The sequence below is a fragment of the Manis javanica genome, chromosome 10 (assembly GCF_040802235.1).
Source record: "Manis javanica isolate MJ-LG chromosome 10, MJ_LKY, whole genome shotgun sequence".
NCBI lineage: Eukaryota > Metazoa > Chordata > Mammalia > Pholidota > Manidae > Manis > Manis javanica.
Window position 1 is genome coordinate 62,615,011 of NC_133165.1, and position 288,358 is coordinate 62,903,368.

At 38.9% G+C, this 288,358-nt stretch overlaps 2 protein-coding genes and 1 long non-coding RNA gene across 6 annotated transcripts; 2 read left to right on the forward strand and 1 right to left on the reverse strand.

The window, feature by feature from the left end:
- The first annotated feature begins 1,803 nt into the window (after positions 1-1,803).
- On the forward strand, positions 1,804-93,551 carry LOC140844105 (uncharacterized). Its single transcript, XR_012122331.1, has 3 exons — positions 1,804-1,905; positions 90,677-90,891; positions 92,614-93,551. It is a non-coding gene; the product is annotated as an uncharacterized lncRNA (long non-coding RNA).
- WIF1 (WNT inhibitory factor 1) lies at positions 89,678-157,357 on the reverse strand. 2 transcript variants are annotated; one of them, XM_017661715.3, is made up of 11 exons: positions 156,839-157,357; positions 156,241-156,380; positions 118,271-118,379; positions 106,020-106,160; positions 104,842-104,937; positions 103,467-103,562; positions 99,554-99,649; positions 94,141-94,236; positions 93,560-93,655; positions 92,643-92,689; positions 89,678-90,572 (listed from the first exon to the last, which is right to left on the reverse strand). In XM_017661715.3, the coding sequence occupies exons 1-11, from the start codon at positions 156,984-156,986 to the stop codon at positions 90,543-90,545; spliced, it is 1,095 nt and encodes a 364-aa protein (XP_017517204.1). In that variant the 5' UTR covers positions 156,987-157,357; the 3' UTR covers positions 89,678-90,542. The 2 variants fall into 2 exon arrangements, with proteins under 2 accessions (XP_017517204.1, XP_017517203.1); XM_017661714.3 differs by lacking the exon at positions 92,643-92,689 and having other exon boundaries at positions 156,839-157,334.
- Positions 157,358-209,541: 52,184 nt separating this feature from the next.
- LEMD3 (LEM domain containing 3) lies at positions 209,542-286,161 on the forward strand. Of its 3 annotated transcripts, XM_017661718.3 has the most exons (13): positions 209,543-211,087; positions 237,838-237,875; positions 241,549-241,615; positions 243,917-243,984; positions 273,454-273,533; positions 273,613-273,758; positions 274,656-274,757; positions 274,866-274,968; positions 275,630-275,808; positions 281,846-281,927; positions 283,468-283,573; positions 283,689-283,767; positions 283,996-286,161. In XM_017661718.3, exons 1-13 carry the CDS (start codon positions 209,593-209,595, stop codon positions 284,157-284,159), a joined length of 2,709 nt encoding a protein of 902 aa, XP_017517207.2. In that variant the 5' UTR covers positions 209,543-209,592; the 3' UTR covers positions 284,160-286,161. The 3 variants fall into 3 exon arrangements, with proteins under 3 accessions (XP_017517208.2, XP_073071672.1, XP_017517207.2); XM_017661719.3 differs by lacking the exon at positions 283,689-283,767 and having other exon boundaries at positions 209,542-211,087; XM_073215571.1 differs by lacking the exon at positions 283,468-283,573 and having other exon boundaries at positions 209,542-211,087.
- Positions 286,162-288,358: the final 2,197 nt, after the last annotated feature.

The window sequence follows — 288,358 nt, forward strand, 5'->3', positions numbered from 1 at the left end:
CAGATTTGACTGTATTTGACCTAAAATAAGCTGTAAACCTGATTTTTTACTAGTGCAGTTAACTGTAGCCACATCTCATTTGTTGGTTCAGCCCAGCAGGCTCCTGAGCAACTCCTTCCGAGTGTTAATGTTGTCCATGCAAAAGTCAACAGTTTATTCAGTGCTCTGATCTCCAGAGGAGATCTTCACAGGGGCATGGGAAGCTGATGAAATCACTATGTTTTTTGTTCTTTTGTCCTCATGGGCTACTCCATCTCATTCCATATCAACTCCAGTGTGAAACTTGGTCTTGTCTTAAAATCTACAAAATGTTAAACCACTTTCATAAGAATTCATGAGTTTAGTTTTTTAAAATTTTAGAGTGTCAGTAAGAGTTGTCACATTGCATAGTATGTAGACATGCATCGTCTCTCTGATTTACTTTACTTCTCCCTTCTCTCCACCTCTCTCCTTCCTCCTGGATTGTCTGTGAAACTTAAAAAGTGCATTCCTCTTTGATACAGATAATTTAATTCCCATTTCTGAAACTTTAGTTCTGGCCAGGTATCTTAGTCAGCTGGGCTGCTATAACTAAATACCATATACCAGATCATTTCTAAACAACAGACATTTATTTCTCACGGTGGGAGGCTGGGAAGTCCAAGCTCAAGTCATCGGCAGACTCATCGGCAGACTCAGTTTCTGAAGAGAGTCTGCTTCCTGTTTCACAGAGTGGCCTTTTTTTTTAGAGAGCTGTCTTTTTGCTGTAACCTCACATGTTGGGATGTTGGGAGGGGTAAGGGATCTCTCTGGGGTCTCTTTTACAACGGCAATATCTGGGGTCCCTTTTGCCAAGGAGACCTCATGATCTAATCACTTCCCAAAGGCCCTACCTCCTAGCACCATTACATTGGGGGAATGGGTTTCAATGTATGAATTAGGGTCGGGGGGGAGGGACATTATATCATTGTACAATTGTACCAATGTATAAGTCTATTGTACCAGGGGAGGGAGTGAAATGGGGACAGAGGGGTCTCACTGTTATACTTCAGTATTTGTTAAAGTTATTTTTCACACCATAACATTTCCCTTTCTAAGTTGGATTCTCATGCCAGTTGTGAAAATTATAAAATATTTTCTCCATCCTAATACATTTGTATGCTTTATTCCATCCACCTAGGCTGAAGGAGCACATATTTATCACTTACTCGTGCATTCCTTCCCTGCTTGTTTAAGGAGTGCCTGCTCTGTGCTAGGGAACAGTCCAGGCACTGAGATGCATGGCCTTACCTCAAGGAACTGACATTTGGTGACAGGAGAAAAGTAGACAAGTCAATCTCATGTACTTTGAGAGCAGTGGTATCTGAGTTATGGATGCACAAAAGAGGATTATGTAGTAAGGTCTTCAGGGTTCAGAGAGGCCCAGGTAGACTGAATGATGAATGGGTCTTGAAAGATGAGCAGGTGTTAGCCAAGTGCAGGAGGAAGGGAGCGAATTTCAAATAGATCAAGGAACATGCACTAATGGATAGAGTGAGACCCACAGCACAATTCAAAGAAAATCAGTCCCAGCCATGCTTGAGTGGCCTGCTAGGGATCGTGGCAAGGGCTCTTTCTGTGAATGCCAACTGCCCACTGCTTGCAGAGAAAATGCAACCATAGCCAGAACCCTCCCTTGACCCTGATCTACTTGCCTACTGCGCACGTGCAATGATGTAATGCTTAGCAGGCGCGTGTTTGCACACCTGTGGAGATAAGCCATTGTTGTCCGTACAGCTATATAAAGGGCTCCGCCCAGTGCTTGGCCTGGAGGTGGGGAAACAGGGCTGGCAGAGGCAGAGGCAAGGTTGATTACAGACTTGCTGCATTGGAGACTTGCCGAATGCATACGTGATTCTAGCACTCGACCTACCACTGAGAATAGAGGTTGGTGTAAGCCCTTCTACCTTTAACATTCTCGCTGTCATTATTCAGTCTAACCAAATCCAGAGCGAACTTGCCAAGAGCTGGAAACCCCTCTGGCCCGGAGCTACATGACTGTACTTTTGTCCTAAAGGCCCATGTAGTTTGCTTACGGCATTTGTTTGGCAAAGCCTTTACCCCGATATCAAGGGCTTTATTTTTCTCATGTTCCCATTGAATTGCTATTCTTTCTCTTCTTGTCATCTAGGCAGCACATAAGGAAATGGAAATATTTGAATAGGCTCTTCTGAGATCTCATCTCAAAGTTGATAAAAATCAGAATTCTGGATTGTGGGTTCACTCAAGGGAAAGCTCCGTCTTACTCTCTTCTCTGATGATGATTTGAAGTTGAGGAGATCCAGGTCCGTATCCCAAACCCACCATTTCCAGCTGCCTGACCTTAGGCAAATTATTTAACCCCTTTGAGTCTCAGCTTCCTTATCTATAAAATGGAAATAGAATAATCAGTACATTGCGGGGTTGCGGTGAGGTGAGGCAATGCCCAGGGTGATGAAGGCATTCAACAGATGGTTGCCTGTGTGTTAATTCACATTAAAAACGTAAAATCCCCCTTTCTGAATAGGGAGATGGTGGCTGTGGAACTTTGTGCCCATGTGGAAACAATTGTTTGAGAACTGAGTAAATGTGAGGGGGGTGGGGAAAATCCCCAAGCAGGGACGGGTCTGACTGGCTTGGTGTCGCTTCTTTGTCACCAAAATAAGAGAAAATGAAGCTGGTGCAAGGAAGTTGCTGGGCCTCAGTGTCCGCCTCTGTAAATAAGGGTTGGATTAGATGATGTTTTATTTCCCTTTCAAAATGTATTGCTTCATTCATTTCTGTTTCCAGAATAATTGCTACATGAGAAATATCACATATAAAGGTTCAGGGCTTCTGAATGATGGTTACATATTCCAGTCTCTGGGAAGCTGTGAGAAATCCTGATGTCCGGGCCTCACCTAGACTTAATAAATCAGAATCACTACCAGGGTGGTGACACTATGGGGCAGCTGGGATTGAGGGTTATGCTAGTGGCTACAGAAGAATCTTGTCTATGATTTCCAGCTTAGAGCATCATTTATAGTAATCTTCTATGCTGGAGAATTAGATGTCAAAAGTGAATATTGCAAATTGCTTTTGTTGTTCACTTTAAAATTGGTTTTTCTTCTCAAAGTGAATAATTAGGCTTCTTAGAGATGTATATAATTGCTAGCCTTTGAGTTCCCTGTGCCAAAATATTCATAGCATAAATACCTATGTTACCAATTATGTTTTTAATTAAAATGGAAATGTGTGTAAAGCTCTTTCATAGAAATGCATACTAAATCTGTTTTAGAGAAACTTATTTGTAAGACTTTATTCCTTTTTTACTCAGTTCCAATTCAGACTTTGGCCTGCATTCAAGAGAAGCCACTATAATGAAATATTTTCTGACACTATGTGGAAATAGCTGTTCTTGATGTGTGTGTCTTTATTAATGTCAGGGTGCCTAATAACTCCTACAAATAAAACCTGCTTTTTTGTTGAAAAACATTTCGAAATGGAAGCAGGGTGTATGTCATGCTGACCCACAATAGCATGGGCATAATGAAGTCAACATGAAAGAGGCTTTAAAGGCCCAAATCTTCGTGGGAGGTAGTTGTTGATTTTACTTCACTATACTTGAAATAGAAAACATAATGGTGTTTTAGCATGATAATTTCTTAATGTGTACCTATTGAACTTCAGCATGTGTGGTCTATTAAATAGAATTTCATATAAGAAATTCCCTAAGTCCTATATGCATGCATATATAATTTTAGAGGGCTGATAACGATACATGTTTTGTAACATGCTTTTTCTACTTAAGTAGACATTCTTCCTTGTCACAACCTTTGATCTCCATCATGATTTTAATGCTACAATAATATTCCTAATAATCAATACGTCAGAATTTATTTATTCAATCTCATTGTTGGACATTCAGGTTGTTTCCAACTTTTCCTATGTTGCAGTGAACATCCTTGTTCATATATCCTTTTGTCTTTGTACAATTATTTCTTTAGGATGAATTCTATAGAAGTGGAATTGCTGGGTCAAATAGTGTTCATAATTTTAAGGATTTTGATGTGTATCGCCAAGCTGCATTGACGGCTGTACTAATTTATACTCCTACCAGCACAATCGTTTCTTGTTCAGCAAATTCTTTTCAGTAATAGAGTGTTGTCATCTGCAGAGTAATTTGAAATCCAAAGTAAAACTCCCCTCTCCTAATTCAGCAAATAACTTCCATACTCCCGAACCTTGTCCTGCAGGGTAAAGTGCTGGAGAAAGCTAAACATGTATTGAAGCAACAAGAATGGAAGCCAGGGGAAGAAAGAGGAGAAAGAGATTGTTAACAAGGAGCTTAGAAGAAATTCAAATTTTTTCACTTGGCAGTGCCTGACCCAACCTCTGGGACAACTAGCTTCCTCCCAAATTAAAGCTGAGGTTGGAAAGGAGGGAAAACTAGAAATCCCTCTTAAGATCCCACTGGGTCTTGTATTTGAGATTGGCACCACTGAGGTATTCCAGATGGCTTTGTCTCTTCTTTTGAACCTACCTTTTGATCTTATTTAAATTTCCTCCCCATTTCACCTGTTCTGGGTTTATTGCCTGGAAAACAGGCAGGTGAACATATTAGCTCCTCCTTAGGGCACCACTAGAGTACAGGAAATTTATGTTCAGGCCAGGAATCATGTAACATGACTACCTGCTCCACATTTATGGGCAAGTTAAGCAACAGGGAATTTTATGCTGGGATTTATGATACCAACTTGTAGCAGACACATTGTGAAGTGGGAGGGAAATTTAAACAAGGAAAAATTCTGCCTATAATACCGATTCAAGATCTCCAAATGATGGAGAAAACATGTAAGGATTTTATTCTGGAAATTGCCTGTGAGTTAGGAGGCAGGAAAACTTAAATATGATAAACACATCACTTCCCCATCCCCCATGTCTTGGTTCTCCTTTCTCAGATGAGAGGAGTTTTTTAGTGTGTCTGTATATGGGCCAGAATTACCTAAAAGCATTTAATTAGATGACCTGCGGCTTAGAGATCCACCCTGACAGCCCATCAAAGCCAGCACAAAGGAGACCAGCTGGAATGATTCTGTGGAGGCAATGGCTATCAAAGACCTGGCTAGCAGCAGGTGGAACATGCAGTTAGGGGTCCTTTTACTCTTCACATAGCACTTCTTTTCAGTGGGAAGCAACATGGTTCCTATGGAGTCAATATGGATGGAGCAAATTTGGGGTGTTTGCCTTGCCGCCAGAGTGGCCGATGATCTGTGATGACTCCAGCATTACACCATTACCTGCAGAGCTCAGAGGACATTGGACTGAAACTACTGAAAGACATGGATCCTGGCTGGGCAGCCCTGAATCTTCAGACCCACTCTGAGGCCCCTCGGCACACAGCCTCATGGCCAGAGGGATTCCCACATCTTGGGCTGCTGGTGCAGAGCTGCATGGAAAGCCATTTCTCCAAGCTTGGATGGCTTCTCTCCAATCCTTCCCCATTTCATCAGCTACATTCCCTTGGGTAGATAGGCTGTGTCAGTTCTGAGGGTTTTGAGTAAATTCTCTTTTTTCTCCTAACATCTCTGCTTAGGAGTTAGCGTTATTCCAATTCTCAATGTAGATGAGTGGTGATGGGGGGCAGATGGAGGAGGAGGGAGCCCCTGACGCTCCACCTGTCTTGGAAGATCACGGATTCTAGGCAAGGTCTACGGTGTCCACTGCTGGGAGAGTTCAGGCTGATGGCTACTTGAGGGATGCTTTACTGGTTCTGTTCTCCACTGTTCTCTTGGTATCTGGCACATAGTAGGAGCTTAATAAATACGTCATGTTGCTGTAGACCAAGTGGCATGGTGAGGAGCGATACCACACCTTGTGACGGCAGCAAGAAGGAAAGCTTTAGTGTTCTCTAGGCAAAAATGCTCAAGGTGCTTAAGAAGATAAAAAATGGTTCCCATCATTAATTTCTACTCTTCTTCCCTGTGTGCACTCTGGGCCAGAAGGGAGCAAGAGATAGCTTAAGATTGCTTAATTAATCATTATTGAGGCGTGGGTGTAAACTCAAATTCAGGGCCCTAGGGCCTTCTTCCATGCCCTTTGTGAAGTACAGAATAAGGAGTTGGATCCTAGTGGAGGAGGGAAAGCAGGGCGAAGGGCAGTGATTCTGGAACTGGAGCATGCTTCAGAATTAGTGGGAGGGCTTGTTGAAACACAGGGGGCTGGGCCCCACTTCCACAGTTTCTGATTCAGGGACTGGGGAGGGACTGAGAAGGTGCTTTCCTAACCAGTTCCTGGGTCACCCTCATACTGCTCCTCTGAGACCAAACTTTGAGAGCCAATGGCTTAGAGGAAAAAGCACTCACATTGGAGTCAGATAAAGCTGGGCTCCTGACTTGCTTGTTGTGTAAGCTTGGTCAGCTCTACTTTGCTTAGTCTCAGTTTCCTCATTTGCAAAATGGTGACATTATCCACATCACAGGATGTTGGGAGGATGAAAGAAACAAAGCCAGTAAGACGGCTGGTCCATGATGGTGATGGACTCCATTGATACGGGATCTTGGCATTTCCTTCTGTGGGATCTCCCTGCAGTGCGCAGCCATGTGAGGACTTATGTTGGTGAACTGCACTTCTGTGGTGCTAATGTCACCTTGCCATTTATTTATATATCCTGACATTTTCACTGTTACCATTTACTATGTGAATAGCACAGCCTGAGATAGTTTTACATTATATATAACATTGGATATGATTTCTCTTTAACAAATGAAGATAAGTAACTTGCACACGAACTCCAGCTGGGAAGGGGCTGAGCTGAGTGTTCAGACCAAGGCCTCTTCCACCTCAGCTTCCCTGTCTGTGTGCTTCCCATGACTCCCTGTGGGCAGAAGATGCCAAGATTATCAGGGCCCTTTTTCTAATTACTCACAGTATGTACCTGTCTACATAGGTAACAAATCTGAGAAAACTAAGCAATTTTCCTGAGAATGAGTGAAAGCAGTAAGCTGTCTTGTGTATCTGTAAGCCAGGCACTCTGTCTTATTCATCCCACCATCAGGGAACTCAGCAGATGTCTATGGAACTAACAAGTGAATTAAAGATTCAGATCAAATGACAGCCTTACCTGCTTTAATCATTACTGGGTTTCCTCCTCAAACGATCAATTTGACTGCCTCAGTATCATTCATACGCACCAGTTAGTACTGAGTACTGAACAATTGAATATTCTCTTGGATCAAGAACCTTTGAAAATGATAAACAGTTGTTATTAACATCCCTTGGCTGGGTAATTCACCCTCGTGGGCTGATTTACCAGAATAATTTGATAAAGCTAATCAGGGACTCCTGCCATAATGGGGCCCACTCACAGGTAAAGCTTCAGTTTCACTTTGCTGAGATGACCTTGAACACATTCATCCTTGAACTCTGTGACTCTGGAGAGGTAGTTCTCAAGCTTTTTGAAATGTCAGTATTCCTCCATGATTCCTTGCTGCTGCCATAAAGACCTCCGTCAAGTCAGAATAGAAAATTGCTCTGAGCAAGAAAGCCACAGGGGCGGACTGTCAGGGTGGCAGTGTGCAGACAGAAGGCTCGGGGCAGGACTGTGGATGGGCAGTCATCCAAGGATGCGTGGCAAATTGCCCACCGCTGCTAGCTGGCATTCCTGAGGGCAGTGGCGACTTCCCCAAGGAGATGCCTGTAAATAGCAGTCAGGGATGGGGTAGGGGCAAGTGGGTGGTGGTCCGAGAAGGGGGTGGCCTTTATGCTATTTTTATTGCCTGCACTATGGGTCGCCGCTTCCTGGCTTGGAACAGACTCAATCTCGCTATTTTGTCAACACAAGTGTTCCAAGGACAAGTGTAAGTTGTGCCACAGGTATTTGGGAAAATAATGAAAAAAGTTTTCTAAAATGTAACAATTTCCAATAGGCAACATGAGTCAGTCTGTACCAATGAATTACTGCAGGTATTTGTTCTGAATGGCCAGCACCTGTAGCTTACCTGTTGTTAAAGACTTTGTCACCCCAGATAACTAATAGAAAACACTAAAGAAACTTGATTTCTACATTTTTCAAGATCAGTGTGCTGATGATGTGACATGATTTCCTAAAAATATACCAACATTTGCATTGCTTGATTGATACTGGGTGAGAATGGGTTAGATAGTCATTATACTTGAGGTGTTGGACTCAGGAAATCTCTAACGGGGTGACCCAGGCCATGAGATGCACAAAAGGGAAAATGGGGTTTAGCTTAGACTCTAATCAGGGAACTACTCTCCTGCCTTCAGTTCTCCCCTGTTCTTTTCTCCCACTTCCGGGCCACAGCAGCAGAGCAACGGAGGCAGATCCAGAATGCTCAAAAAGAGAAAGAACGCCTTCCTTGGCTAACACAGAAGGCAGGCAGCCGGCATTTTATGGGGGATATTAGAGAAAAATCATTTTCTCTAGAAATCGCTTGGTAAACATTCTTGAACTTTGATCAATTGCATTGCGTATGAAGCAACTAAGAATATTTGAAAATAATTGACAGAGTCTGGACTCAGGTCACACTCAGTACAGCCTGGCATAGGGTGAACACCTTGCATGGCAAAGATCAGATCAGTAGAACCTGAGAGAAGAGGAATACAGTTCAGGTCCACCCAAGCACTCATCTCCCGTCTCCATAAGCTGCTTTTCTTGACCAGGGCGACAAAGCTAGTTCTGTGCCTTGTGCACCATTCCAGCTTATGACCATTCCAGTCATAGAGATAATTTACTGGACAAGTTATTTAGCTGGTGCAAGCAGAGTAAGATACCTTTTTCTCTTTTTAATAGAACCAAGTGCAATACGGAAACCAGAACCACCAATATGTAAATAAAAAGTAAACACATTGATTTCGTTAAGAATACAAGAGAAGAAAATGGCATTTCTGCCCGTATATGTTCATACCTAAGGTTTGGACTCATGTATGTAAAGCAATTAATTGCTCATGAATTATTTACAGGAGGTTCTGCCAAATTGCACCATAGCTTCTTCAACTCTTAAGAGATATTTGGAAGCAAAACACAAAATCACAGTCTGTCAAATAATTTTTTTATTGAGAAAAGTGAACAGATTACAAGTTCTCTTTGTCATTTTTTTGATATCTTACACAGATGGAATATTTTTTTCAGTTTAATTCAGTGGGTCTTTATTAGACTGTGGCTGTGTACTTGGAGTTAGCTGCTGGAGTATAAAGATGACTGATAAAAACCACATTTTTTGGTTTAATCCTTTGCATTACTAAGATATCTTATTAAGGGTTGTATGTGTGCATGTGCATAACTTAAGTTCTTGGAATGGGTGGAGAAAAACTTTTTTTTTATAGGAAGTATCATTGAAGTTCTCTGATTTCACAAAGGTTATATAAAAGACTTCTGAGTGATACTGGTGGAATTCTCTTAGAGGGTAAGTGGAGGTCATAAAGGACTACCCAAACTAATCCCAGGTCCTTCTCATGTGCCCCAAGACACAGCAGTCTCCTTGGGAGTACATGCCTCCCTCTGGCCTACTGAGTGCTTCCTGGACGTGAGTCAAGCCAGAATCCCACACTCCCTCCACCAGTCCTGGTGGGGGTCCGCTCAGCCTCCAGGAGCCTGAGCCGAGGGTTCCCAGAGAGCCCATGTTCTCTCTCTCCTTTCCCATTACCTCCCCACCGAATTGAACTCCAAAGCAATTTTATAGGGAAAGAGAATGAAATTTACCACATTCTAGAAAAGCAAGGATTTTAAAAGGGGAAAGAATTAAAAAGGAAATCGTACCTATTTGACAAATACAAACTAAACAGTAAACAGATGGGGAAACAGAGGCATGACCCTGGTTCAGGGAGGAAGAGCCCGCGACCACCAGGCTGAGAGTGCCGGTCCCCAGTGGGGACAGTTGTTTTCTCAGTGTCATTTCAGCATGGTTGGTATAAAAAATAATGTGGATAATTTGGGGGTGAATTGAGACAACAGAAAAATACATCCTTCAATCTGACCATTGCTTTACATACAAATCCCGGTCAGCCACCTGGGGGCAGCACAGGAATTCTAGGTCTTAAGATTCAAGTATTATCACCTGGTTTCCCTGTCTGTACAAGGTTTGAGAGACCAACCACTCCTTGGGGATGTGTTGTGTGTAAGATCTTTCTTTTTTGCCACCACAACTGAATACAATTTCTACAGGATCTTTCTGTGAGCATTTGGGGGTTAATCTCATGCATATTTTCATCAGATTATGAAATCCTAACTCCTCAAAGAAAATATTTGAAGGCAAAATACAGAGCCCATTGGGAATTACTATGAGCTGTTAGGAGCTTTGAGTTCTGTTCCTACTTTTTTCCAAAACCGTGCCCTATGACCAGACCAAGAGATTTCAGTGTTCCACTGTGAACAATTTGTTCTTGTGGAGACTTAACAATGCCCATGGAGAGTAAAGGAGAGGCTACACACATCACTGCCACCACCATCACCTTCAAAGAACCCCAAGGTCGTTGGCATTATGGCAACCTCATCCTCATCTAAACCCCATCAGAGCACATCTGGGAACCCAGGTATCCTAATGGTTCCTCTCTATTCAACATGCATTATGGAATGACTTCTGGGTGCTAGTCCCTGCGTGTGTGTGGGGTTTGTGGGGGTAGGGATTAAAAGTAAACATGGGCTCCCTGCTCTCCTATAAGGAGAAACAATACAAATCTTGAACAGTTTTAGATCGACAAATGTTTTCATCACATACAGCAAGGTTTGGTCCACCATAGGTGATCAGTTACTGTTAAACTGAATGAGGATCTGATTCTCTGGGTACACCTAAATTACACTGATTCTCTCTAGTGTATATAGGTTTTTTTTTTTTTTTTAATCCTGGAATTCTCAGAATTCCTGTAATCCTGGGGAACAAAGAGAAGATTTTCAGGCTGGGGAGATTCTGCTCTGTGGCTCTGGAGACAGCTGACAAGGTGGATGGCTGTGCGGGTGACCAAACCACAGGCGAGTCCTTAGGGACCAGCACAGAATGCTTATCTGAGGCTTGCTGGTGATTAGGCCTGTCCCAAAGTAATTCAAGTGTTAAGTGCTGTTACAACAGCATAGGATTCCAGAAGGTTATCTGGGAGCTAAGAGTTACTCCAGCAAAATGCCTCTCTTCATATAAAGGACTCTAAACTGCTTTGCAGTGGAGAAGTAAACATTCTTGAAGAATCCCTGTGAGTAAGGGATGGCCTTGGAACAATCCTCAGAGGCCTTGCCTGCCCCCCAAGGCTGTTAGGTGCCTTGTTGTGTCCTCTTAAGAGTCCTTGTTCCTTTCTTCCAGAGCATAGGCTTTGGTGCATAAGCAACACTCATCCATGTGATTGTTCACCAGCCTCCCCTAGGCTTCATCAGGGCAGGGACTGGGTGGGCTTTCAGTCACTACTGAGTCCGCAGCACCTAGTATAGCATCTGGCACAAAGGTAACACTAAACAAACCAGAATTTCTGTGCACGTGAATGAACTTGCACTCTATTTGGGAGCCATAATATCACTGGGTCAGTAAACGCACATGCTGCTATTAGCTCTGTCAATCCACAGGACTCCTGGACAGTATTAATATGATATATACACATATGTGTATATATATTATACACACTGCACACATGTACATACACATGTGCATGTGTATATACATACATACCTATATGTTTGTATATGTGTATCTTGCAAAATCATAAAGACAAACAGCAAATTAGAGAAATACATATAGTACATATGATAATAAATTAATATCCTTACTGTGTAGTGGGGGAAAATCAGTTAAATAAAATTGAAAGAGAGAGAACCTATTTCAAAGTTCCAGTAGCCTCTTTGTGTACAATGTAGCTACACAGAGGCGTCATCTTAGAGCTTGAGCAAACCCTTGGGTCTCTCCTCCAGAGATTATGCTTTAATTGGTGTAGGGATGGCCCGGCCATTAGGAGGTTCCAACAACAACCCAAGGGATGCCAGGAGGGAGCCTAGATAAGGAGGTACTGGTTGAGGAGCAGACAGCATCATTTTGGAGCAGATCTTGCTTTTGTGAGGAATTGCTTTACATTTAAAGCAGGCTGTTACCCTTGATCCCAAGTGCTTTAGGGAAGGGAGCCTTTCCATGTGGTTTGACAAAGTGGAGGACAGGTGTACAGAGGGACCCAGGAGCTTTTCAGGGGAGAGGCAGTCAAGATTTTGACCCTATTTTTTTTGAGACTCAACCTTCTAGTGGCTGGAGATGGTCCCAATGAAGGTCCACCAGCAGGAAAAGATCCCAAAGGATCTCAAGAAGAACCTTCCATGAGAGGAGGGAGAGTCTGATAATTTGGGCCCAACATGAGGCCACATGTATGACAGTAATGACATAAAGTGACAATTATTCTAGCATTCTTTTACTCAGAGTGGTTTTGCTGGCCTGGCTCATTCTGTTTGGCCTAAAGTGACTGACAGTCCTACCAGAGGGCCGGGCTGGGAGAGCATCAGTTCTCTAATGGGAAGACGGAGAGTAGGTTGGCCAGCCCCCAGCAGATGTGCATTGTTGCTCCTGCGGCTAGTTTGAGAACTCCTTGAGGGCAGTAATGCTGCTGGGCTCCACAGCTTCAGTGTTCTGAGGCTAACAATGGGGCTAAATATCAGTTTGCTCCACAATTTTAGCTGAGGCTTTGCCTCAACTGCTAAATTTCCTTGCCTCTAAATAGTTTTCTTGGACTTGTGAGTGACACCTCATTGGAATAAGGACAAGCCTTCACACACAAGTTCCTTGTATGTGCCGAATGAGAAAGGTGGATGGGTACCTCCGTGTTGTTCAGCCTCAAGGATGCTTTGCACACTGGGGTCAGAGGCTGCTGGCACCACCACTGGAAGACAGAGTTCAATCCAAGTCACAATAATCCTTGAAGTCCTTTGCATGCTCTTCGAGAGTCTCAGTGAGTGTCACTTCAGATGTGGTGAGAAGCTGAAATGGAAACTATTACATCAAAACATTTCATGTGGTGGGGGGACTGCTTGGAAAAATCCTAATTATTTTAAGGAACAAAGAGAAGTTGATGAAAGGATTTGAGGTTATAATGACCAAAGTCTTCACTGCCTCTCTTCCTTCCCCCATCCTTTTCCAAAGTGGAGAAAACAAATAAAGCCTGAGAAATGTCTTAGATATTAGAAGTCTGGCAGGCCAAGCCAACAGCTAGGATAGCGTGTAGGAGTAATATCTTTTAATTACAGTTGTATAATTATAAATAGGAAAGAAATTAAAAGATGAAGATGTGGTTTGTAATGAAATTACCATAAATACCATGGCAAGCTTTAAAGTCATCATGAAAATTCATAATACAAAAACATGAATGTGGAGGTTAATGTCTACCAAGACTAGAAATTAAAATTTTGTGGATTCGAGGTTGTCCTTGTTAGCTTGGCATTTCCTCCTCGGTACACATAAGCACTGTTAGTTATGCAGAGACAGACAGAACTTCAGAGGGTCGGAATCCTGGTCGACAGTTGTTATGTTCTTGGAGCCACTTAGGCAAGGTGACATAGAAATGACTTGGTTCCAAAGGCAAAGGTGGAAATGTCAAAAGAAATCTAGTCCAAGTGCCTGGACATTTTTGATTACTTCTTGTTTTGGAAGCAGGCATGTATTTTGTTTGTGATATGTGAGTTTATCTTCCAGTGTTTAAAGACCTATTTTACTTCCCGCTGAACTGACAAATTTTCACGATTGAGGGGAGGGGATCATAATTGCAACCTGCTGCCTTGGTCCTGGGGCCAAGAAGCTACACTGTTAGATCGGAGGACTTAGATAGGTTATGTCATCTTTTGGTGCCTTTGCTTTCCTCACAGGTTAACTCTTGTTTGTTAAGATATTGCTAAAGAGATCAACATCATGAGGTCAATTTCCATAAGCTTGTTCCATAGCTGCACACCAAGACATCTTGGAAACATGAAACCTTAATCAGAAGAGATCAACGAAGTGAGTCTGGCTCACTCTATTCTAAACCTTTCTCTAACATTGTGAAAATTCTTAACACATGTCCTAGTGATGGTAGATTGTGTCCTCTCTCTGCACATGACAAGATACATTTTTTTCTAAACCAAGAACAACTATTTTGCCACTTCTTTACTATCATTAGCTTATGGACTAGCACAATCAATGAAGAGGTATAGTTTTGTGTCTCTGCTATAAAGAAATTATACTGTGGTGACTATTAGGATTAAAGCTAAGTCAGCAAAGTAAATTTGAGGATGCCAAATAGAGGAAAGTACTGAGAAAAAAGGGCTAATTAGAGAAGGCCTTATATGCTGGACTTTGTTTTTTAATCTGGTGGATAATGGAGGCTTTGGGGATGTTTGAACATGGAAGTGACATAATGAAAGTGGTATTTTGGAGTAAACTGAAGGGGATTGAATAGCAAGCTGTTCACTGCCTGTTTTAAAGACACTGTGGGGCATGAATAAAGTGACAATCACTTTTCCTAAGCTTATGGCTGTGGGAAAGCTAGAGCTCAACTATGCTACCAAGGGTACATGGAAAGTCTGGCTCTTGAGAATTGCCTCTTCCTTCCTCCCACTGTCCCCGCCCAGTCAGCTAGGTGATTTTAACTAAAGGATGCAGTCCTCCAAGCATTGCAGTACTCTGGATAGAAGAAGGAGGTTCTCAGAGGTCAGATGTTGGGGATGGGGATGTTTGTAGTTGTGTGTGGTTTGAAATGGCCAAAAGAAAAGGTCTTATTCTGTCCCTTACTAAACAATCAGGAAAGGATCAGTCTAAGACCTGGGAGACTTTTATTGGCCCCTCCATCTGGTGCCACATTGCTAGCCAAAGCAGTTCATATGCTGAATTCATTGGGAAGATAGGGAGTGGAAGGAGTTCAGCTGCTATAAAAGATAGACAATAAGCTAAACAGCCTACAACAAAGGAAGTTAGAATTGTTGGCTCAGAGAGCACAAGAATATAAAATAAACACAATAAATATCCTCAAAGGAAAAAATGTAATAAATGGAAAAAAGAAATGAGCAGTCTTAAAGAAGATCCATCCAGAGATACTGGGTAAGAGGAAGGCAACAGATGAAATGAGACTCCAAATAGAGGGATTGAATAGCGCAATAGAAATCTTGGATGAACTAATGAATGAGTTGGAAGACCAAGCTTTTAGGCATCAGAAAAGGACAATAAAGAAAAAGAGTGGACTTTCAGAAAAAGATGGTGGAGTAGGAAACAAGGCAGAAGCCTCTTCCCAAAAATACATTAAAGAAGAAAATACAACAAATACAACCAAACCTGAAAAAGGACCTAAAGACTGAAGAGCAGACCACATACATCTGAGGAAGAAGAGAAGATGACATAGAAAAGGGTAAAGTGGCAGAGATGAGATTGAGTGGGACCCAAGCCCTCTTCCCACCCTAGCCTACAGGTGGGAGAAAGAGGAATGGAGCAAGGAGGAGGTAGGGGCCCAGGAGTGCTACACACCTGGCCCTGGAGACCTCTGGGAGCATGAGTCCACATTACATTGGGTTCTGGCAATTAGCATGGCTGGACAACAGGGACAGATGGAAACACTGGGAGGCTGAGACTCTAGCCTCTCATGGAGGACAGGTATGCTCCATGAGTCCTGAGACCTAAAGCAGAGGCAGCAGTTTGAAAAACTTGCCAACAGTGGGTGAGGTTCCAGAGGGTGAGGGTTGAATGGAACTCTCTCCTCAGGAAAAAGGGAAATGGAGGATATGTCCCTAGCCTTTCCTTAGCCCTACAGATTGGGAACTTTAGGGAGCCCTAGACACTCCATCCTCCTTGCTGGCAGTGTAGCCCTGAGGCACCTCCCTGCATGCACTGTGGGAACCAACCCACTTGGCCCAGTAGCAGCATCAGACTTTGCTGCCTGGCAGGTGAGGGAGATTCTCCCAGATTGCTTGGCTCCATTTCAGCCAAACCGGGGAGGTGCCTGCAGGAGCCAGTCCCAAAAGCTCCTTCCTCCCAGAGGGTGTCCAAGCCTGGTGCTGTACATCTGGCCCAGGCAGAGCCACACATCAGCACAGCCACCCTATTATCCCTGCCACTGCTGCAGGCCAGGCAGAGGGTGGACCACCCCTAGCGAGCTCAACAGAGACTCCGGAGCTGATCACAAAGGCAGAAGCTGAAGAAAACTGCCAGAACAGACAGAAAGACACCCCGCCCACTGCATACCGACAGCTGGTACCACCGCAAAATAAAACCAGGCACTAGAGAGTAAAGAATATTGAGCTTCTGGCTACCAGAGGATGCCTTCTTCATAAAGCTATTACTCTACAAGCTAGGATGCATAGCAGAACCATCTACTACAAAGGAAGAAACACAGAAACTCTGACAAATGAGTAGGCAGAAGAATATGTACCAAACAAAAACTACAGGACAGGACCCCAGAAAGAAGGCTAATAGCAATGGAGATCATCAATCTTCTTGATAAAAATTTCAAAATAAAAGTCATAAACATGCTCACAGGTTTACAGAAAAGGATTCAGGATCTCAGGGAGGACTTCAACAAAGAGATAAAGGACCTGAAAAAGAGCCACTCAGAGCTGAAGAATACAGTATCTGAAATGAAATATACAATGGAGGGATTTAAGGTAGATGAGTGCAGGTAGAGGAGACAGCCAATGAGATGGAAATTAGAGAACAAGAACGCAATGAAGCTGAGGAACAGGGAGGAAAAAGGATCTTTAGGAATGAAAGAATGATAAGAGAGCTACGTGATCAATATGAACAAAAAAATATTTGCATAATAGGGGCACCAGAAGGAGAAGAGAGAGATAAAGGGATAGGAAGTCTATTTGACGACATAATTGTTGAAAACTTACTCAATGTAGTGAAGGAAATAGACACTCAGGTCATGGAAGCACAGAGAATCCTAACAAAAGGAACTTCAAGAAGACAGCATAAAGATATATGATAATTAAAATGGCCAAGATCAAGGATAAGGAGTGACTATTGAAAGCAGCCAGAGAGAGGAAAAAGATCACTTACAAAGAAAACCCCATCAGGCTATAGCAGACCTTTCAGCAGAAACTTTACCTGCCAGAAGGGAGTGTCATGATACTATTTAATGTACTGAAACAGAAAGACCTCTGACCAAGAATCCTGTACCTGATAAGAATATCATTTAAATTTGAAACAGGTATTAAACAATTTCCAGATAAACAAAAGTTGAAGGAATTCAGCACCACTGAGGCAGCCTTACAGGATATGTTAAAGGGACTGCTGTAGATGCAAATGTCCCTAAGGCCAAACAGCCTTTACCAGTGAAAACAAACCCACAGTAAAGGCAGTAGATCAGCTAATTACCAAGCAAGTACGAAATTAAAACAAAAGAAAAGAAGAAAAATCAGCTATACATAAAATCAGTCAAGGGATATACAAAAAGTGCAGATTATGACATCTAATATGAAAAATGGGGAGGAGAAAGAAGGAGGAAAAAAAATACCTTTAGATTGTGTTTGAAATAGAGTAATCAGCAATTTAAGATTACTGTTATATAGTAAAGAACCTATCCCTGAACCTTTGGTAACCACAAAAGTAAAGCCTACACACACACACACACACACTCACACATAAAGAGAAATCCAATTACCATACTAAAGAAAACCATCAATAACAAGAGAAGAGTATAAGAGAAGAAGAAAGGAACAGATGAGCTGCAAAAACAGCCATAAAACAATTAATAAAATGGCAATAATTACATACTTATCAATAATCATCTTAAATATAAGTGGGCTGAATGTACCAATCAAAAGACATAGAGTGGCAGAATGGAAAAAGAAACAAGACCCATCATATATGCTTTCTACAAGAGATTCATTTCAGACCTAAAGACATACACAGACTGAAAGCAAAGGGATGGAAAAGATATTTTGTGCAAATAATGGGGAGAGAAAACCAGGAGTAGCAATACTTATATTGGACAAGATAGATTTCAAAACAAAGAAAGTAACAAGACAAAGGACATTACATGATGAAAAGGGGTCAGTCCAACAAGAAGATATAACCATTCTAAATATCTATGCACCCAATACAGGAGCACCTAAATATGTGAAACAAACACTAACAGAATTAAAGGGGGAAATAGATTTATCTTATTTTAAATAGAAGAAATAAAACAATAGAAAAAAATCAATGAAACCAGGAGCTGGTTCTTAGAGAAAATAATCAAAATAGATAAACCCCTAGCCAGACTTACCAAGGAAAAAGAAAATGTACACACATAAAGAGAATCAGAAATAAAGAAGGAATAATCACAATGGAACCACAGAAATACAAAGAAGTATTAGAGAATACTATGAAAAATTATATGCTAATATATTGGACAACATAGAAGAAATGGATAACTTTCTAGAAAAATAAAACCTTCCAAGATTTACCGAGAAAGAAACAGAAAAACTGAACAAATTACCAGTAATGAAATTGAATTGGTAATCAAAAAACTCCCCCAAAACAAATTCCAGTTCCAGATGGCTTCATAGCTAAATTCTACCAAACATTTAAAGATGAGCTAATACCGTCCTCCTAAAAACATTCCAAAAAGTAGAAGAGGAGGGAATACTTCCAAACTCATTCTATGAGGCCAGCATCATTCTATTACCAAAACCAGGCAAAGACACCACAAAAAAGAAAATTACAGAGCAATACCCCTGATGAACATAGATGCAAAAATTCTCAACAAAATATTGACAAAATGAATCCAAAAAAACATAAAAAGATCATCCATCATGATCAACTGGGATTTATTCCAGAGATGCAAGGATGGTACAATATGCATAGATCAATTGATATCAAATGCCACATTAACAAAAATAAGGATAAAAACCACATTATACCTCAATAGATGGTGAAAAAGCATCTGAGAAAATTTAACATCCATTCATGATAAAAAAACTCTCAACAAAATGGGTATAGAGGGCAAGTACCTCAACATAATAAAGGCCACATATGACAAACCCACAGCCAACATTATACTTAATGGCGAAAAGCTGAAAGCTTTTCCTCTAAGATCAGGAACAAGACAAGGATGCCCACTTTTCCCACTTTTATTCAACACAGTACTGGAGGTCCTCACCATGGCAATCAGACAACACAAAGAAATAAAAGGCATCTAAATTAGTAAGGAAGAAGTTAAACTGTCACTGTTTGCACAACATGATATGATACATAGAAAACCATAAAGACTGCACCAGAAAACTATTAGAACTAGTAACTGGATTCAGCAAAGTTGCAGGATACAAAATTAATACACAGAAATCTGTTACATTCCTACATGCTAATAATGAACTAGCAGAAAGAGAAATCAGGAGAACAACTCCATTTACAGTTGCATAAAAAAGAATAAAATACCTAGGAATAAACCTAACCAAGGAGGTGAAAGACCTATACTCTGAAAACTACAAGACACTCATGAGAGAAATTAAAGAAGACACCAATAAATGGAATTCTATCCCATTCTCATGGACAGGAAGAATTCATATTGTCAAAATGGCCATCCTGCCTAAAGCAATCTACAGATTCAATGCAATCGCTATCAAAATATCAACAGCATTCTTCAATGAACTAGAACAAATAGTTCTAAAATTCGATGGAACCACAAAAGACCCCAAATAGCCAAAGCAATCTTGAGAAAGAACAAAGCTGGGGGGATTATGGTCCCCAACTTCAAGCTCTACTTCAAAACCAGAGTAATCAAAACAATTTTTTACTGGCACAAGAACAGACCCACAGAACAGTGGAACAGAACCTAGATATACAGGGTCAACTAATATACAATAAAGGTCAACTAATATACAATATACAATATACAATCCATGCATACATGGTCAACTAATATACAATAAAGGAGCCATGAATATACAATGGGAAAAGATAGCCTCTCCAACAACTGGTGTTGCAAAAACTGGATAGCTACATGTAAGAAAATGAAACTGGATTGTTGTCTAACTCCATACACAAAAGTAAAAATGGATCAAAGACCTGAATGTATATCATGAAAGCATAAAACTCTTAGAAGAAAACATAGGCAAAAATCTCTTGAATATAAGCATGAACAATTTTTTCCTGGATATATCTCCTCAGGCAAGGGAAACAAAATAAAAAATGAACAAATGGGACTACATCAACCTAAAAAGCTTTTGTACAGCAAAGGACACCATCAGTAGAACAAAAAGGCATCCTATGGTATGGGAGGATATATTTGTAAAGGACTCATCCAATAAGGGGTTAACATCCAAAATGTATAAAGAACTCATGTGTCTCAACACAAAAAAAATAACCCAATTAAAAAATAGGCGGAGGACCTGAACAGACAATTTTCCAAGGAAGAATTACAGATGGCTAACAGGCACACAAAAAGATGCTCCACATCACTAATCATCAGGGAAATGCAAGTCAAAACCACAATGAGATATCATCTCACACTAATTAGAATGCTCAACACCCAAAACACAAGAAACAGCAAATGCTGGTGAGGATACAGAGAAATAGGAGCCATCCTACACTGTTGGTAAGAATGTAAATTGGTGTAACTGCTGTGGAAAGCAATATGGAGATTCCTCAAAACACTAAAAATAGAAATACTTTTGATCCAGTAATCCTACTTTTAGGAATTTACCAAAGAAAACAAAATTCCTGATTTGAAAATATATGTGCACCCCTGTGTTTATCACCATGCTATTTGAAATAGCCAAGATATGGAAGCAACTTAAGTGTTTGTGAATAGATGAATGGATAAAGAAGATGTGGTATATATAGACAGTGGAATATTATTCAGCCATAAAAAGAAAAATCCTGCCATTTGCAAACATATGGATGTATCTAGAGGGTATTATGCTCAGTGAAATAAGCCAGGTGGAGAAAGACAAATACCACAAATACCATAGATGATTTCTTTTATTTGTGGAATGTATAACAAAGCATTATACAAAATTGCAGTAGACTCATTGACACTGAAAAGTGACTAGTGGTTACTAAAGGGGAGAGCTGGGGAGGGTGTGGGGAGTAGGGGGATAAAGGGGCACAATCACAGTATAAGTTGATCACAGGGATTTTTGAACCACTGTGATGTATATTTGAAACCAACATAAGATTGTATATAGTGATACTTTAATAAAAGAAAAGAATAAAAGTCCACTCAAGAAAAAAAAAGAGATATGCAATATAAAAAGAAAAGTACCAATGTAACAGGGATCCTAGAATGAGAATGAAACAAAGTAGTGAAGAAACATTTCATGAATTAATGACAACCTTTGTAGAAATACTGTATAAATGAAAGGTTTAGATTGAAAGGGTTTTCAGAGTGTCAGATGGTAGAGATAAGAAAATTGACACAAGCCATATTATAAGGAAATTTAAGAACTTATAAGGAACTTTAAGAACTTAAAAGACCATTCTTGAGGGAAAGAGCAGATGTTCTGAAAAGGAAGAATAGGCTGTCATCACACTTCTCAGCAGCAATCCTGGATGCAAGAAGCCGGAGTAATCCTCTCAAAGCCCAAGAGGGTTTGTACCCTGGGGCTTTATGCCCTGATGAGGTACTGAAATGCAATGGGTGAAATGAAGATATTAGATATATAAGGTCTGCAAATGTTTGCCCTCAAAAAATACATTTTAAAGTGCTGTTGGAAGATGAACGACCCTTCTAGGAGGACATGAAGAATATGGGAAGTGCCCAGTCAGGAAAATAAATAATTTTGGATTGTTTAAGCTAAGAGGGATTTAATGTACGGAGTTGATCACAAAGAAGTTGGAAGGCTTGGAGATGCAAAAGGGAAAGGTGTCTACTTGGGGCTCAGGAAGAGGCTGCTGCACCCAGGCTGGGGCCAGGGCACTCATGCTTGCTCCTGGGACCTCGGAGCACAGTTGCTGATGCCAGAGGAGCCGCCCCTGCTGCCACCATGGTGCTGTCAGAAACAGAATGGCTCCAACCTGCTTTCCATCTTTAATCAGCCGTGCCTTCCAGTGCAGGCTTCCTGCTCCTATGTTCTTCTAGTGGAGACAGTGAATGTGGGGCTAAGAGCCAAAGACAGATGTCTGACCTGGGAGCTAAGGGTGTATAAATAAACTAGGAAAGTCAATTCCTGTCTACATATGGGGAACAAAAGGAGAAGACAAGAAAGGCACATCTATTATGATCTGAACAAAATGAATAATACCAGTATTTCAGGGATGTGGAAGTGTGCTAAGGTAAGCTGTCTGTTCTGGGTAATGTCATAGGTATTGGAAAATGTAAGAATTGATAGTATTCTATCTCACTGATCATTGGAGAAAATAACTAAAGCAACACTGAGATAACAATCGTATAAGTATCAAAACAGCAAATGTTCTAAAATTGAATGACTCAAGTATTGGCACAAATTTGGAACAAAAAGAACCCCCAGGCATGTGGTACAGCCACAATTTGGCAATACTTAGAGAAACTGAGGATCCAGCCAACCTACCCCTGGGAACTTAGGCCAGAGAAACACTTGCAGTGTATCCATAGGGGATATGAACGATGATGTCCTTGCAGGATTGTGTGTGGTAGCAGACAGGTGGAGGCTAAGAGGTTTCTATCCCTAGGAGACTGAGTAGGTAAACCATGGATGCATCCTATGGAATACAAACTAGCCACCTAAGAACATTATGGATAGACAAAAACGTGAAGTGAAAAAAGCTAAAGAATGAGATGTAGAGGAAAATATGACTTATGAAAAATAACATGTATAATAAATAACATATATATTAAAATATGTCAACTGCCCAATGCCAGTAACCTCCCCTCACCACAGACCCCCCTCTAACTTGTGCAAATATGCGCTCTTGGATAGATTTCTGTCGTTTTAACTTACCAGGTTTGAGATAATTTGTTCCAGCATCCACAGGAAACTAACACAGATATCTATCCACACGAAGCAGAGACAGACAGAGGAGAAGGCGGCCGTGTGAGGAGGCCAGGCAGAGACTGGAGCGATGCAGTTGCCAGCCAAGGGCCGTGTGCTGCCTTCAGAAGCTGGAAGAGGCAAGGAATGGAATCTCCCCTAGAGGAGGTGGGGGAGTGCGAGCCTGCTGGGACCTTGATTTTGTGCACCTCCAGAGCTGGGAGAGGATGAATTTCTGTGTTGGGCAGCTGAATACAGAGGTCAAAATCAAGAAAATAAGTAAGAGATGGGTCTTACACACACTGACGAGACAGTATGCTGCAACTGACGCATACGGCTGATTCTCTGCATCTGAGGTTTTAAAAATGTACTTTCCTATTGCGACTAACCATTTCCTTTGAGCTCTGGAAGGATAGCACATATACCATCTTTGCTAGTTGGGTTTTTAACTTTTAGAGAGTTTTCTGGCCATGGACTGTATATTCATCTGTATGTTTTAATCATTTTTCATAAATTTGGGTGAACTCTTCACATTATTAGTCACAAATATATCAGCAAGTATTTTAGCTGTAAATATGTGTTATATAATATATATTGATTGCAGATATATAGTTTTAAATCTTTTGCTTAATTTTTGGTTTTGGGGTATTTTTTTGATTTACTAAAGTCTGGGATTTTTATGTGGTCCAATCTGAAACAGAGTACTTTTTATAAGTTTACCTGTGACCGTAAAGCGACCTCAGGGAAGCCCACTTTGTGTACATGTTTATATGCTTGCCTGAGTATACTTGATCTATAAATCACAGAAAAACAATTCAGTAGAGAATAAGTGGCTGGTCTTCCTTTGAAATATTTCCTAGTAAAATTCCTGTAACACACATTGGCCCTAAGGAGCCATTGGTATCTATGGTACAAATTCCATTTGGCATGTTTCATTCCTCTCTTCACTCATTCATGCCCTTTAATAATAGGTGAAATTTGAGAGCTTGGGGGGAAATGCCTGATGTTGATAAGAAAGTGAACAGGGAAACAGGCAGTGGTGGCTCACTGTCTTTGACTTTAACACTGGGAGATAATTCAATGTGGGTTCTCTGGAACATGAATTTCTCTTGGTTTGCAATTTTTATTTCCTGCAGTCCTGCTTGGCTCCCGGAACTGATCCTCTTTACCTCCACGCTGTGCTCTGACCATTTTATGATGGTCTGTGTATTAGTTTCCTGTGGCTGCTGCATCGTTACCACAAATTTAGTGGTTTAAAACAACGCAGATTTATTCTCTTACAGTTCTGGAGGTCAGAACTCCAAAATTGGTTTCACTGGGCTAAAATTAAAGTGTCAGCAGGGCTGGTTCCTTTCAGAGTATCCAAGGGGAGAATGGGTTTTCTTGCTATTTTTAAGTTTCTCGTGGCTGCCTGTGTTCCTTGGCTTGTGACCCCTTCTCCATCCTTGGAGTGTGTCACTCCGTCTCTGCTCTGTCACCACATGTCCATCTCTGACAGAGTCCTCCTGCCTCCCTCTTAGAAGTACCCCTGTGGTTACAGCAGCCCACCTGGATAACCCAGGATAAATCTCCCCATTGCAGGACCCTTAATCACATCCACAAAGTCCCGTTTGCTAGGTAAGGTAACAATCTAAGTTCCTGGGATCAATCTGTGGGCATATCGGGGGCCCTCGTTTAGCCTGCCACAGTTTCGAACCACAGCAAGCAGCATGTTCTGAAGGTCCACCTCAGCACTGTGCCGCCCATGTTTGCCTGGTGCTGCAGCATTCATCTGGATGTCTAGGATGAGTGGTGGGCTTCTGTGAGTCCTCCAAACTACAGGCTTTGTTATAACCTGTTATTTTGGCTCAGACTATGTAATTTGTGTTTTTCTCAGTTCCTTGTTTAATGACCTCAGGTCCATGTTTGGCCTGAGCTGGGTAGCTTTCCACCCCCTGGGCAGGCTGCATGGTGTCCTCTCATTATCAGCTAAGGGGGAGAGAGTATCTCTCACTGAGCTGATTCCCAGAGTCCCAATGGTAGCCCAATGATGTCGCTGTATTAGACATGCCTGCATGTGGGCACCAGCTGTTATTCAGCCCAGGTTCTTCCCACCTGCCCTTGGTCACATGGCACTCACAGTATTATTAACTGTTGGTCACTCCTTCTTGAGGACCAGGGCCACATCAGACCCAGTTGACTCTGTCCCAGCTCCCGTCCAGTTCTTTTCCTTCCTCTTTGGGTCATTCTCTTAAGGTCCCATCTTTCTCTGAGGTCAGGTCCATATGAGTCATATCAGCTTGCAATCACTGTGAATGCTATCTTGAGGAATATCTCTGAAGCCGGCTGACCTCTTTACCTTTATTTTACAGATTCCTAAAGCTGCTACATAAATTACAGTCAGTCCACCAGGGGTCTACAGGGATTAGAGCAGGGGCTGGAGGCTGTGTTGGTGAACTGCACTGCTCTCTTATTCCACATCATCCCCCCTCTTTCCCTTTAAACTCTGTCCTTGCCCTGGGCACTAGGTATCCATCGCCAGGTGACAAATCACCCCAAGCTCAGCATGTTAAAGCAGCAAACATTACTTCACAGCTTTTGTGGGTTAGGAATCTGCATGGGGTAGCTTAGCTGGGTGCCTCTGCTTACCATTTCTGGTAAGGCTACGTCAAGGGATTGGCAAGAGCTGCAGTCATCTCACAGCCCAGCTTGGGGAGAGTCTGCTGAGAAGCTCCCCACATGCCTGTTGGCGGCCCCAGGCCCTCAGTGCCCAGAGGGCAGTCCCTTGGCCTATGGGCTTCGTAGGTCGTGGTAGCTTGTTTCCACCAGAGTGAGGGATGAGAGAGAGAAAGATGGAAAGAGAGAGAGAGGACAAGAAGACCTGGTCTTTTACAGCCTCATTTTGGAAGTGACATCCTGTTGCTTGTCTCTATCCTGTTCCCTTGAAGTGAGTCACTAAATCCGCCACCCTCTGAGGGAGGGGACTACACAAGGAGTGGGTTCCGGGAGGGAGCGGTCACTGGAGACCATCTTAGAGGCTGCCTAAAACACCCCAAAAGGAAGTCAGAGAAACAGAGCCCTATCTCCCAGTAGGGAGAACGATGTACACAAACTGAGAGGTCGTAGGAGTTTTCTTAAGAGAAAATGTGTGTGAGCAGAGTCACACATCACTGATGCCTCCACTCAGATTTTCCCCTTTCTCCCTGGTCTCCCCTCTGAGCTCTATTTTATTATCAAACCAACAGACCAAAAACCAAGAAACTTGCTCCCATGCTGGTCACTCCCCCAAATTTCAAATTCCACCTCCCTCTATGACCTCTTTTTTTTACTTTCCCAAATCTTCAGTAGTCACTTTTTATCTTCTGTCCAGGGTTTATAGGTGTTAACGGTGGGAAGGTTGTTCTGTAAGCAGCTTACACTGCCACACCAGAAGTAGGACACTACATTTTAAAAACTGCACTGGATTAATGTTTGAAAATACATTACCCTGGTTACAGCAAGAGGAAAAGGATTAAAATACCTAGGAAGCACTAGGTCAAACAGCTTGTTTGGGCTTCTATTAAAAGAATATAACGATTCCAAAATCCTTTTTTTTTTTTCCTGGAGTAGAAAGAACACACACCATAGAGCTTGATGGATCTGGTTTAAATTCTAGTTTTCCCACCTACTAGCAGGAGGACCTCATGCAAATGATTGAGTCTGTGCTTGAGTTTCCTCATCTGTAAAAATCAGATAATGGACAGATTCTCTGGACAGTACAGGATTAAGTGAAAAATGTGGAATGCATATAATCCTCTGCAGGGTGCACAGGTGGCCATGCACAGAGCTTTGTACTCTGTTGTCACTTCCTTTCTTCATTCAGCTATCCAGTAATCGCATGGTGCCAATGCATTTTGGCCTTTGCAAGGCCATTATCCAGAGCATCCCAGTGTGCACGGGAGGCAAGGAGCATAGAGAGAATGGGCATCTTTGTAGGGAGAGTGTCGGGGTGTGTGCAGGGCTGGCTCTCTGCCTGGGATGCAGGGGTCAGTGGGGCTGTCGCCAGCCGTCTGCTGTGTTAGCCAGAGCAATCAACTCACAGTCCTGCTGGCTCCTACTGCTGGACGTGGGTAAACATAATTAGAGCCTTTAAAAAGAGAAGAGGGAAAGCAACCCAGGTCCCCGCTCACCATGTAAACAGGATGTCCACTGAATGACAGCTGTGGAGATGTTTATGTTCTGTTTAGGGGACAATTGACAAAAGGCCTCTGGGAGCCTACATTGCTGCCTGGGACCACGGCCTGCCAGCAGTGGTGGTGGCCGGGCTCTTTGGGCCCTGTCTGCCCGGTGAATGCTGAGCTTCAGCTGAGAGCGCTGGGGCTGTGCTCTCTGCAGCCGGGATGCAGGCCTTTGAGATGCTGTGTCTGGTTATCTGCTCATGACCCTTTATACGGAGCTGAGGGCACTCTGGTGTCCAGTGCTCAGTTTCCAGCATGCCTGCTGTGACCTGGAGACTGGCTGATTGAGGCCTCTATGCAATAATGAAATAATATCTTAATCATTATCTTGATAATAGCTATGAAACAATATCTTAATGATAGCTACCATTTACTGAGAGCAAGGCAGCAGGCCTAATCCTTCACATGGATTATCTCATTTAACCTCATGATAACCCTCTGCAGTAATTTCATCATCCTCTTTTTACACCTGAGGAGCCTCTGCAAAGATAAGCAACTAGATCTGAGGTCAGTCAAGTGCAGGTGGTTGTTTTAAAATGACCCAAGCTTTTGGCATATCTCTGGAAGACAAAAGCATGTTGAAGATTGCCCAAACTGGTATTGTTGGGGTAATGGTAAAATGGGGTACGCTGTGTGTATATTCCTGGGTGGTGGATTTTTGGGTCAGTTTAGCGTTCATATTCTGAGTTGTGGAAGCCTGTGTCCCAGATCCTAGACCCGCTTGTCATGATCAGTCCTGTTGGGCCACCATAGACCTGCAGATGGGCCTGGGACTTTCTGGGAGCAGCCTGGGACCAAAGGCACCATTCAGCGTCCTTCTCCATGGCCTTTTTTCCTTACGTTCGTTCGTTCCTGCACACAGGAATTCCACCATCTTGCCGCCCCCATCATTCAGCCTCAGGCATCCAGTTCAGGCTCCCATTCTGGCTGCTTCGCACAGGGCTTAGCTGCCTGAAGCAGGAGGCCGTCCAGCTCCCCCAGTGTGCCAGTGTATAAAACTTTCTTCACCTTGCTTTATAAAAAGAGATCCTATACTTATTCCTAGCACTGTAAATTTTAAGTAGACTGGAAAGAGATATTCTGGTCTTCTAACCACTTCTTCTGCCCACATTTCCCATATGAATCGGGTTGGCATTCCTACCTCCAATCTTCTTGAGGCCAGAGCCAGATTTTGGGCTTAGTTCTTTGCATATGTTCTGTACACTGTGCGCATGCACACACATGCGTGCATGCATGCACGCACACACACACCCCTCCCAACTTCCTTCTATGCTTAAAGAATCCCCATTTGAGGGTATAAAAATTGAATACCCTGAACAAAAGAGGGGATATTTTCTTTGGGTCTGCACTTGTTAGTTTAATAGACAGTATTCAAAGGGATGCAAAGTTAATGGCCCAGATGTGGAGAACTCTTTCTTACGCTCAGCATTTCCTCCCATAGTTGCCCTTAGAGGTGTACATTTCATCACATTTCAGAGCAGATCCAATGTTCCATGTGTGGGTTTGACTGAGCTTCTGCTCAAAGGCACTTTGGGCAGGCAGTAGGATCACAGAAGTTGCAGGTGAATCAATAGGATTTAAGTAACAGGCTTGGAGTTAGGGATGTGGAAAATACCAATACTTATCCTTGGTGCAGGTCGTCTTCCTGCTCTGGAATAAGTTTTATTAGCAGCAAAGTGCTTTAGAATCATTTTTCCCAAAGTGACTCTTTTGTGCCCAGGTTACTGTCACATGTGGAACCATCCCCCCCCCCACACTGGTTTTTATTATTGTGACTGGGAATTATGATGCCATTCACTGCACCAGCCCAGTCTCCCCTGCCTTACTGGCCTACTGCAACCTACTCACGCATGTGGCCAGGAAAGGCTTTGCTCTTTCCCTCTGGTTTCCCTCTTTACCACGGTCTCCACATGGCTAATGCTGCTTCTCCCACCCAGCTCTGCCCCAGCTCTGCCCGCTTCCCTGGGACTGGGGCCACTGTTTCTGCAGAGCTCCTGCCATGCCGGGTGGCTCCAGAAGGTACCATGCTCCTCCCACCAAGCTTGGCCAACAGTTACAGCTCTTTCCAAATCAAGGTGGAAGGACATTTTTGTCTCCCAAAGCGACAGGTGTTTCAACCAACCTTAGAGCCAAAATAATACTTTGATAATTCAATTTTATAGCTAGCCTGCTAGAGACCTGTGGGAGTACCCCAGAACAGAATACATTCAGATTCAGGAAATGAGGCAAAATTGTTTCAGTGTCTGTTGCCTGGGGTGCTGACTGTCCGTCCCATTTCCTTTTCCTCTTTCTCAGTGAGCCTGGCAGTCTTGCACAGTTGGAGCTTTTCTTGGTGGACCTCCCTGGGCACGTCAAGTGCCCACACATACACACCAAACCACTGTCAGCAGTGTGTGCATTCGTGTGGGGACCTGTTGGGGCCCTACAGAGTTTTTTCCAGGTTACACTCAGAAATATTGCATTTTTGGAAAAATAAAGATTTTAGCTGTAGTTATATCTGGGAGGCAGGAATTATTTATTTTTTTAGTGCTTTTCTGTGTCTTTTTTACATTTAAAAAAAAAGGACAAAATAAGATTCAAAGAACTCAGCAGATGTTTACTGTTAAATCTGAAAACATTTCTAAATCCCATTAACTGTCATTCTTCTCACTTAAGAATCTGACTAGTGAGAGTCATATTTTCCCAGGCCTTAAAGTGCCTTAAAAATTTCCCTGTTGGTTATTGCTTAAATAAACACCCAGGTATGCTATTTTAAAGACCATAAGACCTATCAAATATGCCCCTTTCATTCTCTATAGTCCACATGGATTTGGCCGCTGCCTTTAGAGCTGAGCCCACGTTCTTTGTCACGGTGAGCAGTGGTAGACAGTTCTCAGTGTCTCTCAGCTTGAAGGAGTAAATGACTGTGGTGGTTCACATACGGGAGTCTTTGCCAGAACTGCTGGACTCTCTTGGGCCTGCTGTGGAGCAGGGCAGGAGGGGAAGGAGCTGTGGCCTTGGCAGCTGGGAAACGGGGGGTCCTGCTGACCTTCAGCTTGGCTCACTCAATAGAAGAACAAGCGTGGTGACCAAGTGTATATTCTCAGTTGATATGCATTGATAAGAGTTTTGGTGGAAGCAAGAAAAAAAGGGTTAAGACTTAGAACTTGAAAACAGATTCAGATTCATTAGGGTTGCTGGTAGAGACTGTTAATGATTCAAAACGTTTTCCTTGGATCAGAGAGTCATGGGGCTCTTTTAAATTGAGTGTTTTTTTGTTAAAAAAAAAAAGTGTGTGTGGTGGGTGGTGATGGGGTGGGTAGAGCTAGCAGATTCTCCCCAAAATAAAAATTGGGCTTTGGCAGGAAACCTGCTTCTTCTTGCCATCAGAAAGTCATGCAAGTCTCAGGAATGGCAAACATCTGTCTGAAGGGCATCCGACTTGGCTTGGCAGAGAACTCAGAAGAAATGGCATTCGGATTTGATATTTAGTTTTCATTCAAGATAGCAATTGTGGTGGGTAGCAGTGTGGCCAAGTATTAAGAATGGAACAATTACTCAAAAACTATTTACTAGGTGTCCATCATGTGCTAGTTACTGTGCTCTCTGCTGGGGATATAACATTTATTAGGATACACTGAGGACTCAAATAGCTCCTTACTTCAAACAGATGCTAGGATAAAAGTTTACAGTGTTGTCATGACTATACTGTACCTTTAAAGTGGTTCTTTCTTGTGCAGCTTAGAATTTGGTGGGCAATTTCGATGCATGTAATACATACCAGTGGGAAAGGCCCAGCTTAGTCCACTATCATGCATGGGAACTGGATAACTAGTCATTTTTTCTCTGACCATTTACTCATTAAAATATTGGCTGGTTGTGTTAAGATTATAAAATAGTCAAGTAATAAATAATAAAATGTGTTAGGATTATGAAAATAGTCTGCAATTTATGAGTGTAAGCTTGTTTTTGCAAACTTTGTGCTAGATGTTTTTCAGAATTCATAGTTTTTCTTACTTTACTTAGGAAAAATGGTAGATATATCATATAACACCCCCAGTGATCCTAGGGCACCAACTTTTACTTAAGCATTTTAATATCTCTGCTGTTAGGTGGCTATGTATGAATATTTGCACTAGTTGTGATAAATAAAGACTGTAAGTAACCTCAAATTACTTCTGGTCAGGCATTGCTGCCAGATGAGTTATGAAAAAGATCTGGTTTTCAAAGACTTTAAAAGTTTCACCAATTGTGCATAAGGTGTGATGGACTCAGGGTATTGGTAAAGTTCATTCACTGTGACCCAAACAGTTTATTTCTTCATTCAAACACTAGACTGAAAGTTCACAAACTGAGTTGCTGTGAATATACTCTCTTTGCTGTGATTATTTCATCAGAAATAATCACAAGAAAACAATTTTGACTTGTCCCTACAAACAAGTTTAATCAGAGGAAAAACACCACCACTGCCCTCGGAGGATCGTTTGCCATTTGTGTCTGGTTCTGTCCCCAGACTTGAAGGCTGTTTTCTATTGGAATCACTCTAGTACTTGGCTTCCCATGAGCCATAAAGTGAAGCGGGGAATGGAATTCCACCAGAGCCGCACTGAAGCTTCTCAGTTGGAGCCAGGAAGTATTTTACATGAGGCACCAAACATCATAAAGCCCACATCCTGGCTGTGGCCCCGGTGGCATCAGTGTCAATGGCTGGATAGAAAGCAGGGGTGGGAAGGTATGGGGGTCTGGTGAATGTCACCACGTGGGCCTCGTTTCTGTGCCTTGTGCACTCCCAACTTCGTTCAGGCTAGGACCTTCGTTCTTTCTGTTCCCTCCTCCTGGAACACACTTCCGTGTGACTTCAGAAGAACTCGTTCCTTCACTGTTTAGGCATCCTCTTCAGCGTCACCTCCTGGGGGGTCCTTCCCTGAGCTCTCTATTTAATGTTGTTCACCCCAGTTACTCTTCATAACATTGCCCTGCTTTATTTTCTTCAAGGCACTTCCATGAAATGACCTTGTTTACTTATTTACTTGTTCAGTATTTTTTTCCATCACACACAAAGACCTTTCTGACTTGCAGATGGGATCCCTCATTCTGAGAGCAGTGCCTGGCCTACTAAGGGCCCATAAATGTTTGTTGGGTGCATGGAGAACCCCCTACTTTACAATGTCTCCCATTCCAATATCCCAGAGTTCTTTTTGTGACAAATGTCCCAGAAGAAAAAATACCGCAAATGTGGGAAACATGATAGAGCATGAAGCGTGGTAGAATATTAAATTAGCTTCATAAACTGTGAATCATAAATCATGCTTCCATCTGGTCTCTGACAGAGTGAAAACAGGAAAATTTTCCCACAAGATGGGAACTAAAAACAAAGAGAAGCCATGAGTTTCAACTCATGGAGAGCCTGTTACTATCATTTTGGATTATTTCCTCTCCCCTCCCTGCTGCCCCCCTCCTCAGCAACTGTTTTTGTCATGCTATGCCTTTTGGAATAGGCCCAGGAATCTATTCATAGTAGACGTTGGTTTCCTCCCGTCTTAAAGTTTCTGCACCACAGCTCTGTGTCTGGCACCTAGAAGCCACACAACAAATATATATTGACTATCAATGGTAAATTCCGCTATTACAGATTTATTCTTCTGAGTCAACTATGTCATTTTTTTCTAAAATGAAACTATCCTTTAGAAGAGGTAATCTAGAAAAGAAAGCTTTCTTATTCACAATCCAGTATTAATTGGTGTGTCTCACTGATGACTTGAGGAGGTGCAGAGTCCTGGGGACAGGCCCATTTGGGCAGGAGGGAGAGGCGTGGCCCTGGGCAGTGCAAGTTGTCCTGAGAAGTGATGGGACACTTGGAGGGAACAGCATGACGAAGAAGAGTTTCCAAGACAACTGGTTCACACTGTAATTTTGCCTAAGGCCAACATGGTGGAGGGCACTGCTCTGGAGAATTGGTGCCTTCAGAGTACGCCTAGTGACTAAAAACATAGCAAAAGCAGGAGGTCACCAGGACATCCCAGGACTGATCAAACCAGTGTTATGTAGGGAAATTAAGGAAAAATGCACATCAGAATACAGATGACATTTCTGACAGGCTTCCCAAGGAACTGAGAGCAACACCTGCCTCTGGGGAATAGAAATGAGTGGTGGTAGAGTAGTGGGTGCATCTGTAGGGTTTTGCTCCTCTCTTTATAAACTTTTCTAGAGTTTCACTTTTCTTTTTATCAAAATATTTGAGTATCTAAGTGTTTAAATGATGTCATCATTTGCTAACATAAACACTGAGGCCCTTTATTTCTGTATGGTTGATTGAGTTTTAATTTTTTTGCATGACAATGTATTGGTTTCACAGTTATAAAATTTTAAAAATCACTAAAAATCAATATCCTTTCAAGATTTTACCATGTTAAAATGCTAGCTGAATAAATATGAACATCTTAGCAATTATAATAAAGTAGTAAGGAAATGTCACTATGGGTTCAAATTAATACAGATGGTCCCCAGCTTACAATGGTTCAATTGAGGGTTTTTCAATTTTATGATGGTATGAAAGCAATATGCATTCAGTAGAAACCATACTTTGAATTTTGAATTTGGATGTTTTCCTGGACTAGTGATATATGCAGTAGGATATGCTTTCATGGGCTATAGCTCCCAGTCAGCCACGCAGTCACGAGGGTAAACAACTGACTCACTGACAACCGTCTGTACCCATGCAACCATTCTGTTTCCACTTTCAGCTAATATTCAATAAATAACATGCAGTAGTCAGCACGTGATTATAAAATAGCCTTTGTGTTAGATGATTTTGCCCAAATGTTGACTGATGTCAGTGTTCTGAGTACATTTAAGTTGGGCTAGGCTCGGCTATGATTAGGTGTGTTAAATGCCTTTCCGACTTAATGATGTTCTCAACTTACGATGGGTTTATTGGGGCATAACTCTATTGTAAGTTGAGAAAGATATTTTAATATAAGAAGAAAAAGTTTGCATTTCTAACACTACTATTCCTGCATATTTTTCAGTTTTCTCTGTAGAATGTTGTTCAGTCTTCTCAAGACTTAATAGCAGCTCTGGAAGCAGACCCAGCAATACCTCTGGAACACAGACTCTGAGACTTAAGCTTTTCTGACACACTATCCCCTACTACTCACTCCACTCTCCTTGTGACTCAGTTTCTTTTTCTCTCTCCCTCATACCAGTTTAGACTGCTGCTTTTCTGAGTGTTCCAGACCTCCCCCCTTCAGAGAAGAATTGACTGTCACTGTGCAGTACTCACACAGGAAGAATTTCCTAGGCTTCTTAATCTTGTGTCTTTATCATAAATGCCACCACTGAGGGCATGTGCAAATGTACCTGATCTTTTCAACCTGAAAGTTTCCACACATACTTCCTGCACTTAAAAAAACCGAAATGACTTCCTTACCTGATAGCACATGAGTAGATTTTCAAGCTCTCTTATGATCCTAGTTCATCTCTAGTGGACTCTCTTGTTGTGTGATCCCCTTCTTTCATGAAGGGGCCATTTAAGTCATAATTACACGTAAGGCATGAGGGTTTGCACCACAGGGATGAAGGTATGATCTATAGCTGTTGGGAGTAAAAGGTTTTTCCAACAATCCCTTGCTTCTGGAACAGCATACCTTGTTTAGTCTAGAGGATACTGAGCGAGCAGGGCATCAGTGTTTTACCCGAGCATTAGGTAAATGCTTTTGATACATTTGTGTAAGAGGAGAATTGTGCAGAGCTGCAGTGATATTAGAATTGCATCAAGCAATTTTTCTTTTTCATTTACTACTCTTGTAATTTACAAAGGGTGGGAGATTCTCAATTAGGAGAACTCCTTATTTGGAGCAGTGGAAAAAATCACAAATTCTGGCTCTGTGATTTTGTTTTCAGTGTTGACACAATTAATACTTGTCTGATTTTCTCATGGTTGTAATAAGTTAAAGGCCACTCCACTGCAAGAGTAATTACAAGAGTAATTTATTTTAAAAAAACTCCTTGAAGCTATACTTCTTGTAGGTAAAAAATGGAATGTCCATTGAAATTATTAATGCATAATTATTTTAAACATAGCAAAGCGTAGGCATATATGCAATTGAAACTTGGCAGATAAATCTTTCTACCAAACATATATTCTTCCCCTTTTACAGGGGAGTCCTGTGTTCTGAGATGCAATTGGAAGAGAGGGTGTCTACATAGCTGGTGCTCAAACAGAAGCTACCTTTCCCAGCCTCTTTGCCTCATGTGCGATCATGAGTGCTTCATGTAAATAAAAGTGAGCTAGTATGTATCACTTCTGGGATTTTAAGAAACAGATGTGTGTTTTCCAATGTACTTTTCTCCAGGGTTCTACTGTATACAGGGTACACTGAGACTTTAGGGGCTAGTGGAGCCACAAAAAGCCTGGATCCCTGAATCACTCTGTGGAGAGGAGCCTCCTGTCAGCCAGGGAGATTTATGGTGGGCTACTACATAGCAAGGGAAAAAAACCTGTATTGTGTAAAGCCACTGAAATTTGGAGTTGAGTTTAGTTATCATTTAGCTTGAGGGTCAGGAAGCTTTTTCTATAAAGAACCAGATAGTAAATATTTTAGGCTTTGTGGGATGCATATGGTCTCTGTCTTGTGTTCTTTTTTGGCCCCCAATTTTTTGCCAAAAAATGCTATTTACTTTTTCTTTATTGAGATATAATTGATAAATGAAACTGTAAGATATTTAAAATGTCCAACATGATGATTTGGTATATGTGTATCTTTTTTTATGACCCTTAAAAAACAGAAATCATTCTTAGCTCTCAGACTGTACAAAAATAGCAGCATACTTAACAATACACAGCATGTATGTTTTAATACACAACAAAACAACAATAAAAGACCCACCCAATGAAAAACATTGTAAATAGTGCAGGAAATATCACTACTGCACATTAGCAAACCATGAAGACTAGAGAGACCCTCAGGCCACCTGGGCCAACCATTCCACCATAAAGGTAGCTGCATGTGGTGCTCTCAGTGTGGCGCCCAGTGCTCTGAAGGCACACAGAATCCCAGGTGGTTGTCATAAATGCAAAGAAAGCCTCCCAAGTTGAGGTTGTTGCAGTGTATTGAACTACTAGAACAGTTAAAAAGCTTATAACCCTAATTGATATACATCAGGATAGGACTGTGTTGTGGCTTCCCTTCCCACCTTCTCTCTCTGTCGTCCTGGTACTTTTTCCACCATTCTTTGTACCTGGAGCACTGCTAGATCTGACTGCAGTCTTCAAACAGTAGATCAAGATGGAGTAGCAGGTCTTGAAGCTTCACATAGTAGGATTACAAGATGTCACCTGTTTCCTTGAGCTTTCACCAACACATCTGTTCTCCTGGTAGCCAGGATGCTCAGTTGGGAGGGTGGTGCTGCCAGTTCTGGTACATTCCATTCCGTCCACGTCCTTGTCTCAGTCAGCACAGAACCCAGAACCACTCAGAACTTCAAGGAAAGTCATCATCCAACACCAGGATGAATTAATACATGATGGACTCCCCTGAAGCAAGTGCGATGGTTTCAAGAACTTGTAATGGTGTGACAAAAAGCTTGTGAGAGAATATTAAATGAGAAGAGCAAAATTAAAAATTATATATTCAATACAGTACTAATTGTCTAAAAACAAAGACTTGAAGGAAATACGCCAAAATGTTAACAATGGTGTTGTTGTGTGGTGGACTATGAGTGATAAAAAGAAAATGCTGTTATATTTTGAAACTATGTATGAAGAGACTGTGCTGTTTTTTTAAAACGACCAAGAAAATGAAAAATCGCACATGAGGCAAAGAGGCTGGGAAAGGTAGCTTCTGTTTGAGCACCAGCTATGTAGACACCCTCTCTTCCAATTGCATCTCAGAACACAGGACTCCCCTGTAAAAGGGGAAGAATATATGTTTGGTAGAAAGATTTATCTGCCAAGTTCTTCTTACAAAGTCTTTGGTGAGCCCTGCTATACAGAGTGCATTCCCAGCCTAAGTCCTGCCCTCTGAGTGTTGTCACTCTGAGAAGTTCCTAGGTGACCCTGAAACCCATGTTCAGAACAGGAATGGGAAAGGGAAGAGGAGAGTGAACGGCTTTGTTCTGAATATGAGTCAACCTCAGGTTTGAACCCGAGGATATCTGGAAACCCAGAGCAGTCTTCCTTTGCTGAGCTGTTTCTTCCCTGCCTGCAAGTATTCCGTTTGTCTCAGAGACAGTGTCTCATTTCAAACTATACTGGTACTCTCTGTTCCCCATACTCTCTCTCTACCTCCCTGGCACAGGAAACAAAGGAAGCAAGAAAGGCTTTTCGGGCCAAGGCTGTGCCCTCTCTCTTCTCCCCCTTCCATGTGAGGGTCAGGGCAGGAGCCTCCCCATGCTCTGTTGGTACACCCCCACCCCTGCAGTCCAGACTCCTCCTGCTACCTCATCTTTCTGGAGTGATCGTGGTGGGGCTGTGCTGTGACTGTCCGCACACAGGTCATCGTTTCCTTTGTGCACATGCATGCACACATACAGGTGCTCCCTGAGAGTATTAGTGATACTCTGCTAGGCACCTGGTTTGGTGTAGCATTTATTCCTTCAACCAGTCAGAAAATTGCCCTTTACTTTGTATCAGGCATTACGCTAGGTGCTATGGTACATGAGGAATCAGAGAGAAAGTCCCTTTTCTCTTGGAGCAGACTTTCCACTGGGGAGATAGACAGTAAGCAAATACATACATACTGTGCTGTGTTATAATACATGCCATGCATGCAGAAAAATAAGGTCAAGGAAGGAGCTCATGACCTGTGGTGGAAGGTGCCTTTGGTAGACTTATCAGAGAAGGCTCTTCTGTGGAAGCTCAATTTTAGCACACTTTGCTGAAAGAGCTATGTGAAGTGTGGGGACAAGTGTTCTGGCTGAGGGAACAGTAAGTGTGAAGGCCCTGAGTTAGGAACAAGTTTGATGGTTGTTCCTGCCCTCAACTGCCTTCAAGTTGCTCCCATTCTAGTGAGAGACAGATAAATAAGTAGGCAGTTACAATATTGTGTGATAGACATGTATTATTAGCATTTATAACTGTTTAACCTTACAGCATTAAAAAAATGAATGTTTTGTATTACCTGAGTCCCCTAATAGAAAATGAGTTTCCAGAGGGCACATATTACATAGTTTGCTCCTACAGTGTCTCCAGGACACGTAATAGATGCTCAAAATCATTTAAATGGAGAAAAGAATCCCACCTGTATCCCTCTGTTCCATTTCCTCCCCCTAGAAGCACCTATGGTTATTAGGCCCTGGGAGGAATGTGTTACTTAAATGGACCTGCATGCTCTCACCCAGCTTGCACTTAGGGGCTATAGGTGAGTCTGTGAGTACTCCCGGAGGTAGAGGGTGCTGCCCTCCAGCTATCTTGTTGGCTGCAATTGTCTCTGGTTTCCTGGGGCTCATAAGGACCTGGCTGTCCTTCCAGATCATGGAGCGAAGGAGGAATAAAAAAACTCTAGCAAACCCTGGGTTCTGCCTTCAGACATTTGTGGGAACTTGGCTCTTAAGAAAGTACATGCTCACTGCCCCACAGGATGAGGTCCATTCCTTTCTGCTCAAGGCTGTATCTTGACACATGGGATCTGGTTGCAAATATTCTTCTGTGTGTTTATGTGCCTTTGTCATGGACTTGTGTGACCCTTGAGCAGGACCCTGGCTGGAGACCAAGTGGGTGAGGAGCAGGGACTTAGTCCCCTTCTCAGAAGAGACTTCTAAGAAATACTCAAGTTTGAAATCATCCCCATAGAGTTTCTGGGTAGTTAAACTGATTTTCCATAATTTCCTTCACAGACAAACAAGCAAGATTATGCCTGAATTTAAACCTGGGGCCATTAACAATGTATAAGTATCAGGGAGGGAAGAAAAGCAGTAATTATTGAATATCCATTATCCTTGATGATTAATTAGAAAATTACAGTCCAGAAGATTTAAATGTGCCCAAGACCACACAGCTAGTAAGAGGCTGGTTACTTAATTAATTTTAGAAAATTAGAGCAAGATTCCTTGCCTCAAAGCAAACCTCCTAAAAGGCAGTTTTATTCTAATGCCTTTAAGTCCCCTTTCAGGTTTCAACCTGTCTCTTTAAATTTCTTGGTCAAGTCACTACGTCTTTGGATTTGAATACCTACCACAAAGCCTAGCACATTGTAGACACAATAAATGTTTGTTAAGAAACAAGAAAAAAATTAGTGACTGACAACCTCATGTGTATTAGAATTAGTCTATTGATTATTTTTCCTCCATGTGGGAATAGCATATTCACTAGTTACAAAGTTAAGTAACTTCTGCATCTCAGTGAATGGCCACTGAATTCTTCCAGTTGCCCAGTCCAGAATCCTTGGACTCATCCTTGACTCTTCTCCTCTCACACCTTACATCCAATATAGTTTTCATAAGTCTCCTCCCTCAGTTTACAGCATCTCTCTGAAAACAAAGAGGAAAGAACTTTCATAGTCTTCTAGAAAAAGTCTGAATTTAATGGGAGGTTATTTTGTAAGTCCTACCTTTCCTATTTGTGTTCTGATTGAAAAGGGTATGTGGTGTTTGCAAAACACTACATTGCTGTCGCCTTGACTTATATCCTCTCTAAGTTTTTTTATGCAAAACCAGTTGTTCCTCTGGGACTTGAGAAGAAGGTCTGCTAAGCAGTGTCATCAAAAAATTTTCAGGGTCCTATCATGCTGGTCTTCTGGCATTCTTTTAATAACAGCTAAAACTTTGTTTCTTCAGTTCTTCAGTCTTTATTAGATCTTGATCAGTTAATTACTTTTATGGTACAAGTATTAGCAAAGATAATACAAGCTTTCTCATACAATAGGATTTTCTTTAGAAAAAAATGGTTAAGAAAGTAGACTTTGGAATAAGACTGCTTGAGTTTAAATTCTAGCTTTATAACTCATGAACTTGAGTAAGGTTCTTAATCCTGGTGTCTCTGTTTCTTCATGTCAACTAAACAAATCCATTTAAATTAAGTTTAATCAATTAATAAATGTTAAGCACAGAGGCAATTGCTTGTCCTCTGGCAAACTTTCAACAGGTCATAACTATTATTTGTTACTATTTTGTTAGTAACAATATACTATGTTCCCCAATCTATGAAGTCAGTTCACCAAAAAAAATGGAAATTTGATTCTTTACTTTGCTGTAGTTTGATATACTTAGTATTTTAAATAATTATATTTCAGTGTTAAGTGTGCCATTCTCTCTTTAAAATTATGTGTGTATACATGAGTTATAGGGTTCTAATTTGAAACTCTGAACTACCTCCATGTGTAGTCACTTTAATCATACAATAAGCCTACAGAATGTTTAAGAATAAGTTATGACAATGACTAAACAGAAAATCTAGTTACCAGAAACCTGCACCCACATTGACTGTACAGGATGAATAATCGGATAGTCATGTAAAGAATGCTCATGAGGAGCAGGCTGCTGCTAATAGGATCTCCTGCACTATTTCAATGCTCTCCCTGCTGGAATCCCCAGGAAGCAGCTGAACATTAGCCTTGTGGCTTTTGGAAGTAACCTTCTTCTGCCAGCTCAAGGGTGAGTTGAGCACCATGGGACTTTTCTCAGGCTGCTACTTAACATACTGTAGTTTTAATCCCTTAAACCAGTAAATGGGGAAAGAAAAAGAAGCTCAGACTGTAACTGGAGGAAAAGGGATAAAAGAAAGGAAAGAGGAAAGAAAGAATAATATTCATGAACTCTGTTCTTTGGGCCAGACCCTTTCCATGGACTTTCAAATATTATTCTCAAATCAACTCTGTTGGGAAGATATTCCTATCCCCATTTGTAACGGACCATTGTTGGTCCCCTATGTAACAACTTTTTCTCCCCCTTTTCTTCTCACTGATAGAGATTCAGTTTGTTTGAGTGTTTACCTCCCTCATATGAGAGAGGTCCTTCACATGTCCCCATTCCTCAGCAATAGGGGTAATCCTGGTAGGTCATTGCTTTTCCATTATCCTTGACAGAAATTGATTAGACATGAACAAGAGATAAAATTCTGTTCCATGAAGGGTGATGAGAAGGCTGCTGGGAAGATTCTGAGAAAGATTTCTTTATTCTTTAAAAGGTATCTCAGAAGAGGACAGGACCTCTTCCGTGGCTCTACATGGCTCGTCTGTACAGGATGCCATGTGGGTGCTTTCTTGTGATCATATGCGGAGCGAGCATGAGGGCAAAACGGATACAGGGAAGTGCCTCCTATCTTTGTACTTGTGTGCGTGATTATAAACCTCATTGTTTAATCCTTTTTTGGGTGTGGGGTTCTACTACTTGTAGACAAAGGCATCTCAACTGGTACACTATTTTACATATTATGAGAAAATTGAAGTATAGAAAAATAAACTTGCCCACTTGCATGTATAATAAGGAATGTAGAGAGCAGGGTATGTCTTCTAGTGTGAAGATAAGATGTCTCCTCCAAACAATACACACACACACACACACACACATACATATACACACTTTAGCACTCCAGTCTGACAATTTCTATTTTTGAACTGGCACTTATTGTAATTACTGATCTATTGGATCCATTGCTATTGCTTGGTTATTATTTTAGTTTGCTCTACCTTTTCTGTTTCTTTTTAATTCTTTTTACTTAAGAAAATAAGAAATCCATATCTTCCCCCAATAAGACGAAAAGTCTGCAGAGTTTGTGCTTTCAAAACTCTCTGCCTTCCTTCATCCTGACCTCATCAGTTAGATATTATATAGAAATATGAGGCTAGTTAAGGTTTTTATGTATATGTATATATATTTTCTTTTCTTCAAACTTAACTTCTAAAAATTACAAAAAACTCTAACAAGATATTTATTCATCTATTTTACTATAAATGTATCTTATAATTTAAATTCATAATATTTACTTATTCTGAAGTCAATCAATGGCCTGATGAGTGGACTAATGTTGGTTTCTGGTATGATAAAATTTGTGATATAAAACACTTTGTAATGTGGATGGTGGTGGTTTCACTGAAAATTTTAAATTCCTTTTAAAATATATGAAATTGGAATCAAGCATTTGTGTATCCTTGAAGGCCTCAGTAGAATATCTTTTTTTCTTAAACATTTTTAAATAAATTTACTTCATATATCTTATAAAATAACTCAGATTTTTTTCTCCTTTTAAAGACTTTATCCAACACATTTCTCCAATGTGAGTGTTAGTGTGACTATTCTTCTGAGACCTTGAATGGCTGAGAGTATTTTTTATTGTGTCCACATATATGAATATCAGGAAGCGCTAGGTTCTCTTCTTTCAGTATTTTGAAAATTGTTTTCTCATTCTATCTTTTATATATCTTAATCTGTTTTTCATCTTTCCTATCACTTGTCTCTTTAGGTTGAATTTTAGATAATTTCTTCAGTTCTGTTTTCCAATTAATTAATTCTTTCTGTAGCTATGTCTATATGTTGTTGAAACCCTTTACTGAGTTTTTGATTTCAGTTACTGTATTTTTCCTCTCCAGAAGTTCTTTTTTTTTTAAATTTGCCTGCTGCTTAGTCACGTTATCTAGACACTCTTCTAGTTATTGAAATGTACAACTAGGGTCTGATTCTTCTGTGTGTTTGATTGTTGGGGTTAAGATTTTAAATGAAGGGAATAGTTTTTCCTGTTCATTCCTCCTGGGATAACAAAGGAGGTGGATGTTTGACTTGGGGAGGGAGGGTCTCCCCCAACTCTACCCTGTCAGTATTCAGAGGAGGAAGATTGGCAAGAATTGGGCTTAAACTCATAGAAAAGGAGTAATGACAGATTATTAATGCTCAGAGCTTTTTTTGTGTGCATGTTTGCTTTTGTCTTAATGTGGACAACAATAGCTAAAATTATACTTTAACACTATTTAATTTATATATCTAATAAAAATGTGAAAACATACATAATAAAAAATATATGAATCAATTTAAATCTATAAAATAACAACATAGGCTTAATTTTTGTTGTTATCATACTGTTGTCTTTTCTAGGATTGTTGCTATACTTCTTTTGATAGCTTCATCAGGCTTCAGTAATTGTTTTTATTTTGACAGCTTTCTGGAACTTAATCTGTGGGTGTCTGCTTTAGGAAGGTTCATGAATTTGAGTTAGAAAACATTGCGCCTTGATGTTTATTAACCTCAAACTAGATTTTACAGGATCTACCTGAAAGTTAGCATTACCTTAAATTACAAATATAGGGAGAAGGGGATCAAGGAGCATTATAATTATCACTCACAATATAGGTAGGTCACAGGGAAGGCAGTATAGCATGGAGAAGACAAGTAATGACTCTATAGCCTCTTATTATGCTGATGGTGATTGCAGTGGGGTGGCGTGGACTTGATGTGGGTGAATATTGAAACCACAATGTTGCTCATATGAAATCTTCATAAGATTGTGTATCAATGATACCTCAATTAAAAATATATGAATATAGTCTATCAGTCAGCTATTGCAGTATAACAAACATTCACAAAAATATCTCAGTGACATAGCAATAGCAAGCATTTGTTTTGTACATTGGTAGGTCAGCTGTAATAGCTCTTCTGATCTTAGGTTTCCTCATGCATTAGTGAGCTGTTTAATCTACAGTGGGTTCAGCTGACTGATTCTGCTGTTTCCTGCAGTTTTGTAGGTTGATTAGGCAGTTCTGTGCCAAATGTCTTTTATTCTCCTTAGACCAGTGGGCCAGTCTGGGCAAGCCTCCCATGGTAATGGAGAATGCATTAAGAGCAGTGAAAACATATGAAGAAGCTTCTTAAGGCTTAGGCTCAGACCTGGCACACAGGCACTTCTGCCCATATTCCTTTGGCCAAAGCAAGTCATGGCTGAGTCCAAAGTGTAGGGTGGGAAGTGAACTCAGAATTTTGGGAGAAGAACTGTAAAGTTACAAACATAAAATGTGAATACAGACGGGGTGGAAACTTGGAGCTAATATTTCCATCTACCACAGGAACAAACCTCAGAAATTGAGGCACTATCAAAGGCATTTTCACCAATACAAATCACTGATATTTTGATGCCACAGTATAGTTTCAGATATCTCTAAATATTAGTTATGCTGATTACTACCTTGAAATTGTGATTGTTATTAAATCTGTAGCTAGATTACACAGGATCAAAGTCTACAGATGTTCAGGCAAGATAGTTGGCTAACAATTGGGTAGCTCTCTGCCTAGTGGTCATTTGGCCAAGAAACACTGGGGTTGGGTATTCTCACCTTGGTGATTTAGACATCTACGTTGCTTTCTAGTATTCCCTCATCAATAGGTGGAAGGAGGTAAGATAAGGACCACAGCGGAGTTTAATGTTCCAAGTCAAAGTAAGATCAACAGCCTGCAGGACACTTAAAAAAATAAAATTTAACTTTATGTTAAAAAAATTTAAAGTTACAATTAAAAATAACATCATCAAAAATAAAATTTAACTTTAGATTGCCTACACTTTAAATGTATTGCCTTGTTATTTAAGGTATTAATAAGAAGCCATATGTTAATAGATCGCATTTGCTTTATTGTAATGTTTTCCTGATTATATTTCAACATAACAACAGATTTCCTTTGAAATATTTTATTTCACACATTTAAAAACATTATTCTCATGTAGTAGCAGAGGCACAGGTAAGGCAGTATAGTGTAAAGACAAGTAGTGACTCTATAGCATCTTACTATGCTGATGGGCAGTGACTGTAATGGGGTACCAAGTGGGGACTTGATAATGCGGGGAATCTAGTAACCACAATGTTGCTTATGTAATTGTATATTAATGATACCAAAATTTTAAAAAAAGGATAAAAACCCCAAAACCATAAAACATTATTCTCACAAGATGTTCCAAAGACTTCACCAAAGCACCAAAGGCTTCCACGGCACAAAAACGTTTAGGAAGTCTCTGTCCTTATTATCATCTAACTGCTCTCAGAGATGTCTTTCTTGAATAAGCCAACCTATTTCATCTGTGCTATGGGCTACTGAGAGAAGGGTCACACAGCTACACATGAGCCAGAGTATTTATTAAGTGGACAGGAACAGGATGTGACTCCTCACTGGTCACCATGGGGAAATGAATCTGGAAGATGAATGAACAGTAGAGGCTTTTCTGGGCTTTGGCCACACACCTCAAGGGACATTCTCTTATAGAGATAAAAGATTTGGGTTTTTATTAAGAGATGGGACAATTTTCGCTTTATACCCCTATTTCTTCCTCAGTGCTCTTGCAGGGTGGGTTTTCCTGGCAGAGCTCTGGAGCCCTTCCCTCTTGCTATTGAGCCTCCAGCAAGGCAGGTATCCCTACGCAATTGCAATCCTCTTTCCTATAGAGTTTTGACTCTCTACCTCCAGACTCCTCAAAACAGAGCTCTGGGCAACAGTCAGTACTGACTGTGGAGGGCTGGCACACTAGATAAAACCTATTTGCCACTCCTGCTCCAGGCTTTTCCTAAATTCCCTCCAAAAGGAAATACTAGTGCCCTGCTTATTCTCTGAGGTGCTTCCTATGCTAAGGTGTAATGTTTGAGGATGTTGATGTTTTCCTTCCAGGAAATACATTTCTATTTAAAGTGTAGAGAATGTTTTAACATGAGGAATGCCCCTAATGTTAGAAGTTTAGTAAGTCAAGTGAACAGGAAAGCAACATGAAATAACAAAGAGAGCATGGGTTTTGGCATAATAGGCACTCAATAAATGTCAGTCCCAGTCCTTGTGTGCAGTGTCCTCTGATTACCTAGTACTGTTACAAATACCCACAGAAGTTTAAACATGGACCTTTTCTTTAATAAAGTTTTATTTATATTGATGAGATGATGCAGGACAACTTCTTATTTTTCTTTAGCTACTACTATGTTGTAGTCAGCAGTCAGGCCAATGCAACTGATTTAAATTTTAGAAATAAAAGGACAGCCAGGCATTTGCTGTATTGTTCACATGATCTCAAACAAACAGCTGAGTTTTTTCACTGACAGAAGGTAGACTAAATACTTAATACCCAGCACCTTGTAGTTGGCAAACACATCTTTTGATTAATCAAGAGCAAAAGGTTGGAACTACTTACCTTTCCATTCTTTAATTAACGAAGCCCACAGGCCGCATGATGAAGTAATAACAGTCCTTATGTTGTGATGAAGGACTGTGCTGATGAGTTAAGTCCGATAGGACTCCGGGCACAATTCCCTTCTAGGCTCCCCTTAAGATGTTGCCCCGAAGGTAGACAGATCTTTATTTGTTGAAGAATTCTATCTCCCCTGTCCCGGCATACACTTCAGAGGGTGCATTTCCTTTTGTAAGGGAAAGGAGCTCTTGAAACAAAGGGTTATATTTTAATTAAGTCTTGTGCCTTTCTGGAATTTCCTTCATTGAAAGAACACCTCCTTTGATTGGTATGTTTGCTTTAGTCTTTGGAACAAAAAGATTGATCCCTTCCAGGCAGATCTGAATGATCAAAAGCCTTATCAACTGATGTAATATACCAACAGATTATTTTCTTATTGTCCCTTAAGTCTCCCAGGAAGCACGTTTTGAAGATAGGCTCCATTCCTCAGGCTCTGCTCATGGGCCTTCACACCTGTGGGTGGTCTCAAGGACTTGGAGGAAATGGTGAACACCCATCTACCTGTAGGTGGGAGCCATCACTCAACTCTCTAACTTCCTCCATCCTTGGCTCCAGGGCTCAGAGTGTGAGGCGTCTCCTTTGCACTGTCACCAAGACACTGCTGAACTTTTTAGCCAAATGGCTTCCCACCCATGTGGAAAGTGAGCTTTAAAATATGTTCACTGCTCCTTCAACTACAGCAGTAGCAGTTAAGACATTGCTTCCACATGAATGTGAAAGAATCAAATAGCAGACTCACTTGCTTTTCTTAGGTCTACTCTGGTGAGAATAAAAAAATAACTCAATAGCATTAGTGTAAGATAAATTCTAGCCAAAATAAGCAGGCAACAAGAGGCAACAAAGGGCCAGGCAGTTTATTTGAGCACAACTTCCGGGTGATGTTCTGCGATCTGGGTATTACAGGCTGGGGAAGTCACACCCGCTAGGGAGGTTGGGGCTTATAAGGGGTTAGGAGGGGGAGGAGTGGGCAAGCTATCCTAGGGGGCGTGGAGAGGTATGATTGGCTAAAGGTGACATAATAGACAACTAGAAACTTTTTTTCCTTCCAAGAGGGAGAAGGCTAACATCCGGGTCTTAGTTGGCACATCAGAAGGATGGAATTCAGGAAGAGCTGTCCCCTTTCCATATAAGGCATGGACCTTGGGGTCTGGTCTGTTCTCCTTTTATGGTATCTCTCTGTTCTGTTTGCATGTCCTTGTTTTTCCTTCCTCCAGCCTAACAATTAGTATGGGACATTTGATGTCAAGATTTTTGCCCTCATTTCTCATTTTTTTGATGATTAAATTCAGCACCTCCATTGTCTTTACAAGTCAGAGACGGTGATAGCTTGTCACATGGATTTTTTTTTTTCCCCAGAAAGAAAGTAAGTCTCTTTGCAATTATCCCATGGAAAACCCCAAATTGAGCAGCAACTGGGTTTTCTAGAAGTCCAACAACTATACTTTTTAGTGACTCTCTGATGGAATGTCTGTAGAAGATCTTTGCATGAAGATTTTCATTCACCAAGTTTGATTATATAATAGAGGTCACCATTTTAGGTTAAACAAATTCTATACTAACTTTTACTTACATTTCCATTCTTGACTTTTAAGAATGGAGTGATGAAGTCTTTATGGGAAATTCAGAAAATGTTTGTGGCTAACTTTGCATGCCACATTTGAGGGAGTTGTAAGTTTTATGGCTCTGGAAATACAATGTTAGCAGTGAAAACACTGACCCCTCTCTGGTTATAGTGGCACAAAGAGCACTGCTATAATCTCTCTCATATAAATGATGCTAGGGCCATGAACATGATCTGAATTGTAGAATATTTTAAGACTAGCTGAAGGAAACCATCCCAAATTCTGTAGAGGCATGCCTGTTTTCACCAAGTTGGTTTAGGGGGAGGCACGGAAGACCTCCAAATACACACTTCTCCTTCTTTTCGATCTTGAGATACTCTGGTGGGATGTGAGGATCTGGTGGGATGTGAGGAGCTGCATCTCCAGAAATAGGCAGGTGGGATCTGAAACTTGAAATCCCTCATTAAATCTGGTACCTGTTAACCAACCCTGCTGACATCACGATCTCAAACTTCTAGCCTGCAAAGTGTGAGATAATAAATGTCTGTTGTTTATGCCACTTTAGTGAAATCTGGTATCTATTGTGCTGAATGTGAACCTGGGCTGACATCACCACCAATTCCTGCCTCACTTGCTGATAATACCTCTTATCTGGTCTCCCAAGATCCACCTCAGCACTCCTCCAGCCCATTCTTACACAGCCTCCTGAGTGATCTTTCTGAAATGGTAAATTTGATTATGTCTCTGAGTTGTATTAGTTTGCATCCTTTGAGAAGCATATACCAAGACAAGAGTAGATATGCAAGGGACTAACTGGGGGAAAAGGAAAGGAAGCTGGAAGAGCTGGGGAGAACCCTGAGACAGAGATACTGTGATCCCTCTGAAAGAGAGAGAGAAGGAAGGAAAGTTAGGTAGGAAGAGTCTCAGACTGCAGTGCAGTTCTAAGGACGTGTCTACTTGGCTGACGAGTCTGTGAGTCAAAACCGCCATCATGTCCCATGTCTCACAGGAGTGGGTCTGCATTAGTGTCCTTGCTATACTCCTTGCTTGGAGCCACCCATGGGGAGTGTGGCCTCAGGGTGGACATGGTGACAGATTCAGAGCACAGCACTTGGGCCATGGGTCGATTACTCTCCCCACGGCTGGCAATCTGAGAGATGCATTTTCATGACGGCCACTGTATGTGTGTTCTGGAAACCTATAACTCCTTCCTAATATCATCCTCAGCGCTGTATCACAGGCACAGTAAAGAGAGTGCTTGCTCTGCAAATGGAGCTCAAAGACTGGCCCTCCTTTTGAATCAGGTTGTTACTGCTGTGTACTTCCAAAGAGAAATTCTAAACCCATCTTTGATGTCTCTCATTGTGAAGGTTCATTTTATATGTCAACTTGACAGGGCCACAGTGTGCCCAGGTATTTGGTTAAACATTATTTTGGGTATGTCTGTGAGGGTGTTTCCAGAGGAGATTAGTATTTGAATCATAGAGTGAATAGAGCAGATTGCCCACCCTATTGTGGGTGGGCCTGAATAGCACAAAAAGGCTGAGTAAGAGAGGCTGCGTCCTTTGCCTGACTGCTGAGCTGGGCTGTCAGCCCTCTCTGGCCCTTGGACTAGGATGTACACCACTGGTGCTCCTGGTTGTCCGGCCTTCAGACTCAGACTGCGACTACAGACTGGCTTCTTGGGTCTCCAGTTGGCAGATGGCCAGATTTGGGGACTTCTCACCTCCCTTTGTTATGTAAACCAATTCCTTGTATAAATATTTCTATCTATATACATACCTATACACACACACACACACATATATGAGTATCTCCTATTGGTTTTGTTTCTCTGGAGAACCCTAATACAGTCATGCTTAAAACTATTTAGTGGTTTTCTGCTTTTCTTTGGGTGAAGTTTAGCATTCTTTTTTAAACCTATAAAGACTCCATATTTCTACCTAGTTTCATCTCAGGTCTCCCTCAGCACTGTAAGGCATGGAAAGACCTGATCACTCTGTGAGTTAGTGAAGATTTCTCAGTAAAGGTTTTTGGCCAGAAGTAATAGAAACCAGTTCTTGCTAACCTCCAAGGTGGATGGGGAGACTGAAAGGACATGGGGTGACCCATACTATCAATAGGAAAGAAGAACCATGTCTCGAACTGAAGGGAAGGTGGCACCAGAGAGAGCTACAGGATAAAAATCATGGGACAGTCTTGTCAGGGCACTGCCACTGAGATATTTCAGGTGGGCATTTTGTGAATCAGGAGCTGTAATTGAAAAAGTAACCTACCAGTTGTGTGTCGTTGGTCAATTTCTTGACTACTCTGTTTCATAAATGACTGAATGCCTTCATCTTATGTTGACTCTCAAACTTAGACCTTCAGCATCCCTCTTTCACAAAAATCCTTATTTCTAAAGGAAAATATAAGCATTTCCCTTTCAAAGGGTCAGTCTCCCAGGAGCACTAGTTTGAAGGCTTCTTATAACCAGGAGTTTGGGCTGTTTTGTTCACTGCTGTATCCCCAAACACTATAACAGCAACTCTCTCATAGAATGTGCCCAATAAAAGTTTACTGAATAAGAGAATGAATGACCAGCCCATGTTGTGGATGGAACCACTTTCTATCCTGATTCCGTTACAGATTATTTGACCACATGTGATGATTAGCAAAAATAGCCAACACATATGGTTTCTAGGCACTATTCTAGTCTCTTAACTGGTATTACCTCATTTAATCCTCACATCAGCCCTGCAAGGTGAGGAAACTAAGGTACAAAGTGGTCAGGGAGCTTGCCCGTCACTGCAGCTGATGAGAGGCAGAGCCGAGGCTGGGGCTGGGAGGCCTGACTTGTGAGGCCATCTCTGTCTCCCAGCAGTGGTGGCCAGGGCGTTTCATTGTCAGGCGTTTAAGTACTCAAAATGCTTTCTTCCTTTTTTTTTTCTTTCTTTCTTGCCTCTCCTCTTTTTCTCTTACCTTCACAGCCTCACCCTAACAAGGGCTCCGCTCTGCATCTCATTTCAGGATTGAGGGTTCCCCTCCTGTAACCCCACTTCCTGTGCTTCTGTTGAAAAAGGCATGTGAGATTGAATCGCCTTCCTTCCATTTGCTCCGGCTGTCTCATGAGCATATGCCAAGGGACTGTGTTGAAAGGGCGCACGAAAGGGGGTGCATTTAGAGTCTATGCTTTAGGTCATGCTGAACTAACTATTTACTACTCCAGTCTGAAAACTGAAATTAAGGTTATTGATCTCTCAGTGATTCACTGGTCTATTTTCAAGCATTTCCTGTGAACATTAGAGGGTCTCCCACCACTGGAGAGTCACCATCGTTAGCTTGGCAGGTGTAAATTTGGGAAGAGAAAAGAGTGGAAGTTGAGGAACAGAGACAGTATAGAAGAGAAATAAAAAGTTTGAAGAGGTCACAAAATTTTGGTCCAGGAAAGTTACAAATCCTAACAACTTATGTAAATCAAAAGAAGGAAACATTGTTTCAACACAAATGGACTGTTTGAGAGGAAAAGCCAAACCAATTCAGTGTCAAGCCATTTTAAAAAACTTGTCTTCACTGGGGCCTCTAAAGGGAAAGTGTGTGGCTCCCTCATTCTCCAAGTAGCAAAGTTCTGCCAGCAAGCAGTGACTCTTGCCTAAAGCTCTCAGCCCAGTTCAGCCATCTAACAATCCCTTGGATTTCACACTCCATTGAAATGGAATCTAGAAAGGAGAAACTGTAGAAGTCAGTATTCTCCAGGGTAATGGCCGTGTTTTGAGTCCACAGCAATGAAATCACTGCCTTGGTTTATCTGTTAATTCCCCTGGCTAAACATTAAGCCTGGAAAGTCATCAATTATAAAAGAAATGGGGCTTGAGTAAGACATAAAAATAAGTAGAAAAAGAGCAGCTGGACAGGCATGAGGCAAAGCTCTCCAAAGCCCAGGACACTGGCTTCCATGTAGTAGCCAACTCTGATCTGTAAAATCCAGTAATCAATTGTACGAGAGTCGGAGGAAATGTGAGGCCAAGGATTCATCAATGCCATGTGTATACTGCCACGCAATAGCCAACGGTTTGAGAACAGCGTGAGGATGTTTTTTGGCTGGATGGGGTTGTGGATTTAAAAACATTTTTTGTTCAAGTTGGAATATCCAAGGAGGAAAAGACTACCTTTTAGCTTTCCCCTTCTGATGATCGATGAGAGGCTGTGAAGTTGATGGGTTTGGTCCATGGGACTTTTACCCTCATGCCTTTCCAACAGCTACTCTCAAGATAAAGCACTCTGCAGTTTGTAGAACCAGGAGACGCAAACAGTTTCTGGCAGGAACAACTTCCAGGCTTTTTCAAAGTTGCCAAAGATCATGGGAAGAAGGGAACATGAGAGATTAGTGGAACTATTCAAGAGTGTGTTAAAGGAGCCACAAAGTTCAGCATGAAAGAAAGTAAATATTAGAGATGACAATTAACTAAGGGGAAAATGAGTTCCAGAATCCCTGTGCTACTTATTGAATTGAAACTGGTTTGCTGTCTTGGAGCTAATAAATAGAGCGTGATCTAGGAACTCAGGGCATATTATGATTTTAGATCTCCTGCTGATAGAAATTATATACAATTTGAGTTTGAATTCTCTTATATCCCATTACTTTCTATATAGTTAGCTGATGCAGCTGTCATAGGGAGCAATGAGGTAAGTATAAAACCGTGGCTTCTTTAGAAGCTCTTTTGTTTATGAAGCCATGAACATATGTGCAGGAAGGGACATTAGAGATTTTCTAGCATACTGTTCCTGTGTGACTTGCCTGAAGTTACACAGTTAAAAATTAGTGAAACAGGACTTCTGGATCCTGTGTCAGATGTAGGAAGCTGGAAAGAGCAGTTCTCACTCTAACAGCCACAAAAAAAGATCAATATGCAAATTTACAACTTTTGGTGAACCTATCAGAAAACTAAGATCACAGGACCATCAGCTCACCTGCAATCTAAAGACACGTGTCTCCAAGGAGCAATGAGACTCAAGCACTTGTTTATAAGGGTGGGCCCACCGTAAGGAGAATTTGGCTAAGATTTTAAACAAATTGCTAAAGGCTGAATGTGAGCTAGTTAGAGAATGTATAACCCCAGGGGGCCACAGACATGAGGGGAATTCACAGCCCCTTTGGGGCTCTTCTCCATGGACCTCTCCAATGCTCTCAAAAAAGACTGGGGACAGGATGAGAATCCTGAGAAAGCATGGGCCATGATTCAGATGAGGGGAGGGGAAGAGCTGGTGCTGTAGGTCAGGCACAGCCCTCCTCCCCAGCTGTTATGTGGAACACACTCCAGTCGCTACACTGCTGCTCTTACTGCAGAAACCCAGCGCAACTGTGGAGAGAGGGCTGCGAGATCCTGGTGTTCCTGAGGCAGGGCAGACTCAGGAGCCAGCCTCAGACCTGCAGCTGTGTGGGGGGTGGGGTCACTGAGATGTCCCTGCCTGAAGATCAGGGAATATAGTGCCTGCCTAAGACTGAGGATTTAAGGACAAGAACTGAAATACTCTTCCCCTGCCTCCAAGACCAAGCTAGAAAAACAAGTTGTACTGTTAAATAAAATTGTACTTGCATGATTAACAACAGCACAGAGATATAGTGAGAAGGGAACACCTAAGCTATGGGGAATGGACATTCAGGCAAAAATCTCTCACAGTCCAGCACCCACCCTAAACACCAGGCGATGCTAGAGGAATTTCAAGCTCATGGTACACTGACGGTAACTACCACAACGAATCACAAACTCGGCTCAGATCCTGACTTGATTGATTCAGCTGCCCTACACTAAAGAGCTTGTGGAGGGAAATGCATGCCCATGTGCAGGATAAAAGCTGGTAGCCTTAGTGTCTACTGACCTACACAAGTGTTAGGCTTTCAACAAAAAGTGACAAGGCAAAGAAGCAAGAACATACACACACACACACTCATATTGTCAGGAGGCAAAGCATTTAAAAGAACTAACTCATGTATGATCCAAATGTTGGGACTGACAGGGAATTTAAATAGCTATGATTAATAGGGTTAAGGGCTCTAATGCAAAAGGTGGACAGCATGCATGAAAAAAACAGCTACATTCAGGATAGAGATGGAAACAATAGGAAAGGAATCCGTGGAAATATATAAATGTAAAACAGTAACAGAGGTGAAGAATTCCTTCAAAAGTCTCATCCATAAACTCAAAACAGCTGAGGAAAAAGTGAGTGAACTTGAAGATAGGCCAGTAGAAATTACTCAAAATGAAACACAAAGAGAGAAAAATGAATCAATAGAACATTCAAGAGCTGTGGGACAATATCAAAGGGTCTTGCTTAAATTAACAGTGATCAGAACATTCAGGAGCTTTTGATACCATGGCTGCCTCTTTTCAATGACAAACTTTCTTCACTTGGCTTCAAGGACCCATCTCTTCATGTCCTTTGTACCTCACTGGTGGCTGTTTCTGGCTTTCCTTTGCAGGCTTCCCTTTTCCTTCCGAGCCTTAATGTTGGAGTGATCTCAGACTCAATCCCTGGTCTCTTCTCCCTTCTACGTTTACTCCATTGCTGATTTCATCCAGTCTCATGGCTTTAAATAGCACATATGTTCTGATGACTCTCACATTTCTATCTCCAACTCAGACCTCCTTCCTGAACTCCAGACTTATTTATTCAACAGCTTGTTGGCATATCCTCTTGAATATCTAGTAGGTATCTCAGACTTTATATGCCTCAACTTTAACCCTTATGTCTTTCCCCACAAAGCTGTTCTTCTTGTAGGCTACCCAGTGTCAGTTGTAGGAGTTCTGTTCTTTGGATGCTCAGGGCAGAAGCCTTGGTATCATCCTCGTTGCTACCCTCTCTCACATTCCATTTCCTAATCATCAGAAAACCCCACTGGTGACCTTAGAAGTGTAACCTGAACCTGACTCTGCTCATCACCTCTCCTGCTCCCACCCTGAACCAAGGCACTACCGCTTTCCACCTGAATTATTGAAACAGCCTCCTAATCAGCCTCTTTGCATCCTGTCTTATCCTCATTCCACTTCAGCTTAAGCTGGAAACAGTGGCCATATTTGCAACCCTAAGTCAAATCATGAAATTTGTTCAGAACCATCCAGTGCCTCCCCATATTCAGAGTAAAAGCCTGTTTGTGTCTGAATTGTGTCTCCCCAAATTCATATGTTGAAGTCCTAGACCCCAGTACCTCAGGATGTGTCTATATTTGGAGAAAGGCCCGTGAAAGAGGTAAGTCAAGTTAAATGAGGGGATGTGGGTGGGCCTCATCCAATATGACTGGTCTCCTTAGAAGAAGAGGAGATTAGGACACAGGTAGCCCACAGCCTGAAGGACCCCTGTGAGCACACAGCAAGAAGCAACTGTCTTCCGGCCGAGGGGAGGCTCCTCAGGAGAAGCCAGCCCTTCCGACACTTTGCGAGCCTCCAGAACTGTGAGAGAATACTTGTCTGTTGTTAAGCCAACCAGTGTGCAGTACTTTGTTACGGCAGCCCTAGCAAACTGATGTAAAGCCCAGCTCCTTCCCGTGGCCTAGGATCACCCACCTGATTCGGTTCCCAGTCCCATCCCTCACCTTATGTCCTACTCCTCTCTCCGTCTCTCACGCTAGTCCAGCCGCAGTTTTCGAGCATTCCAGGCATACTCTTGCTTTGGGGCCTTTTCCTCAGCTGTTTCTGCTTTCTGGATTCCCCTTCCCCCAAATATCAATGGCTAATTCACTTCCCTCTTTCAAGTCCTTGCTCAGATGTGACTTTCTGAATGAAACCTACCCTGAAAACCCTGTTGAAAACTTCAGTCTTTCTCCCCTCACTTCCCCAGAACTCATGATCCCTCTTTTTCTCTTCTGTTACCCTCTAACTTATGTACTTTACTTACTCATTATGTTGGCTTTTGCACTGGGACTTTGCTTTGCTCCTTCCAGTCTGCTCTCCACCATTATCCACCCTGTTCTGTGCCCTACGAAGCTGCTGTCTGTGGGTGATCTCAACAGATCTCCCTTACTTTCTGGCCTACAGTTGAGTTCAGCCACAGGAGGCACTGTCAGATGATTGGATGCCGGGGAGAGAGTTAAGGGTGTATTTCCCCAGATTCCTCTGTCAGGGGAGCCTGGCCTGGTGAGCAGAGCATGGCCAAGCAGAGCAAACGACTGATCTTACGTGGGGTATTGGAAAAACAAGGAGCTGAGTGACTGGCGGACGTTCAGAGGCTCCAGGGAGCTGGCCCCATCCGTGGAGTACCGTTACTCAGCGAACCTGTTGCGGATTGGTTGACTCTAGAGGCGTGTTCATTGGAGTGAGTCTGTCCTTGTTTCGCTGACTTTCCGAATGAGGGCTTGGCAGTAGTTGGCTGCAAAAGCATGTTTAATGAAGTGAGTTTTTGTTGATCACTTGAACTGGTTTAAAACTGGTTCTTATCACTACCTATTACCATGGCTTTAAAATTCAGTCTTTTTCTAAATTTGTGGGAACTTCTGAATTTTCGCCTCTCTGCGCAGGGATGGCTCACTCTTCTCAAGTGTCTGGTAATGGCTGCTTCCTGTTGCTAGCCTTGGGGCGCTTTGTCCTACCCAATAAAGACTCACTGGATGTGTGCATTCACCCCTTTTGAGTGTGCAATCTACTTCCTAGAGGGATCCTGATACAGTTTGTCTTTCTTCTCCTGCTAGAATGTAAGCTACATAAGGGCAGGGATTTTTATCTCCTGTTTTGTTCACTGATGTAACCAAGTGCCTGGAAGAGTGTCTGGCATATAATAGGTGCTCAAAAATGTTTGTTGTTTCCTTCATGGACTGATTCTATAATTTTTTATCAGATCCCAGTTGATACCTCTCAGTCCATACTCTTAATCTCTCAATTGCTCTTTAATATTTGTCTCTTTTAGTTCTCTGTGTAAATTTCTCAGTACTATGTTCTTACTTCTATTTCCCTCATCACCTCTTTCCAGTCCAGAATTTATGTCATATACTGAATGTCTTATTTTATTGACTATATATTTCATTTTATTCCTAACTGTTCGTTTTCTTATCTCTCTGTTCTGATTTCATTTCTGACTGTTTTTGCTTCATAATTTTTTGTGTATTTTTTAAATAGTTTTTATGACTTCTTTTAATTTCTACGAGGACCATAAACATACAGATCTTCCTTGACTTATGAGAGGGTTATGTCCTGATAAACCCATCTTAAGTTGAAAATATCCTGTGTCAAAAATGCACTTAATACATCTAATTTACAGAACATCATAGCTTGGCTTAGCACTACTTAAGTGTCCTCAGAATACTTATATTTTCCTACAGTTGGGCAAAATCATCTAACACAAATGCTATCTTATAATCAAGTGTTGGATATCTCATGTCATTTACTGAGTACTGTACCGAAAATGAAAAACAGGATGGTTGTCTGGATACAGAACCATTGTATCAGTTGTTTATGCCCTTGATGACGTGGCTAACTGAGCTGCGGCTCTCTGCCACTGCCCAGCATCACTAGAGGATTGTGCTGCATATTGCTAGCCTAAAAGATCAAAATTCGAAACACAGTTTCTACTGAATACCTATCACTTTCACACCATTGTGAAGTTGAAAAATTAAGCCGAACCATTGTCAGTGAGAGACCATCTGTATTTAAAGTTGTTTTTAAGTAGTTCAGCTTTATTTTGCTTGGGTTGATTTTTATCTCTTGATTGTAGATTTTACTATTTTTCTTCGTTTTCCTCATATGTTTTGGAATTTTGGTATAATAGGCTCATATTGAACTGGAATTTTCTTTTTTTTTTTTTAGTCTTTGGTTTTTGCTCTCTCTGGGCTCACACCACCCTTGGCAGTCATTTCGTGGTTGCCTCTATCCAACACTCCAGAGATCCCTAATACAGCCCAGGCCTTACATTGAGGTTTTGGGATCCAGCCCTGTGGTGATACTAAAGAGAGAGTAGGTCTTATTGCCAGGCCCATGGGCAACTTGATCCTAGATCCAGGCTGCGTCTGCATCTGCAGTCTCCTGCCGTCAAAGACAGGGAGTGTAAATTAGACACAGGCTCAGGAAATGGTGGATTGAAGCATTTTCAGTCTATTAGAAGAGTGGGAAACCACACTCCAGTCCCTAGATTTGAGCAGTGAGCCTGGCTCAGGTACTAGATTATCCACAGTTTCACCCTACTTTTTGGTTTGTGTTTCTGTTTTGTTTGTGGTTTCCAAATGGTGATCTTATATTTGACTGTGGCCAGGCTGTCTCTCTTTTCTCTTTTTATATATTATCTATCATTGCTGTGTGATTAGGGTAGGAAGGGTTCCTTATAGTATAGATTTCTACTATGTCTTGCCTGGAAGTCAAACAATCTCCCATAACATACTTTTTAATAGATGTGTGATGTTTCTTGGGGCCACTGTGGATTGGACTTTGCAGACTGAACGTGTACCCTTACTTCTCCTTCTTCCTCAAGTCTCACAAAATGACAATTATGATCCTATTTAAGAATGCATATGCCCAGCACTATTCCACTTCTTTGCTTAATTTTTCTCCATAGAATTTATAACCATAAAAATAAACACAAACCATACAATTCACTTATGTCTTTTGTTTATTGTCTATCTCTATCCACTAGAAATTAACCCCCATGAGGGATGGCAGGGATTTTATTCCACACAGGACAGTGCCTGATATCCTAGGAGGTCCATAAATGTGGGTTGCATACGAGGATGAATGAATAAAGGAATAAGGAGGCACAGGCCACAACAAGGAAACTGGGTTCAAAAACAAAGGTTGTCAAGAGAAGTCAAAATTCTGGGTGCTGAAAAACCGATCAATCAGAGGTAGCTGTGATAGCTGGTTGCAAAAATAACTACAGTCCTTCTTTATGCCCTTTATCTACACCCATTGCAATGTGACTGCAGATCTTTCCATCAAGAAGTAGAGCCTATTTCTGTTTCTTGAAAGTGAACTGGCCTTGTCTTTTGCTTTGAACCATAGAAAGGGACAGTGAAATTCTACCAGTTCCAGCCTAGAACTCAAAAGGCCTGTGTTTCTCCTCTGAATCCAGGAAACTCCATCTCTGCCATAAACAACTGTGGGCTGATCTGATGAAAGATGAGTGAATACATGCGCCAGAACTGCGTCAGCCCAGTTGGCCCAGTTAAGACTGCAGGTATAGGAGTGAACTCAGCCATGATTGACAAAACTGCCTTCAGGCTTGGCTCTGCTGACAGGGAGGCCCAGCTGAAAGCACATGAATCAGGCAGCCAGGTCACAGACTCATGAGGAATCATAAATGACTGTTGCATTAAGCCACTGGATTTTGGGGGTAATTTGTTACATAACAATAGTTAATTGATACAATAACTCACTTAGCAAAACAGGAAAGGCTGGAAATTAAGTCCACAGTGGGGAAGCCAACTAAAAGCAAGCTGATTTTTTCTGCCTAATTCCCCTGTAGAATCAGAGCTATCATATTTCACTGAAGGTAGAAGGTACATGGCTTAAAGTCTTTAAAAAGAGTGTTTAGAACCCTAGATCTCCCCCACTTCATGCATCTAAACAACTATTCCCTCTCCACCTTTGCATAAGATGGGAGGGTTACTTTCTGGAGAGGTCTTTGGACTACTGCACTCCAGGCACACTTGGAACCAGGGGTGGTGAGGAATCAAACGAAACATGGGAACAATTAAAAATCATCAAGGCTAAAATGATCTCACTTATTTGTGAAGTATAAAAACAAACCAGAAGGAACAAAACAGCGGTAGGCTCATAGACACTGAGAAGAGACTATTACCAAGGAGGAGGGGTTGGGGTACATGTGGAGTGAGGAGGAAAGGGATAAAGGAGCACAATAATTTGTAATCACAATATAAGTTGGTCATGGGGACGGTGGTACAGCCGGAAGAATACAGTTAATGATTCTGTAACATCTTAATTATGTTAATATATAGTGAACTCACTAGAAGGGGTGAGAATTTAATAATACAGGTAACTGTTGAACCATGTGTTGTATAATTGAAACCAACCTAAGATTGTATATCAATGATACTAAAAAAAAAATCATCAAGGTTAATGCTAAAATTCTGAGCCCTCAACATAGTATCCAGGATATTAGCAGCCAGGCTTAAACCTCTAAACAGAACAGTGGAGGGAAATCTCACCTGTCCATGGAAAAGAATTTATACCCATGACCAGGTGCCACCCAATGACCCTGCAATGAAATCTACCAGTTGACAAGCTCTGTCTCCACACATAGATGGCTTCTAGTCGGTGTTTAAATACACATTTTCAGTCAAGGGTCATCAGGTATGTGAGGAAAGTCTTTTGTGTGAAAGCTAGAGTCTAAAACAAACAGAAAAAAGGAATAAAATAGAGACAATGGAGAAGGCAGAAGAAAACTTAGATATAATTTTAGGTGTTTTTTTTTTTTTTTTTAAGAGAGGTGAGAAGATATTGTACCATTGAAACAAGACAAAGATACTATTTAAAAAGGAATAATCACAGAGTAAGAACACATTTTGGGAAGTAAAATATCTACAGTAGAAACTTAAAAAAATTTAACAGGAGAGTTGGAAGCTGAAGTTGAGGAAATCTTGCCAGAAGCAGAACAAAAAGACAGAGGGATGAGGTAATAAGAAACAAAATGGTGTTTAGAAGAGGAATCTAGGAGACTTAAAATAGCATTCCATAGCATCAAAATTTATTTAATCAGCATTTTTATGGCTTAATATTAAAACTGTTTTCAGTTTTGGCAATTACAGACAGTTCTTGCAGTGAACATTCTTTGAAGCTAGATGTTGGTCTGTGCCATGATTATTTCCTTGGGATAAAATTACAGAATGGAATTACTAGATTAAAATATATAAACATGTTAAAGGCTTTTGATATGTATTGCCAACCAGAAATATTGTTTCAATTTATAATGCCAGGATATGAGAACAATTGTTTGTGACTTTTTCTTAAATTCAATCATCTTTGTCTCAGTCTATCTGGTAATGGTTTCTCATTGTATCAACAATAGGCATGGGAATTGGCAGTTGCAATTTACTTTTATTTCCAGACAGGATTAAGCAAATTATCATTGTTTTAAAATCCTCAATTGTCTCAGTACATTCTGCTTTGTTCTGCAAATCAAAAACCCTGAATGAGAGTTCAGAGAAACTCAGTATTGCTTAGAAAAAACTCTGTGATATCCAGTTTGCTTAAATTCATCATTGCTGATTCAGTGTTTATTTTTACATTTTTCTAGGAAGAACACACTTTGGACTTCTTATCAGTTTCTTGCCCAAGTGCCTCCGTTTGCATAAAAGCGATTGAGTTCTGAGCAGCCTAGGTTAGGCAGAAGAAGTGACCTGCTGAGAGACAGTCTCTGTGCTCTTCCATGTATTTAGTTTCATTGGTGTCTTTAGGGGGAGGGAAACTGATTGGACATAAAAGATGCAGCTTCCCAGCTAGTATCTGGTCTCTGTGACATCAACCAACAAGAAACTTTTGACCCAGTACCATTAGGACTGAAAGGCCCAGTATTGATTATCTTATCCAGATGAGAAAATTGAAGGCTCCCTCACCTCCCTCAGAGATAAAGTGCCTTTTTTTTTGTGGCTTACAGATACAGAGAATAGTTGCTATATAAATTTCACATCGGTTCCGACGTTTGAGCTCCAAAACATATTTCTATGATCTGGATTTTTCCAGAAATTTTGCAGGAAAGAGGGATAGGATACAGGTTACATAAGAGGCTATACTCAGTTGCTCAATGGAGAAACTTGAACATAACCTTTGTTACTGTTAGACCAGATGGTGACTTCAAGGCGTTCCCCCCCACAAAAAAAATCATCCACTCAAAAACAACACACACACACACATACACAACACCTCACCAACAGCATCAAACCCTTCTTGCTCCCAAGCATACCACGCATCTGAGATTTTGTACTTTGAGGCACACCGTTCCTCCTTAACATTCCTTCAGTTTACTTTTCGGTCCAGCTTCCGGGTCCACCATTCTGCCAAAGCTGCTCTCTAGGTCCTCATGGATTGCCATGTTGCTGAATGCTTCATACTCCTTTCTTAACTCGTTTTTGATGAATGCGCTACTTTTTGTTAATTTTTCTTAAATCTTACAGCTCTTTAAAAATAGTGTTGGTTAATTGTGCCCATTAATGGATCTCTTAAGTCAGGCTCGTGGGATGTGGTTTTGGTTGTTTACAAGTGATGCATTTTGTCCTCCTTAGTCTTACTGAGATAAAAAAAAGTTTCCTTCCTTCCTTTCTTCCTTATCCTTCCTCCCTCCCTCTCTTCCCCTCTCCCTCCATTCTTCATGTCCCTCCTCCCTTCTTTCCTCTCCATTTATAGCAGAGAACTAAGCAGACTTCTATCACTCCTATTATCCTTACAATTGCTAAGATGTAGTAAGATGGGCTAGACCAAAACTAGACTCTAAAATTGGACCAACTTTGTTCTCATTCAATATTATCTCTTTAGGTCAAGATTGAAGCACATGTGTGGAGCTATAACAGAAAAGAACATTTTTTATCTACTGTTGTCAGTGGCACCTTATATTCATACCTGGTTCACTTAGGCTAAGCAAAACTGTAAATTATTTCAAGTATTCATATCTGTGATATAGGTAAGAAGACAAGCAGTTGAATAATTGAAATTTGTTTCACTGTAATATTGTACAAGTACATTGGATTCAGGCCATCTGGTTTGAGAAATAGCTCCATCCCATACTGGATGTGATTGTGGACAAGTCATTTGACCTTTCTGAAATTTAGATTCCTCTTCTTTACATTGGGACCATGGAACTTCCTGTTGCTTAGTGAAATGTGAATAGAATGGAAGAATTGAGGAGCTGCTGCATAATTCTGCAGTCTCCTGCCAGGGAGACTGTTGACGTTCTAGCTGGCAGTCTCCATCAGCCTGTGTCTCTGAGTGAGTGTGCTGCAGCGGACATGTAAAAGAAGCCCATGTGCCATTTGTAAAAAGTTAGCTTTTTTGTGTTGTTATATTAGGTCACTGATTTTTGGACGTTATTTGTTACTCTGACATAACATAGACTATACTAACCAATAGAGAGGTAAGGAAAAAATAAGGTAAAAGCTAAAAGAGAAATGTAACATTTAGGTTGGATAATTTTAAGATGGAAGAAACTTGAACCTACTTATAGGCTGAAGAGAAAGACTAATAGAAAAGGACAAATTGAATATACAGGTAACTGGGTGGCAGGTTACTGATGGGTGAGGCCGATTCAGAAGCAGGCTGGCCTTAACACGAGGCAAGAGACTTCATCTGAGACTGGATGGAAAGAAATAAAGATGAGTGGGTGGAGATGCTTATAGATTGTAGGGTGAGATGTTGAGCAAATTATATCCATGATCACTCATTTTCTTTAAGTATAAAGTAAGACTATGCTGAGAGGAAGGTAGAAGTTGGATAAAAAAAAATTGAGGAAGTTGACTTGGTCGAGGTCGGAATGACTGTGATGGGAATAAGAGAGGGGGCTGACAAAGGGCAAAAAACAGGAATTGTCTGAATCTTCCACTCAGTTATGAGTTTCTTGAGGGCAGAGCCTTCTTTATCTTTATTCCTCTATGTTGTCAGCATCAAGCACAGTGCCTGACATGCTAGAAATGCTCAAGAAATTCTTGACAAAAACATGACTGCCAGTCATTATTATTTGACTTGTAGCTTTGACATTGTATGGCTGGGATTTTTCCCTTTTCCTTAAAATATCAGCTTAAATGAATGGTACATTTGTTACAATTGATGAACCTGCATTGACACATCATAATCACCCAAAGTGTGTAATTTACACTAGGGTTCATTCTTTGGTGTTGTACATTCTAAGGGTTTGGACAAATATATAATGAATGTTTCTGTCACTATAGTATCCTAGAGAGTGTTTTCGCTGCCCTAAAATTCCTATGTGCTCTGCCTATTCATCCCTACCTCTCATCCCAGCCCTGCCAAACCCTTGGGAACCAGTGATCTGCTGTCTTCATAGTTTTGCCTTCTCCAGAACATCATCTAGCTGGAATCAAGTAGTATGTAGTCTTTTCAAATATGCTTCTTTCATTTAGTAATATGTACTTAACATTTCCTCCATGTCTTTTCAAGGCTTAGAGTATGTTTAGTGCTGTATAATATTTCATTGTCTGGATGCACCATTGTTTATCCATTCACCTACTAAAGAACATCCTCATTACTTCCAAGTTAGGGCGATTATGAATAAAGCTACTATAAATGTCTGTGTACAGAACTGTATGGATATAAGTTTTCCAGCAATAACACTGTAGCTTTAGAGTAAATCTTGAAGTTAGGTAGTGTCAGTCCTCCAACTTTGTTCTTCTCCTTCAGTATTTATGTTGGTTCTTCTGAATCTTTTCCTCACTCCCATGTCAACTTTAGGATAGGTTTGTTACTATCCACAAAATAACTTGCTGGGATTTTTATTGAAGTTGCATTGAATCTATAGATCAAGTTCGAAAGAACTGACACCTTGATAATATTTAGTTTTCCTACCTATGAACATGAAATATTTCTCTGTTATTTAATTCTTTGGTTTTATTCACCAGAGTTTTGTAGTTTTCATCATAGATTTTGTACATATTTTGTTAGATTGATATTTAAGTATTTCATTTTGGGGGTGCTAATGTAAATGGTGTGTTTTTAATTTCAAATTCCACTAGTTCATTGCTGGTACATAGGAAAGTACTTGACTTTTGTGTGTTAACCTTGTATCCTGCAACCTTGCTATAATTGCTTCTTAGTGCCAGGAGGTATTTTTTGTCGATTGTTTTGGATTTTCTATATAGAGGACTGTGTTATCTGTGAACAAAGATAGTTTTCTTTCTTCCCTATCTGTACTTTTTTTATATCCTTTTCATATCTTATTGCATTAGCTTGAATTTCCATACAATGTTGAACAGTACTGATGAGAGGGGACAGGAAATATCTTTTAAAAGACTAATCAGACTCTACAAGTTATTAATTGAAAGGAAAGGAGACATATTTTCCAGGTTTTGGCTTAGCAAAAATGTAAAGCATTCATACAATTAAAACAGCTCTTCATGTCCATTTGAGCCCTGGGAAGAAGTAAAAATTCATTTCTATGCAGAGAGTGACTTTTAAAAATAATTTAATGCAATTTTCAGTTAAACTCTAAATCTGAGGTTGGTGGGACATGCTTAAAGCTGTAAAAATGAGTAAATGTGAAAGAAGCTACAAACATTAGAAAATGCCTTCCCGAGCTCTTTGGAGAGCAGACCTATTTGAGAAGCACTCACCTGACCAAGCAGAGTCTATCCCAGGAGCGCGACCCTAGGCCCATCAAGGCTCCTGATCACTGACCAGGAGGGCCTGAAGGGGCACTCAGACACTTGCTCTGGTCAGATGTCTCCCAGGAGTATGTTGTGCTGACTTTTGAAAGCAGCTGAGTTGAATCCAGTGTCTCCTTTACCCGACTTCCAAAAGACATTTAGATTCATTCATGGAGAAGGTTCTTGGAGGAACTTTGGGGTTGCTATGTTTCTAGAATTGTAAATTTAAAAATAGTATAGTGATGTGAATCTTGCTCCATTAATGTGGGTAGGCAAGGAGGCCACTTGTCTTTGTTTTTTTTATACCAAGTCAAATCTGACTCAGAGCATCCCACCCCCATAACCTGTGCTGGGACAGCAGGAAATTTATGCTCAGTCAAGTAGGCCTCACACACCTTCCCCAGGGTTGTACAGAATCTTATGTGGTACTCAGACAATGGAAAACATGCCCCTAATGTTCAGCCTTTCATTGCTCCTCATGTCTGCACCATCCAGATCCTCATGTTCCCTTGCAGATGGTGGTCACTGGGCCATGTAGTCCATTCTTTCTCTGAGAACATTCCATTTTAGACTCACCAGGGTGGGGGTATGCATCCTGCTCATTAGCCAGGCTGACTGGCCTCTCTTTCCACCATTCTGCCTTTCAATATAAACCTCCCTTGAGTCTCAGAGGCATAAAATATGTCCACATACTTTGAATGGGGTAGGGAAAACTATAATGACAACAAAATACAAATTAGTATCTCAATAAATGATCCTGCCACAACAGGATGAAGACATAATCCAGATGATTCCCCTGTTCATACTGTTCCTGGCACAGCAAGGATTTAAACTCAGGCAGCTTGACTCTATAGCTCATGTGAAATGAGTCTGATTCATTCCTTAACCACTGATCCACTCAACCAATGGTATTTATCATCCATCATACTGCAGGCACTATGGAAGTCACTAGTGATACAGCAGTGGACCAGAGGGATATGGGAACTTTCTTCATGATGCTTAATATCAGGCTGTAGAGACAGACATTTTCAAATGCAGCCAGGTGGTGTTTACACCTTATAACTCAGATGTGCCAAATATTAAATTTGTTTCTTAAGTCCTTGATGTGGACTTCTGCTTCTTTGAGTCATTTGCTTATACATTCAACAAATATTTATGGCATACCTGTAATATACCAGGTCCCATTCAGAAGGTGAGTATGAGCAAAGGATTGAAGGCAGTGCCTGAGCTGGCCATTTGGACATCTGGCCCCATTTGGACATGAGCATTCCAGACAGCAAATAACAGTTGCCCTAAGGTGGGGATGTTACTGGTATACATCAAGGAGACCAGCACGCCTGGAGTTGAGTGAGACATGGAGAAGGAGCAGTAGTGACTGCAGTAGGAGAGCTGATGAAATCATGCAATCATCTGTTAATGTTTATGGAGCTCATTTTACCATCCGATTTTTAGCTCCTTTAGCAAAGATGTATTTAATACTTTCGTTTTGTTGCCACTGGAGGCACTCAATCATTACTGATTCATTTTTTTTTTTTAATTTTAAAAACTTTCTGGGGGATTATTTGAGCATGGGTCTAGAGTGACAAGGTGATCAGCTAAATTCCCTTTTGCCATTCTACATGTCTCTAGATTTTGGATGGGCCTTGTGTGTAGTCCTGAATTATGGTGAGACATTTCCAGTCACATTCAGATCTATGCTTTTTGTTGGTAGTGCCTCAATGAGTTGGGATGGAGCAAGAAGGTACTCATTCAATGTTGTGTCTTGATTCAATGAGACACTTACAGATTATGTTCCAACAGAGAGAGAAGTCAGCAGGTTAACAATAGCATTTAGCTTAAAAGTACAGGGGCTCTTGGTTAATGGATGTTTTTGCCTAAAACAGAGTGGCAGTCTTATTTAATATTTAGGTAAAAGGGACAGCTGTAAATGGTCATCCCAGGACATTCATTGAAGGAGTTTGCCTGGCCCACCCTGCTAAGACAGTTCAGCTCAGTGATATATATTTTATATCTTTGAAATTAAAGTTTGTATAGCAAATCAAACAGAGAAATTAACAGGTACCATTTATGCCCAATCAGTTAATATGATGTCTGGCTCAGAATCCCATCTTATGTAAACTTTATTCAAGCAGAAATTACTTGCTTCCTGAAAGGGCTCTGGATAAGAAGCCAAGAACTGAGCATCTATAATAAGTTACTTTTCTGTGTTTGAACAATTCAGCTAGAGAAATGTGAGAAGGATGTTGGAAAAAGAGGGGCTGCTCTTCAGTGTCTGTTAAGAATTAGCTGTCTTTGTACTGTATACAAGTACAATCTGTAAAGTATCACATTCTTAGAAGGTGGATTAATGAAGTTCTGAAACCACCTAAATATGATACACCTCTTGGGTAATCTCACATATGTTAAAATTGTTACAGACATGTTCTCATCACCACAATTGCAATTTTTGTGTGGGGGGCGGGGAAGTGGGGGGAAAGAAAGGGAAAGCATTTGTGAAATTATAGTTAAGTCTTAGACATGTGGCCAGTGTGGCAGATACGTGATAAATCTCTCAGAGCTGCACTCTACAGGGCAAGAGTATCTATTCACCCCCACTGCTTGGCCTTCAATCACTCAGTATTTCAGGGGATAATGGAACTTTGCATCAGAACAAAGTTCCAAAGGCCTCCAATGGGCAGTTTGTTTCTTGCTGAGCACATTTTTAAGTTGTATTTTTTGTTGTTTGTCTTTCTCCCCCCTTGAATGCCATGAAGCAGTTTACTAGAGCAGAATGGCTTTTATGTGTCCTTTCTCTCTTATGTCCATTCCTGGCTGGCTCTTCAATAGTGTGGCCGTTGGCATGGGCTGTAACACTTGGGTAACTAGGCAAGCAATTAGTGGAGCCAGACGGAGCTTCCTTCTTCGGCCAGGCTTCCCTGGCTTCTCCAAACACAGCCAACCAAGCAAAGACCATGCAAAGAAACCAAACAGTAAGTCACTTCTTTCTTTAAAAGAAATGCACTCAAAACATTATCAATAGCTGCCTTTTTGTAGTTGAGGACAAGATGCTTCAGGCACCCAAGCCATAAGGATCATGTCAGTGGGGATGGCTGGGTACCATCTCTGCCCAGAATTTCCTGAGCTTATTCTTTTATGCCTCCCTGCCTCAGTTATAGCACACCACCTTGGAGAAAACATTCAGACTCCAGATCAACAGATGGCTAATAGAAGAAGCTTCTGGAAATCTTCCCTGACATTCTGAGACGCCAGCTTGAAGGGGAAGAACTCAGTGAGACACCTCTTCAAACATCTTGGGAACAAATGATAGATTAGTGCTGGAGCTGTAATTAGAGCCTGAGATGAGATGTCTTCCATCCTGGAAACTAAACAAACTAGAGGAAAGAAAAAAAACCCAAATATAATTTATAGACGCAAAAGAAACAATTGCATTAGTTAGAGTGGGCAAGAGCTCAAAGGTAAATCAGAGCATGAATTCTGTAGGCACGGGATCACATGAAATACATTTTTAAAAGCTTTTCAAACCTCTGACTCCTGTTGCTGTTGAAACACAGCTAAAGAAATGGATAAAGCATGGTTGGAAGCTCTACTGAAGCCAGGGGTGTAGAAATTCTTGGATCTCGCAGGCTGAGCTCATCTCAGGGAAGGAGAATGAAGAGCAAGAGGAGTGGAGTTCCCACGCTGTCCCCGTGGAGTACATAGAGCTGCAGCCTCACCCCTCGTCGCGGTGGACACCATATGGGACCGATCCTGGTGATGATGATAAGGCTGGTGACTGTGATATTTCCTTGAAGAGCCTTCAGGGTTGACATGGGACAGGAGTCGGGTGGAGGGGTGGAGAAGGGGGAGGGAGAGAAAGGGATGGTAGGAGATGAAAGAGGGACATGAATTTCAAACAAACCGCAGGAAGATGAAAAGATGGGACTCCTCAAAAGCATTTCAAAGCTTCCAAAACAAGTCAGTTAGGGAGACTTCACTAAATGTGCTGCCCATAATTTAAGGTAGTAAGGGAGGGGATTCCTTCGTATCATGCTTTCTGAAGGCTGGAGTAAGTTCTGATGGATGCTTTTGCAAATGATTCTGTAATTCTTAATTTTTCAATGTGCTGGAACTTTGCCACTTAAGCAGGACACCTTGGATGAAGTTGGTTTGTGTGTTTTTCTGATTTACAAACCACTCTGAGACAGTGAGATTTCTTTTAAACAATCATGAGGGAATGAACACTGTCCTCGGAGACTACAGAGGTGGGTCCCTGTCACTGATTAGTGTCTGATTGTAGGCAAATCAGGTAGCATCTGTAGGCAAATCAGTTCATCTCTGGTCCTTCCTCTAGTCTGTAAAGTGGACATTGGTTTGGATGAGCTTTTAGAAATGCCCTCAAATGTAACATTCCATAGCTTTATGTTTATCTTATTTGTCCCCATGGACATAACTCTTAGTCATCCCTCTGGCAACTTTCTCAAAGTTTTCTTTAAAACGAAAACTTGCCATGAAATATTTCCTATATAATGAAAGCATTTAGAACACACCCCCTAGTATATGGTGCTCTTGACATATTGATTATTTTGAGTTAAAAGCATTTGGAAAACATCAGATACAAGAAGGGTTTTCTTTTTCTCTCTGAAAGCAGTGGGTGGAACTATCATATAGAAGATGACTTCACTCCCCCAAGGAGGTAAGAAACATTCTCATCCCTGGGAACGAGGAGCTGAGGCCACAAGAAACCTGTGCACACAAACCTTGTTAAAGTAATCCTTATCTTTCTAGCCACCTCTCCGTGATTATAGCTATCTTAGCCCAGCCCCTCTGCTTTGTCACGTTTTCACAATTTACTATTCCCACCCAACTTCATATACAAGCACTGCACTCAAGCTCCTTCCTTGAGCCTTCATCTTGTGAGAGCTCCAATATACATGTAAAAAAAAAAAAAGAAAACTTGTATGCTTTTCCCCTGTTGTATGCTTTTCCATCTTTTGTCATTTTAATTCGTGGACTCAGCCAGAGACCCTAAGAGGGTAGAGGAGAAATTTTTTCCCTACAGTAGCAATATGTGCCTCTAGTTTTTATTTGCTAAGTGCCCACAACATACCTGGCCATCCGTGTGCATGTCCCCTTCCTGCTTTTCTTCTGGGGAAAAGGGCTTCCGTTCTGTTCTTCATATGATGGCAAATGGTGAGACCCAAGTAGAATAAAAATAATAGAGTGAGAGGATAAAGAAAGGGAGGGATGGAAGAGAGAAGTGAAAAGGAAGGTGTGGCTGAACTGAGAGGAGACGGTGGAGGACGTGAGGAAGGGATCAGTGAGAGAAGAAACCACAAGCACCACACAGAAGGGCCCTAGGCCCTGGCAGCCCTGAGGACGAGTGGGCTTCAGCAGCCCTCCAAGTGCTCGAGATTTCAGCAAAAATCTAGAGATGCTTTAATTGCCTAGCTGCAAATAAACACCTGCTCCCGGGCTTTCTGTCACACACATACAAGGGCACTTAGGTCTAACGGTCTCTGAGACAGAAGTGGGATTTCCTGACATGGGAAGTGAGCAGTCCCAGGGGCACCGCACCTCCAGAGGAAGTTGGGGAGCAGCCCCATAGGCCTCCTGTTGAGGAAGCAAGAGCTAGTTTCCTTTGCAGACACCTGAAAAACATGCAAGCCCATGAATTGCCATTGGCTCCGTGAAGAAAGTTCCCTACTCTTCTCCACACGCTTTCCCAGCCCAAACAACTCCCACCCTTTGTGGAAGGCGTGTGCACGGTGTCCTGCCAGGTTGCATTTGGTTTGACTGAAGGGACAAGGCTGCGTGTCCACAGGGTCCACCTGTGGGCAGTCGAATTCAGCCAATTTCAAACTCTTTCACTTGGGAATAATTGTCACCAGGTCCACACTAGGCTAGGCTCAAATTGTCACCCATTAATCAGCTGCTCCTATCACTATGAAGCAGAGTCAGGTCGGCATACAGGGAAGTGATGTTAGCGTTGTGTGATCCTGGTCCCCCACGATGAGAAGCTCTGTTCTGGAAGGACCACTACTTAGTTTTCTTCCCTTAGAAGTGAACTGCTTTCTGCAAAGATAAGCTCTTCGTGGAAAGTCAGGATGTCAGGGAGAAGTGGTGGTAGTGACTGGAAAGAGCAATGGGGCTCTGGATGCCGGTAACATTCTCTTTCTTGATTTGGGTGCTGGCTACACAGGTGTGTTTGGTTTATGAAAATTCACTGAGCAGTACAATTATGATTTGTGTGATTTTGTGTGTATATGTTGCAGCTACAGTTCAATTAAAAAATGTCTTTAGAAAGCACCCTCAGTTGGGGTCTTCTTGAGGAGAGGAATTATGTGTTTATTCACAGCTCTATCCCATTTTGAGCACAGTCTGGCTCATAGTAAGGATTCACTAAATATTTGTTCAGTTTGTTCAAAACAAAAAAAGAGGGAATAGCTTTCCTGTGGTCCCAGCACCAACCATTTGTCATCCTTCAGGAGTACTGGCCTCTCACCAGTGAGCCGCTGCACCCACACAGTGTACAGACGGCAGCTGGTGACAGCATCTCAGGGCTGCTTTGCAAAGAAACTCAGTGGACAGGTGCCTGGCCTTTTGTGTTTTAAGTTCTGTTAAGCATTGGATGGATTTTCATGTGTGGAGAAACCACGCTAAAAACAAATGCAAATAATCCAGGACAAGGGCTCCATGGTGGAGAGAAAGCCACACTTTAAGTAAAAAGGCCCAGCTGCTCTTGGAAGAGCCAGAAGAACAGCCCCAGGAGGTTCTGCCTTAGCCGTGGTGGAAGGAACAGCCAGACACCCTGACACTGCCAGGACAGCCTCACTGATAGGCATTCCATTGTTACCACCTGACATAGCCATTCTGGTATAATACAAATGAGACAGTGAGATTTCTTTTTAACAATCATAAACTTACAGGTTTGCAATGATGGTATAAAAACAATTTTTCCTGCCCAATTTGTGAGTAGTTTGCCAACTGCTGCCCTTCATCCCTGAATAGTGTGTATTGCACACAAGGACTTTTTCCTACATAGCTGCAGTTTGACCATCAGATGCAGGAATTGCACAGAGATTATCACTACCATCTAAATTTCACCCTCCACCAGAGTCTCACCAACTCTCTCAATAATGCCCTTTATTGGGAAAGGTCCCGTTTTTTAGCATCATGCATGATATTTAGTTATCGCCTCTTTGGTTTCCTCCAGTTGGCGGCAGTTCTTCGTTCTTCCCCTGGCTTTTCAGACTTTGATACTTCACAAGATTATAGGCCAGTTACTGAGTAGACTGTTCCTCCATTTGGGTTTCTTTGCTGTTCTCTCATGATTCAATATTGGTTATTCATTTTTGGCAACGAAAACACAGAAGAGCAGCTGTAGTCCTCTCATTGCATCCTATCCGATGCACAGGATTTCAGTTTGTCCCCGTGATGGCACTGCTGACTCTGATTATGGTTAAGGTAGGGTGTGCCTGGTTCCTCCACTGAATAGTGACATAGATATTTTGGGGGAAGGTGATTTGAAACTATGTAAATATCCTATTCAGCAAGCTTTCAATTTATTCATTTATTAATTACATCTGTATGGACTCATGGTTTCCTTCCTATCAGTGGGCTATACTGCATTGTTACCATTATTTTTTTAGATGCTCCAATTTAATTGTCCTCAGTTTGGGACAAGTTGGCTTCTGTGTCCTTTTGACATGACTTTGTCATTCTTTGATCACTGCTTTGTTTCCTGACATGAAACACTCCAGGATCATCTTGTACTTGCCCTGATCCAGCCAGGAAATGAGCCATTTCTCCAAGGAGACAAACACACACACAATCTTTATTTCTACAACTAGCTTTGTATATGGAAAATTGTGAGTTGACATCCATACCTCTGGTTCTAGTCCAACACCAACATCACAGGGTTCACATTTGCAGCTTCCTACTCTGACAATGAGAGACTTGGTTCCCATTGTCCTTAATATGTGTGTTTATTTGATCTTTCTCTTTAAACATAACTGATCTCCCTTCTTCTCTGCCGTCTCCTCTGCACAGTCACCCTGCCCACCCTCATCCCTGCTGGGCCTCCCGCACTCTCGGGTTGCCCTTCTATGTGGCCTTTCCTCACCCAGCTTGGGCTCTGGCCTCCACGCTGAGCACCCTCCTCACGTGCTCTGTCTCTGGCCCCCCCCGTGCTGCCAGCCCTTCATGTGGGCTCTGACTCTGTGCTGGACTCCCCACAAGTGGTTATCCTTCTCGGCTGCCTTGGGGTGACACCCAGTGCAGCTGCCTCCCTGTGTGGACCCCTTCTCAGTCCCCCCTGGACTCTGATGCTCTGCTCCAGGCCCTGCTGCTCCCTTCCCTCTCCCCCTGCTGGTGTGGAAGCCCCCCTCGGCCTGCCCCACCTAATGGCTGTAGGACTGAATTCTTTAGGAAAGGAAGGAGAAAAGGGGGAAGGAAGAGCACAGGGAATAGGGGTAAAGGAGATCTTTCTGCTGAATTCTGGCCCAGAAAAATGTGTTCAGTATAATTAAGAGCTTATTACATTCTGGATGCTTCACCCATGTCTTTTGACTTATAACAGAAAGAGATATCCTTTCAGACTAGTAAGGGAAAATATCTGATTTCTTTCATCAGTTTTCAGAAGTGTTTATCATGTAACTCTTGCTACGATTTCTAGTAACCCAGGCCAATCCATTTCAGATTGAAGATGAGGGTGAAAATTTCAGTGAGAACAGAAGACTGCCTTTAATTTGTAGCCTCCAGTACGGGGAATCATTGGAACCCAAGTTGCCAGTCTACCTTCTACCAAAAGGATCCTGGTCACACCCAACAATATTTTTTTTATTGCCCTTTTATGCAAAAGAGAGAATTTAATATAAAAGCTTGCTGTTTTCTACTTCAATTAACCTCACCTGTATAAAAATTCTGGCTGTTTGAAAAAAACTGTGAGATGATCCTACCTGCAGGCTAAAAACCCAGAGTAATATTGTTCAAAAAGAAACAACAAGCCCCAAATGGAGTCATGTGTGCTAAGCTCCACATCAGCAAACCAAGGTGTAATACCTAACCTAATTGCCCTTTCAGTCTCTCCTACCCGGTCAATCTGGAATTACCTTCATCAGTACTAGTGAGATAATCTGCCTGATAGACAAGCACCCCCCCCCCCCAATCTTTGGCCTTCCCCCAAAGGAATGTGGACTTGCCTGAAACCACTTTTTCGCTAGAATAACTTACTTGCCCCACCTCCCCCTGTCCATAGAAGTCTTACATTGTGTAAGGCTTCTGTATGCTCTTTTCTGCTCGGTTGGTACTACGCTGCCTGATTCATGAATTCTTAAATAAAGCCAATTAGATGCTCAGATTTACTCAATTGAATTTCACCTTTTAACTAGACCTCTGGAATATAAGCCATTATCTCAAACCAGTGAAATGTAAGAACTTCATGCTTAGCATGCATTACATTCATAATTAGAGGAAAAGAATCTGTTTTCATGAAAACCAAATAACAGCAGTAACAACAAATCCCAGTAGTAACCATCCTGTCATCCCCGTTTCCACCTGTCTGACTTGTTCTGGAATTAGCTTGAGACATTTACTATAGAAAAAAACTGCCTCTCCCCACCCTGGCTGGTGTGCTCCCGCACCACCCTCTACCCCCTAGAAGGCTAACAGATACCTGCTTTCCCTCCCGGTGGTTCACTTCTCAACTTACTCATCTTTAAACTTGGCACATGGTAAAAACTCAGTGAAAATCTGCTACAAGATTAAATAAATGAGCAACACTATAATTCTGCAGTCATCTCTGCTGGACACATTACATTTGATGGTTTGGTTGTACAGGGTCCCCCTCCAGCTCCTTAGGAAAGAGTGGCTATAAAACCTTCCCTTTAGGGAGGAAAAGCAAGTCTCTGGGAGCTTTTAAAATGTTTTGTGGGAATCCCACTTTTGGTTCTGTTAAGGATGTTTTTTGCTCATCACTCCCTATTCCTCATGGACCAGATTACAATTTTTGCTGGTGGCTCAACATGTTCTTGGCTACGGAAGGCAGAAGTCCTGCTACAAACTGAGCCTCGTAGGAACTTAAAAGGAGACGTATCTCATGGGAAACCTGTCCTCTGGCATGCCTTAAGTGGGACTCAAGCATTTGAAGACATCAGACCCAGACACTTAATAAAATGATATTAACAAGAAGGAGCTCCCAGGAGAGGGACTGGGTGCCTCGGATCCAACTGAGCAGTCAGCTGAGCCCAGGGAGGGTGCTAATCAGCCGTTCCACGTGGCTCTGGCAAACTGACCCTGCACCCACAATTTCCTCTCAAGTTATCATGAAAAACAAATGATTTCCTTGTTTTGGGAATCCATTCACACTGTGATTATTTTTGTCTTTTGTAGTGAGTTTTGTGGTTCAGTTAGGCAATTCTTCTCCTGCCTGTGTAGATAATATAAAGACTTTTTAATCATTTCTTTTCTACCAGCCAAATTGTTTCCATGATGCCATTAGAAATTCTTCTGTAGTGATTCCAGTGGGTTTATTGAACTCCTGGTGACAGTCACACAGATGAACTGCAGGCTGCCTGCTGCTCAATACAGCCAATGAATATCAAATATCTTTCATTCTCCTTGGAACCCAGAAAAGAATCTACTGATTTTGATCATGGACATATTTCCTAACATTCACCATACAAGTAATGAGATTACCATGTGATTATGGTAGGGTCTTGCTTGTTTTTTTTTGGTCTTGCTTTTTTTTTTTTATTGAAGTGCTGTTGATATACAATCTTATGTTGATTTCAAATGTACAATACAGTGGTTCAACAGGCACATTATCAAATCCTCATGCCCTCTAGTGCAATTACTATCTATCATTGTAGAAAGATATTACAGAATGATTGATTATATTCTCCATGCTGTACTACCATCCCTGTGACCAACTTATATTGTGATTGCAAATTATTGTGCCCCTTTATTCCCCTCCTCCCTCCCCCTGCACCACCCCAACCCCTTCACCTTGGTAACCACTAGTTACTTCTCAGTGTCTGTGAGTCTACTGCTGTTTTGTTCGTTCTGTCTGCTTTGTTTTTATATTCCACAAATAAGTGAAATCATATGGTATTTGTCTTCCTCTGTTTGGCTTATTTCACTGAGCATAATATGTTCTAGATCCATCCCTGTTGCTGCAAATGGGAGGATTTCATTGCATATATGTACCACATCTTCTTTATCCATTCATCCATTGATAGACACTTAGGTTGCTTCCGTATCTTGGCTATTGTAAATAGTGCAGCAATAAACATAGGGGTGCATATATCTTTTTGAATCAGGGATTTTGTTTTCTTTGGGTAAATTTCTAGAAGTGGGATTACTGGATCAAATGGTATTTCTGTTTTTAGTTTTTTGAGGAACCTCCATATTGCTTTCCACAGCAGTTGTACCAATTTACATTCCCACCAACAGTGTGGGAGGGTTCCTATTTCTCTGCATCCTTGCCAGCATTTGTTATTTTTTGACTTTTGGATAGTGGTCATTCTAACTGGTGTGATGTGAGGTGGTATCTCATTGTGGTTTTGATTTGCATTTCCCTGATGATTAGTGATGTGGAGCATCTTTTCATGTGTCTGTTTGCCATTTGTATTTCTTCTCTGGAGAAATGTCTGTTCAGCTCCTCTGCCCATTTTTTAATTAGGTTATTTGTGTTTTGGTGTTGAGGCATATGAGTTTTTTATATATTTTGGATGTTAACCCCTTATCAGATCGATCATTTATGAATATATTCTCCATTACTATAGGAAGCTTTTTTGTTCTGCTGCTGGTGTCCTTTGCTGTACAGAAACTATTTATTTGATGTAGTTCCACTTAGTCATTTTTTATTTTGTTTCCCTCGCCTGAGGAGATGTGTCTGGGAAAAAATTGGTCATGCTTACATTTAAGAGATTTTTGCCTGTTTTCTTCTAAGAGTTTTATGGTTTCATGACTTACATTAAGGTGTTTGATCCATTTCACATTTATATTTGTGTATGGAGTTAGACAATAATCCAGTTTCATTCTCTCACACGTAGCTGTTCAGTTTTGCCAACACCAGTTGTTGAAGAGGCTGTCTTTTCCCCATTTTATATCCATGGCTCCTTTATCATATATATATGTGTGAGTTTCTGTCTGGGCTCTCTATTCTGTTCCACTGGTCTATGGGTCTGTTCTGTGCCGGTACCAATCTCTTTTGATTACTGTAGCTTTGTAGCAGAGTTTGAAGTCAGGGAGCATAACACTCTAGCTTTGCTCTTTCTCAGGATTGCTTTGGCCATTTGGGGTCTTTTGTGGTACATATGAATTTTAGAACAATTTGTTCTAGTTAATTGAGAAATGCTATTGGTATTTTGGTAGGGATTGCATTGAATCTGTATATTGTTTTAGGCAGGATGGCCTTTTTGACAATATTAATTCTCCTATCCATGAGCATGGAATAGATTCACATTTATTGGTGTCTTCTTTAATTTCTCTCCTGAGTGTCTTACAGTTTTCAGAGTATAGGTCTTTCATCTCCTTGGTTAGGTATTTTATTCTTTTGGATGCAATTGTAAATAGAATCCTTTTCCTGAGTTGTCTTTCTATTTAATGTATTGTTGAATGCCTCTGTTTCCCTATTTATTTCCTGTCTGGTTGATCTGTTGATGGAGTGGTGTGTTAAAGTCTCCTGAAATGAATGTGTTGCAATCTACTTCCCTCTTTAATTCTGTTGGTATTTATTTTATGTATTTAGGTGCTCCTATGTTGGGTGCATAGATATTTAAAATGGTTATATCTTCTTGTTGGACTGACCTCTTTATCATTATGTAATATCCTTCTTTGTCTCTTGTAACTTTCTTTGTTTTGAAATCTATCTCATCTGATGTAAGTTTGGTACTCCTGTTTTTTTTTCTCCCTATTACTTGCATGAACTACCTTTTTCTATCTGTTTATGTCTTTGCATCTAAAATGAGTCTTTGTATCTAAAATATGTCTTTTGTAGGCAGCATATAGATGGGTCTTGTTTCTTTATCCATTTTGCTTCTCTGTGTCTTTTGATTGGTGCATTCAGTCCATTTCCATCTAAGGTGATTATTGATAGATATTTATTTATTTGCCATTTTATAGTTTTCTGGCTGTTTTTATAATTCCTTTTTCCTCTCTTAAACTCCTCTTTGTTATTTGATGATATTCTTTAGTGTTATGGTTGGATTTTTCTTTTTTTAAATTTTTTTGTATATCTATTGTAACTTTACTTTTGTGGTTACCGAAGGCTCAAGGATACCTTCCTTACTATATAACAGTCTATCTTAAATTGCTGATTACTCTATTTCAAACACAACCTAAAGATATTTTTTTCCTTCATGCTCCTCCACATTTTTTGTATTCAATGTCATAATCTTCACTTTTTGTGTGTCCGTTGACTGATCTTGTATATGGTTGATTTTGCTTCATTTGTTTGTTTTAATTTCATACTTGCTTGGTAATTAGTTGGTCTATTACCTTTACTGTGGGTTTATTTTCACTGGTGAAAGCTATTTAGCTTTAGGAACATTTCCATCTACAGCAGTCCATTTAACATATCCTGTAAGGCTGCCTTAGTGGTGGTGAATTCCATCAACTTTTGTTTATCTGGAAATTGTTTAATACCTGCTTCAAATTTAAATAATAATCTTGCTGGTTAGAGGATTCTTGGTTGGAATCCTTCTGTTTCAGGACATTAAATAATATCATGCCACTCCCTTCCAGCCTGTGAAGTTTCTGCTGAGAAGTCTGCTATAGCCTGATGGGTTTTCCCATCTCTGGCTGCTTTCAATACTCTTTATCCTTGATCTTTGCCATTTTAATTACCATATGTCTTGGTGTTAACTTTCTAAGGTTCCTTTTGTTAGGGGCATCTGTGCTTCCATGACTTAAGTGTCTGTTTCCTTCCTCAAATTGGGGAAGTTTTCAACAATTATGTCCTCAAATAGACTTTCTATCCCTTTGTCTCTCTGTTCTCCTTCTGGTGCCCCTATTATACAAGTATTGTTCTGTTCATATTGATCACATAGCTCTCTTATCATTCTTTCATTCCTAGAGATCCTTTTTTCCTCTCTGTTCCTCAGCTTCATTGTGTTCTTGTTCTCTAATTTCCATCTCATTGACTGTTTCCTCTTCCTGCACTCATCTACCTTAAATCCCTCCATTGTAGGTTTCATTTCAGATACTGTATTCTTCAGCTCGAGTGGCTCTTTTTTAGGTCTTCTATCTCTGTGTTGAAGTACTCTCCGAGATCTTGAATATTTTTCTATAAATCTTTGAGCATGTTTATGACTTTTATTTTGAAATCTTTATCAAAAAGATTGGTGATCTCTGTTTCACTTAGCCCTCTTCCTGGTGTCTTACGCTGTAGTTTTGTTTGGAACATATTCCTCTGCATCTTCACGTTGTAAGGGTTTCTGCATTTCTTCCTTTGTATTGGATGTCTCTGTTATGCTTCCTGGTCTACAGAGTAATAGCTTTATGAAGAAGGTGTCCTGTGGTGTCCAGAAGCTCGAGATTCTTTTTACTAGTTCCTGGTTCTACTTTGGGGAAGCCCCAGTCATTGGTGTGCAGTGGGCAGGGTCACCCTTCTGTCTGTTTTCTGCAGTGGTGTGAGTCTGTGCTGGCTGTTTGCTTCAGCTGGGCCTTTGTGATCAGCGCAGAAGTCTCTGCTGGGTTTCCGGTGGGCAGGGCTGTCTTCTCCCTGCCCTACAGCAATGGCAGGGCTATAGGGTTAATGCAGTGGGTGGGCTGGTGTGTGACTCTGCTTGGGCCAGACACTCAGCACCGGGCTTAGACACCTGCAGGGAGGAATGAGCTCGTGAGGCTGTCTCCTGCAGGCACTTCCCTCGTTGGGCTGAAACAGAGCCAAGAAAACAGGGAGAGTCTCTCTCTGCTTACTGGGCAGCAAAATCTAACATTGCTGCTGGGCTGAGTGGGGTGGCTGGCAGTATGCTCAGAAAGAGCCTTGGGCTGTGTTGTCAGTGAGGGGGATGGAGTGTCTGGGGCTCCTGAGAGTTCCTGACCTGTTGCGCTGAGAGTGGGCTGGTAAGGTATCCTCCACCTGCGCTTTCTCCTGAGGAGAGAGCTTCATCCAACCATCACCCCTCTGACACCCCTCCCACTGCTGGCAAGTCTTTCAAACTGCTGCCTCTGCTTTGGGTCTCAGGACTGGTGGAGCATGCTGTCCTCCACAAGCGGCTGGAGTCTCAGCCTCCCAGAGTGTTTCACCTGTCCCTGGTGCCTCCCTGCTAATCACCAGAACCTAGTTTTGTGTGGGCTCCTCCTGGAGAAGATCTCCAGGGCCAGGCGTGCAGTGTTCTGGGCTTTTAACCCCTCTGTGCTCTGTTCCTCTTTCCCCCACCTGTAGGCTGGGGTGCAGGGAGGGTTTGGGTCCTGCTCAGCCACAGCTCTGCTAGTTTACCCTTTTCTGGGTGGTCTTCTCTTCCCCAGGTGTAGGTGGTCTGTTCTGTTGTTTTCAGATTTAGTTGTACTTTCTGTATTTTCTTCTTTTAAATGTTTTTGGGAGGAGGTTTCCACCTTGCCTTCCTACTCTACCATCTTTTTATCCCCCCAATTATATTTTAAAACAATTCAATTGCATTTATTGTTTTGTTCTGATTTTAAAGTAATACATTATTATTTTAGAAAATTTGAAATACATGAAATACAGTAGATACTATAAAAACACCTGTGATTTCACCACTTACTTAAAACCATTTCATATTTGATGGTAATTCTGTATTGTTTTTATTTATTTATTTATCTATTATGTACCACCTATCTATATAATCAATATATTCAAAATTGGAGCCATAACTTACCTGTGATTTTTAATCAATCTTTTTCATTTAATATATATGATAAGCATTTTTTCATGTCACTGAATGTTCTTTGCAGTTCTAACTTTTAATGGTAGCATAATATTCCATTATATTAATTTGTTCTCTAAATATTTTCTGAACTACTACTATGAACAAGCACTATAATTTATTTGGTTATTTCCCTCTTGATTGAACATGTGGTACTGAAAAATGGTACCCCATTTTGGCTTAAATTTGCATTTATCTTTCAAATGCTTATTGGTTACATATCTCCCCTCTTCTTTTTATTTATACTTAAAAGGTGATAAACATCATTATTACAGTACAGTCATTTCCTGGTATTACTTTGTGTCAATCCCTACACAGTATCTGCTATGTCCTCATCAACCTTAAGGGTTGATTTTGGGGCCCCAGAGAGGTTATTAACAGAGTATATGTTAGAAACTATGTCTCTCCAATTGATGACCTTCATATCTTTATAACTTGTCACTTGAGACCTGAAACTAACCTGTAATCCTGTTAGGCTGCAATTTGACAGAGGGCATATAAATTCTAAAGCCTCTCCTAAGGTCCTTCAGAGATAAAAAAAAAAATCACTAATAGTTGTATGAAATAAAAATTTCTAGAATTTAGCTCCAAGGCCATTTCCTTGTTACCATAGCATAAGGCCAAGGCCAGTGGCATTTTTGCTTGTGTCTAGAGTGATTTAAGAAATCACTTACAGATGAAAATACCAGCTGGAGCAAGGTATCCACCTCCCCTCAGAGGGATTGTCTCTTGAAGGTACCCATTATTATTTTTTCAATGAATGTTTTTTTCTGTTGAATTTCCAAAGAGGAGTTGGCTGGTGATTGTATGAATCTGGAATTTAAGAAAAAGGAATGTAGTTATTAGTTCTTTTGAATGAATCAATCCAGTAAACCTCTATTTTGAGTCTGCTTTGTACTGAGCCTAAGACACAGTGATGTCTGAGAACAAGAGAATATCATGTTCATCTCCACTCTGTTTCTTACTCAGTTGGGAGGTTTCAAACTCTCAAAGATCAGAAATCATTTGTTTTTACTTATTACAAGTAAATTTTCTGTCACTTATGTATACCTCTGGTATATGGTGGTTAAGCTGAGGTTAGGCTTGAATGCCTGGTTGACTCCTAAAAACATGGAAGGTCATCATTTGAAGAAATATTTTCAGCAAAATTAATAGTATATCAGAGCCAAACATCCATCCCAGAACTTCCTCTCAACTTTCCTGACAGAAAACCTATAGGAGACATTGTGGGATGGATGCAAAGGGACATGGAAAGGTATTGTTGTTCTGCTTTGGAAGGCTCAGGCTAGGCCATTGTAGGCTAAACAGGTCCTGTCTCCCAGAGCCTCTCTCACCTGATGGAGGAGGTCCCATCACTTGGCTGAGGGCCATATTTGGGGCAGTGCAGAAGGGTGACCTGCTTTGCTGCTACTCAGCTTTGAGCTAAGTGAGGCTCAGGAAGTCGTCTAGGTAACAGGACCCCAGGGTCTTTAAGCCGCAGGCCAAGAGAAGGTGAGCAGGAAGTCCAGGAAAGAGGTGGAGAAAAGGATAACATTGTGGGTCACAGAGGCCAGATCTGAACTTGACCTTCCCCATCGCACCCCTGGAAGGGTCTGTTCCCCAGCTGTGCAGCTGTGCTTGTCCACCAGCCCAAAATCAAGCTTATCTGATGATTTTCTTTATTAGCAGAATTCAAAATAAAATCTTAGGTCTGACCAAAACACACACACACACACACACACACACACACACACACACACACACACACACACACACACACACACACACACACACACACACACACACACACACACACACACACACACACACACAAGGCCATGTGAACACAAACAGTGAAGTGGCCACAGCCAAGGAATGCTGACAGCTACCAGAAGCTTGAAGAGGTAAAGAACAGATTCTTCTCTAGATCTTCCAGATGGAATGTGGCCCTGACAAACCCGACCTCATTTCAGTGAACTGATTTTAGACTTCCTGCCACCAGAACTATGAGAATAATTTCTACTGTTTTAAGCCACCAAGTTTGTGGTAATTTGTTATAGCAGCTACAAGAAACTAATACAATTGCTTAAAATGGTAGCTGAATGGAGCAAGAGTAAAAGCTGAAACACAGCATATCTGGAGGTCATAAACATAGTCCTGGATCCAGGAGACAGACAGGTTTCTGATTCCCTTGGGGTAAGCCTTTCTTATAATGAAATGCATTCATTTGCTCATTCAGTCATTCATTTTAACCATTGAAGCTCTAGTAGCAGTTTTCACTGCCCTTAGTACACTGAGGACATCTTTCCATCTGAAACTTACATAGCTGCAACTGCCTTGATACACTTTACTTTCAGTTTGTGTCCAAGCCAATGTTACTGCCTATAAAAATCAGAGGTGCAAAATTCTGAAACTGGACTACCTGTGTTCAAATACTGTCTCTGCTACACCTTGCTATGTGGCTCTGGGCACGTCAGTTCACCTTTTTGTGCATCAGATCCCTTACCTGTATAGTGGAAATAATTGTACTTACTTCAAAAGATTTTTGTGAGGGTTAAATAGTGAAAGTTTAACAACCAGGTCTGTTGATTTGTAGCATTTGCCAATTTCTGTGGTGTACATGCTCCTTCCATGGACAGATTTAGGCTATCAAAGCCTCACTGAATGTGAGTTGGGAAGAGATGCACAGGGGCACACCATAATACACTATTTCCTCTATTACAGATACAATAGATGTAACTAACCACAAGGGTGTGTATAACAATAAAATGTAACAATTGGGAAAAGATTGGTTTTGAGTGTTTGTTAACCTTGTTTTTAAAAATTATTCTTTTAATTGCATTTATGTAATTTAATTTCTAATAATGGCTGAGTTTAACGACTGGTTCACAAATTTCCAAAAAATTCAACTGATACTCTGAGCTGGTGCAAACTGACTCCTACTCCCTGAAATTAGTGTATGTAAAGAACTTTGAACACAGCTAGGCACACAGCAAATGGTAAGTATTAACTACTTACTGCTGCTACTATTATTATTTTGACTAGTAAGCTCTATAAAGGCTGAAATTAGATATTTTTCCTTATTATCCCAAAAAAGCTCTAGCACTAATCTAGAATCCCATCTTGTCCCCAGGGATGAATAATTATTGTTAAAAGAGACCCCAGTTTAAGGGCATGGCACCCATGAATTGGTACAGAGCAACCCTGAATTGGTAGCAAAATTAAGGAAGTGGTAATTTCTCCATCTTTTTACCAGAGTGCTTGATGCATTCAGAGCACTTTGGGCTTGGAGGCCACGTGTTAGGAATAAAGAAAGTGTCCGGAGGGGAATGAGTAGGGCATCTGACTATTAAGATGCACCATTTTAGGGGCCTTGGGTAAGCACCGCCAGCTAGAGAGTGGGAGTCAAGGCTTGGGTCTCTTCGTTCCCAGTCTGCTGTTCTTCCTGGTGTATAAGCCCTATTGGTCTTTAGATGGCAGTCTCTGCCCAACACCTTCACCTCTGAGTTAAAAGTTAAGTTATATTTAAGAAGCAATTTGTTCCATTTCTCCTTTGAGTCAGTAACTTTCCCTCAGAAATGCCCTGATCAAAATTTCCATAGAAAGGTTCTCTAAACTTTGGAATTCTATTTCTGTATTGGACTAATTAATCTTCATTGCCAGAAAGCCACCTTGCTGGATCTCCTGTGACCCCATTCTGCCAGGACTCTCTATGCACCTCCACAGAATGTCAATCTTGGTGTCCATGTGTAGCCACTTGGCAAAGCCAGGGAAGCCACAACATGCTTCAGTTTCAACCTGATGGTCTGTTCCAAAGGCCATTTTTTTTCTTATAAAGGCACAACTGCTGTAGTCATTTCCTTTAGTACCTTTTTAGCCTTTTACATAGAGACAAATTGTCACGGAAAAACCTGCGTTCATCTCATTTCAAAGGTGGCTTAAATGTGGAGCCGGGATGGCTGCAGCCCTAAGGCTCACCTCGGCTCATTACTCTGAAGCTGCTCTCTCAGTCTGGTTTTGGTTTAGAAACAAGGTAATACGTAATCCAAATAAACAAGCCAGGGCAGAATAACCAAATGACTGAAAAGCAAAGCAGCTTTAAAACTCCAGTAGGGTACTTGGAGTTTAGATCTTGTGACACAAGCTAAGGATACATTATTCAGCCAGGTGCCCTTGGCTGGCTTTGCTTCTGCAGAGGCAGCATTTAAGTGTGTTATGTTCAGGCTCAAATGCAAACTCTGAGCAAATTACTCATGTTTTAAAAAGTAGAAAATAATCACAGATTTGTTTTCCAGTTCTGGATGTTCCCTTGAAGTGATTGAGGCAAGACTAATTTGGGCTTTGGGGACATTTTGTCTTTGGGGTTTCTGGATAGTGTCAAAAGGCTCTTCATTGAGTCAAGCTTCCATGGGCGGAGATGAACACATCACAAGGCTTAAGATCCCAGCTCCAGCTAGGTGTCTGCCTTTCTGTCTTCTCGTAAACAATAGCAGTGGTAAATTGGAATAATCCAAGATTATCTTTTTTGGCTAAAATGGATTGTTCACAGATTTCTGAAAAATCTTTCCCTTATGAGCTATAAATTTAAAACTACAATTCCTTTCTTTCTTAAACTAGAATTAAGGCTCAAAGATCTTCACTGGATTGAATCATAAAACAATAAATATTTGTAGCTTCAATTTGCCCTCTCCCTTCTTTCCTGTTTTTGTGTTAGCCATATGGAGACAGAAGAAATCCAGTAAATGGTGCCTGGTGGCTAACAAGCCTTCCGTTCCCAAGGCTGGGGTTCTGAAGTTGAGAGGAGAAGCAAGGGGAGAGCTCAGCTGGTCGGCGCCTAGGGAGATGGATGCTTTGTGTTGAACCTAAACTTACCTGTGTGTGAAGCCCTGAGAACTCACTTCTGGGTGGGACCAGCTTCACGGGTATGTGAACTGTCCCACTCTGAGAAGGATCCCAAGCTTGGTTGATGCCCTCTAGTCACCATGTTGATATTCTCACTACTTTTTCAGCCAGGGGTCCCACGTTTTCATTTTGCTCTGGCCCTGTATGATTCAGTAGTTGGTTCTTCTCCTGAAGGCTGCTGACCACTTGCTCTCTGGCCCCCTCTTGCTCTTCTCTCCCACCCATGGCCCCAGGCCCAGCCTCAGGACCATACGATCAAAGCCAGGCTGTCCAGTGTCATGGCGGCTGGAGCAGGAAGCTGATTATCACCCTGGAGTGAGGCAACTTTAAATAATCCTCCTGTGGGTCTTATGGATTATTTGTCACCTCAGAGTAGCTTTTCTTGGCTTGGACTTTTGAGAAATGCCAGATAATTTCAACAGTTGTGTAAGCTGAACATGATTAGGAAGGGAAATGGGTTACCAAGGAAAAACACTGCAATGCCGAAGCTTAATAAAAATTATGTGTTCACTTGTAATTTTAATATTCTTATTGACAAACCAGTAAACAGATGAAAAATCAGTTTACATTTGCAGTTTATATTAGAATTAAAAAAATCTTACTGAACACCTGAATACTTTGTTTTATGATGTCAGTTTCCTGTATATGGTTTCTATTTTTTATGTTGCTCCATATGGAGGACATTTATTCAATATGCTTATTAAACCTTTATATTTTGCACCACTTGCATGAGCTGCTTAAAAATTATGACGGTGAAAGTCCTGTCTTTGGATAGTCATTTGTTTTCTTCTCTTTCTTGCTTTTTTATTGCCTCAGGAAATTCTTGAGAAATGGCTGTTTCTCATTTAACCAATTAAAAATTGCTCACCTCACAATATCACCTTTTGCTCCCCTAATTTGGTAGCAATGCTTTTGTTACACTCTACTTTATTGTGATTTGTGCCTTCTTGAAGAGTATAGGAAGAAACAGTGCTATCTGCTATTACCTGTTTATATTACTGAGAGCACTGTATATTACATGGCACTCTGACCTCTTTATGAGAACCCACAGGCAACATTGCTGTCTGCTCTCAATTAGGACTGGCATAAGGGCTGGCTCATCTGGGCTCTGTCTAGCATATCAAGCTAAAATTGTGCTATACAACTTTATGATGTGGAATGAGATGAGAAAAAAAATCTAGTTACCAAAACTCCTTTTAGGAGTACTGCATATGGTGGAAAGGAATACTTTGAGAAGTCACTTGGGAAGGTGTTAAGAATCTCAAGGAGCATGGTCAAGAAACCATGTGCTCAATAAACTTCCCTCTGAGTAGCTTGGCTGGATTTAACTGGAAAGCTTTTATTTGATGGGTGGAGCATAGAATTTTAGGGTCAGAGACAAATTGCCTGGGATATTGGATGAGAAGCTGAACCCTGTCAGCAAACTTTTTTTCTTAACATCCTATTCATACAGTTCCTCTGTAAATAAAAGTGCAAGAGATAGTTTAAAAACCACCAGCTTGAAGGGAGGCCAAAGTAGCTTTCTCGCAGATCTACATGTCTTGATCCAGCCCTAATGTAAGTTCTTTGTGTAGTTAAACCTCTCCTGAGCAACTGGTTTTGTGATTATGGTCTTTGGGACTCATAACCAGCCATGCTTGTTTTTTGAGGTGGCTGCCCAGAGCTGAGAGCTTAAGGCATGGTCCACATCTCATGGGTGTTTAGGAGTCCCTGTGGGCCTATTTGTCTTAATCTCACTCCTGGATCCATCTAATTATTTACACTTTATTTCCTTTTTCTCACTTTTCTGATATATTTTATCTTGCCAAGTTGTATACATCTTCTCAGACTGCCTTAACTCCTTAATTCCTTTAAGTTATTGTTTAGGGGTATTTTGTATAAATATTCTCCTCCTCCTCATCTCCCTCCCCCTCTCTTCTATGGTAACTTCATAAAAGTAATAATTATTTCATATCCCATATTATTGGTCTCTGTTTCAAGAGCTGACCTCTACTGTTGTGATGCTACATAAATTGACAAAGTACCAAAGTATGTATTCTGGATAAAGATCATAATACATATGGTGGCGGGGAGGGAGGGAGGAAGTGCTCAATCAGTTTGCCAAATAGGAAAAGCCATACTGTTATATAAAGAAACATCATGTGGGTAAGCACAGAGAACAGTAACTGAATACAGAATCTAAAAACACCAGTGATTCATACTGCACCTTACCAAATAAAGCTATTATATATATTTTTATTAGAAGCATTTCAACATATAACTAGTATTATTCATTTATAATATAATAAATTATTGGCCTAACCTCTGAACTGTATTTCCAAGTGCCTACTGGGCATTTCCACTAAGATGTCCCAAATGCACCCAAAGCTCAATATCTTTGAAACCAAACTCAAGATCTCTGAAAACCTCACGGCTGCCCAAACTTGCTCCTCCTTAGTCATTAGCATCACTGGCCAGATTCCTCTTTTCATAGTTCCTACATTCAATCTGTGATCTACTCCCCTGCTTAGATTTGAAGTCTGTTGAGTCCAAACTCTCCTCTCTGACACTAAAACCATTTCACTTTGTTTCCTCTCCCCTTATCTGAGTTCTCCTAAGGGGTGTGTGTATATTTCTGGGTGTACATAAAACCATTTTGGGGGCAAGTGAAGAAAATATTAGAACTCCTATTTAGATTTTTATCTTATCCTTTCAACCTTTTCTGGTTTTTACAATACATATATTGATACAGTTATATATATAAATAAATAATAGTCATATAGAAGACTATACTCAAAAATTTCTAATGGGGCATACACTCAAAATAGTTTGCAGATGACCAACCTAGACTATTGTATTTGCCTTCAGTCACTTCTCACCATTCTATTATTCATCTATGAGTTAACACAAGTAAAATACTTAGAATTAGTTAAGTACCATGTAAGTGTTGGGTATTACTATTATTATTCTATTCTCAACTTAGCTTTCTGCCACTGTCTTAGTTCTTCTTGATCATGCATATGAATTTTTACTTAAAAGTCTTAAATAAATAAATTGTTTCTCATATTAGGTGAGCTCCCTGGCTCCTGGCCTGCTTTGCCAAGTCTGTGTGACCACAGGCTGATACTCTGGGCTCTGGCGAGTTAGAGGAGAAAGATTGGTGTGATCTAGCACTGCAACAAGATGGGTTTACTATGCTTCCCCACTTCCCATAACAAATGTCACTTCCCTAAACCACATAATGGGTTGTGCCACTGCCTGGCATGAAAAAACTTGCAGACTTTAGATTATATATAAAGTCCACTTTCCCTGAGAGAATGAGAATAAGATATGCTAGCAAGTTGCTACCTGGGATTTGTGGAGTTTGTGTTCTACTGTATTTGCTTAGAAAAAGAAAAATTTGCAGAGTAAGAAGAGCATAGTGTTAAGACTTCCGAGTCAGATGATACAGATTCAAACCCATCCCTATCATGTGTGATCCTGGGCCAATGGCTTCACATCTCCAGGTTTCCATTTTTTTCTCTGTAAAAGGGCATAGTGATACACACCTCGTAGAACTCTTAAGATAGCACATATAAAGTTCTTGGGAACCGACAGGTTTTCAGTAAAATGATAGCACTTTTCATAGCACCTTAAAAGTCCTAGGAACTCTTCCACTAACAGGGTATTTAACACTCTCTAGTTAGAGAAGACTTGAAGGAAATAGAGCTAAGCTGGGAGCTGTCATACATCGGAGTGTTAAGGCAGTGACAAGAGAGTTCTGTGGCATGGCTGCAGTAGAGAACCAGGAGGGAGAGATGAAGCTGGAGAGCTAGGCAGGGTGAGAGAATGAGTAGCTTCTCTTTTTTTATGGTACTGTGAAGTTTTAACTACCACTCAAAGGCAACCAACTTTTATTTCCATCAGCGCATGCAAAGACCACTCTATGCAACACTCGGAAAACTAAAGCAGCACCTTTATTTTATACATACAAACAGTATAAAGTGTTTATTATGTAAGAGCTGTGTTTTGTTTACAATATATTATATTGCTTCAAGCCAATGCCAAAAGTTCATACATTATATTCCCTATTTTATTGTGTTCACAATATATTATATTGTTAAATGTCACTACCACAGTGTTTCTTTTTCTTTCTTTCTTTCTTCCTTCCTTTCTTTCTTTCTTTCTTTTCTTTCTCTCTTTCTCTCTGTACTGAATTCTCTGGAATTATGGTAAGGTCAAAATATATCATATTAAGGGTTTAAAAATGAGAATTTTTAAAATGTGACAGATGTCTAAATACAGGACAATAAAATTTGAAATGCTATAACTTCAGCACTATGAACTGCTTCCTCCAAACCCTTGTGATTTATGCACTTTGCCTCATTTATCTTCTCTACTGTTCCCAGCCCCTCGACACTGTGAATATATTGTAATTTTAGAAATTATCTGTCAACTACACAACCGAAAAGATACAATTTTAGCCTGATCAACTGACATAATATAAAATCTGGCCCAAAGCATTGAAACAAAATCTATACCGTCATGCCACAGACGTCCTCAGAAAACTTAAAAGGAAGAGTAAATATCAGCTTGGTGATTTATAATGAGGCTAATAAAATTCAGGCCAGTATTCTGAACTGTAATGAACATTATTTGAACACTGAACACATGAAAGGTTAACAAAGGCTATGAACTCCGTGTAACTTAAAACGTTTCAGCTGTCCCTGTTCACCAGATGTAATTGGATTCAGGTGGATCCCGCCGCTCCTCAGCCTTTCTAAGTGAAGGCGTGTGCTGCCTGAGCCGGGTGCCTGCAGGCCTCAGGGCATGCATGAGGCTGGCTCCGTACCCTGCAAAATGATTCACAGCTTAAAAGAAAAGAAACTACAAAAACAGGCTCTTCAGATTCATTATTAACCATTCCAATGAAACCTGTTTTCCCTTTTTAACCCAGAGTGAAAGACCGCACTGACCACAGAAGCTACCTGAAGGAAGAGGTATGACAACTTCAAGGTCTCTGTTAAAAGAAACCCATTTCACTACCTCCGTCAAATCTGGCTTCCGTTGATTCTCTGCCTCATCTGATATATTTTGGCCATGCAGAAACCCTTGGATGCATAGTTTGGATGAATGTGATTGAATGGAAGGATATTTTCCTGCAAAGAGCTGGTAAGCATCTAGTGCTAAGATCTTGAAAACGGGAAGCAGACGATTTGATCATTGATCCTTTTAATTGCCTTGCAAAACCAGCCTCAATTATATTGGGACAGTTCAATATAACAACCCCTACATATCCCATAGATTACACATATGGTCAGGGGTGGCTATGGCCCTTTAACCAAAAGGGGAATTTTGCAAGAATTGAGGACTTTTATTACATACATTAGAGAACAGTTCTAGTCTGATCTGATTCCTTATCCATGGGGTTTTGTGAGATTCAGCCAAGGTGGACCTCCACGCATCTCCAGCTCAGTTTTAAGTGGCATGTAACACTGAGCTATCTGACTTGAGACCTCCCTTCCTCCCATTTGTGAACTTGTGGAGGTGCTTGGGGTACTAACCCATTTCTACTGATTTCCTGAAATGGACCCAAGACAGCAATCGCGTTTTACAGGTCTGCCTCCATCTTCCCGTGCATTAGCGTCAAGTTTGGCATTTCATTTGCACCTTGTGGTTTAAATGTAAGCATGCTGCTAAATACCTGAGAAGAGACTGCTTAGTTCCTGAATGAGTGTCTGTGAACTGTCTGTAAGCTAGCAGCCCCTGGAGCCACCAGAGCAGCAGCCAACAGTGCCTTGGAATCAATCCCTCCCCTCCTGTTCGCCCTGCTACCTATGTGGCCTCCCTGCTGGCAAGGGGGGCCCAAGCCAGGAAGTCTGTCCCCAGTATCCTCCTCCCCACCAAGACGTCTGGGTGCCGGGGACCTCCCAAGCTGTCATCCCACTGGGAGCCTGTTCTTCACAAAGCTCTGCTTCTGAGCTTCCTCGTCACGTCTCTCTTGTCAAAGTAAACCGCATTCTTTCTGCTTAATTCTCTTAGCTAATGCACAAAATGGCTGCGGTGGCCTCTCTTGGAAAACATATTTGCATTTTAGTCAAGCACCAGGGCATCTTCTTCACATGCAGTGTCTTGGCTGAAGGAGGTTTGCCGAGGAAAAAAGCCTTCAGCAGCAGGTTCTCCAAGTGGAGGTCCTGTTTGGGGGCTGGCAGGCCTGTCAGAATTGCGACTCTGTATTACATGAGGGCCCCAACCTGCCTGCTTCCTGAGTGACTAAGCATATCAGCAGGAACTCACCAGGCCCCAGATGTGAGTTCCAGAGACCTCTGTAACAGTCCTGGGATGTCTGGTCTGACCTCAGGTCATCCCTAGGCCTGAGGACTTCTGGAAAGTTACTTGGATTTGGGGACAGACCTTGGGGTTTCTAGCCTGAGGTAAGGGTGGCGTGAGGGTTTGGCTTCCTCTTTTTCTAGAATGGCTCTAGAAATGGTTAGTTTTCTATAGGTCTTCTCTAAAGGAAGGAGTAGGAACCTCAAAGAAGGTTTCCCGCTAAGTAAGGGGCTGTTTTCCAGAGGAGCAGCCCTTCTTGTAAAGCTATGCCTGCCTGGAGCCAGTTCAATCTACCGTCCAGTCAGTTCACCGGATGAAAAGACTCAAATCAATTGTTTAGCATAGTCTAGACCAGACCACAACCTCCTTTTAGATAAACAGATAAACATGAATACCTATATATAAATGTTTTATATGTATTAGGATAATATAATGTGAGCATTATAAAATAGGCACAAAAATTAGAAATTAGAAATTGAGAGATAAGCATATTACATATAGGTTTATATGTAAGTATAATAATATAAAATACTAAAAATATTTTGAACTGATATTTTCCCTCAGCACCCCAGCTGGTCATTTCCAACACTTACCAGGCTACATGCACCACCCTCTGGAGACCCCTGATCTGGATAAGCATCTGAAGAGAAAGTGATTTGTTCAATTTCTGTCCGTTATTTTGAAGACAAAAATGTGACGGACATGATCTGGACTTCTGTTACTGTTAGGGTCGAAACCTTCTTTTCCTCAAAGGAAAGTGGACAGTGGGCCCTGCCTCGGAGATGGGAGTTCCAGCTGGCAGAGATACTGAAACTGTATGGTTTATTTCCTTCACTTGCTAATTGACTGTCGCTCCCACTAGAACCTGGGCTCTACCGGGCAAGGCCTCTTCTGTTCATTGGTAGGTCCCAATACGTGGACTCCTGCTTTGCTCAGAGAAGATAGCGATCAAAATGGAATGGTTGCATCTACAAAGTTTCACTTTGTATATAAAACAGGCTCATGGATTATTATATATATAGCTAGTTCATTTTGGGTAGTCAGTAAATTTGAAAAAACCCACAACTCCATTATAACATCTCTCCCCCCCTACTTCATAGACCTTTACCTTCCCTCAAGAGAACTTACTGAAAACATACCATAACCAATACAATTTTAGATGTTACAGAGCAAAACTCTATGTTTTGTATGTTGTTGGTCCATCTTGAAAGGTAAAATCAGAGCCAAGTAGATGAACTGATTTAAAACCTTACTTTCACTTGTTATTTCTTTTGTTCTTAACATATCACACCACATCAACCTGAATTACCAATTTAACCTAGAAAATAATTGTGGTGACAGTTCAGAGACATGGTGCTATTTTACACTGATGCACTATGGGAGAAGAGGCAGAGAAGGGAAAGCTGCTTTTAATGCAACAAAAATGGGGCTGCGTTATGGATTGTCTCGTAAGCTCTGGAGCCGAGCAGTGGACATGAAAGAGGCCGGCTCCCCAGCCACCTCCACTCACGTTTGTTGCAGTGTCTTCCATGCCAGCCTTCCTGACAGTGGCACCGGTTGGGTCCATGGCAGGTTCCGTGTGTGCCACAGTCAGGCTCACAGACAGCTAGAATCAAAGGAGATAAAAAGCATGTTTCCTGAGCTTTCATTTTTCAACAGAATGACTCAGCAGTTCTCCTGCAGTCCGTTACGGTGTGTTGGTTTTGGCTTCATCCCCTAACTTTTTTTTTTTTTTCTATGTCAACGTCCAGCTGTATTGGTTTTGGGTTTTTTGAAAAACTCCTGTGAATTAAACTAAACTTGATACTTCTCATTCACAAAAGATGCTCAGTAGGACTTGGAAACTGCTGGGGTGGGTGGAAGTTTATTTTTCTTTTGAAAATTTCTAGTAGTTAAAAAGTTCAGTTGCATGTGTGATTGTGGCTACTTTTTACAAGCATGGATTCCACACATCTTTGGGCTCCATAAAGGGAACATGTACATCAATGAGAAAAGGTTAGCTGTCATAGGAGGCACAGAAGTAACGTAGCAAGGGACTGCTGCTCGTCTAGCTGCCCCATATCCCAGGTGTTAAGCATAAGGGGTACTTACGCTTGGAACAGAGGTCTCCTTGGTAACCTTTGGAGCACTTACATTTGCTTTTACCAATGCATTTACCTCCATTTCGACAGGGTTGAGTGCATTTGCCTGAAATAGAGAGGAATGCAACTAAGCAAGGGGCCGAGTGCTCCTTTCACAGGTGATGGCATCTTCAAAGGCACTGCGCAGCTTTGAAAGGATAAAAATGTTTCTAAATGGCAGTGATTTCCACGTATTTCAGACCTACTCTGGTTTTGATACTCTTCCAGTTTCATGTTTGGAACAAACAGGCTAGAATTATTACTTATGACTTCATATATCTATACAACATATGCATTTTATGTACAATAAATACAGTAAGTATGTTGCCCAAATGCTGTATTTACATTGCTTTTTAATAAACGGGATATAAAATTTTAAATGATTCACAAACACTGGTAATTTAAGATATACTAAAACTTAGGATGTGACTACACCTCTAAATAATCTTTGCTCTGTGTTCTGATTTTTGAATGTTGCTTTGTTTGAAATCAGGCCTAGCTTGGGATCTTTCTTAGCTTGGGATCTCCAGAAAGCAGGGCCTGCATGCAGATAGTTTATTCAGGGAGGTGATCCTAGGAAACAGGAATGGGGGCATGGGAAGGAGGGAAACCAACACAAAAGCATGCTTGTGAGTTGGCCATCACTATGGTCAACCGGGCTTGGTCCTGCTGGGTCTTTGGGGGAGAGGTGGGTAGAAGTCATGTAGACCTTCCAGTTTTCAGAAAGAAGGTAAAGGGCAGCATTTATTCATCAGCACCCATTTCCCACTGGCTGAGGGTCGCCTCACAGGGTAACTTCCTTGTACTTCCATTTTGCGACTGTGCAAATACAGACTGTATATTTTTTAGGGCTCAGAGGAGTCTTTGGGTGGAAAGCGAGAGAAGTGTTTAACAGCTAAGATGAGGTGCCATTAGCCTGTGCAAAACACGTCACTGTAGCAATGGCCTGAGTGAATGGTTGGCCGAGAAGGAAATGAGATAGGGCACGAAAGGCGCCTGAAAGCGCACCTGTGCATTTGGGGGGACGATTTTAGATCCTAATATACATCATTCTTTCTTTGATCTCTGTGCCAAGTGAGTATGGCTAATGCTTTCACAGATCTTTGGATTATAGCATTTTAGAACTGGAATAGGGACTTAGATGTAAAAATTATATAATAATTTTTTTCTTTCGTACTCTAGAAGCTGTTTATTCTCCCTCTGCAATCTCTCATTTGTCATCTTAAGGCTGAAGTTTTTGAAGAAGTAGAGGATAAGGGATTGTTCACCCAGAGCTGAACCCACATCCTCTTACAGGCATAATGATGTTCCAGAGAGAGCAAGCAGACAGGCCTTACAAAGACCTCAATACATGATGAGGAGAAATGAAATCTTTATCTTAAAACATCCTGCCTTTTATCCTCTAAACTCCTCTTTTATGGTCAAATAAAGCTTTGGAAGAAGTGCACTATTACATATTTTACCAGCCAGCACTGTGTTGACAAACATGAGGAGAATTCCATATGAAAATCATTTTGCTAAAAATATTTTACTTCTCTCTTTACTTATACAAAAGGACTTTGTTCATTTATAAGTCTATCAAGGCAGTATTTAGTCATTGTGGAGATAATACAGATATAATACTGAGATGTTGGAGTTTCTTGAAAACCTGGAATGCCATTGTATCTTTACGTTTTTCTGATGCAGGAGTGTCCTAGAAACAGGTATTAAAACCACCTTAATAATAGAACACCACCTTTTCACCAACCTTTAAAACTCAAAAAGGGTCCTTTTTGCTAGACTTGGATACAAAGAATAGCACTTACCATTTGGTCAAGATCCCAACACTTAACTAAAGGAAGGGAATAGCTAACTCTGAATTTCCACCTGCATCAAAGAAACATCTGACCACATTATATGCACAACATTTGCTCATATTAGTGAGGTTTTTCAAGTAAGCAAGATATGGGACAACAATTATATGGTAGAAAGAGGACTTATTGTGAAATGCTTGGTGAGCCCAAATTTCCCCATGTTCAAGGAGAGGTGAACTTGGTAAAACCAGGGATAAGGCAGAGAAAGACAGGTAGAGAGACCCTTTGCATTGATTCCATGAGTCTTTTTTGTTTCCTTGGGAAGAGGGAACACTGCAGTGAGCACCCTTCAGTTCACTGCAGCCAGGAATAAGGAAGTTCTCTCCTGGTTATCACACAACAGAAATGGGACGGAGGCCACTGTTAGATCATTCCTAGACCAAACCTCATAAAGCCAAAGCTTTGTGAAGATCTGATTGTTTTAAAATTCAGAATCCTGTGTCTCTAATGTTGACATCCTGTTCCTGAAAATATTTTGCAACCAAATTCTATCCATCAGACAGTGGAAAACTGAGTCAGCTTGAGAGATTACACATTTTTACCTACAAGAGATTAAGCAATGACTGAAGACAAACAACTTTGACTAAGTTTAAGCAGCTAGCATTTTTACTATAAACAGTGGAGGAGTCCAGTGAGAGGAATGACATAAGGTCTTCACAAAATAAAGGCGTCCAACTTCCTCCATGCTCTGGATCATCAGACAACTTAATTTTGTGACTCTCCTTCACATAGGAAAAAAAGAAAAGTGGTTTACAATAAGTGCCAAGAACCATCATCTCTGGGTTTTAGGATTATGGGCCAATTTTAATTTTTTTACCCATCTTGTAACATTTTTACAGAGAACATTTTATATAGAGAACTTTTGTGATAAGAACAACCCATTCAATTATTTCAAAAACCTATTTAAAATTTAATTTGTGTGGTCTCTTTAACTGAAGGTTCATTGCAGATTCTTAGGAACTCTATAAACCTTAAACAGCAAAATAAATGTCTACTACATATATCCAGATACCTTGGTCTTATTTGTTAATCTGTGTTTCTCACAATTAAGTCAGAACAAAATTTGAGAGCATAACAGTCCTGATAGAGACCAGGAGAAATGAAAACATAAAAAAAAATCAGGAAAAATATTTCATAAAAATACCAGACAGGCAAAAATATGGAGAAATTGGAACCCTTGTATATTGCTGGTGGGAATGTAAAATGGTACAGCCACTTTGAAAAACAGTTTGGCAGTTCCTCAAAAAACTAAACATAGAGTTACACACAGTCTAGAGGTCCACTCCTAGATATATGCCCAAAAGAACTGAAAACATATGTTCACACAAAAGCTTGTATACAGTTGTTCATAGCAGCATTATTCATAATAGCCCCAAAGTGGAAAAACATATGACCATTAACTGATGAATAAATAAACAAAATATGGTTGGTATGTCCACTCAATGGACTATTATTCAGCAATTAAAAGAAGTAATGTACATGCTACTTGGATGAACCTTGGTAAAAAGTGAAAGAAGTCAGATAACAAAGACCATATATTATATGAGTCTATTTATAAGAAATGCCAGAATAGGCAACTCTAAAGAGACAGAAAATAGATTAGTGGTTTCCAGGGTCCTGGGAGATGGGGATGAGGAGTGACTGCTTAATGGGTACAGGATTTCTTTTAGGAGTGTGCCATGTTCTGGAATGAGACAAATGAATACTGAATTATATACTTTAAAATAGCAAATTTTATGGTATGTGAATTCTATCTCAATTTGAAACTAAGAATACCTATTTCAACTTTTTGTTTCTACTACACTAGAGGTACTTTTCAATTCAAGATCCATTTCCAAATTTTCTTGGAACTGTGGTTCCTCTAGCAGTAACAGGAAATTTCCTAAAAGGATTTCAGTATAACTCATGATAAGGATAACCAAGAGCTTTCAAGGGCCCACAGTTTGGTCAGTTAGGGGAAAAAGAAATCAACAGGATAGAAAATACTGTCTCTGTCAATGGGAAGGTCACACACCTAAGGGCATTAAATAATACTTACATGAAGAGAAATGAACCCATGAACAAAGATTCCTAAACATGATCCAACTAACTATGAGAAGACTGCAATAAGTACAGGGAGAAAATTGAGGGGAGTTAGTTCACAGATATCTTTATATTGGGGCACAGTAATTAATACAAACAGAAACCACATCCTGACAATTAATTACATGTTCCATGGAAACTTCAGGGGCATTTCATTTGATCTCTATAAAAAATGGTAGTTCATCTACTGCTCATTAAAGTACATACAAAATAAAACCCCACAAATAAACTAAAGGTCGAAAGTTAAAATAGGAAGTCAGTATTATTTCATTATGAACCCATTACAACTTCAGAAAGTATGGTTGTAACAAACACAGTGGTGTTTTAGAGATATAATACGGCTAGAAATGAAAATGTCACATTCCAAAACTTCCGGAAAGGCAGGGAAACAGCACCCTCCGCAGACATGCCCACAGGTCCTTCTGTTCCTTTCTGAGTAGAGCTTCAGGGTTATCTGTCTTCTGGATCACAAAGCAATCTAGATGGGGCTGGCTCATTTCTGAGTTGAATAGAGAGCTTCAGTAACGGGCTGAGGGTTACATTGCTGGTAGGTAGCAGAGCAAGGACAAGCAGTTTGATATCCTAATTCCCCCCAAATGATTATCTACCACATTCTACCCTTAAATTTTTTTTTATATTAAAGCTTGACAAACATATAGTGAAGGCATAACATGCACTGATCCTGTTTACAGCTCAATTACTTTTTTACACAAATCAACACTCATATGACATTTCATCAATCAAGATATAGAGCATTTTGGCACCTCTTTAAGTTTCTTTGTGCACCAACCACTCTTCTGGTCTCTACCACCACTCATTAGTTACGTCTGTTCTTGAACTCCATAAAAATGGAATCATGCAGTATACACATTTTGTGTCTAACTTCTTTTACTTAACATCACACCTGTGTGATTCATTCAGGTTGTGTGTGTGCTATTAGTTCATTCATTTTTATTGCTGTGTACCTTTTATTCCCTCCTTTTTCTTGAGTCTATCCTTTTCTCTTAGATGGGTTACTAGGCTCAGTTTAGTTTAGGTAATGTGACAGAGAAAAGACTCTCTATGCCTGTAGGTAGGTGAACAAATCCCAGCTGCCTCACAGCTCTGCTCTGCGTTTCTAGGCTAGGACGATGGGCTTTTCCCAGTGAGGAGGGAATGAATTCACTAACAAGAACACAGTGCAACACGCTGAACATCACAAACCCGGACATAGCCAAGAGAGTGTTTGCACTGGGGCACCTGAGCTGAGCTATGCCACTCTTTGCCTCTCTTTTAGCCAAAATAAATGGTGGTTAAATCTAGTGAAAAGAGACCACCGGCCTGAGACCTTAGACAAGTTCTTTATGGTCTCTGGCTATAGATCCCTCAGTGAGTGCTAAGGCGAAGGCGTTCGATGGCATTTATTAAGGTCCCACAAAAAGAAAGAAAATGCCAAAGGTTAGTACTCACTTATTTCACACTGTTCTCCCTCTAGTCCTGGAGGGCAAATACACTTTCCAGGGTAGAAACAGGTTCCCCCATTAAAACAGGTAGTTGAGCAGTTTGCTGTTAGAGTGAATAACAGAGTATTGCATTAGACAGTAGGCTGAATCTAAAATGAACAAACAAAAAACCACTTCACTTAAAGTTAGGTGGTACTTCTGAAGCATCTGCTACTTGCTCATTTACTTATATAGTAAAAGCCACTTCACAAATACAAGAATTGCAAACAACTGTTCAGCCGTTTACAGATTCCAACAATGTAACAGGGTACACACACTTTATGTAACACCCACCCCTAGGGGTTTACATTTTAGTGAAAAGAGGCACAGTGTGTAAAAATATTATCCTTTTTTATTTTCTTATAAATATCAATATCATTAAAGGGAAAAGAATGCTATAAACTCCCAAAAATATTTTTTAAAGATGAAGAGTAAAAAAGGAGAAAATATCCTTTGGAATAGATAAAAGGGAGCAAAGTCATAAATATTAGGATCTGATAAGGGAGAAGCTACATTTTTTCAGAATAAGTACACAGATTCATTGTATTAGGGATTTTTTAAAAAGTAGCCCTTTCTGGCATTTGGAGGAAGGAGTAATTATGTTCAGGAAAGACAGACTGTCAACCCTCCTGAGGTCCCACAGGGCAGGGAACTAGCAGCAGCACGAGCCGGAGGGATGAGAAACGTGGGAACATTATTCTGAAGCCCAGTGAACTAGATTATCCAGGTGACAATCATAGTGTTTGGGATTCATGTTAACCCTTTCAATGTCCAGTTCTGGAATCTCACTACTCACTGGCACCTAAAATGGAGGTAGGACGTGGGGATGGGGTAGAGCAAATATCTAAAAATAGACAATTTGGCTCATACTATAAAGGAGATTAAAATAAGAGCTTGGATTCTCAGCAATTCCAGTTATATGGCCTATTCTTGTCTTATATAAGACAGACCAAAGTTGGCCATTGATGAACAAAAGCTAAGTAAGCTTCCAGTAAGAAATTCAGAAAGGAAATTCAAAAGTTATGTGTGTATATATATATATATATTTTTTTTTATAAAAGAGGTCCATCTAGAGTAGGGGACAGCTAGCTGTTCACAAAAGTTCATGCTCCCAATAACATCTAGAATGTTCTTGGAATATCATGCCTCTTGAATGCCAAAGCTTTTTGTTTAAAATTCTGTCTCCAAGCTTAAGGCAATACTGTACTTGCTTTGTTAAAATCAAGTCTCCTGATGTAGAGGGAGCAGCAGCATTTGGGTGTGGGATTTAGGATTTGGGATTTAAAAGAACCAGCTCTTTGGGCTTCCTCTTTACTACTTGCTTCTAGGATTGTTAGAGCTGGACAGTTGTTTTTGAGTGTGTGTCCTGTCTCCCCACTTGCTCCTGTTTCTCCTGGGGATAAAAGAAGAGATTAGAAAATAATCAGGATTAGTGCCTGTTGGCTGGACACTATCCCTTCCTAATGCCCGAAGGCAATGAACCCGGAGCCTTACCCGAAAGTAATAGAATCTGACAAAGCTGGTTATAGAATTTGGCCACTCTTTTAGTATTTGTGTAATATTTTACCATCCTGTAAAGACCAAGCTTCTCTACACCTCTGTTGTGTAGTGATTCTGGGCTAAGAAAATGAGCCAGAGACACTAAGTGACTTCGGGACTGAGGGTATGCTAGGTCAGCGCTCAACTACTCAATTCCTAGTTTGTAACGATGTTCCAAGAGCCCATGAAAGTTCATCTTTAATATTACCTCAAAGATGCCATGCTAACGTCTAGCACCATGCCAGTAACTAAACCATTTTTCAGAAGCTATAGAGCTTCTGAATGATAAATGATGAATGATATGCTCCTTTCTGGATGATAAATGCATCTTTTTGTTGAGGTAGTAAAGAACATTATTTTTTAATGTTCCCAGCTCTCCAGTGAGACCAAGTGGAATTTCAACAGACTTTCCAAAAAAAAAAAAAATACTGGAATCTAGCAAGTAGGAAAATCTTTCATCTGAAAGGCAAAATATTACAAAAATGTAAAACATACTGGAATACACATAGATATTTCCTTCACAGTGGCCATGCAATGTTTGTGCCACCATCGCATAGAAAAACACTGCAGTTGACACTCCACTGTGCAAACTACACCAATAACAGTCACATAAGCAGGCCTCACAAATGGTCTTTTTAAACCTCTTAATGTGTGAGTTCCTCATCCAAATCTCTGGAGGATTTGCTCTATTTCCTAATAGTTGTGAGATAATACGAGCTTCATTCTGCTTCAAGAATTGCCCAACTTTGAAATAGCAGGGATGCTGAATGTTAAATTTAGGCAAATAAACAGAAGCTTCACAAAAAAGACTTTTACCCGCTGGCTGTTCTTATCCATGCCATTAGAGCTTAATCTTTATGAATAAACATTTTAAAAATTGTTTTTAATCCAATGTTTTAGAAGATCCCTTAAAAATAAAGGTTAGGGATGCCCTCACATATTATTTCAATTAGGTTGGGGGTGAGGAGCCAGGGGGCAACAGCTTCATTTCCAGTTTAGACATGGGAAAAGTGTGACCCACAGAGATCAAGTTATCTGCTCAGGGGCAGAGTTGCTTGTGAAGGAACTGCAACCTGAAGCAGGGAGCCTGACTGGCCACATGGTACACTGGAAGATGTACATTTGGGTCAAGCTACTCAAAATCTATAAACCTTATTTTGCTTACTTGGGAATGAGATAGATTAAATTTTACATATCTCAAAGAGGTTTTGGAGAATAAAATCAGATTGTATGAAAGTACTCTGTATACTATCAAACAGCAGACAACCATAACTACTCTGACTCATGCAAAGAATTCTTTCCCTTAGCTTTTCCTTCTTTTTTAAAAGCTGCTCATTTCAACCTTAACTGGTGCTAACTGCATTATCACTAAAGAGACGCTTCTCAAAAATAACACATCATTTTATTTTGAGGCATATATTGTTTTAAGAAAAACAGTGCTCTACTCATGCAATTAGCATTTTGGACACAAGGATAATCATCAAATACATACATTTTGTAGGGTATCATTTAATTAGTTTTTCCATAAAAGATGTGAACTGGGCAAAATGGACAGGTATCTTGTAAAGAAAATAGGTCATTCAGTGATATTTTAGAGCCAAGTTTGAATCCTCTTTATGAGAGTAAAATCCGGCATTAATAATGCTGCATCACAGGAAGGGGGAACCCATCTCTCAGGGCTGTGATCTGTGAGCAGAGCATTGCCTTGGGGGTCAGTGAACTTCTCGGTCAGGCGATTTGGAGCAGGTTGTTTCCTTTCAGTCTTAGATGCTCACCCAGAAAACTGATTTAGGACATACTGAAACCCCCATGTGGCAGGGACAGCTAGCTGTTCACAAGGTCCATGCTCCTCTCCCAAAAAGTGTCAATGGGAGACAGCTGTCCAATCAGGGACGATATTTCTCCTGTCTGCATCCAGGTAGGGCTAGGAGGCTAATTCCCATCCATGGAATAGGTGTGAAAGTTGTTTGGGTCACTTCAGAGCCAAGGCTTTTCTTTTTTTTTTAAAAAAAAGCAGTGCCTACTCCATTTTCTCCTCTGATTATTGGCAGGATCCAGGGAGCTCCGAAGTTCTCAGCAGGACCACTGATGGAAGGCACCCAGGCCCCTGAGACCTTGTGTGGAGCAGAGCTGCCACACCCACTGACCAGGTATTCCTGTACTCAAGCATTTTGTGAGTGCAAATAAATCTCTAGAGAGCTAAACTATGCTAGAATTGGGGGCTCAAGTTAGAGCAGCCAGCTAAGTGATGCACCCTATTTGCAGAGCTGTTATGAAAAGTGATGAAATACTAAATATACTTCTTGTAATCAAACACGGAAAAACTAAAAAGAAACTGTTACCTTTATCACAGTTGACTCCGTAGAATCCAGGTGGGCAGATGCAGAAACCAGGAGTAACACAAAGCCCGCCGTTCATACACCGTGGCGTGCAGAGGGCTAACAGGGAGAAGAGCTCTGATTCAGGCCATATAGGGGTTTGGAGCAGGACCGTTTGAAAACGTCAAAGTACACAGGTCTACAGTATCAATTTTTGTGGTTGACTCTCTTTTTTGAGATACAAGTTTGCTATATTAAAATTTATTTTCATGCTGTAAATCAAATCATTTTAAAACCAATTGCGTAGAAGAGAGTTTTAGAATTGTTCTATTTGAATGGCTGATTAAGATTTGCCCAGAATCATTATTTGGACTAAGATGTGATCTTCTTAACACTATAAATACTTTTTCCTACCCTATTTACTTGATCTGCTAATTTCAAAATGAATGGGAACAAGAAAAATTCTTATTTCTTGAAGATGAAAAATATTTTGTTTCTAGTCAAATAAGCTCTTAGTATTTAAGCATTTTGTGATTAATACATGTTTTTCTGTTCATTTCTTTTTTTATGTAACTTTCTTAATAGTACTTTCACTGAAATGGATGTACTTACTACACAAACGATTTTTTTTTTTTTTTTTGCCTTATAGTGACTTCATAACTCAGGTGTAGACTTAAGCGTGAATTAAGCTATTTTTTTTTGGTATCATTAATCTGCAATTACATGAAGAACATTATGTTTACTAGGCTCCCCCCTTCACCAAGTCCCCCCCACAAACCCCATTACAGTCACTGTCCATCAGCGTAGTAGGATACTGTATTGTCACTACTTGTCTTCTCTGTGTTGCACAGCCCTCCCCGTGCCTCTCCCCACATTATACATGCTAATTGTAAGGCCCCCTTTCTCCCCACCCCCCTTATCTCTCCCTTCCCACCCATCCTCCCCAGTCCCTTTCCCTTTGGTAACTGTTAGTCCAGTGAATCAAGCTATTTTTAATCAGAGTAGATACTTTCAAATTGATTATAGTACTAGCTTGTAAAACCCAATTTAAGTGGAGGGAAAAAAACCCCCTAAAACCTCATGAGATTATGCCAGAGCATTGTGTGCAAAATCGTGAAGGGGCAGGGTGGGGTAAGAGGGGGAGGCTGGCCACAAAGAATGTAGACGTGGTGCCAAAGTTCTCTGCCCTCGACTCCACATATTGGATTTAACAGAAAACCACTCCTAGAAGAAATACTTTCCAATAGCTCTTTCTGCGGCTTTTTAAGATTTCACCATTCCTCATAATGTGACCAGAAATATAATTTCAGGACTATATTAAAAATACATATGGGGCTTCTCTGTGGCATGCATTTCATTAGGAAGCAAGCAAGGGTAGCTGGGTCTCTGGGTTCTTCACCTTTCTCGCAGTGAGGTCCGTAGAATCCATCCGGACACTCGCAGACGCGTCTTTCATTACAAAAACCTCCGTTTCGGCACCCTCCTGGGCATTCAGCTTCACCAAAGAGAAACAAGGTTATGCGGGCCCTTTGAAAGCACGTCGGGTGAATTTCAGTGAGCATGAAGAGGCTAGGAATCATTTCGTCCTCCTGAGCACCAGGTATCATAATTTATTAAATACCTACACTTCTACCTCATTTTCTCTATACCACATGTATACTTCATTCACTAAGTCTCTGTCTGATTTTGCTTCTGGCAATCCTACTTTCAACAGTAGGGGGCTCCTGGAAGAGGGCAAAGCAAGCTTCGTCTGCCTTCATCGCTACCTACCAATCTACTGTTCTCCTTAAATTCACATTGAAATAGATGCAATGATATTGTCCTCAATATTCACTTTCAGAGGGTGGAATGGACTGTCTGTATGTCTTTAGAGCATGAAAGCTGCCACAGCTTAAATTGTGTGAGGGAAAAGCTCGTATCGGGATGGGAAGGAGCCAGCCCTTGGTGTTTAAAAGGGCCTCCAGGGCATGCTGGTGAGGCACCTTTGTCTGGCAGAGCCCACCGGCCTGATGGTGGCACCCCGTCCCTTGCAGAAGTCAGCGGCACTGAGGGCTTGGCTTGCTGGCTGGGTAGTGTTGCTTCGACAGGTGGCAGTTGCTGGTAATGACTGGCCACCTTGCTGCGAGGCTGGGGTCTCCCAAAGGTTGTATTGGAGGAAGGGAAGGAGGGTGATAGAAAGGCATTCTGAAGGATGATGGAGTTCCTAAAATTGTGAGTGGGGTCAAAGCAGAAACAGACACACAGCAGAGAAAGTCTCTCTTAGTACTATTACTGGACTCTGTTTATTAGCCCTTCCTCCCATTTGTGTGGTAATAATTATACAAAAAACTATGTCTGTCTGTCTATCTATCTATCTATCTATCTATCTATCTATCTATCTATCTATCATCTACCTATCTATTATCTATCTATCTATCTATCTATCTATCTATCTATCTATCTATCTATCTATCTAATCTACCTATCTATCATCTATTTATCTTTATCTATCTATCTACCTACCTACCTATCTAATTTTTGGCCCAAATCACACCTGAAAGCTTCATGAACCTTTTTTGAACCACCCCCACTGGTTACCTTGTTGACATGTCTTAAAGAAGATAGCATTTTGAGGCGTCTGCAGGATGGTGTCGCCTTCAGAGTTCATTACAATCACATTCACTTCAAACGCTGCCACTCCGTCTTGCTTTCCAAGACATGGGAAACCAACTTGAACAACTAGAGAAGAAGAAAGCATGGAGGGACCATTTACCTAGTAGATTCCAGTTTTACAGAGACCTTTTGGTGAGAGAGACAGAGAACAAAGCAAAAATGTTTACATTTCGTTATCTGACATTCCTGTATCTCCACTGGAGTACAGACCATATTTTGATTGTCTGGGTATTCTCCACAGAACTTGTACATCACACCGGGCAGAGGAAGAATGAATGGCCCTCATTAACTTGTACCCTACTAATGTGGAATTGCAGATATTTTATACATAGTCTGGGCTTATAACAACTTGAAAGAAAGATTTTCTCTGAAAATTGAAGGTGCCAATTGGCAGCAGCATAGATTGATAAATTAGAAGAAGAAACCTTGTGGACACCTTCACCAGCCTCCATATAATCCAAAAAGAGCTAAAAATCAACATTTTAGAATCCATTAAATATAGCCCTATAGCAATGACTCACTAGCTTATTTTCACTCTGTGTGCTTGAAAATGACAAAATATCTTACATTCTACGACTTGGACTAGACTCCAATCAGTGGACTGAGTTAGTGAAGCCGGTATTTTTTCAAGCCATTTTGTAAAGAAGTGTCCCTATACTGGGGACCTAAAACGGAGTTTGGTGTGGTGAAATAATCTCATGATAGGCTTATATCTAATGCGTTAGGTTCCTAAAGAGGAGTCACTTCCTTTTTTGTGAGTCTATTCATCACTTGGGGTATGTAGGTGTTGACTAAACAAAGAGTGGGAACTAACAGTTGCTGTACAGAAAGAGCAAGGAGGCCATCAATGTGGAATGCCCACAAGTCATTTGGTGGAAATTGACTCCTCATTGGCTGAGAGACCAATTATGTACATTTCTACAATCCACTGGATTATCATAACATATCCACTGGGGAATACTGACCTAACTCATCCACTAGATTCTAGTGCTTCCCTATGAATAGAAAGAAATATGCTAATAAGGTATACATATGAAATTTTGCTTCATTTTGTTTCTGTATGGCAGGTTATGGTTATGCCAAGCTTGGGAAAATCATACCAAGCCAAGAGAAATCCTTTCCCTTCAGAGTTTTTCATAAACATTTCTTCTAGATTTATAATAAGAAATGAGCTAGAAATAAGTCTGCTCTTCTGTAAGGCATTACACACAAGCTGGTCATACAATCTTCTTAACGTGCTTGGCAATCAAAATCCACCCTCTAGACTTTGGCATCATCAGTATTCATTATTGTGTCATTCTCAAAATAACATAGATTTCCAGTTCCCCTGAATATTGAGATTGGAGCATTGCAAATAAACAGTGAAATGATGAAAAGGAAGTACAGATATTTTAACAGAAATAAAAAGAGACAGAAAACCAAAATTGTGTCTGCAGTTCTGAAATGAAATTGTCCCCATTGAAAGCATTGGTCTAATGAAATCTTACATATGAAAATGCCAATTTACAAAACACAAAAATCCATTGCTGAAAAGGGATTTCCATTTCAGAAGGAAGCAAAGGAACTGAAATACAATTTCTTTCAATTGTTAACTCTTTCAAAGCATTTTCACTTTGTTCAATTAAAACATTTTATTTATCTTTTTCATCAATCTTTTCCATGGAGGGGTAGGTCAATGATGGCCCTGAGGCCTAAAATGATACAGATAGAACTTTTTAGAATCTTTCTCACCACATGTCATCATCCAAACTATTATTTTCCAAGTGTATCTTTTTTCTTGGAAGTGTATCTTTTTTCTTGTGCAGCCTCTACTTCACAGCCCACCTAATTCTTTTAAAAAGGCACTTTGGTTTTATTTTAGCTTTCAGAATCTTGGTGTGGAAGAGAAGATGCTTGTACATAAACTCATCTTCATTTATGTTTACCAACATCGTCAAATTTCAAAACGTATCTTGGATGTTAAGTATCAAAAATGTCTTATTATATGTATGGAAAATTCAGTTAAGAACAATTACTAGCTTGTCTATATTTTCAGATGTGCTAAAAGCAAACCATTTACAAATCTCATGTTTTGAGTGCATGTGTACATGCTCCAGTTATCAGGGGGCACTTGTAGAGGTTTGGAGTGCTCACATCAAAGTGTGTGGTTTGCTAAAATGGCCTCTCAGTCAATGAAAGTGAAGAGAGATACAGAGAGTTACCTGGCCTGTGGATATCTAAGAATATATGGCTCTGAACAGTCCCAGGAAAGGAAAACAAGAATGCAAAGTCCAATAAAGAGTTTGAGGAAACACTACACAAGTAACTTTCTTTAGGGTTTTCAAAATGAGTTTTTCTCTTTCAGTGGTTAAATACAAATTTGAGTCCAAATACAGAGTTCATCCATTCAGAAAATATTGTATGTTTACTATGTGCCAGTCACTGTTCTAAGCACTGGGGACACTTTAGGGAAAAAGATAAATTAAAATACCCTGACCTTTGTGGCGCTTACGTTTCAGTGATTTACTTTGAAGACATTTGTGACAGTAAAATATTTTAATCATTTAAAAATCTAGAAAAGTAAATGTTCACACATGTTTAAAGCTATAGATTGATGTTAGAATTGAAAGTAGCTGCAGTATTTGTTTGGGACTGCAACTATTAAATTTCTTGGGTAATTTATATAACTTTTATAATCTCTCCAACTTCAATTTGCCTATATTTCCGGTTCACAACAGGTGCATAAATGTCTCCTGGGAATACTGTCTAATACTTAAAACAAAGACCAGGGAGAGAACTGCAGGGAGAGAGTTAAACTCTTGGGCCTCAGTTTCCTTATTTAGCCATAAGACTAGTAATACTATTAAGATAATTTTTAGAATTTTTCATATGTGGAAAGTCCTGTTATTTGGAGGTTTTAAAGAAGTGTAATGTTGTTATTCATCAACTATGTCTTTCATTTTAAAAAATCTTATCAAAGCACTCACATATAGAGCATAGTTATACCAAATTATGCCAAACACAGAAGAGTAAAAAAGTCTTTTATATTTTATATTTTGAATAGGAAAACTTAAGGCAACCTTGGCAGAAAAACTAAAGATGTAGAATCATCATCTTAGTAAACCATTAGAAAATCTGTCCCTAAGAATTATTTTACTAATCTAAAATTATGTTCAATTAATATTAATAGTACTATGAAATATTTTCTTCATCCTTTAAATATCTAACACAATCTACATTTAAATTTGTATTTACTTGTGTATTTATAATTTCAACCCAACAATTCAACTTCAAAGTGAACACATGAGAAATCCCCTTAGCCCAGGTTTTAACCCACACCTATCCAATTTTTTTGAAATAAGAGATATGTAAACATAATTTTGGTCTGAACCCTAATACAGAATGATCTTTAAAGGAACTAGGAAATCAAGTCTACAGGTTAGAAGTTATTTAGTTTCTGAGTTTCAATGAGTTAACTTTTAAGGTAAAAGTAGAAATTAATGAAAGATATAAATTACACTAATTACACTTGCCCATTTTTCAAATTTAAAAAATGAAATGAAAATTTTATTTCCTTTTGTGCAAATTCTACTTGTCTTTCTTTCTGCTTATAAACTTCCTTTGTAAGGCCATTCAAGTAATAAGGATTATAATTACACACACCTTTTAAATATGTTTTAAAGAATTGTGCTTTAAAAAAACTAACAATCTGACTTTAGTTAGCCATATCTTCAGTAATGGACTTCTGTGAAGCCTGTGTTCTACCCAAACTAGATTTCTTTTGCTTCCCAAACACGTGGTGTGGGTCCCCAGTGGCACACCCCTCCTGCTGCTTGGAATGTTGTTTATCCTCTTTTCTGTCCCGTGTCCTCCCACTTACCTTTCAAGACCAAAGTTAAACAGCATTTGCTCTGTCGTCTGCCTGCCTAAATCATGTCACTAACATATTTCACAATCACCTTTATATACAGTTGCATTACAATATAATGATTTGATTGTGATTCTGCATCCTTTGCTAAGAATGAGTTTTTCAAAGGCAAGGACCATTTCTTATTTGTTTTTCTAACCTAAGCACTTAGTATACTGTCTATCACAAACTAGGAACTGACAGACACAAAGGTATACCTTATGCGAGACACACCCATCCACTTTTATACACAAAGGCACACACTTGCACATATGCACATGCACACTCCCACTACACAAAAAGAGACAGAAATTTACCATAGACGGTGGGAGATACAGAGAATAAAGTATTAACAATGTGCACTCAGAAAACCACATGCACAAATAAAAACAGACATCAAAGGCAGGAAAGCCATGGACTCTAGTTTCAAGAAATCATAGAAATGTGAAAGTTACATTGTGCTTTTGCAACAACGAGCATATGAGTAGAAAGCCACTTTTACACAAAGCTAGATGAAATTGGGACAGATGTTCTGAATTCCAGGGCAGTCTAGGTTGTAGACTTGAAACCGAGGTAAATTAAAACAACCCAGAAAAACCAAAGCAGATTGAACATAATGCACATGGCATTCAAGTACACGCTGATGTGCAATTGACTGCACGTAAATTCTTACATAGAAGTAAACAACAAGCTTATTCTGATTAAATACCTTTTCCACACTGAGATGGGCATGGTGCTCATGCAGCCTCAGCTTCCAGTCACGCAAGCCACTGCCTTTCAAGGGAAGAGGGGAAAGGTTGGGGAAAGCTTATATCCTCGGCAGCACAAATCATAAACTGCTACGTGGTTATAAATCATCCAACACAAGCAGTCATCAGGGCTCCAAGCTGTGCTGTCATTCATTCTCTCAGAAAATACTTACTGAGCACCTACTTTGGGCTTCACTCTCAGCTAAGGACTGGGGTCACCAAGAAGGTGTTCCTTGCAGTATTAACACCTATTTAAAAATTATGGACATTGTATTCATGAAAGTCTTGGTTGAGAAACACCAGCTCTGTTTCATGGTATGACAGAGACAGAATGTTCAAAGAGGCAAAGCTTTGACTTTATAGAAACTGTTCTTTGTTATCCAACTCAGTAATTTTACTGAACCGCCCTGCAGTTTGTATTTTCTGTTTTTGTTTTCTTCAGATGCCAGAAGGCAGGCACTTCATAACTGTTAAAGATCAAGAGTTTTCTTTCTCATATAATGTTTAAGCATATAGGAGTCTGAGGGATAAAAGAACAGCTTAGCAGCTTGGGCATATAAAATAGACCAGTGGAATAATGAAGGCTACCTGGATGCTTAGAAGAAAAGACACACTGATTTGGTTACTTTTTAATAATTCAAGGTAACCTTACTGCTCCTATTGTGGGGACTGAGCTAATGAGCTTATGAATAACTGGCCTGCAATGAGTTAAAATTCCCATAAACGTCTTGCACCTGCATTTCTGCAAACAAATCCTACATCTGTTTCCAGAAACCTATGTGTGTGGGGGTGTGTTGCTCCGGGAGGAGAGGGTTCCCTGCCTGGGGCAAGTTTGAATTTCCTAAGACTGAAGAAAGGCAAAGGCAAGAAGTCAGGGGCTTAAGGGGGGTTATTCTCACAGCAGTGGGCCTCAGTCTCTCCTTGCTCCCCACTCCCCTGGCCGCACACTCCTTCCCTGCTCCTAGCATGAGGAGGAACTCTGTGGGCAGGTCTTTGGTGACTGGAGGATGCCTGACAATTATGTACCAGGAGCTGAGGGGAGGAGACCTCCCCTGGGTTGGTACTCCCATGACTGACCAGTAGTTCTCTTGCCTGTAAACATCCCATAAATGTGCAAACAGGCTCTTATTATATACCCAGTGGGCATTATTAAGGCCAGCTGGGAATCCTGGTCAGAAAGTTCCATTTTCCCTACACTCCTCCCCTCCAGGATTCTCACCTCACAATCTATGCACCCACAATCTTCTGCAATGGCCTCTATGCAAGAAAGCTGGATCACTGTAACCAGATTCCACAATAGCAACAGAAGTTATTAGCAACATACAAATAACAAGAGAAATTTTGGTACAGATAACAACGAAACCATGACAATCCTAAAGCCTGAGGATCCAGCTATATTCAAATGACTACTACTCAGATGAGTCCATAACTTGCACTTCCATAGAAGACCAGTTGCTGAGCCAGTAAAGACCTCTGTGACCACTCAGCAAGCAGCAGATGTTGCTAGGAGGTGGGCCCAATCCACAAAGACTATAGCAGAGATTAACCTTAAGGGCGATAAGACACATGTTTTAATGACATCAACATAGGCAAATCTTGTCTATCAGGTCAGGAAGTGGGTTCTGTCCTGGTCTAGTATAGCAGACCTTCATTCCCTCCCTGTGAGAGTAACTGATGGGTCTGTAGGTAGCCCTATAGGAGGTGTGTGCACTGGCCACAATGATAAAACAAAACTCCCCAGTAAGATGCTCTTACCTCCTGGACATTTAGGGTACACTACTTTGGGGGCCTCTCTGCTGTTATTCCAGAAACACACAGGAGGCCAGCTTCCAGGTCTTGTTCCCAAGGTGCCAGAATGGCCAGCCATCACCAGTCCATGTATTGACATGTCCAAGGCAACATAGTCTCCAGGTTGCTGTAGGACTCAGTCACACAATGCACTTCTGCTGGGGCTCTGCTGACTTCTCCAAAGATCAAAGGCAGGCCCAATCGGGGATCTATAGTCCACATTGTCTTCTGCCCCAAGGCACGCTGTCCTGTTAGCCAATGCACCTAGGATGCCAAAGGCAAATGGCCAGCAAGCTGATGCCAGAGGCCCCAGCCACAGCTGTCTTCAGTCGTATGGACATCCATCTCACAGGCCCTGACAGATTCACCTCATTCAAGGCCTTCACAGCCTTGACTGTTTTTCAGTGGCAGTAGATGCACATGTTTCATCCCAGCCCCACCTGATGCCCTTTTGTACCAAATGGCATAAGGTCCTCAGAATTTATGCCAAGTGTGGAATAAACACTCTCCAGTAACCTACAAGACCCTAAACCTCTTGCAGTAATGCCATATTTATCTGTAAGAGAATCAGAGATGAGAATAACATCATACACAATATTAGATGCCCTATTCCCAGTGGGGTTCAGCCTTGTTCCACTCTGACAGCCTCACCCCTGCAAACAGTAGGGGTCCCAGGAAACTGCTCAGGGTCACAATAAATAAGGGAGCATTCAGCTCCTGTGTCCACCAGGGCCAGGACACACTGCATATTCACTGGGAATCAATAAATTGAGGCCTCTGCCCCCCAGCCAGTCCCCCAAGGCAGGTGCCTTGACCCTCCCCTCAGTCAAACTGTAATAGCCAAATGTCTTCTAATAAGGGTCCAGGTGGGGCCTGCATACTCTCCTTCAGGAAGTCCTGCAGACACACAGGCTGGACATGTGGCTTTGTTTCTGGCTTCCATTTCTTGGTCCTTAGTGGATGGAACCCCTGCTCTGGCTTCAGTTGCTGCCATAGCTCCAGCAAGATCTTATTTGGCTGCCCATCCAGTTTCTTTTTTACTGCCCCCTCCTTTAGCAAATCAGCCCACATCTGGGTCCTCAAGACCTTCACAGGGCCCTTTAAACTCTTTCTCTCAGTGGCAGATTGCACTGTCTTCCATCCCTCATTGCTTCTGCCTCTCCCAGATCTGCTACAGTACAAGTAACCCCATTTGACCTAAGTGAGGGACAAGAATAGCCATTAGGGACCCAAAGAGGGATGGGAGAGCTGTTTGAAGCACCAGATTTCTCATTCCCACTGTAAACAACTCCTCATCTGGGTCCTGATGTTTTGGGTTATAAATGGCATTCTTCATGCCCAACTCCAGTTAACACCTACTGGAGCTCAGCATACCTCTGACATCTAGTGAGGAAAGATGGCAGATCACCTTGATAGGCCGCACTTCCCAGAGTGCAGCCATAATCCAGTAAAGAGGGGCATGGTTTCCCGGGGTCCAATAAGCATTCTGTAATCTCTGCTGCAGAGAGAGGTGAGTTGTCAGGGAAGCCAGCTTCCCCATTTCTGACCCAGACAAAAAATTTCATCAGTTCTTAAGTCCCAAGGCACAAAAGCCAGGCTAATAGGCTCCAAGGGCTTCTGCCAAAACCGGGAGCACAAATCCACCAGCTTGGCCTGGGTACAGAGGCTAAGCACGAAGTGCTCTGCAACCTGGGCAGAGGCTGCACCTGTCCCTGAGGAGCCCGCTGTTGTTGTGCCTTCACTTTTTTAACTAAAACCGGTCAGGCTTCCAATAGGGGAGGGGCTGGTGCCACTGGCAGCCCTGGTAATGGCTCTGCCCTTGGCACCACCCTGTCACTCTTCCCCAGCTCCTCCTCTGATGTCTCTTCTACCATCCCCGAGCTGAAGGCACCACTATGTCAACTCCCCCACGGTATCTCCCAGCCTGCATTCTCCTGCTGTCCCTTACCGTGCCACCAGTACATCTCTCAGCACTATCTCAGTGTTTAACAACCTTCATTCCTTCCTCATAGTATCCTACAACTTACGTTCCCATTTTGCCATTTTTCCCAGAAGCGCATCTCTCTAGGCGGTAACCCTGTCTAATGCTGTGAGAAACAGCCCCCCCACAGTTCCTGCCACCTGTGGGCGCTCAGTTCCCCTAAGGAGTCCTCTATTTTGCGGAGGGCCAACTCCACTGCCTCAGGCATCCCAACGCCTACCCAGTCTGGGTAAGGGTCCACTCCTCTGGGAGGCAAGCCACACCAGACCAAATCCCCACTGGGGGATACCCAGGTGTCTCCCCACCATCTGTAGGGCAGCCTGTTGAAGCATCCCTCCCATGAGGACAGCCCTCCAGACTCAATGAATCCTGCTGACTGCACCAATAATGTTGCTCTAGGAGGAGGGGGTTCCGCGCCTGGGGTAAGTTCCCTATGAATTTGATGTGACTGAAGAAAGGCAAAGACAAGGAGCTGGGGCTGAAGGGGGTTTATTCTTACAGCAGTAGGTCTCAGTCTCTCCTCACTCCCTGCCCCCTGGCCACACATTCCTTCCCCACGCCTAGCCACTGGAGGAACTCTATAGGCAGGTCGCTGGCGACTGGAGGACGCCTGACCAATTATGTACCAGGAACTGAGGGGAGGAGACCTCCCCTGGGAGTGTACTCTCATGACTCACTGGTGTCTGTTTCAAGTAAATATCCCATAAATGTGCAAACAAGCTCTTATTATATAAACAATGGGTGCTATTAAGACCAGGCAGGAATTCTTGTCAGAAAGTTCCATTTTCCCCACAGGGTGGAATTGTACACACAAAGTGTGTGTGTGTATGCACACGTGCACAAGTCACCTTGTCCCAGAATGCTTGTTCTTTTTAATCTCACCTTGCCCAAAGCATCATCCACTTTTCCTCTAAATTTTATTATTTATAAAGATTCTAAATTATTAGAAAATAAAATTTTATATCTAAACACAATCTATTTAAATATTCTCATCATACATTCAAAAACTTATTGTTTCAATATCCTAACAGGTAGACTTTCAGTAAGTTTTTTTTTTACCAGACACAAAATATGAATGAAAGCTGGGAAGATTTAGGATACAAACATTAAATTAGAAATCCAAAGATACAAGATTTATTGGAAGTTAAGCAGGTGTAACTGTATAAATAATTTAATTAATGCATTTTTAATGGGCTACAATATTTGTATTATTCCTTGAATCAGAAAAAGACAAAGAAAAATTTAAAAATATAAAATGGAACCCGAGGGATATGTTATATATTTGTTTTATTTCTAACTGCTTCTTTAAAAAATATAGTCAAGAAGAACGTTCTAGGAAATTATCTTAGACACAAAAGGAATACCATGGGACATGCATGGCAGAAGACTGAGTTATGGCTATATTCCAAGAACTTTCTTTCTCCATGATGTAGGAGTAACAATGTTATCTGTGTGCAATTGGGATATCCATGTATCTGGAATAGGATATCCATTGGGGCTGCAGATCTTGGGACAGTGCATCTCCAGAATCTAAGGCTTCATTCCTTCACAGGTCCTTCCTAGAACCCCACACCCATGTAGACTGGAGGCAGATCTTCTAGGAGGGCTACTAGCATAGCTGCAGCCCTGGGGCTGACCCAAGAGAAGCTCTTTTCACACTCTGCCTTTGCCCACACTGACACCTATGCCAGAAAATTAGAAAAAATGTGCTTATTTAGTCCCCAATTCTTATAACACTGGGATGTGGTAATACAGACCCATTGGAAATAGTAGGTATGTGCCATCTGAAAATGTATCTATCATTATTTCATAGATTTAAATGAGCTCCTAACAAGATTTTCATTTGACATCTGACAAAATTATTTTAATGTTCCTCTAGAAGAATAAGACTATCAATTATTTAAAAATACTACAAAACTATAAATATTACAATACCAGAACAAACAGTAAGCTCTAAAACCAACTCTATGTATAGAAAAATGTCATGTGAAATGAAGAGCATACCTTGAATCAATTCAACCTCTCACACTGGAAGTTGATGACTCAGAAATATAATTAGGTTAGAACCCTCATACTGTTGCCAAAATAAACTTCTATGAAATACTAGAAGCATGTGTAAATCATCACTTAACTGTTCTCTGAAATAGGAATTAATTTTCAAGCAGAAAAAAATCACAAAGGAAAAGACAGTTTTAAGTGTCTTATATAATTTAACTGTCTGAAATCCTAATAGAGGATTTTAAAGCCTATGCATATCCCCCTCAAAAAAATAAAAATAATAAAATGAGCATGGTACACAGACATTTTATACTGTCTAACACATACAAGAAAATATCCCCTACCTCAATAAGAATTTAAAAAATATCAACCTAAGAGAACACCGAGAAAACACTTTCCATGTTTTAAGTCAGCAAAATAGTTAATATGATCAATTAGCCATGTTTGATGAGGTTACAGTGAGCCAGCCACTCTCCTGAAATGCCAGCTAGGGTACAAATGGGCACACCCTTTGTGGAAAGCAATTTGGCATTTTGGCAATTTGTTCTAAGAGACTTCTAAAAAATTCACAGTTCATATTCTTTGACATAATAATTCTACTTCTGAGAATCTATTTTAACAAAAGAATGATATGAGCTCCAAGATGCTGGTATACACATTCAACCAACAAGTACTTTCTGAATACCTGTTCTGTGCTGGGCCCTGTGTTGGCCATCACGGCGAATGAGACAAACAGGCCTCCTGCCCAGTGAACCATCATTACTTTTACAAAGTATGTTCACTGTGACATTGTCAGTGTGGAAAGCCTGAGAATAACCTAAGTAACACAGAATAAGGAAATGAGTCAATAAATTACAGTTTGTTCATAAATGGAATATTATGAGGGCATTAAAAGCAACTTTTGGAAAAATCTACAATGACTTGGGGAAATGCCTATGTTAAAATGCTAAAAGCAAAAAACAATCATGATGTAAAACTGAATATATAATATTATCACAATTATGTAAAAATACATATTCATAGACTAGAAGGAAATAGTTGAACGTGTTAACATTAGTGATCTCTGTATTTTCCTTAAGTCATAAAAACTGAGGCCTAGCTCAGCCCCACAGCTTATTACTTATATATGATTTGGGGAAAGTTAGTTAAGCTTCATATAGCTTTTCTACTTTCTGAAATGGAGCTATAATTCTGGTCTGGACTCCCTCCCAGAACTCAAGTTAGGTAATGCATGAGTTGGTACTTTGTAAGAGGAAAAGCCTAAACAAATATCACATATTCTATTTTCTTAGTGGAGAAGGATGATTAGATCTAATGACTGAACCTATTTTTCCAATTTTTTCGTGTCTCTTTTCTCCTTCAAATTCCTATCTAATATAATGCTCATTCTGGAGAAGTTCTTCTTGACACCCCATTTGCCCCCAGCCCCATGGTCTGCATCCTTGCCACATTTATTTAGACTACATTAAGTCACAGATATTGGCTGGATATATCTCACGTGGCAACTTTCTTTTTTTTTTGTTCTGGAATCATGTATGAGCTGGGGCTTTCTAGAGACTTCAGGGAATTACAAAACTGCTATTTATTCATCCCCATCCTAATCTTTTGCCCAAAGGAGATAGGCTCATAACAACTAAGCTGCCCTAAAATCAACAGATTTCTTCAGGAAAACATTCCATAATCCCTCTGATGGGCAACATCTGGATCTTAAATATTCTTCCCATCACCATTACATGTTAAGTGTAAATCTTTCTCTGAGGCGAGGACCACCCACCTGATGCCTTGTGAGGCACTGTTCCCAGCAGAGGGACACTGACAGTGGGATCCGCCATGATGCCTTTATCCAGGGAGCGCAAGGACAGGAATTCATAGAAGTATTCTGCCTACAACAAAAGACGTGGACAATCAGCACCATGGAAACCAGAGAAAGTGAGAAGGCACTTCTCAACTCATCATCCTTCTGGAGGGAGAGTGACATATTTCACTACAGGCACTGGAGCACACAATGTCTAACATTTTGCATAGGCATAACTCACCCTTTTGGGTTTTAAAACTGTAGAATTAGACTGAAGATACGTGATCCTTTAAAAACATTAGAAACATGAATCCAAAATATCCACAAGGTAGCGTTTTAGTCTAAATGATGTTATTTAGTTACAGTTTTTTAAAAGGATTGAGAAAAATGCTCTTTCGGAAACAAGTGATGTCAAAACAAGCATCAGTTAGCCCTTAGGAAATCCACCTCAGTTTTCTCAGGTCATTCTTTAATTCTTTTCAAATCTGAAGTGAGTCTTTTGATCAGAATTTGAGAAGCTGCAACATATAAGGGATAATGAAAACAGCAATGAATTGGCAAAAGAAGATATTAAAGTCCAAAATTTAATGATCTTGCTATTAACATTTTTTTCAGTAGGCAGGTTTATATTTAAGGTCTCAATTTAATTACAGAGAGAAAAGCCTAAAAATGCAAAAACCACCATTGTAACATGACAACAAGCCATAACACTTTACATTGTAAACATTTTCATTTTCCTAGGAAGTCTAGTTGAGAAAATGATGCCTGCTACATTGATGGCCATGAAATCCTGAAAACAGTGATGTATAATCTCACTGCAGAACTTTGATGCTTAACTGAATCTCAGCTGGGTTATTAAAAGGGTTGGGAAACAATGTGATATTAAAAGGGTGATAGAGACAATGTGTTCTTGCATAGGTATAAAGAGCAATCAATAAAGAGCACAGGTGCCCAATGCGATGATTGACTGATTCTGCAGTTATCTGTAGAGATATCCAGAATTTGGATAGGTTAATTAAGCAATTTAATTATATAAACATGGGCTGGAAACTGGTTTTGAAAAGAATATGACTTTTCTTATATGCAGTATAAAATTGATTTTCCAACATGTAAGATATTAAGACATTCCTGGTAGGCATTCACACAGCTTTCTGCTGTAAGTCAAGAATCCATGTATTAGGTGGTACGGACTTCATGTAAGGATGATAATGCAAAGGAGTAATCTCAGCGACTATAAGGACACTGTCTACACCTGGAGTCATTTGAAAAACACTTCCTGGTTTCATTAGGCCAAAAAGAGCACCTTCATTGACTAGATTCCTACTGCAGCCCTTTCTTTGTGTTGTGGCAGTGGTTCCAGGAGACCACCATGAAGGGTCCTTAGGTTGGCAACACAGTTGCGTGAACTAATTTTATTAATGCACTCAGTAGGAGGGCTCTGGAGAAAGAGTCGTAAGATAGTCAGTTCCTCCTGTCTAAGGGAATGCAGAGGATACCAAGATGTCTGATGGAAAGAGTGTCATCAGGAAAGGTAATTCAGCTTGGAATGAAATGCCCTTGAGAGAGAAAATGTTGTTTTTGTACCCACAGGGAAAATGCTGACTATTAAAAAAGTGAGCTACCTCTTAGCATGTCATGAATCCAGGTGTTTTAAATGACTTCTACCAGGTGTATTTCCATCTACTCTTTACTGGTTAGTATTTGTCATTTAACATTTTGTTCTAAAATGTATTTGGTCTGTGTGCCCTTCTAGTTTATAACTGGGTTATTTATATTACTAAATACAGTAACAACTAGCAACAATAACACAACAAAAAATTGTGTAGTGCCTACCATGTGCCAAGGTTTATTCTAATCATTTGTATATATAATTATGGAAGAGCTGAGTGCATAGATTGCAAACATGTTGAAAATAAAACATGTCAGTGGCTATATTGCTTCAGATACCATGTAATAAGTTCTTTGCTGCTCCATAATTATATCTTTGAGCTTCATAAATTAAATGTATGTTTATATGGGTGCTATATTTTAAAAGTATATTTATGAAAACTAATGCAATTTCAGTACATTTTAAAAACAATTTTTTGTATTAATAAGAAAAAGGATAAAAGACTTAGACACCAAGATTAAAACAATGATTGTGTAAGATTGATAGTAACTTATTTTCTTTTCCTTTCCTCTCTTTTCCCAATTTTCTACATGTGTTTCCCTGCTTTGTATAGTGAAATAGACACATTTATTTAAAAACAACATTAACCATGTACCTTGCTCTCAGTTTTGTGTGGCTGATGATAATTGCTGACTCCATTTGTATTAATTTCTGATCATAGATGAAATTTCTTCTTGGACTTCTATTTAATATGGCTATGATCATCTGACCATTTGATTAAGTCTCTTATAAGTCTCCTTGAAAGTGTGCTTCAAAAAAACCAACAGTCAGTATTAAAGTAGCTTTTGAATGTCTCTTTCAAAACTTTTGATGATGATCAAAGAATGTGGAAGTGAAAGAGTTTCCCTCACAGGCCAGGAATGTAACTTCATAGAGCCTCTGTATCTCTGCTGTTACTTTCGGGTACGACAACGTAAAGTAGTCTGGGAAGCACATAGTCCATTATCCTCAGTATCTGAGTTTATAATCAGCATTGGCGCGACTGCTGAACACGATGCACTTGGTTTAGCAGACCTCTCAGGACAGCCAATACTCTGATCTTATCAATAACAAATCTCACACTAGAGGTTTTAGGGTGCCCCTTTGAGTTCTTTGACAATAAGTAAAGAACCATGGTTTTTTTAGTGTAATTCTAAGACTATATCACAGGGCAGGAATTGGTCAAAACAGTTGCTTGCTTGTATCTTATCAGCAAAAGGTGGTTAACAGAAAACCTTTGTTTTTTGTCTTTTTTTTTTTTGCAGAGGAAATGATGTAATCTCTGAATACAGAATTTCCTTCATACCTGGTATATTTTTTTAAAAGGGGGTTTGTCCATGTGCTATTTTCATTGCTGTCTTAAAAATTCCAACTTGAAAGCCATTTAGAAATTGACCAAACCTTTGTCTCTGATCTTGACATGGACTTCTAAGGTTCACTTTATCATTACAGAGAGATTTACCAAAACCACCAATACCATATACATATTTCCACACATAAATTATCATCACCGTGAAGCAGACATGACATATATTAACTTGAGGGCTAAAATATTTCCCTCAAAGTCATAGAAAATGGCTGATGAAATAACTGATAGATTTATAATGTCACAGTCTACATTCTAGACAGGACTTTCTCTTTTTTACTTTATTTATAATATAATAAATATTCTTAGACCCAAACTTCCCCACTGGAAAAACTTATTTTGGGGCAAATATAACCTAAATTCTATGCCAAACAGAACAGAGAGCTAGCTGTAAAGTTTGGGAATAAGTTTCACAAATTGTAGATTTATTACTTAGATAAAAGGAACCCAGGGCATGAACTGTAATAGGGAGGTAGCATATTGGAAAGCATGAAACCTCTATTAGGAGAAAGTACATTTTGTTTCATTAAATGACATTAGTGGAAACCTAGGCAGAGGTAAGTAGGTTGATTATTTGGGAAACACATGAAAAGATTGCCTTGTATTCAAACAAAGAATGGGTCTATTCAGGAGAATAATTCACTTCTAAATTAAGTTGCTGAAAATCCTGCTGGCCTGGTTTGCCATGCAGTAAATTTTCTTTTCATGGAGAAATATAAAAGACACCCAAATATTATCAAGAGAGGAGGAGAGCTGGAGGCCATTTAAGTTGCTTCCAAGTGACTTGGCTGAATATTAGGGTTGTTCCTTCCAGAAGAGATGAAGACATCATTTAAACAACAAAATGAGACAACTCACAAGGCCTTCACTCTGGCCCTCTTTTTTTGGGTAGACATAGAGAAAGGAAGCAGAGAATTGCATTAACCATTAGGAGGAATGGAGAGAATCCAGTATTTCTTTTTCACCTTTGAAGTTCTGGGTTTATGGTGTATACTTAATCTAATAAGCACCATAATTGCAGGAACCTCTGAGTTAAGAATTAAAGGTTCTTCATAAAACCATGGCTCAAACCACTTTAACTTCATGTATCATGATGCTGATCTAAGTGTTCATGGGAGAACACTAAAACAATAAAGGTATTCCATTTGTCCCAAAGAAAATTTCTTGTGATTTATAGATACAAAACTACAAAACACAGATTCCATGAAGTTTAAACATTTACATATAACTTTTGTTGAGAGTATAATATAAATACATTTTGTCAAGTACATGCCAGTCACTGTTCAGTTAATTCTCACAAGCTATTATTACTGTAGCTGCACATGTGTGCAGGTTAGCTAAGTGCTGGGTATGAGAAATACTAACGGATATAAAATAGCTCCTACACTGTAATGTGAAGGGCAATAAGAAACCAACTAAAATAAGCTAGAAAGGAAAAATAATTCAATGGGAAAGTCCCCAACAAAACAGATAAGCATGCCCAATGCTTAAAATAACCTGACGCCTGAATGTCTAGACCAAAAATTGCCAGATCTCACATTCTTGCTTGGCATTCTGCTTGTCACCTTTCTGCAAAATTTCATCCTTCAAATGCAAAACTCATTATCCTTGGATTCTGTGACACTCTGCTGATTCTTCTCCCATGTTTTGATTTTCCTGAATTTCCTTATTAGCTCTCCTCAGCTCACGATCGTAAAACATGGTTAGGATTCAGGCCGCAGTTCTTTTCTCTTTATATTTTGTCATAAAATTCATGCACTTTCTCAGACTGAGCTATTTCCTTTTGGGCAACAATGCTCAGTGTGAACCATTCACACTCTGCCTTGTGGCTGTGCTTATGTGCTGGGAGCGTAATTTATTATCTTTCCAGACAAGCTTCCCCACCAAATTTCTTTGTATCTTCAGTATTATCATTTTTCCAATAACAAAAGTCCTGAACCTCAGAGTCATTGTTATTTCTTGCCTCTACCTCATCTCCCGATAACCAGACACCAAAATCTTATCTTTTTTCCATTTATCATCTCTTTTGATTCTGTCTCTTCCTTTCATTCCTACTGCTTCCACCCCAATCCGGCCTTATTTCTTCATGTTGGCATTATTACAACATTTTGTGAAATATCCTTCTTGCCTTACTCTTTAAAATATCTGCCAGAGCATAATCCAGCATATAATTAAAACATCACTTTTGCCACATTGCAATCCTTTCCCGTCTGCCCTTATCTCCAGGATAAGGCCTTTAGCCTGTTAACATGGCCTCCACAGTCTGGCTCCAAATTTCCTTTATTTCTTATTCCTCCTCCACAGAGATTCTTTTCTGGAGCTCCACAGTCCTGCTCTGGACATACCATATCCATACCAAATCCACCTCTATCAACCTGCCATTAGACTTAAAACAGTTTGGCCCTTACATGCATACTGCCATACAGTCTTCCAAAACTTCACATGTGTATATCATAATTCTTATATGCATTTTGGATTCTTTGTGCTTTAGAGTGGGATTATATTTTTTTCCAACACTCTATACTCAACATTCACTCAGCCTTGTGCCCAGCAAGGTGGTTCATACATATTTGCTGAGTGAATGAATGACCTACTGAGAAGCATCCAGATGTAGAAGCCCAGGGCATTCTAGAACACATTGTTGTGGTAAAATGGTGTTAGCTTCTGATTCTACAGACAGGAAACAGCTTTTGCATTTTGGCAACTGTTAAATTACTTTTATGGGTCAAAAGATTCTCTTTTACTTTGCTGTGTGGCCAGTCATTGCAGCATACATAGAGAATAGAGAACATTTTTTGGGACAAAAAAGAGCAATCAAATGAATATTGACATTTGATATTCAGCCAATCTGTGTGTAGTTTGTAACTGTTTTATGCTTGTTTGGCAACAAAACCTTGGCAATGAGGCTCCCAGAAAGAACACAGCAGATAGTGTAAACAAGGTCCAGTTCTGAGACGTGACTTTGCCAATTCTCTCCTGGTTCATATTTCTTTTTTGAGTCTCTTCTGTAAGTTATACAGTTACACATATACATAATTGTAATTTATATAATTCTAAAAGTTTATACATTTTGTAAAATTGTATAAATTTATGGAAATTTGCCATTTGTAAATTTTAATATACAACTGCAATGTCACTGGGAAACTGTATTACCAACAATGACTATTTTCCTGACTTCTTTTGAAAATGGCCCTGAGAAGAACTTGTTTCAAAAACAAAAAGGAAAAGCACCTTCTCATGCAGAGTAGTTATTTAATTATTTCACTGGTCTTAACCGACATTGAAATGAACATTGCTTGAAGGGACACTCTCAGATGGCCTGGTTCTTCTGTTATAGTAACCATTTTTATACACACTAGACTAGACCACAGGCAGTGGGCTGTGTTGAAGAAGTGAAGTTATTGGAATGTAATGGTAGTATAAAAACTTAAAGTCCAAGTAAACACATCCGGGACCACGAGAATTTTGTAAACTACAACTGGCAGGAGATCATATGATTTGGCTTCACATGAATCTGAAATATCTAAGGCATTTTCCATTTTTTTTCCTCCCATGGTTTGGAACCACCACTGCTCATGCAAACCAGAAACAGACCTGGCTATCTGACAAATCACTGGCTAGTCACTCCCTTTCAAAACTCCTAAACATAGAAAAGCAATGTGATAGAGTGCTATACTGCTACTTCGCATTAGATAAAACCAAAAGCTAGGGCTTTTTATTTTTATTTTTTGAGAGAGAGGAGACAAGGATGTAGAAAGGCAAAGCACTGGGGAATGGTTTTTTTTAGTTTTAAAGATTGGAAAAAAAAGAGGGTATTGGTATACAAAGTAGGCTCTAAACAACATACAGCCCCATTCAGCACACTGCTTTCCCCAGATTGTCAAAAATTTCCACCGAAAGGGCAATGTGGGCAGCAGTGGGCTTCTGAAAACTTCAGAACCCCTCTATTCCTAGGGCTTCTGGGACCAGTACCTCCTCCTCGCACTTAACCTGTCCTATTGCAAGCATTTGCATAGTTCTGGGTCAATGCCAACTTAAAAACTGGGCACTGGGAAGAAGGGCAGTGTTGGGTAATATTGGGAGGGGGGGTAAAGGAAAGGAAAGAAGGGGGAAAGAGAGAAAACTTCACTACAAGTGGTGTAGCTGCCACCCTGGGGACCAGGGACAGTCTAAGCAGGAGGTGTGGAAAAAGAAGCAGTGTGGAGGAACTCAGGAGTGCAGCCACAAGGTTCTCTTAGATATTAAGACAATAATTCCTGGAGAATATGGGAGGGCTAATAAAGCAGCCATATGAATGCAGGTGTTGTAGAGGCGATGGGAGAGGGTGATTTCAGTTCTGAAAAAGGAATACTATTTTTTTCCTTTTCATCTCAAGATTTATATTTGAATAGTTCTTTTCTTAAAGCCTCAGAAGCATCATTGGATACTCATTTATATGGGGGGGCAGAGAATGTGCTAAGAGCTATTTCTTAAATAATTAAAAAAACTGAGCAAACAACCTTACACCTTGCGCAGAACATTCATTCTTCAGCTGTGTCTCATTCCCGTGGTCTTTCCATCATGCAGTTTGCAGAGTGGTGTATTTCAGCACATAATGTTTTGGGGGATATAACATTTATAAAATGTACACATAAATTTGGGTAGCACACAGAAGTGGCTCAAAAGAGGCAAGATTAATGTCCTTAGACATTTCTGAGTTCTTTATAGGATATAGTTTCTCTAAAGGTTTATATTGATTTCATTATATTGATAAAATTGTTTGAAAATTTTAAACTGACTTAGAAATGTCAGATTATTCTCAGGGATGGCCTTCAAAATATTTAACATTGGGTCATTTTTCTTAGTTTTAGTTTCAGGTAGTGTTCTGAAATTTTTTAATATGTTTTTTATTGAATCCACATGGACAGTATCAACTTACTTCTTTGATAAAAAACAGAAAAAAAAAACCCCAGACTTTTCCCCTTAACTTTATGTTTTGAAAAGATGCATTAAGGTATTTAGTATAGCTCATGAGATATGCCTTAATTTGACTTCTCTGTTCATATAATTGCAATTTCACATTAGAATACTGTTACAAGATATCCTCCAGTGACTAGTTGTTCTGTTCCTAGCTATGAGCCAAACAGGAAAAAAAAGTCTATAATTTCATAGTTACAGATTTTCAAAGCCCAATTTTAGAGAGCTAGTCTTATTAGTGGAAGATTCAAATAATAGTCATCACTATACTTTTTTTCTTTTGTATTTCAGAAAAAGCCATTGCCTAAAACATATAGCACAATTAGCTCCTTTTTAATCTTCCAAGCTTCTCTAGATATTTGCTATTTCAAAATTATTACTCAAACATGCATCATTTATTCTCTTTAAGAAAAAGAAAAACTCAGGCAGCACTGAAGCAATTTCCTGGAGAACACTGATGATGAAACCTCATAACCTGAGGACTGACTAAATCTACGCGGCCAACTTCAATTGCTCCTTAATGCCCCTGAGCAATTCTTTTAAACATCCCGTGTTTCTCCCTTTTCCTGCACACAATTTCAAGTTTTCCCAAAGTCCTGGGCCCTATTCCCACAATCTTCATTCAGATGATGACAATATCCTATTCACAAAGAACACAGAGATTGCTAGATATGAATTCTTTCAAACCTTCCTCCATCCACCACAAATAAGCCACATCCACATTCAATCCTGCTTCCTTTCCATATCCTCTGAGACTGGCTCCATCACTAGTGTCATCTTCCCTCAGGTATATTAAATGATTAAAAGGTTAAAACCTCAGCCCTGTTTCTTCTGAGCTATCCTTTTTCCTTCCCATCATTACAATGCTTCCAGGTGAGTCTGCACTCATGGCATTGGTTTTCATGCCCATCAGTCTTGGGTTCACTACAGAACAGTCTTTGCCCCATTAATGTTAAATTTTTTTCGTAAAAGGTTACTGATGACCTCCAAGCTGTCAAATCCATGAGCACTTTTCCACCTTAATCTCGCCTGTATTTTTTGAAATTTTTAATTACAATCAACTTCTCTTTCTCTTCTTTTTTGACCTACATAGAGCAACTGTCTCTTTGAGTTACCCCTCTTCTTCTCTGGTCAGTCTTTCTCTAATGACCTTTGCATGTTTCGGTCTCTTTAACTGCACCATAAAAGTAGTTCTGAATGTGGGCCCATGCCCCCTTAGAATCCACAGTGTTTGTGTTCATGTGTATATGACTCTTTTTCTGAGGAGGCTAGACCCTAGCTTACATCACTTTCTTAAAGGAGCCCCTGAGCCCCCAAAAAAGATTAATAACCACTGCCTTAAATATTGATGCTTCCAGAAAACAACCAGTGGTCTGTTCCTCTTGCTTTGGCTCTCTTCTTGGGGGGATTTTATACATTTCTGTGACTTCAACTTACACCTACATTTCAATTATTTCCAAATTTGCACCTTTCTCCTGAGCTCTAGATTCACACAGACAGCTGTCTACCAGACTTCTCCCCTTGGACTTAACATGTTTGAACAAACTCATTACTGTCTCAATGAACCTGTTCACTTATATGTTTTAGATAGCACCAGATACCCATCTGATTACCCAAGATAGGAACTTGGTGGTCTTTCTAGACTCTTTTCTCTCACCAACCACCTCCACAAACTCTCATTGATTTCTCAAATGTATTCCCTTCTTTTTCCTCCCATCATTACTACCAAAATTAAGACTTGTTCACTGGTGTATCCACAGTACACTGAGCAGTGCCTCACACATTGAAAGGGCTCAGTAAATGCTTAGTGGATGAGTGAGAGAAGGAATGAATAAAGACCAGCTAATATAATGATTTATTCTTCTGTTTACATTTCAATTTGGAAAGCTTTTGTTACTAATTAATAAGAATTAATTTACTTTAAAATCTTTGTCAGGATCAGAGCTGTTGACTGAAATTGATCCATAGGGTACTAGGCAAGATCTCATTGATTTCTCAAATGTATTCCCTTCTTTTTCTTCCCACCATTACTACCACCATGCTCCTGTAGTTATCCCCTGATCTATCTCCCTATTAACTGATGCCATCCAGATTTTACCCTCCGGTCCACATTATCATCCAGTTTTTCTTCCTAAATACCAATTGGACCATATCAGTGCCCCCAAGAGAAACCCATAATGGTCTCTAATCACAAGGAGTTTAGCTACAGCTTTATGCTGGCTCTGCCCACCAGCCTCTTCCTTCTGAAGCCCTTGATCCAGCCATACAAACTTGCAGTCCAAGGAGCCGCCGTGCTCTCATTAGCCCTGCTCCCTACACCATGCCTGCAATGTCCACTCCCTGCAAACTTTGTCCACCAAGCAAACTTTGACTTACCTCCCCAGGTTCATGTGAAATGTCATCTCTTTGGTTAAACATTACCCCAGATGCTTCTTTCCTGTACTTTCCCTCATATTTACTGTTACACTTACACATAACAGTCTATTTACTTGTCTTCTCCACTAAGCTGTCCTCTATGGAAGGGACTTTGTCTATCGTAAGTTGAAGCCACTGTGACTAAAATACTTTCTGTGACTCAAAAATTGTTTATAAAAAATGAATGCAAACTTTGAGTCCAATTAGTCATATCTTAAAAGAAAAATAGGTAAATTGCAACTTAGTATGTTGATTCCAAGTCAGGAAAACTCTGACTTTAAATGAAACAGAAGCCCAAGTATACTTGTGAGGCCTTAACTGAGGGAGGTAAGACACTGGGATGGATCCCAGTCACAAGTCAGTAGGAAATGGAAGATGATGTGGCCAGGAACGGACAGATTTGAGCTGGTCCTGAGCTGGCTCTCTGTGGTGGCAGCTACCAGTTCAGATAACAATGTGCAAAGGCTGGGGTGAGTTTGGGTAAAATCTGGGCTACCTTCAGACCCTCTTGGCTTGGATTCTCATTCCCTACTTACTAGCTAGCCTTGGGCACAGTCCTAGCCTCTTAATCATTTAACACACGTATTGAGTGTGCCAGACACTAGGCACTGTGTAGGTCTATGCTTCCAAGCACGAGTAGAAGCAGATCTAGTATTTGCAGTTATGGAGCGCATCATTAATCAGATAATTTAAAAAATTAAGATTGTGATAAAGTGCTTCAGAGGAGAAGTATGGAGAGTGCTTTGAGAATATGTAATTTTACTGAGATCTGCTTAATCAGCAGAGGTTAAACAGGTGAAAGAGGGGAGAGCATTTTGCCAAAGGAAAGATCAGGTGCATAAACTCTGACAGGACTTTGGCATGCTTGAGGAATTGAAGAGGGACCACCACATACTTTATAGAGTTGTTGCAAGGATTAATATAAATAATGTGTGTAAAGGAGGCAGCAAATGCTGGCTCCTAGCAAGCATTCAACAAATGAAGTCATTAACAGGATCAACACATAAGTCCTTTATTGGTGGGGCATGCCAGCAGAAGTATCTAGACAATGAGAGAACCTGTATGTAGACAGGAGAAGTCTGGGGATTGCTGTGTGTTTGTGGCTGGAGGAGTGTGATCAAGGGGCTCCCACAGTCCTGAAAAACATTCCCATGTGCTGTGGGTATAGGGAGTGGAGTTCAAAAGGAAAGCAGGAGCTGTGAAATAGTCTGAAGAAATCTTTTCCTTTTCTGCTTCTTGCAGATGTGGGTTTACAGTTCAGGGTAGCATAAATAGATGAAGTTGGAATTACATTATTTCTTTAGATTTAAAACAATCAGAAATATCATATTGAACTATTAATTTACAGGAAATTTAGAACACCACAAAGATGTAACCAGCAAAATCCAAGTTATAGGAAATTGTAGGCCCAAACCCAGTCTCCTCAACAATTTGAAGGAAAAAAAAAATGAGATAGATGGAGGCTAAACCTATGAATTCAAAGAGACACAACTCTTATCAACAAATCACAATGTGTGTTCCTTATTTGGATGTTCATTTAAATAAACCCTTAAAAATGTAAGACACTTATGAAAGATAGTTGGAAATTCAAACACTGACTGGATACCTGATTATATTAGGAAACTATTTTTAATAGTTTTGAGGATTTTTAAATTATTATCTTTTATAGATGCATACTAAAATATCTGTGGATAAAATGATATGATACCTGAGATTATTTCAAAACACTATCTATCAGAGGGGGAAAGCGAGGCAGGGGAGTATAGGTGAAACAAGAGTGGCCATGAGTTAATAATTCTTGAATCTGCGTTGATGGATAAATGGGTGTGTATTTTTCTATTCTGTCTCTATTTGTATATGTTTGAAATTTTCCATAGCAAAAAGCTTTTTAAAAAAGAAGAAAGTCTCATGTTGGCATTTGTATTGAATGAATAAGCTTCAATTCATAGAGAATAACACATCCCAAGTGATACAGTAATGCTCCCCCACTGGCTGTTCATTAACCACAGCTCCCCACCCACTTGGTCCAGCCACTCTGGCTTCCTTGCTGTTTCCTTGACATGCCAGGTACCCTCCCATCTGAGGGATGTGGCACTAACTGTACCTTCTTCTGGGAGCTCTTCTCCCAGATATCCACACAGCTTGCTCCCTCAATTTTATTCTAGTCTCTAACAAAATGTCATCTCCTCCAAGCAACCTTGCCTGTTCATCCTCTCTGACAGAGCATGTGTATTTTTATTTTCTGCCTTATTTTTACACACACCCCTTATCATCATATGGGTACATATGCCCATTTAAACATTTATAAAATTATGTGTCTCCTCCTCTTTACCACATGGAAAGCAAGCCCCATGAAGATCAGCACTTGACCTCTGCTGTTCACTGGTGTATCCGCAGTACACTGAGCAGTGCCTCGCACATTGAAAGGGCTCAGTAAATGCTTAGTGGATGAGTGAGAGAAGGAATGAATAAAGAAAGACCAGCTAACATAATGATTTATTCTTCTGTTTAGATTTCAATTTGGAAAGCTTTTGTTACTAATTAATAAGAATTAATTTACTTTAAAATCTTTGTCAGGATCAGAGCTGTTGGCTGAAATTGATCCCTAGGGTACCAGGCAAGATCCAGGAAAATCAAACGTGTTTCTAAATATAAGCACAGCATAATTTAACCACAATAACATTTTACCTATCATGTTATTTCCTTCTATTCAAACTGTAATACAGAAAATTGGTTGCATGGGATAAAACACTGAATTTAATGGGAACAGAAGCAAATACTCTTTATTTCCTTAAGTAAGTCTAGGCAAATAATATTATTATTTGAGTTTCTTAAAAGAAAGAGACCAAGGCTTCCTCTGGAGCTCTTGCCTTGCCTAACACTGTACTAGACGATACAAGTAATAAATACTACTGACGTAAACCAGTTTGTATTTTTTAAAAAACATACTTTTGTTTTGTCAAAAAAGTTTCTGTATCAATACAAGCAGGTCAATATACATGTTAGAAAATTTGTAAATAATTGATGGAGTATCTGGGGAAAGAGCAACCCAGCAGAAGGAACAGTCGTTGCCAAGACCCTCAGGTGACAGTGTACTTCCCATTCAGTGAAGAGCAAGGAGGCCAGGCTGGTGGGAACAGAGTGGGCAGGGTGCCGTGTTAGGGGCGTCTAACCTGAGTAGGGTAAGCATTGCCCCATCACAAGGGCAAAGAGGCCAGATGCTCCCAGGGAGCAACCCAGGAAAGTGCCTGTAAGCTCTGCTCTAAACATGCACTGGTGCCAGAGGAAACGTGGTAGGTGGTATCAACACCCTGACTCTGACCTCTTACCGCTGTTCCGGGTGGCCCCTGCACTCCTGTAAGAGCTGGAGGTGGTCTGATGAGAAGACTCATCCGTGCTGCCTTCCAGGCTGCAGCTCAGGGAGGGGAGGAGTTTTAACACTGAATGAAGATCAGATTTTAACTACTACACAGAAGTGGCTATTTTAATGACTGAGATAAAAATAATCCTAGCACTAAAGTAATCAGATGATATTATCTCCGGCTGACTAGAGAAATCCCAGGGTCTGCCTGGGGATTCACTCCAAAGGGCCAAGGGCAAATCTGCCTACCGGGTTGGTTTGCAGGGGCTGCTATGATTCAGAGCACAGGTTGCTCTGTGTGATTACACATGCTGGCACTTGGCTTATTTGGTGGAAGTTTTATGTCCTTAGATCCTTATATAAGGGCTTTAAGAGCCCAAGAGGGGGCAGCGTATTTTTCATCTTTAATGTTTCCACTTGTAACCTCACAATCTTTCTATTTTTTCCCCACTTAAAATATGTCAGAATTTTAGGATAAATCTGAACCTTCCTTTACTATTTTTTAATTATTATAAGTCACATATTGGCGTTCTCGTCTCAAAGAATTATTTCCTGTACATTCTTCAGTGCGTGCAATTCCCCTTCCTAGATGTAAACCTAGTTAATGATAATCACCCTCCTCCTAGAGCATAGTGCATGGCAGTGTTTCAGTTAAAATAAATGGTAATGAGGCAGATGTGAGCAGGCACCCTAGTCAAGCTGATTGATTTATTTTTTTAAAAAGGCACATTAAAGCTGAATCAACTGTCATCTTTTAGTGATGACTGTTGATCTGATGTGATGAGAGAAAGTTCACGCACGTGGATGGGTTGATTCAGCTCCCGGATGGGCTGGAACATCGTTAACTCATACGGACTGATTCTGGCCCTGGTTCAAACTTCTAAGCCTTTGTTCTTGGGGCTCAGAGAATAGCTTTGAAGTTCAGGATAAAGCTCTTCTAACACACCATTACCAAAGAATAACCTTTTGATTATGATCTCATGAAAGTATAATCAATAACTTACATAAGTTAAAACCATGGCAAACAGTGATGGTCCTGTAATTGGACCTTTATGAATTCCATATGTTATGATCTCTGCACTAGCTAAGCAGTCTTGCAAAATAGATAGATCTCTTCCCCAAACATGGCTGCTGAACTTTCTTAAAAGGCTATGAAACTTTTCACAGCTACTGTCAGCCTTGAACTCTTCAGGCCCCTAAGCTTGGCTGTGGGTATGAACAGGCAGGATTTTGGAAGAGCTTAAAAGCATAAATATGTATTTCCCTCAAATCCAAAAGGCACTTATTTGTGTAATGCAATTTAACCAAAGCCAGTAACTTTTTACTTAATTGCATAGCTTGTGTGCTTTAAAAAATACATTGAGGAATAAAAGGAATTTTCCTAACAAATCATTGTTAAAAAAATAAGTGGAAAAATTATATACATTTAGCAAAGGCACGCTCTCAAGTGAAGTCCTGAAATGACTGGGACCTGGCTAGGAAGCCATTATATCATTATGTACATTATCTAAGATATGTATTTATTTCCTCCTCTCCCTCTCCCTCTCCTCCTCTCTCATTAAGCTAAATTACATTAATCCTGAATTTAAAATGTGAGTGTTTCCTGTAGCTTAACTGGCTTCACTTCGGGAAGAAGTAACAGAGAAGATTTGGGAAGAAAAGTACCTAACCCAGGGTCACAGCAGTTGGAAAACAAAAAACAAAACAAAACAAAACAATAATCAACAGAGGTCTCTGATGGATCTAAGAGGAGAAAGAAGTCTGAATGACAGAATAAAAGATATCCAAAGAAAGATCAGCCCCATCTTTTTAGACTAAACATCAAATCTTTAAAGAGAGATGCATATATAAAGCTGAAAGCAATAAATAAAGGACACGTCAAAGGGGTTTTTCAATAGCTTGGCCCCCCCTCCCTCACGACTATTACACTCATTCCCAGTGTCACTTTACTCAGTTTTGTTACCTGTTATCATGATCTTTTTTTTCTTTTGGAACATACTTGAAATTTGTAAAGCTAATTTCCAGAAAATGTATGTACCTTTAGATTCCTTAGCTCAAAACAGCACTGCTAAAGTGAGTCTACTGTATAGAACTCCAGTTGTAAATATGTTACTAGTTTTCAAATTAAACTTTGAATTAGTGACTCACAATGTATTAATTGCTCCCATGTACGTCAAGAACATATTTGGACCCAGAGTTGCAAGGCTGGTGTGGATGTGAAGGCTGAGAAAAGTCCAAGGAGGAGGCATGAATGTATGTCCACAGTGAGCAAGCGCTCCCCCGGGGATGACGCTGGCTGAGGGTCAGGCAGCATCACTTGGAAGACCACAGTCACGGGGGTATTGAGAGTCTTCAGGCTCACCTGGGGGTTGACATCTAGGGAATGGGGTGTTTTGGTTTCCTTCCCTCTCCTCAACCTGTGTAGTTAAACAAGATTTGGCACTAAGCTTATGCCACAAGGCCAAAGCAAGTCTGGCAAGAGATTCCAAAACAATATAGGCCTAAGAGTTTCACTACCCAAGGCTAAACTGGAGATACATCAGAGGGGATAAGAGCAAGTTATTTGTTGTAGGATGATCAGTCTAGCATTTATTGAAGGTAAGAACTCTGCAAAGGGATTCATATAAGAGACTGATGTTTACCAAAAATCCATGCTTACCAACAGAAACAGCTAACAGGTCAAATAAAAATGTCAATGAAATGTTTCTCATGACTGAAAAAATTACCCATGATATTTGGCTCCCTATTTGATTAAAATCCTAAAGGCAGAAACCATTCTATTACCAATCTACTTTCAATAGTCCAACTTCATTCTTTAAAAGTAAGTTCAAGTGTCTTGCACACATACACAAAGGGATGATCAAAGAAAACCAGTAAGACTGAAGGCTTTTAACATCTTCAGTTTGACTCTTTTTTCAGAAATGAGCTGGTTTTGGTCCCCAGTTGCGACAGAGGATAACTGACCATATAAGAGGAAAAAGACCAATGGGAAAACTGGATGTATGCAGATCAACAGAGCTAACAGGCTCTGAATCATGAGTTGTGTGAATGTGTGGAAACGAAAAGGCATTGAGAAGTGGGTCTTCTGTATTCATTTTTTTTTTTTTTTTTGCAAAGAAGAGAAGGCCCTGGAAGTTACAGACTAGTCAGCATCAGTATCTGTTTTCATGGCTCTTTTAATACGTAGGAGAATAACCTAAACATCAACATAGAGACATAAGAAGCAAACAGTGCCTGACTTAGTTGATATCCTTCTTCAAAAGGGAGGACCGGAAGCAATAGAGTCTACCTTTATTTCAAAATCATTATTTATTCCTTCCCCAATTGGGAAGTCCAGCCTTACCGTTCTATGGCGTGGCTCAACAATAATTTAAGAACCACAACCAAGGCATAGAGCTGTGCCAGCCTGGTGTACATACTGGCTGGTATTTCATTCCTACTGGTCTCAGAAAACAATCTTTTAGATAGTCTTATTAGTGACTTTCATAAGCAAAATGTGAAGTTGCTCACAAAAGCTGTAGACTTTCTTAAATTAAGTAGGTTTTAATACTCTGGAAGAGAGAATTATCCAAAGTTCTTAACTGACTAAAATATGACAACACTAAAAGTAAAAATCTACAGGGACAAAAAGTTAGCCACTGAGCATCTTGGGCAACTAAAACTAGGCAAATTGGATCTGGAAAATCCTAGTTTACCACAGGCTGAATATGAGTTAGCAATTTTATACTATATGGAAAACATCAACTTGGTTATGAACCTGATTGTGTGTGAAATTCTTCCTTCATGCCATGTATTCGTATGATACTAGTATCTATTTTAAATGGTATGAATGAATCAGAAGGATTCTGAAAAGTGTATCAAAAGTTTATTGAAACTATTTAAAAAGTCTTAGAAAGGATTGATGGAAATTAAGTAGTAAGATTAATTACTTTTCTGAGTTCATTGTTGTCTATACTTCTTGATGAGTTTCTTGTTTTTACACATCATTCTGGAAAACCATTTCTACTATTATATAAATAAATTTTGGCTTTTGTTCTCAAGTCCTGAAAGGTGTAACAAAAAGAAGTGAGATTTCATTGTAGCAAGGAAGATGCTGAATGGAGATAAAGTATGGACCACTGAAATGATGAAAAACTCTTAGATAGCCAAAGATGGTGCTTGGATTCCTGCAGAAGGTAGTTAGAGATCTGCCCTGCATGCTTCCTGTTAGAGGCTGAGATCCCATGTTGCTCTGCTAATCTGTGGTTGACCTTAAAAGCCCTTTGCATTCCCAAGTAACCCACCTGTCCACATCCTCCCCACTCCTCTTGTTCTGGACCAGTTGTCTACTTTTCTACTCCCAAGCTTTATAATTGTTCATGGTGCTTTGTATTACTCTTCCTGATCCATCTAAAACCACTTTATTCCAAAAAAGTCAAATCCTTCCTTTACTTTTATTTCTACATTATCTCCCTCCCAAAGAGTAAATATTTTCATGGAATTTGGTCAGCCTTTTTAAGAATCACCTTGGCATTCTCTCTTATGTATTTTTGTCTTTAGTGTATTCCCTCAGTTTTCTTTGGTTCTACCACATCACTTTAGGTGATATTACTAGAGGAAATAAAAGTAATATAAGTTATAGTTTCATGTTTGCCAAGCGAAAGAATGAAGGAAAGGGAGAGGGGTTGTAAGTCTAGCGTTGGTGGATGCTAGGGGAAAGAACTCACCTCCAAGAAGGAGCCAGGGTTGTAAAATAAATTAAGAGAAGGCCAACAGAACATAAGGGTCTGCACGTGTTGCGCTAACATAGCATCTCTCTTCCTCCATAGGCAGTGGTAAAAGACAAAGGCAATCTATGAGCCCAGGCTTTTAGAAATAGGTTAACACAGGTCAGACTACCTTTTCAAAGTCATGTAAAAACAATGCTATTTTTAAAGATATTTATTATCTGACTATTAAACCTTTCCCTACTCTTACTGAAAAACCTGTATGTGTGGTTCCTTTTGATGCTACTGGAATCTCCACAATAAGGGATTTCAGAGAGCTCTCCAAATAGTCTCCACAAAGCTCCTCTAAGGTAAAATGTCAGAACATGACACTTAAGAGCTGGAAAAATTCTGGGAGATCATACTGGGGAAACCAAGAGCCAGGAAAGTTAAGTTGTATTTCCAAGGCCCATCCATCAGGACTGGCTCCCCCTACTTATCTGATAACCACATTGCTTCCCTACCAACCATTTCTATTGTGCTAATGTTAAAATCAAAGGGAAAAAAACACTGTCATTAACCTGAGATTTCAGGGTCTACCATTGTTAATTAAATACCTACGACATCGTGGGAACTGTGTTGGGTGAAATATATGTCATGGCCAGAACCAAGCAATGCCTGTAAATAGCCCATCCAGCTCTTGCCTCAAAATTGAACATTAAAGTGTGTGTGTGTGTGTGTGTGTGTGTGTGTGTTGGACTGGATAACAAAAAACAAGGTCAGCAGATTTCCTCATACTACATTCTAGGAGAAAAAATACAGGTGATTCTTTCCTTCCCTGTTATGAGACTGTTGAATGGTGATGTGATCATTTGCACCTCCTCACAGCCTAAAGTTTGAGACTGAAACAAAATGGAAAGCTCTGCTCTGGCTTCAGAAGATATATATGCTCTTCTGTCAGCTTTGTTGCTAGCTGTCTCTGATCCTCAGAAAGTCAGTTATCATCTCTGGCCCTTGGTTTTTCTCATCTGAAAAATAAGGCAGTGGAAGGAATCTTTAAAATTCCTTCCTTTTTAAGAGGCCATGATTCTAAGTGGAGGCAGCACTTGACAAATTCTTCCAAGGTTTAAGTTAGAGTTTTGAGTATTTGGGAGGAATATAGTTCTTTCTACATAGAAAACCAGGTAGAGACTTGGGCTCAGTAAAAAGTTAGTCTGTTAAAGTCTCAGGATATTAATTCTGTGTACTTAGTGCTTTCAGACCTAATGGTCATTTCAGAAACATATGCAAACGTGGAAATTCACAGTACAGATATCCTTGATGGATGATGCTGTTGCCTCTGTCAATGCCTTATGTTTTCAAAATACAGACATACATTTTGATAACCAAAATGAGATAACTTAGAGTGAACCAACAGGATAGTTAAAATGATTTCCTGTCACCAGACCTCCAAATTCCCTTCTGTTCACCACGAGTTCACCCCAGGGGGTTTTGCTCAAAGAAGCACGTGAGGGCTCCTGTTGTTGAAGTGGCTGCAGAAGATGCTCTGCAGCAGAGAAGCCAGCCATGTATAAACAATAATTTGTATCTACCTACCAGGCTTTCCCTCCAACCCCGAAGCCATTTTAATTTACAGAAAACAAACTGAGCAGAAGTGAGCAGACACATCAAAGGCTAAAATGCAGAGTATTTACACAGATACCAAGACTGCTGGTTCAAGTAAAACCAGCTCTTTAGCAGTTGGAGCTCCTTCTCGGAAGACTCCCCTTTATGACCCTTTCCCCTTTGCCCACTTGGATGTACAGCTCTGGGAGCTCTGACTGGCAGAGGAATTAGTCTACCCTTTTAGGGAACACCCACAAGTGTATATTTATTTGCTCAGAGAACCCTTATTTTGATAAATATAGCAAATATACCATTCTTTCTCTTAGAAAGTGCTATGTTCTAGCCTCTGATAACAACAGCTCTCTGGCTCTGAAGTTGATCTCCTTGCTAATCCCTCTCTGCCTCATTCCTATAAAAACCGAGGAAATGACACCACTGAATATTGGGAGAATAAATTAATTAATATATTTAAAAAAATTAAAGAGTATGTATGCCAAAATAAATGCCTCAATCAGTATTATCTCAAAATACTTCTAGGTAAGTATATCTACATATGCATATGAAACATGAGAAACTCATATATTTATTCATACTCAGTTAACATTAGTAGAAAATGTATTTCCTTGCTATGTTAAAAAGGAATTACCAATTTTATTCTACAGAAATCACCCCCTAGTTTTGTATTTGTCTACTAGAAGTATAATTTATAATTAATGTCTATCTGAAGACTCCTCTGTGTTCACAATTAATAATCATCCTGTGTAGAGCTTTTCACCTCGAGGGACCTTAACATCCCTGCAATGGAAAGGGAGGAGAACTGCTTACTAATCTCCCACTGCCCCCTACAGCATGAAATTTTCACTAAGATAAACTTGTCAGAACTTAGCAAAAATACAGGCACAAATCAACAACCATCAGTAACATTTGGGAAGCTTCATTTGGAGGTGTAGAAATAGGCCACAAAAGAATACTAAAAAGGACATCCTTGCATAATTCTGTTGGAAGTACAGAGTGACCATTACAAGCCATTCAGCAATAATGTATATGTCAAGAGCCTATACAATGGTCAGGAGCTTTGCTCAGAAATTCCACTTGTGGAGCAGGGTCCTAAGGAAGTAATCCTAACATAGAAAAAGTTACATGCATCAAGTGGCTCTTCACAATGTTACTTAGAATAGTGAAATATTATCATGATCTAAATAGGATGATGCTTAAGTAAACCACTCACTATTGTGTAACTGTTAAAAAAAACATGTGGGTAGAATATAGAATAACATGGGAAACTGCCGCCCTGCTCCCCCCCACCATCCTTAAGCAAACAACAAAAAAAATGGATACAAATTGTTAGTTCAATGGAAAAACACCAACACATTAACCTTTTCTTATGTGAGTTAACTATGCATGACTTTCCTTTCCCATTCTTCTTTTTCTTGTATTTTCCAAAATATTTTAGAGGGTGTGCTAGTTTATGATGGAAAAAAGTAATGAACTTAAAACTCTGTAAGGATTCATAAAAATTAATAATTACAACCAGGAAATTAAGTACTGCAAACTCTAATGATGTCCAGTGCATATTCCTGAGTAATGAGTTTCTCAAGTTATAATTACTATAAAGACAGCTTGCAATGTAAAAACCTCCATCTGTAACACAGAGAAAATATCAGAGTAGACTCCTCAGTTCTTTGGGAAGGGCCATGCCAGGAATAAATATGTTATGAATATCTTGTAAGGACCTACTATTTGGAGAAGGTCTTGAGGAATAAATATTAGTAATATAGCTGTCCTGTCTATCTGCCTCCGAGTTTTCACTCCTGGAGTCAGTTTGTTAGTTAAACTGAATGCATTGAAACCAAGCTAATAGAAAAACCAGGTTAAAAGTTGCCTAAAATAGATTTTAGTAGATTTTATAAGCATTATTCAGGCACACAGCATTTTGAAAAGTTAATCTTGCTCAAAGTTTGTTTTATTTTTTGTTACAATTAACTGTGCTGTCCAAGCTGTTTTTCTTTCTGTGATTTGAATTCAAACACAAAACCAAGAACAATGAGGCAATGATAATGACCAATAATAAAATCCAGACATTTCAGAACTGAAAGGAACCCCCTTATTTCACAGATGAGAAAGAAAATGAAATACTTGTCTGAGGTCCCAGATAGATGGTGTGGGAGCCGGGATGGAAGCCAGGTCTCTGGAGGTCAGCCCAGTGTGACACTGTGAGTTCAGAGAGTGGGACGCCGTCACCTTGAGTGGAATTCGGGCATCGTGCCAGGGTGTTCCCTAGCTGGGCGCCTCTCTTTCTTCATCCTTCTCACTCCTACTTAGCACTAACAGCTCACTAATACAAAGGGAAGAAAAGACCCTACTTTTTCAGTGTCTACTATGTGTCAGGTACTTTGCACACTTTCTGCAACTGCATTGTGCTGCCTCTGTAAAAAGTAAATTATTTCCTTTTAGTAGTTGAAGAAACCAAGGCCCCAGGAGTTTAAGTTGATCAAGGTTTTCCCGTGCCACCATTTGCCTCACTGTGATAGTAACTTCTCCTTAGGCACCAAAGACAGAAAACATGGTGCATTCATTAATTAGAGGTCTCCAGAGAAAAAGAAACAATAGGATGGAGGGGTAGATTGATTGGTTGGCTGTATTAGAAGGCATTGGTTCATGTGATTATGGAGGCTGATAAGTCCCCGGATCTGCAGCCAGCAAGCTGGAGTCTGAGGAGAGCCTGTAGTGTAAGTGCCAGTCCCAAAGCGGGCAGGCTCAAGATGCACGAAAAGACAATGTTTTAGTTTGAAGGCAGTCAGGCTGGAGGAGTTCCCTCTCATTCCTGGGAGCGTCAGCCTTTTTGTTTTATTCAGTCCTTCAACTGATGGGACGAGGCCACCCAAGGGAGGGCCTTATGCCTTCAGTCTACTAATTCAAATGTTAACCTCACCCCGAACGCCCTCACAGATTAATCCAGAATAATATTTGACCAAATGTTGGGGTATGTGTGGCTGACACATAATTAACCATAGTATGTCATGTTCTCCAATATATTCAGGCCCTGGGCTTGGGGGAGACTAGCAAGGCACTTCAGAGCACAAATTTATGGAGGTGCTCACTCCTGGCTCCACAAAGGCACCCCGAGTGCCTCACTTGTCTTGCCCTCGTCCTGGCCCCATGTCGCACTCATAACACCAGATTCAGGCATAACTTCAAGTGTTTTATATTGGGGGAACAAGTTCCTACAATCATATAAATACCATTCTAGAAAAGTCTTCTTGAGTATGCAGTTTCTCAAGGAACTGATGGCAAAAAATATCTGAAAGACCAAGTATGAAAACAGAGGAAGGATAATTATTTCTATGCTTACTATAGGATGGAAAGGTAATCCACTTATATTTTCCACTGAGAATATTTCTTTGTAATTTCAATAGTATTTAATGAATGAGCCCTTACTTATTTTTATAAAGGCAAAAGCATTTCTATAACAGCACAAACACAAAAATCTTTTGTGCATTATAGAAAAATGCAAGCTCAAAAAGATCAAGTTTGAATTATTTCACTTTTGGCTAAAAGCCGCTCACAGCAAATTACCACTATTATTCCTCATATTTACATATCTACGGTTTTATTAATGCATGTTTTTTCATAGTGATTGGGAGGACTAATGAGATAATATACATGACAGCATGTTTTAAACTATGAAATGCAATAAGAAAGTTGTCACAGCTATTAGCAGAATGATAGAGCAGACTTTTACTTAAAGAGAGCTGCCCAGTTTACACTCTCTCCCTCAGTTTATCAGTAATTGTTTCCTCAAACCCTGGACAACATAGGACATACAATAGTAAATATCCAAACTCAAGCCTGCAGATATCCAAGAAATCAGGTAAGTTTAATAATAAAACTTTGGAAACCAAAGGCATTCAGCCAGTCTGGAGTCAAGTGGATTTTGTATTCATTCTACTTAACGTGGCTTGTAAAGATCTTGACTTAGATGATTTGCTATTTGCCTTCTAAGAGAGGGCTCCCTAAATTAAACTGCTTATTTAAAAAGTCACTTGGATGGATAAATTGGTTTACTATCACATAATGTAGAGGTGAAACAATATGTAAATATTACATAAATATATATGAATACATATTTATACCTACTTTGGCATTCGACTGCCAGGGTTCAAACCCAGGCTCTGCTGGTGACTAAGGTATGATCTTGGGCAATTATTTAATTTCTCTGTACCTCAGTCCTCTTATATGTTTAATGGAGATAAAAATTATACCTTCCACTCATAGGTTTGGCCTAAGTATTAAGTGAGATGATCCATGCAAATTACTTAGAATAGCTGCTGGCATACAGGAAGCATTCAGTAAATGTCAGTTATTATTATTAGGTTAAGTCACATGAATTTCAACCATTCTGACCTACCACTAAAAATTACAATTTCAAGGGAGTTCACCTGGTATTTGCTAAAGCCATGCTATCTTAATCTCCTCTAACAGTGGAAGCTCTTCCTGGCCAGGGTCCTTATCCACTCCTGCTCAGCATGCAGCATGCAGTACGCATGCAATAAGCATGCAATAAGATGCTGCAACTTGAACTTTTTGAAATCAAGATTTTTCCTGAATCTGCACCTTTATTATTAAAGTTGCAACTTCATCATGGATTCTGGAATCAGATGACCTGAGTTCAAACCCTGGTTTCACTACCCACTAGTTGTGTGACCTTAGGCAAGTTGCTTAAACTTTTTGGGAGCCAGTTGGCATTTCTGTAAAATGGGAATGCTAGTAGTGCTTATGCCATGGGCTCGCTCTGAGAATTACACTAGAGTGATGGGAAGTGATGATCCGCACCAAGACTGGCATGTGGAATACACTTCAGAAGTGTTGGCTGGTTTCCTCCTTTTTCTCCTCCTCCTTCTTTAGTTTATCACACAGATGTATCAACCAAAAGACAATCTCACAATTCTAGAAGAAAGTTAATCTCCAATTCTAGCAATTAACTCTTCTCTCATCAGAGTATGAAGAGTAAAATACCAGTAAATTCTGTAACAATTTTACATTTTGGTAAGTATCTTGGAGTCAAAGCTGAAGAAATGTAAAACTACTTATGTGAAGTAGCTTAAGAAACTCCGGGTGTTGGCATAGAGAAAAGACAATTTGAAGACTCATGAGCTGTCCTCCATGGGGCCAGGCCTTAGAATCATTTAGCCTAAAGCATACTCCCGCTGGCTCCAGAGGTCGGGGAGAGGACCAAGGCCAGGAATGATGACATGACTAGGCATTCCAGCAGGGCCTCGCTTGGGACTGGGGGTTCAGCTGTGTCTCTGGTGGTCTGGGGGGCCCCTATGTATGCACGGATTCATGGAACCCTCTGTAAGGCTTTTGTTTATGCAGCTGCCTGGGAAGTAAGGGGGTGGAGGCAGAGATGCACATTTGTACTAAGTGATTCTAAGGCCTGGCCCCAAGGACCAGCCTCACTTCTATAAGACATGGGCTGCAGGAACTTAATGTTGGTGTCTTCAGTTGGGGTCAGGGTCTTAAGCCATGCTGCTTTAGGTACCAAGTGACAAAGTTCAATGCCACACTGAGGAAAGAGGTAGATTCCCTGTTTCTACACAGAACACCAAGCTGCTCTAAGGCCTATGGAGAATACAGCCCAGCTTGGGCCCCTTGAGGCTTTCTAGCTTAGAGAGCATGAAGAGGCTTCCCCTGGGCCTGAGAAGCAGCCTTTGCAGTGCTGCAGAACCCACCACAGTGCAGGCATCAAGACATCTCCCTCTATGTGGCGTGTGTAGAGTCCATGTAAGAACTCACAGGGATGGCTGCTCTTTGCAATAACATAGGAGTAGGAGTAAATGAACCAGAGGCCTTACATGGCCAATGGAGGAACTTTAGGTCAGTGAACTTTAGGGTATGAACACAAGGTAGGACTCTCAGAAAAGGACTCCACAGACTGTTATATCTTGGGGTATTCAACTTACGCCTGGAAGGCAGATTTTGTCCTTTTATGAGGAACAACTTTCTATGATTAACACAATCAAAATTATTAAGTAAGATCTGTCTCAGTAAGTTCCCTGCCAGTGAGCATGTTCAACTAGAGGTTGAGAGACTGCAATTCAAGGATGCTTTTAGAGAATGGTTGGGCTTCAGAGCTTTGGGATCTCTTCCAACTTTGCTATTCTATGGCATCTAAAGATACAGCCTGAGAAGGCAAAGAAAAAATTGGATGAATATGGAGAGAGAACTCAAAGCTTGACTCCTGCTGGAAATAGAGCAACTGTATAAAAGGAAGAAATAGGTAATTGGTGTATAATGAAATCATGCACATTTTTAGTTATTTAGGATGTGTTCTCAAATACATGTTTTAATGCTTTCAGTGGCATTGAATTTGAGAAAGTTTATTTTCTAACTTACTGAATATATTAATGGTCTATTGAAATGACTTACCTAAAGATCACAGTACCCCACAAATGGGTCTCTGTTAGAGCACTCCCCATAGCCATAAAAAATGTTGAAGTGGAAAATTCCACAAAGAAATAACTTTCACATTGCCATCTGCTGGCTACTGCTGTAAGTGACAGCAGTATAAGTAGCAGCTGAAAGCCTAATTAAATTCCAAAGAGAAATAAGAATACCGTTTGAACTTACAAATGAAAGGAATCAAATGGCTTCACTAAGTACCCAAAATCCAAATACCAGAGTTATTTTCCAAGTTTATTGGGGATCCAACTGATTATTGCCTTGGTAGGAGATGTCCTACTTGGACTTGACTGAAGGTAAGAATTCTCCAAGTGGTGCATCCACGACTAATACTGAAATAGCCCCTGGAAATAGGGCATTTTAACAACCCGTACCATGAGGTTATTTAGGACTATTTTCTGTGCTTATGGACTGTCTCCTCAAGAGTAGTTCTTGGCGTTTAATTTAGGAGAGCTGACTTGCTCTGTCACCTAGTGGTACAGTGACATTTGTCATGTTCATTTCCAAGTAAATAATGACAAGTGGAAGGCAAGATACATTAGGCCAAATTGTCTCAAGTACATAAAAGTCATGGAATTAAATGGAGAAGCTGTTCCAAATGTGCATATGTTTGGTTTATAGGTTTGAGGCTATGCCCGGAAGGACACCAGGAAACCTATGCAGATAATTCACTCCTCTCCTCACACTCAATGCTCCCTGCTCAGTGTTTTCACAGCACCTTGTTCATACTGCAATTATAACACGTTTGACATTGTATTATTGTTATTTTGGCTCATACCTGTTTCCACACTAGATTGTAATCTCTTTGAGGGCAAGCTTCATATAGAGTTTACTTTTTTCTTTTTTTTTTTAGCATTTAGCATAAGCTTTGGCATTAGGTAGACCCTCAATAAATATTTATTGAATTGAGGTCAAAAGAAGATAGAGAGGGAGGAAGAGAAGAGGGATCTAAAGTCTCCAAAATCAATATTTCTATTCTACCTCTCTTGTCTTGCTCTAGAATCAGGTTTTTAAAATTCATACCAGACTTTGCCATTTGAATGTTCAGCGGTAAAATCATGCTCCGCAATTTCCAAATGGACTTGTCTTTGTAACTCAAACCTTCCTGCTCTTGCTTCTGTACCTAATTTCTCAGTTAAGACATAACTATATTCCCAGTCTCCTCAGAGACATCCTTTATTCCCTCATTTCTATGACACCCACATCCAGTAAGTCCTGTCAACACACTGAAGGTACCTCTGGAGGCTGCTCCTTCCTGTCTCTCCCCACTACCTGCCTGAGTTCACATCCTTGTCACCTTTTATGATGCATCAAATAACTTCCTAACTGGCCCTTACCCGCAGCCAAGCACCCCCACATCTATCCTCCATCTGCCATCTAAGTTACCCTTCATACAGATGTGATGTGATTACCTACTTTTAAACTTTCAACAGCTCCCCATTTTCTATAAGCCAAGCCAACTATGGCATACGAAAGTCATCATTATCTGCCCAAACTTAGGTTTTTAGGTCTAAATTCCCCAAAGCCCCAACCATTCTGAACTAATTGTCATTCTCCAACCACACCACTGATTCTGAATCCTGTGTACCTCCCTATAGGTCATTTAATGACCTAGAGTGTCATCTCACCTCCCCCAGGTTTGGCCACTCACTATCTACTGAACATCTTCTGTGACCCAGCTAAGATGGCACCTCTTTGCGATGTCTTCTCCAAAATATTAGTAATTGTAAATTTACTTGACCAATCGCAAAATCCTCTAGTTTGATGCTCCCATAGCACTTTTCTTAGGGCATTAAATGAGGGCCCATATAAAGGCTCTGTGCAAATGAGGTAGAAGTGTCCCCTGTGGGCAGAGGCAGCTCTACATCCGTCTGTAAGAGCTGGCAGTGCAGTGTGGGGTGGATGTCGGCTTGGTCAGGTTCCCTTATGCAGCAGAAAAATCTTGTTCAACTGTACATGTTGGCCCTGGAACTTATCACAACTATTATGAATGCCTTACTGATGGCACAGTGTATTCACTACCGGCCAGTGAATTCTTAGAAGGCAGTTAGATCAATTAAAATTTGAATTCTCAGAATCTAGGACATACTATGCACTGATAAATGTTCTTTGACGTGTTATTTTTTGGAATGAGACAATATTCCAAAAGTTCTCAAAGGCAGATCTCGGAAGTGTACATAAGTGTTCTTAGCTGTGTAGTCTTGGAAAGCAATGTGTCTTCCTTCTGCCCTGGTTTCTTAATCTATAGATTGTGGATAGTAACAGTGCCTACCTCAGGGCAGTGAGAAACTGATGAGAAAATATCTGGAGAGTGTGTGGGAGAGTACCTGGTCCAGAGTATACATTATGTAAGAATTAATAATTATTGGTAGTAATAATTTTAACTATTGGAAAAACAAGGAAGTAGTCTGAGATGAATCTTTTTAAATTTGCCAAGTAAGACAGTTTTGGAGGCAGAATCTTTCTGCCTTGATTTTTAAGAATATAAAGACAGATATTACAGTTTGTATAATAGTATTACTATTAATATTAAGTGATCAAAGATGTTTTCCTTAAGAGGATCATCATATTTGGATTTGGAAGGAGTTTAGCATTAACCCAAACTGCTCTCCTTATAGATCGAAGAACTGGGTTAGGTCCCTTCCCATGGGTACTGGCATTCCTCCATCTGGCTCTCACCAAACATCCTGCCTCATCTCACTTCCCCCACCAGCCCTGGCCATCAGCCACTCCCAGAATGCACTTTCACAAACCCTTTGACAGCCCTCCTTCCTGTGCTTTATTCCAGTCTCAGCTGATTAAACAGCTTCATCCCTGACATCCTTCAAGTCCAGGTTCAACTGTTGTATCTTCTCTGATGAGGCCTTCCCCTGCTTCCTCAGCCAAAGATAGCTGCTTCCCCCTCTGTGTTCACAGAGCTCACTGTGTTCACACGTCAATTTAGCACTTATCAGAGTAAGGCTTTGGGTCCCCGCTGCCAAGGTCTGAATCCCAGCTCTGCCACCTACTATCCAGGCTTCCTTTGCTTCTCTGTGTCTTAGATGCTTTATCTTTCAAATGGGATAATAATGGGACTTACCTCATGTATTCATTCATTCAACAAATAGCTACTGACTGCCTACTTTATTTCAAGAGCTATTCCAGGACCTAGAGTTTCATGGCGAACAGGACAAAATCCTTGCTCTCACGAGCTTCTGTTGAATGGGAGAGGCAAACAATTGAAATCAATATAATCGAATATTATCATTATACTAAGTGCCATGAGAAAATATACAGCAGAGGAGGCTCAGAGTGATGAAGGCGGAGAGGATGATAATTGTTTTAGAGAGGGTAAGTCTCTTAGAGGTGACAATTGATTAGACATGGGGGAAACAAGAGCCCACAGAAATCTTTCAGGAGTGTATCTAGGCAGAAGAAACTTCACATGAAAAGGCCCTGCAGCAGGAAGGATGAGCATGGGGGTGACAGATAGCAAGGCTAACAGGGCTCCTGCTGAGTTAGTAAAGCAGAGTAGAGGAAATGAGCAACTCTTTGTTCCTAGAACCAAGACTTCGGGATTTTTGTCTTATAAATATTTCCCCAATCCATTTTTCCCTTCTTTTCATTCCTGATCTTGTATCTTATTATCTCTGATTTCTCTCCTTGCAGCAGACTCCCCTCAAAGCTATCCTCCATCTATCCTGCTGTCAAGATAATCTAAATATATTAACTCTAATCTTATTATCCTCTCTTTATACTTTTTCATTGATTAATGCAACATTGCCTATAAAAAGTCTCAGATGCCTTCACGTGCCAGGAAAAGCTCTAGAACCTGGCCCTTGTCTGCATTTCCATTTCTTAATTGCATGTACACTCCAGCCACATCGAAATACTACTTCCTCAAATAATGTATTTCTGGTCTCTTTGCCATTCACTAAAAACCGTTCCCTCTTCCACACTTTGTTCGGCTGGCTCAACAGTCAGACTCAGCACTGGACTGACTTCTCCTCTGTGCTCTCATTATAACCTGGGAATGCCTCAGTACTGCTACAATACCACTTCCCAGGAATTGTTAGGATGATGTGTTTATATATATCTACCCCTTTAGTTAGCTTCTAATTTTCTCAAGGGCAGGAAATTGGTTCTTCGTCATGTTTTGCCCCCAGGGCATGATGTGACTTCTGGCCAAGAGCAGCAAGCAAGAATTGCATTCATCTTCTTTGTCCTGCTGCCAGCTAAGAATTCACTCCTTAATCTGTCCCTTTGTCCCTGGCCCACAACATACAGATGCTCTGTGAGATTTTGTTCAGGTGAATGGGTTTCAAAAGATGCCTGACAATTTCTAAGATTCTTTAATCACATTCACCCATAAAATTCAAAAACAAGATGAAATGTACAGCTTGGAAGGTCAGACATCTGAGAAAATTAGGGAAGAACAGAAATTGTCCTATGGCTTTAGAGTTTTAAGTAACAAGTTTTAAAAGAAAACCAAATACTTGGAAGAAGCAGGCTTATTTTAAATACATCCATTTCCAGTGTCCACCTTTCATTATTAAACCTGCCAAGTGTAACTTCTCTACCTTTATTATACTTTCCTGATACATAAAAAAACAGTATGGGAATTAAGAATAGATGGTAAGTGAATTCTTTTTCAAATCAACATATTATTGTCCTTATTTAAGCTTCCTTTCACATTTTCAAAGTTCTAGATTTCATTAGAAAATTAAATGGATTTTTAGAAAGTCCTACATACTCACAAAAGGCAATTTTTTAAATAGTCCCATGCTCTAGTCACACACACACACACACACACACACACACACACACACACACACACACTACCAGAGCTGAAACTAATCATCACAAACTTCCAAAAGTTTAGTAAGAAAAAAGAGTAAAATAATAGCTGTGGAAAAGTCACTGTTCACCCAACACATAAACCAAAGATTTACTTACTACATCCCTGGGGCAACCCTGCAAAATGTTGAGTACATTCTCTTCACAGCAGAGAAGAGCAACCTCCCTGAATTGTTTCTACCTCCTCCTTCCCCCAGAAACCTTCCCCATTATTTGACCTTGACAGCCACTTCAGTGAATACCCATCACCTCCCAGGTGAAATACCAGGCCCCTCATGACCACCTGGAACATGCCTTGCCTTTAAGACCTTTAAGGATATACTTAAACACCCTGAGCTCTCCACTTGCAAGCTATTTTCCTCCCTTGCTGGTCTGGTGAATGTTTGCTCATCCTTCGGGAATTCATTCAGACATCCCCTGCTCGCTGAGCTCTGTCAAGAGCTCCTGGCTCCCTTTCCCCTCCAGGTGGAGAGAAGAGTGGCCTTCTTTGTGCTCTCAGCCAATCCTGTACTTTCCACCCCGTGGATGAGTATGAGCAATAGTTGTTTCCTAGACTATGAGCTCCCTGAGGGCAGGGAGCATGTTTATTCCTCTTTGTGTGCTCTGTGACTCAAGTGTCTGTTTGTGGATTACCGAGGGCTTGAGGCAGAAAGAAACCCTGCATGTGAATATCATTCCCCATCTACTAAGGGTTCATGGGAATGTAACCCAGTGACTCCCAGACTGGCAAAAGGGGCAAGTTGGCTAAATTACTGCAGCAAAGGAAGCCCTGGTCTGACAATGTCTCCTCCAGTAATCTGCCTCCAGGAGGTAGGGCATTTTCACTCAACTCTCCACCCAATACCCCCGCCTCCCTGCTCCAGCGCACACATACACAAGACACCCATCCTGTTCATCAGAGACATTTACGTTAAATGAGTTTAATCCAAAACAAAATGCTTTCTTGAATATCATTCCTTTCTGCTTCACCACAGTCATTTAAAGGATTTTTATTTGTGCAAGGATTTTAGAGTCAGGAATAAACATGGGGGATAGCAATGAAGGGTTTGTTTACACGCCTCTACACCACCATGTAAGGAAGACACAGTGGAGTTTACATTAATGCCATGTAAATTGCTACAGAACCAGATGTGGCTTACAAGGTACCTTGTAACTCATCTCCTCTAAGCAATAAACCCTTTTTTTTTTTTCTGGCAGAAGTTTGAGAAACTTACTGCTGTTTTCTATCAGCCGATACAACAGATGGCTGGCACATGCCTGCTTTGCTAAATGAAATAGGCTCTCTGCAGAATTCCTCTTTGATCCCTAGTGACATGTCCACAACACCACAATGCAAAATACCACAGCATAGCAGACTCTAAACATTAAAGGTTTACAGCTGTGCTTTTGATACGAGTACCTTCTTTAAAAAATCATGCCTACGGTGTGTAAACATATTCCCATTCCCACTTTGAAACCATGGAACGGGTGCCAAAAAGTGAGGCATTTCTTCCATTTGGTGACATAAAACCACTGCAAAGGTATGACAGCAAACCTCAGGAGTGTGAAGGTATGTAACCACTCGGGTTGTAACTGCCCAAACAATCGTAACTCCATTAGGAAAAAATGTGGACAGTGGACACCAAGGGATTTAAATAATAATAATAGTAAGTGTTACCATAACTTCACAGTTGGAAGGAGGTGTTTAAAGGTACTGGGCAGTTCCTCTGAAAAGGGAGAGGAAGTACTTGAATCCAAATTCACTCTCTATTGTTTTTTTTCTGGTTTTTATCAAGGAGAGAAAAGAAGCGGGAAGAAACTATTTTAATACAGGTCTCCTACACTCAACCAGTCCAGTGGGAAATCTGAAACCGCAAACTGCAGCCCATTTAGTGGGACCCATTGACACAAAAGCAAACAGTACCTTGCAAAAGCAAGCTATCTGGAGTTTCTGGGGCATTTTAACGACAGAACTGGATATCCAGTTGATATTATAAAAACATATCAGTAGCATGATTCTGTTTTTTAAAAAATTAGCAAAGATGTGAGTCACTTGTCAAGAAAATGGCCTGTTTCTGACTTTTCTCTTTCCCAATGGTACTTTACTTATTTTTAAAGCTGAATTAGGGTGCTTCTGACTGGAATCATTCACAGACATACCACTGTCCAGGCAAAGTTCTTGAGATTTCCTCATATTTGATTTTGTAGTATTACTGTTAATTATTTCTGTCAGTTTTCAATAATTCAGGTTGTTTTTAATTGATAGGAAAATAGTAAAGGTTATGAACACCATTATAATTAACCTGACATGTTGGAAAATATTTCATGTTTTACACTGTATCTTCAGCATATCTAGTAATGTCTATTTTCAGCGGTTACACATAAAAACTGGAGCACATTTTGGCGGTTTAACCCAATAAAGGAAATTCATCTACAATATACACATGACCACCCACTTCTCAGAACAGCAGACAAAATACTCCTCCTTTCTGGTATCCACAGCAACACTTCTAAGTTTGTTTTTAAACATCTTGAAACTGAGAAAAATGAAGGTATATCAATGACTTCTAGTGATTATAAGAATGGTGATGCCCCCATACACACTTAAAAGCTTACTCTAAGATCTGGACCTGTTGGTACAGATAGTTAGAGCTTGATCAGTAGTCCAGGTAGTGGGCTCGAAGTTAATATTGGCTATTTATCTTCACCCAGAGAATTTCTATCTCACAGACACCAACTTCACCCCAGTTCTTGCCAGCCATCTCAGAAATCCAGGCATTTGGTAAACCAGGAGATTGGAAAATTGGTATAGATGGCTCAGCGTAAATCCATCACAACTGTTAAAAAAAAAAAGCCACCATAAAAAGAGATGCCCTATTAACCACATACTGGATTCATTGTTCCTTAGCATCTTTATGCAGCTGGTGGAATATATTATAGCTATTAAGCACAAGTCGCTATGAACTTTGTAAATAAAGATCTACTTATGTGATCTATATAAATAAAATATTTTAGCCATACACCAAATTGGCTCATATGGAAATTAGCAGTGGTGTCCTAATATTAGAATTCAGATTTGTCTAACAAAACTGCTCATTAAAGTTTTATGAGAAAGTCATTAGGTTAGAAAAGGTTATTTTCCAAATAAAATGTTTAATGAGTGTGTAGTTTAGAAAACCAACATGGTTGCTCATGGCCCCTACCTGTCTCAAATTTAGGGAAAAATTAAAATAAGGAATGTCTCATTGAAAAAGATCAACTATAAAATGTTATATACAGTAATAAAGAATATTTTCCCTTAATTACTAAAAATCCTTTAAGCTTAAGCCTCTCATCCAAAATTCTTCACCCATCTAAAAGCTTTGAGAAGGTGTATGTCAGAAAATGAGTATTTTAAATGGGAGATAAAATGGAGATAGGGTTGTCCATAGAAAAATAAGGATTTCAGGGAGACAAGAGGTCAGGTAATTAGATTTCAGGCATGAAAGTTTTCCAAAGCAGACTTTTGGGGATCTCAAAAGGAACTGGGAAGTAAGCATCATATAAGCATCAGTGCATTCTTTGGGCTCCATAGCTGCAATCAGCCATGAGAACCATTTGTTTTACCATTTTGTTACGTGATTTTTGTGTAGTGTAAAAATGCTACTGGATAATAAATGTAAGTAAACTATAATGCAGAATATCATACATACTACTTTAAATTCTAAAGTACAACTTTCTATACACAGTTAATGTAAAATAATTTTTAAAATGACAATCAGTACACATTCACTGTGAAAAAGCCAAAATGTAATATATGCGATGGAATTAATGTCAACACCTTGGAGCATCAGTTTTTCCTGTTTGCCTACATATTTTGTAATAAACAGAATATACTGTTTTACACTACTGACTTAATTTGTCATGAACATCTTTCCATGGCATGGTGTAGAAGTCTAGAATATTCTTATTAATGCTTCTTGTATTCTCCTGGCACTCACTGGAACTCTAGGTTCTACCCATTTTTTTTTACTTTTATAAATAGCACAATGAAGAGCAGTCTTGCACCTAAATTTTTATTTACATCCATGATTATTTCCTCAGGATGAATCTCTGGAAGTAATATTTTCCAAAGGACCTATACATCAAGTCTTTTGCTATCGTTGTCACACTGACCTGCAAAAAGGTTAACGTGGACATCAGTAACATGTGAGTTTGCACAATTCTCCACATACTAAGAGCGCTTTTAAAATAGCTTGACCAACTTGATGTGGGAGATGAATATCACTGTAATTTTCATTTGAGTTTGTTTGAAGTAAACATGAAAGTTATTTGAAATGGCCCCAAGAACACCTTGGGTTACTGGACTAATAATTCTTTGGAAGTAGATAACACCTACTGCTTCTACGAGGTTTTTAGTCCTAAAGTTATTTTAACTTTCTCCATGTGCTGCCAAAACACTTAAATATTAAGTTTAAAATTTCATTGATCAGCTATGTGTTTTGCTTGTGTTGAAATCCCTAAATGTTTGGTTTTATTTGGATGAAATAACTAGATAATGGAATGAATTTTCATTTTCCACGTAGAAGTTTTGATGTGGTTTGGCTTCAGTCAGAAACGCCTTTCAAAACACTTAACTGGTATTGAAGTAATTATTTTTCCCAACTTCCAATTTTCCATGCACTTCAGAAATTATGGTGCTGGAATTACATAACTTAATTGAGTGAAATTAGTCAAATTTAAACAATATTTTAAAACATCTTGCTGTTTGGCATTGTGTAGATCCTACCTCCCTCACTAGTCTCCCCCTAAGATAAACAGACATCAGATTTCAGAGTTACCTGTGGTAACTTTGCAGAGCCAACTGGGCAGAGAGCAAGATAACTTAATTAAGGGATAAAACTGTCCTATATAATGAGATAATCTTCATGAGTAATCAAACCTAAACAGGAAACAAAAAGATGTTAGAAGCTTCATCCCAGTCCCATCATTTTCTCTAATCCTCTACAAGAAATATTCCTGACATTGTTTGATATGCAATCCATTTGGTACTCAACAATATGCCAATGTTTGCAAATCACACTATGTTATAAAGTTTCAAATTCCATTCTTCAGAAGACAAACTTATATGAAAAATAAGTAGGTAAGAGCTATCAACATTTTTTGCTTCTCCTATAGTTACCAAATCCTTTCAGCTAGTGAGGGGTGCAAGTCAAGCTACGTTCGAATGGTTCTTCTGAATCCATAAAAGCACCGGTACAGAAAATGTCCTTTTTAGAAACACAGAATTCTTATTGAGCCCACTGACAGGTGGCCAAACACAAGTAAATAGATTCAGGTGAAAAGAAAAGGAGATAATAAAAAGCCATTCATTGATTAATTACTGATGTCATAATATTCCAAAATTTAGTGTCCATAAAGTATCTATGAAGAGGGGGTTGTAGAAAGAAAAGGAATACTCTCACTATAGAGCAACAGGAGCTTCAGTGAACTTCTCTGCAAAATGGGGGTATTAGAATAAATGACCTTCCTGTTATGACCTTTGGTGGATCCAAAACGTCTGTTTTTTTTTTTCTAACAATGTAAGTGTCGAAAAGTCTGGATTTTAGAAAGAGAAAAAATGAGAGAACAGACCCGAGGGAAAAAAGTTAAAATGGCCATGCCTATCCTATAAGAGATAATTAGAGGGAACCAAAGTGGTTTCCCAATTCAAAATAGTTACTTTTTATAAAGTGTTTTCTGGATCACACCTCATGAAAATAGCCTTTTAAGTAATTTTAGAATAAAGAGAATTTTAAACTGTAATTTTAATTACAGTGACAATGATTTTCATAGTAGACATATTTTACCAACTAATGAGCAAAAAAGTTATTACCATTTGGCCTCTAGAGTAAATTCTCCAATTATATGAAAGAAATTAAACTCACATAACATTTATTCTTTCTTTCCAAAATTGGAGGTCAATTATGTAATACTGAAACTGTATAAACATAACATACAAAAGATGCTGATGTGATGAGAAATACAACACTTCTTCATAACAATATATTGTAGTTTTTTTACATACAAAAGTTAAACTTTTAAGTTAAAATGGTAACTTAAAAAAAAATAAATGCCCTGCAATATTTTACAAGCCTTCTTATATGACACTTTTTGAGTCTGTGAACTTCTGAAATATACAGCATTCACATCATTCCAGTGAATAGCATTCAACACACCAATTCTTTCAAATGCACACTGTCAAAAATACTTAGACTTTAAAATTTGTTGTAAAGTATAATTAATGTCACAAGTGATTAGTATATACTACGGAAAAAAAGAGCCTTTTAAATAGTGTTAAATTTTAATAATGATCACAGAAAGATGTTGGTATTTGAGGTCTTTGTGTTTCCAGCAGCCCAGTGACACAGAGTCTTACCAAAACCAGTGAACTTAGCCACATAGCTTACCCTTTTCTTTTGGGAATCTTCAAATGACGTGGCATGATTAAATCAATAAATAGAAGTTAGTTCTTTGTTTTGGAGATCGAGAAATCACTCTTTAAAATTGTAAAAATGTACCAGGCTACACATTATACAGTAGTATTTCTTCCTGCCATTAGGCAGTGGAAATATTAAAGAGTAATTTTCTCCACCCTTTCTGGTTACCAGAACTTACCTGCCCTGCAGCTTGCCAGGTAAAATTCATGGAATGGATATTGACAGGAATAGCTGGCATTCTCTGTTGTGCTTTTCTGAAATCATGTGTAAAAGGGGCCATTTTCCCCTCTGAAACAATCAAGATATCCTCTTCAAATCCTGGTTAAAAAAAAAAGCAACTGTCAAACCAGGTGGACTTAAAAGAATCCAACTTAGAAACGGCATGCAAAAGGAAACCAAAGAATTAGTATGGGCCATTTTTCTTCACAAAGCACCTGCCTTGGAACCAAATCGATTTCCCTCTCTGTGTAGTAAGAATGGTGCCAGCAGACACATGTTATCACGGAACAGGAATGGATACGGGGGTAACTGGTCCTAACAAATGACGGGGTCACCTGAACATGTAGGGTTGTAGAGACTAGCAACAGCATGCCCAGCTTAGGTTTCCTGAGAGTTTACACTCTTCAGATGGAAAATACCTAATTAAAAGAGGGTGTGGAGCAATCTTTCTGGGAACTTAAAAAAAACCCGAAATTAATGCATCTCTCCTTTAGTAGAAGATCTGGAGAGAGAGCGGAGGCCCCGGCAGGGTAAGGAGCTGGGCGCGGGGGCCTTACCTATGAGCACACTCGCCTGGTGAGCATCGATCCACAGGTACAGGCTGTCCTCCCGCGGCGGCCCGACCTCCGCGCGCAGCCCCAGCAGGCACGGGAGGAGGCTCCAGAGCCGGAGCGCGGCGGCGGGGAAGGCGCTTCTCCCGGCCATGCTCTTCGCACCTTCTTGCTGGTGGTGGCTCTGCCGCCGAAACCCCTGCCGTACCTACCCAACCTGCGCTTCCGACCGAGCTGTGCCCGCCTAGACGGCTGGGCGGATAGCAGCCCGGCTCGGGTGCCCGCGAGCTGGCGGGGGCGGGGGTTGGGGGGCGGTGCCGGCAGCGGCGGTGGGGGGAGCGGGCGCGGGCGGGCGCGGGGACGACAGAGCCGCAGCTGGCAGAGCCCGAGGTGCCCGTGCACGCGGCAAGGCCCCCAGGCCCAGGGTTAAGCGGGAAGGGAGGTGGACGAGCAGGAAGGGAGGGCTGGAGCGCGCGAGGTGCGAGCGCCGAGTGCCGAGGCGCAGCCGCCACTGGGGGGCACTGCAGGGAACGGGGCGGAGCGCGGAGGGGCGCGAGGCGCAGACGGTGGCGGAGCTGGTGTTCAAAGGGTCCCGGCCCGGGACGGTAGCCTATTGTGCCGCCGGCCGGGCGAGGCCCGGGGAAGGGAAACGGGGTGGACTGACATCGCACGGCTTGATGAGCGCTGGTGCTGCTGGGGACCCTAACTCCCCTTCCACCCCGGTGCGACAGGCGCTTGTCCTCCACTACTCCCTTGCGGCTGCTTTCATCCCCTGCGGACGCCGCTGCCTTCTCGGATCCGCGCTGGGCTGACAGTTCGCGCGCTCCCCTCCACCCAAGCCCGAGGCCCCTCCGACTGCCCCGCTCGGCTGGCCTCGGGGCGCGGGCTCTTCGCCCAGGCAGGCTGCTGTTAACAGTTAGGGGGGGCTTTCCTCACAGCTAACCCGGCAGCGCTAGGGACAATGGCCTGGGCCCTGGGTGCCGGGCGTTCACTGACCCCAGCCGTCGCGAATATCTTTATATGTGCTGGTATTTCAGGAAACCTGGAGGCGAGCGGGGGTGGTACTGAAATCACAGGCGCTTGGGGACGAGGCCTAAGCTCTGGCCCTGCCTGTGGAAAGAGAAGTTGGCTGGCAGGGGGCTACAGTCTAACACACCCACTAGGCCCCAGCAAAGGATTTAATTTGCCCCTTGCCCAGCTCCTTGGCTACGCAAAGAAAACGGAAGCAAAAAGTCAAAACAAAACAAAAAACCTTGATTTCAGACTTGAAAAGGGGTTGTGTACTTCTCTTTGTTCTTTAGCTCCCAGATGCTGCGACAAACGCCCCAAGGATAGAGTTGCCTGGGGCTGAGCGGGGTGTTTCCCTCTGTCCTTTGCAGAGTAGTAGACAGACACCTCGAGACAGGGAGAACAAACAGCCGAAGAGAAGTTGAATATGTGCCTTATTAAGTTAAATAAATGTTAAGTCATGAGAAGTTACTAGAAAGAACAGAATATGCCTTTCCAATTATGAAATATTTTCAGCTGTACATCTGTTGATCTTTAAAAGAGATTAGACAAGATGTCTAATTATGACTGATTTGACCTGCGTTGTCTTAATTTTAGAAGTACGAACCCTCACAACTCTTTAGAGTATTTACTGTTATTATTCCCATTTTACTGATGGGAAACAGGACTCAAAATTGTCCAGGAAGTTGCCTGTGGTTACCCAGCTGTTCGGTGGCAGAGTCAGGGTTCAGGCCCTGGGCACTCTGATTTCAAAGCCCATTCTCTTAACCGCTATACCTCAAAATGATGGTCAAATCATAGTTATGTCTGTTTACATCCAAACCTCATGACCAACCATTCTTCCTTTAAAATAAAAATATTTATCTCCTTACATTTCATTAATTTTTCAGTGAATATTCATTTATATATAATGAATCTTTAAAGACAGCCTCTAAAGCACTTTAACATTCTACTGCCAATTGCCTTCCGGTTAAAGATAATAATTTCACAACACAATGGATATTTTCTTTGACACCAGAAAGTGTGGTTCTAATTGGATTTTTTTCCGCTTAGTGTTGCTTAAACCCCTATGGCTTTTGGTGCAAGGACGCCCTCTACAGGTTGTTCTAATCAAATATTAATTAAGAAATATCCTTCGTAAAATGTACTTTTTTTGGTATAAAAAAAAAAGTGCTAAATTCCTACCTAAATCATCTTCTCTGTGAGGTTCTTCAGCAGTTGAATTTGATGCCTATTATAATGGTACTATGCCTTGCAGTAAAGAATTGTTTTTCCTTCCAAATGTTTGATCCCTGTTCACTTCTCCCCCGCACCAGACACTTGGAAAAATTATATTTTATTAGAGATAGAGAAAAGTGCTATTTAAAAAGTCTCGGATTTTTAAGTGGAAGGAAGGAACATATGTTATACACCTTTTAGCTATTTGCAAGAATAATAGGGTGTTATCTTTTTTGGGGAAGGTCCATCTAATCACTAAATAAAGTTTGACTCTCCTTTCTGTTAAGGGACAGTCATAGTGGCTTCTTTATTTAGAGTACAGTCATATTTTAAAGTTTCTCTACTTAAAAGTCTAACAATATTTGCACATAAGAAAAATAGGAAATGATGTGCTGGAAGTTGTTAGTCAGCTTTGTTTAGTTTGAAGGTTTTGCCATTTATTTTCCAGTCCGTTATCCTTCCTTTCCTTGTGTAATTAATTCTTATCAATTACATTTGCAGGCAGCTTCATTTATTTATTCCTTAACTCATTCACTCACTCCACAAACATGTATTAAACACCTATTTGTGCAAAACACTGCTGTAGAACCTACAGTGAAGACAAAGGCAATGAAAAACATCATGGAACTCCATGAAAAACAAAACATGATTGCAGCTCTGCAAAAACACTGGAGTCATTAAAATGAGTAAGACAAGTACCTAGTAACTATAATGCAAGGCAGAATATGGTGATTGTTGACAAGAGAGAAGGACCAGAAATTCTACCTTTCTTAGTTCACTCATTTTTTAGCTTTTTTAGTTCATTCATTCAAAAAAAACCACCAGCATGTAAACATGTAAACATCTGATGTATGCACTGCGCAGACACACAGGTTAGAGAGGCAAGTGAAAAGCCCCTGCTCTTGAACTCTCAGTCTAACAGGGGAGAGTGTTCAGAATGAACAGTAAGGAGGGATGAATGTCACCGTGAGGACATGCCCTGGGCGTGGGGGTGCCCTAAGGCGAGATGGGCCCTGCGAAGACTTCTTAGAGTTCAGAGCACTTGGGCAATATCCTGCCTGAGGAACTGAAGGTACATGAGAAGGAGACAGGGGATGTCCATGCACAGAGAGCAGCAGAAATAAGGACAAAGAAAACAGAAAGAATGGTACTGTCCAGGAGCTGCAACTGGAGAGAGGGAGAGAGGAAGCGGCTGGACCAAGCCAAAAAGGTAGGTAGGAGTTGATTATGGAAGATTTTGCCAAGAAGAATACCAAATAACTGTGGAGAGACACTGTCCTCAAGGAGGTGGGGCATCACTCCCCATTCCTTAAGTGTGGGCAGTGGGTAGTGACTCACTTTCATAGAGTTCAGTATGGAAAGGGGAAAAAAGGGCAACTTTACAGTGGAGAGACCTGACCAACATGACCTCATTTAGGTGATTAGGTCAGCACCAACAGTGAGAGCTCATGGTGACAGTGTGTACCCTTGATGTGATGTTCTGAGAAGGGCAGTTTACCTCTGTGGCCTTTTCCTGAAAGCCTATAACCTCTGTTGAACTGTGAGAAAAACATCAGGAAAACCCAATTGAGGGACAGTCTACAAAATACCTGGCCAGTAATACTAAAAGCCGTCAAGGTCACCAAAAGCAAGGGAAGTCTGGGAAGCTGTCAAGCCAAGAGGAATCTAAGGACACTTGACAACTGAATGTAATATATCCCAGATGGGATCCTGGAACAGAAGAGGGACATCAGGTAAACACTAAGAAAACCCGAATAAACTACTAATGACAAAGCTTCAGTATTGTGGCTCATTAAATGTGGCCATCTACCATACTGACGCAAAATGTTAAAGTAGGGAAAACTGGGCGTGAGGTATATGGAGACTCTTTAGGCTATCTTTGTCATTTTTCTGTAAATCTAAAACTAAAATTTAAAAAATAAACGTTAGTTTAAAAATACAGCATAAAGACCTAGATACATCCCCAAACACTTAGCTGCTGATGTTTCTCATAAAATTTGGATTTCTAGCATCTCAAGGCTCATGCTGGCTTCTCATGGCCTTTCCAGGAAAAGCTGGAGGCTGGCCGTGGTTCCTTCTTACAAGGCAAGGTGTGTGAGAAGTGGCTGCACCCCAAGCAGGGCTAGCACCCTCCAGCTGTGACAGTTACACTACTCTGTCTGGCCTGCTTCACTCATTTACTTGGCCTGCTGGGTTTCCGTGGGATTCTGCAGGCGTCCATGGCCTCTCGTGGAGGAGAGGCAATGGGACAGGGAGGGCGAAGGTGGCAGGAGGGGCTGAAGCCAGCCCTCATCCTGGAAGAGCGGTTGTGTGGAAATAAGGGCAAAGCCTGGTGTACAGGAGGGTCCTGTCAGTGCCCAGCCACCCACTTGCCTGGGCAAGCTGCCTCTCTGCTGTCTACTCTACCTTGCGGTCTCAAGCCAGCGCTGTCTTGGTGACTACAGGTGTCGGGACTGAGACTGAGGCATAGCAGCTGCACCCTGAGCTGTGTTTGGAAAAGGAGGGGAGCAGGTAGCCCTGCCAAACACTGGCATGGAAAGGCAGCCTCAAAGTAGTAAGGGAAAGGAGCAGGTTGTCAAGCATCATTTTTAATGCAGCCCTTGAATAAAACAGTGTATGTGTACAGTTTATGTGTATATAAAACCATGTATAAAAATGTCTAAAAGGTTACATGCCAGGACATTTCCAGGGATTATCTATGGGGAGTGGGACCGGGGATAGGGAATGATTTTCACTTTATGCACAAATATTTCCCAATTAAAAAAAATGAGCAGAAGCTATTATAACTAAAAACTATTTTAAAAAGAGAGTAAGGTCATTTCTTCCCTGCTTCAGTTAGTTTCTCCCCAAGTTAGCAGCTGTCACCACCCTAGGCCAGCATGTCCTGCTGTACCACTTGCAGAGTTTATCACTCAAGAACAGTACATCACAACACTGAAGAGCTCGTTACTGCAGCACAGCACAGCTGAGGATTCCTCCTGACCCCATGCAGAGTTTTGCTCTTCTTTCCTCACATGATGGTATTACCAGGCAACCTCCCATATCTGGTCTTCCACAAACCATACCCAAAATTCTCTGTTCATCCATACTGTTTCATCCCTATGACATTTAACACATTTAACAGAGTATTTTTTTATAATGGGAAAAAACAGAAAATAATTTTATTGCTCAATATTAGAGGAATGGAAAATAAATTAGAATACTTCATCAGTGGAAACATTATTGAACTATATTCTGACAGTGTACTCAACTGTGCACATGATACATACATGCAACCACAGAGAGTACGTTAAGTATCACTCCCAACATTAAATCAAACACTTGATGTGCAGTTTATTAAATGTCAACTGTATTTCACTAAATCAGTTTTTTAAATGTTTAAAGAAATAAAAAACGAATGTTGCATCAGGACAAAAAAGCACTAACCATAAAAGAAAAAACATTGGTAAGTTGGTAAGCTGGATTACATTAAAATTAAGAACGTCTTTTATCAAAAGATACCACTGGGAGTGAAAAGCCATAAAGTGGGAGAAATTACTTGGATGTATAGAAATTGTACCCAGAAAACATAAAGAATTTCTAAAAATTCTTAAGAAAAAGGGCAAACAATCCAGTAGAAAAATGGACAAAAGTCTTAAGCAGGAACTTCATAAAAGAGCATAGTTCAATGACCAATTAACACAAAAAAACCTGATCTAGTTCATTAGCGATCAGAGAAATGGGTGTCAAACAACAGTCGGAAATGAATTCACACCCATCAGAATGGGTAGAATGAAAAAAACAGGATATATAAAGTTGGTGAGGCTGGAAAGCATATACTGCTGGTGAAAGTGTAAATCAGTACAATCATTGGAAAACTGGAAATAACTACTAAAGCTCAACTCAGCAATTCCACTCCTAAAGATAAGCCCAGTGAACAAATGTGTACATATTCACCCACAGACATGTTTATAAAAGCATTATTTATCTTGGCCCCAGAATGTAAACAACTCAAATATTGATTGATAGTGAAATAAATTAATAAATTATTATTATTACTATTACACAATGGAATACTCCATAACAATGAGGGCATACAAACTATAATTACACACTATGTAGATGACTCTCACAGACAGCATTTTGAGCTCAATAAGCCTAAAGAGTACATACTGGATGACTCCATTTACTAAAATTAAAAAACAGGGAAAACTAAGTATGATTATTAGAAGTCAGGATAGTGAAGGGATTACCTTTGGAAGGTAATAATGCTTGGAAGGGGACATAAAAGATGTTTCAGAGTGCCGGTAATGCTTTGTTTCTTGATCTGGATGTTAGCTACATGGGAATATTTATTTTCTGAAAATTCATTAAGTTGCCTGCTTATGATCTGTCCACTTTTCTATATGTATGTTGTAGTTAAATTGAGCACTTGCTGAAAAGTATTATGTTATATAAAAAACAAAATTATAAATGATCTAGTAGAACACATGGGTGAATGTATTTGTAAGCTTAGAATGGGGAAGACCTTTCTAAGCAAGACAGTTTAATGCTACAAAAGAAAAGGTATATAAATTTGACTTGAAAAAATCGTTTAAATAGCTAGGTAGCAATTAAAATAAAAACAGCTACAAATAAACAAAACACTAGGGAAAAATATCTGCAAGCACATGACAGGCAAAGGGATAATTTCCTTAATTTCCAAAATGTTTATAATAACCAGTAAGTATCTCATCTAGTAGAAAAATGGACAAGAACATAGATTTCTGTTTCACAGAAATAGAAATACGAAGGCTAAAAAGTACATAACTAAATTCTTAATGTAAGAAGTGCAAACCAAAACTGTCAGATATTGTTTTGTTTTACTGATCATCCACATTATAAAAATTGATACTTATAAAATTAGATGAATTAACATTTAACTAAATGTAAAGTATTGCCAAGGTTGTAGGAAAACAGATAATCTCATATGTTATTGATGAAGATGTAAATTGATTCATCTATTTTGGAGAATGATTTCTGATTTCCTAATATCCACCAAAAATTCCAAATGCATATACTCTTTGACTCAATAATTCCACTGTTAGGAATTTATTCCATGAACATACACAAAAGAAAACCACACCAAAATTAATTCACAAAGATAGTCTTTGTATTACTGCTTGTAACAAAAGACTTGAGATGATCTAAATATCCATTAATGGGAAATTAATCAAACCAGTTACAGCACATGTACGCAGTAGAATATCAGGCAGCCATTATCCAGATGAAGGAAATTCTGTAAGGTGCTGAATGTTAAAGCACTCCAAGATTCATTATGAGGTGAAGGAAGCAAGATGCAAGCAGTGTGTCTAGTCTGTGTTCCTTAGTGTGCATGAAAAAATGAATAATCACCCAAACATTTTAATACAGATGTATGTGTACACACAAAACATAGACACAGTGGCATGCACACATAGCCATACACACACCATAAATGTATCTGCAGGAAAAAAGTACATAGGAAACTTGATGTCAGCTTTCCTTGGGAGGAAAGAACCATGGGTTAGGTAAAGTTTTGGGGGAGAGGCTTTTTCTATGTTTTTTATTTTTCCTCTATCATTTGAAATTTTTTAGACATAGAACTGATTTCTACTTTTTGAAATATTAATAAAAATTACTTGGGTAATATGATTATGAGCCATTTAAATTGTCTTCTTTGCTTTTCTATTTTCAAAAATAATAAGAAAAAAATTTAATGACATTTTCAGACACTTTATATGATTTTGAGCAAAAAAACCCCCAAGAAAACAATGTTTCTGTGTAATGTATTATGTGTATTATAAACACAAGAAAAATAATATTAAGAATGCCCTAAAATGTTAATGAGAAATAAGAAACTTGCCCCTTTGTACTAACCAGAATGATATTGCACTTACATATCATGGAGAGACAGACTAGGTTCAGACAATGAGAATATCAGCAGAAAAGCAATGGAATATCAAATAAATGGTGTTGAGGCCACTGGTTCCTGCTTGGGAAAAAAAAGCGTATCTCTATTTCATACCATGGTCCAAATAAATACCAGACAGATCATATATATATATGTTATCTATATATAGCAGGAAACAAAATGCAAGAAAAAAATATGACTTAATATTTACCTGAGAAAAACCATTTAGGCATTAGCATTAAAGACAGAAAACATAGAAAGAAGTTTAAACTTCATTATAATAATGTCCACTGTTGTATTGCACATAGCAATAACAAACTGGAAGCCACCTAAATGTCTAAGAATCAGTCATGGGTTAGATACGAATGAAAAGAAAGAAAATACCTCTCATCATTAGGAATGAATTTTGGAAAATTACATAACCACATTTCACAACATCTATGGCATATTGTTGGGTGAAAAAGAGATCATATTAAGGAATATTATATAATGTGGGAAAGTATTTAAAATGTTATGTGTGTGTGAAAATACATGACTGCAGAACTAATTCTTCAAAATGTTAATAGGAACACCAATGTTTATAGCAGCTTTATTTACAATAGCCAGATGGTGGAAATAACCCAGATGTCCATCCATGGATAAATAAAAGTATGGTATACACAGTGAAATATTAAATATTTTTTAAAAGGGCATGAAATTCTGATACATGCTACAGCATGGATGGACCTTGAAAACATATGCTAAGTGAAATAAGACACAAAAGAACGAAAATTGTACAATTCCACTTACGTGATGTGCCTGGGATAGGCAAATACGTAGAGACAGAGTAAATTAGTGGTTACTAGGAGGAAAGGGAGAATAAGAAGTCATTGTTCAGTGGGTGTGGAGTTTCAGCTTGGAATGATGAAATGCTCTGGAGCTGGACGGTGTTGATGGTGTGAATGTACAATGTGACTTTGAAAATGTTATTAGTAGCTATCTCAGCTTTGAAAAAATTTCCTTCTCTTATTTGTACTTCCCTCTTTTTGCTTATTTTAATTTTACTTGCTTATTGTTACTTTATAACATTCCTGTAAGTGTCATTAAATGTTTATTGTAAATAATTGTTAAAACAGTAGATACGGATTTTTGTGGAAGGAATGAAGTACACTAATGTCTTTTGAGCACCTACTATATGTGACAACATTGGTTTTATTAATTTACTTCTCATGAGCATTCATCAGGGAGTCATTATGCATATTGATACAAGAGGCTTGACAAGGTGAGGTCACATAGCTAATACTCCGCAGAGCCAAGGAGTGACCTCAGGCAGGTTTAACCCCAAGTCTGCATCCATGTTACCACATGATGCAGTCAGGTCTTTTAAAGTATTAAAGAGTCAGGTCCCAATTAAATTTCTGATTAAAATTCTTCCCAGATAGTCTGGAAAAACCTCCCTTGATGAGATACAAGAAATCATGTCCCTAAGGAAGGCCTTAAGTTTGGAAGGAGGAGTTGGGCATTTGACTGAGAGGCAGAAGGGAGGGGTGGGCGCAGCTAGCAATCTGATTTTCTCAGGCAAGAGATTGAAAGGCTGAAAAAGAACTTAGACCCCAAATGTGTTCTTTCAATAATAATCACATAATTCATGTGAAAGCAATTGTAAGCAGCAAGGCCCACTAGTAGCTGGTATTTTATGAGTTCTCGCAGCAGCGGTCTGAATCGGGAACATCAAGGTCTGAAGCTGCTCACTCACCTGAGGCCGTGTTCAGGACAGAGGAATAGGAAGGTTTTTCAGCTGTGATCACTGATATCTGAAGTCTCCAGAGCATATGAACCTTCCTCCCCTGATTCTTCTCTCTGACTTATTTGCCAATCTGAGTTCTAGTCTTTCACCCATTCCTATACCCAAAAAGTGATTGCAGACACAGACATCCTAGGACGCAGACACCTGAAGCAATGGAAAATTCCCTGGGTAACAGAAATACTATGTGAAGGAACTTCATTCAGATTGAACCTCAAGAGAAAGAGCAAAATAATTTTGACGTGAAGCTTTGATGAGGCCATGTTGCCTACAGCAGGATCGGGCACACCACACCCACTCATCCTTTTGACGGGATTGTTTGGGCAACATAGGAAATGTGGCAGCTACCACTGCACAGTAACCTCGTCTCCTCTTTCCCTAAATTTTTGTCTGGTGAGGCTGAGAGATGGCAAAGAGCTGAGAGTGGGATAGAGACATCTAGTTTGTGTATCAGTTGGGAAAAGAAAATCTTGAAAGTGTGATGGCATGTAAACATTCTAGAAAAAAATTTCAATGAGCATTTGGCAGTCTTTCTAAACAAAAGCACCAAAGATATATGATACAAACATCGTATATGTGTCCCAATGATGTATATATTTGCCTTTATATGGTTTCTGTGTGCATATACATACATATCTATATCTATATGCTTAGTGACACAAGAAACAACTTTAAAAGATAAATGATACCCTGAGGGGAAAATGTCGGGTTAAAGTCCTTAATATAAATCCATTTTTTTGCCAAAATTAAGAAAAGAGGTGTATATTCCAAAAGCAAAGTGGGCAAATCCCTAGGTAATTGACATACACATACAAATAAAGGAAAAACTCTGGCCCCTTCACATTTTAAAAGATATCCAACTTTACTGGTAATCTTAGAAATGCAAACATATGTGGTATATATCTGGACACTACTTATGTTATCAGTGATTAATTTTAGATGGTTAATTTACTTCAGATTTTCACTTTCTTTTATATAATTTGGTTGATTATAAGTTTTACAATAAACATGTACTAATGAATAGTAAGACTATTTCACTTTGAAAAACATTTAATGAGGTATTTTTTTTTCAGACAAAGAGGTTGAAACAAAATGTCATGTACTCCCATGAATAATGACTGTTTTAAAGTCTGCAATAGCATTCTTAATAGTTAGCCATCAACAAACTTGATCAAATGAAGTTTTGCAAAGCCTTCATTTGCAAGAATATCCAAGGAATTGAGTGCTTTGGAGCCTTGTCTACATATGTATTTATAACCTCCAAAAACTTTACCTCCTGTTTAGGTTTTTAGCACCACATGGGAGGAAATGTAAAGGAAAGACTATAGACTGTGCAATCAAGACAGCCTCCACCTTTCCTCTTCTACCCTATACCCCTTCTACCCAACCCACTGAGTCTGTATTTGAGGACATTTTGTTTGATTAGCTGTTTCAACTTAGATTCAGTTTAAGGAAATCTAAGGAAATCTATATTGCCTACAATATAATAGGTATTTCTTAAGTGTCTGTTAAATATTCTTTGAAAGACTTGGTGCAATATTTGGACCCAAATGGCTGTGGTTGGTTCCCTCTTGCAAGTTACTAGCTTCTTCCATGTTACTACAGGCAGTCTGCAAAAATTTACTTTAACTCAGGCTGTTCTAATGGCATGAATGCCTTTGACATTTATTAACTAATTTATATGGACCCATATAACTTATTCCCAAGAAGAAGTTGTACCCCGCTCTTTGGATATTTCACTGGAAACTTTACCATTCATGGACAAAGGAGGCACAGGTCTAACTTCACTATCTGTGCAACCCTAGGAGCATCAACTAGGATCTCAGAGAGCATGGTGACTCTAAAAGCTCTTTCCACATACAAAAAAAAAAAAAAAAAATTACCGTAATTTAAAAAGTTGCACCAAAGATTTTACAAGGCATATTGTGGAGGTTGCTTTGTTGATAACTGACAACTACAATAAGAGTTGAGTTCTTCTCTCTGGCACTCATCTACAAGAATCTCCAGTGGGGTAATCAAAAGATGTGTAGATTGTGGACAATTTATGTGTGGTCATATCTAGTGCACAGCAGGGCATCAACCATCTGTGGCTGTACCCTGTAAGAGCCCAAAGGATCCTCCTGTCATTGTAACAACCAAACAATACAAGATTATGTGGCTGGCTTCATTTAGGTAAAATACTGAATAACAGTTGTGCCTATAATAACCCTCATGAATTTTAAAAGGACACATTGAAAATTTCCAGAGATCAACTAATGGTGAAATGAAGTCCTATTGAGGAGATAATACCCTGTAGAGTTAACACAAAATAGGAAGTTAATTTTGTGCATACAGATCTCAATTTTGTTACTTCCAAGTTGACCAGAATCTCAGAGACTGTTTTATGCAAAACAAACTCAAGTCAAAACTAGGATAAACCAAAATAATAATTTATTAATCTCTTCAGTATGGGGAATGTATTTCTGGAGACTAGAATATAGAAGTCAGTACTTTAAGACATCCCTTTCCTAGCATGAAAGTATCTGCAGAATTCAGTTCGTAATCAGAAGACTGATACACATCAATCCCAGGTGAGAGTATTGGATGGTGAGACAGTTACTTTGTCTTAGCCAGTGAGTCTCAACTGCCACCCACTAGGAGGCATTTTAGAAGTTTGTGTGGATATTGTAGGTTGTTAAAATGACAGGAGGGTCCTTTGGGCTCTTATAGGGTACAGCCACAGATGGTTGATGCCCTGCTGTGCACTAGACATGACCACACATAAATTGTCCCACAGTCTACACGTCTTTTGATTACTCCACTGGAGATTCATGTAGATGAAAACCTGTTTGCAATTATTTGAACCTAGAAAACTAGCTCCATTTTACATATAAACATACAGGTTTTAATATGTACCAAATTTTTCAGAAATGCAACTGCTGGAAATAGTAAGATTCTGTGAAAAGTCAGATTGTACTTTGGTTTAATTTGGGTTTTTACCAAGAATTATTCACATTTTGGAAAAAAATCACATCATGTCTCTGCTTTTTTCATTTTCCCATACTTTTTATAATAGCTTCTAATCTTCTTGCTTCCCTTAAAAAAACAAGCTTTTTCTTTAAAGTAGATGCAAGCATCCAGTTATTTCATTAAGTCTAGAATAGTTGTACTTGACCATTTTCATTTGAATACATATTATTTTATAATTGATTTTTTTGTTTCTCATATAGGTTAGAGCATTATATTTTGAAACTGTATGTGTCAGCATAGATAATTCTACCGTTGGATTCTATTTGAAGATAATAAAAGGAGAATAACAGAATATCTATTATAAAAAGGCAGCTTTGGGTCAGTCCATAAAAAGCCATATCCTGTGTGATCTGTTTATGTGACATTCTGGAAAATCACCATAGGAGAGGGAACACACCAATAGTTGCCAGAGGCTAGGAAGGTTTAATTACAAAGGGGCATCATGAGAGCATTTTGTTGGGGGACAATGTTGGCCATTCTGAATCTTGACTGGTAGTGATTTCACGACTATCTGTATTTGTCAAAAGTTAGAGACATGTACACCAAAAAAAAAGGAAAGTTAATTTTACTGTATGTGAATTTTTTAAGGTTTAGAAACTAGGGTAAAAGAAAAACAAAACACAGAAAACAAAACAACCAAAATAGTAGCTCTGGGTCTCTGCTGAGAACCGCTGAACTACACCATAGAGGCTTCTGATGGCATTCATGCCCCCTCAGTATAATTCATGTCTCTAAGGACTGAGCTGTCATTCTCATGATTCTCCTGTGAATAGTGTCAGATATGCGGAGGGGGAAGAAAAAGCCTCGTCTTTATAGAATTCATGACTGTGACTGAACTATATCTTAACCAAAGCTAGCAAACTATTGGCAATTAGGGTTAAAGCGTAGCCACTTATTTCTAGTGATCTTTTACTGCACCATACTGCCTTACTAGTTGTAAGCTAAAATAAAAGAATACTGTGAATTCTTAAATTTTTTCCATTCATTGCTGGTATTACACCTCTAACGTAAAATAAAATACCAGTGCTCACATTATACTACCACCTGACATTACTAAGAAAACAGACAAACAAACAAACAAATCATAGTAACATCGCCATTCACATTCCTGGAAGAAAAACGTACTGTAATGTCACCACTATTGACAGAAAATATTAAGTCACTTATGTTTTTTATAAGGCATTTACAGTAGGTCAGTGTTTTGGTTAGGGTGTTAAAGGCTTTTTTGCCATTTACAGTATTTACTCTGCAGCCTTCTGAAACTGCTTTGGGAAATTTTAACATGTAGCAATGTTTGGTTCACTTATTGTAAGTGATTAAGGGAGCAATATTAACTAATAAATGCCTTAATTTCGATAATATACAAATAATAGGTGTCAGAATGATGAATTATTAGCTCCTTAGATTTTCTTGCCTAACAGCTATTCAACCGGTTAAGCTACATGAATAAGTAACAAGAATATGGCATTTAGGTAATCACTGTTACTTGTGCTAAGAACCTGTGATTCAAATCCATTATGCTGGCTTCCTAAAAGAACCAAATAAATGTCACTTTTAATAAATTTGCTTTGCATTGGAAGTTGACCTTGAAACTGAGTGTGAATTAAAATGATTTGAAAATAAAAACCAAAATGTACCTGTATTGATTGTAAGCTGAACTTTGTTGATATGAAGGCAAGATAAAGGTATTGATGCCCATACCATACATTCTAACATCTTGGCACACAATCAACCTTCAAGTGGTATTCTTATTTCAGTCACTCATAATTGGGTGTGCAGTCCACCATCAGTTTAAAATTGGTAGTTTCTATCTAGGAGGGGTGAGTGGAGGGGAAGGTATAGATGAAATAAGACTGGCCATGGGTGGGTAGTTAGTGAAGCTGTAACTTCCTCTGCTGGCTAGGATGGAGTAACTGGTACTGGACCTGTCCTCCCATTGCAAACAACCAGAAACTGGACAAAATAAAAATATAAGAAATACCTGTCTCAAGATATTAGACAACAGAAAGTACAGCTTTTTTGCCATGAAAGAAAGGAGACAAATCATTCAAGCCCAATGGTCATGCTGGCTCTCTTTCTGAAGTTACCTTCTCAACTGTGGATCAGACAGGGAATCCAAGTACAGCAAGGTAGTCTCTGAGAGGACAGAGACTGGGAAGGTTGAGGCAGCTGGAATTTGTGGAGCAAAAGACTTAGAGGAGAGATTATGTTAAAAACTAAACAAAACAAAAGCCAAAGAAGTCTTCATCAAAGTCCCCTTGAGTCTGTTTCTGAATGAATACTAAGCTGAAAATTCATAGGGGGAAACTTCACAAGGCTAGTTAAAGAACTACTGGGAACCTGTAAACTGAAAAATTCCCAGAGCTCACTCAGAGCAAAGAGACATGTGGGTTCCAATCAACCAAACTGAAGAGACCTTGGTTAACACCTGAGGCACTTGGTGGAGACCCCAAAAGGATAATCCTTTAATGGTAGGGTTAAAGTAGCTCTAGATTAAACACTACTCTAGATCCACCCTAATAAAGCTTAAAAACAAGATTCAAAGCAATCAAGCTAATCTGCAAGTAAGTTAACTCCCTTCAAACAAGATTCAACACTCTTTAAAGAAGAATTAAAAAATCGAGACATTTAAAACCTAAAATTCATAATGTCTGATGAGAAAAGTACTAGGCTTGCATAGAAGCAGAAAAAGGTAATGCATAAACTAGGAGACAAAAATGAGTCAATAGAAAAAGATCAAGAAATGACAGAAATGATGGAATTCATGGATAAGGACTTTCAAGCACTTTAAATATGCTCAAAGGTTTAAAGGAAAACATGAATATAATGAGGAGAGAGATGGCAACTGTAAAAAAGAATACAATTGGAAGTTACACACAGAGAAGTGCATTATGTGAAATGCAAACTTCACTGAATGGGCTTAAGATTAGACATACTGTAGAAGAAAAGACCAGTAGGACTAGAAATCATTTAAACTGAAGTACAGAGAAGAAAAGGAGACTGGAAAAAAATGGAGCCTTGGTGATCTGTTGAATAACATTAAGCAGACTTATATATACATCATTATAGAGTTCCAGAAAGAGGGAGGAAGAGGAGGAAGAAAAAAATATTTGTAAAAAGAATGTGAAATATTTCCAAATCAGATGAAAACTGTAAACTCATAAACCCAAGTAGCTCAGCAAATCCCAAGATAAACAGAAAGGAAACTACACCAAAGCACATGTTAATCAAATTGCTGAAAAGAAGTGATAAAGAGAAAAATCTTTAAACCAAGTGTAGAGTAAGACACATTACTTCCAGAAGAATAAGCTTGAGACATCTCTCTAGAAACAATTCACACTTGAAGAAAATGGGTTTACTGTGCTGAAAGGGAAAAGAAGTTAACCTAGAATTCTATATTTATTAAAAGTGTCTTTCAAAAAATAAAATGAATGAAAGATTTTTAAACCAAAATTGGAAAAAAACAGTCACCAGACCTCTATTACAAGAAATATGAAAGGAACATTATGCCAGATGGAAATCAGAAAAGCTAAATATATAGATAACTCTAAGATAATATTTCATTAAAAATTTTTTGCCTTAAAAATAATTGACTCTTTAAATCAAAAATAATAACAACTTATTATGAAATTTATAGTATGGCAACAGCAGCACAAAGAATCAGAGGAGTTTCAAAACAGAACTATACTGGCACAGAGTTCTCATATGGAAGTAGTACAATGATTTTTGAAGGTAGACTGCTAAGTTAAAGATGGATGTTGTAAATCCTAGGAAAAAAACACTACAAAATAAAACAAAGAGGTATGGTTAATAAACTAATACTGGAGATACTATACAATACTAAAAAATAATCTTAAAGAGGGGGAAAAATAACAGAACAGATGTAACAAACAGAAAACACATAGCAAAATGGTAGACAAAGTCAACCATCTCTATAATTACATTAACTAAAAAGGTTCAAAACTTCATTTAAATAGCAGGACTGTCAGACTGGATTTAAAAAAGGAAGATTCAGCAACACTATCTACAGAAAAAAGTATTTTAAATATGAAGACTCAAGTAAGTTAAAAGTAAAAGGGTGGAAAAATACCAAGAAAACACTATTCTGAAGAAAGCTGGAGAGGCTTTAGTAATATCGAATAAAATTTACTTGGACACAAGGAATATTAGCAGAGATAATTGTTGAGGCTGGGTGATGGATGGGATATAGCAGTTCATTATTCTATTCTCTCTGCTTTTGTATATGCTTGACATTTTTCATAACAAAATACTGAAAATTGAAAGAGAAATATCTATCAAAACAAAGTTGTTTTTTCTGTGTAGAATGAATATATCCATCACTTATTTCAGTTACTCATTTTTAAGCAAAAATAGCTTTTGCTGTGGATTTGCATTGCTAGCCTCAGACTACAGAGATTTACTCTTTTCTTTTTCTATTGCTGTATTTTCTCTTACACAGATTGTAATTCTGCATTTTTTGAAATAATGATGCCTAGAGGTATTAGGGAAGGTTAATAATTCCCCTGGTGAATGTAGATATTAAGTTCTGGAAAGCTGTGGGTGGATTTGTTTTATTGAGTTCCCAGAGCTACCATATATATGAAACACTGTATTGCAATTAATATTTTAGAGCTGTTTTTTTTTCAAGTAATCCAGAACAAAAAACAATGTTTTCCATTATTAACAGAATATTTTTATTTTATTTTCTTTCAGAAAAAAAGAGAAGTCATTTGAAAATTGCCAGATGGGAAATAGCATATAGTTTACATGTTAATAAAACATTTTATAGGGAATTGCTATAAATGACATTTAGCCCAGTATAACAAGGATTTTATCATTTAACTTCTGTCTTCTCTATTGTTATTTATCACCCTTACAAGAGTTTCATACAGTCTATCACAAATAGATACTATTTTCAATTTCAGACAAGGTTCTAGAAACTGACATTAGACTGTTATTCTCCTATTCATAGGTATATGCACGTTCTTCTCTGATTCATGAGGTATCATTCAATAAATTTCCATCAGAAACTGAAGGATGAAGAATTAATATTAAATAGAATTTCATCAAATATGCCACCTTAAACATGCAACCTTTTTTGTTATATTTTGATGCCTTATATTTTTATGGAACTATACCAAGCACTTACATATGGTAACACACTTTATTTAGCAGCTATTACTTTCATGAACAATAATACAGTTTTGTTTTAATTTACATCTTGTTTCAAGAGATTTTAAAGTAGTTTAAAGATTCATTGAATATAACTGGATAACATGTTTCAACCAGGGATCCTCTTAAAGTCTATACCAGAATATATAATTCACTCCTCTGCTCAAAACCCTATATAGGAATCCTATGTATAGGAAACCCTATATGTGAGCTTTTTACAGTTTGTTTTTAGCACAACACTAGGAAATAGATATTTGTGATTTTTGTATATAAATTTGTAGATATTTGCAGATATTTTGTAAATTTTTTTCCTCAGCCTCCCTCTGTCTCACTTCTCTCTAACTTGGTAGAGAAGAGCTACTTCTCTGGACTGTTGTGCATTTTGCCCCTCATTGGCACCTGAAATTCCAAATTCCAAATCTATTTTCATTCTCATACGATGCCCTTACCTCCCACAGAAGTACCAGGAAGAAGTGAATACAGAGTAGGCCACATTTCCCTTGCTGGCTCTTTATTATCCACTCAAACACTTACATATAAAAACGGACATATTAGACTTCAATGAAATCTTGGAGTAGAAAAAAGGGGTTGTCATTAAAGAAATGCCAACATAGACTTAAATATTCAACATCCCTTTTCCTCTTTGTTTATTCACCTCAAATTTCCCCCTGGCTGGTTTTCTCCATAGGCTCCAGGCTCCTGCTATTGCCCTTTTGCCCCTCTTCTCTCTTCTATATTCTCTTGTATCCCTAAATTCTGTCTATCCTGCATTAAATACAGTTTCATTAAATTGCCCCCTTTTACTACATGCTCTGAGGTCCTGTTTGCACTTCTGACTCGTTGTTAAGATATTTTCCTAAGGAAAATTCACTCTTTCACCTTAGGAAGAATTACAGTGCCAGCTGTATAAATTGTTTTTCTCCATTTAAAAAAGTTATATATGAAGGGAAAGAAAGAGGTTAAGTGACACACAGACACACACAAGTCTTCAGGATTCAAACCTAAATCATCAGTGATACCTCTATACTTTTTAATGTGTGGATGATCCAAGAATCCTGGTCTGGGCAGGTTCCTGTTGACCGTGCATAGAGGAGGATATCAGCTCACAGGAAGAGTGCCTTGTTTCGATCTTGCTTATGCATGTGGGTCAACCCAGGACACTAGTCTTTTCATCACACCACACTACAATAGAAGTTGAAATATCTTATGTTGAGAAAGTATGTTTGGTTAATATGATTAATGTCACTATATTAGTGAATATAACTAATCTCACCATAATGACCTATTTTGAGGAGCTATAAGCTTAGGAAGATATAATTAGAGCCGTCAATTACCAGTTGACAGGCACTCTTTTGAAGCTTCCACATGTGTTTGAATATATAACTCATATAATCCTTGTGATGACCCAAATAATAATTATTATTGTTATTACCCCTACTTTATGGTCAACGTTACACAGCTAGTAAATAATAGAGCTGGGATTTTAAACCAAGTAATCTGGCTCCAAAGTGTATACTTTTCATCGCTCTTCAGTATAAAGAAACCATCCCTACTCTACATTCTGACTCTACCCAACCATTTGAGGACTGGCTCTATGCCAGGCTATTCTAAATGCTTTATATATGTTATCTTATTTAATCCTTACCAAGTATTGGTGAGGTGGGTATGCTCACCCACATTTTATAAATATGGAAACTAAAGCTCACAGAAGTTAATTTACTCATATAAGGTTATGGAACAAATAAACGGTAATGCTGAGATTTGAACCATGTCTTACTATTTCCTATTCTCTTTTCAGCATATATAGTATAAATATAAACATACATATATAAATACGTAGACAACATATGGACTCTAAGCTCTTAATGAGTTTACATGTTAAGAAAACATACAAACATATGAACTTCTGATTTTAGTTCTGATATAAAAAATATGATAAAGATGATTGGAAACATATTTTGTCCTTGACCTTGAGGGCAAAGATGATGTCCTACTTTTGTTTGCTATTATACTCCTTGCTGATATAAGGATTTTTCTTAGGGAAATAATCAAAGTTTCAGACACAAACCTAGGTGAAATTTCCTTGTAGCATAATTTACAATAGCAAAAACATTAGGAACGGAGTGAATATGCAACAATAGGGGAAAGAGAGTATTATGCAGTTATGAACATTGATTAGGGAACATTGTTTCAGTGAAAATGACACATAAAATGTTCCCAGTTTTGTTATTATGTGTAGATGGTCTTGTATAAGGTTCAGATTGGGGTGAAATTGGAAAGAAAGAGTAGTTTAAGTGACAATGACTACATTGTTTGTTGTAGGAGGATTTGATTTGCCAGTATATTTGTATTTTTCTGATTGAATGACTTAAACCACAGGTGTAATTCCAATTTAAGAGTTTCCTCCTTTATTTCTAGTTGGTTCCAGTATTAATACTACACTTAAAATTAGATAAATGTAAGTGTTCATGTTAAATGTAATTAATTTAAATTTTATTATATTTAATTAATAAAATGAAAATGCACTTAAGTGTAAAGTACTAGGAACTATATCCTAGCACTGGAATTAATTCCTCATGTCACAACCTCTTTCTATACAAGCCCTTTTAAACACATGGACTCAGACAAATTTATTCCACAAATATTACTTAGTGTCTGCCCTCAAGGAAGTTACAGTCTAGGAGAGTACATAAGACAAAGATGCAATGTGAAATAGTATAAAGAACACAATATGGAATTAAAACACAAATGTTTGAGTCTAGGCTTTGGTACAACCACAATTGAGCAGTCTATGCAATCTTTTGCAGGGTATGAAGTAGAACCTAAATTATAAAGCTCAATTATGTAATCAGGGAGTCATAAAAAGCTTCTTCATCAGTCTGAATGCTCTGTGGCAAGCATAGCAAGTATGTGTTTACCAAGCTTAGAGTTAACATTACTCTATCCTTTTAATTCTCCTCTGCTGCAGAACAGACATGCACATTGTTCTCATTTGCATAATTACAAAAGGTTTGGCATATTGGTTACATCATAAATGAAAATTTGAAAATCAGAACTAATGGTTAAAATAGAGGTGGAATTATGGTTAGAGAGGCAAATGGGTTATCTTATGCCTGATTCTAAATTAGGGTAGGTAAGAAGACTGAGAGGGCTGTCTAGGAATCCAACTTATGGAAAATAAGCAATACAACATTTTTAGGAGCCAGAGATACAATGATTTTTAAAATTATGCAATAGAAAGACAACCCAATAATGGACTAATAGCATCAAATGGATAATGAATGAGGGGTTCAAATAAAATTTGAACGAAAGCTAAAACTGAAACATTTCTAGAAATGAAGAATATGAGCAACTAACGCAATGAGATTTCCAATTCTGATATTTCTCTCTCAGCACAGTATCCTCATATTCTAATTATCCCATTCTTTCACTCTTATTGAATCTACTATTTGTCCAAATAATAAATTAAATTCTTTACTGTTCTCTGTTCTTTCAGAATACCTACCTGCTGCAACTTCATTTACTTTCCTACCCAGTATAACTGTGGCCACCTTGCCAGTAGTTTGAACACTGGACTGACTCTTTCATCAGTATATAAATATGTTGCATTGTCTTTTTGCCAGACTTTGAGTTTAGGAAATTCCTAACGTCTCTTGACTCATACACTGAAGCTACCAAACCCAGCTATAGAATCACAGACCTAATCTCAGCTTCTGCTTAAAATGGTGATAGAAGACACAGTGAAAAGTGTCTTCCAAATTCCCTCCTAATTAACCAAGAAAATACATTAAATGAGGAAAATCTTCTATGAACATATGGTAAAATGAAAGGTGGATTCTGTTGAGAAAATAATCCTGCCTGTCTGTGGGGGAAGTAGGATTGAACTGTAACAACCTTGTTCTTGCTCATGGCTTGTTGCCAAGGTGACCATGACTCAGCCCTACAGGCATTGTCCCTACACCCATTTGACCTACCTAGGCCATCTATTACAGAGCCCGAAGCCATAGAATGACATTTTTAGGTACCTGGGAACTCAGGAACCACATTTTGTCTTCCCAGATAAAAGTCCTAAAGGCCCGCTTCTGAACCCCAAGATATTAGTGAAAATTTAGATCAAGAAAAGAAGAGGTGTGGCTGCAAGGAGATTGGGGTTATTAATAAGATAAATTAAATATATAGAGATCAATTGAATTTATACAAATAGTGTATATATTTGAAATAAAGTTACTTGAAACAAATGGTTTATATACTATTTAACATGAAATCAGTGTTGTAGTTTACAACTACAGTCGAAAAAAAAAAAGAAAGGAGAAACTCCATCAAAGGAAACTAAAGCCCTGAATTTCACATCCTTCATAGAAGGAAGTAAAGTTCTTATGTTGCTCTCAATTTTAATAATTAGATGGTAAAGATCTAAGATTGGTTTAATCAAAGCAGAATGCTTTCCTTCTTAACTGTAGCAGAGAATAAGAACAAACTTACAGTCAGTGTCTAAAAAGAAGAAAATGATAAAAGTCCAGAAAGTATAAAACAAGATATTTTATTTCTATAACCAATCAAAATGGTCAGTTATGTCTTTTTCTGCCCAGCATTTCCACATTTTTCTAAGAGAAGCATCCCAAGCCTCTCATCCCCACTCTAACCATAGGCTCCAAATGGACATAACCTTGTTTTATATACTCTTACTTGCCTGGACCTAGAAGTGAACATCTAACTTAAGCAGGATCAATCCTAGACCCTCATCATCCCCACCCATTCACCACCCAGCTCTGTAAACTGATCCAGCACACAGGCACAGAGACACCTGGCACAAGCTATGACCATCATACTCATGCTCCAAGGTTTGTTCAACAGGACCTGCATGAAAGGGAGTTTTCACTTTGGAGATAAAGCTGGGAAGATGTGTGGAGTGGTGTGTGGACAAAAGCAGTCAGAGAGAAAGAAGCACAAGAGGCAGAGCAAGAGAATCTTTGTGTGTCAAGGCTCTGGCTCAGTGAATCTCTAGTTGTACTCTTACCTTTTTTGACTGCAGGAGCCAGTGAATTTCCATTCTCCCTTAGCAAATTCAAGATGAATTTCTACATCTTGCAACCAAATACATATATGCAGAATTATGATTTTAATAAAAATGAGTTTGATTCTCAGCAAAAAGTCAAAGATTCAGATTGGAATGACAAACAAAATCTGGTTATTTAGAAGAAAGACATCTAAAATAAAAGAGTAAAATCAGTTGCAAATACAAACCAGAGAGGTATATTAGACATATATAATTCAAAGCTGAAACTGTTACACAGAAAAAATGTGGTCCCTTTGTCTTGATAAATAGCATAATCCATAGAAATGACATAGCAGGGCTGATGTAGCTGTGCAAGAATGTCTTCAAGGAACTTTGGTATTTCTGTTTCTTCATTCTTGGTATGTGGCTCTCATTTTGGTTACAGAATGGATGCTTCAGTTTCAGACATCATTTCTGTGTCCCAGGCAGGAATAAGAAGGGAGAAAAGGGGTTGTATTTAAATTAAGAAAGGAAAACTTTCTAGAAATCACTGGAAGACTTCTGTTCTGCATTGCATTGGTAAGTAGTGTATCACATCGCCATCCCTAGTTGTGAGGGAGGCTGAGAGTTCATAAGCAGAGCATGTTGCCACCTCCAAATCATAATTTGGTTACAAAAAAGAGTGGCTGCACACCTGTCAAAGGTAACATAAACTGGCCATGTTCACAGCTCTTTGGTAGTACTACAAATGATTTGGTAAAATCCTGTTGGAAAGTAATTTGCCAGGGCAAGGTATTTCCAGCCTTCAATCCAGTTGTTAGGGTGGAAATGCATCTTCCACACTTCTATGATTTTTATGAGAATTTTTCTAAACATGCTCAGTCTCTGCACAGCTCCTGCCTCAGACGTCCCCAGGGAAGACAAAGTGACTTCTCCGCTTAGTGAATTTAGGGTAAAAAAAATGGGCATGTGTAGTTCAGCTGTCCATTTCCTCATGGCAGCCATCTCTTCACAGGAAACACACATTTTGGTTGGCTCCACTATGCCACTGGTGTTTTACAGCACTGGGTCCATTGTGAAGAAGCCTCGCTTACCCAGCTATGCCTCTGATGGGTAGTAAGCCTAAATCTATGTCTCAGGCTATCACACATGTAAGGTACTTTCTCCAATCCAGCCTTAATAATTAAAGGGATATTTAGAATTAGCTTGTCAACTTCTGTAAAGAAATGTTAGGGTTTTGACTGATTGAACTGCTATCTATGTTATACTTTTTGAAGAACTACCAAACTGTTTTTCAAAGTTTCTTATTTTATATTCCCACCAGCAATGTGTATGTGTATATATGATACTAGATCCTTATCAGATATTTAATTTGAAATATTTTCTACCACTCTGTCTACCACTTTGCCCTTTCTTGATAGTATCCTTTGAAGCACAAAGGTTTTAATTTTAAGTCCAATCTACTTATTTTTCTTGGTTGTTTATGCTTTTGATATCTTGTCTAAGAACTTATTGCTTAATCAAAGGTCTTTTGATTTACAACTTTGATTTCTTTTAAGAGTTATATAGTTTCAACACTTACATTTCAGTCTTTGATCCAATTTTAGTTAATTTTTGTGTATGCTGTGAGATAGGGATCTAAATTAATTTTCATGCACATGGATATCCAGTTGTCCCAGCACTGTTTGTTGAAGAGATTATTCCTTTCCCTTTAAAGGGTTTTGACACTCTTGTTGAAAATCAATTGGCCATTGATGTTTGGGATTATTTCTGGACTATCAATTCAATTCCACTGGTCTGTATATCTACCTTTATGCTGCTACCACACTGTCTTGATTTCTGTAGCATTGGTGTAAGTTTTGAAATTGGAAAACGTGAGTCCTCAGCTTTGTTAAACTTTCAAAATATTGTTTTGGCTATTCTGGGACCTTTTGCATTTTCCATATGAATTTTAATACCAATTTATCAATTTTTGTAAAAAAAGCCTACTGGGATGTTGATTGTGATTGAGTTGATTGGTAGACTAATTTGGAGAATTCTTCCTGTAATGTGTAATGTGTGTAGATGTTTTTATTTCCTCTTTAATCAAGAGTTATTTTTAAAAATGTTTGTCTATCCTTTTGTTATGAATATTTTTATTACAACATCATTAGAAAGTGTGACTTTGGCTTTCGTTGAAATCATCTTTGTTCTCTGATCCAAAATCCATTTATCTGATAATATTTCATAGTCACTGAAAAGAATGCTCATCATATAATCATATGTGCATGTATGAGTGTATATATATATATGCACACATATACATACTATATATATGTGTGTGTGTATATGTATACTCTCCCTACATATATATATATATGCTTTTAATTCATGTTATTTAAATCCTTGTTTATTTTTGTTTGTGACATATCTGTTTATAAGAGGGTTTGTTAATAGCATTAATGATTGTGGATTTGTAAGTATTTCTCTAATAAGAGTTCAAAAATGTGTACTTTGAAGCTATGTTGTTAGATTTTTAAAGGTTCATAACCATTATACCTCCATAGTCACTTGTTTATTGCATTCCATGTTTTCTTTCCAGTGACTAGAAGGCATACTATATCCCTTCAAAACTTTTTAACACACATTCAATTTCTATTTTACTCATCAACAGCTGGAGTGAATCAGCATTCTCTTAAGACGACATTGAACTTTGGTGCTCTTCCCTTATCCCTTGTATGGCCCCCTCCACATTACCTGACATCTTGAAATCATCTAGGTTTCTGCTGCTAGAAAATTAATATTTTATATTGTGTATTAATAATTAGTCATAATAGCTAACTTTTACAGATTCCTTTATTGTGATAATTAAATGAACTAATGGATGAAAAGTATTCAGCCTGGTGCTTGGCAGATATTAATCATTCAGTAATGTTTGCACTGATGAGGGTTGTCAACATCATTATTATTCTGCACATAACCCTTCTCTCTCTTTTGGTGATTTTATCCTCAACTTTCACTAGCACTCTTACTTGGATGATTTCCAAACCTATGTCACCTACCTGGGCACTGCTCCTGGGGTCCCTTGTTTCATTTACAATTTCTGTTACACATCACCATCTAAATATTCCACTAGAATATCAAGCTCAACACACCCAAATTAAACTACCTAATTTCACAATTTCTGTTCAGGAGATGAGCATTCTCCCTGTTCCCCAATCTGGAAACCTTGGCGATGGCTTTGCCATTCCTTCTATCTTGCCTGCATCCCTCAGTTAGGTAGTTGAGCCCAATGCCTGTATTATGTAGCTGCACAGTTAATGTTAATCTTCTTCCCTCTCCTCTAATTTTAATACATTGCTAAGCCTATGAAAACTTTAAAATGCACTTCTATTTACCTTCCTCTTTATGGCTTCTTCCTCCTAATGTATTACTTTTCATCCAGTATGGAGTTAGACTCTTAGTTTTCCTACTTCCCAGTTTCTTCTCCCTTCTGCTACTCTCACAGGTTAATCCTCTTCAAATGCCATTCCAATCATGTTCTTGTTATATCAGCTCCTTCTTTTAACCTTAAGTCTAAACCCCTCAGCCCACTACTCCCAGCTTTCCAGTGATACGAGCCTAACCTCCATCATCGAGTACTCACTGATGGACCCTAGAGATCAGTAAACCTAACACAGTGGTTCCTGGAAACTCCAAACACCTTATGAACTCTTTGGTTTTATTGATATTCCTTCATACTCCTCCTGCCCAGAAAGCTTTCTAACCATCTCTGCCCGCCAAAATCCTGCCTATCTTTCTAGGACCTTTTCAAAAACCACCCCTGTTAAAAAGCCTTGACTCACACACCAGATATGATTTGTTCTTTCTTTAAACCACTGTAGTATTTTGTATGCCTCTAGTAGTGATGAAAATAGTTTTACTTTAAGTTGAAGATTTTGAGGATTTTCTCGACCTTTTACCAGACTGTAAGATGTTCATCTTTCAATTTTCTGTAGGCCTTTATTGGTACAGAATATTTCACAGAGTTGGTATTCGATAAATATGTGTTGAATTTAATAAAGATTTTATGACTTGAGACAAAGAAAAAAAGGTTCTGGAAACATAACCCAAGTTTCTTAAACAGACTATGTGTAATAAAGACTTGTTCAAGCACAAAAAAAAAAGGCTATTTTCTCTATATGAATCTTTGCTTGGAGAATGGGCTAACTGAACATCTTTGGATAACACACCATTTTTATGGTGGTAAACCTGACGGAAACATGTACTTTGCAAGAAAACCAGACCACAGAAACAACTGTGGCATATGAATAGACATCTTTTTGAATATTTAATAAAGTGTCAGAGGTTGGCCTTTGCACACAGCTTATTTAGAACTATTTGGCTTTCCATGGTGCTTCTGTTAATAAAAATAATGATAACAGCTTTCAACCACTATGCTATATACACTACACTGCTACAGCCTAGTAGATTTAAGAAAATAATGGGGCATAAATCTACAAATCTACTCTGTGGCCCGCTTCTAGAGTACCTTGAATGCTGGTATTAGGATTTTACATAGTAAGCAGCCCATTGAAATTTTTTATTGTTGCTTGTTGTTTGCTTTTGATCCTCTGAGCACCATCACAGAGATCCGCTTCAGGAAGATTATCCATGCAGCAGAGGGTAGGTTGGATTGGAAGGAGAACCTAGAGGTAAGGGCTTAGCTGTCTATGTATAATGGAGTAGGATGAGGTCAAAGGAATTAATGTGGCAGAAGCAATGGAGAGGAGGGAAACGATGCTGATGCAAGAATTATTACAAGGATTTAGCAAGTGACCTGTAAATGACTGTGATGGTCAGGGTAAGGAGAAACCAAAAATAGCTCCTAAAGTTTTGACTCAGGGAGAAGAGAAAGACAGTACTACTGTGGAGGGGTGGAGGAGGGAAGGAGAGAGGGAAGGAGACCCTCCAGAAGTGGGAAGGTTGGTCCCTTTACTCCTGTGAAAACAGGCCTTCTTAACTCTCTCAGTGGTCCTTCTCTTCTGTACATAGGTTTCTTTTCATTTGCTCTTTTAAAAGGTAGCACTTCAGACCAAGTTACTAATATCTTGGCAATGCAAGTCAATTTTGCAAAGCAAGGAGAACAAAATTTAAAGGAGCTTATCATTTCCAGTGTTGTTATCAATGTAGGAAAAAATAAGATTGATTATATGCTCCTGAGGGAGTATAAATTGGGAATTTGTTTTATGATCAGATGTACATATACTGTATAGTTCGGTTTTTCACAAAGGTACATATACTATATAATTTGGAGTTTTACAGTTTAAATCAACTTTATTGATATATAATTTACATTTAATAAAACACAACCATTTAGGTGTACTATTACGTGAGTTTTGACAGATGTGTACCAGAGTACCTAAAAATGAAGACAATTTTCATTTAAAAAATTCACTCATGTCCCTTGACTCATTCTCTCTTCCAGCTCCCACCAAAAACACACATTATTCTACTTTCTATCACTATGGATTAATTTTTCCTGTTTTAAAATTTCAAGTAAATGGAATCAGCTAGCATATACTCTTTTGTGTCTAGCTTCTTAACTGAAAAAAAAGCTTTTAAAATATGTCCAGATTGATGTGTATTAGCAGTTCATCCCTACCATTACTGAGTAGTTCCAACGTACAGTTGACTCTTGAACAGTGCGTGTTTGAACTGCATGGGTCTACTTCTACATGGATTTTTTTTCTATAAATATATTGGAATATCTTTTGGAGGTTTGTGACAATTTGAAAAAAATATTTTCTTTCCTCCAGCTTACTTTATTGTAAGAATACAGCATTTAATACCTGTAACATACAAAATACAAGTTAATGGAGTATTTATGTTATTAATAAGGCTTCTGGTCAACAGTAGGCTATTCGTAGTTAAGTTTTGGGGAGTCAAAAGTTATCAGTGGATTTCAACTGTACAGGGGGTTGGCACAGTTGACCCCTAGCCCGTACCATGTTCAAATGTCAACTGTAGTTTCAATTTGTTTACACATTCACCTGTTAGATTCTGTTTCCAGTTTTTGCCTATTATGAATAAAGCTGTTACTAACATTCATAGTTAAGTCTTTGTGTGGATATATGGTTCATTTCACTTCGGCAAATACCTAAGAGTAGAAATGCTAGATTATATGATAAGTATATATTCAAGCTTTCTTCCAAATTGTTATCCAAAGTGGGTGTACCATTTTACATTCCCACTAATATTGGCTGCCAACCCTTGGTTATGGACACCCTTTTGAATTTTAGCTGTTCTAGTATATGTGCAATGATATTTCATTGCTTTAAATTTGCATTACTCTAATAACTAGTAATGTTGAACATATTGTCATGTGTTTATCGGCCATTTGTATGTATCTTCTTTTGAGAAGTATCTGTTCAAATACTTCGCCCATTTTTAAATTGGGTGTCTTGTCTTCCTGTTGAATTAGAAACATTTGAGATTCAAGTTCTTTATCAAATATATGTATTGTGAATATTTTGCCAGTCTGTGGTTTGTTTTTTCATTTTATTACAGGTGGTTTTTGAAGAACATAAGTTTTAAGCTTTAATGACATCCAATTTACCACTTTTAAAAAAAGAAAATGCAAGCCTCAGCTTCAGTATTTGCTACCTGTCTGTTATTAACCTGGGATGCTTGAAAGTTACAGAACTGGGCTAGAATCTAGGCAAATGTTACAAAATTCCACTTTTGTTTATGTTTTATCATTTCGTGGGTGTATCTATGCAATGAGCAATGTAAGAAATCCTTCATATGTATTTCATTTAATCACTGTACAAAAGGCCTTACTGAAGAGGAAACTTGGATTTAGAGTAATAAAATAATTAGACTAAAGGCTTAATTAAATATTACCAGTGGCAGAACTAGACTGTAACTGATTCCAAAGCCCCTTGAATCTTAAAAACTATTCCATGTCCAATACAAAATTTTTGTATATGTCAAAGTGATGAAGATATTTTTCCTATGTTTTTTTCTAGGGGTATTATATTTAATTTTTATCCTTGGGCTTGTAATCCATTTGAATTCATTTTTGTATATAGTATGAGGAGGGACTGAAATTCATCCTCTCCCAAATTGTTCCATTATCGTTGTTGAAAAAACTATTGTTTCCTCCATTGAATTACCTGGGCACCTATCTGGAGAGTTAATTGACCACATGTATGGGGGTTTATTTCTGGAACCACTGTTCTGTTCCATTGTTCTATATCTCTATTCTTAAGTCAGTACCATACGGTATTGATTACTGTAACTTAAGAATATGTCTTGAAGTCAGACAGTGCAAGACTTCCAACTTTGTGGTGGTTTTTCTCCAACATTGTTTTGACTATGCTAGTCCTTTGCATTTCTATATAAATTTTAGAATCAGTTTATTAATGTCTATTTTAAAACCTTGCTGAGATTTTGATTGAGGTTGCATTGAATTTAAAGGTCACTTTGAGGAGGATACACCTGTTAATATTTAAGTCTTCCAATTTGTGAACATGCTAAAACTCTCCATTTAATTAGGTCTTATTCCAAATCTCTTAGCAATATTTTTTAGTTTTCAGTGTACAGATAGTACACATATTTTATAAAATCCATCCTTGAATATTTCATGTTTTCTAATGCTATTATAAATGTTTTTTAAAATGTTTAAATTTTCGATTGTTCATTGCTCATGTGGAGGAAATGCAATTATACTTAATACTTCCAGTAGGTTTTTTCTGTAGGTTCTTGATAATTTTCTTTGTACAAAATCATGTCACCTGTGAACAAGAAGTTTTACTCCTTCCTTTCTGACGGTATGTCTTTTACTTGTTTTTCTTGCTTTAGAATACTGACTAGGACTTCCAGTGCAAATGTGTGCAAGATATGTTGGACGTGGCATGTGGCATTTATTCCCACTTTCTTCTAGAGCTACTTCTGTACAGAAGTAGAGGAAAGTCAAATACTAAATTTCCTTACTTTCTTGCTGCCAGAGTTCTACACGTGTTTAGATAGCGCCATTTAGATGCACCTACTTGCATTTGAAAAGCTGGAGTGAAAGGGGAGCCTGTTTGCTGAAGACAAGCGCAATTGTGGGACTGTGGGGTCTTCTGCAGTGTCCCGTCTCCAGCTTCTACCCAGAGGCAGTGACCACAGCATCAGCATCAGCTGCCTGGTTCTGGACTGCAGATATTGTTTTTGTTTGTTTGTCTGATTTTATTTTTCACTTTCATAGTCCTAGTGCTCTCCTGATTCCCGGCCTTCCTGCTTATGGCAGAGGGGGTAACTCCCCTGGAAAGTCAGTTTCATGGTGTTCATGGAGTCACTCCTGGCTCTCAGCTTACAACCCAGTCTTCCAGCCCTTCCAGGGATCTTGTAATGATCTAATTCTCTGTATTAAATCCCTTTATGCTTAAATTAACTTCAGGTGGCATCCTTTCCCAGCACTGAACGCTGCCTGATACACATGGTTAGGAGGAACATTCAGCAAAGTCTCAAACAACCAGTAATCCCCGGAAGTGGAGATCAACAGGCAGTTCAGGGACAAGAAATTAAGTCCTTGGAGTGACAGGTGTGCCAGACACATTCTCCATCACAAGAAAATAATGCATTACCCTAGTCATCAGGGAACTTAAATACCAACTTCAGGACAGGCTGTGCTTCAGGACAGACATAGCTTGTGTGTTGAGTTGGAAAACCTCTTCTTGGGGCTTTTGTGGTTCCTATTGCTCCCTATGCTGAGAACAAGTCTGATCCGAAAGTGCAGGGCAAGGTAATAGTGTCATCTCAAGGTGAAGCTGTCTCAGCACTGACAGCTAGAAAGATGCAGGAGCAGGGAAATAGGCAAGATAGATTAAAGCTCAAAAGAATAATGTCAAGGCAAGTAAAAGGCAAAGCTGCTTCCTACAGCCTTTAGTAGATATTTGGTACTCATTACCCCAAAATGTGAAACACATAAAGAGCTTCAAATGTGTTTTTCTTCATATCCTAGCAAGACACGAAAGTGATTGGGCAAATCATGAAGCTCATTTGTCATCCAATTTAGAAATCCCCTCAGTGTTACTGACTCATGGTTATCCAACTCTTACCTGAGTAGTTAGAGTGACAGGGAGTTCATGATTTCATGAACAGGCTATGATGTTTCTCTAATTATCAGAACGTTATTTGGTATGTTAATCACTAGTTTTTTCTGTCTAAGGGTAACCATATGGTCAGTTGTAACATTTCTGTTTAGAATATCTCTGGTATCCATTCTCACTTTAAAAAAATCCTCGATTTCCTTTTAGGAATTTCATCTCTTTCATGGTGTATGGTTTTCCATGGAGGAGATCTGTATGCCTGCCATTTTGAAGTAGAAACATCTGTCCCCGTTTAGTCTTGCTGTTTATTTACCTACCAGTTGCTCCTATTGCGTTTCATAGTTATAAAGTGCAAAAACTGCTTAAAGGATGAATGGTGATGTGAAGTGGTTGTGGACATGCAGATAATTTGCAATAGTAATTCTAAATGATTCCTCAGGAAAGCAGGTAGGTCATAGTCTTATGAAAAATGTGTTTTTACACTATTGTAGAGCAAATATAATAGTAATTTTATACTTTGCAATATCTATTACTAATTTCATGAGTTTTTGAAATACTGTATTTCTCACAGTTATGAACCTTTTTCCTTTTGTTACACGGAGTCAAAATGCTATGACATTGGAGGGAGAGAGGCATATTCCAGCTCTGCTCACCCACCCAACCACCCACCTCCTCTCTCTGACACTGATAGATTTGCCAGTAGCAAATTGCCTCCTTCTGCTCCCATTCTCCCTTCCAGCACCATCCATGGGTTTTGTGCTATCCTATGGAGAAACAGAGATTTAAATTAAATTTATCCTATTTAAAAAAAAATCTTTACTTATATGAAACATATCCAAAATTCACATATATCCAACATCAAATCACTTCTCTTTTTCTCCAGTGCTTACCATCCTGGTCCAAACAATAACAGCTCTTGGCTGTATTCTTGCAGTAACCTGACTTGTTTTAATGGTTCCACCTTTGCCCACCTCCTACAGCCCCTTTCCAACAAAATTCCCAGAATTATGCCTCACCAACATGTGAAGTGCAGTTCACTCCTCTACCTGAATCCTCCACATGGGTCTCCAACTCACTCAGGTAACTGGCCAGTCTTGGCAGTCACCTAAAAGGCCCTACCTATTCCGACATAGAGTAAGCAACAAATTTCTATTGAGTGGATGATTGAATATCAATAAAGTTTGATTCTGCTTATTTTCAAATTAATACCCTAGTTCCTCTGAAGAAAAGGCTTCCAGACTTCCATTCTGGTCACACTCCTCTCATATGGACTTTAGATTTTTAGTGTCCCTCTTAAAAAAATGGCACCAGGATGTAAACATAATGATACAACTTTGGTGTCATCAGTGAAGTTTATTTCATACATCCTTCTATCACTTGGGATTGCATTAGCTTTCTTGGCAGCCATGTCATAACATTGGATCACATTTTGTTAGCAGGGAATGAAAATTCCCACGTCTTCATCCAGAAATTGATGTTAATTCAAATCTACCCACCCTTGTACTTGTGCAGTTGGTATTTTAAAACTATGGAAGGACTGCCCCCAAATTATCTTCTTTTATAGAATTTGATTCTTTTTGTTCAAAGACATTTGCATCATGCCTCTAATTGCTCAGTTTTGCTGCTATGGCAACCTGGTTAGTTGTTACTATTTTTTCAGCCATTACATTTCCCATCATCAGCTTGTCCCTCTTGTCTTCCAACTGGTGTTCAACACAAAAGTGTGGGGGTTTTTTTTTCACTGAGATTATTGTGCTAGATCATTTAAATATTTCCTGATATGACTAACTGTAGAAAGAAAAGTTAAATGGAATTCAGAAGATTTGGGTACTGTCCCATTTACGAGCTCTGTGATCTTGGATAAGTTAATGAAATGCTATGCCTTGATTTCATCACCTACATAACATGAGAATAATAACTTGCATCTGCTACTCAATAGGGTTACTTCAAAGTTCAGTGAGATCATGGAAGTGCCAAAGGAGTACTGATAGAAAATAAGAAAAATGGCTAGAGAAGCAAAATCAAATTATAAGCAAACTCCTCTGGGTGGGCTAGTTTTTTCCTTTAAATTATAGCTCCACTGTACAGAGAACTGGTCTGAAGTTAGGATCTTGGGTTCTAACCTGAATTTCTCACTACCCAGTTAAGACATCTTGGATAAATGATATATCCTAGTAGGCTTTATTTTCTTAGCCTAAAAAGACAATAGGATCTGCCTACATACTTTCTAAGATCTCCCACAGCTTTTTGAATTTTAAGAAATCTGTCATGCTGGCCCATGCTCAAGAATAACAGAAATCTTATTTGCACATTTGTTTTCATCAAGGTACATGTCTCGTGCTTTTATAATGATTAAGATACTCATGCTGCATTTCAAATAGAACAGGAGGTGTAGTACCTGTAACAGCTAAAAGCTTTTAAAGGAGTCCTAAAACACCAAACTGAAACCAACAAAGTTTAGTTCAAGTAATTAAAGAACCACTTGAGCTAAACTAGAAAGAATTTTCCACTTACTGAATATGAATTTCATAACTCAAACCACACCCAAAACCTGTGGGTACTAAAGACTTTAATAACAACAACGCATCTGTTTAAATAAAAAGTTAATCTTACATGAAGTTTAAAAGATACAGATATTACCAATCAGTTATTTCTTCCTTCCTTTAGAAAAAATTTACCACATGGACTTTTATGCAAAAATATCCAATGCTCAGAAAAGAAACTAAGTTAATATGAGCATAGAAGAGAAGGACAAATTGAGACAGTGTGTTAATTTCTCTATGTGAAGTTTATTTTTATTGAAAACATTAAACATTTAAGACAGTTAAAATATTATATTATTCATAATCTGACTACTATAATGCAACTTAAAAAATTTTATTACTTAATTTACATGCATATATTTGAAATGTTTAAACTTTTTGGGAATAATCAGCCTTAGGCCTTCATGGCCAAGAGCCTCCTAACTTGTCTCTTTCCTTTCCTCCTTCCCCTCCTAAAGTCTATTCTCAACACAACTGGTCTTAAAAGTAAATTAGATCACATTGCTCTGTTCCTCAGTACCCTACAATGGCTTCCCATCTCACTCAGAGTGAAATCCCAAGTCCTTACCACGGCCTAAAAGGCCCTACAGGATCTGCATTCCGGCTCTGCCACTGATGTGACCTCATCTCCCATGACTCATGCCCACACCCACCTCCATCTACCAGCTATACTGGCCCCTTTTTTTTCCCAAGCATGATCCCACCTTGTACATTCCCACTCCAGGTTTTTGCCCTTGCCATTCCCTTCAGATGCTTGCTCAAATGTCACTTTATCAGAAAGGTCTTCCTAACTACCCATATGAAATAGCACCATCCACCTGTCACCTATATTCTTTATCCCATTTTACCTTAGTTTTTCTTCTTAGCACCTACCACTGACATATTGCATGTTATTTGTTTAATGGTTATCTTCTCAATAAATATTTGAACAAATGAATGAACAAATCCTGTAGCCTCAATCAGAGACTTGACAAAATATGCATGAGCAGCTAAAGAGTAAACATGCCATTCATAACTTTGATACAGTGAAAATGACTGAACTAGAGTTACATGTCTGAATCTCATAAATAAAATGCTCAGCAAGAATGTAAGTTGCAGAAAAAAAACATATAATGATATATATAAAATTTTTAAATAAACATATACATGTTATGTGGGAGATATATATTTAAATCTATATATCTATATTAAAAGAAAGCAGGAGAGAAAGGAAAGAGATGATATATGAGATGATAAACACCAAATTCAGACAACAACAAAAGGGTGTATATCTAAGGAAGGTAGTATGGGCACAGATGTTCATGATATTACTCTTTTTGCATGGTAAAAGAAAAAAAATTAGTTTTGTAGACTTTACTGAAAAATTCTTAGGTCAATGGAGAGAATCTTTATACCTTATGAATAATACAACTGAATACAATTCCCTGTACACAATACTGTTTTCCTCCAGAAACTTTTTGTACTACTTGGCCTCAAGTCTTCACCTTTTAAAAAAAAATCCTTTTATTTTTGAAAACTTTCAAGCATGTATAAATGTAGACAGATTAGTATATTAAAACTCCCATGTACTGAGATTTTTTTTCTTTTTTATGTATGTATGTATTTATTTATTTTATACTCTTATTTTTTATTTTGGTATCATTAATCTACAATTACATGAGCAACATTGTGGTTACTAGATTCCCCCATTATCAAGTCCCTACCACATACCCCATTACAGTCACTGTCCATCAGCATAGTAAGATGCTATAGAATCACTACTTGTCTTTTCTGTACTATACTGCCTTCCCCATGTCCCCCACCCGACTACGTTCTGTGTGCTAATCATAATGCCCCTTATTCCCCTTCTCCCTCCCTTCCCACCCCACTGCCAGTCCCTTCCCTTTGGCAACTGAGATTTCTTCTTGTTGTCAAAATGGAATAATAGGGATTCAATTTATACTCTATCCTGGAACACAACTGAAAATAAACTGAAACAACAGTTTCAAGACAATGGAGGACAGTGATACTTGAGAAAAGGGGAAGGAATGAGGTGAGCCTAAGACTGTCTCAGTTTTGTCTGGAGAGAAGTTTCAGGCCTTGTAGGAGAGAGCGGAACCCAATAAGGTCCACTTATTATGGACCTGTTGTTGGGGGCCAAATGAACAATGAAAAAACACACACCACTCAGAAATGTTCCTCTAGTGTGGATGGGCAGAAAATGTTCTCATTTAGAGATAAGCAGTAGAGGTCAGGAGCAAGTCTTAGTCATGAGTGATGGGAAAGGATACTTTTCTACCCCATTATCAAAAACTAACAGTGGCCCTCTCCCCCGCTGTGCCCTCTGTCCAACCTTATGCTTCTGGGAAGAACAGGAAAGATACATCAAAGAATACATAAACCACAGTTGGGAAGTATTATAAAATGCAAACCTGATGATTCTCTATGCCTTTTTCATACAACGTTTTCTTACAACAAAACAACATTTAGAGAAAGGATTGCGTGGAAAAAAATGGGTAATCACAAACTGAGGTGTCCAGATCTATTCGTTGATAAATTTGCTTATCCAAAAACATTGGCATTAAAAACCTTTAGCTGCTTAAGGAAACTGAATCCGCAGAATGGCCTGGGTCGTGAGCCTCTGGAAAGATACATTTCTTAAACTTCATGAATTTGTAGACTTTCGTTTCTCTCATATTTCTAGATAATCCTACAGAAGTCCTATCCCTAATGTATTTTTTCTTTATGTGTCACCTTAAAGTCTTCCTATGGTATTTTGCAACATGTGGTATGACCATAATATTTATTCATTCAATACACTAGGAGCTGGGAGGGATGCAAATTTCAGTCAGACACAGACCCTTATCTCTAAGAACCCAGAGGGAGAAATAAGGCAAATATATAAATAACTCTATTGAAAAGTACAATAATAATAAGTACTGTAAGAAAGTGCTCTCAGGAAGTTTTGGATTTTTAATGGTTAAATATTCTTCCTTACTTTAGAGATGAAGAAACTAAAAGAAAAAAGGTTAAATAACTCATTTTGTGTAGTACAGTCTATTCATGTGAAGCATCATTGTGGGCTAGAAAGAACAGTGAACTCAGAGGCAGACAACTCAGGAGTGATTTTGGATATCAGCCTTTACTAGCGTCCATAGAGGACAAATGATTGAATCTTTTTGAGCGTTAGCTTTCTCATCCATAGAAGCAGATAATGCTTGCCTGTTAGGGTTGATGTAAAGACCAAGTGAGATAATAAAAAGGTTTTGTAGACTATGAGGCAAGATAAGAATGTAAAATATTGCTACAATTAATTAATTGCAGAACTGGGAGTAGAATGCAAATCTCACTTTGAGGCCCTTATCCATCATGTATTCATATGAAATGCTCTCCATGACTGCTAGTACATGATTTAGCAATTCATCTCCTTGTATAGAATAGAATTATCAATCACACACATCATTTACTTGACTCACATGCTCATTCCTCACCTATTTGAATTATATGTATATAGAAAAACAGGACAGTGCTCTTGCTATGAAACTTTCTTGGCTAATTCTCTCAGTAAAAGGATAAGAATTTTGTCCAACATTTTCTCAACACATACCATGCTGTATTTTCAGCCTGTTTATTCTGGCTCCTTCCTTAGAAGCAGTGCTGAATAAAAGTTGAGCAATTAAAAAGAAAAATAAACACCAGGAACTTTATAGACCAGACTAGTGAACTTATCCTTGAGGCACTTTAAGAGAAGTTAAGTGATAGTATCATTATAATATTGTGTTACTTCTTTGATCTTCTAAAAAGTTAAATGATATGATCAGTTTTATATTTCTAAGTTTTCTTTCTAGTTGCTGCATGTGACAGCAAAACTAAGAAATATGTTATAAAAGCTTTTGTCCTCTTCCTCTCTCCATTAGACTCCTTCCTCTTTAAGGTGGGTAAGAAAAGAGGGAATGAAGTTTATTTTTACGCATATTACTTTATGATTTAAGAATGGTATTCAAAAGGTGGTATCCTATGGTAGAAAGAACATGGAATTTAAACTCTGAGGTTTCAGTTTTAAAATCTGATTCTTTTGAGATTTGACTCAAGTAACTTTTCTGGCTCAGTTTCTTTATCTGCAAAAGATGAAAAGTAATAAAATCTACCCCTTAGATTATCAGAGGAATTATATGGTATTCCCCAATATAATTAAAAGTCAGCTAAAAAGATGCATATCACATTAGAAACATAAAATTAAAATCATTTTGTTAGGGTGCAGGCTTCCGAGGCTTCCCCAGAGAACAAACTACACAGGCATAGAGATGTAAATTCAAGCAAAGTCTTTATTCAGCCAACTAGTTGGGGTCCAAGTCAGCCCCGACGCAGCGGGTCTCAACAAGGACCCCGAGCACTCTGAGCTAAGGGTTTATATAGCAATTTCAAAGCACTTAACTCATAGCAATTTTCTATAACTATACATTATTCTTGCAAGACATATATCCTGGGGTTAAGCAAGGGCAGGGTAAGACTACTCCTCAATGGTTAGGGAGGTTCTGCACGATAAGCTTGGTATGTAAGATTTACTGACCAAGGTTAGCTGACCAAGGGTCACAGCTGCCCACCACCCGGTGCTCATGATTAACTTGTTTTTCAAGGCCTTACCCAGGCCCAGGGTTTGTTTTTTTTTTCCTCTGAGTCACACTCTCAGAAAATGGTTTCTAGGTTTCTAAGATGGCTATGCTTATGTTAATTTACTAATCTTACTAATGCTTAGATTCTACATTTCCCCACTTTCCTTTGACCATTCCAATCATGGAATGTTTGTTTCTTCCTGCTGTGTGAGTGAATGATACTGCGGTCTCAGCATTAGCACCTGAACAGCACTCACTCTTTCCCTAACAAAGGCTATTAGCCGGTTTAAGATACAGGGACCTAAAGTGAGAAGCAGTATAAAAATAAGCAAGGGCCCTGCCAGGGTGGATATCAGGGTTGTAAACCATGGGGATTTAGTAAACTAGGATTCAAATAGCCCTTGGCAGGCCTCTCGCTCTCTCTTCCTTTGATCTGGTCTCTCTCTAAGTTTAGACATTGAATCTCTTACTATTCCGGAATGGTCTGCTGTTAAGGTTTAGCTAAGTTTTATTAGTTCTTTTTCCTGACTCTTAATGCTCTCTGCACTCCTTTACATTTCCCCCCTTTTCTTGATTAGACTGTGGAATCTTCCACAGCGGCATCTGGGTGCTGATACCTTTGACGAAGGACTAAGAGTTGGACAGTGTCAATTCTTTCCTGCACAAACTTAACAAGCCTGTTAATTATGCACGGGCCAATCGTAAACAGCAACAGCAGGATAACGAGCGGCCCCGCAACGGCCGAGAGAAGGGTAGCAAACCAAGGCTTGTATTTGAACCAAGACTCAAACCAGCCTTCGCTACTTTCATATTCTTTACGCCTCTTCTCTAAATCTTTTTTCAGTTTGGCCAAGGAATCTCTGACTGCACCTGTTTTGTCTACATAGAAACAGCACTCTTCTCTTAAGGCTGCGCATAACCCACCTTCCTTTAAGAACAAGAGGTCCAGGCCTCTTCGGTTCTGTAGGACCACCTCGGACAAGGAGGTGAGGGATTGCTCTAGGTCTGATATTGTCTGTCGGAGTTGTTCTAGGTCTCTGTCGATTGCCAGCCTCAGGGCTGTGAGCCCCTTTTCTCGAGTTACAAGGGCTGCAACCCCCGTGCTTGCCCCTGCCATCCCTAGGGTGAAGAGGGTTCCAATGGTCAGGGCGGTAACAACCTCCCTCTTGCTCCGGTGGGGGTTCAGCCTTTCTTCCCAATAAGAAAGGAGAGATTCATGAGAATGATACATTAGGCGAGGTAGAAGGGCCACCAGCACACAAAACTCACTGTTAGCATTGAACACAGAGGTGGATAGGGCCGGAGTGAGGCCTGTCTTTGAGCAGAGCCACCAGCCCGAGGAGGGTATAATCCACTTTCCCTGCTCCCACGTAGTGTTATTATAGGAGGAGCATAACTGGCTCTGGGTCGTCGGGACTGTGCCTACACATGTACCAACGACTGAGACTTGAGCGATTGTAAGTCCCCACGGTCTCCCGTCCCAGTAAGTGGGATGGGAGTTGTTGATAGTGTAGGAGCCATTTATCCCAATTGCCTCATAGAAGGGGGGTGAACCTGGGTAGCATAGCCAACAGGGATCGGTGAGGGAGGAAGTGGTGTGGTTAAGAGTCTCTACAACTGCCTGCACCATTTCCCACATGGGATTATCTAACCCGGAGGGGGTGTGCTGGGCCCATAACCCAGAGGTCGATGGACTCGGTCCTCCCGTGGGCTCTGGAGCAAGCGTTCTGGTTGGCATTTTCTCATCTTTTTTGCTCAGGCCCTTGTCCTGGATTGAAGGTTTCTGGGGATTTATAACCGAGTTGGGACCTACGGCAGCGGTGGGAGTTGACACGGTTAATTTAATGATGAGGGTCGAGCCAGCATGCCCCCCATATTTATAATACACTATTCCCCACGCTAGTCCATTTATCCAGCGCGATACCTCAGTGTTTTTGCCTGTCTCGGTGAATTGAACTCTTACCCAATCCTGGTCCGTCTTGTCACAAGCCTTGGTTTTGTAAAGGGTCATAGGCTGGTGACGAGGGATGCCCTTGTTGACATAAGTAAATTTGACAGAATCGATTTTTGTAACTGTCCATCTCCAATCCCCATCGTTCGAGGTTACACAGTCCCAGCTGGCACAAAAGAAGTCATGCCCCCCCCCACAGTGCCTTCCTTTACCTGTTCCTGGGCAAGCATAAAACCCATGGGAGCGAGCCAAATTTGGAGGGATGGATCGGTAAACGGGGTTGATCTGTCGAAAGCAGAAATACAGGTCAGGCCACCAGGTTCCGATTGGCGCACTGTGTTGTGTGGAGTTGATGACTTCCCCATTGTCACTATCAATCAGCATCCAGGTCAGGTTCCTTGGTTGATGGGGGTTGGTGCCTCTGATCCCCACAGATGTGGCTCTCGTGAAGATCCATACTAAGGAGCTTATTAGCAGGATCTCTTTCATCTTCGGCTTAAGTGTAGTTTTAGGGGATTGGCAGGATGCTGCTGCACCTTCCACTTTTCCTTACAGGCCCCTGGGTCTTTATGAGGCAGGACTTTTCGAACGTGGGTGTGGTGTACCCAGGGAGCGATACCATCAACCTTGAGAGCAGTGGGGGTGGTAAACAATACAACATAAGGTCCTTTCCACCTGGGCTCGAGAGTCTTCACTTGATGTCTTTTGACCCATACTATATCCCCTGGGACTATGCCATGTTCCGGGCTCGGAATTTTCCCGCCCTCATAATATGCTCTGATCAGGGGCCAGATTTCTTGCTGCACTTTAGCAAGAACTTGCAACACATTCAGATAGTCAGGGGCCGGGTCCTCTGCATCGGGAAGCTGCACTCGTCGAGTTATAGGTGGAGGGGCCCCATACATTATCTCAAATGGAGTTAAACCATGTACATAGGGGGAGTTCCGAGCGCGGAAGATGGCTAAGGGAAGGAGAGTCACCCAGTCCCCACCAGTCTCCAATACCAATTTAGAAAGGGTCTCTTTCAAGGTCCGATTCATTCTCTCTACCTGCCCAGAGCTTTGTGGGTTATAAGCACAATGTAACTTCCAATCTACTCCCAAAGCTAGGGCTAGTCCTTGCAGGACTTTGCTAATGAAAGCCGGGCCGTTATCGGAACCTATTGCTTCAGGGACCCCATATCTGGGGATGATTTCTTCAATTAATCTTTTTGCTACTACCTGGCTAGTCTCATGCTTGGTTGGAAAGGCCTCCACCCACCCAGAAAAAGTATCTACCATAACTAGCAAATACCTGTATCCATACTTCCCTGGTTTTATTTCGGTGAAGTCTATTTCCCAATTCCTCCCTGGAGCCCTCCCCCTTTCCCGGGTACCTGCTGGGTGCAGCCCTCTTGGGGCTGGTCTTAGCATTGCACAGCTACTGCATTCTTTCATGATCTGGCGAGTCACTTCATTCTGGTGGGGAAACACCAACTGCGCAGACTGGAAAAGGCTGAGCAGTTTTTTTCCACCTAGATGGGTGGACTTATGCAGATTAGCAAGCAGGTACTGTCCTAATGCTTCTGGCAAGATCAATCTACCCTCCTGGTCCCTACCCCAATGTCCCTCTCCAAACACTTCCCCCGGGACTTGTTTCCTAATCCATTCAAGATCTTGAGGGGAATACTCAGGTTTGGGCGGCAGTGCGGGCAGTTCAGGTATGGGTATTTCGAGGGCCGCAAGCACAAGAGAGTCCGAGAGGGCTGCCCTTTTAGCTTCTGCATCTGCATGGCTGTTGCCGATGGCCTCGGGTGTCTTCTTTGATTGGTGGCCCGGTACATGTATAACTGCTACTGCTTTAGGTTTTTCGACAGCAGCTAATAGTCTTTGGACTTCTTGCAGATTCCTCAGTCCCTTCCCTTCCGCGGAACGGAATCCTCTTTCTCGGTAGATGGCACCATGGATATGGACAGTGCCAAAGGCATATCTGCTATCTGTGTAAATGTTGGCCCGCTTTCCTTCTGCTCTTTCCAGGGCCTCAGCGAGAGCAATAAGTTCCGCCTTCTGTGCTGAGGTGCCAGGGGGCAGAGCTGTGCTCCAGACAACTTCCCCATCGTGGGTTACTACTGCTGCCCCTGCTCTCCTGACCCCCTCCTGCACAAAGCTGCTCCCATCCGTATACCAATTTAGCTCACAGTTCAGTAACGGTGTGTCTTTCAGGTCTGCTCGCACCTGGATAATTTCGGAAAGGATATCTCTACAGTCATGGATGGGGGTCGTCAGATCTGGGTCCGGCAGAAGGGTGGCAGGATTTAGGGTTACCGGGTCAGAGAAGGTGATTCGGGGAGAATCTAGTAGGAGCCCTTGATAGTGGGTGAGTCTTGCGTTCGTCATCCATTTGCCTGGAGGATGCTTGAGGATCCCCTCCACGGTATGTGGGGCTGTTATTCTCAGATTTTGGCCAAAAGTCAGCTTGTCTGCCTCTTTTACCAGTAGAGCGATGGCTGCTAGGATACGCAGACAAGGTGGCCACCCGGAGGCCACTGGGTCTAGCCGCTTGGACAAATAAGCCACAGGTCTCTTCCACGGGCCCAGCTGCTGAGCCAGAACTCCTTTAGCTACTCCCTTCTTTTCATCTACAAACAGGATAAAGGGTTTTTCTGGGTCTGGCAGAGATAGGGCGGGGGCCCGGAGGAGAGCTTCTTTTAGTCTGTCAAACGCCTCTTGTTGTTCCTGCATCCATTGCCAGCCCGGCCCTTCTTTGGTTGCTTCATATAGTGGTCGGGCTATTTCTGCGTACCCTGGAATCCAGAGCCTGCAAAACCCGGCTGAGCCAAGAAATTCTCTCACTCCCCGGGGTGAGGAAGGGATGGGGATAGCCAGGACAGTTTGCTTCATGGCCTGTGTTAGCCACCTGGCCCCATTAGATATTGTGTACCCCAAGTAGACTACTGACCTCTGACAGATGTGGGCTTTCTTGGCGCTGGCTCGATATCCCAGTTCACCTAGTTCAGCCAGCAAGTTCCCCGTGGCTTCTTCGCACTCTTCACGGGTTTCTGTGGCCAGCAACAGGTCATCTACATACTGCAACAACGTCACGTGGGGGTGGCTCTTGCGAAAGGGCTCCAAGTCCTGGCTTAGGGCTTCATTGAATAAGGTGGGAGAGTTCTTGAAGCCCTGAGGCAGTCTAGTCCAGGTAAGCTGCCCTTTTCTTCCTCCCCCTGGCTCTTGCCACTCAAAGGCAAACAAAGGCTGACTAACTTCAGAGAGTGGAATACTAAAGAAGGCATCTTTCAGGTCCAGAGTAGTATACCACACATGCGTGGGTGGCAGGTGGCTGAGTAAGGTGTAAGGGTTGGGCACTGTAGGATGGATGTCTTCTACCCTCTCATTGACTTTCCGCAAGTCTTGCACTGGCCTATAATCTTTACTGCCAGGCTTCCTCACTGGAAGCAGAGGCGTATTCCATGCAGATTGGCAGGTCTTAAGGATTCCTGTCTCTAACAGTCTATGGATATGGGGTGCTATCCCTTCCCTAGCCTCTTCTGGCATTGGATATTGCCGGACCCGGATGGGTAGAGCTGCGGCTTTGAGTTGAACAACAACCGGGGATAGGTGTTTAGCGAGGCCAATTCCTCCGGTCTCAGCCCATGCGGAAGGGAACTTCTGTACCCAAGAGTCTATCTCTCCCTGGCCCCCCTTTTCTTGATCCGCCTGAAACAGACGATGTTCATCGGCCAGGGAAAGAGTTAACACATGCGCCGGTTGTAGGGGCTGCCCTTCTTTGTCCATGATTTTTATCCCTTCAGGTTCAAAATGAATGCGAGCCCCGACCTTGGTTAATAAGTCTCTGCCCAGCAACGGTGCGGGGCTTTCGGGTACGACCAGGAATGAGTGAGAGACCTGATGCCTTCCTAGGTCCACTTTTCTGTTAGTAGTCCAGGCACATTTCCTGGACCCTGTCGCTCCCTGGACTATACTTGTGCGTCCTGGGTTTAGGGGGCCGTGGGCCTGGTTGAGAACTGAATACTGTGCCCCAGTATCTACCATAAACCCAATGGGAGTCCCCTCCACGCACAGGGTTACCCAGGACTCGGGGAGGGGTGCCGAGCCCCGTCTCCGTCAATCCTCCTCTCCTAGGTGCAGGGTCTTAACAGGGTTCCCTCTCCCTTGTTCCCTCCTTTGGGGGCACTCCCTCTTCCAATGTCCATATTTCTTACACAGGGCGCACTGATCTTGTCCTAGTCGGGATTGACGGGGTCCTGTTCCTTGAGGTGGCCTAGGGCCTTCCTTCACTCCGGCCAGGAATATCCTGGCCATCTCTTCCCTCTGCTTCTTGTTCTCCCTTTTCTGAAATTCCCTGTCTTCCTTCCTATTTTTCTCCTGCATTACCCATTTCTCTTTCCTCAGCCTTTCTTCTCTATCTTCCGGAGTTTCTCTAGCATTGAAGACCTTCTCTGCCTGCTGCAGCAGCTCTCTAATAGAGATCTCCCCTAGGTCCTCCCGCTTGTGGAGTTTTCTCCGGATATCGGGGGCTGCCTGGTTGATGAATGAGAGGACTACAGCTGACCTATGTTCCTCTGCTTCCGGGTTTATGGGGGTGTACTGCCTGTAAGCGTCAAACAGCCTTTCCAGATACGCGGCTGGGCTTTCCATTTCCCCCTGAACAATAGTTTTTACCTTAGCCAAGTTAGTGGGCCGTCTGGCGGCCGCCCGGAGACCGGTCATCAGAGTCTGGCGGTAGACCCGGAGACGCTCCCTACCTTCTGCAGTTCCGAAGTCCCAATCTGGGCGCATAAGTGGGAACGCCTCGTCGATGATGGGCTGGAGGGTAGTGGGTCTTCCATTTTCTCCGAGGACATTTTTCCTGGCTTCATTGAGGATACGCTCTCGTTCTTCAGTTGTGAAGAGAGTGCGGAGTAATTGCTGGCAGTCGTCCCATGTGGGACGATGGGTAAACATAATGGACTCCACTAAACCTATAAGACACTTGGGGTCCTCTGAGAAGGGAGGATTCTGAGTCCTCCAATTATAAAGGTCACTAGATGAAAAGGGCCAATATTGATATTGCTGAGCAATGCCGGTACCGATGGCACGCACAGGCAGAACTGGCACTGCTCCTTCTGAGGTGGAGGAGGGAGCCTCCCCTTCTTGTTCCCTGGCCCCTCTAGACCTTAGCTGCATTCCTCCAGTTCTACCTGGCGCCCAGCGTGGGGCCAGGGCGGGGGAGTGTGAGGAAGCTCTTTCCGGCCTCCCGCCTCCCTCTGCTGAAGAATCTGGGGAAGCTGCAGCCGCCTGGTTCCCGCTGGGTTCCCTAGCCGCATTTTCTATCCCCCCGGCAGCTTCACCCCTCTCCTCTGCATACGGGGGTGGCTGCTCAATCGACGGGAGGGGGTAAAGAGGAGAACTGTCGGGGAGGACAGGCTGCGCACTTGGGCGCACAGGATTTCTGGCCCTGCGATCAGAGGGCTTTGATTTTTCCTGGGCAACTAGGACGGAGGTCTTTTGTGGGTCAGTATGAGGTTTCTCCACCAAAAAGGGCTCCAACCAGGAAGGGGGATTCTCGGCCAAATTTTCCCAGACAAGAATATAGGGAAGTTGGTCAGGGTGGCCCTCAGGACCTGGCCGGGAGATAATGGCTTTGATCTTGCCAATAAGGTCCAAAGAAAGAGACCCCTGGGCCGGCCAGCCTACTCCGAAGGAAGGCCACTCGATTGAGCAAAAGGTGTCGAGCTTACCCTTCTTGATGCCAAGGCTCATACTTAAGGCCTGTTCCTTGACCTTGGGGAAATGGGAGAGGATCAGACTCTTAGGAGTAGCCTGAGTCTGACCCATGGTGAGAAAGAAGAAGAAAAAGAATATGAGGGAGACAAAGGCGAAGGATGAAGATGCCACTTCAAACAAAATGACTGTTGTATGTGCTTATAAACGAGTGCCTGTCGTTGCACAGTTTTTCTTCTGCGGGGGACGCGAATTTATCTGGGATTCGCGGCTGTGACCCCCTTATCCTGTCACGGGAGTCTTCTAGCGGCGGGCGCCCTAATGGCTCTTAATTGCCCGACCCGTGCCCGCAGGAAATGATGTAGTGGCAGAAAGGAGGAACAGACAAACAAAATGACTGTTGTATGTGCTTGTGAACGAGTGCCTGTCGTTGCACAGTTTTTCTTCTGCGGGGGACGCGAATTTATCTGGGATTCGCGGCTGTGACCCCCTTATCCTGTCACGGGAGTCTTCTAGCGGCGGGCGCCCTAATGGCTCTTAATTGCCCGACCCGTGCCCGCGGGGAATGATATAGTGGCAGAAAGGAGGAACGGAGAGAGCAGGAGAACCTTAGAACAAGGAAACTTAAAATGAGAAGTGCAAAAAGAAATATAAACCAAAACCAAAACACAGTAAAACAATCAATGATAACACCAAACATACACACCACATCTGATTGCACTCATTCGGACCGGTCCTTCTCTCACTCTGGTGCGCACCACACTCACCACTTTCAGGGTCCTCAAAAACTCTCGTAATTCTCCCGAAGGGCGTCCACTCGGACTGCCGCAGGGTGACGAGCTCGATCTTTTCCTCCTCGGGTGCCAGTTTTCTGCCGATCGGATTTGCCTTCCTAAGGCCGAGTCACTCGGACCCTAGGGCCAGGATTGGTTACCTGGACTTTTACCCAGGGTCACTAACCTGGGGGCCGGGACTACCAGCCCGGACTTCCTCACTCGGGACCACTAACCCGAGACCATACACGGGATGGCGACTCCCGCTTTATAATGGATTTATGCAGACACGAGGGGGCGACCCTCGAATTACACTGCCCCGTCCGGACAATTAGACCTTGCCTCCAGCTGTCCTTTGTTCTCAGGGAAGCCGCTCGAATCCCGGACGAGCCCCCAAATGTTAGGGTGCAGGCTTCCGAGGCTTCCCCAGAGAACAAACTACACAGGCATAGAGATGTAAATTCAAGCAAAGTCTTTATTCAGCCAACTAGTTGGGGTCCAAGTCAGCCCCGACGCAGCGGGTCTCAACAAGGACCCCGAGCACTCTGAGCTAAGGGTTTATATAGCAATTTCAAAGCACTTAACTCATAGCAATTTTCTATAACTATACATTATTCTTGCAAGACATATATCCTGGGGTTAAGCAAGGGCAGGGTAAGACTACTCCTCAATGGTTAGGGAGGTTCTGCACGATAAGCTTGGTATGTAAGATTTACTGACCAAGGTTAGCTGACCAAGGGTCACAGCTGCCCACCACCCGGTGCTCATGATTAACTTGTTTTTCAAGGCCTTACCCAGGCCCAGGGTTTGTTTTTTTTTTCCTCTGAGTCACACTCTCAGAAAATGGTTTCTAGGTTTCTAAGATGGCTATGCTTATGTTAATTTACTAATCTTACTAATGCTTAGATTCTACATTTCCCCACTTTCCTTTGACCATTCCAATCATGGAATGTTTGTTTCTTCCTGCTGTGTGAGTGAATGATACTGCGGTCTCAGCATTAGCACCTGAACAGCACTCACTCTTTCCCTAACAAAGGCTATTAGCCGGTTTAAGATACAGGGACCTAAAGTGAGAAGCAGTATAAAAATAAGCAAGGGCCCTGCCAGGGTGGATATCAGGGTTGTAAACCATGGGGATTTAGTAAACTAGGATTCAAATAGCCCTTGGCAGGCCTCTCGCTCTCTCTTCCTTTGATCTGGTCTCTCTCTAAGTTTAGACATTGAATCTCTTACTATTCCGGAATGGTCTGCTGTTAAGGTTTAGCTAAGTTTTATTAGTTCTTTTTCCTGACTCTTAATGCTCTCTGCACTCCTTTACACATTTAAAAAAGTGAGGCACATGAATATAAAGTTAAGAAATTTAGATGGAATCAACAATTGGATTAATTTATAAAATATATGCCATAGAGCCCTAGATACTTGGCTATGGCTGGGCTACAAATTTGAGTCTGAAATTTCTACCTGCTGTCTCAAAGAGGAAAACATAGAAAGTCATCATCCATCCATAAAGTTAGAAACAAGTTTTGTGATTCCTTAAAAAGTTAACATAGAATTACAATATGATCTGAAATTCTTAATGCCCAAAATAATTAAAAACAGGTATTCAAACAGATACTTGTACACCAGTGTTCATAGCAGCATTATTCACAATAACAAAAAAGTGGAACCGAAATGTCTATCAGTGGGTGAATAAACAAACTGTGGTATATCCATACAATGAAGTATTATTTATCCATAAAGAGAAATGAAGTACTGATACATGCTATGTCATAGATGAATCTCAAAAACATTATTATGCTGAGTGAAAGGAGTCAGACACAAGAGGCCACATACTATGTGATGCCAGTTATCTGAAATGTCCAGAAGAGTTAAATCCATTGAGACAGAAAGTAGATTGGTGGTTGTCAGGGACTGGAGAGAGGAAGAAAAAGGAAATCCCTATTGAATCCCATTAGGTGCAGGGTCTCCTTTGGGAAGTGATGAAAACATATGAGAATTAGAAGTAATGGTTACACAACATTGTAAATGTACTAAATGCCACTAAATGTGTGCTTTTAAATGGTTAATATAATGTTATGTGAAATGAATTTTACCTCAGTAAAAAATAAAGCAAAACCAAACCAAAAAAAAAAAATGAGTTGTCTGGAAAAGTCCAACTGTTTCTAATAGGACCAGAGGGAGTGCCGTGTGGCCAAGCCATACTGGTCTCTGATAAGTAGGCTTAAAGCAGAGATAAAATTATAAACATCTAGAGGAAAAAATGGACTGCCTATCCTTTTGTAATCCATCATCAGTGTGTTTCTCAGTTGTTTTTGGAAGCTACAGAGCAGGAGTGAATTTGAGATTGCATTCCCTGTGTCAAATATGTGCAGTTTGCCAGTTTACAGCCTCATGCTTTAAAAGTTAGCCAATCTGAAAGGAGTGAAATCCAATGGTAAATGAGGAAAACATTAGAAATGAGTAGTGATGGTGCAGAGGTAGTGAAGGTCCATCTGAGAAAGTATTGGGTCTGCTCACTCAAACAAAGGGTAATTATAACCCCATATATACTTATAGTTACATGCAATAAATTGTGACCCAGTATCTTCAGGAAGGAAGAGTTTCTTGTAGACTACATGCTACCATGTATATGATAGCTCTTTGTAAAGCGTAAAATTTGTATCAGTTGTAGTTTTCACTGTTATATACCTAGCATGTAAACAGCACATTTGAACAGCATTTTCATATACAGTACTCATCCATCATTTTCAACAAATACTTATTGAATATCGTGTGCCAAAGAGGGTAGACAATATTAACAACATTTTAGAAAATAATACATTGAGGTTTAGAGAGCCTAAGACTTGTCCTAAGTTACATAATTTGGAGACTCAAGATTTTTGGTCCCTATTTCATTCCAAACTTTGCTGCCCCAAAAGGCTGAAATGACCAAGGACTTTGGTTGCCAAAACCCTTCATCCTCACTATTAAATGTGATTTAGTGCCCTGGGTAAAGTTTCACCAGTTCTATTTCTGTCTGTGCAGTGGCATTTTCTTTAATGGCTGTTACATGGAGTTTCAAGAGCTATGCTACCACACACACAATGCGTGGCTTTACATCATTGGCCAACAGTTATCGAGAGCACATTGTGTTAGGCATAGCGCTAAGAATTTTGAGGGCCAATGCTCCTTTAAGCCTTAAAATAGTCTTCTGAGGAAGGCTTATCATCTTTTGTTTATACAGAAACTAAGGCTCAGAAAGATTTAATAACTTGCCCAAAGTCACAGGCAGAAATATAAATGATCTCTCAAACCTTACAGAAGGATATTTAAAGGTTCATTAAAATCAGAGGCTGAACCAACAGATTTCTGATTCCTACCTGAGTGCCAGTAGGGTGTGGAACAAATGTTGAAATAAGAATGGAAGGCCAGTGCTGGGTCCATATATAGTTTTGTTTAACTCCAAAGCTCACAGTTTAACTATTCTTCTATACTATAAATTTGCATTCATTTGATTCCCACCCAGACAATTATGGTAATAAATTCTGGGTCATTATCATCATAGTGGCTAACATTTACTGCATTGAACTCTTTGATAAGTCTTAACATAGATTTGAGAGCATTTGTAAATTTTAGTCTCTTCATGAAAGACAAGGAAGTGTCCACATAGTTTTATTTTTTGAGATGGAAATCTTATGCTAAGAAGTCAAGAGTTCAAGCTACTGAGTATTATTCTGCTTTTGGCTTTTAGGATGTTGAAAAGTTAGCTATCTATGCTTTTGGGTAACATATCTTTTTGTTCAGATGCATATAATATAATAGGGTAAAATAATTCATTCAACAAAAAATGATTATAGTGTGCCAGATATTTGTGTTGCAGTGCAGCTGCTAGTGTTTCAGTACTCAAGAAGTGTCAGCTCTGCTGGGATTTGAGGAAAAGGGAAGAAATCCTTACCAAACTGAATGAATTTCACCTCTGAAGGATCTGTTTCCTACTTTGTAAATGAGGGGGGTTGAATATCCAGGTCAACTGTTTCTGGTTTTTTGATTTTGTGTGAAGGTTATTCCTCCTCATCTGCCACTTTTCTCACGTTAAAATATTCCTCTCATACTATCCTAGCTTTACAATTCATTAATTCGTTCAATGTTTACTGAGCATCTAGTGTCATTATAGGGGGAATCTGCAAATAATAGAAGCAAGGTTCCTCTGCTCACAGAGCTTACAGTTCAAGGGGATAGGACAGTAAATAATTAAATAGATAATATAATTGTAAGAACAAATACATAAAAGTAATCATTAACAATAAATAACTATAGGCTGAAAAGGTGCTAAGAAGGAAAAAAGTAGGGTGGCTGTTGTCTTTTCTTCAGTCACAGAATGATGCAAATGATAGGTTCTTTCACTCACAAAAATGACCTATAATACCTTACAACTAAGGAATGGATATCCATTACTCTTGGGGGAAAAAAAGTATTGGGACTGGTGTGCTCTGTATCTTTTCCTCAGAATGTAAGAGTAGCGAGATACTCACCCCCCACCACTTCCCTTTTTTTGGTAAGTCAAGCAGAAAGACAAAGTGAAAGGAGATAACCAAGGAAACTGCCAATCTAAGTGGGGCGGGCCATCAGTATTTTCTTTCAGTCTCTCTAGGCTCTCCTTGGAGCGGGAATCTGGATGGAAAGAAAATTAATACCATAAACTTCAGGGCAGGTAGATATCCTTTCCATTTTACTGCCCGGGGGCTGGAATCTGGGAAGAGGTCAAGGTGTGGTTTAGGAAGAGGTAGCTCCCAGGAAAAACATTTGAGAGGCAGGGCAGAGAAGAGCGACAGAAGGCCACACACAGGAATACGCCAGCACCCCAGGGTGAGAGCGCAGAAAAAAGCCGCCGCGAGAGCCGCGCGCCGCTCAGGTGGCCCTTTCCCGCTCAGGTGAGCTCCTCCCGCGCCTCCCATTGGCCGAGGCGTCCGTGGCGCTAGGAGGGCGACGCAGGCCGGTCTAGTTCAGGGTCTAGGGCGGCGCGTCACTTCCGGTAGCGCGGAGCTTGTAAAACACCCTGGAGAGAAAATGGCGGCGGCAGCTGCTTCGGCGCCTCAACAGCTCTCGGATGAGGAGCTTTTCTCTCAGCTCCGCCGCTACGGCCTGTCCCCTGGCCCAGTGACGGAGAGCACCCGTCCGGTGTACCTCAAGAAGCTGAAGAAGCTTCGAGAGGAAGAGCAGCAGCGCCGGAGCGGGAGCCGCGGCAACAAGACGCGGAACAGTAATAACAATAACACGGCAGCCGCCACGGTTGCTGCCGCGGGGATGGGGGTCCGGCCGGTGTCGGGAGAGCTCCCCTACTTGCGGACTCCTGGGGGCCTGGGCCGAATGTCGGCCTCGAGCCTGGAGAGCCCCTCGGTGGGGGCCGGGGGCGCCTCGGCCGCCCCCATGGCTGGCAGCAAAGTGCTGCTGGGCTTCAGCTCCGATGAGTCGGACGCGGAGGCGAGTCCGCGGGACCAGGCCGGCGGCGGCGGGAGGAGAGACCGGGCTTCTCTCCAGTACCGCGGACTCAAACCGCCGCCGGCGCCCCTGGCCGCGGGCGAGGTGACTAACAGCAGCTCGGCCGAGCGAAGGAAGCCGCACTCGTGGTGGGGGGCCAGGAGGCCGGCGGCTTCCGAGCCGCAGACCCCGTCGCTGAGAAACGGAGCCGCAGAGGACGAGGGAGAGGACGGGGAAGACGCTGAGGGCAGGGACCCGGAGGCCGAGGAGCCGCTGTGGTCGAGCCGGACGGTGAACGGGAGCCGGCCTCTCCCGTACAGCTGCCTGGAAAACTATTCCGACTCGGAGGAAGAGGAGGACGCCGACGTGGCGTCCGCCAGGCAGGTATTAAAGGACGACTCCCTCGCCCGACATCGGCCCAGACGGAGCCACAGTAAGCCTCTCTCCCCGCTGACTGCTAAATTTGCCGGCAGCCGGCCGGAGACCTCAGTGCCGGGAGGGGGAGGAATCGCGATGAATGACAGGGCGGCGGCTGCCGGGAGTCTAGACAGGAGCCGAAGCCTCGAAGAGGCGGCGGCGGCGGAGCCGGGAGGAGGATGGAATCAGCTGGACTCCAGCCCCGTTCCTAGATACCGTGTTAACGCCAAGAAACTGGCTCCTCTCCTGCCAGCGCCGCCGACTGACGTGGACTCAACCTTAGATTCGACCGCAGCCTCCCTTCTTAAAACCAATAATCATATCGGCGGTGGAGCCTGCAGTGTGGACTCCCCAAGGATTTTTTCCAACAGCCTCTCTCCCAGTGCGGCGGTGGCCGCCGCTAGTTCACTCAGGATCAATCACTCCAATCACACGGGCTCCAATCATAGTACCTACCTGAAAAACACATACAACAAACCGAAGCTTTCCGAACCCGAGGAGGAGCTTCTTCAGCAATTTAAACGGGAGGAAGTGTCCCCAACAGGGGGTTTCAGTGCCCACTACTTGTCGATGTTTCTCTTAACTGCTGCCTGCTTATTTTTCCTAATACTGGGACTGACTTACCTGGGAATGAGAGGGACCGGAGGATCCGAGGACGGACTCAGCAGTAAGTATTAAGCCCGGTGGGTACGGTAACAAAGGGAATGTTAGTGGTCTGCTGTAGTCACACTTGGCATTTTACATGAGGTGGCTCCGTCTGCATGAACACGGTTTAATCGTGAAACACAACGGATTTGAGTGCATTTGTGTCATCTTTCTTTTAAGGGCAAACATTGTGACCATTATAGGAATGATAATCCCATGGCTGATTTAAAAATTTTTCTGTATGATGGTTTGGGAAATTCAAAACATCTTATAAAGGAACAAAATATTGTAAGCATGTTAGTAAAACGCATTTATTTGTGTGACAGGTTTTCTTCTACCCTTAAGTATATGTGGGGATACTAAATTAAATTAGTCAATAGTTTTGAAGTATTTTGATTGTTAAAGAGGCATCGTTAATGCCCGTGTTTTTTCAAATTCAGTTGTAATTTCTAAAAGTCAATGTAAGATCTCTTAAATTCTAGTTAAGTATATTGTAATATTCAGTATATGTGTAGGTAGTTCTGTAGTTTCTTTAAAATAAATGAATGTAGGGAGCAGGAACACACCTCTAAATGGATTTCTCACCTCAAAGCACTTCCCCCTCCCACCAGTGGAAAAAGTAATGGTAGTGCAGTGCAGGAGTGCACTCAGATTTATCTGGATTGGTTTCTAAGCCTGCCATTTACTTGCTAAATGACTGTAGGCAGAGGTGTTCATTCATTCCTTGAGCCAACATTATCTGTGTTGAGTACTCCACACAGGGCAGTGAAAAGTCAAAAGTATTGCTGTCCTTCAAAACAAGAGGAAGGTGAGTACAGATCTTTCTGTGTTCTGTGAAGGAAATAAGGCTGTACGCTACTTTACAGGTGGTGAGAGGTGAGATGGTGAGATTTCACTCACTGTTCGAGTGAGATCTGAAGCAGGAGAAAGAAATGGCCTTGGAGATGGGAGAGCAGTCTGGGCAGACATTATAAGAGGGAACAACAGCCTTCCTGTTGGTTTGAGTAGCCAGTGCACCTTGAACAAGGGGAAATGAGCAAGAGTTTTGAGTTTCCCTTTCCTAATCTAAAATGATGCTAATGTTGATTCAGATGATGCCTATGAAGATTAAAAGAAAGTAAATTTAGTACATGATAAATTGCTGAATTACATAGTGTAAGTCTCTGTTAGGTCTCTCTCACCTCTCCTGCTGAAACATCCTATGCTTTTCTGCCAATCAGAATTCACTGTATTGTCCATGATTTGTATTAATATAACTAGCTTACTATTTTTTATTTCATCCCGTTTTATTTCAAAATAGTGGATGATGCAGTTAGCAGACTTAGATAAAGAGTAGGAATTAAAACTTTGATTTGTAGATAGCCATTTCTAAGATAGTCAAATAATAGACTATAACTATATTGCTTAATTAGAGGGGTTAGAAGAGTACTGAAATCCAGCACTCACTTTAATTGGTACCCTGGGAGCAAGAGAGATATATTGTGTCCTGCCCCAGATATTTGGGAGAAAAAAGGTCACACTAGAAGTTAAACATAAATTAAATGACGTTACCTGTCAGCCAATGCCTGTCTGCATCCATTTGTTTTCTCTAATATCACCAATTCTGTGACCTGGTCCTTTTCTAAGGACTAAATGCTTTTCACATATTGTCTCTTTCCAGCAACTTGCAGAGGCAGATGGTGTTATCCTTAATATAGGTGAGGACAGTGAGACTCAAGGAAGTTAAGAAATGTACCCTCCATTGAACAGCTAGTGAGTGACAGGACTAAGATCTGGTTTCAGATTTTTTTCAACTATAATGATTGCCCATATTCTTACAATTATGGGTATTGTTTGTAGAGAGCTTTCTAAATAAGAGGGTACTTCTGTTTCATTGGGATTAAGAAAATATTTGAGTATTAGTAGGATTTCACACAGAATTACTGATGAGCACAATTCTCAATTAAGGTAACTCACATCTTCCTCCTCATTAAGATGGACGACTAGACTAATGTTTTCTTAGGTACTAAAATTTCAAATGGAATAGAAAGGATAGGACTGCTTGGGTTTTGGTACCCCCCCTTTCCTCCCACCTCCACAACATGGAAAGAAGGAAATTAAACAGCGTTTTGCATTTTAATAAATGGTAAATGCGAAGTGACCTGGTAATGGAAAGAACAGTGGCTAAGAGGTAGAGGATCTGGCTCCCGGGACATGTCAAAATGACCTTAGTCAGGTTCTTTAACATCTGGCCCTTAATTCTCGTACATTAAATGGGAGGAATAATTTCTGTGTCTATAGGGTTGTGAGGATCAATGAGATAGTTTGCTAAACATAAAGTGGTATTATTAAAAAGTTTAGATAAAATTCATTGTATTCCTGGTAAACTATATATAAAGGGAAATAGTTGTTTCTGTAAATGATATTTAGTAGTGTATTTCTTGCTTATTCAACACTTAATTTTTATTACATTCTCTTAAATACACGTTGTAGACATCAATACAGAAATTTGAATCAAAGTGTAATGAATCCTTAAGTGTGTTACATACATGACTTATTGTATACCCTGGTAGAAAGAAGTGCCTACTATGCTAGTTTCAGTTAGTGTGCATACCTAACGATGAATAATTTCCACTTCTGTATTTATGTATTGTGAATCCTTTGTCATTTTACAATGGTTAATTGATGGTTTAACCATAGGATTCATTGGTCAATACTATTCTTTAGGAAATAGTTCTACTTAGAGTAATAATTTCACCAGAAGGTTTTAGGTTATATGCCCAAGTAAGCTTCAGTAAGCTTTTATTAGTTATCATTTAAATGATGTATTACATATAATAGATTAGCCTTTTAAATAGTTCTTAATGATTTGGTCTTTGAACATTTTCATCAATACCCTAGTCTTATTAAATTACTTTTATTAATTAGTAGGAGTCTCCACTTCCTCATCTATAAAATTAAGGTGTTGGATTAGATGATCCCTGAGTTCTTTCCAGCTCTAAGATTTAACATTTTAACTTTGAATTGCCCTACCAAAACAAAAAGAATCACCCTGTAATCAGATTATATGATGACAACCTACCAAAAGAAAATAGGCAGAATAGATTGTATCTTAGGCTCATATGATCATTAATTAAAAATTGTTTTTCAATTACAAAAGACATGATTTTAGTAGAAAATTTTAATAGATACTTACGAAGCAAAAAATGTATGGGTATTGTATACCTCTCCTAGTCTCATACTCAACCCTAGTGTAAATAAATTCAAATAATAAATACTTTCAGAATTTTCTTAATGTTTTTCATCTGAATACATACATTCGTAATATATGTGTTTATGTGAACATTTTCATTCACCAGTACAGTGGCAACTAACTGCCAAGCACTGTTTGAAGCAACAGAGATGTGGTGAACAAGGCAGATGAAACCTCCTCTCATGGAGCTAATAACATTCAAAGGGGGGAAGACTGATAAATAAATAAGAACTATTAGATAGTGATAGCTACTAACACAAGGTAATGATAGTAAATTTGGATAGAGAAGTATGCGCATATAGATGGGCAGGCCTCTAAGATGACGTTAGAATCTGAGTGACTTGAAGGAACTAGCCACTGACAGGGAGGAAGAAGAGCATTCTAGGCAGAGGTAACAGCATGTACAGAATCCCTGAGGCAAGAACAAACTTGGCGGGTAAATGTCAGAATAGAAGGGGCACTGTGGCTGAGACATAGTGGATGAGGGGGAGAGTGGCATATGATGAAATCAGAAGTAGGCGGGGCCCAGATCATAAAGGACTTTCAGGTTTTGAGGGCCATAGAAAGCAATGAATCTTATGTTAAGTGACGTCATACTGTTCATATTCTGCAACTTGTTTTTTCACTTAAACTTGTAACATGGGTAACTTTGTGTATACTAAATTTAAGTACAAAGGCATAATTTAAAAATCTCACGCTTCATCAGTTCCTTTGCTGTCCTACAAAAATGCTAAAATCCCTGCTGTCTTTAAAATGTTGTTCTTCAACCCTCTCTTTTCTAGTTGTTAATCTCTTGGCCAAGTCGTATGTCTTTCCCTGTGCCTTTTATTCAAACCCTATTTAGTTTAGCTTTCTTTACCATCCATTCTTCTGTAACCTTCCTGCTTCAAGTCATCAATTACTCAGCTGCCAAATCCAAGAGAGGCTTTAAAGTTCTTATGTTTACCCCTTTGAATCATTCAATACATTGACAACTCCCTTTGTCATGAAACTCTCCAAACTTTTGTTTCATTACCCTCTCCTAGTTTTCATTTACTCAATGTCTGCCTGTGTTTCAAATATTGGTGGTCTCGAACTCTTTATCTTTGGTTCTATACCTTTGTATAGTTTCTCTAGTCAGTTTCATACACTGTCCTGGCTAATAATTTCCAATTTTGTATTTTCACCTTAGATTTTTCTCTCCTGAGTTCTCGATTTATCTGTTTGTTTATTAAACAGTATCTTTTGGCTATACTGTAAGTACCAGCAACATTGTACTCATCAGCTTTCCTTACTTTCACCTTGTTTCTCCCACTCTGTTTCCTGTTTTAGTTAATGACACTTCCATCCACCCAGAGCTCAAGCTAGAAACCTTGCATTTGCCTAGATTTCTTCCTTTTGTTCATTTTCCTACCAAACCTCAGTCTAATTGGTAACCAAGTGTGGTAGTTCTGCTTCCTACGCTTATCTTTTCAATCAATCGATTTCTCTCCATCATCACTGCTCTCGGTTAGTTTCTTGTCTGAACTGTCTCAGTAGCCTACTTACAAGTGTCCCTGCTTCTAGGGGGTAGCTCTTTCGGTCCATTTTCCAGTGCCAGAGCTATATTTCCAAAAGAAAAATGCAGTAACTCACTCTCCACTTAAAATTTCTCAATGGTATTTCCCTTATCATAGAATCTAAACTCCTTGACTAAACTGTTCATGATCTGACAGTGTGCCTGCTTTTCTAGCTTAATTTCCTATTGATTTCTCTCATCACACTTTACTTTCTGGATAACTGGAAGTTTTTGGAACACTACCTGGTGTTCATGGTATATGTCATGAAATTTTGTGCCTTTATTCCTTTGCAGGTATCATTTCCTTTGGGAAGCTTGTTTCTTCCTCTCTATTAGCTGCTGTTCATTCTTAAAATTGTCATCTCTGGGTATCTTCTCTGACTCCTTTATTTAGTCTTAGAGTTTGGCCCATCATTCTCTGCTCAAGTAAGATCTTATACATCCTTCAGAGCATTTACAACAGTGTATTATAATTGTGTATATCTACTGTGCCAGATAGATTACAGCTCCTTAAGGTAATGTTTACATAGGAGCTGTTGAGTACACTGGTTAAGGGCACAGGATTTTCACCCAGTTCTGGGTTTGAATCTTATTTCTCTCTTACATATCTGGTCTGTGACTGCTAGATACTCATTTGCCCTATCCTAAAAATGAAGGTGATAATATCTACCTCATGGTGGCTTTAAGCATTACAGTTGGTAGTGTATGTAAAGTGTTTCATGTCATTGCCTGGCATATGGAAATAACTTAGTAGATGGAAGTCACATTAGTATCCTTGGCACAGATTCATTAGTCAGTAAGTATTTATTGAACAAATAATCATATATCAGGTACCCAATATACATGCACTGATTAACCCATCATCTTACTCAGTAACTGGTTACCTTGTACGCTACTTAATACTTAGTACTGGGAAGGATCAAAAAAAAAAATCTCAGTCCTGCAAAAGCCTCTACTCCACTGGGAATAGTCATAGGAAATGGTTAAGAAACATACAATATGTGATAAATGTCACACTTTTGTAAAAGGAGAGAACTCACTGTAAACTAGATCAGTCTCAAATGATCAAAAGCCCTGCTTCCAAATTTGGACTTCATTCTGTAGGTTGAACAATAGGAATCCATGAAGGTCTTAAAGCAGAGGACTAGCGTGATCAAAATGATCTTTTAAGAAGTTTAAACAGGTGACAGTATAGATGAGTGACAGGATTGGAGGGGATGGGGTGGTAGGTATTGGAAAAAGGCATGGAGTGATGAAACCTCTACAGTTAAACCTCTACAGTGGGGATGGAGTCGTGCCTGTGATTGAGAGAATCCGTTTGAATAAAAAAAATACATGTAATACTTGACTGTTTGGATACCGAGTATAAAGGAAAAGTAAGAATCAAAGGTATACTATGGTCATGAGCCTGGATGAGTAAGAAAATAGTGATACCATTGACGGAATTAGAGGTATGGAAAAGCATCTTGTTTGCCTAAAGGTAGTACAGAGAAAATGAATTATTTGCACCCTTTTTTTTTTAGTTCAAGTAAAAGTATCCTGTAAATTACTGTAGTTAACATAATTAGATTGAAGATGAGAAACTGGTACTCAGTGTACTAGTACTGTTTAATAAAGGAATAGATATTTTAAAAACATTTGTTTCTTCTTTTATCAAGTGTTTTCCTTTTAAAGACAATACCAAGCATTACAAAGGTGTACCATAGTTTTTAAAAAATAGGTATTTTTACTTTTTCAAGTAACTAAACTAGCCAGAGGTCCAAAACTTAGTATCTATAATGAAAAAGATACAAGGATTTTGAAAAATAGTTGTTACCCTCATTCTTGATGAAAATTGAATGTTACACTTGAAGTTTTTCGAAGTTGACTACTTTGTAAGGAAAAAGAAAGTTCCTAGACTTCTAAGAATGTTCCTGGGAACACCAGGGCTTTGCATATCCCAGTTTGATAATTTACGAAATTAAAATCTACTCTGCAAATGTCTTTCATTTGAAAATTATCTCTAGAATAACTTAAAAACATAGTGAAAATTTGTGAATTCTCATGACTATGTCCACTGAGCCTGGTTTGAAGAAGCATTGGCATACTTACCAGGTCTTGGATAGTTAAGGAGACAGACCTGGGTTTGAAAATTGACGCTTTCACTTGTTAGCTTTTTTATTAAAGCAATGTACTGAACCACTGTAAACCTCAATTTCCTCATCTGTAAAATAGAGTTAAGTGAGAATTAAATGATGTAATGCTAGTAAAGTACTTGGCTTAGTACATTTATTATTACTTTTTAAATCTATTATACTTTATATTTGTTAATTTATTATTTAAGAACTATAATTACTGCTTTTTAATATTGCTAATTTAGTTCTACTTTTTATTATATTATTATGTTAAGAATATAGTACTATTACTATAACAGAGTGATTATTTTTATAACAACTAACCCTTATTTATGTTGTACTGTGTGTGAGGCACTGAGCTAAACAATTATAATCGTTATTTAGTCTTCATTAGGCAAGTATTTATTCCATTTTGTAGATAAAGAAACTGAGACTTGGAGAAGTGAAATAACTTGCCCAGGGTCATGTAGCAAGTAAGTGCAGAAGCAGTATTTGGACTAGGGTGGGGGCTCTTAACCACTCTGCCAGATTGACTTTTAACATATGTAAGTAATAAGGACTCTGTGTATATTCTCTACTGTTGTATTATCCAGAAAATTATGAAAGATATGGGTGGGTGAAGCAGATTAATACATTACATCCTAGAAGAATTAATGCATAACTGATCCCAGGAATAATCTCTGAATCCTAACAACTTCAGGACAAGAAAGTACAAATTTGAACTCACTCAACAATTAGGAATGATGTGGAACTATATATCCTTACTTAAGGTTTCAGAGGAATTTGTTGATACATGAGGGGGGCAATCTGCTATAATATAATACAAACTATAAAGTATACTGTGTAAAACTGTGACACATAATACTATTTCTAAATTTTAAAAGATTTGCACTCTCAAAATTGGTAGGAAATGTAGTTCTCCGATTAGCATTATTACTTTAAACTTAATGTTTTTCATTGTTGATTTTCAAGATTTAAAGACCTTTTGTTTTCTCTCTTTTGCCTCTTTTAAATAACCTTTGTATGTTATTTCCATATACTTATATTTGTTTCATTGAGAATGAGGCCTTCTACAATTTTAAGGATGCTTTGAAATATTGTATATTTTCATGATTCCTCAGTAGAGTTGTGACATTTTAAAACTAGTTTCTCCTTGCTTGTTAATTATTCTATATTAGCTTTACCTATCTAAAAAATATTTTTTTATAAATAAAAGAGACCTCAGGGGAAAGAAATATTTATAACATCACTGCAAAGAGGTACCTAATCTATTTTATAAGTAGTTTAAAAATGAAGTATACCATGAGCTATTAGAAGTCTCCTCTAAAATATATGGTAAATTAGGAGTAACTTCTTTAAGAAAATTATATTACTAATAGTATGTCTTTATTCTAATCTGTCTTTATTGTACACTAAATATTGCTACCATTTAATTTGGAAACCCAGACCAATACTAAGTGGAAATTATTATAGTAATTATTGTCTCATAACTTTAATTTTGACTTTCATATTCAGAATGCATTTTAACTAGATTTTAAAGTGATCCACCAGCAGTATATTTGAGTAGTAACCTTTGGATTTTTTTTTTTTAATAATGTATGCTTTAGCCTGAATCATACAAGTGATAGTTTTAAAAGAAAAAAAAAAACCCTTTGATGTAATTAATATATTTTATTAACAACACTGTCAAAAACAATTTTATGTAAGAGTTGGCCAGGAAGAACGTGTTTAGGTTTTCATATTTATTTACCTCACATTTTATAGTTAAGTTCTACATAAGGAAATTAGCTTTTTAAAGAGATTCTAAAAATTTATACTAACAGGATTTTAGATCTATCATGTGGAGGCCATTAGGTATTTTATGATGTCTTCAATTTTTTTTTCTTTATTTCTAGAGGTATAGAATTTAAAATTAAATTACTTCATTTGTGTGGTTAGCAGACTTACTGCTGTATGCCCACAAGCTTTTTGTTTAAAATGTTTTTGCAAGATGATTTCTGAATTCATCTTTATAGCTATGTTGATACCAAATGGCAAGCTAACATTTAGAAACAGCACTTGGGTGCAAACTATGCAAAAATTTAGTTCAGCTGTCCTGAAGTAATTGAGTGATAAGTATGCACCAATTGCTCTCCTGTCCTGAATGTGACATGAACAGAAAAAAACCTTGTAGGAGCAATGTTCGTTTTTGACACAAAGCAGAACGTTAATTTTGTTTAGCAGTTAGAGACCCCTTTTATATGTATAAATGTACAAATGGAATTTGCTGATTGTGGCTAATTCCTAAAAACACTTTTTAAAGAAAGGTTTTGCTCCATAGGAATTTACCTAGGTAGAATTTTTTGAACTTACATATAGAGACAGGTCACTGAAATTAGTTAGGAGGGATTGATTTTAGAATATCTATGTCTGCCCTGGGGCTAGAGCTTAGAATCTGGGTCAGCCTTATTGATCATTTACGAGGTTTATAAGGGTAACTCCCATGGTATTACAAATGCTTTCTTGTTTGATTAGGTCACTTGAAAAAAATATTTCAGTTTTAACTATTCATTCATTCATTCAGTCCCTCAGTCATAAATTATGTATTGAATGCCTACTATATGCCAAGTAATACCAGAAGGTGAGTGTGTATACTTTCTAGAACTGTAGGGGTGAAATGCTTTCCCCATATACAGTGCTTTCCTTCCCCCCACACTGTTGGTAGCATTCTCTTCTTTTTCCTAACTATTTAAGTACTAGCTAGCCTCCAGAATTGAGATGTGACACTGTTTCAGATTTGTGTATTGTGACTTTAAAGTTTAGCAAGTTTGAGTATGCTCTATAGTAAATTTTAACACAATGTGTTATCTACAAAAGAAATAGTTTCATTTCTTGCAGGTTTTTAGAAGTAATTTTTAAAGTAGAAAAGAAGAGACATGGAGAATTAATTTGCCAAAAATGAAAATGTTCCAGTCTGACATGCTTATGATTATGGTTCATGATGTCCTAGAAGTATTCTTTTGCTTATGACAATAAGTTTTGTTTTTAAAAAATATCATCTCCAAATTTCCCATCTTTCAGATTCCAAAGCCTTAAATGATAAAAGCATTTATTGAGAACTTTCTGTCTGTGAGTACTTTATATTGATTTTCATGAGGGAAACTGCTGTTACCTCCATGAGAAAACAAATATAGAGGGAATAAGATCACAAGTGACTTGTCCAAGATCATACTCAGTTTTGGAGTCAGGATTTGAATACATAATCTGGCTTCATAGTCCACAATCTTAACCACCAGGCAGAAGTAGATTTTCTTATGCATCTTTCTTCATCTACTAACTAACTTTATTTGTGCAGGTAAGTCACTCATAACCTCTGGGCCTTAGTTTTTGCATCCATCAAATGGGGTATAGTAAAATCAACTTTATTTCCAGCCAGTGACTTTTGTGGGGACCTAATGTGATAATGACTATGGAAATCCTTTGAAGACATTTGAAGTAACATATTAACTATATATTTTTAATGCCTTAAGTTAGAATTTCCCAAAGTAATCTAATTTAAGCAAAAATGTTTTCAGCACTGTGGCATGGCCTGTCAGTAATGTTAATAAGTAATAGAAGAGTTGGTTAAATTTACAGGCTTTATCAGTATTTGTAAACCTTTCTGTCAAGCTGTCTGAGCAGGTAAAAGAAGTAGTCTTTTTATATTACCTAATTAGTGTCTTATCTCTAGGTGCTGAAAAAGAATTTTCTAATTTTTGCAGTTACATTAATCGAATAGGTTATGTAGTTATTTTAGATTTTAGCATTGTTGACTAGATTTTAGCTTGGTAGATTGTTGATAGGAAAGTTACAGGTGGGTTATGTTGCTTTAATCCAAAATACATTAGTGAATTTTAGACAGAAAAATGTTTCTTAGGAATGTGGATGGGTCTTAGAGTAAGCTTCTGTTAACATTGTCTGAAGAACAGACAGTGCGTGCAGCTGATAAAGGATGGCCTGTTATGTGTCTTTCTTCAGCTGTTTGTAAGATACCATGAGTACTGTTACCGTTAAGTGGGAGAGTGAGGTGTATCCCTGTGAATAGGCAATAGAATGGGGTAATGAGATTGGGGGGTACAAAATTATGAAATGCATTTGATAAACAAGATATTAAAAATCATGCTACTTAAATTATAAGGAATTTAAAGTACATTAGGATCTTCAGTCTCCTGGATAATTCTATATGAAGCATGTAATGAAATTTTCATTCCACTTTGCATGTGAAACTATGTGATTTGTTTACATCAGAGCTGTTTAATAGAAATATAGGCCACATGTATAATTTCAGTTTTTCTAGAAGCTACATTAAAATGTAAAAAGAAACAGGTGAAATTAATTTTAATAGATTTTATTTAATCCACTATCTCTGGATATTATATCGACATATAATCTGTGGAAAAATTGAAATGCTTTACATTTTTTTTGTAGTAGGGCTTCAAAATTCAGTGTGTATGTTATACTCACAACATATCTCAGTTCATACTGGCCACATTTCAAAGGCCCAGTAGCCACATGTGGCTAGTGGCTACTGTATTGGACAGCACAGGTCTAGACTGCCCTAAGTTAGGGAGTTGTATTATTGGTTGAATGAGATCTAACAGCTACTAACTTTTGAATCTTTAAATGTGCCTTGCATTGTGTTCTCTATACTATTTTCAATCAATCTTTGTAAAAACTCCATGATGTAGGTTTATTCTAATTTTACAGATACTGTGAAGTATAGAGATAGTAATTCATCCAAGATAAAAAAGGTAGCAGAGAAGGGATTTTAAGTTTGACCTATAATCTTTGTCCTGTTCACTCTGTTGCACTGTCTTAGAGCATGGCCACTTAGGACAGGTAGGTAGTGAGATTTAGTTCTGACAGTGCTTAGATATTTTTGATCCACTGCAGTGACTTATGATTTAATTACCTCTTACTTAAGGTATAAAGGGCTCCTTGGCTTAACATGGAAGTGGTATCCCCTAAGTTCTCACTCATATTTATTTTTGGGAATATTCCTTTATGTTTTCACCATTTCCTATTGTACCTGCTTTGTACAGTTCTTCAAACTAGACAGGTAGGAGGGAGGGATGGTCTTTGGATTCTGGCATGTGACTGTCCTGGAACATAAGGGAAAAGTCAGCTTCTACTGAGAAAAAAACAGAATGACCAATAAAACTACAGTTGTGGTAAAAAAGTTTTAAGGTTTCAGTACCTTACATTGAGAAGAATTTGGGATGCTCTTGTTGTGTTTTTTGAATTATAAAAAGCATCTCAATTAGAACAGATGGACCTAACAGACATCTACAGAACACTCCACCCAAAAGCAACAGGATGCATATTCTTCTCAAGTGCAAAAGGAACATTTTCCAGAATAGACCACAAACTAAGCCACAAAAAGAGCATTAGTAAATTAAAAAAGATTGAAATTTTACCATCCAACTCCTCATATCACAAAGGTATGAAACTAGAAATAAATTGTGCAAAGAAGACAAAAGAGCCCACAAACATGTGGAGGCTTAATAACATACTCCTAAACAATCAGTGGATCAATAACCAAATTAAAACAGAGATCAAGCAATATACAGAGACAAATGAAAACAACAGCTCAATACCCCAACTTCTGTGGGATGCAGCAAAAGGCAGTTCAAAGAGGAAAGTATATGGCCAAGTAGGCCTATCATAAGAAAGAAGAACAATCCCAAATGAACAGTCTAAACTCACAGTTAATGAAACTAGAAAAAGAAGAACAAATGAGCCCCAAAGTCAGTAGAAGGAGAGACAAAATAAAGATCAGAGCAGAAATAAATAAAATTGAAAAGAATGAAACAATAGAAAGAATTAATGATACCAAGAGCTGTTTCTTTGATAAAATAAACAAAATAGATAAACCCCTAGCCAGACTTGTCTGGAAAAAAAGAGAGTCTACACACACAAATACAATCAGAAATGAGAAAGGAACTATCTCTATGGACATACAGAAATACACAGAATTATTGGAGAATACTATGAAAAATTATATGCTAACAAATTAGATAATCTAGAAGAAATGGGCAACTTTCTAGAAAAATACGACCTTCCAAGACTTAAACCAGAAAGAAACAGAAAATTTGAACTGATCAGTTATGAGAAATGAACTTGAATTGGTAATCAGAAAACTACCTAAGAACAAACCACTGGATCAGATGGCTTCACCACTGAATTTTATCAAACATTTAGAGAAGACCTAATACCCATCTTCCTTAAAGTTTTACAAAAAGTAGAAGAGGTGGGAATACTTCCAAACTCATTCTATGAGGCCAGCATCACTCTACTACCAAAATCAGGCAGACACAACAACAAAAGAAAATTACAGACCAATATCCTTGATGAACATAGATGTAAAAATACTCAACAAAATATTAGCTAACCGAATTAAAAAATACATTGAAAAGATGATCTGTCATGAGCAAGTAGAATTTGTTACAAGGATGCAAGGATGGTACAATATTTGAAAATCCATCAACATCATCCACCACATCGACAAAAAGGAGGACAAAAATGACATGATCATCTCCACAGATGCTGAAAAAGCATTTGACAAAATTCAACATCCATTCATGAAAAATCTCTCAACAAAATGGGTATAGAGAGCAAGTACCTCAACATAATAAAGGCCATACGTGATAAATCCACAGTTAACATTATACTTAACAGCAAAAACTGAAAGTTTTTCCTCTGAGATCAGGAACAAGACAAGGATGCCCACTCTCTCAACTTTTATTCAACATAATTCTGAAGGTCCTAGCCACAGCAATCAGACAACACAAAGAAATAAAAGGCATCAAGATAGGTAAGGATGAAGTTAAACTATCACTGTTTGCAGATGACATGATATTGTACATAAAAAACCCTAACAAATCCACTCCAAAACTATTAGAACTAATAACTAAATTCAGCAAAGTTGCAGGATACAAAATACACAGAAATCTGTTGCCTTCCTTAATGCTAATGATGAACTAGCAGAAAGGGAAATCAGGAAAACAGTTCCATTCACAGTTGCATCAAAAAGAATAAGATACCTAGGAATAAATCTAACTAGGAAGCAAAAGACCTATACCCTGAAAACTACAAGACGCTCTTGAGAGAAATTAAAGAAGACACTAATAAATGGAAATATATCCCATGCACATGGGTAGGAAGAATTAATATTGTCACAATGGCCGTCCTGCCAAAAGCAATCTACAGATTCAATGCGATCCTTATCAAATTACTGACAGCATTCTTTAATGAGCTAGAACAAATAGTTTTAAAATTCATATGGAACCACAAAAGACCCCGAATAGCCAAAGCAATCCTGAGAAGGAAGAATAAAGCAGGGGTATTATGCTCCCCAATTTCAAGCTGTACTATAAAGCCACAGTAATCAAAATAATTTGGTACTAGCACAAGAACACACCCATAGATCAGTGGAATAGAATAGAGAGCCCAGATATTAACTCATACATATGTGGCCAATTAATACATGATAAAGGAGCCCTGGTTATACAATGGGGAAAAGACAGCCTCTTCAACAGCTGGTGTTGGTAAAACTGGACAACTACATGAGAGAATGAAACTGGATTACTGTCTAACTCAATATACAAAAGTAAACTCCAAATGGACCAAGACCTGAATGTATGTCATGAAACCATAGAACTCTTAGAAGAAAACATAGGCAAGAATCTCTTGATTGTAAACATGAGCAACTTTTTCCTGAATACATTGCTTGGGCAAGGGAAACAAAAGCAAAAATGAACAAATGGGACTACATCAAACTAAAAAGCTTCTGTACAGTAAAGGACACCATCAGCAGAACAAAAAGGCATCCTACAATATGGAAGAATATATTTGTAAATGACATATCCAACAAGGGGTTAACATCCAAAATATATAAAGAACTCAGGTCTCAATACCCAAAAAGCAAATTACCCGATGAAAAAATGGGAAGAGGATCTGAACAGACACTTCTCCAAAGAAGAAATTCAGATGGCCAACAGGCACATTAAAAGATGCTTCACATCGCTAGTTATCAGGAAAATGCAAATTAAAACCGCAATGAGGTATCACCTCACACCAGTTAGGATGGCCACCATCCAAAAGACAAGGAACAACAAATGCTGGTGAAGATGTGGAGAAAGGGGAACCCTCCTACACTGTTGGTGGGAATGTAACTTAGTTCAGCCATTATAGAAAGCAATATGGAGGGTTCCTCAAAAAACTAAAAATAGAAATAACATTTGATCCAGTAATTGCACTCTTAGGAATTTACCTGCAGAAAACAAGATTACAGATTCAAAAGACATATGCAGCTCTATGTTTATCGCAGCACTGTTTACCGAATAGCCAAGATATGGAAGCATCCTAAGTGTTCATCAGTAGATGAATGGATAAAGAAGAGGTGGTACATATACACAGTGGAATATTATTCAGCCATAAAATAATGAAATCTTGCTGTTGGCAACAACACGTATGGACCTCAGGGGTATTATGCTACGTGAAATGAATCAAGACAGGAAGATAAATACAGTACGTGTAATCTCTCTTAAATGTGAAATCTAAGAAACAAAAAAACAAAACCAAGTTATAGAAACAGAGAATATACTGGTGTTTGCAGGATATGGGGGTTGGAGGAATGCGAGAACTAGGTAAAGTGTTTTTTTGAATAAAAATTCAGGAAAAAAAAATATAGGCCAGTTTTTTTTCCAGTCTGCGAAGAGACTGTTTAGTACCTGATGAAGCGTTAAGGACCATAGTACATCTTTAACCATTAAAAGTATCTTCAGTGTTTGAAGTATTCACAGTGTGAGAGCTACATGGAAACTGAGAGCAGTTGAGGGAATAGCATCATCATATCTCCAGTCTCAGAGTTTGTCTAGGACACATGCTTATTGATTGTAACAGCCAATAGTATGATTTGGGGGAATTGCAGGCACCATTTTTTAGCATTCATTCTCACTTACCTATTCATATTCTCCCACTTTGCTACAAGTGGGAGTTGTAGAAGTTACTTGTAGACATTAGGTGAAAATCTGATAGGATTCCAGAGTGTGTTGTATTTTCTATTTATTGTGTTCATGGGGAAACACGGGTTTTACTCTTAAGGTTCAATATATTACAATCAACCAAAAAAGTCTTATTTAGCCTAGTTTACAACTTGTAACTGCTTACATTTTCTTATCTGGAGGTTTTGTTTTTGACCTTATGATGACATAAACATTCCTTTATTTCCCAGTGACTTTTCATTTTTGTCTGGTTTTTTCCAGAGCTAAGAGTCAAGATAAACTTTTAAACACATTGCTCCTGAAGTCATTTATGGGGATTTCCTTTTTTAGCTCTAAATTAAGTTTATATGTTTGTTTCAATCATACTTAAGTCCCTGCTTTGTGCATAGAATTCCCTTTTCCCTTTTATCAGAGTTATGTTCCTTATCCCCGTTTCTGAGTGCGATGAGAATTGTCATTTAGGGTTTTTTTTCCTATTCGCTTTCCCTTGCACCACAGCTTTTCTCTTTCCACTTCTCTTATTTGCATAGTGTTTTCGTGCTACACAAAACGAAACTGGTTTTAGTATTTATTATCCCTAGTCATTTGAACTGTTAAATGCATGCATTGTAATTGAGAATGTTACTAAGTAGAAGACCTCTTGTAATTAATTGTATGGGAAATACATGTTTTATTGCATTGCAGTGGAGTTAGGTTGTACAGTGTATCACAGATCCCTTTTGGATCTCCAAATTCTCATTTAGCAATATTCTTTCAAAACACACCTTGCTATAATACGGTTTCACTTGGATCCCTGGCAATGTAAACCTTGAGGAAGGGTTATAGCCAGTCTCTAGTGTCTAACAGTTAATGTTTAAAATCTTAATACAGTGAGCTGTCACCATGTTTAATAAATTACAGTATTGCATTAGCATAAATTCCTTTGGGTGCCAAGTTATCTTTTGCACAGATGCTTGCTATTATTTATAGCTTTGTATCTAACCTTTGTGGGTTGACTTGCTTTTATTTTTCTATTCACTTGTCAGCATGCAGTAACATAATTCTTTAACTGGCATATGTACAAAAATAGTTTTCAAGAAGAGAATTGTGAAAGTACTGGAAAAGATCACTCAAACTTTAGGAGCTTGAGGAGTGTAGTAAAGTAAAGTTCCCATAATTTAAGACATTGCTTTGTCTTTATTTGAATGTACAAATTAGATGGAGGCAGCAACCTAATCTTTTCCTTTGAAGCTTTGAGCTGCTAAGTAAGACTTAGGGTGTGTGTGTGTGTGTGTGTGTGTGTGTTTGTAATTATGTGTCTTGTGGTGGGGAGAGATTCATTATTGACTTGATATTTATCCTAGAGTAAGTTGTTAATAATTTAGTTAAAGTCTAAAGGTCTTCCCTTGGATTAAACTTTTTTGTTTGAATGGGTCACAAATCAGATTGATTCTATCAAATATTCTCATTTGATTTATGGATGTTAAGATCTTATCAACTAATTTTTAGAAGGCATAGACTATCATTAAAGCCTTTTAAACATGTAATATTGTGATATTTTCTTGATTTGCTAATGATCTAACTTTGTAATTTAGTAATTTTATTTTAGTAAATGAAACAAGTCTTACAAAAATCATTGGTAGGTGAATTACCTCCAACTTAATAGGTAAAGCATGTTAGAAAATGATTTTGAATATTTGTGAAACATGAACTTATTAAAATTTACTAGACATAAGCTCCTATGCTTTGGCTATTTTCCTGTACGACGAGTTTCTGACATTATTTTAGTAAAAAAGAGAACTTAAAATCTTATTTGTAAGTGTAAATTATGTGAATTAAAAAAAATAAGACTGTATTAGCCAGGTCTTTCTAAAACAGAATCCTAATATAACAATAATTCCTTAGATTTTTGCAAAAGAAAATAAACTTTTCTTTTTCAGTCTTTGATACCTCAAGAATTTAGATTGAATTGGAAGGAAGATAATGTTTTTTTCTTATATAAGCTGCAGATTTTTAAATTGGGGTTTTTACCTTAAGTATCTAGGTATTAAAGTGATATTTTACTAGTTTTCTGAGAACTTCAGCACCAGCAACAAACATTTTTTATGCTGCCCTTCCCAGCATTTTATGATGAAAAATTCACATAGAAAATTGAAAGATTTGTACTTTGAGCACTCATATACCCACACTTAGATTCTACAGGCAGCATCTTCTATGTTTGCTTTATTCTGTTCTTACCTATCACTCCATTCATCATTCATTTTGTCTTCTTAAAAAATGTATTTCAGAGTAAGTTGAAGACATTATGATACTTTAACCTTATATACTTCATGCATATTATTAACTAGAGTGAGGATTATTTTTGTTTTTAGGTAAAATTTGTGTACAGTCAGATGCACAGATCTTTAATGTACTGTCATGAGTTTTGATGCATGGATCCAGCTGTGTAGCTTAACTCCCTGCAGATGTAAGAACATTACCTTCACCTCTAAAAGATTCATGCCCAGTTAGTACTCCATCACTGTTCTGATTTTTTCACCATAGATTTTTTTTTCTGTTCTAAAACTTTTTCACGTAAGTAAATACTCTTCACGTGATATATCATGTTATACTCTTCATGTAATTCTCTTCCATGTAAAAATACTCTTTTGTGAGCCTTTTTTTCACTCAGCATGATATTTTTGAGATTCATCAATGTTGCATTTTCTAGTAGTTTATTCCATTTTATCACTCTTGGTTTATTTTCAAGGTTCAAATTTTTTTTTGGCAGAAAGTATTTGCCCATTCCTGAATTGTTAAAGCACTCTATACAAAACGTTAAGGTGGTATTGATTATATTATATATTGTAGATACTCTGTCTCCAGTACTCCTTAAGCAGCATATTCTCAGAGCATGATGTATTAAATATGTTCTGTAAATACTTTTGAGTAGTCTATGCTTAGAAGTCTTTCTTACAACATTTGTTACAGAAATCCCAAACTTACGGTATAGTGATAATGTGAAGTTAGTGCTTGAAGAAACACAGCAATTTTCAATTATGGTTATTCATTTTTCCCCTGTAGGGAATCTTTGTGGTGAGCAAATGTGAGACTTTCAAATGACTACAAGGTTGAAAGAAAACATAATGTTCTTTATTATATGGAGATGAGAGGAATAAGAACCAGCTAAACAATAAGGTTATTGCTAATTTGATTAAGAGTTTTGACCTTTTATTTCTTTGGATACATTATTTTGTTTTTCATTATCTTCTTAGGACATTGATAAGCACATTTAAAGCCCTATTTATTTTTACTTTATAAAATCACTGTGTATGTTCTGTTATTTTTTAAGATAGCATATTTGGGAGAGGCATGGGGTTACTGCCTCTCTTAAAACAGGACAAGTAAAATATTGGGAGTCATGCAGGATATGAGAAGTGGTGAAGCTTTTGAGTTTTTGACCTATTCCCCTAGCGTGAACTCATTATCCCCCTCTAGGTTTGTACCCCATTTAGGTTTGTAAATCCAGATAGGCAGATGGAGTTAAAATGGAAAAGTTATTTGTAAATAGGACAAGGGTGGTTCAAGAGTTTGCTTTGTGCAGTTTTATAGTACAAAGTTTTCGTCTAAAACTTTGATTGCTGATTTAATCTCAATATTCATAGTAATTTTATTAAGTAAACTTGAAGTGAACTCCTGTTTTTTAAAATGACTATACGTAATAGAGCTGTGAAACAATGGGAGAACTTTCACAGAACAAATGGGCAGTGTGCTGTGTCACTAAAGAATGCACTGCCTTGGTCACCCTGTCCATTTTTAGGCCAGTCTGACTGACGGCAAAATTCAGAAGTGTTTGCCACACAGGTGCAGTGTTCTGCAGCTGTTAGAAATATTTGCTCCTCACCACCAGCATATTCACAGATAATTATGTTCTGTTTAAACGATTAATGCTGGAAGATGGGATTTGAGAAAGTGAATGTCTGTTTACCAAAATGGACAAGTAAGAGAGATAACTGGTTGTTTAGGCAGCTGAATTTAACTACCTAGATGACTTGAAGTTTCCAAAGACTAAAACCTAGCCATAAGGTCTTGAGTTTTAGAATTAGAAAGAGACCTTCAAAAGTGCTTGTCTGCAGAGTTGCTGCCTTCCAGATTGAACTTTCCGAGGACAGGGCTTATATATTTTCATTTTTTAAATCTCTTGCAACTAGCATAATGCCTCACACATAGTAGGCACTTGATACATGTTTGTGAATATCTTATGTTGGAAGATGAAGCCAAAATGCTGTTTAGATGTGCTATGGCACTGAATCAGAAAATTATTATTTTTTTAACTGATGCCTTACGGTAAGTTTTATAGCAGTTTTAGGAGCAAAGTTTCATGGCAGCAGAAGGAAGGAGAGTGATTAATGCTGCCTGTTGTGGTTATGGCATACTTATTTTGATAAATCATGGAAAAGTATTTTCTGTGACTACAGTTAGAGAACTTGGTTTTGAGGAGTTTCCTCATCTGGGAGACAACAGTGTATTCCCCAACAGCAGTGTCTTACCCTCCTTATACCCAGTTTGGGCATTTTTCATGCATTACATCTTTGAGGTATTTTAAGTTTAATGATTCCAAATCTGAAAGTTCTAGAGAGTAATGCTTTCCTTAAACCAAATAGAATGGTTTCTTTTCTGTAGTTGTTTTTTTTTTTTTTTTTGTAATGAAAAGAATGTCGGCTTTGGAGTTGGACATAGGTTTGAATCCCGCCTTTTTGAATTCCAGTTTTTTAAACTGTGTTTACCTCAAGTAAGCAACCTACTTTCCTCTTGTAACAGTTTCCCTCTCCATAAAAATGGAGGTAATACTTGCTCTAACGTAGTGGTGTAAGGATAAATTCTGCTACCACCTGAGTACATGGCATCAGTATTCCTGGACCATACCAAGAGCTCAATAAATATGATTTCCTTTTTATTCCGAATAAGAGGTTGCAGAGTAATCAGGATTATGAACCCCTCTGGCATTGGTGAAGCTATTATTCTAGGAAGTTGCAGTATGCCTTCAAGCTTCTATTTGTTCAGTACACATTTGAGAGCCAGTGTCTGCCAGTCATCAGGATAAGCAGAGATTTTTCAGTCTTGTTGGGGGAGGAAAAGAACAACAAATAGTTAAATTATGAGTAGTAAACATATAAACATACTGAAAATAAATACATAGGGGTTTGATCAGAGGAAAGTCACGATGTGTGCAGTGGTTAGGCATCCTCCGTGACTAGCAGAGCTGCAAACTGGACCTTGAAAACAGAAGGGAGGAGCTGGAAAAACCTTCAGGCTTGAAGACGACGAGAAAGATCAAAGACTCCGAGCCTTGCTGGCAGAATTTTTTCCCCAGCTTTATTGAGATATAATTGACGTATAGCATTATGTAAGTTTAAGGTGTACAGTGCCATGTTGATTTGATACATGAATGTCTTGCAAAATGCTTACCACCATAGCACTAGCTAACATCTCTATTCTGTCACATAATTACCATTTCTTTTTTGTGGTGAGAACATTTAAGGTCTACTTTCTCAGCAATTTGCAAGTATATATTACAGTATTATTAGTTATAATCACTTTACTGTACATTATATCCCCAAAAGTTGTCAATTTTATAACTGGAAGTTTGTACCCTTTGACCAAAATCTCCCAATTTCCTCTACTGCCTAGTCCCTGGTAACCAGCACTGTACTCTCTGTTTCTCTTAAGTTTGGCTTTTTTAGATTCCATAGATAAATGACATGCATTATTTGTCTTTTACTTACTTAATACAATGCCCTTAAAGTCTATGCTGTTACAAATGGCAGGATTTCCTTCTTTCTCATGGCTGAATAAATAATATTCCATTGTATGTGTGTGTGTGTGTGTGTGTGTGTGTATGGGGTGTATGTGTATGTATGTATTCCACATCTTTACCCATTCATCCATTGATAGACAGTAAGGTTGTTTCCATATCTTGGCTGTTGTGAATAATGCTGCAATGAATGTGGGATTGGAGATACTTCTTCACGATACGGTTTCGTTTCCTTTAGATACACATTCCAAGAAGTGTTATTTATGGGAAGCACTATTCCATTGTGTGTATATGCCACATCCTCTTTATCCACTCATCTATCATCAGACCCTGAGGTTACTTCCATATCTTGGCTATTGTAAATTATGCCCTGATAAACATAGGAGAGTTATATCTTTGCAAATTAGTGACTTTGTTCTCTTTGGGTACATTCCCAGGATTGGAATTACTGGGTTATACAGTATTTCTGTTTTTAGTTTTTTTAGAAACCATACTGTTTCCCATAATAGCTCTACCAGTTTACATTCCTACCAACAGTGTAGCAGGGTTCTCTTAGCTCTACATTCTTGCCAATATTTTTTGTTTTTGTTTTTGATACTAGCTGTTCTAACTGGTATGAGGTGATAACTCATTGTGGTTTTAATTTTCATTTCCTGATGGTTAATAACATTGAGTACCTTTTCATGTGTCTGTTAGTCATCTGTATTTCTTTAGAAAAATGTCTATTCAGGTTCTCTGTCCAGTTTTTAATTGGGTTATTCGTTTTTTTGGTGTTGAGTTGTATGAATTCTTAGTGTATTTTAGATATTAGCCCCTTATTGGATCTATCATTTGCAAACATCTTTTTCCATACAGTAGGTTGCCTTTTTGTCTTGGTGGTGGTATCCTTTGCTGTGCAGAAGCCTTTTAGTTTGTTTTAGTCCTGCTTGTTTATTTTTGCTTTTATTTGCAACTCCAAAGGACTTGGAAATGCTTTAGCTGCTTTGTATTTTAAACCGAGTATCTCCGTTGTCTCTTCTAACCCCTCTAGAATATATGCTCCTTGAAAGGCAAGGATTTTCATTTTATTCATTGCCACATTTCTGGTGCCTAGCACAAAGTACTAAATAAATATTTTTTAAATGAGTGAACTTTATCTTCCTTTCTGAGTTGTAAAGGAACTTTGGTCACCACAGACTTTTCTTCCCTTTACTGCTATGGAATGACCAAAATGGAGCCTTTTTGAGCAGAACATCAAATTATTTGGTAAACATTAAAGCATATACTTTGTGAATATATTTATAGGTTTATGTATTCATTTCTTTCCTTTTTCTATGGGAATTCATAATGATTGATAAATTTATCTCAGCCTAGAGAATAAAAAATGTTTACACTTGACAGAAGGACCAGTAAAACTAGTAACATTTTTGGAACTGATGTGAGAAAGAGAAAGAAGTTTGGAGGAGAGTCAACAATGTGTCTTAAAAGTAAGTAGGAATAGATCACAAGATTAGAATTAGTTCCTTGAAGCAAAATATAATAGGAATTACTGGGTGATTTTTAAGGGGTCTAGTAGTGTAATGAAATATTTTTAGGAATTTGATTTTTACCATCATTAGGATAGTTTGAAAGGGAAGAGAAGTAAAAATAGTAAGGACATTTACAAAGAAAAGTTTGGTATCTAAGGTTTGAAATAACCTGAACAAAAACATTGAGGGAGAAATGGCCCAAACCCAGGAGAATATTAGAAAAAGCAGCAATGTGAAGCTGTTGTGAGTAGGATATAAAGGAGGGCATACCAGGTCAAAAGTAGCTTCAAGGTAGGGGATGGAAAAGTAGTTTGACATAATAACAGTGTTATCATTGCTTTAGGATAAGATATGAGAAAGAACTACAATTTACACTTCATCCGGCCCTAGACAAGAGGCTAATAAGTGGCAATTTTTTGCTGTGGGATGGCCTTTGAAATACAGTTTCTTCTGTACAGTTGCCTAATTGGCAAGGGAGGAAGTAGTATTTTTACTAGGGATAACAGTCTGTTGTTTTCCATTGAAGATTGCAGGTAATTTGGTGAGATAAAAGATACTAATGTGGTTTTAGACATACTAAAATGATTTAGGGGAAGAAAAGTTAGATATATACAGATGCATCTTGCAGAAATTTGAGGGCTTTTGGTTTGTTACAATTGGCTGTTTTTAGATGGATTTCCTCCCTAAAACAAACTCAAGGGTACATTTTACTTCAATTATTGATAATTTAATAAATCTGTTAATTTAGTAGATGATGGTTATGGTTCTAGGTGGTTTCACTGTAAGCATCTTGGCCACAACAATTTACTATGTGGCTAATTGGCAGTAAGGCATCTTTGCCATAAGAAATAAAAAGAATAACTGGTAGACAGTTTAGTTTGATAGTTTGCTTTCATGAGACTGGTTGACTGGTTTCATCTCACCATTGACGCTGTGTTCTTTTGTGTGTTACATAAATCTCAGCCCTCAGAATTCTCCACATAGTGGCTCTGATTATTGAAACCACATTTCCATAGAACTTCAGATTGTCTATCAACAGACACGTGACAATATGCCAGGAACAAACAACAGTGTAGAAGGCTTTTACAACACAACACAAAACTCAGTTACAAATAAGCATCTTAGTATTTGGGAACTGGTAGCTCTCTTAATGAAGAAATTTTAGCAAAAAAAGAAAAAGCACAATGCCAAATGGGGAGACAAATCAACAAGTAAAAAAACAAACAAACAAGTATAATACTATAAACAAAAGACTTTGAAAACAGGTACTTAGGTATAATCCACAAAATAAAATCAGTTCTTTGCATGGTATTGCCGTAAATCTACAGTATACATTTTGAATGTATTGAAGAATTTTACAATAAACTTTTTAAATTTTGTTACTCATTTTTCATGTGTGATTATATCCTTTTTAATGAATGACCATTTGTATTTTTTGTAATTTTATCTTTTACTGCAGAATTGCCTTATGTGGCAAAAAATGTTTACAGTGAAAATGCTTATGGTGAAAATACTGGAGATGGACAGTTGTCATAGGAAATTGGGGAAGAACGTTTTTAACATAAGATGTGTAGGATGGAAAGCATATATCGTTGGCATTTTAGATTTGTTACACTCTTGGGTATCTTAGCCCATTAGACAAGAGGCAGAAATCTAGAAAGATACAAAGGGCAGAGAAATGTTTTTCAACATAATTATTGTTCTGCTCTTTGACTTTCTTTGTAATCCTATACCTATCCTTCCCTAGTTACTCAGAACATACACTTCTCCAGTTTCCTGCAGAATTTAATACTTACATTACAATGTTAAAACACACTGGAATAAAGAAGACTGGATTTAGTCTAGATAGCACAGCCAGCACTTTTCAAGCACTAACTCTATAGCCAACACTATGCTTGGCTCTGGGCACACAAATGTGAATGACGCGTAATCTGTGTAATTAAGAAACTCACAGTAGAGCAGTCTAGTGGGAGAATATCCATAATCTCCAGTAAAACTTTCATAGATACTTGAAGAGCTAGTTTTCCATTTAATAATCCTGACAAGAAATAAGTATATTTGAGTGGATATAGTCAAAATAATGCTATCATGACTTTTCTTCTTAAACATCAAACCTGTTTTTTAGAATTGTATCTTTTAATCTTTTTTATAATTATAAAGAGCAAATAAAATACCTATTTTTAGTATTTTTGACCAATTTATTTTAGTTAGATTGACAATATGTTTTTTGGTAGTGTATTGAACTAGATATATAGCTTTATTTTAAGTTGTTCAAATTTACATTAATAAAAATTAATGTTATTAAAAGTTATCTTTTAGTCCAGGTGTGTTCTGATTCTTAGCATTTTATTTAATCTTTAAGATATATTATTTCTTCTTCCTATTCCCCTATGGAACACTTTAGAACTTTTTTTCATAAATTTTTCTTTTCCAGCCTTAAAACCCTGTTGCTCTATAGAAAAATGTCTAAAAATCCATTAGCAAAATCCCTTTAAATGAGAACAGGATTTTTTTTCCTTGGTTTTTTATTGTACCTTGTTAAACTGGTCTCACACATGAACTTTCTTAGAATCAGGCAGTTCCTGGTTCCTATGAAACTTCCTGTTTTCTCAAATAAAAATAGAAAAGCACCTCAGAAAGGAAACCTGGTCAGTGTGAACTACTTTGTAGGCTTAGTTAGTCTTAGTTGTGACCTGGATTATAAAGATCCAGGTATCTGCAAGCTTTGAACATTTTGCATGCATTTTTAAAATAGGTGATAAAGAGGAGATTCTAAATAATAGCAATGGAAGATAGTACATATTCAGCCATTAACTTGTTTGTATCTTTTTTTCAGGGTGGTGGGTATAGGGAGGTTGTATGGAAAGTGGTAAATCCTTTCCTTATAATATTTATCAGAAATATAGAGTCATTGAATACTGAGACTTGATTCTTAGCTACTTTGATCTGTGTATTTGTTTGTTGCCGCTTTTCCAGATGGTAGGGATTAGGCGGTGGTTTTTTTTTTTTAATCATTAGAAGTCAAAACTCTTAAGTGAATTTTTCAGTTTTTAAAGTATCTTGTAGATTTCCTCAAGTATTAACTGCTTTTAGTCTATATTTTGAAAAGAAGCCAAGTTAATGTGGAAAGAAATGATACTGTCAACAGTAGCAATAGTAGGTAATATGTTAAGTATTTTATATGGTTTATCTCATTTAATCCTCACAACTGTATGAGGTGTAGGTATCACTGTTACATTATCCTTTCTTTATAGAAGAGGAAGAAACTAAGGGTAGCTAAGTAGATGTTAGTTAAAGGTCTTTGTTAGTAGGTCATGGATCTGGTACTTGAATCCAGCCACTCTGACACCAGAGCCCCTGCTTTCTATTATTTCAGAGAAGACCACATACTCAAACAGATTGGTAAGTATAGTAAATCAGAAAAATTGCTTTCTCAGTTTTTATTATCATCAGTTTTTTTACATTTTATTTGCACATTTACATTCAATTTTAGCAAAGTACATGCCTTTCAGAGGGCCTTTTAGTGGGATTCTAATTCTCATTCTGAAATGGTGCTAATTGTTCTCTTTTTTCTTTCCTTGATAGTAAAAAACCCTTTTGATGAAACATTTGGAAAAATACAAGTAAGTAAAAGATTATAATACTGGTATTTTGTCTCATGTTTTATATGATAAAACTATTTGGGTGACTGTCAACTAAAAAGGTTCTTTTAGGCTGAAGCAATTAATTTTCTTATTTTAAGTATTAACTGTATATCATTAAGTTTGGCATATATTTTTATCCTAAGAGCTGAACAGTTTATACTTTAAGGAAAAAAGCCAACTTCCAAGTAAAATGACAGTGGCGTATGATCTGGGGATCTGGTCTACCCTTAAAAGTATGCCTGTTTTTTTAAGTTGTTAAAATCTAGCAGTTTTTGTCCTCCTTGCCCTCATCTTGTCTCTCTTTGGATCTTTTGCCTATTGGTATGCCTATTCAACCATCAGGAAGGCAAAGAATTTAGAAAGAAACATCCCTTAGGCTACTATTTATGATTCCTTTTCTTTTTAAAGGATGTGTAATACAAATTTTAAACTAAATTTTACTTACATGAAAATTTTCACTTCATTATGGGCACTTCAGAGATGAAGATATATATGAGCTATCTTATAATACATAATTAGTTAATTTTTTAATTGTAGGAAGTAACAGTAATACAGACCTGTATAGAAAATGTTATTGTTGTACTGAAGGATGAGTAATGTGTAATTAGATACATAGAATATTGCTTTGGATTGTTAGTGTGGGACTTGGTAATGATTATTTTTAGTAGTATTCTATTGGGGTGATACTTGCTTAAAAAAAGTTGACTATCAGTTTTGTTATTAAGCATAACTCTGCTACTAGCATCATAATTTAAATTTCTAAAATATACTCACTGAACATTGGAAATGCAAGACTTTATTTTCATCTGTATAATTTTCCCCATGGGGGAAACTGGATTTCTGAACCTCTAAATAATAGTTAAATTGTAATGAAGATAATGGCAGTTCACTTATATTAAGTGTTTATTCTGTGCCAGGCACAATGCTGTGTTTAATCCATTATTATCACTTTATCAGAGACTTGATACAAACAGTTGAAAATATCCTTGAGGAGAAAATGGGCTGAGGATAGAAAAGAAATATTTTAAGGTGGCAATATATGAAAAAATTTGGTAGAATAACCCTGCAGTTTGATTTTTCTCCCAAAAATGAGAACTTTGCTTCAGAGAATGATATGTATTACTAAAGAAATCTGGACCTTACCAAAACAGACAAAATTAGAAGTAGATATTTTAAATTATAAATTTTTAAAATTCAGTGAACGGTTACTTGAAAGCTTACTTTAAATATGGATTTATTTGTAGATCTTTAACTTGTTTTCAGGGTGGTTAGGGAGCCAGTGGTTAGAAACATTTTAAGGTGAATGTTAGGAGACAATCTGAAAAGCAGTCAGACTGGAAGACTGTAATGCAACTAAAAGCCAGTATAAGTTTCTATAAGAAAAGAGCTTTAAAATTGATTTACATGCTTAGATTTATTTCTATTTTAGCATACTGGTACTAAAGATAATTGAACCAAAGCCTTTGTATTTCTTGCTTAAAATTGATTCATTCACATTAGTAACATTCCATAAAAGCAATTTAGATCATAATTCAGTTGATCGTTTGGATGGCACTTGAGACCCTTGTAATATGTAGATGGTCATTTTGAATAAGTTGCTACTGGAAGAGTAATTCTTGAGGAAAATTGCAGTTGAGTTTATGGGGTACTTAAATTGTATGAGAGTTTAACAGTGTATTTGTTATCCAGTAGGAGATAGAGTTATATCTGATTAGCTGTGTTCCTCTGTTCATCTTGTTCAGTGTTAATATCTGTGATTAAATGATGTAGTTTATTCCCAGGCTTCTTGATGTTCATTAAAGATTTAATCAGAGGATAGGTATCAAATTTTTGGATTTAGTTTTATTTTTGAAGGGGGAGTGGGGATGGGCATGATCAGGACATGTAAAACAAAAAGGGAAGCAGTCCCTTTTTCAGATAAGGGAAGAACAAACCCTAAAACTCTTAGCTACTTTAATCCCAAAGCTTAATTAGATTACGGTGGTTTTATGTGAAGTCCATAAGCTGTACTACTGTCATTGAGGCTCCTTCCTGTCCTATATGATATTGACCATACTTACTCAAAATGATCTTGTGTAATGTTATCACAATTGCACAGTTTTTAGAATTCCAGGTTTCAGTCCCTCAGTTACTTTTTGATGTTTGATTGTGGTTTGGCTATTTAAGTTTATGTGAAGTTGAGGACTGACTTCATTAAGAATCTGGTTGAGATTAGAGTTGGGTTGGGGACCAAAAGGGTTGGAAGACAAGTAGTCAGCTGAAGAAATGTCTCTTCAGCCATCTCACATAAAAACCAAGGACACTGGTGGTAGGATTGTGGGTGAGTTTTCTTCTTCCTAGTGTCACTGATTAAAGCTGCATTAACAAAAGCACGTCATCTGTTGTGGCAAGTTTGTCTCTTCTGTTCCTGAACACATAGCATGAAAATAAATGGATGAGGTTGCATGTCATTGGGTATAGTTACATAGCTTTTTTTTTATATCCTATCTGAATGTGCTCCTGATCACACTCATCCAGTAATTCTGTTTTGTTAGACACTTCAGGAAGAAAGGAAATAAAAAAGACAGCCTCCTTATAAATAATGAATTTATTTCAAATAATGTGATAAGCTATTATTACCTTGTTTCCTCACTTACCCTCCCCTGTTGCTTATATTGGTCCCTCTTAATTCTGATAGCTCTTAAATTGGGGTCTCATTGCCTTACACTACTTGGCAAGGTGCTTTGACACTGCAGTAGTGTCCACTCTGGTTTTCTTTCATGTAGTTAGAGTAATGCACATGTCCTCCCAGTTTTCAGAATGAAGTAAAACTCTTTGTCTTGGTCTTTAGCTCTTGATTCCAAACTACTTTTCCAGTAGTTTGCTGAATCAAAGTAGGCTACTTGTTCTATAAGAAACATAACCAGTGCTTTTTATGCCTTTTCTCATGCTGTTCTTCTTCCTGGAATGCTGATCGATTCTATTCTTCCTATGAAGTCTGATTTAAATATTCTCTCTTCCATAAATGGATCTTCCCTTCCCTCCCCCTTCTATATTTACATTATATTTTGTTTGCAACTGTAATAGAACACTTAATATGTTTTTTTGCCCTTGAGAATAGGAACAGTCTTGTTCACTGGGTTTTGCTTTGTTGAGAATAGTTCTTGACTCCTAGTAAATAATCATGAAATGTATGTTTCACTTTAATGGTACATAAATTTATATAGGGCCACTTTGGGAGCTTAGGAGAGGTTGAGGGTCAGAGTGTCAGTGTTCATTCCTTTATTATGTGGTTGAGTCAGATTGAAACAAAACATGAAGGGCAGTCTTGAAGAAAACAGTCTCATAAGAACAGTACACATGAACATGCATTGTAGAGAGGGGAATTGGGAGCATTACTTTGCTGCTTTGTACTACTTTGTGTAAGACCTTTTTTAGCACTAACTTGAGTTCTAATTTCCTGATCATCCTCAAGAAAGTATAATGTTTAGAGTGATAATTTACATTCTTAGATTAGCGTGTCTTTAAAATATAGTAACAGTTGATTAAATGTGAATTTATCTTTCAGATTGTGTAGCTTCAATGATTTTAAGTTCATTTGTTTTTCCTTTTGAATGGTGATTTGATGCATATTTTTTCTTATAATTGAATATTTTATTTCTTTTAATTTTAGGAAAGTGAAAAAAATCTAATGATGAACACTTTATACAAGCTTCATGATCGACTAGCACAACTTGCAGGTAATTGTTTTAACACTCATTGTCTCTAAAAATGTTTTGAAAATAATTTGCATATGTAGCATGCTGTATCAGTAGAAAGTTTTTCCCAAGTCCAAAATTTTTTTGTGTTTGTGGAATGTTTTCCCTTTAGAAGTCTTTATTACCTATGTGGAGTGGGTTTTTATTTTTATAGATATATTTAAGTATGGCCTTATGCCTGCCTACTGTATGTATTTATATGAAATATGTCTATATTCTCTTATGTAATTTTTAAGTCAACCAAATTTCTTCATTGTATTAATATAACAAAAAATTCTGAAAGGTTAAATACCAACTGAATTGGATAAGCAATGAATTAACTAAAATCCTAGATGAATTAACTAAAATCCTAGATTAAATATAAAACTGCAGACTTTTCTTTGGTAATTTTATCGGTGTCATTTCATAGTATAAGGTAAATAAATATATTCTAGAACATTTTTCTCCTGATTCATTGTATTTTTCTCATATTCTGCTCTGATATGTCTTTGAGAGCTCTCAGGTATCAACATACCTTCAATTAGAGTACTATTGCTGAATTGTACCAAGTTTAGCTTCTCTAAGCTAAAGTAGCAATTTATCTGCTTATTACCTTTTTTAGTTATTCTTACTTCTCATAATCTGGAAGAAGAGATGTTGGATTTTCTTCTTATAAACACTTACAAGAAAAGAAAAATGTAGTATCCCAAACTTTTGTGTATAGCAGATCCTTTTGTAGAAACCAGATAGATCCTTGATGAAAGCCTAGTGGGTAAATGTGGAACTTCTGTGGTTGAATGGTGGAGGCATTAGGATCCTGACAGTTCCCTGTCCTCTCACCAATCTTTGCTTTTTCACTTTGTGTCGTTAATTCTGGTCAGTTCTTTGGGCTCACAAGTCTGTGTATATCACTGAAAGCCTTCTTTGCACTGTCATTCATACACTGCAAGCTAAAGACATTCCTTTGGTACACTGTAGCACCCTGGAATCAGGCTGAGTGTATGTGGTAGCTGGAAATTCCTGATGTAGCTGCCACAGGCTTCTGCAGCTGTCTCTCTAGTATGGTGTTATGAAGTATGCTAGCTCAGCACAGTCTAGGGTGCTTTTAAAGATATAGAGATTCCTCCTCTAAAGCAAGGGTCAGCAATATTTTTTCTGTGACGGGACCAGAGAGTCAATTTTTTAGGTTTTGCGGGCTAGACTGTCTGTCGCAGCTTCTCAGTTCTGCCATTATAGCATGAAAGCAGCCATAGATAATTCATAAATGACTGAGTGTGGCTGTGTTCCAATAAAACGTCATATATAAAAACCAGTAGTAGGCCTGATTGACTCTGTGAGCTATAGTTTGCTGACCTCTGCTGTATATCTATGAGATCTGAATCTCTTAGGATGCATTGTAAAGTGTTAAGTTTGAAGACTTGTTCATGTAATAGGCATTGCTTCCTTTTTTTTACAACTACTACTATTAAAATTTGGCTATTTGAATATAACTGATAAATAGAGATGTGGTTACTTTTATGGTAGAAAAATTTGCTAAGCATTTTAACTGTTGTACTTTAATGTTAAAAGTTTTTTTAAAAACTACTTCAAAGAAATAAGGCAGGAAAAACTTAAAATTGAAGTTTGGCATATAGATAATTGATATTTAATAACCACAAATGGCCTGGAAAAAAACACTTTGGATTATTTTTTATAAATAGCTAACAAAGGAAAAAGTAGTTTTCCTAATTTTTGTATGTAGTACATCCCTTTGAAGAAACCAGATCATAGCTTGATGCTTTCATCTAATTTCCTAGTTGATCTGTGTTACAATAATTTTTAGGGCATGTACACCCCTTGCTAAAAATAGGTTTAGTTATGTTCCAGAAATGCACATTTTAATTCAAATTTATTTGAACCCTTGAATTACCACTTTGGTAGTAGATATATATAAGTTAGCACAATGAATTTTCCCCCTGAGAAGTAACACATCTTTGGAAGACCTTCTTTTTGCCAAGATCCATGAATGGGTATCAGTGTAACATAGTTTCTACTCTGACTAACAATTTAGTTGGGAATATAAGACGAAGATGTGTTTCTATCTAGAGTGAAATGCATTTTAAGGTTGTGGTTTATATAAAGATAACTTCATTTATGTTAATTGCTGGGTTTTTTTCTAGAAAATAGAAATGATAATTGTTCATTTTCTTTACTGATTATAATATAACTTATAATTGTGTAATTTATAAAATTGATTAATAATATTTGTTTTCTTCTGTTTAACATAGTACTGATTTAAAATTAATAATATGCTAATCTTTCCAGGAGATCATGAATGTGGCAGTTCTAGACAGAGAACACTTTCTGTCCAAGAGGCAGCAGCGTATTTAAAAGTAAGCAGTGAAATTAGAATTTTAATAGCTATATTCTTAAAACATATGTAAATCATTACAACTTATATCGAAAGTACCATGCATTTGATTACTTTAATTATACTGTTAAAAGCTTGGGCCTGCTGTTTGGTGTGATGTGAGCAAATAGAGAAAGCAGATTTTCTTTTGTTTTAGTTATGTTTTAGAATACTGTCTATGAGAAAATGCACATTAATTTGGAAAGGGTATAAACATCACTGGTAACAGAAATTGAGATAGGTAAGTAACATGTAAAACAAGAGGCGTCTAACTGCTGTCATGTATTTCAGAACTTCTGCCCCAGATTACTTTAATCTTAGGATATAGGAAAACTTACAGATGAATTTTCTAAATCAGTCTTAAGTAATCTTTAGGAAATCTTACATGAAAGAAAAAGTATTAGAAGGTTAAGAGGGACAAGTGTCATTTGGATTCCTAAAAAGAGGAAAGTAGACTTAGAAAACCATACTGGGAGTTTGATGTCAGTCCAGTTTCATAAAGATGATTCCATAAAAATGTGAGTGTTTGCAAATGGAAATGCTGAAAACTAGAAGCTGGCAAGGGTTCACTGGATGCAAGTCATGTCATACAAACTTTATTTCCCTCCTTTTTTATTGTGGTAAGAAACATATGATATGAGATCTACACTACTAACAGATTTTTAAGTATACAGTACAGTGTTGTTAACTGTATCCATATGTTGTACAGCAGATCTCAAGAACTTTTCTGTCTTACATGACTGAATCTCTATAGGCATTGCATAACAACTCCCCTTCTTCCCCTCCCAGGCTCTGGTCACCATCAGTCTTCTGCTTCTATGAGTCTGACTATATAGTAGATAGCTCATATGAATGGAATCATGGAGTATTTTTCCTTCTGTGACTGGCTAAAATCATTTAGTGTAATGTCCTCAAGATTCATCCATGTTGTAATAACATATGATAGGATTTCCTTCTTTTTTAAGGCCTAATAATATTCCATTGTGTATATACTACGTTTTATTTATCCATTGATCTGTTGATGGACATTTAGGTTGTTTCCACTTCTTGACTATTGTGAGTAATACTGCAGTGAACATGGGCATGATCTATCCCTTAGATCCTGTTTTAAACTCTTTTGGATAAATACCCAGAAATGGGATTTCTAGATCATGTAACAGTTCTATTTTTGATTTTTTTTAGGAACCTCCATATTGGTTTCCATAGCAGCTGCATCATTTTACATTCCCACTAACAATGTACAAGGATTCCTTTTTCTCCACATCCTCGAAAACTTGTTTTTTTGTTTTGTTTTTTTACTAATGGTTATCCTAATTGGTATAAGGTGACGTTCTCACTGCGGTTTTGATTTGCATTTATTTCTCTGATGATTAGTGATGTCAAGCATCTTTTCATATACATATTAGACCTTTGTATGTCATCTTTAGAGAAATGTTCGTTCTTTGCCCATTTTTAATCAGGTTATTTGATTTTTCTTAGTATTGAGTTGTGGGAGTTCCTTATTTATTTTGGATATTAACGCAAATCAAGTATATAGTTTGCAAATATTTTTTCCCATTCTGTAGGTTGCTTTTCCATTCTGTTGATTTTCTTTTGTATGCACAGTTGTGGAAGTGTTCCCTCCTCTTTGGGTTTTTGGAAGAATTTAAAAAGGATTAAAGAATTGTCAATTTTTATTTAAGTGTTTGGTAGAATTCTCAGGTGAAGTTACTGAGTCCTGGACCTTTCTTTGTTGGTAGATTTTTGATTACTGATTCATTCTCTTTACTAGTTATAGGTGTGTTCAGATTTTCTTCTTTGTGATTCAGTATTGGTAGATTATATGTTTCTAGGAACTTACCCTTTTTTCTGTAGGTTATCCAATTTCTTGGCAAATAATTTGTTCATAGTAATCAATTATGGTACTTTGTATTTCTGTGACATAAATTGTAATATCTCCTCTTTCGTTTCTCATTTGTGTCTCCTCTCTTAACTAAGGGCTTATCAGTTTTGCTGACTTAAAAAAAAAACTGTTTCATCGAACTTTTTCTAATTCTCTATTTCATTTATTTCTGCTCTAATCTTTATCATTCCCTCCTGCTGAGTTCGGGCTTAGTTTTTTCTATTTCTTTGAGGTGTGAAGTTGGGTTTTTTGAGATGATTGTTTTTTTTTAAATTGCTTACCACATGAATTTTCCTCTTAAGTTCTGCTTTTGCTATATATCTCATAAGAAGCTGTTGGGCTTCTTGAATCTAAATATGTATTTCTTTCTCCAGATCTGGGGAGTTTTCAGTCTTTATTTCTTCAAATAAGCTTTCTGCCCATTTCTTTTCCTTCTGGGACTTCTATAATGAATATTTTGGTCTGATCGATGATGTCTCACAAGTCTCTCAAGCTTTCTTTGCTTTCCTTCACTGTTTTTTGTTTTTTTCTTCTTTTTATTAAGATATCATTGATATGCAATCTTATGAAGGTTTTTACAACATCCACCCATCTTATCAAGTCCTTTGCACGCCTCATTGCAGTCAAGTCATTCAGCAGCATAAGATGCTAGAGTCACTACTTGTCTTCTCCATGCTATACTGCCTTTCCTGTGAGCCACCTACATTATATGTACTAATCATAGTGCCCCTTAATCCCTTTCACCATCCCTCCGTACCCCCTTCCCTTTGGTAACTGCCTGTCCCTTCTTGGAGTCTGTGAGTCTGCTGCTGTTTTGTTCCTTCAATTTTACTTTGCTGTAATACTCCCAAATAAGTGAAATCATTTAGTACTTGTCATTCTCCACCTGGCTTATTTCACTGAACATAATACCCTCTAGCTCCATCCATGTTGTTGCAAATGATAGGATTTGTTTTCTTCTTATGGCTGAATAATACTCCGTTGTGTATATGTCCCACATCTTTATCCATACTGATGGACACTTAGGTTGCTTCCGTATCTTGGCTATTGTAAATAGTACTGCAGTAAACATAGGGGTACATAATATCTTTTTGAATCTGGGCTTTTCTCATTGGGTAAATTCTAGGAGTGGAATTCCTAGGTCAAATTTCTATTTTTAGTTTTTTGAGGAGCCTCCATATTGCTTTCCACAATGGTTGAACTAATTTACATTTCCACCAACAGTGTAGGAGGGTACCCCTTTCTCCATATCCTCTCCAGCATTTGCTGTTGCTTGTCCTTTGGATGTTGGCTATCCTAACTGGTATGAGGTGATATCTCATGGTGGTTTTAATTTGCATTTCCCTGATAATGAGCCATGTGGAGCATCTTTTCATGTGCCTGTTGGCTATCTGAATTTCTTCTTTGGAGAAGTGTCTATTCAGATCCTCCACCCATTTTTTAATTAGGTTTTTTGTTTTTTGGGTGTTGAGGCATGTGAGCTCTTTATGTATTTTGGATGTTAACCCCTTATCTGATAAGTCATTTACACATACATTCTACCATACTGTAGGATGCCTTTTTGTTCTTTTGACAGTGACCTTTGCTGTGCAGAAGTTTTTAGTTTGATGTAATCCCATTTGTTCACTTTTGCTTCTGTTTCCCTTGCCCAAGCAGATGTGTTCAGGAAAAAGTTGCTCAAGTTTATATTCAAGAGATTTTTGCCTATGTTTTCTTCTATTACTTTTATGGTTTCATTGACTTATGTTCAGGTCTTTGATCCATTTCGAGTTTACTTTTATGTATGGAATTAGAGACTAGTACACTTTCATTCTCTTACATGTAGCTGTCAAGTTTTGCCAAAACCAGTTGTTGAAAAGGCTATCTTTTCCCCATTGTATATGCAGGGCTCCTTTATCATATATTGATTGGCCACATATGTGTGGGTTTATGTTTGAGTTCTCTATTCTGTTCCATCAATCTATGGGTCTATTCTTAGGCCAGTACCAAATTATTTTGATGACTGTAGCTTTATAGTAGAGCTTGAAGTTGGGGAGCAAAATCCCCCATTTTATTCTTCCTTTTCAGGATTGCTTTGGCTATTCGGGGTCTTTTGTGGTTCCATATGAATTTTAGAACTATTTGTTCTAGTTTGTTGAAGAATGTTGTCAGTATTTTGATGGGATTGCATTGAATCTGTAGATTGCTTTAGGCAGGATGGCCATTTTGACAATATTAATTCTTCCTGCCCTTGAGCATGGGATGTATTTCCATTTATTGGTGTCTTCTTTAATTTCTTCTTTGAGTGTTCTGTAGTTTTCAGGGTCTTTCACCTACCTGGCTAGGTTTATTCCTAGGTATTTTATTCTTTTAGATGCAATTATAATTAAAATTGTTTTCTTGATTTCTCTTTCTGTTAGTTCATTGTTAGTATATAGGAATGCAACAGATTTCTGGGTATTAATTTTGTATCTTGCAACTTTGCTGAATTCAGTTATTAGTTCTAGTAGTTTTAGAGTGGATTCTTTAGGGTTTTTTATGTACAATATCATGTCATCTGCAAATAGTGACAGTTTAACTTCTTCCTTACCAATCTGGATGCCTTATATTTCTTTGTGTTGTCTGATTGCTGTGGCTAGGACCTCCAGTACTAGGTTGAATAAAAGTGGGGAGAGTGTGCATCCTTGTCTTGTTCCTGATCTTAGAGGAAAAGCTTTCAGCTTTTTGCTGTTAAGTATGATGTTAGTTGTGGGTTTGTCCTATATGGCCTGTGTTATGTTGAGGTATTTGCCCTGTACCCATTTTGTTAAGAGTTTTTTCATGAATGGATGTTGAATTTTGTCAAATGCTTTTTCAGCATCTGTGGAGATTATCATGTGATTTTTTGTCCTCCTTTTGTTGATGTGTATGATGTTGATGGATTTTTGAATATTGTTCCATCCTTGCGTCTCTGGAATAAATCCTACTTGATCATGATGGATGATCTTTTTGATATATTTTTGAATTTGGTTAGCTAATATTTTGTTGAGTATTTTTACATCTATGTTCATCAGCAATATTGGTCTGTAATTTTCTTTTTTTGTTGTGTCTTTGCCTGGTTGTGGTGGTAGAGTGATGCTGGCCTTAGAATGAGTTTCGAAGTATATCCTCCTCATCTACTTTTTGTAAAATTTTAAGGAGAATGAGTATTGGGTCTTCTCTAAATGTTTGATTCAGCAGTGAAGCCATCTGGTCCAGAGGCTTAGGTAGATTTTTGATTACCAATTCAATTTCCTTGCTGGTAATTGGTCTGTACAGATTTTCTGTTTCTTCCTGGGTCAGCCTTCAAAGGTTATATTTTTCTAGAAAGTTGTCCATTTCTTCTAGATTATCCAGTTTGTTAGGATATAATTTTTCATAGTATTCTCTAATAATTCTTTGTATTTCTGTGGTGGTTCCTTTTTCCTTTCTCATTTCTGATTCTATTTATGTGTGTACACTCTTTTTCTAGATGTGTCTGGCTAGGGGTTTATCTATTTTATTTTTTCAAAGAACCATCTCCTAATGTCTTTGATTCTTTCTATTGTTTTATTTTTCTCATTTTTATTTATTTCTGCTCTGATCTTTATTATGTCCCTTCTTCTACTGACTTTATGCCTCATTTATTCTTTTCTGGTTTCATTAATTGTGAGTTTAGACTGTTCATTTGGGATTGTTCTTCTTTCTTGAGGTAAGCCTGTATTGTATTATACTTCCCTCTTAGAACAGCCTTCACTATGTCCCACAGATTTTTGTTGTGTTGAGTTGCTTTCATTTGTCTCCATATATTTATTGCTTGATCTCTGTTTTTATTTGGTCATTGATCCATTGACTATTTAGGGATATGTTGTTAAGCCTCCATGTGTTTGTGGGCTTTTTGTTTTCTGTACATAATTTATTAGTTTAATGCCTTTGTGGTTTGCACAATTTCAATCTTTCTGTATTTACTGAGGCTCTTTTGTGGCTTACTTTGTGGTCTATTCTGAAAAATATTCCATGTGCACTTGAGAAGAATGTGCTGCTTTTGGGTGGAATGTTCTGTAGATGTCCGTTCGGTCCATCTGTTCTAATGTGTTGTTCAGTGCCTCTGTCTCCTTACTTATTTTCTGACTTTGGGCCTCCTTTGTTCTTTTTGTAGTTTAGTTAATTGTACGTTTAGACAGTTCATATGGGATTGTTCTTCTTTTCTGAGATAGGCCTGTATTACACTATACTTCCCTCTTAGCACAGCCTTTTTGCTGTGTCCCACAGATTTTGCAGTGTTGAATTATTGTCATTTGTCTCCATATATTGCTTGAACTCTGTTTTTATTTGGTCATTGATCCATTGGTTATTTAGGAGCATGTTGTTAAATCTCCATGTTTGTCGGATTTTTGGTTTTCTTTGTGTAATTTATTTCTAGTTTAATACCTTTGTGGTCTGAGAAGCTGGTTGGTACAATTTCAGTCTTTTTTAATTTACTGAGGTTCTTTTTATGACCTGGTATGTGGTCTATTCTTGAAAATGTCCCATGTGCACTTGAGAAAAATGTGTTTCCTGCTGCTTTTGAATGGAGAGTTCTGTAGATGTCTCTTAAGTCCATCTCTTCTAATGCGTTGTTCAGTGCCTCTGTGTCCTTACTTATTTTCTGTCTGGTTGATCTGTCCTTTGGAGTGAGTGGTGTGTTGAAGTCGCCTAAAATGAATGCATTGCATTCTATTTCCCCTTTAATTCTGTTAGTATTTGTTTCACATATGTAGGTGCTCCTGTGTTGGGTGCATAGGTATTTATAATGGTTATATGCTCTTGTTGGACTGACCCCTTTATCATTATGTAATGTCCTTCTTTTTCTCTTGTTACTTTCTTTGTTTTGAAATCTGATTTGTCTGATACAAGTACTGCAACTCCTGCTTTTTTCTCCCCACTAGTTGCATGAAATATCTTTTTCCATCCCTTCATTTTTAGTCTATGTATGTCTTTGGGTTTCAAGTGAGTCTCTTGTAGGCAGCATATAGACAGATCTTTTTTTATCCATTCAGTGACTCTATGTCTTTTGATTGGTGCATTCAATCCATTTACATTTAGGGTGATTATCAATAGGAATGTACTTATTGCCATTGCAGGCTTTAGATTTGTGGTTACCAAAGGTTCGAGGGTAACTTCCTTACTATCTAACAGTCTAATTAAACTCACTTAGTATGCTATTACAAACACAATCTAAAGGTTCTTTTTTATTCCTCCTTTTTCTTCCTCCTCCATTCCTTATATATTAGGTATCATATTCTGTACTCTTTGTCTATCCCTTGACTGACTTTGGGGGTAGTTGGTTTAATTTTGCACCTGCTTAGTAATTAATTGTTTGACTTCCTTTACTGTGGTTTTATTTCCTCTGGTGAGAGCTACTTAGCCCTAGGAGCACTTCCATCTATAGCAGACCCTCCAAAATACACTGTAGAGACAGTTTGTGGGAGGTAAATTCTCTTAGCTTTTGTCTATCTGGAAATTGTTTAATCCTTCCCTCAAATTTAAATGATAATCTTGTTGGCTAGCATATTCTTGGTTTGAGGCCCTTCTGTTTCATTGCATTAAATATATCATGCCACTCCCTTCTGGCCTGTAAGGTTTTTACTGAAAGTCTAATGATAACCTGGTGGGTTTTCCTTTCTATGTAATTTTTTTTCTCTCTCTGGCTGCTTTTAATGCACTCTCTTTGTCCTTGATCTATGTCATTTTTGTTCAAATTTTGGTATCATTAATCTACAATGACATGAAGAACATGTTTACTAGGCTCCCCCCTTCATCAAGTCCCCCTCACATCCCCGTTCACAGTCACTGTCCATCAACATAGTAAGAGGCTGTAAAATCACTACTTGTCTTCTCTGTGTTGCACAGCCCTCCCCGTGCCCGCCCCCACACGATACATGCTAATCGTAATGCCCCCTTTCTTTTTTTCCCGCCCTTATCCCTCCCTTCCCACCCATCCTCCCCAGTCCCTTTCCCTTTGGTAACTATTAGTCCATTCTTGGGTTCTGTGCTTCTGCTGCTGTTTTGTTCCTTCAGTTTTCTTTTGTTCTTATACTCCACATATGAGTGAAATCATTTGGTACTTGTCTTTCTCTGCCTGGCTTATTTCACTGAGCATAATACCCTCTAGCTCCATCCATGTTGTTGTGAATGGTAGGATTTGTTTTTTTCTTATGGTTGAGTAATATTCCATTGTGTATATGTACCACATCTTCTTTATCCATTCATCTACTGATGGACATTTAGGTTGCTTCCATATCTTGGCTGTTGTAAATAGTGCAGCGATAAACATAGGGGTGCATCTGTCTTTTTCAAACTGGAGTGCTGCTTTCCTAGCCAGGAGCATGGGATGAGTTTCCATTTGTTAGTGACCTCTTTAATTTCTCTTAAGAGTGTCTCATAGTTTTCAGGGTATAGGTCTTTCACTTCCTTGGTTAGGTTTATTCCTAGGTATTTTATTTTTTTCGATGCAATTGTGAATGGAATTGTTTTCCTGATTTCTCTTTCTGTTAGTTTATTGTTAGTGTATAGGAAAGCCACAGATTTCTGTGTGTTAATTTTGTATCCTGCAACTTTGCTGAATTCCGATATTAGCTCTAGTAGTTTTGGAGTGGAGTCTTTAGGGTTTTTTATGTACAATATCATGTCAACTGCAAATAGTGACAGTTTAACTTCTTCTTTACCAATCTGGATTCCTTGTATTTCTTTGTTTTGTCTAATTGCTGTGGCTAGGACCTCCAGTACTGTGTTGAATAACAGTGGGGATAGTGGTCATCCCTGTCTTGTTCCTGATCTCAGAGAAAAAGCTTTCAGCTTCTCGCTGTTCAGTATGATGTTGGCTGTGGGTTTATCATATATGGCCTTTATTATGTTGAGGTACTTGCCCTCTATACCCATTTTGCTGAGAGATTTTATCATGAATGGATGTTGAATTTTGTTGAATGCTTCTTCAGCATCTATGGAGATGATCATGTGGGTTTTGTCCTTCTTTTTGTTGATGCGGTGGATGATGTTGATGGATTTTTGAATGTTGTACCATCCTTGCTTCCCTGGGATGAATCCCACTTGGTCATGCGCCTTTTGATGTATTTTTGAATTCGGTTTGCTAATATTTTGTTGAGTACTTTTCATCTACGTTCATCAGGGATATTGGTCTGCAGTTTTCTTTTTTGGTGGGGTCTTTGCCTGGTTTTGGTATTAGGGTGACGTTGGCTTCATAGAATGAGTTTGGGAGTATTCCCTCTTTTTCTATTTTTTGGAACACTTTAAGGAGAATGGGTATTATGTCGTCTCTGTGTGCCTGATAAAATTCCGAGGTAAATCCATCCGGCCCCGGGGTTTTGTTCTTGGGTAGTTTTTTGATTACCGCTTCAATTTCGTTGCTGGTAATTGGTCTGTTTAGGTTTTCTGTTTCTTCCTTGGTCAGTCTTGGAAGGTTGTATTTTTCTAGGAAGTTTTCCATTTCTCCTAGGTTTCCCAGCTTATTAGCATATAGGTTTTCATAGTAGTCTCTAATAATTCTTTGTATTTCTGTGGGGTCTGTCGTGATTTTTCCTTTTTCGTTTCTGATTGTTGATTTGTGTTGACTCTCTTTTCCTCTTAATAAGTCTGGCTAGAGGCTTATCTATTTTGTTTATTTTCTCGAAGAACCAGCTCTTGGTTTCATTGATTTTTGCTATTGTTTTATTCTTCTCAATTTTACTTATTTCTTCTCTGATCTTTATTGTGTCCCTCCTTCTGCTGACCTTAGGCCTCATTTGTTCTTCTTTTTCTAATTTCGATAATTGTGACATTAGACCATTCATTTGGGATTGTTCTTCCTTCTTTAAATATGCCTGGATTGCTATACACTTTCCTCTGAAGACTGCTTTTGCTGCGTCCCACAGAAGTTGGGGCTTTGTGTTGTTGTCATTTGTTTCCATATATTGCTGGATCTCCATTTTAATTTGGTTGTTGATCCATTGATTATTTAGGAGCATGTTGTTAAGCCTCCATGTGTTTGTGAGCCTTTTTGTTTTCTTGGTACAATTTATTTCTAGTCTTATACCTCTGTGATCTGAAAAGTTGGTTGATAGGATTTCAGTCTTTTGGAATTTACTGAGGCTCTTTTTGTGGCCTAGTATGTGGTCTATTCTGGAGAATGTTCCATGTGCACTTGAGAAGAATGTGCATCCTGTTGCTTTTGGATGTAGAGTTCTATAGATGTCTATTAGGTCCATCTGTTCTAGTGTGTTGTTCAGTGCCTCTGTGTCCTTACTTATTTTCTGTCTGGTGGATCTGTCCTTTGGAGTGAGTGGTGTGTTGAAGTCTCCCAAAATGAATGCATTGCATTCTATTTCCTCCTTTAGTTCTGTTAGTATTTGTTTCACATATGCTGGTGCTCCTGTGTTAGGTGCATATGTATTTATAGTGGTTATATCCTCTTGTTGGACTGAGCCCTTTATCATTATGTAGTGTCTTCTTTATCTCTTGTTACTTTCTTTTGTTTTGAAATCTATTTTGTCTGATACTAGTTCTGCAACACCTGCTTTTTTCTCTCTGTTGTTTGCATGAAATATCTTTTTCCATCCCTTGACTTTTCATCTGTGCATGTCTTTGGGTTTGAGATGAGTCTCTTGGAAGCAAGCATATAGATGGGTCTTGCTTTTTTATCCATTCTTTTACTCTGTGTCTTTTGTTTGGTGCGTACAGTCTGTTTACATTTAGGGTGACTATTGAAAGGCATGTACTTATTGCCATTGCAGGCTTTAGATTCGTGGTTACCAAACGTTCAAGGTTAGCTTGTTTACTACCTTACTGTCTGACTTAACTCACTTATTGAGCTGTTGTAAACACAGTCTGATGATTATTTCTTTACCTTCTTTTTCTTCCTCCTCCATTCTTCATATGTTGGGTGTTTTGTTCTGTGCTCTTTTTAGGAATGCTCCCATCTAGGACAGTTCCTCAAAGATACCCTGCAGAGTTGGTTTGTGGGAGGCATATTCCCTCAACTTTTGCTTGTCTGGGAACTGTTTAATCCCTCCTTCATATTTAATTGATAATCGTGCTGGATACAGTATCCTTGGTTCAAGGCCCTTCTGTTTCATTGCATTAAACATATCATGCCATTCTCTTCTGGCCTGTAAGGTTTCTGTTGAGGAGCCTGATGATAGCCTGATGGGTTTTCCTTTGTAGGTGACCTTTTTATCTCTCTCTGGCTTCCTTTAATACTCTGTCCTTGTCCTTTGTCTTTGCCATTTTAATTATTATGTGTCTTGGTGTTGTCCTCTTTGGATCCCGTCTGTTGGGAGTTCTTTGTGCCTCTGCAGACTGAGCAACTATTTCCTCCCCCAGTTTGGGGAAGTTGTCAGCAATCATTTCTTCAAAGACACTTTCTATCCCTTTTTCTCTCTCTTTTTCTTCTGGTACCCCTATAATGCGATATTGTTCCTTTTGGATTGGTCACACAGTTCTCTTAATATCTTTTCATTCCTGGAGATCCTTTTATCTCTCTCTGCGTTATCTTCTATGCGTTCCTGTTCTCTGGTTTCTATTCCATCAATGGTTTCTTGCATCTTTTCCAATCTGCTTATAAATCCTTGCAGAGTTTGTTTCACTTTTGTAATCTCCCTCTGGACTTCATCCTTAGTTCTTACGTGTTTCTCTACAGCTGTGTCAGCATGTTTATGATTTTTATTTTGAATTCTTTTTCTGGGAGACTGGTTAGGTCTGTCTCTGCAGATCCTTTCTCAGGTGTTGTTTGAACTATCTTCGACTGGACTAGATTTTTTGCCTTTTCATGGTGGTTCCAGTGGCTGTAGGCAGGTTGCGGGTGTCAGCTGGGAGAAGAATGCCCTTACCTGCTTGCTGGATGCCTTGCCCTTCTCCGCTGCCTGTGATGGTTACCCGCACTCCTGGAGCAGCCACGGGGTTAGTCCCCTAAGCTGCTGTGGGCGGGGTCTCCGTCAGAGCAGTGCGGAGCCCTTCAAATAGTGGCAGGCACGCCTGGTGCGCTCCTCGTGCTAGCAGTGCCCCTGCTGGGCAGCTGTGTGGCAGCAGTGGCTTTTGGGTCTGGTCCGGGTGGCTGTGCGTTGGGCTGGGTTTCCGGTCGGCTGCTGGGATCATGCCTGCACCCTGTGGCTCTGCTGGAGCTGTGCGCAGGGCTTTCCTGTGCGGGCCTCTACGCGCTCCTCTGGCTCCACTGCCGCTGGTGTGTGCGAGCCGCACCCGGGCTGTTCGGTTGCACCGCTGCGGGCTCACACAAGCCTCTACTGGACCCATCTGGCGCCTTTGGTGCACGGATCTGCTCCCCGTCGCTTCCGGCACCTCCGCACCTGGCGCGTGCTGCCACTCTCCCACAACTGTGCCAGTGTGTCGGAGTCCGTGCCAGTTGGAGGAACGACTGGCAGGCTGCTTAGTGCCATGAGGGGCTTCAGAGCTGCACTGCCTCCCCGGGGTTTAGGGTGCCTAAGTTTCCCCGGAATTCCCAGCTTCTAGCTGAGTGTGCCGGGACAACTTCGTCCAGCTATGGGGTCGCTGTCTCTTTTGAGACTTGCAGAAAGCACTCGCTTTTCTTTTGTCTCAAGGGCGCCGGTTACGGGAACCTACCCGCAGGTTTTGCTTTTCCGTTTCTCTAATATCCAGCACCCTGTGCACCTTGTGTCTGCATTCCGGGTGCGGATTTCTAGAGCTGGTTGTTTAGCAGTCCTGGGCTTTCACTGCCTCCCCATTCTGACTCCTTTCTTCCCCCCACGTTTTAGTGTGGGGGAGCGTTTGGTTCCTGCCTGGCTGCGGCTTGTATCTTACCCCCTTTGTGTGATGTTGCGTTCTCACAGATGTAGATATTTCCTGGCTGTTGTACTGCATCCACTGGTGTCTCTTTTAGGAATAGTTGTATTTATTATATTTTCATAAATATGTATGTTTTGGGGAGGAGATTTCCTCTGAACTACTCATGCCACCATCTTCCCATGATCGCTGATCTATGTCATTTTAATTATTATATGCCTTTGTGTTGTCTTCCTAAGGCTCCTTGTGTTGGGAGATCTCTGCACTTTCATTACCTGAGAAACTATTTCTTTCCCCAGACTAGGGAAGTTTTTAGGAATTATTTCCTTAAAGAGACTTTCCATTCCTTTTACTCTCTTTTCCTCTTTTAGTACCCCTAGAATGCGAATATTCTGTTTGTATTGGTCGCCCAATTCTTTTTATTCTTTTATTCCTAGAGATCCTTTTTTCTGTCTGTCTCAGCTTCTTAGTTTTCCTGTTCTTTAATTTCTATTTCATTTACTCTCTCCTCTCCCTCATCTAATCTGCTTTTAAAATCCCTCTTTTGTATGTTTCATTTCAGATACTGTATTTTTCAAAGTTTTCTGTTATTTTCTTGAAGTCCTGAGATCTTGAATATTTTTCTGTAGGTCCATTAGCATGGTTGTTATTGTTATTTTTAAATCTTTATCAAGAGGATTGGTGATTTCAGTTTCACTTAGCCCTCTTTGTGGTCTTTGAGGGATTTTGTATTTTATAAAATTCTTTTGCTGTTTCATAATTCTAGTGGTTACCATGGAATAACTTTGTGTAGGCGGCGCCCTCTAGTGCCCAGAAGCTCTACCCTGTGGAGCTGCCCAGCACGTGGAGTGATGGCGGGTGTTGCAGTAGAGCTGCCCTTGTGCCTGCCAGGAGGAAAGCGCTCTTTCCTGCTTCCATGCTGCAGTGCCTGCCTCTCCTGCCAGGGCCAGTGGGCTGAAGACGCAGGGATCAGCCTCTATGCTATGCCCTGTAGCTGCCATAGGCCGGTACGCCCTCTGGCTGGCCTGGCACTGTGGCGGAGGGTAGCAGGTGTGTCTGCTGGTGCCTTCTGGGGGGAAAGAGCTGCAGAGTGCCTATATTGCAGTGGGAAGCCTCAGTGCTGCATTGCCAGCAGGGAAATAGAGCATCTGGAGCTCCTGAGAGTTTCCAACCTGCTGGGTTGAGTGTGCCAAGGTGATTTTGTCCACCTGTCCTTTCTCTTGAGTAGCAAGCTCTATACATTCCTTGTCTCTTTAGCACCCCTCTTGCTGCTGCAAAGTCTTTCAACGTGCCTGCCTTTCATTTGTCCCGGAGCAGCCGGTGTGGGTACCTGTTCTCCACAAGCGGCTGGAATCTCAATCTCTCCGAGTATTCCACCTGTCTTTGCTTTCCAACCCCTCTAATCTCCAGAGCACTGTGTAATGTGGATTCATGCTACTGGACCACAGTCTCCTGGGTTGTGTGTTTAGCAGTCCTGGGCTTCTAGTCCCTCCCCGCTCTGTTTCTTTTCCTCCTACCTGTGACCTGGGGTTGGGGGGAGCATTTGGATCCAGGTTGATTGTGGCTTTGTTACTTTACCCTTTTTTGTGAGGTCCTCTCTTTTCCCCAGATGTAGACAGTCTGTTGCAGTCTTCAGGGTGCCCTTTCAGGATTAGTTGTATTTTGCTGTATTTTCGTGTTATATGTGGTTTTGGGAGGAGGTTTCTGCCTCTTCTCACACCACCATCTTTTTTCCTTTTTTCCCCATTGTTTTTTCTTTGAGTTCTTCTGACTGGATAATTCCAAATGACTTGTCTTCAAGTTATTTGATTCTTCTGCTTGATCAAGTTAGCTGTTGAACCTATCTAATGATTTTTTTTTTTCAATTCAGTTACTGTATTCTTCAACTCCAAAATGTCTGTTTGGTTCTTTTGAATGTTTTCTATTTTTGTATTGATAGTCTCATTTCATTCATATGTCTTTTTCCTTATTGAACATCTTCATTCAGTTATTTTGAATTTTTTTTCAGGTTATTTAGATACTTCAGTTGCTTTAGGGTTAGGTTTTAGAGATTTATTTTGTTCCCTTCGTTGGGCCATGTTTACCTGTTTGCTTCTTTGAACTTTGTATTGGGATCTGTACAATTGAAAGTACTGCCACATCTCCCAGTCTTTACAGATTGCCTTCGTGTAGGGGAAGACCTTCACCAGTTAGCTCAGTTAGAGACTCTGGGATTCTCTCAAACCTTTTCTGTGAATGCATCTCCTTTGGATTTGTGGCTATAATTCTCAGCCAGGGAGGTTTTGCACATTTTTTTCTGGAGCATGTCAGCTCTTCCTCCCTCTGGTGTCTGTCTGTTGTATTGCAGGTCCCCCGGGCAGCAGCTGACTATTCAGTTGTTTTGTTTTTTTTTCCAGCAACTCCTAGGCATCTAGACTATGTGAGACCTTGTCAGTGCTTTGAAATAGGTGATACAGAGACCAGTGTCTTGGGCAGCTCCCTGATAAACTGGAATATTGGACACATGCTCCAACTCTTTCCCTCCTCAGGGAGAAGCCAGGAGTTGGGGTTTTCCTGCCACTCCTTCTGTACTGAATTGGAGGTAGAGACAATGGCAAGTATGTGCTACAGTTCAAACCATTGCCTTTGTTTCCGGCGGCACCCAGCCTGGTATTCTTATTCGTCAGTGCTTAGATTCAGACAAGAGAGAAACCTGTCCCTTTAATAGCCCCCCCCAAAAGTCTGAACATTCGATATATGTTTCAGTCTTTTTCCTTCCTCAAGGAGAAGCCAGGTGTTCAGAATTTTCTCCTGACTGCATTAGGCTGTGCCAGGGGAAGGTGCTCTGGTGCATGAGTACTACAAATACTCCTGTATCCATGCAGCTACTTTTGTGTTCACTTGGTATACAGGAGACTCTTAACTGATTTCTAGATTTTTTACAAAGGGAATTGTTATTACTGAATTTGTACCTCCATCAGGGAAGGAGGACCTTGAGTCTTCCTATTCTGTCATCTTGCTGATGTTTCCCCTGCCCTCCCTTTTTTTATTTTGTGTTTTTTTTAACTTAGGAAGTAGTGTAGTTCCAAGGATTTCAGCAAAGTTTTGGTGACAATATCCCATGATATGCTGATCAAAAAAGAGAAATATGGATTCCGTTTTTAGCTTAACTCATGACTTACATGTAGATACCCATAAGATGTTATGATAGTATAACATGATGGCGATTTGATGTGGATTCAGATTCTAGCACTGCCACATAGCTGCTGTGTGTCTTGGTAAAGTCCTCTTACTTTTCTGTACCTGTTTCTCAGTGTGAAAATGGGACTGTTATTAACACCTGTCAGTTGTTGGAAGACTTAAGTGAATATAAAAAGTACCGAGCTCAGTGCCTAATGATTATAACAGTTTCCCAAGTTTTCTTTTTCTGTTTCCTAACTACTTAGACCAGTATCACTCTAAAGTTAATTTTCTAATAACATACTACAGGATTGGTTTCTTAACCTACGTTGTTCTCTTCTTCATTTTTAATTTGACATTGATGATAGACAGAGTTGTGGATAGTGAAATAACTAATACATTGGATAGCTGCAGAATCTGGGTTCAAAAATATCTTAAATAAGGCAGGGTTTTGATTATGGGGTTCTGTCTTAACAGGTGGAAAAAGAATTGCTAGATGGATTGTGGGGGTGGTGGCAAAGAAAGGGATTGGATTGAGTAGGCTAAAGGGGACATAGAATAAAAAATTCCAGAAAGAGGGTGTAGCAAGTGGGAATCCAAAGCAAGCAGTTCCTTATGAAAATTTTGAAAGTGTCTTTACTCTAGCAGTAGGAAAAACTGATTCCAACTTGTACTTCTTCCCTGCCTCTCTTTTTTTTTTCTTTTTCATTTAGCTCTTTGAGACATAATGACACAGATATGTATTATGGCTGGTCTTAAATTCCTGAAGCAAGATTAATCTACATTTCAAAAGAACCTGGAGACTCTTAAAATCTGCTGAATACTGTATCTGAAGGACCAAAGGGATGGGAATTGGGCCCAAGGACAGTTTGATCAGTAGTTAAGGTGGAGCCGAGGAAGAGGCAGGGGGTGGTGTGGAAGGATTATTGATCTCTTCTCTTTCCCCTCCCCAAACCATTTGATTGCAGCTGTAGGTCAGCAATAGGATAAGCTAAAAAGAAAGGGACACAGAACCAGAGTTGGGACAAGTCAGAGTCCAATCCAGGCAGTAGTTGGGTATGGAAGATTGGTTCTTTTAAAGACTGGCTATAAAGGAGTTGCTGGAAGCATCATGCAGGAGTTTAAATTGGGAACTGCATATTTAATTGGCGACTGCCTTTAAAAAATTGATATTAACTTCCTCCCGTCTTAAAGGACTTTCTTATCTTTGGCCTGGAATTTATGTTTCAGATTGCATTTTCCTTTTCTTACTTAAGCAAAGTTGTTTTATGGAGAAGTAAAATGTCACTCTATTTTATGCATTTTGGTGTGTGTGTGTGTGTGTGGTGCATGCAAGTGCACACATGGGCACTTATTAGCCTTTTTGTTTTGCAGGCCTATTTTCAAGTTCAGTACTGAGATACCTGGTATGGCTTGTCACTATCAAAGATGCAGTTTGGACTGCCATTGAAGAAAAAGCATTATACAGGAATTGCCCCCCAAAATAAAGTTTTATGGTCTAGATATGAGATTTTAAGTACCATTTTTAATAATGTATACTTTTTCAATATAACATTAACTCATTCTCATAATTTAATCATATAGAAAATAAAAGGCAAAACATTTCAAATTCACCACCTAAGGTGGTTAGCCACTCATGTTGGTTCATTTTTCCCTAGTCTTTTATTTTTTTCCCTTAAAGTTAGTATCATTATAAATTTTATAAGTATTTGATATCTTAAATATTTATACATTTTTTTCCTTGAAGTTATTGTGGGCATTTCCCATGTCATTGTCCAGGTTTTTGAAAACTGTTTCCTTTTATCACTGGATAATATTTCTTTATATGAGTATATTGTATTGGTTTGTGGTTTTTCCATATTATGAAACATTACAGTCTTTGCACATAGTATTTGATTTTCTAATCATTTCCTTAGGAAATGATGCCAGAAGAAAAATTACATCTTGAAAGAATATGGGTTTTTGTTAAAAGTTTGAATATATCTCACCAAATTACTTTCTAATTATAAATGGCAGTTTCAGCACTATCTATCCAAGATTGGCTACTTTATTTTACCCAAGTTCTAGCATAAATATGGAAGAACCTACAAAGGTTCAAAGCTTGTATCATACAATGATGATTATACATAATATTGTAGGCTTTCTGTTTATGGGGAGAGATCTATTATACCTTTCATGTATTTACCAGCAACACAAGCTTTTATATTCAGGAGTAAATGGACCAAAAATGCATAGGACTCCTATGGGTGTAAGATGATTTTTTTCACCATCTTCTGGTGCGTTTTAAGTGCAGTATTAGTACATGTTTGACAGTAAAATGAGTTCATACGTAAGCCTCAGTAGAATTTACTTTCTTGAATTTGATTCCATACATCCCATTCTTTTATTTCTCCCACACTCTCCTCAAAGGAAGCCTAAATAAACAATTAATTTAAATAATTTAAAACTTTTTCTAACCCCAAGGTTTTTTTTATTTATCATTTTTGAGATGGAAAGCTTGTTATGTTTTGCGGAAAGTTAAGAGGTCCCTCTGGTGGAATATTTAGGAAATACATAGCATTCTATTTTCATGAAAAGGTAAGATTGGTAGATTGGTTTTTAAGTTAAATGGGGGGAGTTTTATATCATAACTTCCCAGTAGAATGATATAATGAATGATGGCTCATTTCCTAAGTCCTTTCAAAATGTGTTGACTCATTAACACAGTGAATATTTGTTTAAAATTTGTGAAAAGAATAGGAAAGAACATAGCTGCAATTGTGTCAATATATGGGGCTTGATAGCTTGGAATGCTAATCACTGTTAATAAATTGTGTCTTTGTAGAGGAAGTGATCTGAGAAATGGAATGAGGCCTAAGTTTCATAATAGTTTTATTAAGTACAATTTATCTTGGTACTTTCTCTATGTTACCTCTAATTTCACAATGATCTAGCAAGTTAAACGGTATCAGGCACACCTTATAAAGAAACTAAAGCACCAAGGGGTTTAATGATTGGGTCATTCAACTAGGAAGGGATGGAACTGAAAATAGAATCAAAGTATGTGCTCTTCTCAATACCGTTCTGCCTCTTAGATGGAAGGACTGGGTTGCTAACTCCCAGCTCTACCTACTGAGTGGGCAAGGGAATGACCCTGAAGAAGGGTTAGAATCTGAAGAAGTGAGCAAACTAGTGATCAAATACATCTGCATAAATGAGGTATTTTCTCTTGTCTCCACTTAAGGTTTTATATATATATATATATAACTAGTCAGTAATGGAGTCATGAACTGATCCCATACCTGCTTGATTTTGAAAGACTATTCTTTCCAATTATTCCTGGAGGTGAAAGATCAAGTTCCCACTGAATCATCAAGAATTAAATCATATTTACTCTTGTATTGATTTCTCTGTGTCATATTTTAATTGATTTAAAAGGTAGCATCTGATGTATAGTCTTTATCATCTCACAGTTAACCAGAATATTCGCTAACTGGAAAGCCACATAGGTATTACCACCATATAAATTATCTATTTTTCAATTAGCCCCATAAGTTTTTAATATTTGCTTCATTCTCCCTGTACCAGTGTCTTTCTCCCTCTTTACTAATGTTTTGTTGTTTTACTTAATGATCTGAGTCTTTCACATGAAACAGTATTATGCTTACACTTTGAAACTATAATCCAAATCAAAACATCTGACATGGATTTTAAAGTACACATTTTTGGTCTTTAAGGTAAATTTAGAATTGGAAATCAGGGATGCGTCCATATGTATGAGTGTGTATATGCATGTAATGTGCTAAAATAGATTTGCTAAAGATTTGGGAAAAAATACTTTGAATTTAGAAAGAATTATAAGAAGCAGCAGTGTGTTGACTGACCTATAAGTAAATAGTAGTAAGTAATAATAATAAACCTGCTTTAAAAACTTAAAACTTTGTTTCCTCCCAATTTTTGTCATAAGTTTTTAAAAAAATTCTGTTATCATTAATATACAATTACATGAAGAACATTATGTTTACTAGGCTCCCCCCTTCACCAAGTCCCCTCCACAAACCCCATTACAGTCACTGTCCATCAGCATGGTAAGATGTTGTAGAATCACTACTTGTCTTCTCTGTGTTGCAAAGCCATGCCATCCCCCCCCAACTTATACATGCTAATCATAATACCCCCTTTCTTCTTCCCTGCCGTTATCCCTCCCTACCCTCCCATTCTCCCTAGTCCCTTTCCCTTTGGTAACTGTTAGTCCATTCTTGGGTTCTGTGATTCTGCTGCTGTTTTGTTCCTTCAGTTTTTCTTTGTTCTTATACTCCACATATGAGTGAAATCATTTGGTATTTGTCTTTCTCCGCTTGGCTTATTTCACTGAGCATAAGAGCCTCTAGCTCCATCCATGTTGTTGCAAATTGTAGGATTTGTTTTCTTCTTATGGCTGAATAACATTCCAATGTGTATATGTACCACATCTTTTTAATCCATTCGTCTACTGATGGACATTTAGGTTGCCTCCATTTATTGGCTATTGTAAATAGTGCTGCGATAAACATAGGGGTCATCTGTCTTTTTCAAACTGGGCTGCTGCATTCTTAGGGTAAATTCCTAGAAGTGGAATTCCTGGGTCAAATGGTATTTCTATTTTGAGCATTTTGAGGAACCTCCATACAGCTTTCCACAATGGTTGAACTAATTTACATTCCCACAGCAGTGTAGGAGGGTTCCCCTTTCTCTACAACCTCGCCAACATTTGTTGTTATTTGTCTTTCGGATGGTAGCCATCCTTACTGGTGTGAGGTGATATCTCATTGTGGTTTTAATTTGCATTTCTCTGATAACTAGCGATGTGGAGTATCTTTTCATGTGTCTGTTGGCCATCTGAATTTCTTCTTTGGAGAACTGTCTGTTCAGCTCCTCCGTCCATTTTTTAATTGGATTATTTGCTTTTTGTTTGTTGAGGAGCATGAGCTCTTTATATATTTTGGATGTCAAGCCTTTATCGGATCTGTCATTTATGAAAATAATCTCCCATGCTGTAGGGTACCTTTTTGTTCTATTGATGGTGTCCTTTGCTGTACAGAAGCTTTTCAGTTTGATATAGTCCCATTTGTTCATTTTTGCTTTTGTTTCCCTTGCCCGGGGAGATATGTTCATGAAGAAGTCACTAATGTTTATGTCCAGGAGATATTTGCCTATGTTTTTTTCTAAGAGTTTTATGGTTTCATGACTTACATTCAGGTCTTTGATCCATTTCGAATTTACTTTTGTGTATGGGGTTAGACAGTGATCCAGTTTCATTCTCTTCCATATAGCTGTCCAGTTTTGCCAGCACCGTCTGCTGAAGAGACTGTCATTTCCCCATTGTATGTCCATGGCTCCTTTATCATATATTAATTGACCATATATGTTTGGGTTAATGTCTGGAGTCTCTAATCTGTTCCACTGGTCTGTGGCTCTGTTCTTGTGGCAGTACCAAATTGTCTTGATTATTATGGCTTTGTAGTAGAGCTTGAAGTTGGGGAGTGAGATCCCCGCCACTTTATTCTTCTTTCTCAGGATTGCTTTGGCTATTCAGGGTCTTTGGTGTTTCCATATGAAGTTTTGAACTATTTGTTCCAGTTCATTGAAGAATGTTGTTGGTAATTTAATAGGGATTGCATCAAATCTGTATATTGCTTTGGGCAGGATGGCCATTTTGACGATATTAATTCTTCCTAGCCAAGAGCATGGGATGAGTTTCCATATGTTAGTGTCCTTTTTAATTTCTCTTCAGAGTGACTTGTAGTTTTCAGAGTATAGGTCTTTCACTTCTTTGGTTAGGTTTATTCCTAGGTATTTTATTCTTTTTGATGCAGTTGTGAATGGAATTGTTTTCCTGATTTCTCTTTCTATTAGCTCATTGTTAGTGTATAGGAAAGCCACAGATTTCTGTGTGTTAATTTTGTATCCTGCAACTTTGCTGTATTCCAGTATCAGTTCTAGTAGTTTTGGAGTGGAGTCTTTAGGGTTTTTTATATACAATATCATGTCATCTGCAAATAGTGACAGTTCAACTTCTTTACCAATCTTGATTCCTTATATTTCTTTGTTTTGTCTAATTGCTGTCGCTAGGACCTCCAGAACTATGTTAAATAACAGTGGGGAGAATGGGCATCTCTGTCTTGTTCCTGATCTCAGAGGAAAAGCTTTCAGCTTCTCGCTGTTAGCTTTTAGTTGTTAGCTGTGGGTTTATCATATATGGCCTTTATTATGTTGAGGTACTTGCCCTCTATACCCATTTTGCTGAGAGATTTTATCATGAATGGATGTTGAATTTTGTTGAATGCTTCTTCAGCATCTATGGAGATGATCATGTGGTTTTTGTCCTTCTTTTTGTTGATGCGGTGGATGGTGTTGATGGATTTTTGAATGTTGTACCATCCTTGCATCCCTGGGATGAATCCCACTTGGTCATGCGCCTTTTGATGTATTTTTGAATTCGGTTTGCTAATATTTTGTTGAGTACTTTTCATCTACGTTCATCAGGGATATTGGTCTGCAGTTTTCTTTTTTGGTGGGGTCTTTGCCTGGTTTTGGTATTAGGGTGACGTTGGCTTCATAGAATGAGTTTGGGAGTATTCCCTCTTTTTCTATTTTTTGGAACACTTTAAGGAGAATGGGTATTATGTCGTCTCTGTGTGCCTGATAAAATTCCGAGGTAAATCCATCCGGCCCCGGGGTTTTGTTCTTGGGTAGTTTTTTGATTACCGCTTCAATTTCGTTGCTGGTAATTGGTCTGTTTAGGTTTTCTGTTTCTTCCTTGGTCAGTCTTGGAAGGTTGTATTTTTCTAGGAAGTTTTCCATTTCTCCTAGGTTTCCCAGCTTATTAGCATATAGGTTTTCATAGTAGTCTCTAATAATTCTTTGTATTTCTGTGGGGTCTGTCGTGATTTTTCCTTTTTCGTTTCTGATTGTTGATTTGTGTTGACTCTCTTTTCCTCTTAATAAGTCTGGCTAGAGGCTTATCTATTTTGTTTATTTTCTCGAAGAACCAGCTCTTGGTTTCATTGATTTTTGCTATTGTTTTATTCTTCTCAATTTTACTTATTTCTTCTCTGATCTTTATTGTGTCCCTCCTTCTGCTGACCTTAGGCCTCATTTGTTCTTCTTTTTCTAATTTCGATAATTGTGACATTAGACCATTCATTTGGGATTGTTCTTCCTTCTTTAAATATGCCTGGATTGCTATACACTTTCCTCTGAAGACTGCTTTTGCTGCGTCCCACAGAAGTTGGGGCTTTGTGTTGTTGTCATTTGTTTCCATATATTGCTGGATCTCCATTTTAATTTGGTTGTTGATCCATTGATTATTTAGGAGCATGTTGTTAAGCCTCCATGTGTTTGTGAGCCTTTTTGTTTTCTTGGTACAATTTATTTCTAGTCTTATACCTCTGTGATCTGAAAAGTTGGTTGATAGGATTTCAGTCTTTTGGAATTTACTGAGGCTCTTTTTGTGGCCTAGTATGTGGTCTATTCTGGAGAATGTTCCATGTGCACTTGAGAAGAATGTGCATCCTGTTGCTTTTGGATGTAGAGTTCTATAGATGTCTATTAGGTCCATCTGTTCTAGTGTGTTGTTCAGTGCCTCTGTGTCCTTACTTATTTTCTGTCTGGTGGATCTGTCCTTTGGAGTGAGTGGTGTGTTGAAGTCTCCCAAAATGAATGCATTGCATTCTATTTCCTCCTTTAGTTCTGTTAGTATTTGTTTCACATATGCTGGTGCTCCTGTGTTAGGTGCATATGTATTTATAGTGGTTATATCCTCTTGTTGGACTGAGCCCTTTATCATTATGTAGTGTCTTCTTTATCTCTTGTTACTTTCTTTTGTTTTGAAATCTATTTTGTCTGATACTAGTTCTGCAACACCTGCTTTTTTCTCTCTGTTGTTTGCATGAAATATCTTTTTCCATCCCTTGACTTTTCATCTGTGCATGTCTTTGGGTTTGAGATGAGTCTCTTGGAAGCAAGCATATAGATGGGTCTTGCTTTTTTATCCATTCTTTTACTCTGTGTCTTTTGTTTGGTGCGTACAGTCTGTTTACATTTAGGGTGACTATTGAAAGGCATGTACTTATTGCCATTGCAGGCTTTAGATTCGTGGTTACCAAAGGTTCAAGGTTAGTTTCTTTAGTATCTTACTGTCTAACTTACCTCATCTGTTGAGCTGTTATAAACATTGTCTGGTGATTCTTTATTTTTCTTCCTTCTTATTCCTCCTCCTCCATTCTTTATATGTTGGTTGTTTTATTCTGTGCTCTTTTGTGTTTTCTTTAACTGCTTTTGTGGGTAGTTGATTTAATTTTTTGCCTTTAGTTAGTATTTGGTTGTTCTGCTTTCTTTGCTGTGATTTTATTTTGTCTGGTGACATCTATTTAGTGTAGGAGTGCTCCCATCTAGAGCAGTCCCTCTAAAATACCCTGTAGAGGTGGTTTGTGGGAGGCAAATTCCCTCAACTTTTGCTTGTCTGGGAATTATTTAATCCCTCCTTCATATTTAAATGTTAATCGTGCTGGATACAGTATTCTTGTTTCAAGGCCCTTCTGTTTCATTGCATTAAGCATATCATGCCATTCTCTTCTGGCCTGTAAGGTTTCTGTTGAGAAGCTTGATGATAGCCTGATGGGTTTTCCTTTGTAGGTGACCTTTGTTCTCTCTCACACTGTCTTTAAAACTCTGTCCTTGACCTTGATCTCTGCCGTTTTAATTATTTGTCTTGGTGTTGTCTTCCTTGGGTCCCTTCTGTTGGGAGTTCCATGGTCTGATCGATTATTTCCTCCCCCAGTTTGGGGAAGTTTTCCGCAATTATTTCTTCAAATACACTTTCTATCCCTTTTTCTCTCTCTTCTTCTTCTGATACCCCTATAATGCGGATATTGTTCCTTTTGGATTGGTCACACAGTTCCCTTCATATTGTTTCATCTTGGAGATCCTTTTATCTCTTTCTGCCTCAGCTTCTATGCGTTCCTGTTCTCTGGTTTCTATTCCATCAATGGCCTCTTGCATCTTATCCATTCTACTTATAAATCGTTCCAGAGATTGTTTCATTTGTGTAATCTCCCTCTGGATGTCATCCCTTAGCTCTTTCATATTTCTCTGCAGCTCTGTCAGCATGATTATGACCTTTATTTTGAATTCTTTTTCAGGAAGATTGGTTTGGTCTATCTCCTTCCCTGGTGTTGACTCTGTGAATTTGGTCTGTATCAAACTCTTCTGTCTTTTCGTGGCGATAGAGTTAATTGTGTGGAGCTGGCACATGTGTCGGCTGGGAGAAGGTCCCTTCTTGCTGGTTTGTGGGCTTCCTCTCCTGGGGGAACAGTGACCTCTAGTGGCTTGTATTGGGCAGCTGCGCTCAGATGGGGCCTCTGATTCTTGCCCGGCCACTGTGGAGTTTAGCTCTGAGGTTGCTGTGGGCGTGGCCTGCCTCAGGCTGCTGCTCCAATATGGCCGAGCTGCATTGGAGGGGAAACGGCTGGGATGCTGTTTATCTCCGTGAGGGGCGTCTGAGTTGCGCTGCTGCCCATGGGGTTAGGGCACCCGGAGTTCCCTGGGTTTCCTAGCTGCTAGCCTAAGTGTCCCGGGATGCTTCCATCCTGCTGTGGGGTCACTGTCCCTTTAAGACTTTCAGAAAGCACTCACTTCTCTTTGTCCCAGGGGCGCCGGCTGCGGGGACCCACTCACAGGTCTTACTGTCCTGTTTCCCTAGTTTTCAGCACCCCACACACGCACTGTGTGTCTGCGCTCCAGTGTGGATGGCTAGGGCTGGCTGTTTAGCAGTCCTGGGCTCCCTCTCTCTCCCCACTCCAACTCCTCTCCTCCCGCCGGGAGCTGGGGTGAGGGGCGCTCAGGTCCCACTGGGCCGCGGCTTGTATCTTACCCCCTTTGCGAGGCATTGGGTTCTCGCAGGCGTGGATGTAGTCTGGCTGTTGTCCTGTGTCTTCTGGTCTCTCTTTTAGGAAGAGTTATATTTGTTGTATTTTCAAAAATATATATGGTTTTTGGAGGAGATTTCCGCTGCTCTACTCACACTGCCATCTTGGCTCCGTCTCTGTCATAAGTTTTTAGAACATAGGCATTTTGTGATGAAGGAATGCTTTACCTCGGGTTGGCAAGCTACCACCCTGAACCTGTTTTTGTGCAGCTTGCTAGCTTTGGTTTCACATTTTTAAGGGTTTAAAAAAGAAAAATGATAAAGACTAGGAATGTATATGGCTCCAAATCTTAAAATATTTACTCTTGGCCCTTTATAGAAAAGTTGGCCCATCCCTGCCTCACAGCTTTCTAGGTGGCTACAAAAAGCTAGTAATAAAACACTTCAGATTCTTAGACCAGGTAGATGCTATTTATGCTACAGGTGTTAGCATGAGCTGAGCATAAGCCAGAAAAAATTCAGCTTCTACAAAAATTCTGCATTACTTCTATGAAAATTTCATTTTATACTATAGTATTCTATGTATTGTGTAGAATATTTGTGGAAATAATGACTTTTTTAAGACTTCATCCTAATTAATCTTTAATAAGGTTTTAAATAAATCATCAGTTGGTTTTTGAAATGTATATTCATATAGGAGCATTACATGGTTCTCTTGTATTCCAGATAGCAAGCAGATATAGAATGGTATTAACATGGAAAGGAAAACAGAAAGTGGGAAAAATAACAACAAATACCCTTTTCTTACCCTTATTTTATAACTAGCAGTTTTAAGCTTATTCCCTCACATACTTAGCTTATTAAAGTAGGTGTCCTTCTTAATTTGAACCATTATGTACATTTTTAAGGATGATGAGTGAGGGCAGTAATGGTATTTTTATGTCTTCAGCCTCCTACTAAAATTTTTATACTTAAGATACAAAACTAAAAAACTTAGAAATTTGTTTTTACATTATTTGAAACCTTACCTTTGCAGTCTAGCCATCAATGCTCTATGTAGCACAGCAAAAATATCAGAATATTCTGCATATTTTACTAATATATGCTGATGAGCATGTATATAAACACAGGTAACTATAACATATAGATTTCATTTATTTTAAAAATATCCATGTCTTTGAAGGATGCTATAGTGTCTGTCTCTTTGAAGGATAAAGTCTTTGAAAGGTACTGAGTATAAAATTATTTTTAAAAACCTGTCTTTAACAAAGAGGAACCAATTCAGTGTCTCCAGCTCCATGGATAACCTATTATTCTTGCTTCCTGGCTTTTCAAAGTTCTGTGTAGCTAGTATTTTATCTAATTCTAATCCATTCAGTGTTATCACAGGTGTGTTCTCTTTGATGTTCCTTCTTCAGAGCTCTTGTGTAATTTTAGAGCAAAGGAATATGAATTCCATTTGGTGGTAGTTATACACAGTGATTTCTAGTAGTGTATTTAAAACTGTTAAAATAGTAATTGCCTGACATTATTTTTGCATAACTTTACTGTATATTTTCAAGCAATACTAAAATTTAAAAATCACTTTTTTCATTTCTAATTTTTATTAATCTTTCATATAGATGAATATATATTAATTTAGTGTACTTTTACTGTTTTAAGCTTATAGCTATTAAACTCTCATGTCATTTCTGAATTCATAATATCGCCATTGAAATGATCTCATGTAAGCCATCTCAGTTATTAAATACTTATATTGGCTGTACATTTTTGATATTTATAAATAATGCTGAAATGATCACACTTTTTTCCTTAGCCTATGGTTATCTTTGCCATCTGAAAAATTCTTGTAGTTACACATAAATAATGATGAGTAGTAAAATTAGTTCTGCTTCATTAAACTTTTTATTGCATTTTCAAGTTTAATATATTAAACTAAGTTGTCAGTTTCATAATTAGGAAGTAAATTGTACTGATGAAATAGAAACTTATAATTTCCAATGCTGAAGAATCTGCTGATTAAATATAATAACTATTACTTTTAAAATTCTTCTTTTAAAGGGATTTTTTAAAATGACGTTTCTACTTTTGAAAGTTCATTCTTTACACTTCAAAAAGTAGATAAAGACATACTTTTGAATAGAATATAAGCTCCATTAACTCAAGGAATTTTGACAGTTTTGTGTAGTGCTACATTTCTAGATCCCAGAGCAGTACCTGGCACATAGTGGGCCCTCAATAAGTATTTGTTGAATGAAAGAATTTTCAAGGATGTTTGTTATATTATTACTTGATATATGAAAATAATTGGGACTCTAAACATTCATCAATAGGGGATTGATTAAAATATAAAACAACCATACAGTGAAGTATTATTTTGCTGGAAAAAATTTGGGGTTTTTTCATGTGTACTGACATTGACACAATACCTCATTCTGAAAAAAGCGGGTAGACAAATCATATACATAATGTGATACCACTTTTAATATTTTGATTTAATAAAACAATCTACCTGTATATAGCAGTTCTTATACTTTTTGGTTTCAGGACTCTTTCCTATTACTAAAATTAGCAAGGACCCTAGATGCCTTTGTTTGTGGAATATATTTACATTTAGATATGTATTTACCATATTAGATATTAAAACAAAAATAGTTTTTAATTATTTAAAATAATAATGAACTTACATGTTAACATAAAGTATTTTTATGAAAAATAATTTTATTTTCCAAAATAAAAACATTTAGTGAGAGTGGCATTGTTTTACATTTTTGCAGATCTGTAATATCTAGCTTAACAAAAGAACTGGTTTCTCATCTACTTCTGCATTCAATCTGTTGGGAATGTTTTGGTTGAAGTACGTAAAAAAATCTAGCCTCACACAGATAGGTAGTCTAAGAAGGAAGAGTATTTTAATACTTATTTCAGATAATTGTAAATATTCTTCTTTGGTACTACACCAAAACTTTACAAGTTGCCATTTTTTAAAGATTAGGTGCAATGTGGAATTTGAAACCCTATCAGTTAACTTTTCATCTATCTTTTATCAGTGAACTCTATCTCTAAAGTAATTAGGTACTTTATACTAATTAGATTTTATAACTTATGCACTGGTTATTTGGAAAACAGTGGTTTACTAGGTTATACAGGTCTTCCAAATGTTGACACATTTTGTTACACTACTCAAAAGCCACGTTCTTTCATATCACACCCATTCTATTTGCAAAGGTTTACAAGTATTGTGAAGCTGTCAAGGGCATAGTAATGGGTGCAAGTTTTTCAAAATTCTACTTTTCATTTGAAAGCTTGAATATTATTATTGGAAGTTTGAAAAACAGTTATTTGTTTTTCTTGAATTGATGGTCTTGCTTCATTTACTCATTGAGAATATGTCTGTGAAACAGCCTAGTCTGAATGGTTTATTATTTGTTCATCTAAAAATAGTGTTCCATAAAAAAGGGGGATAGATTAATTCACCCTTATCATATGACTTATAAAACAAATAACAAATTAAAAGAACACCAAGTCTGGTAATGTAAAAAACTCGAAAGAAAACAGAGCAGAATATTAACTGGGTCTCAGGGTAGTGGGGAAATGGTGATTTTTTTCTCCTTCTATTTTTCTGTAATGGGTAATATATTTTTGTTATATAGCTGAAAGTGCTGTATAAAGTATGATATTTATAGAGCAACTTAGACAAAGAGTCAGGTGAAAGAGAATTATTAAGAACAGTTATTTTCTCTATTTTATCTTATTAGGATTTAGATCCTGAATATGAAGATATATTTAACACTTCATTGCAGTGGATTTTAGAAAATGGAAAAGATGTTGGAATAAGGTGAAGAATTTAATTACTTAGACCATTTTGTAGTATAAGAAATAATTTTGACTCTAAACTCTCCCTTATTTTTAAATAGGTGTGTTGGTTATGGCCCTGAGGAAAAATTGACAAATATAACCGATGTGCAGTTTTTACAGTCCACAAGGCCACAGATGTCTTTCTGGTGTCGTTTTCGACGTGCTTTTATTACTGTCACCCACAGGTTATTGTTGTTATGCTTAGGTAAGTTGTTAAGATGAGAAAGAAGATACGTTGTAGTCTAGAATTTTGTGTCTGTATTTCATCAAATTATAGGGTTGAGAATTTACTTTGGTGATGGTAATATTATAAATTATATCCAAAGTCTTCAGTAAGGTACAATAACATTGAAGGTTTTTTAAAATGTCAGCACTCTAAGGGCTTAGAAAACAGTGCTAGAAAGGGTAGGAATAAAACTTTGTCATAAGACTGTCACAGAAAAAGTAAGTGTATTGCATAGTTAGAAATCTACTTTAGAAAATGAAACAATAAAATTAAGCTTATTTTTATAATAACAATATTTAAATTAAGTTCATTAAAATTTTTAATTAAAAAATACCAATTACCCAAATTAAAATTTTCACTCAGATCCTTGAATTTTTTGTGACTTTTGATTGATAATAGGCATTTTAGAAATACTAATTTTTTTTCTGTCCAGGTTCTTTAAAAATAATCATTTTTTAAATGTAAGATGTATGTTATAGTCTCATCAAACTTACTTTTTAAGTAGTTTAATGCTGTAAAGGAATTAGTTTGTGCAACATAGTTACTTTGTTTAAAAAAACAGAATTTAAACGTTCACTTAACCTAATGGAAGAAATGGGTGTTTAGAGAGATTAAGTGTAACTCTGGAAAATGTTTACTATTAAATTTTTCTATGTAGTTTTAATTATGTAGCTAATTGAACCCACTGTCTTGAAGACTTTTTCATTATCCCATTATTGCAATGAAAATAAACATTGTATAAACTGTTAAGTTTCTTTTTTCTTTATTTTGTTTATACCTGATTTAATAACTGACCCAGTTACTTCAGGTTGCAATGAGTGTTGTTGAATGCTGTTGACCACAATTTTTAAAACACAAAATATATAAACATTGCAGGTGTAGTGATGGTCTGTGTTGTTCTGCGTTACATGAAATATCGCTGGACAAAAGAGGAAGAGGAAACAAGGCAGATGTATGATATGGTGGTAAAGATTATAGGTATTGTATCTGTAATAATAAACTATTCCTAGAATAGTCATTATGTGATAAACTGCAACATAATGCCCAGTGATTGATTGATTTGTAAATTTGTTTAATTATTTTCAGATGTTTTACGAAGTCATAATGAAGCATGTCAGGAAAATAAAGATTTACAACCATATATGCCAATTCCACATGTGCAAGATTCTTTAATACAACCTAATGACAGGTGTGTTCAAAGCATTATGAAGTAAATCAGAATGTTGGTGTCTTCTACAGTTGTAAAAATTATGTTGAGAGTTGTGATCCTTCTCAGCTAGACCTGCTTTAGTGTATGAGCTTTATTTTTGTACTTAAACCCTCTAAGTAGTCCTTTGTTATTCTCCTGATTTTGAGTGGCATAGGAGACAACTGGATTTCTAAATCATTCTCATTCCTACACATTTTTGATTCTTTGTTGTCAATCTCGACCTTATTTCCTTTAATTTTATCTTGATAAAGAAACAAACAATAGTCAGTAGTGTTTTACTAATTATGTCTTTACTTTTTGTTTTTAACAAAGTTTTTTAAATAAAAGAACTAAATTATAACTTCCTGAAAAATAAAAGATGATGCCATATCCTAAAGCAGCATTCTTCACCTAGCAACACATCAGAACACCAGTGGAGCTTTTAGGGGGAAAAATAACTGATGCTTATTTTCCACCTATGGAAATCAAAATTCAGTAAATCTGAGGTGGTGAGATGCAGGCATCTCAGTCACATTTGAGAAAACTTCCTAAGTAGTGATAAGAACAGCCAGAGTTAACAACTACTTTGTTCAATTACTAATATTTGAAAGAGATGACAAGGCAAGATGATAGTAAATTTGTCAATTTGTTCACATGACAGGAAAAAAATGAGGAAAGTCTGGGATAGAGCTATTGACTTCCTTGCTGCTAATGAGTCTAGAGTTCGTACAGAAACGCGAAGAATAGGTGGCACAGATTTTCTAGTTTGGCGGTGGATCCAGCCTTCTGCATCCTGTGACAAAATATTAGTAATACCTTCTAAAGTATGGCAAGGTCAAGGTACGTATATTTGACAACAAAAGTCTTGCATGTTTAAAGTAGAATGGTACATTTGAAAAACTGACGGAGGCAAAGCTGCCATTCTCGTTCCATCCCATTGAAGGAATCAGCATTAGCTTCTTATATAATCATTCCCCATTTCTCTTTGCTAATAGAAACAAATTGTCTTTACTGTAGTAGAATATGTATATTATTTTGATTTTTCCTTTTCCACTTAAAAAAGCAACTTAGTATTATGGATCTAATTGCTTTCTTTTCCCCCAATTTTTTTTTTGCAAATAAGACACACACGTAATTTATATATATACATATGTAAGTGGAATCATAACATTTTAATTGCAATTTTTTTTAGGTTTTTTGCTTGCCTGCCTCTTTTTTACTAAGGCCCTTCCACCTGCATGTCTCTTGTGCTAAGTAACTTTTGTGGGTATCTTTCCATATTTTTCTTAGTGCCTGCATAGTTGCATACTTTTATATGTAAGTTTATTGGGAGAGGAGGGGAGTTGGTGAATCGTGGGTTGTCTTTTGTACCCAAACTTCTACTAGTGATTTAACCTCACTTGAATTTTTTGGTACACTACTGGTTGCAAAATGAAATCTCATGGCTAGTTTAATTTGCTTTTTGGGTCTAGTAGTGAGTTCAGTTTCTTTTCATCTTAATCTTCTTATCAAATAAAGGCATATTTATCAGTGTTTGCTAAACATAGCATTTATGGGAAAGGTAAGTAAACTGTTTTGAAATTGCAGTAAAATAAAATCCAGGCAATCCCTTTTCCTCTAATCTTCACTTTCAAAGAACTTGAATAATAGACTTCTATAATCATGGTATAAAAATGAAGCTTTAATGTTGCCAAAGATAACACCACGCAGTAAGCTATTTGCTTTAAAGGGTGCATGCAGAAGGGAGCTGTGAAACTGGAAACAGAATTCAAAGCCAACCAGATCTGATTACCTTAGTGCTGATTATAATGGGTGTGGAGTGTCAGGCTAATTTTTTATAGAGCTAGCAATTGGTGTTCATATATGCATTTGAAGTTCTAGAAAAGGCCATTATTTTGTTTATATGAATTTTTTTATCATTATAGTTGTCTTGTTTTTAAACTGTGAAGTTTTCAGGATGAATGTATAGATCATTTCTTGACCTTAGATAATCCATATTGTTCTTACAAATTAGTGGTGCTGAAATGTACTTTCCATGTGTTATATTGGATGTTCTATAAACTCTACCTCAGACTATTCTTTTTCCTTTATCATTTTCTTTAGATAAGAAAAGACTATGAGAGTGATAAAGTACAACTTTAGGTCAGGTACAGTAGTAGTAAAACTCAGCATGAATTAATTTTTTTAAAGAAGTGTCCTACTTTTTTTTAATGAATTTACTGCTGTTTTATTCATTATGTTTTGTTTGTTATTAGATTGCACAAATAAGTGAAATCATGGTATTTATTTTTCTCCACCAGGGCTTTTTTCACTTAGCATAATACCCTCTAGATCCATCCATATCACCACAAATGGCAGGATTTGTTTCTTTTTTTATGGCTGAGTAATATTCCATTGTGTTTATGTACCACATCTTCTTTATCCATTCATCTGTTGATGGACATTTAGGTTGTTCCATATCTTGGCTATTGTAAATAATGTGGCAATAAACATATATTTGCATTTATCTTTTCGAATCAGCGATTTTATTTTCTTCAGGTAAATTCCTGAAAGTGCAATTACTGGGTCAGATAATATTTCTATTTTTAGTTAGTTGAGGAACCTCAATACTGCTTCCACTATGGCCACATCAATTTACATTCCTACCAGTCGTGTAGGGGGGTTACCATTCTCCACATCGTCGCCAACACATTTCTTATTTTTTGGATAGTGGCCATTCTAACTGGTGTGAGGTGATATCTGTCATTGTGGTTTTGATTTGCATTTCCCTGATGATTAGTGCTGTGGAGCATCTTTTCATGTACCTGTTAATCATCTGTGTTTCTTCTTTGGAAAAATGTCTGTTCAGGTCCTCTGCTTATTTTTTCATGGGGTTATTTGGTTTTTTTTGGGGGGGGGGAGAATGAGTGTTAAGGCTTATGAGTTTTTTATATATTTTGAATGTCAGCCCCTTATTGGATAAATGGTTTACAAATATATTCTCCCATACTGTAGGGTGCCTTGTTGCTCTGTTGGTGGTACCCTTTGCTGTACAGAAGCTTTTTAGTTTGGTGTAGTCGTTATTGTCGTTATTGTCCTACTTTTGTTAGTGTTTCATCAAGGTTCTGGTGTACTTTATGTTCACAAACTATATGCCAAGTACTGAGCTATCTTAGTTTGGATATTTCTAAATAGGCTGTTTAAAGAATCATAAATTTAATCTGTCTTTACTTGGTAGTCTTTGATAAACAGTTACAGTGGTTAGGGGCTCCTGAACGTAGAAAGGAATTGAGACATCTCTTATTTAGTTAGCAAATAGAAAAAGGCATAATATCTAATGTAATTTTAGTCTGAAGGCAGAAAATTCTGAGGTAGAACCTAGTAGCTATTTGCTTGAAGTGTACCAATTCAGTTTTTGGATGATAAAACAAGTCTGGAGACTCATGGCAAGAGAGATTTGAGTTCCTTTAAAAATTTCATCATAATGAGAATTGTTACAGGAGGCTATAATGAGTTTTTGGAATATTCCTTAATGATAGTTATACATCTGTTACCTCATTTAAGAACATGTAGCTCTGATAGAGAATTCAGTTTTAATCTGACTTGAATTTTTATACAATTAAATATATATTCTATCTAAATATATAACTAAATGACTGTGACCTACCTTTTTAAAAATACTGAGACATAAGTTTTCCTTTCATGCAAATAAATATGAACACAATAAATCTGAATAAAATAAATCTGTTGTGCTTTATTAATATGAGTGTATAATGGAGGGTTTGGGGGATGTTTACATAAAAAGATAGTTTAATTAACAAGCTTAATGTTTCTTCCCTTACAAAGGCAGTGGTTTAATAGATGAATGACTAGAAGTTTCGTAATTATAGTAGTCTTTTGAATTCACTACTGCTATAAATTGTTGTCATTTAAAAGTATTTTTCCCAAGTAATTGACCTTATTAGTTTTAGTTCAATTTGCAAAAGATCAATAAATTGGATGTTTATGTAACATTGGTATCTCTAAAGGTATTTTAAAGCACCAGTTAAAAATCAGATAACTCCTGGGCAGTCAGGAAGTTAGTTATGCTTCTGACAGATGGAGTGTTTGGAATAAACAGCATTTATTTGCAAGACCCAAAGGTAGCTTCTTAGGTATTTCAGCTGTATCATTTGGTAACTACCATATCTCTGCTTGGTCTAGGAGACAATTACGATTTAGCTAGGGAGACAAAGCATGTATCTTAAAAATCAATTTGATCTTTGGAACTACCTTCTGACTAGAATTGGCTAGGAATAGTTTCTCCCATATCTGCTATTTTGTGAAAATTTGAGTCTAGGCTACGATAATTAGTTGGTATGAATGTTTTTCTCTGTTTCATTCCCTGCTGGCCCAGCCCAATTTTGAAGTTTCAGGGAAGTCAAATTGCCTGCAGCTAAAAAAAGGTCACCCAACTTCAAAACCTATACATTGCTTGAGATGTCTGGAAGACACTAGAAGTTCACAGACCTTGATCTAGGGTTTGGCAAAGATTTTTCCTGTCCAATGACCATTCCTCAGCCCTTATCAGGCACCATTTGAACTTTCACACTCCAGATGTTACTTATCACTAGATATTTCTGAAATCTTTAATTGATAGACTCTGGTCTTTAGCCATAAATCATCCTTTCAACTTTTCTTGCTTTATATATTTGTGGGTTTTTTTAAACTCCCCCAAAATCTCCAATTCTTTGTTGTACCTGCTTTCTCTAGTACTTCAGCCTTCCTCCTTGTCTTCACTTCTTTTTCTGTTCTTCTTAGTTTCCACAATCCATCTTTCCAATCACACTCTTGCTAAAACCCTTAAATCATTACCCTTAAGAACATTAAGATGTTCTTCATCTTACCCTGAAATATTCCAACCAAGGATGAAACTGTTTTTATGCCTGTCTTTGTGCAAGTGAATGAGCACAGCCAAAGAAAATCATACAACTTGGTAGATCTGTACCTTCATAAATAATGCATCTCATTAGGCCCTCAGCACTACCTGATTTCCATGTTTTTGCCCTACTGTACTAGTCACTTCACTTCTCTTCTCTATTCAGTAACAATTTAGATTATTTCCCTGCTTTTCAAACCTTTGCCCTCTCCTCCCTCTTCTAAGTCTTAGTTAACACAAGTAGAAAAAATCGTATTTTCTTGCCTCAAATTGCCACTGACAAATCTATAAAATTACCAGAATCCACACTCATCCTCACCTCCTATTGCAATTGAGGAGCTGCCTCACTGAACAAATACTCTGGATCCCATTTCCTCTAGTCTTCTCAAGTACCTTTCCTTACTGTACTTTAAATTTCTGCCTCTACTGGATCTTCTCAGCAGCACTTAAACATGCTGTAGTCTCTCTCATCTTTAAAAGACATTGTTGGACTCTACATTGTCCTGTAGTTATCACCCTCTCTTTCTATCTATTCACAACTAAGTAACTGTTAAACAGTTTGCTCACTGTCTTTGCTGTTCACCTCCTATTTATTTTTCAGCTAACTTCAGTCTACTTTTCCATCTCTATCATTCCAAGGAAACAGCTCTCAGATTTCCATATTGCTAAATTTGGTGAGCATATTTCTTTTCTGTCCTTATTTTACTTAACAGTGTTAATAATTGAACTTGTCTTGAAACTTTCTTCTTTTGGCTTTGGGGATGCCACTTTGTTCTGGTTTCTCCCTAACTGTGACCATTTAATCAATCTTCTTTTCTAGACTTTCTTCTTTTCCTTGACCTCTTGATTGGAGTTTCTCAAGACCATCACTTGCCCTGTCTCTAAATGATCCCATGCTGCAGGTTCTTTTACCATGTATACGTTGATAACTCCAAATTTTTGTCTTGAACTAAGTTCTGTTTTTCACACTTTTATACCCAGCTGTATACTTATCTTCTCTAGTAGGAGATGGGCACTGCAAATTCAACACATGCCCAAACTAGATGTCTTCTCTCCCCAAACACATCCAGTATTCCTATCTAACTAATGATGCCCCTTTTCAGTTGGTGTTGCCATAAACCTAAGAGTCATCCTTAATTTCTGTCTTACTCCCCTTTCCCCCATGTGTAGTTTTTGAAGCAAATTGTATCATATCTAGTCCATAATGGACTAGATTCTATCCACTTATTTCCATATGCATTGTTGGATTATCTCATCCACATTACTGTCATCCCCTTTTAGGCAACTATAATAACTTTCTAACTGGTCTCCTTGCATTCATTTTTGTTCCCACCTAATTGATTCTCCACATAACAGTCTGTTTTAAAATGTGTAATTTTAAAAGACTGATCTCATCATATTCTTTTCCTTAAAATAACTTGAGTGGCTTTCTGTTGCTTTTATGGTAATACCTAAATACTTAATGTGGCCTACATGGTCTGGACTAATGTGACATCTTCCTCTTCAAGTTTATCTTTCTGTTGTTACCACTCTAGCCATAGTGGCTGTCTGTTCTTTTAGTTACTTGGTTATACCAAGCTCTTTCTTGCTTCAAGGACTTTATATAAGCCATCATTTTTGTTTAAAATGTCCTTTGTACCTCTCTTCACTCTGCCTGTTTTTATTTATTTTTTGGTTGCAGCATAAATTTCACTTCCTCAGTTGAAGTGTCTGATATTCTCAGACTTGCTTAAGTTACTTTGACAGCTCTCTGCACTCTTACCACAAATATGATTCCTTGGTGGATAGCATTTTTCATGTCTTCCCCACTAAACTGTAAGCTCTGTGAGAGAAATGACTTTGTCTTATTCACCTTAACATCCAGGGGTCTGGCTCATAGTAAAAGCACACAATGAATGGTTTTTGAGTGAACTGAATAACTGAATGCCTTTTAAAAAAATGGAATAATGGCATGTAGTAAAATTAATTTGTTTTTTGTAGCTTTTCATTTAGACAGAAGAAATTCACCACCAAATAGTTTGACACCGTGTCTAAAGATTCGAAATATGTTTGATCCAGTTATGTAAGTAGTTTGATCAGAGGTACATGTAGTTTTTGTTTGGAATATTTGTTAATAATATTCTTATTAATGCTATTTCTGTAATTAAAAAATCTTTTACTTCTGAATCTCTAACCACAGAAATGTTATATTTTCTCTTTTCTTTTGTTAAATTCAAAACAAAGGTTTGGCCAAAGGAGATAGATGTATAATGATTTATAAAACTTCAATAAATCTTTGTATTCACCATGAATCCCCATAGCAGTTAAATGCTTAAGTCAAATTAATGACGTGCATGATGACAAGTAGTGCCCCTTATTAAATGTATGTCATGTCTGCCAACATTCTCTGCTTTGGTAAGCAACATAGATAAAAATATCTGCTATTTATAAATTTCCAATCTCTAGTTCTAAAAAATTCTCCACAGTGCCGTACACAGCTTCTCTTCTACAAGTCCTGTCAACTTGTCCATGGAATACTTGAGAAACTTTTCTGTATAATTATAATCTTCTCTGTATAATTGGAGCAACACATGCATCCAGAGAATGGCACAGTCAAAAGTTACTGTTAGAATACATGATATTTCACATATAAGCTGTACTTATCTTTAGAACTTGCTTCTGGAGGTGACTGTTTATCTGTCCAATGATATGACAGGTCAAATTCTGATTTTTAATAAAATCCTGAAAGTGGGAATTGTATTACATACAAAATTCCTCCAAACCCTATCTAATAACTCATTTATTTCAAGAAATGGCTTATGTGATGGAATTCCAAACAAGTCACAGCAAGGTCGGAAATATGGGGGAGCACCATCAGAGCACACACCCTCTGTTTTGCAGATAGAAGGAGGTAGCAGTGTGGTGATCCCTCTTCTGGGAATCTTACCTCATACCTTAAGGATTAGGAAATCAATGCTAGTCAGGTATTTTATTACTTTATGAAGATTTATGATTTAAAGTATAGCCACCTTCCCCTGTGCCCCACCATCTGTATCTTAAAAAACAAAGTAAAAAAACTGTCCAGTACTGTAGCAGGAAATCTTAGGCTTTTGTAGTAGTAAGGTGACAATGCAAAATGTTTGTCATGTCTCACTTTTCCATTATTTTGGGGAAAAAAGCTCAGGATACACTATTTACTAAGAATTTTCCTAAAGTTTAAGTATTTGAAAATGTCACTAAAAATAAAATAAGATTCAACTTTTTCAAGTACACTGCAGTTGATTAAAAGTGCTTATTTCCACTTGTCTGGAAAGGAAAAAGAAGCACTCTCAATACATAGGATTTCAAACATAAAAAAGAGCACATTTGTTCTGCTGTAGCGAGCAAATATTTCTTTGACTCAGCTCTATGTGTTCTTAAATTGGAAAGTGAGAGAAGGGCTGGGATTTTTTAATGCTAATATTTAAAAAATCTACCTACTGTTAATAAGATTTACTTCCTACTAGTTTTAACAGTATGGTGGTTTTTAAACTATCCCCATTACAGCAGGTATATGTGAGACAGTAAAGACTTTTTACTGAGTAGGCATATGCTTGTTGATTTTTGTTTTCATTAATTTTTAGGGAAATAGGGGATCAGTGGCATTTGGCAATTCAAGAAGCAATTTTAGAAAAATGCAGTGATAATGATGGCATTGTTCACATTGCAGTAGACAAAAATTCACGTGAGGTAAAGTAACTCTTACTGTTGAATTCTACCTTTTGGATTTGTTGCTATTAAACTAAGACTATTTCTTTTCTTTCTCTCTTCTTTCTTTTTTTCTTTCTTCTTTTTAATATCACAGGGTTGTGTATATGTTAAATGTCTGTCTCCAGAATATGCTGGAAAAGCTTTTAAGGCATTACATGGCTCTTGGTTTGATGGTAAGATATTTGAGTATTATAAACATTTTGAAAAGATAAAAGTTATGGCTTACTGTTACTTAGTTCTAAAATACTTAATTCTAAATTTTAAAAATTCCAGTCAGCATTTTTAGACTAATTTTAGGTTATTGTTTGCATTTTATGTTCATGTCTTTTACTGCAATTTGTTTTCTGTAAATATTAAGCACACTTTTACAGATCTAAAATATTATTTTTATCTTATAACAGGGAAATTGGTTACAGTAAAATATTTACGGCTAGATAGATATCACCATCGCTTTCCCCAAGCTCTTACTTGCAACACTCCTTTGAAGCCATCAAATAAACACATGAACTCTATGTCTCATCTTCGTCTTCGGACTGGCCTAGCCAATTCACAAGGAGGTTCCTGAAAAGACTTTCTTCTGCTCCTAGGACTGTTATTTACAATAGGAAAATTTGCTATTTGGCTTTCTGTCTTCCTTTTTAAAGTGCTTTTTGTATGCAATATTTTTATTGAACACAGTTCTGTTTGAACGTTCCAGAAATAGTAAGGTTCCAAAGGGACTTAGCAGTGAGGCAGCGGTGTTTAGTGGATAGAATAATTGTTTCATTCAGTTTTTGGAGCCCAGTTATGCCAATGCATTTGAAATTTTGCATGAGGAACATTGACTTTATTAAGCATTTCAGATGTGGTGGTTGTATTTTTGCACCAAAAAGTATTTGGATAACCACACAAAAGCATGGTGGAAAGGCTTATTGTATTTCCATGATTTCCTGTGAACTAATGTTGTGAATTTTTGTATACACTCATCTGCATAGTTCCTACAGGCTAATTTGGTAAAACTGTTAATTTCCCACTTAGGTTTCTGTTGCCTTAGAGATTCATTTCCTACAGCTGACATGAGAAAATTAATTTGGGTTTAGTGGTTACATGTAAGTAGATATACATGTACTTAAGCTGGCTTTTGTATATATGTATAAATGCCGGTGGTGGCAAAAGTGTAGTCTTGTTTTGTGAGGATGTCTGCACTAAAGCAGTAAAATAAGCTTCCTGTTCTATTCATAATCTAACATGTATATATGTATGTGTATATATGTGTGTATGTATATATATGTATCTGTATTTGTGTATATATACACACACATATATACATATGGCTGTACTATCACATAGAACAAACAGCCAAACACCTGGAAGTATTACATACAAGTTTAAAATATCTTTTATAAGTTTTATATAAAAATGTCTGAGTATGATTTTGTGTGAAAGTTGCTATACCAGTTGTAATGGGTTCAAAATTTATGTGAGCAATAAAGAAGCAATTGGCAGATATTGGGAAAGTATTTTGTGAAAAGCTGTATTTATTATAAATACTAAGGCTATGACATAGTACCTTTGGGATTGAGTCATTTTCCCAATCTATTTATAATTTAATGAAATGTTAGCTTCTCTGTTATATGTCAAGTTTAAAGCAGGGCACATTGTTGCAGCAAAATGTGTATTTAAAAATTTATATTTGCAATTTTGGGTCATGAAAGTTTGCAGTATAGTAAATGCAAGAGTGACAATTGCTTCGTGCCTCAGTATTTACTTTGTTTCAGTAAAGTTACTTTTTTACTGTTTATGATTTCAGCTTAAAATGGCTGCCAGAGCAGTTTACTTGTGATGTAACAACTGGCTTTAAAAAAAAAAATAACCTGTTGATATATGGTCAGTCCAAATGAATATGTGAAATAGCTAGAATTGTACCAATTTTGATTTTGTTTAAAACCCAGTTTTGTTTTTGTTTTTTATTGTATATATGTTGGGTTTGCAGCATGAACTTGCACAGATAATGCACGTTTTCTGGTTAAGTAAACATGATGCACACTGTTCTGTAACAGAAAACCCTATTGTGCCTTACCTATGTGCTTTTGTGGGCACCATGTTTATGAAGAATAAAACATTTGTTATCTGAAGAGAATAAATTTTGAATTCTCAGTTTATGTCTCAGATGCTGAAGTGTGAAAATATAAATATATATATAATATATATATAAAATAACCAATCTTCCTGTATTTTATGTGCATCATAGTGATTTATCTGAGCTTAGTGACCCCATCTTGTGACCTGTTGCAAGAATGAATGTAAAAAATAGTTGTGGCATTTTAAAAGGTCGCCTTTTGATGCAGATGCATCTTTTTCTTGCTTCTAAACCTATGTCATGTAAACATTGTACATCTGTTATTGTAACATATACTATTATGCAGCTAATTTTACCTGAAACTGTTAAGCCGACCAAGATCCCTCCCTGCAAGACAGATGGGAATGTGTATAAACAGTAGATATTTGAGAAGTTCCAAGTTTGATGTAATCTGTTACTCGTCCTGTTACAAAAGAAAAAAATTCTAATTAAAAGTTTATTAGGTTTTTTTTAATGCGTCTTGGCTTTTAAAAAAACTTAAGTGCCCTGTGTCTTTATTTGTTTATTTTTTTACCTGTGAAAATAAGTGTCTAAGTCTTGGGGATCTGTAAATATATGTATGCTTATAAAGATGTGTGGACTCTAAAGTTAATTTGAACCATCCACTCTTCATCTCATTTTGCTTATGAAAATGCCTTCATCTAACTATGAAGTGTCTGGGTCAAAGTGTGGGACAAAAGTGTAAATCAGCTGCATCACTAAAGCACTGTTTTGTTTAGCTAGACATTTTTTTTATAGCAGACTTTCTCAAAAGAAAGGAAGCCTTTCTTTTCCACATTCTGGCTCAAACTCCTTATCATAAAAAGTTTATAGCCTAGCTACTGCGAATAGCATTGGTTTTGATTTTTGATGGTTTAATCAAGTAAAAAGAAACCTTGATTAGCCAGCCAGTTTGGTAGACTTTTATCAGTTGCTCAGAAATGTCAGATACTGTAATGTGTTAGGGATGCAAAGATGAAAGACATGGCCCAGTCCTCAAGATGGTCACAATCTAGAGGGAGAGCATAGGGCACATAAAAGATAGTATGAAAAATACAGTAAAAGAAAAAAAAAAACAGGAGATTCTGGGAGTACAGACATATACTTTACACATTTTCATAGATGGAGGAGATATCCGGACTGATGAGGTAACAGCTGAACCCTATTTTAGTTCAGCTTAACATTTATTCAACACTTCTTAATTGGTATAGTATGATGACAAGTCTCCTTTTCCTGGAGCTTTCAGAGGAGCTTCTGTTCTTGTAATAAGCTCATAAAAATTAATGTGTGGTACCTTATTTGAAACTGTGTTACACAGCCTTTGTAAACTCGTCAAGTTTTACTGGCCTGGAAACCATTTTTTTCTTGGTGACTTCATTTCTACTTTGTTAATTTAAAATTTTATCTTTTAAAGGACAGTCTTATATTTTCAAATGCTGTAATACTTATTTTTACAAAAAAAAAGCTGATGTGGACATTTGAGATTTTATTGGCACTTTATTTCCCAGTGAGTAATAATAGCCAAACTCAAATTGGTATTCAAGACCTGCCTTTATCTAGAGACCAGTGTTGTCCAATAGAAGTAAGATGTCAGTAACATATAATTTAAAGTTTTCTGATGACCACATTAAAAGAAGTAAAACAGGTAAAATTAATACATTTAATTTAACCATATATATCTAGGACATTATCATCTCAACATGTAATAAAAAAGTTTTGTTAATGAGCTATTTTATATGCTTTGAAATCCAGGGTATATATTATAGCGAGGGTGACCCTGTGTCGTATGACCCTGTGCTAGAACTATGACTTAAGAGTGCTAAAACTTACACAGCTGGTCACCTTATTTACTGTCCATCTCAATTCCAATGCTACATTTTCATTGAAAATGAAATCTATGTCAAATCTACTTAATCTGTAAATGATCTCTATTTAGATTTCATAAAATCAAGGAAAAAAAGATTTCATAAGATCTACAGCAGGAAAAAGGTTCACATACCCACATTCTTTCAAACATAGAAAGTTTTCCTGTAATTGTATCAGGTATCAGTTTTAAAATTGACATGAACTCAAATCAAGTAAAACTTGAGTTCTTCAGTTGTACTAGCCACATTGTAAATGCTTAATAGCCACATGTAGCTAGTGACTATCATGTTAATAGTGCAGGTCTAGACCAACCTGTATCTTCCTAGTGAATTCCTTGTCCTCACCTGGCCACTGCTCCAGCTAGAATGCATGCTTGCCTTTCCCGGGCATCCCTAACTAGTTTGATTCAGCCTTTACTGGCATTATTCATATGGTTCTTCTGCCTGAAACATCCCTAATTTCCTGTTTGTATAATACCCAAATCTTGCCCATTATATAAAATCCTATTGAAACATCTCCCAGGAAGTGGTGTTGATCACCCCTGGCTGGAAGTAATTCCTTCCATTTGCATTCCTGAAATAATCTGGTTTGCAGTTCTCTAATGGTTTTAACAAGTTTCTGTCTTCTATTATAGTGTTCCCAGTCTGTTCTAGTTTGGCTTCTGCCTTCATCACTCCTGTAAAATCCCTCTTGTAAGTAACACCAAAAAACATCCTTTTGCCAGATTGAAGTCATTTCTACATCCTCATCTTTCTTGAACTTGGCATCACTTGACATGGCTGATTATTATCTCCTCTTCA

What these genes read in the sequence shown, in the direction of transcription:
- WIF1 (XM_017661714.3), bottom strand. Translation starts at nt 156,986, where the DNA reads ATGGCCGGGAGAAGCGCCTTCCCCGCCGCCGCGCTCCGGCTCTGGAGC. An exon ending in AGTGCCTCACAAGGCATCAG is followed by an intron (nt 106,161 to 118,270) that starts GTGGGTGGTCCT and finishes CTTCTTCTCTAG; the next exon opens with TTGTTCAAGTTGGTTTCCCA. An exon ending in CTTTAAGACATGTCAACAAG is followed by an intron (nt 104,938 to 106,019) that starts GTAACCAGTGGG and finishes TCTTTGGTGAAG; the next exon opens with CTGAATGCCCAGGAGGGTGC.
- LEMD3 (XM_017661718.3), top strand. Translation starts at nt 209,593, where the DNA reads ATGGCGGCGGCAGCTGCTTCGGCGCCTCAACAGCTCTCGGATGAGGAG. An exon ending in TAAAGTATGGCAAGGTCAAG is followed by an intron (nt 275,809 to 281,845) that starts GTACGTATATTT and finishes TGTTTTTTGTAG; the next exon opens with CTTTTCATTTAGACAGAAGA. An exon ending in ACATGGCTCTTGGTTTGATG is followed by an intron (nt 283,768 to 283,995) that starts GTAAGATATTTG and finishes ATCTTATAACAG; the next exon opens with GGAAATTGGTTACAGTAAAA.